The sequence below is a fragment of the Platalea leucorodia genome (genome assembly GCF_965183815.1).
Source record: "Platalea leucorodia genome assembly, chromosome: 4".
Classification (NCBI taxonomy): Eukaryota; Metazoa; Chordata; class Aves; order Pelecaniformes; family Threskiornithidae; genus Platalea; species Platalea leucorodia.
Window position 1 is genome coordinate 90,839,498 of NC_138826.1, and position 243,793 is coordinate 91,083,290.

The 243,793-nt window shown below is 43.3% G+C and overlaps 2 protein-coding genes across 2 annotated transcripts; both read left to right on the top strand.

The window, feature by feature from the left end:
* Positions 1–7,682: 7,682 nt before the first annotated feature.
* On the top strand, positions 7,683–10,775 carry AVPR1A (arginine vasopressin receptor 1A; the record flags this gene model as incomplete). Its single annotated transcript, XM_082309151.1, has 2 exons — positions 7,683–8,691; positions 10,492–10,775. The coding sequence occupies 2 exons, from the start codon at positions 7,683–7,685 to the stop codon at positions 10,773–10,775; spliced, it is 1,293 nt and encodes a 430-aa protein (XP_082165277.1).
* Positions 10,776–105,787: 95,012 nt separating this feature from the next.
* Positions 105,788–241,596, top strand: PPM1H (protein phosphatase, Mg2+/Mn2+ dependent 1H; the record flags this gene model as incomplete). Its single annotated transcript, XM_082308950.1, has 10 exons — positions 105,788–106,023; positions 172,541–172,709; positions 181,592–181,936; positions 189,737–189,849; positions 205,414–205,498; positions 212,697–212,815; positions 226,128–226,191; positions 227,910–228,017; positions 235,257–235,408; positions 241,249–241,596. The coding sequence occupies 10 exons, from the start codon at positions 105,788–105,790 to the stop codon at positions 241,394–241,396; spliced, it is 1,539 nt and encodes a 512-aa protein (XP_082165076.1). The 3' UTR covers positions 241,397–241,596.
* Positions 241,597–243,793: the final 2,197 nt, after the last annotated feature.

A 243,793-nucleotide genomic window follows, 5' to 3' on the forward strand; every position in this document is an offset into this window, starting at 1 on the left:
GGAATTCATTCACTGCTTCCCATCGGCAGGCAGGTGTTCAGCCATCCTCAGGAAAGCAGGGCTCCATCACGTGTAATGGTTACTTGGGAAACGCCAGCACGCCCAATGTCCGTGCCTTCCTTCTTCTTCCCCCAGCTTACATACTGAGCATGACGCCATACGGTATGGAATAGCCCTTGGGCCAGTCTGGGTCAGCTGTCCTGGCTGTGCTCCCTCCCAGCTTCTTGTGCACCTGGCAGAGCACGAGAAGCTGAAAAGTCCTTGACTAGTGTAAATTCTGCTCAGCAAGAATCAAAACATCAGTGTGTTATCAACATTATTCTCATCCTAAATCCAAAACACTGCACTATACCAGCTACTAAGAAGAAAATTAACTCTGTCCCAGCTGAAACCAGGACACACGTGCATTTAAAAAAACAAGGAAGTCAGCAGCCAAGATACTCAATGCACCATCTAAATACCATTAATTATTCCTCCTTTTCCTCTCTGCTTCTTTTGGTCTTCTTCAACCCCCAAATCTACCTCATCACTGTGAGAAACTAAGGTTGAGGCACCAGGGCATCACTGCTGTGCCCGTGCCTGAGACGCAGGGCTGCCTCTCATCACCCTGCTTGGATTCTCCTTTTACATTCTCACACGTTACCCTACAGACTCTGCTCCAAGATCCATCTACCTCCCTGCCCTGTATTTCAGCTTTCTTCTCTCTGACTTTCAATGTCCGATCCTTCTCTGCCCTCCTCAATACCACTCTGGAGAAGCCTGAGCAGAGGAGAGTCTGTGCTATCATCTGCGTTGCCAGCTTGTTGCTGGCTCGGGTAGGGACAGCAGATGTGATAAGAGAAGACATACTGGAAGCAGATAGGGAATGTGCTCTTTGCTTCTTCTGCATGTTGAACACGCTGCATGCCACAGCTCAGGTTGAAGAGCGCAATGCACCTGCAGCCTTCAGGATCCTAAACTCAAGCGTTAAGGCAATGATGAACCATAGTCTGTATTGCCAGGTCTCATCCATTCAAGGAATTTATCGCACAGCTGCAAGGACTAGAACAATTTATACACTACACATTATATGTGGATTTGAAGAAGCCTGTGCCAGTCCATACAATTATCAAAGTTTTGTGTAGAGCTGTGGTAATCATGGACTGGAGCCCTTTTCTTTTGGAGACGTACTAGGAGGCACAATGATGGCCATGAGCGAAACTGGGATAACATCAAGTGTGAGCTCTACTGAGCCAGCTGGACTGCACACCCTGTTCCTCCCTAGAGGTTTCCTCAGGCAGCGATGCAAAGCACCATGCCAATAAAGCAGTGTCAGAAAATTCCACCTACAATATGGAAATGATAAAAAAATACCCTTGGGCATATCAGTACCTCTTTCCATCTCCCTCAACCTTTTAACTTTTGACCAGCGATATGTGTTGGAATGAAAAAAAGCTTTTCCCCAAACCCATTATACAGACACTTATGAAAAACTTCAGTTTTGACAAACTGCCATTTTAATGAAAAAACATTTTGATTAAAGCATTTTTGCTCTGTTCCAGAGAGGATTGGGCTTTAGACTGAGAGGACAGTCTCACAGAGGATGGTCCCATAGAAACGGGAACAATGAATGTCCCATAAGCATCCATAAGACTAGCTGGCATTTGGACCTCCTCCAGTCTGTTAGAAAGACTGGATTCTATTTCTCAATAAAGCAGTGATAAAATGACTGTGGTGCTAGCACCCCGAACTACCAAGCTTGTGAGAATGCAGCTGCCACAATATTTTCAGCACAGATTATTTGCATGGTGTTTTCTTTACATTAATGCTTGCATCAGTATTCTGCATCAATCATCAATATTCCATATCGGCAGACTCTTCAAAATGATCACCATGAGAATACTGACATACATGGTTTCAAAACCAGTTAATTTTAAAATGCTTTAGAATGTGTTTCTTAAGGATAGCTACTAAAATAAATTTTGTCATAATCAGAAGCATTATTCCCTTTATTCCGTAAATGCTAAGTGGCTCTGTCTTTCAATTAGAATTATGAAGCAGCAACACTCTGCCAGCGTATTCTCAAATACAGTACGCTTTCAGGTTTTGGCATAGTTCTGCGATAAATAAGTCAATTTTGTACAATGACTAGCTTCTATCAAATATCTTGAACCATTTCCTAGAATCAGTTGATAGTGTCATTGTCAGTTGCAGTTAAATCCCTCAGAAAAATTATGATGTCATGCATACATTATCTGTATTCCTTCAGGCAACTATCAATGCCTGAAGATAATTTTTACTAGTATTAAATATTTTTGTACGAGAGTCACATCTCACTATGGCAAGTGTTTTCTAAGAAGAAATCACATGAATAAACCGTAAGTGTTCATTTCACTTTTTTATTACTGATTACTCTTGCCACCAAACGCTGTAAAATATTTTCCTTTGGTTTGGCTTAGCGTATGTTAACTAGGAGAGAACACAAAAACCATTATTAAATTTCCCCTAGATGAATCAAAACTTGTAAAAGGCATAAGGAAGCATAAGGTAGGTGTTAACGCGGTGATATAAGCAGTAGGTTACAAATGGAATGAAACTCTAGATAGGAGTAATTTAAGAACTGGCTCAAGGCATACTAAAGATCATCAAGGAGAGCCTTTAATGTCTCTGCAATAAGAGAACTGAGAGATACAACTGATTATGTGCTTAAAGCAAAAACACTGATGCGGTATCTGCAGAAGTGGAAAATGTATATTGAGCCTCTTTCAGGTCTGGAAAGTCTGAGGTTGTACCATTTCACAAGGTAGATTCAAGACGAGTAAGCTCAGTTCTGAAGTTTTCCTTTTCTGCCAACAACAGCATTGAACGAATCCGTAGATTTATGCCCCGATGATTTTAATCCTTCAGATTAAATGAGAGATTGCTGGCTGAGGCTCTGCTTAAACTGTCTCGGGCAGATTTTGTTGTGCCTTGGACGTGCCGAAAGTCTGAACAATGTGACACAACGAGAAAAGCAGGAGCTTTCTCCGTGGTTTTTGGTATGTTCCTTCCACGAGATTATAAACGTGCAAAGGCCCATCGTCCCTCCAAATGCCTGTTTCCTTTGCTGCCTTGAAATCCGGACAGGCTGGGAAGCTGCTGTGTTAACAGTTCTGCAAGGGAATGGTTGAACTCTCTGACTCCCAAAGGCCCTGATTGCTATCAGCCAGGTCAGCAAGGCTGCAACGAAGGAGAAGAAGGGCGACATGCTGCTTCTTCTGGTGACATTTAGGCGTATAGGCTGCTCTATGGTACTGCTTTAAACATCACACTCAACCGCCAGTATGGAAAGAGAGAAATGCAGTAAGACAGGGATGGTCAGATACAGTTGCCTATGTGTAAAAATACTAGAATCTGGACCTGGATGGGGTTTTAGTTAATAAGCAAAGGAAAACTTGGAGCATAATCTTAAGGCTCTGTGTTTCCTGGCCACTTCTAGACATTTCCAGACAATGAACTGGGCTTTTGCAAACCTAATCCTGAGGGTTAACCCTGAAGGCCTGTCTCCTATGGCAGATTTCTTATTTCTATGTTTTCCAGAGTGGGAGTTGGCCCTCAGTCTTACTCACTTCTTGATCTTGTACTACAGCCTTTTCAGAACCTTGAATTCAGACTTGTAATCTGTTATGAGTGTGGTTTGGGGGAAATTCTCTGCTTAGTTTTGCTCTGGTAGCCAAAAAGCTAGACCAATACAGGTTGTAAACAAGGCATTTTTTCAGGAGGCTGTATCGAGTCCCAGAGGTCCTCCTGCTTGCCTTCCGCTGACGTTTCCTTCCCGGGGATGGCAAATGGATGGGGCGTCTGCTTGCCTCCCTGGTGTCCCCAGCATTTCCCATACTTGCTTCCCATAGCTGTGATTTTAAAAGTTGGGATCTGCAGCATCTAAGTCTTGTGGCTCTGGGAAGGGCTATCAAACTCAGCCTTACTTACTAAATAGTGTATGTGGAAGGGAGCGATACGGATACTTCAAACTTGGAGACAGATCACAGGAGACAACTGTTCATATCTATGTAGATGTTTTATGTGCTATTTGATAAGACAGCTGAATCCTCTACAAATAAACAGGCCTCCTTTTTTTAGCAGTGCTTTAACCCTCATCCTGCATGAGGAATTTATTTGATAAAAAACTTGACCTTCTTTTTATGCTTATATTGCTTTTTTGCAACTCTAACAACTAGAACAACTCTACCAAACGTGGCAATCATGTTTTGACTACGAGTAGCTACAATCCCAAACTGTCAGTTTTCCTGAAGAAGATTATGCTGAAAGCCCCCTACTTTTTGGTGAAAAGTTATCTTGCAGAATACAAATCCTCATCAATTTCCCAGGATTAAAATCCTGAGCCTTTGACTTGCTTAAAGCATTTCTTTAGCCATGGAAGAAGAGACTAAGACTGTCTAAAGGCAGCAAAAGTCACCACCACAACAGCAGGAATAAATGGAAAACAGCTGCATTTGGCAACAAACCAGATGATCATGTTCCGATTAGGGTCTTGAGTATCTTATAGAAGGCATTCAGACATCAATTAATTCAACATAAAGAAAGATATCTGGCAACCTTTAAGCACTTTTACAGAAACCTGTATGCCAACAGAGAATACGCTAGAAACCCTTGCCATCCTTAGACGTTTTTATAGAAAGCTCCATGCCTAGCGAGAACAAATAAAGGCTTCTTGTAACAGCAACCTCAATTTTCTTTACTGAGACTTCAGCTCCAAGCTGAGCTCCAGGTGAATCACAGGGCAAAGGTGTTCGCTTTCTCTAGCAGCCTTCCCAGTGACAATTTTTCTCTTTAGAAGGGTATTCTACAAGTTTTCCGTTAACTGCTTTTCCCCCCAAGTTGCTCTCCATGTTACAGCTTTCCGTGGGCAGAGGAACCCTCTCCATGTCTGGACAGATAGGAGAGCATTACTCGTTCAGCTTCCTAAAAGGACACCTGCTCAGAAAACTGAAAACTCTACTGATTAATTTGAACGACAGCATTTTATCTAAGCCTTCCCCTACCTACACACCGATACTGTTAGAATTAAGCAAACAAGATCAGACTAGATGCTGATTAAACTAGTATTGAAACCTCAAGAGACCTGAATTTACTTACTAACTAGAGCAGGACATGTTTGCAGTTCTAGGTATAAATAAAACTCCCTGCTGAATTACCTAGGTCTGTTGAAAGAAACAAATTTGCAACAGCCTGGTTAGATATATTATTTGTAAAAACAGCCATATTGACTAATTTGGGGAATGGAAAAAAAAGGCATAAGGACTAGCCCTAGGTTACTTCTGTCTGACAAAGTACAGTGCAGCAAAAATCAGTAACAATTTCATGCCTAACATTGCATGTAATCACGAGGTGCAGCCTAGTGCAACAATGCTGAGGCAGGTTTCCAGCTCTTCGCTCTGGAAACATTCTTACAAACACTATTCAGAGCAACCCAGCATGGGTTGGGAAGGGATGTATGAGATGATGTGGGCTTGACAAACTCTCGGTACTCTGAACTAGCAAAATCACCCTTATCTTATTGTCTGGCTGCTATAAATATGTCTTTCTTACACCTGAAATTTTCACCTCTTCCATGAATGGAATGATATACCCAGCAGCGAATAGAGCTTTATGATCCTTACATGGTTTGCGCAGCAGAAAACCTGTTGGAAGAGTTTCCCGAGTGACACCATTCACTTACACAGCATTCAGCTCCTGTAAAGCGCATCAGAGAGACAGGCGAGGAATTCATACAGGCAGGGTATGATGCTTTGCATGTGAGAGAGGCCTTGGTAGCTGTGTGGTATTGTGAGATTTGTGATATGTGCCTTTAATTTCCCGCTGTATTTGACCTGAAACCTATAGTCACACACATTGCTGAGTTGTGTGGTTCATACAGTTTCCGAGGTCTAATACAATGTATGGCTAAGGTAACATTATAGATCTGTTGTTGAAAAGCTGGGACACTCCGCGTGTGTGTGTGTGAATGTGAGCTTGACTTACAAGGTTTTTGTCTCCACAAAGTTTTAATCTCTTACCAATACCTTCAGTAATGTTCACAACATAAGATGGAATAGGCACTAAGCTGTGAATAATGCACTGAACTGTTCATAAAAAATAGGCTTTGGAACAAAGGCACCTTTAAAGCAATAAGTTTACTGGAAACTTAGGACACCCACATTTTTTGTCTGTATTCCAGGTTTTGGTCGGGTTTTTTTGCAGCTTTTTAGAGAAAAGCTCATGCCAGTTATTTGCACTGTTGGAGCAGGTGCCCGCCCAGACTACTGCCACTGACCCCCAAGCAAAGGGTGGGCGGTGGCAGGCTGGCCTGGGTGTCCGTACCCTCTGACAGGCTAGAACAAACCCAGAAAAAGGCAAAAAGCCTAGGATAAAGCCTTGCACAATTCCAGCATGCCCGCAAGCATATCATCTTCTTGTATTTTAAGCTGGAAGACTCTTCTGGAGTCAAAACTTTTGGAAACCTCTTTTTAGTCAAAGAAGCAAGATTTACTCTTTAATTCTTCACCCTTTTTCCTTCTCCCTGCAAAACCAGTAGGAAAAATCCCACATATTTTTTGCAACTAAATTTAACTGCAACCATGTATGAGCAGACCCAGAGAGTTTTATTAAAAACAAAGCAGGATTGGCATCTAACGTAATACTTCTTTCTTGTAATCGTACGCATTTTTGTGTGACTGAAGGAAATGGTTTCTAAACAAAGGGTCAAATTCAGGTTCTGGTGAAATCAGGTGTAAATCCACACTCCCGGCAATGGGACCAGAATTTGCACCAAGTCCACTCTACCAAGATGAAGAAAACTCTTCAGCTCAAACATGCTTAAAACAGAGGTTTAATTGACCCACTGCCAGGAATTCGCTAGGAAATGAGATTTTGATTGTACTTGCAGAAACACGATTTTTAGACCTGTATGCTAACATCTGGAGGACATTTATTGTCCTAGACGAAATCCTGAAACCTTTAAAAACACTAGGTTTAGTGAGTTGCTTGCAAACTCTGTGTCATTTTTTCTAATCATTCGCTCTGCTGGGGTTTATCCCAGCAGGGCTGTGAAATGCCAAGGGCCCAGATGGGATCTCCCAGAGCCAACCCAGCACTTCTTACGGACCAGCCCCTCTGCCTTGGGTAGAAGCGGGCTCGGGGGTGCGTGGATCGATACCGACAGACCTCCACCTTCTCTGCGTGGTTACGGCAACAGTTTTATTCTCCATTAAACTTTTAAGTGCTGCTTTAAGAGGCCGTGAGGGAGCCCTCCGGCCGCAACGTTTCAGCCGGAGCAGCTCCTCCCGCTGCCCCGTGTGGCTTCCCCGCCCGGCCGGGCCTCGGGGAGGCAGGGCAGGGGTGGCGGAGCCCCTTCTCCCCCTCGGAGCCGCGCTCTCCGGGCGGCGCGGCCCCGGTGCCTCGGCGGGGCGCTCCCCTCCGCGGGCGGGCGGGGGCGGCGGCGGCGGCGGCGGCCGGGGGAAGGAGGGGGCTGGCGTCAGGCGCCGGGCAGCCACTGGCACGGAGCTCCCCCCTCGCCTCGCCTCGCCTCGCCTCCCGCGGCGGGGGATAAAGGCGCCTGGCCCGGCGCTCCGCGCCGCCGGAGCGGGGAGGCGGCGGGCAGCGGCGGCGGCCGCCGAGCGGGGGTCGGGTCGGGCCGGGCCGGGCCCCGCCGCGCAGCCCCCTCCATGCGCCTCGCCGGCGGGGCCGGCTCCGCCCGGGCGGCGCCCTCGCCCGGGAACGGCAGCCGGTGGCGAGCGGCGGAGGCCGGCGGCGGCGGCGGCAGCAGCCCCAGCCCCGAGGCGTGGTCGGGGTCGCCCAACGGCAGCCTGGGCGGCTGGGACCCCTTCGGGCGGGACGAGGAGCTGGCCAAGCTGGAGATCGCCGTGCTGGCCGTCACCTTCGCCGTGGCGGTGGTGGGCAACGGCAGCGTGCTGCTGGCCCTGCGGCGCACGCCGCGCAAGGCGTCCCGCATGCACCTCTTCATCCGCCACCTCAGCCTGGCCGACCTGGTGGTGGCCTTCTTCCAGGTGCTGCCCCAGCTCTGCTGGGAGGTGACCCACCGCTTCCACGGCCCCGACGGGCTCTGCCGGGTGGTCAAGCACTTGCAGGTCTTCGGCATGTTCGCCTCGGCGTACATGCTGGTGGCCATGACCGCCGACCGCTACATCGCCGTCTGCCACCCGCTGAAGACGCTGCAGCAGCCCACCAAGCGCTCCTACGGGATGATCGCGGCCGCCTGGGCGCTCAGCCTGCTGCTCAGCACCCCGCAGTACTTCATCTTCTCCCTCAGCGAGGTGGAGCGCGGCTCGCAGGTCTACGACTGCTGGGCGCACTTCATCATGCCCTGGGGACCCCGCGCCTACGTCACCTGGATCACCGGCGGCATCTTCGTCGCGCCCGTCCTCATCCTCGTCACCTGCTACGGCTTCATCTGCTACCACATCTGGCGCAACGTCAGGGGCAAGACGCGGCCGGGGGAGGCGGCGGCGGGCGGCGGGCGGCGGGCGGGCGGCGGCGGCCCGCGGCGGGGACTGCTGCTCGCCCCCTGTGTCAGCAGCGTCAAGACCATCTCCCGCGCCAAGATCCGCACCGTCAAGATGACCTTCGTCATCGTCTCGGCCTACGTCGTCTGCTGGGCGCCCTTCTTCACCATCCAGATGTGGTCCGTCTGGGACCAGCGCTTCCCCTGGGTCGGTAGGTGACGGGGGGCCCCGGCGGGCACCGGGAGGGCACACGCCGCCTGGCACACGCCGCCGCTTTTCCCCCGGCCGCACCGGCACTCGCGGGGGTCCGCCGGGGGCGCAGCCGGCCGTCCCGAGTCTCGCTGAACGAGCCCCTGCCCGCCGGGGCCGAGCGGCTAAAAGCCCCCCGCCCCGCAGGCGCCGTCGTGCTGCGAGGCGAGCAAGCCCTCGGGGCCACCGCCGCCCCCGGGGCCGCCCCGCCGGCACCGCTCGCCCTCCCGGACGGGGCGGCCCCGGGGGGCTGCGGCGCGGAGCCCGCGGCCCTGGGCTCCCCCTGTCCCGGGAGCAGCCGGGGCCGAGCGGCCGCTGGCGGCGGCGGGGCCCCCGGGAAGGGCAGCGGCCGCTGCGTCCTCGGCCAGAGCGAAACGGGCGGGTGGGGACTGAAGTATTGGCTGCCTTAATTTGAACCAGCAACCTTTTCTTCCGTTTGCAGCTGCCGATGAATAAAACTTCAGAAACCTTTGGTGTTATTATTAAGCATACGCACATGTATGTCACGAGTAATTATACGAGCAGGGAACTTACTAAGGCTGCTTTCCTGTAACTGCTTTGCGTGTGCCTTCCCTGCTGTCTAATAATGGGGTTGAGCACACCTGAACCCTTCCTCTCAATAAGGCAGTCACCTCTGAGTAGCTCCTTTAGCCAGCCACAAGTTCTCATTAAACAGTGGCGATTTAGTGTTTCAGAGACACCTGTCCCTCAGTTAAATCTGGCTGAAAATAACTGGTGAGTTTAAAAGTTACTACATAGGGAATGACAGGCAGCATAGTAACATATACCCCGTTTCCCCATAATGAAAAAGATGCAAATCAAAATGTTGGAATTCATAATTTCTTGCTATTCTTTTAATATCCCCAAATCATCACTTACTGTAGTGAGAGCATTGATTGCGCCTAATATGGGACTAAAGTCAAGCCTAAAATGCCGGTCTCTACAGAGAAATAAAGACTTGCAGTAGACAAATAGATTTTTTTCTTTTTAGTTCAAAAGAAATGCAAACCTAAGTGAACAGATGGGTATTTGGTAGGTTTGTTTGAAGAGATTCTTTAAATCTATGGAACCACGTAACACAGCAATTATATTTCTTTAGAGATTCAATATTTACAAAGAAATGTCACTAATAATAATTGGTTAGACTAAATATATATTTAGCGTATTTGAAAATTTAACTAGTTATTGAAGGTAGAAGACCATAACTGTTTTATTGCGTAGTGCTAACTTCCATTTTTCCCTTAAGAGAAATTTGTTCAACCTCTGAAATCCATATTTGATTCACAAGCCAGTGGTTACTTGAGCATTCAACACTCTTCAGCATGCAAATGTATACAGCAAAATTCAGTATTATTGAAAGCAGTGGGAAATCAGTGGGAATTTTGCCATTGCCTCCCAGGGTAACCAATTTTTAAAACAAAATTCTGAATAAAAACTGTTCAGTATTTAAAGCACGAGCTTATCAACACATGGATAAACATCAGTGGAAATGGGACTAAAGCATTATTTTGGATAGATTGGCCCATAACTTCTGTCACAGCTTTTTGAAGTCTGTTCAGACCAATTCCCATTGACTTCAGTGGCCTTACATAAATAAGAACTTTCCTGATTATGTCCTCATTATTCATTCCAAATGCTGCCGCTGCTCAACTTTTAGAACTAGAATTATGCAGGGAAATAAGTCCAACAGTTGACGAAACAATTGACTGAACGGTACGAATGTTCTTTTGAGGATTAAACTGCTTTATCCCCCCCTCCCCAGATTCTGAAAACACTGCGACTACCGTCACGGCTCTGTTGGCCAGTCTGAACAGTTGCTGTAACCCATGGATCTACATGTTCTTCAGCGGGCACCTCCTGCAAGACTGCGTACAGAGCTTCCCTTGCTGCCAAAAAATAAAGCAAACACTGAGTAAAGAAGATTCAAACAGCAACAGCAGGCGACAGACTTCTTTTACCAACAACAGAAGCCCAACCCACACTTTGAACACCTGGAGAGAGTCGCCCCACTCCAAATCGACCAGCTTCATCCCCATTCCAACCTGAGACAGGCCCTGGGGCGGGCAGGGCTTGCAGCCCCATAACAGCGCTGGGGAGGGTTACGGCACAGCACTTTACGCTGGTCGAAGGCACCAGTCATTGTAACAAGGAATGACTAAGATGGCCATAAGACCAAACGTGCCCCATTGCTTGATAAGCTATTCTGCAGCGTGTAAATTATTTTCTGAAAGGTATTTAGGACTTGGGCTACTGATCGGGAAGGCGTGACAACAATAAAGCAATTATTTTTCTAAATAGAATTTATTATTTTAATTTTTTTTTGTTTCTAAAATATTAAGTGCATTGTTTGCTTGTTGTTCAAAACAGTAAAAATAGTGGAGTTGGCACGTGTTGGGGTAACCACTCTCTAGTGTCAATGCCTAAAACTTCTCATGATTGTCCGATTAAGTCACAGGGAAAGAAGATGATATGAGGAAGATCACAATTTAGTCTTACACACAAAAAGAGAAGAGTTGGGAGAGAGTCCTGACTGTCCAGATAAGGAACGTGGTTGGACAGGCTCTGAGTTCTTGGGAATTTAACTGATCACACTGCTTTATCTTGGAAAGGTCCAGCAAGGTCAGTGCTGTCAATGCTTTATGTGTATTGTGGAGTTTCATTTTTAGGGTGACATTTCCTCTTCCCTTCATGTTGATGGAAGTTATACAGCGTATTTTTTTTTCGGTGTTGTTGCACCTACCTTGATTTTTTAAACTAATTTTAAAAAATACATTGATAAATAAGTGTGATAAGCTATGACTAACTCAGCACTAACAAACAGATACACCAAGAAAACTCATCATGACTACCAGTACCACTTGCTCTATGGGTAAGAATTGCATCTTTTCTTTTTAATTCACTAAGACATCTAGGATCAAGCCAAGGTTGTCAAGCAAATAGCCCCATAAATTCAGGAGAATGTGGCCATTTGGTAAGAGCTGAAGAATCAGTATATTCCAAGACACAGATCTGAGACTCAAAAGTCTTCTGGGAATATATAAAAATTGTCAGTGTTGTTGGTTTGGGTTATTTTTGGCAGATCATGACAATATAGTCTTCGAAATTGGCAGTAAACTGCAATAAAAAGTCATCACAACACATTTACTAATTATAAAGCATTCAAGGTGTGCTTGTTTTCACTGCAATGCATGCCAAGTCAAATGTAGTTCCTACAGCTTGTAAATAATCCTGTTATGTCTTTCCATAGAGTCTGTCTTTTAGCAGGAGATTGGGTTTTGAAGCTCCTTGAGTAAGTTCTGCTCTGGTTCTAAAGTCCCGAGGAGCTCTCTGAGAAGCACAGCAACCTGTCTGCTCCATTTTCCTGAGCCCTCCGGGTCCTGAAATCCAGGCGTTCCCCTGGCACTGCGCAGGACTTCTGATGCGGTCCCCGCTGGCTTGCTAAAGCGGTGGGACACGTGCACGGCTGCCTAACGTGCACGCTTATGTTTGGAAGGAGGAACCTCAGCAGCAGGTTTCTCTCTTTCCCACCAAAACCAGGCAAACAAGACTGCTTTTCTAATTGTTTGAGGAGAGAAAAAAATGGGGCCGCAACTGTGGCTCTCATCGAGGATGGTGCTGGCTCCATGCCTGTCACAATAATGGTAGCAGAAATTAATAGAGCTAGATGCAAGATAAGATCATATTCAGCCTGTTGTCCACTCCAGAAGCTCCCAGACATCTCACTGACTATTCCGGGCAAAGAATAGGGAAGATTATAGCTCAAAAAAAAAAAAAAAAAAAAAAAAAAAAAAAAAAAATTCAATTTTGTTTTCACTAAAGAAAACCTTAGCTCTTCTTTCTGCATTTCTTGTTATCATTTTCTGCTCTACAGGAGAGCAGTCTGGTGTAATGTTTTGTTGTTGTTCAAAACACTAGAACCCAAAGGACAGCATGGTGGAAAGGCTTATATTTAACAGACTAGCTTTTTGACCACCTTTAGTACACAGATGTGACTACAGCTCTCACCAGTTCTGGGTGAAGGTTTGTGAACCTGAAGTTATATTTTAGTCCCCAAAAATGCATGCAGCGGCGTTGGGTGTGTGTGTATTTGTGCACATTATATGTACTGCATAGATTTCGCAAGTAGGTAATTCACAGCTACTGAAATTGCAAATGTTTCAAGTTAAGTACACTGTCCTTTGCCTAGTTTTCTATTTGTGTTACTACTTTCTTTGTACATAAAATATATATTAAAAAGCAATTAGCTGTGATAACAGAATTTTCATGTTTGCAGAATTGCATTATTTTTCTGTTACGCTTTATATTCAAACAGAGAAGATGACGAGAAAACAAATGTAGAATAATGTTGATAAAAAAACTAAGCTGGGTAATGACCAATATATTAAGAAAAGTAAACAGACTCAAAATTATAATTTTCAGCTTCTTCCAAATATGTTGCAAAATCTAGGCTTACACTTGAGGCTTGTCAGCATAAATGTACCCTGTGAGTGTTCTACAGTTTCTGTAATTAAATTGACAACACTATTTAGCAGTCTTTGGATTCCAGGCATTTTTTGTAAATATGGAGTTTTGTTTTTTACATAATTGTAACATTGGAAGATACAGCCCATATTTTTTAATTATTCATCTGTGGAGATGCGGGGTTATTTTAACAGCTGCTTTGGTTTATCATGAGAGCACACTAATGAAAACAGAAGGAAACAAGAAATTGTGAAATTGTTGCACATTTAAAACATGGAACCATGCTGTAATAAACCTATATATTTGTTTGATGAGAAGCATTTTGTTTCTTTTGCTTGACCAGATTTTGCAGGGCCAGAAACATATTTGGTGATACTCCATATATTTTACAGAACGTAAAATTTCATCATTAATTTTAATGAGTTGTTTCCATGAAAATCTTTAAGGAGTGAACAAAACTAACATGTTTTTCTGTTACACATAGTGCATGAAGGACGTGTGCCAAGAAGGAACATGCACTCAGCTTTCCGCTATGTGCTGCTAGTGTTGTTAAAACATGTAACATAGCACTTATTCACATTCTAGAAGGGTTATTTTGATATTCTTGTTTTAATTTGGGGGAACAAAATATTTAGCTTCTGATGTAAAACGTGATTGGATGGATGAGCCTGCACTCTCTTGTTTGTGCTGGTGTGACTAGAATTGCAGCATTTTAAAGACAATCAGATGGCAGAGTGGAGCACGTGAGGTGATACAGAAGATGGAAAGGATTTTGTTCTTTTAAATAAGAAACATAAGTTGCCAAAAAGCTTTTTTTCATTCATTTATGTTTAAATTTGTAGGTAAACATATTGTTGGCTCAGAAAAAAGAAGGGGTTTTCTTCTATATTACCACATCAAGACCAAAGTCTACAGGAAGACACAAGTTCATGTGTGCCCAATCCTGCAAAGAGAAGGGTTTTGTCTGCAGCAAATCTTATGGCCATTTCCAAATTGGCCAGATTGGAGGACCTTGTTAAAGTGCCCGCATGCTCCTTTCCAATTCATGCATATGGAAACCAGGGCAGGAGGAAAGGAGCTGCACAGTTGGATGTCATCCCAGTGCATGTACTGGTGACCAGTTTTGGGAAGTGAACCCAGATCTTACAGTAGAGCTATTGCTGAAATACAGAGTTATTTGCTGCATAGGGGAAGCTCTTACAGAGTTGTCCTAGACTGAGTTCCCCACCTACAGAAAGGACTAATTAAATACAATGTCCTCTTCTAAAAAGCGTCTGCATGAGTTTCAGTTGTACGGTCCCTTCTGTACAGGATATTGGAAGACTGGGGAGGCAGAAAGGACTTAATGTGCTTAAACACCAGTTTGGAGCTTTAGTTCTTGTTGTAAGACAGTTTTCTGTGTTTTTCTTTAGGAGTGGGCTTTACTGGAAAATGTAGCACTTGCTACTTGGGTAAAGGAATTACAGGGTATATAAACAAACAGGTTTCAAGGTCCAGGAATAGATCACAGCTGCTCCACAGGGAGCAGTCCTGGCTGGTTCAGGTAACAGTCCCTCACACAGGAGCAGGTCCAACTAGTCTTGAAAAAGGCAGGGAACTGTCGAAGGTAACGTAAGTCACGCAGAATGGTTTGTGCAGGTATGTAAAAAGAAGCAAACAGCAATCACAACTAGTCCCTGCTGAGCTTCGTTAGAACCAGCCAGCACGGGTCTGCCTCTCCCAGGCCTAGTCCTGCAGAAAGTCCTGGATAGGTGCTGTATTAATGGATTAATACTGTATCGCTGTTTTGGTACAACTGCTCAGTAATTTGCCATGTCTTAGTATTAACTTGCTTGGAGTAACAGTTTACATGCAAATTAGCCTTCGGTCTTCATAAGGACATTTTTAGCTGAATTCCTGACACAGTCCATTGGGTCACTCCGTTGCGGAAAAGCAAGGCTGTGAGGCAGTGTGGGGAGCACAAAGCTCTCTTCCCAGCTGTACGATGAGGAGACGGGCAAGTCTCTCTAGTTCCGGGTGGACCAAGATGTTGTTGGGTACAGGTGGACTTTCTTCTAATCAGAGAAGATTAGAAGAATCTTTTGCACATTTCCAATATTTTGCATATTTCCAGCCATTGCCCATTTCCGATATTTTTTTTCCGGGGGCAGGGGGGTGGGCGGGATGGGAGGATTAGGGATGTTGCACTTTCTCAGTGCTCTGCAAGCAAGGGATCATTTTCAGAAAAATTTTTCTGGATCAGTGGAAGGACATCTACAGATTTCCTGCCTCTTCATTTGCTTAGCTTTTTTTCCTTTTACTGATGAAGCAAATGCAAGAGTGCCTTCCCTTCGATTTCATGCCAAATTAAGTCATTCCCAAGACCAGTTTTGAACCACTGTGGTTCATTCTGGGTTTCTCTAAGGTGCTAATACTATTAACAATTGCATAAGCAGGAATTAAGATTTAATGCTGACTGCAGAAATAAGGACTACCATTTCATGACTGTCTCTTGTTAAATTGATTGTGCTCCTACTCTGCAATAGGACAAAGTGCTATTGAAATCACCGTCCTCCTTCCATGGCAGTATTTTATATACTTAGGACTATAACATTTTATTTTTCCTGCTCAAATGTGGTAGGTCTGTGAGACCTGCTTAACCAGATTTATGACCTTTATGTCTACCACTGGTCAAAAAATACAGCCTTACCAGAACTGAAGAAGAAGAACCCCCATGATTTGGATCCTATTTTGACTTATAAATGATTTGTTAGGATGTATTTCTTCTGTCTTGTCCCATTTGACATGAATCATTCCAGGCAGCGGCCCTGGAAGAAACCAGGGAGTTTTCAGTCTAACTCAGAAAAAAAAACCCCAATCGCTCAGCCTTAGAACTGGGCTAGGAAAGATTACCCCTGCAGGGCATGAATATCCTGGGAAATGACATCATATGGACAAAAGTTTACCGCAGAAGCCATCCTGCCATTGCTGTTTCTCTTTGTCTTCACCTGTCTCATTCCTCCCTAGCCAGGCTGGCCAGCGCAGGTAGGGAGCCACTGCTGACCCACATTCACCGTTGTCTGTTCCCTCTTACAAAGGCTCAGGCACTGGCAGGACACTGGGAGGTCTGGATTGTACCTCCAAGTGACAGTGGCTGCATATCCAGTACTGGCCAAGTTAATTTACTGGTGCCTGAGTTATCCATCTGTAGTTCAGGGTAATGATGTGTATCTTCCTCTGTATGTTCTGCTAGGACACATGGATAAGAAGTGCTATGTACAAGTTCAGTATTCCTTTTCAAAAAAAACACTGGCAATGCAGGCTGTAGGTCACCCATCATCTTTTACACCTTTGAAGCAATATATGAAAAAACCTGGCATTAGAAACTACTTGGTTCTCCAAGGCATGAAGCCCATTCTGGCAGATAAGGAACAGGTAGACAGAGACTGGCACAGTGGTTGCCCTGGCCTCTTCCACCACTACTGCTGTGATTGCTCCTGCCATAGTCCCTCCTGTCCCTGGTAACGATGGCTGCAGCAAGAATGGGGACAGGGACAACAGCAGGGTTGTCATTAAAACACATTAATTTTAAACTCTTTTTGGAGGGAGGAATGTGGATCCTGTGAAATAAAAAGCCCACAGTGAATATTGGGAGAGAGATGAACTGGAGACTCAGAGGGCAAATAAAACATGTTTTAGCCCAAAGATGATTTGAAAGTATCAAGATGCTTTCCATTTTGCAATTGTATGATATGTTATATTTATTTAGTAAAGGAGCCCCTTGTCTCCCGGAACTCCTGGAGCTACATGAAGATCTTTACAAATCTAATAAGTATCTATCTTTGCTGAGGTGGGTAGCTACAAGGCTATGTCTAAAAAAAAAGGACAACGATCTCTTCAAGTTAAGCATTCAACATGTGACTTGTAGGATCTTGGCCCCCACAATACGGACATGTCCTGGGGGAAATGTAGGCAGCCACAGAGCTTTCAGGGAGGAGAAAGGAAGAAGCCTAAATACCAATCCCCTTTTTGGAAAGAGGTGATAAAGTCAGGCTAAATGTCATAATAGATGCCTAAATCTTCGAGCTAAAAGGCAACAGCCTTCCTAGTATTTTAGAAAGGTTTTGGTTGAAGATGTTGTGGAAGTGAGGAGCAGTGGATGAAGAACCTGAAGGATTAAGAGTCATTTAATGCTGTAGCATTCTTAATCGAAAGGAGAAACTTGCTTAGGCACTGCTCAGATGGTTTTCTAAGTAAGAATACTAACTGTACAAAATAGTGGCAAAAGTAACAAAAAAAAAAAAATGGATAGCAAATGCTTTCTCCTGGCTCACTGTAAAGCAGGCAGAGTTCTGCAGTAGACACTGCAAACGGGGATAGCCAGAGACAAATGCATCCTCTGAAATACTGCAGGTGTTGGTCACCTCAAAGGAAACTACTGATAAAGATTCACTCTATGGTTGGCTGAGGTCAGAAAAACAAGGAAATCAAATCATCAGACTAATTTGCCACGCACTTGATCTAAGTAATTCCAGAGAAGGGGCAAACATTATTAAATAGCCACCATAATATTTTCTAAACGTCAGACATTTCAGTGTTTCCATGGGAGCAAAGGAGGGCTTCCGAGTATTACACAAGACACCACAGCTAAGGATTGAGTTCAGTAAGACACTTGGGTATTTGTGTGGATTTCAGTCCTTCTGGAGTCCCATTATCTCCAGTACTCCAAATGCTGTGAGGGCAGTTGGGGCAATAAAGAATTATATGCAGTAAAAAATAAACAAAAGGAAAAGATACTTTTGTGTTTCTGTACATGATCTCCTTTCCCAAACCAAATTATATTTGTCTTTTTCAAAAGAAATGAGCAGGGATTAAGTTATGTATCTCTGATAACCAAGTTCACCATGAAGCTGATGTTCAGAGGCTCAAGAATCCTAAGTTCTGATATAAGGTTACAGATATTCTTTATTAAATTGATAGGTTTGAAGCTTATCAGTTAGCAACATGTTATTAAATTAAATAGAAGCTGGGAAAATGAGGAGAGAGCTCTGCCTTTGTTGTCTTTTTTGTTTTTTTGCACCTATTACAGCAATTCCCCTGAAAAGCTATACTTTAAATATGCTATCCTGGAGATGAGATGATCCAAAGCACCATGAAGAATCCCAGCTTGACTCACTCTTTCAACATAAGATTTATCATTAACGCTTGCTCCTCTGTCTCAGAGAGATCACGGTGTGAGGCATCGTGTAATTAGACAACGGATTCTCATTTCTTCCCAAATTTATGACCCAAGTGCCTCACTATAGGCACTCAAAGCTGTAGGGCACAAAGGTGGAATTCATCTGCATGAATGTACCTACAGTGCAGGTGTGTCCATCTGAGCAAGAGTGATTCTTTTTGTAGCCAAGGCAGAGCTAGGTTTTTGGAGTTCAGTGAGTCATTGTAAGGAGGATGCCAACATCTGATCAGAAGAACGCTGCCCTTATCGCCATGATATATGGACCAGAAGACTATTTATTCATTGATTGTAATGGCAGGTAGACAACTAGCTCAAACTGGTACACCTGTACTGCAGATAGCTGTCTACAGGTGCTATCGGTTTTATTGTCAGATCTCAGTAGAGACCTTCATGTTACTAGTTCAGGATTTTACTTTATTTCAGGGCAACTACAAAATGTTACCATCTAATAGCATCATATTAATTTGAATGGAGCTGATGATGCTATCCCAATAGCTAACAAAGGGTGGCACATATTGCAAAGGTTCTGCCAGCTGGGTGCCTTTGTTAGTCGCGTCACAAGAAAGACCAAAACCAAAATGAGCCTAGAGATGAAGTTACCTCCTCACACCCAGATTACGTCTCTGGCCTTACAAAGAGAGAACGATCTCTACATCTAATCTCTCCATGTGTGCCATCTGTGCTTGCTGAACCTTTTCAGGTTTCATCTCCTCTGTGCTTAAAGGTAGATTTGCGAGAAAATCCTTAATTAGGCAGAACTCTCGAGATACTCAGATAATACGATCCTAAGCATCAATTTACAACATAGAAAGATATATCCTATGACACAGAGAATTAGGACTGGAGGCAAAACGCAAGGATAATACCTAAAATTCTTGGTAATATTGCGTGGAGAAAAAAGCAATAATAAGGCAAGTGAGAGTGACATGTTATGTATCTCTGCCACATACAGCATGTCAAGTCCTGCTTTCCTACGAAATTGCACAATTACAAAAACTTGGAGAATATAATCAGTGTAAAATGATGTGCCCCTGATGCCATCAATGACTGTTTTCAACCTGAGCAGAAGCACTGTAAGAAAAAAGGAAGCAATGATTCTGGTCAACAACCTTCCCTCACAAGTGTTTAAATGAAAAGTGAAAGCGATGTAATGGTTTAATGGAAAAAACAGATTTGACTTCTTTGATCAAAAGCGTCTGTTTTCCACAGAAGATGTTACGTTCATGTAAAATAAAGAAACAAACCCTGTGTGCCTCCAAGTCGGTGTACCCTGTGGTCTGTGTGGGGAGGCCAGGGGTGTCTCTGGCTTCCTGGGTGCATTTGCCCAGTGTAGGGAAAGTGGGCAGCATGAACCAGCTGCCCAGGAGCCCCCTCAGCACGCTCCAGCTCCTGCTGGGAAGACAGTCTGGTTTGACAGTATTAATTCTGCATATACCAACATAATTGAGTTTCTGAGTGTATCTTTCCATTACAATTTTTAAATCTTCCTGAAGGCAAGGATACAAGGGAGCGCAGAGACTCACTGGGATGCTTGCAGAGTACTCGGCGTCCTTCTCCATGGAGCCAGGAGGAGGGGACGAGCAGGGCTTACCTGCACCACTGCTGGGCTGACAGCAGGGCATGGGATCTCTGCTTTCCTGCACTCCTTCAGCTCCAGGTTGGCAGGCTCTGGGTAACCAGGCAGGCTGTCTCCCCACCCTGGGAGTATGCTGGAGAACCTTCAAGCAAGGTCTTTCAGACCACCAGTGTAGATACCCATCCTCCCTTGCCTCTGTGTGGGCCTGGAGGGAATCTGGGTCTCTTTTGGGAGACAAATGGTTAAAATCCCTTTCCACACGCTGCTAGCTGGGATGGAAACATTTCCAGAAAAGGCAGCTGAACTTCCTCAGCAATGAGAAGCCATTGAAGGGATAGGTGTATAAGGCAGAAAAATGTCTTGGAGATGAGATGAGAACTAACAGGAGTTTCTGGGTTTTTTTTATAGTGCATGTGGTAGCTGAAACTCCTTTCAAGGAGCTTGTTAGCAGGAGCTGGGAAATACAGCTGCAGTAGGCCTGTCTCCTGATGTCTGGTATTTTATGGGAGAATAACAATTTTTCTGGTTCAAAACATAGCACTAACACATCTCAGTCTTGCTGAGCTCTGTGCTCGACCTGGCACTATGATACTACCACCAATTTCTCACATGAAGAGCTGACTAAAAATGAGTCAATATACCTACACATATTTTGACTTCAGCCTTTTTTTTACCAACTCTAATCATGACACTTTCAATGCAACATTTTAAAGCATCATTTTCTGATGATAGAGGTTTTTCATAGAATAATTTGTTAAGACATGAATACAAACCATTTATTTATTAATATTCCCCTTTAACGTTAGTGGTTTATGATTAGCCACATCTTAGTGGTCTGGTTGCTTTTTCCTTTATTTAGATCTCTCCAACTTGATCTGGGAGTATAGTTTCCAGCAGTTTTGGAAATGTTCTTCTAACAAAACTGCAAGATAGAATAGCTGGTGTTTTAGCTGGTGTATGAATCCTCAAGCTCAGATGCCTGCTTTCATTTCAGTGAAAAAGCCAGAGCAATCCAACACATTGCTGATTAGTAGAAACACTGTGATAACATATGCCAAACATTTGGATTAATCAGTTATAAACCATAAATATTTTAAAATGTGCTTTCTTCAGACTCTGTGATTTATAGGTACTCCACGACAGAAAGAGGGTGCTCATTTTTCAAAATTGAATTAATCTGAAATAAAGAACATTTGAAACTGTTCATTCTTTGTCTCTTTATTAATCATCTTAACTTGAAGTTCTTTTCTGTCTTGCAATTGTGTACTAAGCATGACAGAATACTTCCATCATATTACAGAAATAGTTTCCAAGCATAATACAATGATCTTTATGCTTATCTGTCCTGTAAATTACAGAATCCTGTGCTTATTGGAGATACCAATTATAAAAATTAAGTTATGCAAGCACGCTTTCAATTAATTTACCTTTGATCTTTTGTGTAACTATGTTTGTCATCAGAAAGGATTCATCTCGTAATTTCAGTGCTTTTCAGTGAAAGCATTTGCACGAAGAAGGATGCTCGCTCACGAGACAGACCCGTCCCTGCCATATCTCATAGGCACCCTTGTCTGCCTTCACTGCGTGTCTCAGTGTTATGTTCAATGAGGCAACAGCAGTGAAGGGATGAGAAATCACAAACACTCTGTCACAAAAGGAAATGGCTGCAATTCTGTTGCTTTAATAGTGGGAGAAGGAACATGTGAGACAGAAATAATGCCAACACTAGCACTTCTGCATGACCCCAAGGACTAGAGAAGGCCAGCACACAGCTCCTCCCTGCAGCAGGCTGTGTCCAAGGAGCCAGCCCTAGTGCTCCTGGCTTCTCAGTCTATGCTGTTTTGGTTTCAGGCAGCTGGTGTACCTCTGGAGAGCAATACTAACCCACTAAAGCCACGGCTTTACGTAGCAGTGCCTTAGGCTCTCAGGATGGAAACCCAACACCTCTCTGGGCAGGCTGTCCCAGCCCAGTTTATGGCTCTTGATCCTCTGCTGGGGAGTGCGGCAATCCTGATATGAGCTGGGTTTCATCCTCTCTGCAACTGCCTTTCAAGTATGGCAGGCTGCTGCTGGAGCACCCTGTGGCTCCTCTTTGCCAGAAGAAACAAACCCACTCCCTCAGCCTCTCCTCATGTCACTGAGTACCTTGGCAGCCTGCCACCGGACCCTCCCCAGTTCTTCCACATCCCTCTTGAGCAGGGGCCCCAAAATCGCACCCCATTCCAGCTGTGGCCCTACCTGCAGTAAGCAGAGCTTGATCTGCAGACCACTCTTCCTAACGTAGCCCAGTTCCCAATTTCTCCTTGTGCCCAGCCAGAGTGCACTGTTGGCTCATGTTGGCCTGGGCATCCTCTGCAGGCAAAGGTCCTTTCTGGCAGGGCTGACCACCCCAGGCAGCACTCTCCCTCTTGAACTCACCTTCTCCCTGCCGGGCTCATGGCAGCCCCCTTGCCCAGCAGGTTTAGATAGCCACGATGGCATTGTCCAGACACAGGAGCACAGCCACATGGCCCACAGCCAAAGGTGTCCCCAGCAACACTGGTCTCCGAAACCAGGACACCCACCAAGGACCTTTGTCTGCTTCATGGTCACATTGGGGCACAACCCAATGGGGGGACAGGGCTAAAGTGGGGCTTCCTCAGCCCACTGCTGTCCTGTCCCCTGTGCTGGGACATCCGTGCTCTCCCACAGCATCGTCACCTATTGTGCTTGGAGGCGGGGGAAGGGGAAAGGGCTGCTCATCCTCACAGGAGCACACATGGCCATGCTAGAGCTCAGTGATGGGGCAAGGAATGTCGGGAAGGTCGTCTCATGCAGATGTTCACCCTGAAGGTGCCCATTTCACTGCTGCTGCTCAGCTCTGTTTATATTTCATGTCTTCAACATTTGCAGGTCAGGGTATAAGTAATGATCTTGCTGGGGCTAAAATCAAGAGAGTCTGCTAGGAAAGACCAGAGATTTTGCAAGCAGCTTTTCTGTTTCCTCTGTGTCAGTAAAAAAAAAAAAAGATCAGGTATCTCTCTCCAGCCCTAAGCCCTGAGGCATGGTGAAGTTCATACATGTAAATTCACTTTCCCTCCAAAACATCCAACATGCCTCTGGTCCCTGACGCTTGCTAACCCCTTGAGCTCTTATTGGGGTTGCCGCAGACCACAGTTGTGTCAAGGTCCATGGCACCAATTTAGCAGCACAGATAACGGTGTGTCTGTGCTTGTGTCCTGGCACAGGACAGCTGCTGGGGGCAGATGGGGTCTCACTGCAGATCTGCTTGCCTCCCATCCTCCTTGGAGGCAGCTGGGCCGTGCCACAGCACTGACACTGGGATGGGGCCTCCGTACCTGCCGGTCTCTTTGCCTGCAGGCAGGGTGTACGGGGGAGCTGTTGGGATACCCCAGCACAGGCACCCCCTGCTCTCTGTGGGGTGGTTGGGTGGCCCTGATCCTCACTCGTGGCTTCTGTGAGAAGAGCAAAGGTGTTTTGTGTTGGGCAGCCTCTGAAGAATTTTGTCTCTGGCCACAAAGCAAGTGTATGGTACTTCAAAACACATGGCTGATAGGGATGTGCCCAGAGGGGTGAGCTGAGCTCTGGTTCCCAGTAACAACCCCTGCTGGGCTCCTTCCAGGCTGGGGCTGCCTGTGGGTGCTGGTGGTGATGGTGTGGGCATGGGAGCGTGTGTGTGTACCAGCAAGCAGGAAGGAGAGGCGTAACACCAAGTCAGTGCTCAGTCCAGAGGTATTTCTCAGCACAGGCTCCCTCCTTGCCCCCATCCCACTAAGGGGTACTAATCATGAATAGCTGGGGCGTGTAAAAGAGTGCTGCAGCACTGGGATGGAAAGTAAGTCCTTGCCAGAGAAGTGCAGGGAGTCTGTGGCTGTGCTGGAAATCAAACCAAAGCATCTGATTCCCAGTAGAGTGCTTTAAACCATCAGATGATCTCCTCTCTGGAGAGCTAACCTATTGCTGGGAGAAAAAATGTTCGAGAAGCTACAAATAAGCACTGAAGGGTATTCTTGATGTTTTTCCCCACAGCCTGGTAATTTTATTTTTCATAAAATGCTGGCACTTTGAGGATAAAATTATCTTTCTTCTGTTGTGTGCACTCTCAAGAGTAAGTAAAACTTCAGTTTTGACAACCTGTCAAAGAATTAAAGGCATGTGATACATGCGTTGTTTTCATTTGTGCTCAGAGCTGTTCTCAAACGAGTGTCGTTTGAAGTGATGCAGTAGGTAAATATATAACCAGCAGGCGAAAGGGCTTTCTAGTCCCTTGTGTACCTACAGTGAGGACAACATGAAAATTCATGCTTACCTACTGACCCCTGACACTCGTGATAAAGCTGTAGCAGTGGTACAAAGCACAGCCTTCCCAATAGCGACTTCTCTGTTTCCAGTTTGATTGCCTCAGTGCTATCTTTTAAAGACGTTTTAAAGAATCTTTTAAAGAATGCTCTTTGGTATGTTACTTTTTATTGTACTTATTCTTTTAGCCAGGCTTGGCTTACGAACTGAATAAGAGTATATGGCCAAATGCAGCATTTCACTTACTGGTTCCAACATGATGCATTTTTATGGGCTTTTTCTCAGCTGCACCTGTGAATTAATCACTGAATTTCAGTGCTTTTCTCAGCCATCTGAATCCAGGTGTGGTTTTATATGACCTTTTGTTTACCTTACATTTAATGGGGGGTCATTTCCCCACCTAAAAGTCCTGTGTATCAGGCCTAGATCCTGTACATAAGCCTCTTCCTGAAGGCTGTTCCAAAAATGGCAAATCCATCTCACACAGTCTTCTATGTTAAATCAATCGGGGATTAAAGAAAAGAGATAATATGAGACATTAGAGGATCATGGAAATGCTCCTCGCTTCCTACTGATGAGTGTCTGGAAGTTTGCTGAGTATGTCTCTTTTGGAGTGAAATTTGTGGCCACGCAGAGCTGTATTGCACAGTCCCTTCACCAGCCAAGGTCCATCAAGTCACATCGGCACGAGGCAATGGGGTGACACGCTGCAACCAGCAGCTGGCTGCACTCCTGGACGTGACATAGCAGCACTAGTGCAATACTGCAATCAGGTGGATTTGTAGAGATTTGTAACAGAAATATTAAGATTGACATGAGTTAATTACGAATTGAAATGTTTGTATGAAAGCCACAGATGAAATGGTAGAACAAAGTTTAGGAGGAAAGGTAAGATTAATAGCTGTAAGTCTGTGATTTCGTTCAAAGGAAGAGGAGGGACAAACTGACCTTAAGATAAGGTGACAAGAAGATGAAGAACAGTACTGGAGCCATAAAATAACCAGATAAGGAAAGCAAGACTTATGAGGGCTGAGTTGACATACTGAGGCAAAAGATCCCAAACAGCATCCGCTTCTAAAGGGCAAACCCACATCAGTTCCTCATTGCTAGCCCTGGATGTACATGTCTCAGTGCTTCTGAGTACATGGGTATGGTCATGTGAATGGGTAAAAACCAACTCGGAGATTTTGTAAATTAAAAGCACCTTTCCCTCCTATATTGAGTTTTGTTAACAGTAATTTGCTACAAACTGGCCTTGCTTAGATGCAGAAGGAAAAAGCACAGCAAAGCACTCGACAAGGCAGTAATTCTGCTTTCAGAAGGATCTGTCTCTGGGCCTACGATGTCACACATGAAGGTGTAGCAAGTTGATAGGTGTCACCTGAAGGGTCTGGACGCTATATCCCACTGAGTTTGGTACCTGTGATCTGAAATATTTGAAATAAGGTTTAAAAGACTTTTGGACAGTATCTGAATTTTGTGCTGGCTCACTGAATATTAAGGGTAATGAAAGCATACTAATGTCAAAACAGAAACAATCATAGAATACCAGGTTGAAAGGGACCTCAAGGATCATCTGGTCCAACCTTTCTAGCACAATCTAGACGAGATGGCCCAGCACCATGTCCAGCTCAGTCTTAAATATGTTCAGTGTAGCAGAGTCAACCACTTCCCTGGGGAAATTATTCCAATGATTGACTGTTCTCACTGTGAAAAATTTACCTCTCGTCTCCAATCGGAATCTCCCTGGGAGTTACTTGTACCCATCACCCCTTGTCCTCACCATGTGACTCCTTGGAAACAGGGAGTCTCCATCTTCTTTGTAGCTCCCCTTTAAGTACTGGTACATGGCGATAAGATCACCTCTAAGCCTCCTTTTCTCAAGGCTGAACAAGCCCAGCTCTCTCAGCCTACCCTCACACGGCAGGCTTCCCAGACCCTTGATCATCTTGGTGGCCCTTCTCTGGACCCCCTCCAGCCCATCCACATCTTTTTTGTATAACGGGGACCAGAACTGTACACAGTATTCCAGGTGTGGCCTAACAAGCGATGAGTAGAGAGGCATAATGACTTCTTTATCTCTGCTGGTGATGCCCTTTTTGATGCAACCCAGCATCCTATTGGCCGCCTTGGCCGCAGCAGGACACTGTTCACTCATGGTGAGCTTCCTGTCCACCAGGACCCCCAGGTCCCTTTCCACGGAGCCGCTCTCCAGCCAGGTGGATCCCAGTCTGAGCTGCACTCCTGGATTATGTTTTCCCAGGTGCAAGACCTTACACTTGTCTTTGTTAAACTTCATAAGGTTCTTGTTAGCCCACTCTTCCAGCCTATCCAGATCTTCCTGCAGGGTGGCTCTCCCTTCCAGAGTGTCTACTTCCCCACTCAATTTGGTGTCATCTGCAAACTTCATCAGGCTACACTTGATCCCATTATCCAGATCGCTTATGAAGATACTGAATTGCGTTGGGCCCAATATTGATCCCTGGGGGACCCTACTTGTGATGGGTTGCCAGTTTGAAAAAGAGCCATTTACCACCACCCTTTGGGTGCAGTCCATCAGCCAATTCCTCACCCACTGCACAGACCACTGGTCCAGGCCATAACGCATCAGTTTCTCCAGGAGGAGGCCGTGGGGAACCGTATCGAAGGCCTTGGAGAAGTCCAGGTAGATAATGTTGACCGCTTACCCCATGTCAACCAAGCAGGTCACTTTATCATAGAAGGCCACCAGATTTGTCAGGCACGATCTGCCCTTGGTGAAGCTGTGTTGGCTTTTCCCAGTCACATGCTTCATTTGACTCGTGATGGCCCCCAGGAGGATCCGTTCCATGACTTTCCCGGGGATTGAAGTAAGACTGATGGGCCTATAATTACTCGGATCCTCCCTTGAGCCCTCCTTGTAGATAGGGGTAACATTTGCCTTCCTCCAGTCCTCTGGGACGTCCCCCGATCTCCACGACTTCTCGAAGATTATAGGGAGTGGCCCCGCAATGACATCAGCCAGCTCTCTCAAAACCCTCGGGTGGATGGCATCAGGGCCCATCGATTTGTAGGGGTCAAGCTCCTGTAATAATTCACATATACTGACTCCTTCTTCACTGATGGTGGGTCTATGTTTGGATCCCCCTGGATTTTCGTTTCCAACGCCTGGGATCCAACAGTGTTGGTAAAGACAGAGGTGAAGAAGGTTTTGAGAACCTCTCCCTTTTCAGCATTGTTGGTGACTGATTCACCTCTACTGTTTAACAGTGGGCCTATGTTTTCCTTCTGTTTCTGCTTGCAACTTGCATACCGGAAGAACCCTTTCTTGTTATTTTTGATGTCTTTGGCCAGTTCCAATTTAAGTTGAGCTTTTGCCTTTCTAACTGCATCTCTGCACACTCTGGCAATGCCCTTGTAGGTACACCATACCCAATCTTACACAAAAAAACAGGAACAAAACCATTTTAGACTTGAGAAACAACAAAGCCACGGTGTCATCAGCCTTTCCAGTAACCTACAACTGTTCTGTGTCAAATTTAATTCAATCCAGCTGAGACACAGGCCAAACTCTGATTTTGGCTATATATGTTCTAATTTTGCTGAAACCTGGAATGACTTTGGTCCCTTAGCTCCAAATTTTAGGCTTCCCTTAATTTATAATCAAACTGGAAATGTTAGCAGGCAGTCTTTTAAATGACGTCAGTTGCAGAATTAAAGTTACCAAAAAGGGAAGAATCTGGGGACAAGGAAGAGACGGGGCAGGAAGATTTTAGGCCATGTAACTGACCAATAAACCCTTACAATGGAAGAAGGCACAGAGGAGACAGTCAAGGGTGATGTACCCATGAAGCTCAGGGAATAATGTAGGATGTGACTGACCACAGCTGTTGCAAAGAAGTTGGCTTCTTTGCAACAGGACTCCTTTGCAAAGGAGAGTGGCCTTTGTTTTAGTTAAACGGCTACCAACAGTTGAGTGGATCAACTGGTAGTGTAAATGTTTCTCCCTGAGTTCATTAAAAGAGTGTGAATATGTCCCTGAGTTAGCCAGAACAGCATAGGGGTGTGGATATGTGGCTCAGCCCACCAAAGAGTATAAAAACTAGACAACTAGCAACAGTATTTCGAAGAAAACAACGGGCTTGAGCTGGCTTCAACCCATGTATTCCTTCCTGGCGCCTGGGGATACCCAGCGTCATGACAGTGAGCATATTATGGAGACTGATAATGACTATCACATTGGTATTGTGATTAAACTGTTTATTGCAATTGCTATGTACATTTTGCTAAGTGTAACTTACATTGGTATTGTGATTTCAATACATTCTGTATCACTCTGCTAAATCAGAAATCCCATGTAACATCAACTATCTTTAAATAAGTAAATTTGATATTAAACATGTGGAATATCTAAAAGAACCTGGTCAGGGAGTACTGGACTCTGACAGGCCATTTTTGTCTTCTCCCAGTACTGGGTTGCCCTGGGGATGCTGCTGTTCTCTGAGAAAGTGATAAGAAACAGTGTTAGCTTGCCAAATGCAGTAACTTTGCTGTGAATGCAGTCCTGCACCCTCTGTCTCAATAATCCTTGTGCATGGACCAAGTCAGAGAAATCATCATGTGCTTGCTAATGCATATGACAGGACTTTTAAAGTTTTTTTTTTTTTTGCCATTGTACTATTTCTTTGCAATACAATAATAATAGTAACAACAACAACAATAATAATACAATAATATATTCAGTGCTTCTTTTTTCAAATTGGTGACATTTAATGTTTGGACTCCTGGGAAATCCTGGGACAGTGTATTTGTAGATGCCTACTTCCTAAATTTTCTTGGTTGCTTTGAAAATTCCCTCTCATGAGTACACTAAAAGCAATTACTCTCGGGTATTTCTCCAAATCCAGAGGTTAGTGCCTCTTTTAAATTGATGGCAGAGATGGAGTGCTGCATAACGTTCTCTGGTACCAGCCTTAGCACAGCTCATTGCATGCTGTTCATTGCAGTATTCCTTAGGTGAAGAGACAGAGTTTTGCATGTCTGATCCTGCACATTTCAGAACCAGAGAGATTCAGATAACAAGTTTCTTTCTTCGAAGACTGTAGAAGAGGCCTATATATACCTTTCAGACTACATAGTATTTAATTTTTCAGTCTTAGCATGCACTGCAGTAAACATCATGCACCAAAGTGTGATGAGTGAGTTTTTCAGTTCCTGTGATGAGGAGTGTGACTCCCATAACCTTATGGAGTATTAAAAGGATCTGCCAGTGGAAGGCATAGGGGCTGTTTTCTTCTGGCTGTGTCTCCTTTATAACCAATTTCCTTTTCGATGGGGATAAATTAGAGAGAAAAGATGATTTTAAATACTGTTTTCATAAAACCTCTCCGTCCTTCTACCTCTGGGCCAAATTATGACTCCCAGTTACACTATATCTTTGCAATATCAATAAAGTCAGTGGTCATTTTTCTCTTTAGTTTAAGATGTAAAAACTGGGGTAGAAATTGCTGAATTTAATCAGGTTTTTGTATGCATAAATCTAAGGGTAGGTTTTCTTTCCTTACATTTTTTAAAAGTGAGTTTCCTTTAGAAATAGCAATCCAGTAGTCCCAGTTGAACCTGCACTGTTTGACAAATTACAAATGCCATGAAAGCAAGTCATAATCCACTAGGGAACTCCCTTCTCCTCCCTGCTGCAAGGATATTTATAGCTAGAAATAAAAAATGCATACACAAAAAGAAGATATAAATGGCAAATGATAAACAAGTGCCCAAGAACTGAAAGTCAGTAGAAATTTTCAGATGACCCCAAATGATTTCCCATTTTTTAAAAGAACGCTCTGTCCACTTCATGACTTGACTAAGGTAAGACAAAATAAAGAGTGAGGCAAGCGCTCTTATGGCACTTGTCAAAAAATGGGAAAGGAATGTGTGTGAACTTTTAGGGAGTTTTGCTATTAAGAATTAATATCTCTTAGTTAAAATAAGTCAGTCATGAGGGGGATGTGGAAATTTATGGCCTACAAATATCTGCCTGGGAGGGGTGCAAGTGGGAAATGGGCTGCAAGTTGCTTAACTGCTGGTACAGAAAACACTGTAAAACATTGAATTTAGTGACATCTATGCTCTCATGCTGTTTTGGTTGACAAGGATAAATAGATACTCCCTGTGTTTTTTGTAGTGTCTAGAGGCAATACAAACCAGGGACACATTTGTCTTGCAACATCTCACAAGTTTTAGACACCCTGGGAAGAAGGCTCAGAGGTAGACATTTGTGTACATGGGAAAACTGCAATACTTAGTGTAAAACCTTTAGACTTACAAAGATTTAAATATTTAACAGCCAAGTGCTTGATTCAGAGATCAGTCCCTTACCGTAAGATAGGTAGTGTGGGAGGAAAGAAAAGCTCAGTGGTCAGGTTGCCTCCTCCTGTCTTGAGCAGCTGGTGACATGGAAATGGAAGGCAGAAGGAAGGGAAGGAGGGACATTTGTTACCGCAGCAGTACAGGCAAAGGCAAGGGCAGCAGTAGAAGGATGCAGCCTTGAAAGGGCACTGATCCCGGTGCAGTACCAAAACATTTGAGGCCGGGGCTAGTGGGAGAGAGATAGTTATGTCCTCTTTGGGCTTTCCTCAGTAAAACTGGGTCTTCTCTGCAAGACAGGGATGGCATTCACCACCATATTACTTGGGATACAGGTGTCACAGAGCAAGTCACTGGGAAGCAGTGAAGATCTTCTGAGAATTACCTGCTCTGTTCGCTATCGGCACACCGCTGTGGGTGTGTCATATGGTTAAGAGCTGGATATATGTACAGGCGTGAAAGGGGGAAAAAATCCTTCATGTCAGTGCTTTGCAACAGCAGGTTGTGTGGCTACTGGCTCACTGCAGATGTAAGGGAAGCTTACATGGTCCATGGTTAACAGAAGCAGCCTTTGGGTTATGAAATATTCTTTTCAGGAACCTTACATGAGTGAAGAGCCTTGAGGGAACAAGCCCATCCAAATCAGTGTGAGACTTCAAGAGGAATTCATCTACTTTTGAAGCTGGAGATCTAAGCAAACCTAAGAGCCCCGCTCTTCTTAGCTCACTGCTATATTTATTTTGTTTTCAGTTGCATTTGGCTTTTAATGTAAATATTAAATTAACTGACTCCCTAATTTCTTGGGTCACGACTGGTAATAGGAAGAAGACTGCAGCACAAACATGAACTTTGTAAACTCTCACCATGAGCTCTCCCTCTACTCTTCACCCTAGGGACAATTCGTCTCTGACTTATGAGTACGGTTCTCAGCAGACAGCTAATCTGTTCTATAAACAAACTGATTTCTATTCCCCTGGAAAAAAAAACAAAAAAAAAACCCAAAACCCAAACAAATAAATGTACAATCTATGAAATCAATTTTCCAATCCAAAGCAGAAGCAAACAGCCAACACTTGACATCTGCATTGATTTTCTTTACTTTTATGCCCTCTTGATGACATCTCTGCAAATCATCAGCTGTTTCAATGAAAGGCCATGCACCGTTTTTTTTCCCACGAAGGAGAATGAAACAGTTGAATTTGCTGTTTGGGAATCCAGGAGAGTTACAGCTTATCTAAGGGCTACATTTTTATCTATCTATTCTAGTCAGTGGGAATGTTAGAAAGGAGCAAGGAAAAATCCATGAGTGGTATTTTTCACATAAATAAAAGCCAGGATTTAGTCCTACTGTATGAAAGACAGTAGAATAATTATTTTATCAATGACTATAGCAACGAAAGTCTTCTGCCCTGAAGTCCTCCCTAGCTGCAAGGACTTGTAAATCCTATTTTGACCTAGGACTTGCAATTCCTCCTCATATTCTGCCACCTGCCCAAGGACTACGAACGGGTATTCAGTGGAGCCCTTTGTAGGTGAGGTACATCAAATAATCCCCATCAAGTCATCCTTGGCACTCCAGCAGCCATTTAGCTACCAAGGCTATGGGCACCCCATAGTTTCTAGGGAGGCTCAGAGGTGCTGGCATGTGAGGTGCACCCTCTCAGAACCTTTTCCACCCCCCTCACTAACTACAATGATTTTCAGGATCATAGATATTCCCCTGAGCAGTATTGCTAATCCCTCGATTTGGCATAATATGATCATGCTGCTATAATATTGATGTAATATTTGACATAAGGCTGAGTCTGCTGAGCCAGACGAGCTGATTTTCTCAGACAGGGAACTTTATTGATGCTTTAGGCCCACTACTACGCTATGCTCTTGACAGTGAAGCATAATCCTAAACAAGTTTTTGTTTAATTCATAGAAAAGGCTATGGAGAAAAGATTTTGTCAGATTTGTAATTCTGTTTTGGCAAAGATTAGCTAAATGTAGAAAGAATACTCCATGGAATGCTGTGAATCATCACACACTCATGATCATCTGTATAGTAACCTAAGGGGTTTAAGATTCTTTGATCTGCAGGTCCTGCCATGACTCCAGCACTTCCACCTGCAAGGCTGCATTGAGGTCCTAGTCTTTGTCCCAGGACCACACTGTACAATTCAGTGGAAGTGACAGGATGTGATTTGTCCTACGTAATCTCTCATGCCCCCTGCACTGAACCCGCTGTTACCAGCTCTGTAGTCCACCCCAAGCCCAGCACCGCGTTTCTCACCCAGGAGGGGTGTTACAGCCTGCCTTAGAGCACAGATCAGGACCTACCAATACAGAGGACTGGTTGCAGAACTCTAGGTCTTCCCTAGCAGTGAAGGGGTGAAACATTTAATTTGGTTGTGAACAGACTTTGCCCAGAAAATGGCTTAATGATTGTTCAGGCATCAGCACTGCTCCAGAAAGTCTCAAGCTCTTCTTGTTTCTGAGACATGTCTAACATGAAGGCGGGGGGAACAGATTTCTGCACTGTCCTACCAAGAGCCTGGGTGTTTGGCTCACTTTCTAGGATATCCTGCAAAGAAAATGTCATGTTTGCAAATGTGCTGCTTAGGGACATGTTGTGGATCACAGCTTCTGCCCAGCCTGTGTTTGCAGATGACAGAAGTAAATTACAGAGACTTGTACATACGAGCCAGTCTTCGGATTCAGATGTTCAGTTCATGAAGATGGGTCTGAAGACCAAGACAGAGCATGGTCCATTAGAGGAGAAGGTGATTCTGAGCACCTGGAGACATTGCTGCACATTTTGAGCTACAAACTGCACAGCCAGGTGCAGATAAAAAATCCCTCGCGTGGTGAAAAGTTTTGGTCTGTAGTGAGGAATGTACATTGACAGGAGCTAGCAACAGGTCAGTGATATCCAGAGTTACTGTCTCCTCTCTCAAATCTTTCCACTACTGGATGAGACCTCTGCAGGTACTTTTCAAAGACTCTGGCTATAAATATATAATGTTGTAGACAAAAAAAAAAAGGTCATGAGACATTGGATTTTCTATATGTGAAAGTTCAAGAGGAGTCAGGAGGAAAGACAGAATGTTTTCTTGCTAATGAAAGGGATATTATTTAATCAACAAGGGGTTTTTCATCAAAGAGGAGACATCAAATCTCATTTACATTTACTTTGAATTATGCTGGCACAGTCTGGCCTTGAGAAAAGTTGACATATGAAAAATTCCCTTCTCTTTTGGCATGCAACAAAACTTTCAGGATTTTTATGCAATGGGAATGGCGCAGACTATCTGGATCTTAATTGCATGTCACTGTATATTTGTTACAAGATTAGAAAAATAGACAGACAGACAGATAGATAGATATATAAAGGAGCAGGCAAATTATCTGCTAGCCTCCATTTTCAGTCAGTTGCATGACACCTAAGGAGATATTTTTGTAGGACAGAGAAATTCCTATTTACAGGTATACTTAGAACTATAAAAGTACAAAATAGTGAATTTACTGAGTGGGTCATCATTTATTTTTCTGCCTGTTTCATGAAACCGACACCAAGTAGCAAGTTTGAGCAGGAGGGTCATAATTTCTAGAAGATAAGAGAGCTGACTCCGGACGGCCCCTCAGATGAAGTCCTGCATCATTAGGAGTACCGATAACCAATCCTTTGTAAAGGGAGATTCCTGCTGTCATCCTGAGAAGAAAGATGTCTATGCTGACCCACCTTACTGAATGTTAGCACTCGGGATTTCCAAATAGTAAAGCAAAGCAAAACTATAGTCCTTGGGAAGCTGACGTTACGACAGTCACAAAGTCTGTTTCTTTAGAAAGAAAGAGTTAATTTTCCTTTACCACCCTGCTTTATACATGTCAGATACCTTTGAGGCACAGGGACTAAAATGTAGCTGTTGAGCTTCTTTTATTTGGCTCTTCCAGAGCATACTATGCCTCAGCAGCAAACAGGGAAATCTCTGTGCATCTAACATTTTCCTCCTCTGGAGAAAGGCTTTTTATGCTCCATTTGATGATTCAGCACCAGTACTTTTTTAGTTTTTGTCAAATCCAAATTCAATTACTACTTAACCAAAACCCAGTGATCAGAGTAATAGCTAACTGGTCCAGTAATTCTGCTCAGACTCTTTTACTAGCTGTTTCTTTTAAAAGCCTTCATGTTCTACTCAGGCTTTTTATGAGTTATGCCACTTCTTCAGGACCCCAATTTGCAATTAGTCTAAAGGATATTTCCTTTTAAGGCATTGAGGCTATTTCTGAAATGGCTGCTGCTAAATCATGTGAAGCAGAATACAGCACAGCTTTCTTCAGTTGCAGGGAGTACTGGATAAGACACTTTAAGAGGTCATTTTCCTCTTCACTTTAGCTGCTCGTGTTTTCTTTCAAAGTTTTTAAAATGGGTCTGCTGCTACATCCTCTCATTTTACAAACGTCACTTGCTTTTTTTCTAAATATGTACTGCAGCCCAATGTGGAGAAAAAAACCCCTGTGCTTAATCAAAAAGCATTGGCTATGGAGCATTTCGGTCCTGCACTGAGGATCCATAATACATCATGGTAGCACCCATGGAGAAAGCAAGATGCTACCTGTATATATCTATTTTACTAGGTTTGCAAACTACACCTTATTCCAAGTATTTTAAAGTGGAATTATATACTCTGAGTTTCAGGTACTGGCCTTTTCATCCCAACAGGCTACATGATATTCCTGTCCTTGTGGTGCATGGACTTAGCAAAGGCTTTCTTGATATAATTGCTTTCAAAAGCAGAATCCATCAAATGAGCTATAACAGCACAATTTATCCTAATGCTTAAAATCAATTCTCCATCAGTATGAGCAATAGGTAAACTTTGCACAAAACTGGCATTTACCAAGAAATTCTTTATGCAGAGGTTGCCAACAACTGCATCACTGCACATTGATCATGGTTGCAGTTGTTCAGTAGTACAAAATATTCCTTTCAGTTTTCTTTTTAAAATAAAGTTGCTTCTGTTGCTGCTGCTGGACCCTGAGAACTGGAGAAAAGTGCAGTTCCTACCTCTATTGATTTTCCAAAGTTTTGGGGGCAATGATTGAATGCTTCTGTGACACTCTCTTGTTGTATAAACAAAATCCTAAGAAAACAATCGATGTTGTCCCTAAGAATGAAGCAAGCCATACACGTGACTTTGCAGGATTACTCCTTCTAGGATACAAGCTCAGGCTTGCCTGGGAGTGTTACCATGCAGTGGGATGTGGTGGTCTACGCTGGAAAGCTGTGGGAAGGTTCCCGGGTCTGACTGTGCCCTGTCTCAGCTAACACAGCCTCACACGGCTTTCGGGCACGCTTTGGCAGGCCCCATGCCCAGCCGGGCCTCCTGGGCAGCTGCCCTCTTCGCTGGTGCAGGTAGATTGCCAGCATTGCTGCAGCTTTGAAGATGGCCCAACATTGGGTAGGGGTTTGGACAAGATGCCCTCCAGGAGTCCCTCGCAATCCCTGTTCTTCTGCAGTTGTAGGAGCTGAGTTTTTTTCATGTTCCTGGACTCAGTGCCTGGCAAACTGAATTATTAGTATGGACATACCTATAGGGCCTATGCAATAGTCTAGAAACTGAGCGGGGGGTTTTTCCCAACAGTTGGCCATTTTCAGCATATTCCCTTTGAACTTGTGGAGGCCATTCCTCCTGACAGCATACATCCATCTGTTTTTAGACCTGCTGATACAAACTCTGGGATGTATTGGGCCTGCTGAGATCTTGCCTGTGAGCTCTTCGAAATAGCTGTGGAGAAGGGTCTGCTTTCCCTCACGTCGCATGGGGAGCATGGAGGCAGTGGCACGGTCCAGGCAAGCGTATCATGACCTGTGCAGCAGACTGTGCATTAGCAATGGTGAAAAAGACTATTAAAATTTTTGTAACGCCAGAGTATACGAAATAGTCTTGGGCAGGCTTTCAAGACACGCAGGCTGTTACCATCAGTAAAGTTGCATACTGAAACCTCACAACCTGGGGAGTCTTGAAAGAGTTGCTCAAGGTTCCTCTCAGTACTCCTATTAATAAAGCTTGTACTTTGATCTAACTTACCTCACAAAGAATTTGAAAATATGTAGCAGTTCAACACTTCATGGATTTACCCTGCTCTCACAGCCATAGGAATGCGCTTTCTTCCAGGCAGAAGGTCCTAACATTCTCCTCCTTTTTCTTTGGGAAACCAAACAAGCATCTTCAAGCTGCGTGCATCTAGTAGAGATGTAATTTTTTGTCCTCTGCAAAGTGTATTTTGATATTTTCTCTCCAAAATGCCAGTGGTTGTAGATTTTAAACAATCTATCTAGGTCATTTGCACTATAAACTGTGCTAATCCAGGTTCCCAGACTGCTTTTCTGTGGTTGTATAATTACATGTCTCCTTCTGCCTTGTTTTCTCATGCTGTGGTGAAGTGGTAAAATAGGTTTCCGTTCAAAATGCCAATAATGTGAAAAAAGGGGGTGCCATTAGGAGCATGGTTTTGCTCAGACAGTCCCAAAGTTCACTGGGAGGGAAGCAAATTTCTAAGTGTCCAATACTGTATTTCTTGATTTAGTTTGCAAAATATATAGTTGTGTAAACTCATAGTAACAGTTTCTTCACCATATTTAAGTTTTTAATACAAGGCAGATGGTACTAACCAAAGGAGCATTGCAAAGACGAAAAAAAAAATCATCACTCTTATGTTTTTCATTTTCCTAACAAATTCTACACCTTCTTTTTCCATTAAGAGACACCCAACACAGAATAGCTGATAGTATCTAAAACTGTACACTGTGAGTTTTACTCTGGAACTCTCTCCCTAAGTAAGTATCTTAACAGAACTGAACAGATACTCTTTGCCCTTAAATTCCCAAGATGTTTTCTGCTTCTGATTTTGTTGTGGTTTAGGCTCATAGCAAAACAAATAAATAAGATGGACACGTTGTTCTTTTTGCTTCCCATAATGGTAGACAGTACTTTAACACTTTAGGATCTTTAATTCGGAACATAAAACAAAAGTGATGGTACACAGAGAAAAGCTTGACGCTATTTACAGCAGTTTCTTTCACATTTGTTATTTTTGACCATGCAAGAGTTTTTTAACTCAAGTTCAACCTGTTCATCGGCTGCCTGAGCTGCACTTATATACCTGTGGATCAACAATACAGTCTACGAGTAGGACATTCCTGCAGCAGTTCAAGCTTGTCCATCTTGCACTCGAACGGAAATGGTACTTGAATTTGTAAACAGACTACGGCTCTATCATGTCTGGATAAATTCAAACCTCTCTCTCCAAGCAACTTTTTCAAATTCAGAACTCTGTAAGAATGTTCACTGTGCAGAGAATTAAAAAGGTTTGGGATAAGTAAAGATGATGTGTTCAGATCTACCTGAGCACTAACCTGTAAACACTGGTACAACAAATCAACAGCACCTTCATTAGGTCTGATCATCCCAATTCCTTATGCAACCAGATTTTCTTCTTCCTCAGTTTCTAAAGGAAATGGGAGGGAGCACGAAAAGGTGATGTGCATTTCTCCAAGGAACCATCAGGACACAGCTGGGTTGAGTACCCATGCCTGGGAGCTGGGAGACATTCTCACATCACACAGTATAGTCATTACCACCAGTAGCCAATTCTGTACTTTTTGCCTTTTTAACCTACAAAGCATTTGCTTTCCAGGACTCTCAGTCAACAGGTTTTACTCAGAGTTTTCGGAAAACTTCTCATTTCCTTGGAAAAAGTTATCCTCTCTCAAACCCTGAATTATTTAGACATCCCACCTGTCAAGTAGCAAGTCTGCTTAAGATTTTTTTCCCCCTGGAGAAGACAAAGATTTTGCAATTTCATGTGCATTTCTTTTGACCAGTGTAAAAAACTTCTTCTTGTGGGGTGCAGAAGTGCTGATACATTAAGGACAGCATTTGGCAACTCTGGATGACAGTTTTCACGTTTTGCAAAAATAATAGCAAGGCATCTCTGCACCTTCTAGCATGTGGCACATAGCATCCTTTCCTACAGTTTATGAGTTATCATGACTCTCTTTTTTATTCATGGCCTCTGAAATCAAGCTGTAGATGGTCTCATGGCTGGCTGCTGTCTTCCTGACCCCCTTGCTTATTAGTGTCCCTGTGGACGGGAGTTAATGGGAAGGTTTCCGGCAGAACTTCCAGATGTTGTGCAGCAGCAGAATTAAAAGGTTTAGTGGTGTTTTTCCTTCTCTGATCTGTTCTTGTGCATGTGTGTGTGCTGTGTGAGTGTAGGGTGTGGGTGTGTATACACATACACATGAAGCATATGAACATAGTAAATCTCAATGGACTCCAGTGTTGCCAGAACTGCAGTCATTTTCTTACTATGTGTAAGTATAAGCCTGCAAATAACAAAACATATAGAATAGGGTATTATAAACTTTCCAACTAGAACAAAAACCTTTACAACTCCTCACATTATTCATCACCCAGTCCTCAACAGAAATTGGAATGTAAAAACATTTGAACAAAACGTACCATCAGCATTTATGTCTTTACAGAAATGCACGTAATTGTCTTCTTTTGCCCTCTGTTGAAGCACCCATGCACATTTCATGCATTTTACCTCTTACTATGGGTTTAGGACTAGCCTTCCTTCCAGTTTTCCTCCTCTTACTTAAGTCTTTTTGTTAATAAATAGATGAAATGTTAGCCGTATCAGCTTAATTTACTGTAATTTTTCAAGCAGCATCAAAATGTGTGATAGTTTAAAAACATAATTGCAAAGCAGTGCTTCTCGTAAAGTCTGTTACGGGGAAATTTATCTGTCCTGCATGATTTACAAAAGATCACTGGCTTTCATCATTATGCAGAAAATTTTGTAAGCAAGACACAGACCGTAGTTATTAAAAGGCATATGGCTGAAACAGAAAAATGTGGGCATGCTCATTTACAGTTATAAAATAATTTATATCTACTTCATGTCTGTAATTGCCACTCTGTCCAGGAAGCCAAGGGCTTTTTAGGTGAAAAAAAAATTAAATTATGGTGGCTTTATGTTTTTATTTCATTGAAATGAAACTAAACCTTAACTTTAGAGATCATATCATCCCTCCCACCATATGCAACGTGAAAAAGAACCATTTTGCAACATGATAATGAAATGAATGCTCCTCCAACAACACTCTTGCACCAGCATACAACTGAAAATTTCCTCCTTTTTCTTTCAAACTAAAAGTTTTCTTTCCTACAACTTCTAAGAGCAAACATGAAAATACAGTTTTTGGAAATAAGCCTCACGTTTTGTTCAGCTGTTGTGAGACTGGATTTTCACTGTCGTCATGAGAGCTTGAATCTTTCTTTAAGAAAGGAAAACCGAGGTGCTTGAAGTCACAGGTGTCCTGAACATCTGGCAAAGGAAAACAGCCATTGATGTCAACAACGCAATCCACGTCAAAACCTTAGTAGTAAAGTGGTGGCAGCTGGCAGTCCTGCAGCTGCTCCCTAATCACCCCTGCTAGGTACCTGGGGGGATCGCTTTGTGCTTTGGGACCCTACCACAAAGCTCACATGAGCATCCGAATATGCCATGCAGTGGCTGTGACAACTGGTTTTTACATTTCCAATCAGCAGAAGACACACTAGAAAAGATCCCTGCTTGGCTTCCATTACAGATGCAAGACACTTCCCCACCAGCCCTGGAAGAGGATTCAAGTCTTTGTCAGACAAAGAAAAATGACAATTTAGATCGGTGATTGATGAGATCTCTTTAAATTTCCAAAAGCATTAATTTGAGTCCCCTGTGTCTCATAAGCTCACAGCTGTCTGCTTTCCGTTGTTTATTTCCAAACACAGAATTTTAATTTCTATCAGAGTTCTTCTACAAACATTTCAGTTCTTACTTCTGCAAAGCCCTTTCTGCACTGAAATTCCTTCATGTTACGCACACTGCTTTATTGTGAAATTATTCCTCTTCACCTTTTCCTGCAGCCAACATCCATCTACACCTTTTATTAGGGCTGCATGCAGATTTTGGTGTTTGCTGCATGTGCCTTAATAATTTACACAATGTTGCTATATTCTACCTATATTCTCCACATATTTAAGGGCCTTGATCTAAAACGTATTATGAGATCTGAGCTGTGAATGATACAGGCTCATTTCTGTCAGACTTTAAATGCTCAGACATTTATTGTTACTACAGAAAACCTTCATGCAGCTACCCCAGTAACAAAAATATAAATACCCATACAGTAGATGTCTTCAGGTGATGATGTATTACTGCAGACACTTTTTATTACGTTACAGCTTGCATGAATTCCTCATTACCTTCCAATTTTTATTTTTATAAACAGCTCTTTAGTTTAGAAATGCGTTGCAATCTATGTCACAAAGCATTCATTCTTCACACCGGGCTGAGGGGTTATCAGTCTTCTGGGTTATACTCATTAAAAATCATGAGACTTTTGCAGACTCTTACATTACATTTAATAGGGAAATGCCATGCACTAGATATTTTGGGGCCAAGCAGACAGAATGTATTGTGTAACCAACAACTGCAGTAATAACAAATGAACTTTCCAAATACACATCCGTGTGTGAGGTGGGGAACATTATGGTTCATACTGGTGGTGGCCCAAAGCTACGTAATCCTGGTGTAGGAACACCCCTGCTACCACTGTTACAGTCTCTCTTGTAGGCAATGATTAACGCTGTAAAGTGAAGGTCTGGGAGACAGAAGTTAAGTCAGCCTTTGCTAGTTACATAGGCAACAAGCTCCTAAAGACAAATAGCATTCATTAGCATTGCTTAAGATACTGTCTACAGAGCATTATATTAGCTCAGGAAAAACAAGCTGGGACTCTTTCCTCTATGTCTGTTTAACTCACTGTCAAGGAGCATCCAGAAAAGCTCATTCAGATCTGAAAGCATCCTGAACAAGAAATACCAGTAAGTCATTTACTTGTAGTTTGTGCTAGTCCTCAACACAGCTGCCTGTTTCTTGCAGGACACTTCAGCAGGTTGTGTCAGTCCATCCAGGCTCCATCATCATGATTTTGGCTCTGCAGAGGGTTTTCTGCACCAGTAAGGACAACTTTTCTTTAGCAAAAAATGAAGAGGTTCTGGAGCTCCCAGGCACCTCTCCACTTGCTTTCGCCTTTAGACCTGAGGCCAAAGCATCCTTAGGTAAAAGGTCTGTCAGTGGTAGGATGCTCCTCAAACCACAGCTGGGTTTGGATAACCTGCCTGTCCACCTCATGGGGTCCATATCAATGAAAACAAACAAACTTTCTTTTCAGACAAAATTGTGGTTTTCCACAGAAAGATGAAACTTGTGGTGAAAAGTGTTTAGAAACCCATTTTGCCACCAGAAAGAGTCTGAAAACTCACACCCCACTCTCCTCTGGTTCTCCTGCAGTTGCTGGTGGGAGCGGGCATCCCGAGGGGTGGTAGAGGTGCTGGGGGAGGCCCGTGTGTCCGTCATCATCGATGAGTCTTGGACTCAACCTTTCCACAGGTGCTCACCCTGCTAAAGGACTGGTACCCAGTTGAGGTGGTTGAGCCATACTGGGTTAGGACCACATAACACTGGGAGAGCAGAGACAAGTGGCCCTGAAAGAGCAACACCTTGAGCTGTGTCAGTATTTGGACATCCTGAAGAGGAAGACTGTGTTTGTCTCAGTGTTTAAAAAAAAAATAATCAGGCACTGGCTCTCATCAGAAGCTGTCACCATTGCTGCGAGGAGGCCCAGATCGCCATTACAGTGGCACCACACTGTGGACATTTGCTACTACTGCAAAAGCACTTGTGCTTTTGAGACATATTTTATCTTCAGGGGTAAAACGTTTTTAAAATACATATTTATTCTATGGGATAAAATAATCCAGGGATTCAGAAATGTCAGCTTGAAGCTGCCACCTGTGACAGGCAGTGGGTAAGCGACATTTTAGGCGCCGGGCCTGGGAGGGGGTAGGAGGCCGGTTGTACCCTGTTGTCGCCCACCTTCCCCACAGAGTCAGCAGAGAAGGAGGTGGACTCTGAAGGGGGAGAGTCAGCTCCACGAAAAATTAAGCACTTCCTTCTCTCCCCGGTGGAGGAGCTTGGGCCTGCGCCTTCACAGGAGCGGGGCCTCACACTACAACCCTGGGCCTCGGCGGCAGCAGTGGCAGCCATTCCACACCGGGCCGGGCCGGGCTGCTGGCGCCATGTGTTCCCTCCTCTCACCTCCCTTCGCTGCCAGCGCACACCGGTAACCGCCGCTGGTGAAAGCGCCTTTGCTTCCCGTCAGGTACCACGCGTGCCAACACGTGTTCACCTTCTCATTCAGACGGTGGCAGAACAGAGAGATTTCTGGAAGTGTAACTGCAAAGATCTTCCTCACCTTTTCCAATATAAATACAGGTTTTAGGGCAGGACAGTAAACAACTAAATTCAGCAGGATATATTTTTCTGTTGCGTAGCTTCACTGACTTTGAAATGTTAAAATGTGTTAAGAAGCTCTATCTTGAAACTGCAAGTTGCTGTCGCAGACCACGCTCCCATTTTTGACTGAGCAAATATTTGCCATCAAGACCTGTTTGGGACAGAGTGTTAGCCATTTTGCAGGTTTGAATATTTTGCTTTCCTGGGTCAGTACACAGGAGCCCTTCCTAGTAACAAAATGGAGCTAGGTGCCGGTAGGCCTTGGTTCTTTAATCCTTAACTTATTTTGCGTGGTACACTGTGGGAAGGAAAGTCCGAGTGTGCATTAGCAGCTGGTTTTGAATTTCCTTCCTACCAGGCTAGCGAGGCTGTGTAAGGTGCAGCCAGGCTCTGCTGGCCTCGGTCTCTCCGTCAGGGCCCAAGGAGCTGGGTGTCAGTCAGGGCTTTCAGCATCTGCACCTGAACCTGCAGCAACCTGAACACATCGGTCTGATTTTCACATGTGTTGACACACCACAGCCAACAAAATTCAGGATCTCTGAAAACTTGGGCATTTATTTGGGAATATAACTATGCATTCAGGCATCAGACTAATAAGGATGTCTTGTTAGCTTGTATTAGGAATTGAAGAACATAAATAATGCTGATTTTTGTAAACTTTTTTTGTAAGATATTGTTCCTTATTCTCCAGTGTAAATGGCCACAATACGACATTTTTTACCACAGCATGATGTAAGTAAGATGAAAGAAAAATAGGAGAGAAGCAGCAGATGACAGATCAAATCCCATCAAGGTCTAAATGTTTCATCTACCTGTGTTTAGAGCCGATGGGTCCCTGTTCTTTCCCCCTCTCCCCAGGAAAGCACTCCCAAGGCAGTGGAGGGCCAACAGGCACCTTGCCAGCTGTCTCCTCTGTGGGGCTGGCAGATGAAAGCTGGCTCAGCGGCTGCTGCAGGGAAAGAGGAAAGGAGAAAAAGCCGGAGCCAGAAGTTTCCAGGAGTGTTATTTGAAAGTCCTGCGGGCAGCTGGCTTTCCAAATGAAGATCTTCCCAATGAATGGAGAGAGCTCCTTGCCATCCCTAGCATTGTGTGGACACAGCTGGAACCATAATGAACCCTAATTCTTATGCCATATGGCACATGCTCACCCGCTACCATATTCAGATGTGCACTGGACCGTGACTTTGGCTGTCCATACAATAACTGTCCACTCCCCGTAGTCTTTATGTATCTCACAAATAGCACATGTAAATAGCATACTGATGTCATCCTGCGCACTACAACCAAACAAGAAGTCTATCAAGCATGAGCTGTTTATGAATTTCCTTTCTGTCTAAGGCTTGTCTTCCTTCGGTTTCTGTTATTGGCCCTATCTCTACAAGAGACAGTGATAGGCTCCCTAATGTCAAAGCCTGATCTTTTAAGATCAAAGTCTTTTCTTATTTCACAAAAATTTATTAAAATGAGTTACTCATCGCTGAAAACTCTTGACAGTTTAAGAAATATCAATCTATTGTAATTAAACACCAGCTGGCTGCTTGTAATTTAGAAAAATGATAACTGTCTGTTTCAGATCACATATTGTAACTAACTGTGATTCACAGGGGCTTTTTTAAAAATAATTTTCCAGTGGTTGATGTTGCCAAGTGCTACAAGAGCCTTTCTGTGAAACTGCGGGTATGTCAAACACTTAATGTTCATATATGTTGTACTGCTTTCTGGTGGAATAGATGTTTTATTTGTTGATATATGTTCTATATGACTGAGAGATTATTTCCCGTAGTTTCCATTTACTCTTGATATTATCCAAATATTGATTTGAATAATGCACTGTAAGTAAGTACAACAATGCCCCCCAGGTCGGTAACATCTGATTCACCAGTCAATCTGATATCTCTGCATTTTACAGTTGGGGAGATGGAAGTGCAACTAACGTAAAAGGACATCTCAATGTATGTTGATAAATGTGTTAGCGTTGCCAAATAACTAATTATTTTATCAATTTATGAAGCATAAACTGAGGAATGAATTCTTGATATTTGAGCAACTGCTGATCAAGTTCTGAGAGACAACATGGAGAAATCTCCTAGGATGCTGCTTTTCCTTTCTTCATGATTCCTTACAGTTAGAGGCTGTCTTTGCACATTTGAATGAGTCACAGAGACTTTTTTTTACAGGAACACTGCAAGTGTCTGGGCTGCTTTAAAAAATCAAAGCTAACTGTGTGGAAATAAATGGGTTTAGAAAGTGGGTTAAACTACACCAAGTAAAACTTGCTGTCCTCTTGAGTGCTGCCTTGCTCAGTTATGTCGCAGGAGCAGAAAACTAGACATGCACAGGTCCCATCTACTCCAGCGCCCTGTTCTGGGCAATAGCAATGGTAGATGACTAGTATAAGTCAGAAGAGCAGGCAAACATGGAGTGATCTCTTTCCAATGTGATCCCACAGCTTCCCCCAGCCTGTAGCTCATAGGCCTCTTCACTTGGTCTTATTATAATGATTTATCCTCTTGCTTACACTTGTCTCTTGCTAATGTGGTTATGTTCATTCAATGCACCTGGCTCATTTCAGCTTGCCGCCCCTGCCAGGCAACGCTCCCACAGACTAATAAACAAACAGTAGCAGGAAGAGGACAAGGATGAAGGAGGAGGAAAAGGCCTCATAACATAATGAGGAAAAGCTCTCAACTCGTAATTGTTCAGTCAGAGCCCTTGTAACAGGATTTAAATATTAAAGCTCATTACAATGATATCGATAGAAAGCTGCTCCACCAAAATCCCGCTCCCAAAGGAGTCTGTAGGTTACGGTGAAGTATAGGAAAACATGCACTGATTCATCTTCATGTTCTTGTTTCACTTCCAAACTGCCCAAATAATTATTATTGCTGAAGCAAAATGGTAAAAACGTTTTGGAGGGGGCTACAGAGAAGAATTATATGCAAACTATGATAAGCAGAAAGCAATAGTGGTATTTAGTTAAAGAATTATAGTTTGCCTGTCTCCAGGCTACTTACTGAATTGCTTCTTTCCAATTAAATACTGTCATTTGTTTCATATGGATTAGTAATAATCTTTTATTTCTGTCTCTGTGTAAAATAGTTATATAAATGCAAGCAAGATCAATAAAGTTTTAGGTGATATTTCTTTGTTAACCTATAAGCTGCTTTATTTGTCTGTAACACACACTGAGATACGGCTCACAGTTGATATAGGAGATGTTACACCTAAATCCAGAAAAGAGTGGTCCCAATAAGAAACTGGCTGTAACAGCAGTTCTTTACTGCTTGCTTGTATTCCTTTTTACTCAGGTTTTTTAAAATCGTAAACTAGTAATAGGCAATAACAATAAGCATTGTTCTCACATTGTAGCTTTGGCAAGGTCCTGGCATAGTAAATGATTAAATAATGGAGGGCACGTACACGACTTGACAAAAGGAAAAAAAAAAACCTCTCCCCACCATTTCTTGTTAACTATGTGATCCTGATTTAATAATATTTGGAATAAAATTAATTGGTGTTTTTGTTTGTAAATTCCCCTTTCTTTCTTATACAGACAATCCTCATGCCAAAAATTTTTTGGTGCTTAAAGAAGAGCAAACAGAATCTAAAATTGTGGTCTGGAGTAATTGCATCAGTCGGCAGGGAATAGACTCCTTCCGTTCTTCCTCTTGAGATTGCCCTTAAAAGCTGCTTATAGTCCTAACCACTTAAGTAGAAGAAAGATGTAAGTACCCTGAAAGTAATGGAAAGAGCAACAGGGATTAAGGGGCTGCAGGGATTCATTTGCAAAGAACTATTTTTAAAGCATTGCACTTCATAGACAGATGATTTCGTCCTGGGTTGAAGTGCTTTACATAACCACCACCGCTGTAGTCAGCCAGAGAAACCACTTCTCTCACCACCTTTTGTAACCTGTAGGTGATCCTCCCATTAGATTTTAATCGTTTTTTGTTTGGTTTTTTTTTTAATTGGCTGCATCTCTGAAGTGTATAATATTTGTAGGCCATAAACATCGTGGTGAGTGACAAATTGCTGGAGCTACAGGGCAAAGTGCACACATGAAAATGTGCCTGGCTATCTCAGGAACTGCCTGGCACAGAGATTTATTAGACTGTGATACAGCCTCCCAAAGGAAGCAGTGTAAATTTTATAATTTAAGATATTGTGAATAAGACCAGACAGTGCTTGAGGGAAGGTACTCCAGCTGTTTACATTTATGTAGTATCCCTTCACAGCCAGGTCTCAGAGTGCTGAACTAATAACTGCAAAATAAAATTATCAGCACTTACTCTGTAAAGAACCAGCATTTCTTTAGCCTTCTTTTAAGTGCCAAGATGCAGACTGAGCAGTGAATTTCATAACTTAATTCAGAGCACAGAGTTGCCACATGCCCCTGTCTCCAACTGACCCGAGTTATTAACTGAGGCAAAGCAAACATGGCATCCTGCTGCTCCGGACCTTAACGCACTGCCCTCAGGAACATAACCAAAGGGCGGATTAGCTGGAGACTGCTCTGCAGCCCTGGCTCAGGGCTTTGAATGTGAATGAAGCAGACCGTGAAATCAGTATGTAATCTGATGGTAAACCAATGAAAAACCAACAGGACTAATGGTACGTGTCTGGCAAAAGAAGAGCTGTTGTATTTTGACTGAAGATGCATCTTAGACACAGTGCAAAGCAGAAATGCAGTAATTAAGCGTTAAAGCTACATACAACAAGCCTCAAAGAAATTCTTTTTAGGGTTACATCTCTTTTCCCAAGAAATTAGCTCAGCACTGAGTGGTTTTGTAGGCAGTAAAAAAGGGCTTTTTAGAAGCAGACCTATGCATCAAAAATCTGAGAATCATAACAAAAAAAAAAAAATTTCTTCTTGGTAATGTAGGCAGTGAAACATGGCTGAACTACAGGAGAAGGGACCACCTGGCCTGAAATTTTTTTTTTTGATTGATATAATGAATCTACTGTTTGACTTCTTTGACAAATATCACTTCAGGTAGACGTTTGCTTGAATGCAAGTACTGCACCAGACCACAACGTGAATTCTGCAGACTCTGCTTTTAAACCCAGTAACTGTGGAGAGTCTGCAATAGGCAATCTCCAGCATGCAGAGGCTTAGTGAACATGCCATGATGACAGGTAACCAGAGTTGGTCATTGTTTAGAAGTGTTAAAACTGTACAAAGAGCTACAGAAAAGTTATTGTTTCTGTACTATGGTACTGGTGCTGGTCTTTTGCTTTTCTTCATGCAAAGAACTTCATGCAAAGACCTTCTTTGGACTGGGACCAAACTGAGGAGAAAAGAGCGGAGTGATGAAGTGCAGTGGGCTTTGCTGTGCTTGAAAACCCATGCTGCTGCACATTTTGCTTCTGACCAGGTCATCATTTTGCTCCATCCCGGTCTGCGTTCCCAGCATAGTAACTGAAAGGAGAGAGAAACAGCGTAGGTGGCAACTGATGGCTCCATAAGCTTTACTCCTGTGGCTCTGGTCATGTCCCATTGACACTATCATGCAGGGAAAACTGGTGATACTGAAAACCTGAAGCACTGAAATGGGCAACTCCAGGAGAAGCTGTTTCTCTTCAGCAATTTGAAAAGCACTTTTAGAAATCACCGGCAAACTTCCACCCTGCTGACCAGAAGTAAGAAAGGTCAAGAAAATCAGCTATATTGTCTTGCCAGAAAAGAAGACCTCTCTCTCATCAGTCTTCAGAAGCCTTGACTGTTGGCTGAGCTGATGCCAGGCCCTGTGGTAGCACCATTTTGCACAAGGGGAGGTACTGCTTTAGCACAGTTTAAAAATGCAGTGACCCAGCTGGAGCTTGAGAACTCATCAGAGTATCAAAAGGATATCCAACTTGTCCCTACATGGCATGGGGACATGGAGACAGGCCTATTCTGCTGCTGCCAATATCACACACCAATGTGGATGTAGCAAAGTTTCAGTGCTCACAGCATGCATGTCTGGTCCCTTGCCACCTCTGAATGCTGGAGACTAAAAGTAGACATTTACATAGCAGAGCTGCCCTCCTCAGAGGAGGAGCTCATGTAGTCTGTGCATCCTAAAGCAGATGTCCCAAACAGGTGAGAAACCCGCACCCTAAAAACGCCTTTTGTTGAGTGCAAAAAAAAATCCTAAGGACCCACACAGTTGCAGAAGTCTGTACTGTAGGTTTCTACAAGTTCTGCAAGACCATCACCATATGTTCACAAGAGAATTGTAGTTCAATGAATGTCCTTAAGGGCCCTTGCTAATGAACAGGTATTAGTTTACCTGTGGGATCTGACCTGGGTAAGCAGAGCTGTTTGCCAGAGATGGGCAAAATTCAAAATGTGATTTTTGCTCCCCTTCTTTCCATGAGGATGACACAGGATCTCCAGAACTACAAGGTTACCAGCATACTGCTGACTCTAGAAAGCAGTCTTAAATAAAATAACTGATAACTTGAATGTATGATGAATGATACTTTGACAAAAGCAGGGGATTTTAATCCCTGTGCTAAACTAGTTTATCATATGATCACACTTATTGCCAATCTAACTTCTTAATATACTGATATAATAAGGCACCCCTATATTACATAGAAGAAATGAAAAAAATATTGCTAATGCTTTGAAGGATTTTTTGTCATAGAAACAGTAAAAGCTCATTGATAGTTGAGGGTAATCTATGATTAATTGGCTCATTCTGACTATGCAGTTAAACCTTCAAGAGGAAACACAATGCTTTTCTTGAAAAACAATGGTGCACGTTAGACGGCATCCGGCTATGGTGCATAATTTGTTATCCCATTTTCAACAATATTTATCCATCTATTTTGTAATCTTTTCTGCCTGCTTCCTTGGCAACAGGATAATACCTTATGAGCCATCACCATAAACACAAATTATAACTTGTGATTCTTTGGGCTAAAGGGCATTAGGCAGCAGGTGAATGGCAGTCCCATTGGTGGCTATTCTTTAGCAGAGGTGGAAATGGGGCTGACCTGCCCTTCGCCTGACCTTGATGGGGAAAATGCAGCTTGCATTCAAAATACTCGCAGCTAGCTAGATCCTATAATGATATCAAGCCTTATTTTTAATCTGTTTTAATCCAAGCAGGTTAAAATGCCTCCAGCCCCCCACTAGCCTCCTCCTTTGCCTGCAGCCAGGGCTCGGCAGGACGCAGGGGCTGACAAGGCAGAGCACTGAGCTGCCTGGGATTTAGTTTTGCCTCTTCAGTCACCAGAGGTCAGAATAAGCCAGAGTCTTCATAAATCCTGCTCATGATGCAAAACTCGCCTCTTCCAGTCAAGATTTCCCATATTAATATTTTGTGAAACTGCCCGGGTAATGTGCTTATACAGGAAACCTACTCTGTCCATAGGTAAACAGTTTGCAATTGCTGAGGGGGGGCTGCTGTTTTCCCATTAGCAGGGCATGCAAAACTGATTAAAAACCAAAGCCAGGCACCCCGTCTTCTTGTCTTCCCCTTATCATGCTAATTACAGGGAATGGGAAAGTGACTGATAATTTACTCACATCATCCAAAAAATATTATTCAGCCCAAATGAGAAGGGATTCTTTGCCACCAGAAGGAGGAGACATGTTTTTGAAGCTAGACTGTCTTGACTCAAAAAAGCAGCAGATCCTGAATGTATTTTTTCATTTTAGTGGCACATTTAAACAAAAGGTGGAAGACTTTAATTTAGCCATTAGAGGTCAGTAAATCCCAGGTTATTCATCAGTTTGTTGAATTCAATTATTAAAAAAAATAGAAACAAGGGAAAGACAAAAATAATTACAGCATTTCTGAAGCTTTTGGGTTCAATGCTGGGTGAAATAGAGTCCTGGAATAGAGGTTTTAAGAGTAAAACTGTAGTTTTCAGCTGAAAATAAGCACAGCTGAACATTAGTCTACATCCTTCAGAATTTGTTGGTGTTCTCTTTGTAAGCCTTATTTCAATCACTGAAACAAAAATTTAAACAGGTGACTGCCCAATACAAGATGCAGAATCCATCCAGGGAGCAGGGGTCTGGAACTAGGGAATGCTTTTCTCATACGTGGATGTGTCACCACTACACCATGCTGCAAAGTTACGTTCCTGTATACTGCTGCCCTCTCAGCCCAGGGTTTCATCTCTTCTGCTCCACAGCAGCCCAGCTGCAGTGAGAAAGGTGCAAAGAAATACTGTCTTCCACATGCGTACTGGGGACAAGAGAGTTATATTATTCCTCTTATACTACTGGCACTAATACGGAATTGTCTTAATCTATATGAGGTAACTGCACATGATTTCACAATGTCTGATCCTAATTGATGCAACTTAAATAATGTATCTATTGACCAGCTAAAACTACGTTTGCTTTCTGACCCCTGCCAGAGGAAAACTCGGGGTCATTTCTCTCCTGAACCTTATCCCTCTGATGTTTTTCTGCTGTCTAATATTCTGTTAGCCTATCTGAAGCTAACTTGATGTATGCTGCCTCTCATGATCGCTCCAATTTGCTGAATAGCTCTTCATATTTTATTGTTCCTGGGCACCCAGAGCCAGCTCCTCACTGGCCTCGCAGAGGTTGCTACCCTGCAGCCTGGAGGCAGCTCCCTGCTCCACGCAGGCACATCCCTCTCCACCATACGCCTTGCTATGCCAGGCTGCCATGTTACCTGGTATGAAGCTTAACCCTGATGCCTAACTCCTCAAATATTTGAAATAGAGGGAATGCGAGCACCAGTCTGGTGAAGTGCATTCCTTGATGTTCACACTCACTCCCATTACGGGAACGTGCCAAGAAAGGAGACAGACACAGGCCTCTTTATTACAGGAAAGTGATTAAGCTGCCAATGTGATGTCCTCTCAAAAAACAAAAGCCAACCTGAATGGAATATTCTCAGTGAAAAAGTGTTTATAACATGGCATAAGGCCAAGGTGAAACTTCCCCTGGAGTCGCCTGCAGTCCTGTGCCAGATAGTCGGACTTCTGGTCAAGGAAGACCACCCAAAAATGAATGGATACAGACAGGGCCATGGTGATGATCAACAGAAAAGCAGAGAAGCTAAACCAGTACAGCTTGTCTAGCCTGGGAAAATAAAGGCTGGGGATAGTTATGGCAGTTGACTATAAATACATTGAGGGGTGAGTGTAGAGGAGGGAGACAAGCTATTCAGGATGAAGGATATACTTGGCACAAAAACAGATGGGTATAAATTGCCTGTAAATAAAATTTAGGCCGGAACTCAGGAAAAGATTTCTAGGTCTGTCAAATGCCTCTGTTTCTCATGGGCAGCAAAGGATTAATTTAAATGTAGATCTTTGTTAATTAAAGAAATGACAAGACGTGATTGCCCATGACAGCAGGGGACTGGAACTGGTGATCCAGCAGGCTTGTAGGATTGTTAGCTAGCCAGACCCCTTTAAAAGTGCTTTACAAAGAGTTCTTCAAAGAATAGCTCCATGGGGTCCAGTTCTGTCGTGTGTGCTTGCACAGCATTTAATGGGAACCCCTCACAGTGATGAAACCATGGCTTCCAGCCAGGGACTGGCAGGTGATTGCCAAGGCCTGCATGCAAGGCAAGATGAGGTGACAGCTCGCAGATCATGTGAGCTTTATGTCAACAAGGAGTGTGGACCTTGGATGGGTGAAGAACCCCCTATGACTCTCAGATATTTGCCTTGATAACTCTGGTCCTGGGATGAAGGGGGGAAAAAAAGGATCAGTCTTCTCTAAACTCCAAAAGCAGATAGGCACAGAGCAAGGTTTCTTCTGAGCCTGTGCTCAGCACAGAAGAGAAAGACATTGAGGATACATGTTCAGCATGTGTTCAGAAGCTTCTTCTTTTATTCTGAAGAAATAAAACTGAAGTGGTAAAGTAAAAGGAAGTGAATCCTGTGGTTGGGGATTTGAACTCAGGCTGGTGAGTCAGTCCTGTGGCATCCAGAAATAGTCTTCTGCTTCGAAACAAAATGTGTGTCAGCAAGGGGTTCTTCCTTCTGAGGAGAGGCTGGGCCACCCCACTGCATCGGTGACTGTGGCGTCGGTGCGACAAGGAAAGACTTTGCCATTATCCCCGGGGAAGCCAAAGGGAAGGCAGGGGCTTCCACAGCCCTGCAATGGCAGGTCATGCAACAATTAGAGAATGGGGTTGTTGATCTCTCAGAGTCACTGCACAGCCCCTGTCCCTCAAGGACAACGCGCTAACAGATTTTGTTCTTCAAAAGTAGAAGCTGAATTTCATGCTCTTCTGTCCAGGTTCAGGAACGGTTTGATTTATGCAAGTCTTGAGCATTCAATAACTCTCTTTAACTTCAGTGTTTTGTTTTGTTTTTGTAAATAACGTATCATTCTGTGTTAATAGAGAAGAATGCCGCGAGACTGTCAAAATAATAAACAGCTTGGCATATGTGACATTTTAATAATCCGCCTTCTTAAGTATCATGGCCCTTATCATCATCCTAACTCAATGACAGATGATTTGATCTTTCATTTTCTCTAATCAAGAGCTCTGGAACGAAATCATTTTACTTAACGGGAACAGCAAAGTCACTTGAATAATACAGATTCAGAACTCAAGTCAGACGTGACTTTTGAGCAATGTGCTATCTGGGTCAAACTGTGGATAAAAAAAGGAAGAGTAGAGGCTAGGATGAAAAAGACAGAAAAATAACCAGAGACAGAAACAAAAATTTCATCTGTTTCAGTTTAGAACATAGCACATCATATTAAAAGGCTAGAAGATAAACACATCATCAGCTCTATTTTCATCACTTAGAGTAGATATTTTAAGAAACTTCATCAACTAAGTAGGAAGTTGCTATGTGGCTAATAAGGAAGATTGGATGAGATAACAACACAAACAGCCTCAGGAAAAACCCCATGATATACACTGATGACTACAGCTAAAAGCTGCTATTTAAACATTTTTTTATTGATGTAAGAGCTATCATGTGCTCTTCATGCTGCACTATCCACTGTGAAGGTCATATTTGAAACAACGCATATTGATCTGAGCCTATGTAAGAGAGACGTTGTAGATGCAGAATAACGATTTGGTCCCTGCACCATGCTCTTGCGCACTGAGACTGTATGTACGGGCACAACGCAAACCACTTCTGACATTTCTCTGCAAACTGCCCAGCCCGTCTCCCAGAGCTGTGACATGAGGCGGGCTGGCGGCCCTGCAGGAAGAAACTTTCTGCTGGGGGTGTGCAGCAGATGTCATTCCCCAGGCATTGCTTGTGTCCAGCTCTCACTGTGCTGGGGCATAAGAAGTCCCACAATACAGTGTAAAGCGATGTGAACAGACCTTAGCAGCAAAAGCTGAAAGCTACTATTCATACCAGCCTTCCTATTGATTTAAAAGCAATTATTTGCCTGAGTAAGCCCTGCTCATCTGAGAAGGGGGTTACAAAGTCATGGCCAGAGGCTTCTGAAAGCTCCTGTCAGTCCCAGCTATGTGTGTTGTGAGACTTGCGCTCTACTTTCATGAGGTGCTTACAATCCTGAGTCTTTAACCAAGTCTTCTGTGCCCTCCTGTTTTGGAGTTATCCTACATGGCCATAGCATTCCTTGGTGTCTTTTAGAAAGATTTGGGATGTGACTAAGTTTGGCAAGCTTTCTAGGTGGTCCTAAATTACATAGCCCTGCCAAGGGTCTTTGCTACTAGCCAGCCCTTGACATGGTCTCCCAAATCCAGCTTGGACTTGTGAGGAGCTGAGGAGAGGACAACCCTGTGTCCAGCTTGGCTGCAGTTCCCCAAAGATGGACCAGCCCTTTTCCCGAGTGCTAGAAGAGGGTCATGAGCTGAGAGGATTCCCCATTTCTGGACTCTCTGGCCTGCACCATGTATTGGGACTGCCTGAAGGTAGAGATGGAGGAGACAGAAACAGCCTGGATACACTGAGAGAGGGATGACTAAAGAGGCAGCCCAACAACTGGCTGTAATCACCGCAGCCTTCTCAAACAGACATGTCCAAGTTGCATCCAGCTCAGCCCTGGGCACATTTTAACCTGGCTGTGCTACATCTGGGCTGCAACTGGCTATCAGTTTGTTGGTCCCTAACTGTCTACAGAGTGGAAAAGGCAACAGTAAACATTTTGCTCCAAGCAATAATGAGTCTTTGGTCTAGGAGGGAAAGTCTTGAGAAGCAATTTCCAATGTATGATTCCTAAAACTCTACAGCTGTGGAGAGGCTGAGTGACTCTGGACTGAGATTATGCAGGCAATAAAAATTAATTCTATTCAGCTTCTGGTTTAGTACATAATTTTTGGTCAGCCATTTAATCTTTCCCACTCTCCCTTATGTGTAATACTGCAGTGGTAGCACACAGTTCAGGGCATGCTCTGATATTCTCTGGAGCTGTAAAGGTAATATAACTGCTGCACATCACTTCTGTCGTGTCAGTTACATACCTTAGAGGCTTAAATGGTAGTGCTGACAGACCCTTAGTAATAGGAGTGTTAAAGACATTAGCACATCTATAATTACAGGTAAATCTCCTCTTTGTATTTATTTCGTCCTCAAGTGGATCACCAAAATCAGTTTCTTGCTTCACACACATTAAATAACCTGTCCTGAATCTTAAGAATTTATGGCTTTCTGTAGCATAAATCCTCTGCCAGAGCTTGCAGATGACATGACTATGATCCGATTTGCTTTCTTTCTGTTTCTTTTCAGGGGTACAGGTCTGTATGCTGAAATCATGAAGCCACATTCTCATGTTGCCTAGTTTTTCCTTTCTTTCATATACTTGGTGTGTTGGGTGCCATTAACATTTAAAGTACTATGAGTATGTTCAGTCAGTAATGAAAGTCTTCACAGCTTTCTCAGCTACTGTTCATCATCTAACTAGTACTGAAATATGAAGAAGGCGTACAGCTTGAGCTTTGCCATTTGTTTTTAAAAAACGTTGGTTCTTGAACAGTGTGATGGAAAATTCTGTAGGATCAGTGTCTTGAGTGATACATAGAAAGGCAACGGTCATGTGGTCCTCCAGCACCATTTTTCCAGCTGCTGAAACCAAGATGCTGATTTTTATCTCCGTAACACAGATCATGAAAGAGGACAGAAGAAATGGCCTTGACAGTAGCAGAATAGGAGAGAAATAATGACAAAATCACGTAGGAGTTATCTGCACTCTGGATACATTTGAGAAGCCCATAATAAACTCTTTCCGTTAGAATGCTTGGGGTTTTGCTAAGCATGAAATGAGTGGAGATAAGGAGTTTGTGGCTGATGCAAGGAAAACACTAGCTGTTCTCACAGATTAATTAATTACAGTCCTACCACTGCAGATCATAAAAAAACCAATTAATCTGTAATCATAAAGTTGTTGTACTCTATTTGAAATGTTGGGGAAAAAAAGAAATGTAATTCTTGACATCAAGTGAAAATGAAGTATGCAATGTGATACTTTGCATTTAGGAAGGGACCTTGAGTGGTCTTCTAGCAAGACCAGCCCAAAGCAAAACCAGCTCTGTTAAATAACTGCTGACAGACATTTGTCTCATCTGTTCTTAAAAATCTCCATAAATAAAGATTCTCCACCCTTCCATTGTAAACTTAGATTTGTTTTCCACAAAGAGAAATTTAGCAGTCTGGACCCATTTCACTGGAACATGAAGTTTCATTGGAAAGGTTTCCTAGCATTGGTTGGTGCTCTCTCACTCCACTTTGCTGAAGAGACTGCCTGCATTCAAGAAACTTTCCAACCTTACAAACCAAAATATTGTCCCTCCTAGCACTGGAAAGCCTCTTGACCAAAGTAGCCAATGCATAATCCAGAGAAGAATTATGATCTAGAAACCTATACCAAATTGAGATCTATACGAAATGGAAACCCAAAGCAGATACTCCAGGTATTTAGACCCCCCCTCCCCTTGCCGGTGTGCTGATACCAGTTCAAAACATTTTTCCTCCTTTTGCTTTGTCTACAATGGCCTTCCTCTACTACTTCCCTACTTAACTCACTCACACTGATAAACCTCTCCTTCTTCATGGTTTCTGCCCTATTGCAGCCCACCTAAATGATATCTCTAGACCAGATCTTGTGAAAGGCAGCTGAACACTGAGGGGGATATTCTAATACACTCAAGTACTCCTTCAATACCTCAGAAACTCTTCTGCCTACGCAGAACATGGAGGGGTAGCAGGTAGATATGTCCCCCTGGACATGGCAGTCCCCATGACCACAGCTAATCCAACAGTTAGACGAAGAAACTGCCTGTTCATTTTATAACTTCTACCAACGCAGTGCGATTTTTCCTGCTGTGACAGTGATTTTGCAGCCACTGCCATATGCCAGTGGCCCCCCCAAGTTCCCTGACAGGCAACTGGTAGAGCAGCCTTGCTATGCTTTTGTGGAAGCGGGAGCCTGTGCCTGGTGTCTGCGAAGAGGAGCTGCTGCAATGGACTTAATCCTCACAGGCAGAGGGGAGCCAGCACGTGTGGGACTGCAGAGAGCCTCACTCACAGACCATGCTTTTGCTTTCTGAAGGAACGGCTGTCAGCAGCCATTTTCTTATGTTTTTTGCCTTTAGGATGTCGAAAATCCCATCCAGGAGGCCTAAAGCAGTCCACTGGTATTGCTGACTGAGAAAGGCAAAATGTCTGAGCCCTGACACCCAGCATGCTACCTTCCCTTATCTCCTTATTTATGAGGTTCCCCACACTAGGGCCTAGTATCTAAAACCTGGCCCACATATTGCAAGTCCTCATCATCCATTAATCCCTTGATTTTTTTTCTAGACATCAAGGCATAAGACATTTCCTCCTCTCTTATTCCTTCCCTAAGATTCATACTGGGATGGAAAAAATGATGCATTTTCTCCTGACATGTAAGTGTTACAGCTGACTCACAAGCGTTCCTGCTCCTCCAGGCCTGTGGCTGCTCTGTCCCACTTCTACCTTGGAAATACAGCACGGTTTAGGAATGACCCTCCCTTATATATTTAAGTAACATAATGTGCAACTTTAAAATACTCTCCCTTGTGTCCTGTCCCCCCTACATTTATTTAATCTCTTCCTTTTCACTCCCACAATTTTTGTATCATGAATGACTTGCAAAATCCCTCAGGCAACTTTCAAAATACCAGCCTTTATCAAGACTGTTTAGTCTGCCGATAGAGCTTTTCCTTCATTTTATTTTTCCTTTTCCACCTTCTCTAGACCAATTCTGTATGAAGAAGGAGGAATGCATGTTCCTCCTGTGCCCCTCTTTTAAGACTTTGCAGATGGCCCTGGACTTACTGTAAAACAGCCTTATAGGGAAAGGGCCAGAGATTGCTTTGCTCGTGGTTCCCTGCGTTTCCCTCCTTTTGCTCGTTATCCTCATTCTCTAAGGCCTTCACAGTCCTTTCTGTCTCCTTTACAATGTTTTCCCTCTCCTCCCTTGCTCAGTCGACATGTCTCTGCTTTGATCTGCCTCAGACCCCATGCACCTCTTTTCTCCCTGCACTCTGTCAGCACTTTCTTTCCCCCACAAGCACCCAGAGAAGTTCTCCCATTGCCGGCACTTTTAATCCCTTTGGCTGCCCCGCATTTGTGAATTTACTCGAGGCCCGGGAAGACAGTGACTGTAGTTATATCCCCGACGAAGAGCCTGCAAAAAGCACCAGTGTCCCAGGTCTGCTCAGTGGGGACCCCGCTGACTTCTGTTCATTATTGCTGGCCTTCGGCCAGGCCAGCCCAGCCAGCAGGCTCACTGGCAACCCTTGTCCTGGTTGCTCCGGCTGGATGAAGGATCCCCCTGAGGAAAGCCTGGGGACTGGAGGAGCAGTGTGCCTGCGTGTCTGCGTGCGCACACGTGTCCATCGCTACCCAGCAGCAGCCCTGGCTCCTAGTGCAGGCTCCCGCATCCCTTTTATTGCTAAATTTCCATTTTCCTGCTACCCTGAAGGGGCCTCTGGCTCCTGCATATCCAGCCGGCACTCACTGGAATCTCCTCCGGCATTCCTCCATGTTTCCTCACCAGTTCAGGGGGAAGAATAGCACTCACTGAATGGCCCATTCACTCCCTGGTAGACTTATAAACCACACAGAAAACACCGAGGGCTCCTCTGCAGCGCTGGTTCAGGCAGGAGCACCTGAATCAGCAGGGAGACTCGAGCCACCGCCGCTCCGCTCAGGACCGAACGGGCACCACCGAACATCGGGTTGGCACGGCAGACTGTGCCGGGGAGGCCCTGTGCCGTGACAAGGCCATCGTCTCCATCGCTCGCTGCAGAGCTGGCAGCAAATTAACAGGCGGCAATGGCCTCCGAGAGGAAGTTTGCCTTTCTCCTTCGGCTCCAAGCGAGGACCTGGATCATTTCCAAAGGCAACGTTATGTGTACTCATCTGGAGGTTGTGTAAATAAATCAGTTCAAGGAATTAACTGGGTTTTCTGCGTAGCTGCAGCTTCTTCCTTCTGAAGCCTCGGCAAGGCAGCGATCAGCTGCCCTCGCTACTGCCGTGCTCCCCGTGCTGCCCCCAGTCTGGGCAAAGCTCTCTGCTGCCCAGGAAAAACTGTCTGAGGGACCAGTGGCTTCAATCATCCGTACCCATTAACTGGGGAACATCTGTACCTTGTTTTGTACGGGATCCTTTTGTGCTTGGTTGTATGTAAAGGAATTTGCAGCCTTAAAAAAGCCTGGGAGTGATTTTCAGCCTCTCTAGACAAAAGTTTATATGATAGGCCTTTAATTGCATTTTCTGCTGGCACCACTGTTGGTGGCCCTGGTACCTGGGCTCTTACCCTGCTATTGGTCGCCAGAATCAATATTACCTTACATTTTAAAAGGTGCTCTGGGAAGTCACCAACATGGGAAACAGCTGAACATACCAATGGTGCCAGTATACTGGGCCCAGTATCCCAGGCTGTACAAACAACTGCCTTGTCTGCCTATTAAGACAACACAAAATGTTGAGGAAACATAATCCCAAGTCTGGTTGGTGCAGCGTTCACCTCTGGAGTTCTACACATTATACTTTCATATCACTCACTTTTTCTTAATTTAACTGAACTTCAAGTTCTGGCAAAGGAAAATAGCATTTTAGGTATGATCCATCACAAGAATGGAACGAGGAGCTTCTGTTTCCAAACCTAACTGGACTTCTGTAAATTTTAGTAAAAAAACTCGGTCACATTTTCTTCATTTGTAGAACTGAAACAAGGTTGTTTGGGTGCCCACCTCACAAGGGATTAGGAGGTTCTTCGAAAGGCTTTTGAGACTGAAAATATTTTACTGCTCTCCAGTCCTCTTGCCCACTTATATATCGCTTGGAGGCTCAGACCATCAAAGATGTTGGGGTGACTCTTGTTGATAACAGGGATTAAACTGGATAGGAGTAACCCAAGGGATCAGGGGCTGCCAGGTTCATAAAGGCTATCAGCAGTAACCATTGATCTTGACTGTAACTGTTCCCAGTTCAGCAAGGGTGCGGGTATGTCCGATACACAAATTCATAGATATACAGATTTAGGTATACAGATGCATAGATATGAAGGTAAGAGGGATTTTAGAATACCCAAGATATTGCTGCTGTCCCTCAGAATAAAAAACAAATTAGTAGCTTGATTCTGCTGTCATTACACAGGTAAGAAATTCATGAAATCAGTGTGACTAATCCTGTGATTAACGACTGCAGAACAGGTTTGGGACTTAATCTCTTCTGAGAAAATCCCAATTTAACAGGAGTAAAATGATCCTAGTATCAGGTTATGAGGGTCGATGTTTCAAGCATGCGGAAGAAGTTATAATTAATTTTCAGTTTGAAGGGATATTTTTGTGTTTAGGTAATTCTCTTAGACATGTGAAGCAATTGTGTGTTTGACTCTGCAGCTGTAAAATAATGATAGTTTTTATTAGAGAATTAAGATCATCTGAACACAAGGCTCTTTCAGGACAGCACAGTAATTTTGAAGCATGAAAGGAAGAACACAGTTGTTTGCAGAAAATGCAATGATGAGAGAGAGGGGATGCAGTGTCATTTTTCAGGAGTCACATTTAAAGGGTAAGATTAGAAGTGCATTATCTTGATGCGGGATTACAGAAAGCCCACTTGCACAGCTGGTGCAACTGGCACTGAGAGGAAGACAATCTGCCTGCTCTTCAGCTTCTAAGCAGCGATAACATCATGCTGTTTTCAACATACTGTAGGATAACATGAGGGAAGGGTCTTACTGAATTTTAAAATAATTGCTGTATATGTATATATATGTGTCTCCGTGTGGCTAACCATTGTCTCTTGCTCATTTCCAGTGTCTTAAATATCACACAGAGCTGTTCAATTCAGTTCAACTTTTTTTAATTTCCTTCAACTCTTATTTTTGAATGTCCTTCTTTCAGCGTGCTTTCCAGGAAGGGAGGGAAGAGGGAGCAGAATAAACATCCATAGCTAGGTCTTGTTTTCAGAGCAGTTCAGTACATTCCTGCAGGCTGGGTAGAGAAGGAAGAGTGTCTGCTGTGTTTTCTCAAAGTTACAGGCAGTCCAGACATTTCAGAGCTTATTCATTTGGGGGAGGGGGCATATTTTGCCCATCCACATATACTGAGTGGACCCAGAAGAAGACGAGGGTGTGGACAGGGGGGATCTGTGAACTGAGCCATTAGACAGCACAGTTTGCCCCCACGGTTTTCTGAGAGCATCATGTGCTACCTACATGGCTGAGACAGAGAGACCTTTGCAAGTTTTTTTTCTACAGATAGCCTGAAACTTGTAACCAAGCTGTTTATAGTCTTTGTCTCTACAGTTATTGTGTTTGCAGATACTTAAACTGCTCAAATAGAAGTTGTATCTGCAATGAAGCATTTGCAGACTCAGAGCCTCAAAGGTCAGGAGATAGCTGGGCTGAATTCTTACCCTGGTTAGCCCACACCACCCATCCCTAAACATACATGTAGCAAACATAAACATTCAGAAACTAAGGAACCTGTTTTTGTAGAAATGTCCAAGGTATTGAAGCCTATCTCTTTTCAATGATGGATTTGGAGTATTTGTTGGAGATTTTCTAGAGTCTTTCTGCACCTTCATAACTGTGCAAGTCCCCTGTGATGCTGCAATGTCAGCAGCAAGTCCAAGCTGGCTGCTGAGGCAGAAGGACTCTTGGCCTGGTGTAGGAGGTAACTAATAAACCAGCACTGGCAAAATATGAGCTGGCAAGACAGTTCAGATGCACAACTGTTCCTCCTTTTGTCGTATGAAATGTTTTCCCTTTTGTAGCCCCTTAGTGTGCACATTATTTTCATTCTGCGCAACCAAACGATAACAACGTGAAAATACCATTAGGAATGAGAGCATGTTAGAGCTGGTAGCCTGTCGCTCCTCAGCTTCCTTGCTGTCGGCTTGGGTTGCCCACAGACAGGCTGCCAGCATGCTTATGACCAATAAAGGGAGTTTGAAGAGCTCAGAAGGCATATTCATAATCACTTATTACTTGGTGCCAACTGGGAGTGTAATAAAAGCTGCAAAGGAGGAGGCCACTGATTTTTTATTGCATTCAGTGAGTTACTGAGAAATCAAACCAAAAGTCGTACTCGAATAAGAGCTAATGTCTCTGCTGGGCTCCGAGCTTATTTCATGCTCACAATTTTGCTGAAACTGACTGGCTCAAATAATTATCTAATGAGTCAGGCCTCTGAGGAGCGGCATTTGACATCCTGGCGGGGAAAATATAGCTTTAATTGTCAACATTTCATAATCTGAAATTTCAAATGCTAACTGATCATTTTGAAGCTGCTGATCCATCCTGATAAGATACGTATTTTCCTTATGAATGGTATTTCTTTTGATCTTTAGGTTTTCCCTGATGCACCTCTGGCTGCAGTTAACAGGGGTTATCACTCACTTGCCCTATTTTTTATTTTTTCTGGAGTGCTCTAGCTGATTTACCTCTTAACATCTTCTTCTCTCTTGAAAATGCAACTCGTATTTGTTTAAGTGTTGGCCCACAATAACATTCCTCATTATCCATCAATCACTATCATCAAGCAATGCAAAAAAGAAAAAAAAAACCAAACAAAGGGAAATATAACTTTAGTGCCATTTGATGTGTCTGAGTCTAGTTATAAACAAAGACACAAGAGGGAAATATTTTGTGTAAAGAACCCGCAAATTACAGCGTTGCACAGATCCTGTTACATATATGTATCTGGCAGAAACCCCTTCTCTAACTCCAGGGCTTTGTTATGAAGGAGAGGGAGTGTCCTGGTTTCAGCTGGGATAGAGTTAATTTTCTTCTTAGTAGCTGGTAGAGTGCTGTGGTTTGGATTTAGGATGAGAATAATGTTGATAAGACACTGATGTTTTGGTTCTTGCTGAGTAGAGTTTACACTAGTCAAGGACTTTTTAGCTTCTTGTGCTCTGCCAGGTGCATAAGAAGCTGGGAGGGAGCATAGCTAGGACAGCTGACCCAGACTGGCCAAAGGGCTATTCCATACCGTATGGCGTCATGGTCAGTATGTAAGCTGGGGGAAGAAGAAGGAAGGGGGGGACGTTTGGAGTGATGGCGTTTGTCTTCCCAAGTAACCGTTACGCCTGATGGAGCCCTGCTTTCCTGGGGATGGCTGAACACCTGCCTGCCGCTGGGAAGTAGTGAATGAATTCCTTGCTTTGCTTTGCTTGTGCGTGCGGCTTTTGCTTTACCTATTAAGCTGTCTTTATCTCAACCCATGAGTTTTCTCACTTTTACTCTTCCGATTCTCTCCCCCATCCCACTGCGGGGGAGTGAGCGAGCGGCTGTGTGGTGCTTACTTGCTGGCTGGGGTTAAACCACGACAGGGAGTGAATTTGCTTTTCTGTATTCTGTCCCTTTTCTTCCCTAAATTGGATACTTTTGGTTACTTTTTCTTCCCTGAGAAGAATTACCAGCTGGCCCAAACCTCCCTGATTTGTTCCACTTAACTTGACATACAGAATCATTAGCATTTCTCCTTTGGCTGTTAAGCAAAATCTATCAACTACCACAAGCAGTTTTTGCTAGTTTGGGCAGAAGAAATGCCTGAGTCCTTTCTGCTCAGTTTTTAGAGGACTATCATAGAAAACATAGCTCATTTCAGTGTAAAGTATTAAAGATGAAGTTCGAGATTTTCAGCAGGCCCAAGGCAGGGTGAGGACCTAGTTGCACTGTTCAGGAACAGGCCAGGTCAGGGAGCAAAGCTCATCTGCAAAATTCAGGGCAGGTTTGAGAGCACGGCCATGTGCATCAAAGCCCTTTGTGCGACTGTTGCAGCATCCAGTGCTACAGCTGAAGGCTGGCGTCAAAGCCCCATGTCCATGCCCCAGGAGAGCTGGGTTCAGGCTGTCTGCTGGCTGTGGAAGTGCCTGTTCGCAGGTCCAGCAGCACTGAGGGGACTGGGGTCTGCCCAGCGGTGCCAAGCACTCATCTGTTCTCCCCATGGACAGCATCCTGAGCTCAGCTGCAGCACGCCCTTGAGCGGTGGTTGCACACAAATAACGTGAGTGAGAAGCGGGTCAGGCTTGGCCTCGCATGAGCTGCAGCTGAGGTGGACACGGCTGTGACGCACCTCTCAGACTCCCCTTGCTGTAGGTCAACAAGCACTCTCTAGCCAGCCCATAGCTGGTCTCCTGGCAAATCTTCAACCATTTTGGGGCATTATGGCCAATGAGAGCTATTTGAAAGCTATTGAATGAAAAAATCCCTAGTCCCAGGGACCAAACTGGTTGTCACACGGATCACAGTGACAGTAAGCAGGAACATGCATGCTCTGCCTCCAAAAGCACATGCCTCCGCAGCCTGGCCAAGGGGATGCTTCCTCTCTGCACGGCAGGTGCCCATGACAAACTGGCTACCTAAAATACTACAGTAATTGATTGGGAGCCACTGAGTGGCTATAAAAGTCATATTATCCTAAATGTAAAGTGAAAGCATCCTTACACCTGAGCAGGAGCTCTAATTTAACATGCCATCAGAATGCAAGGCGCCATTCAAAGAGTAACTGAGCACTATTTCTGGGTTTCACAATCAAAAGAATGAACCTTATTCGTCTGCTACTTAAACTAATAAGATGGCGGAGGTATTATTTCAAGAAGATATTGCATAGGTATATAAACTCTTCCAGTTTAATCCATCAGTCAGGGCACAAGAGAGAAAATGGAAGATGCTCATAAACGATTCCTCTTTTGGTGACGTCTGAGTCCTTCTGATGAAAACAGCTGCTCATGGAAAAGGCAAGTTTTGGCCTCCTAGCTCACGACATGGGCTCACCATGGGCAGCCTGAGGAGTGGTTAGCCTCTTGTAGGCATTTTACTCACTGCAATTAGTTTTCAAGTGTTTTATCCATTCTATGAATGAAATGTTTGCCAGGTGTGCCACTCTTGAAACACTTTTTCATTCTCTATAGGTAAATGGCAAACTCGAACCTGGTGTGACACTTCTGAGCTCTAGTCACTCACTTCTCGCCAACGGGCAGTCTTGTGGAAATGCAGACGTCTGATGGTGTTGAAGAAACAGCGTCTATTGCTGAAATCACATTTTGGCAATAATTACTTGAGCAGCTAAAAATTACCTCCCAGTAAGTGTGAATGGCGAGGATGTGGCCCAGAGCATAGTGCTGTAAAAAGGCATCTAGAAATGCAGCAGGATACAGTTTAATTCCAAACTGTTCATCACCATCTGTTAAGAGCTACATCTTAGAGAAGAAAAAAGGCACTGTGGTATAAATCCTTTTTATTTAGGAACACTAAATTTAGGATCCAGAAGGTATTTGTATTTTTCCCCATGGACTTTTGTGCTTGTTTGTGTCTGGATGCAGCAGCTTTACCTCTCTGCCTCCCCAGGGGCTGCTGGGGGAGGTAAGGCGAGGAGGTCGGCGGTGCTAAATTACCACATCCATGTCGCACTCGCCTGCATCAGCTGTGCCCGCAGCAAGAGGTGCGCTGCCATCCGCTCCCTGCCATGGTCACTCTGATATTCCTGCCCTCACCATAAATAAGGATGGAGAAAGGTGTTCCGGTTTCAGCTTTAACTTCAAGTGGACCAAAGCCACTTAATTCTTGTAGCCTTGGGCACGAGAGTTCAACTACAGCATGTTGAAGCAACAGCAATACCATAGTGAGAATCCTATTTTCTCATTAATATATGGAAAAAGCATCTTCCCCTGTGTAAGAAAATACCTCCAGCTGCTTTCCTGTACTTAGTGAAACTGTTAAGAAGATTAAATACCAAACTCCAACCCAGTAGGAATTTGCTAGTCACTGCATTAAATGATCCAGTGTTTCTGAATGTTGCATGCTAACAGTCTTTTGAAACAAGAATCCAAATCTGAGTTGATTTTAACTATTTCCCAGTGCTGTTCAACTGTTCAGAGATTCAAGCTCAGTTTGCCAGGTGGTAACAGTTTTGACTTCCAGCATCTTGCCTCGTATCTTTGCAAAAAAGAAGCTAGCACAGTTCTCTCCTACATGTATATATTTGGCAATCTTAACATCAGTTTGTGGTACCCACGTTGATCCTCACTGCTTAGCACGGACACAAGTGGCTGCCAGCTCAGTGCCTTAAACAGGCCTGCAATCTGCCTTGCCCATATAAATAATAATAAAAAAAAAAAGCATGGTAGATGATGAAGAGGCAGGCTATATGGCAAATCTTGATTTTTGGTGAATATTCTGAGTTGTTGGGGCCTGTCCTTTGGTCCCAGTTTGCTTCAGCCCAATTAAGAATCACCCAAGTAGCAGGAGGCAGTTTTGTAACCTTCTTACTTGCACCAGTAGTGGTGAGATTTGGCTGCCGCCAGAGCAGATGCTGTTAAAAACCTGGATGTTAGTGTCAAAAGCTGTAAGAAACAACTCTGTCAGTGGGGACAGACCAGTGTAAAACCAGTGAAAAGGTAAGAATTAGGACCCTTTGCTCATGTGAGGAATCCCAGGCCATGAGAATTCTGGGCTATTACTCCAAATACAATTTTTACAGTACAGAGCAGTTGGGTTTGGGAGAGCTGGTTGTCACACCGAGCTGGTACTTCTCCTTGTATTAAGCTGCTAAGCCACAGTAAAAGCTACAACTTTACTGTGAGTACTTTCTAATATTATTATCCCATGTAAACAACTGCTACAGCTGCCGCAGAGATTTTTATGATTTTATATGATAGCTGTGCCCAGCTCTGAGCTGCACTGCTGTGTGCTGGGGTACCCAAGGGAGCCATCAGCTCCATCTACTTGGAAGAAGCAATTTCTCCCAGGGCTGCTCTTTGCGATCTGCTCTGCTCTGTTCATTAGGAGGGATGGGGCTGCTCCTCGTGCTACATGGCCTTCTTCTTCCAGCTAAGCAGGGCAGAGATGGAAAAGACCGGCCAGTTCCTCTTTCTTTGTTGTGCTCTTTTCCATGGGAACAAGAGGCAACTCATGAAAACAAGTAGAGCCTTCGTCTCCATCCACAGTTGTCCCCTGCCATTAATAGGTGGTGGTAGTGTTTATCTTGCAGGCATCCAGGCCTTAGAGCTCCATATCTAGTTCATGGGTTGCCCATTTGCTTGTGAGGTTCACGTCTGTTATCACTGAAACAAAAAGGAAGCCCCTCTGCCTGTTAACTGGTTCCTCTGCTCTCCTCAGAAAATGAAACCTAATTTAAAGCACTATATACTTTATACCGCCCTCCAAGTCATGGGGGTTGGGCAGGAGGCCAACTACTTCCTCCCGGAAAAAAAATAAAAAGTTGCAGAAACGACGAGCATCAACTCGGAGATGGAGAAAATCAGTAATGAAGTGAGGAGGAGGAGATGGAACTGGATCGGTCATGTCTTGAGGAAAAAAACAACAGAAGACTGCGCTGTGGCCCTTGGGTGTCCAGAGCACGCAGCCGCAGACCGATCGAAGTGGAAGAACAATGTTCGCGCCTTGTGTGCCTCCTGGCACTGAGAGAATTCAGAGAGAGAGAGATACTTTATACCACATTGCCCAAAAAGCTTTCGTCATGCAGAGGTAAAAGCAAATTAACATCTGCAGTAGTTATTTTATTACAGTGAAGCAAAGAACAAAATAAAAAATAATTAAAATTAATTTTAAAATTGTAGTTAGATCATCCTCATTTTGAACTATTGGGGTAATATTTTGGTGTAATAGCCCTTCCTTTTGGAGATTTCTAGGACTTGGGGAAGTTTAGGAACATAGTAGGGTCATTTTCTTTCACTTCAGTATAGTGGATTTCCCCTGAGCATGGCCTCTAATTTGATTAAGTTATGAGAAGAGTGCTACTGGCTGATAAAATACCAGTGGCCAAGGCAGAAATAAAAATGCCTCTTTTTTATTTGACTAACAATCTGAATAACTTAATACAGTAGCTTAATACTTCCCAAGTGAGAATGAGGATGACAATGGACAACGATGAGAAATGCTTTTCTGCAGTATACACAGCTTAGTGATGGCCCCGATTCAGCACCATGACTAATCTGAATTACTTCTGCTCATAACATTCCATTAAACCCCTGCTGAGGGATTCTGCTTTCACAGCCAGCTGTCCAGTAAGGGGCCACCAAGATGAATACGGCTCCACAACGCTGACATTTGGCTGGGTTATTCATTGCACTTATTTTAGTTCTCTATTTGTCTCAGGTGGGCAGGTAAGAAAATATATTAGAAGAAACCACTTCAGCTAATGGTCTCAATCCTGCAAACATTTGCCGCACATACTTTACACTGTGGCAAATCCAAACAGTTCAAAATCATTCGTCACAGAATTCACTTTCAAATAACAGCATTAAAGAAAAAAAAAAAAAGAAAAACCAACAAATCATAGCTCTTTCAATTTGCTGTTTTGCTGCTGAGCTATGAGGGTGCACATTTCCAAGTTTCTCTCTGCAATCATAAGGAATTGCTCAGCTTTTAAAAAAAATTTGGATTCTCACATAATCTGAGATTTTCAGAAACAGGGTCAAAGAGAAAACTGTTTAATACTTTGCAGGTTGGAATGAAATTGAGACTCGGTAATAAAAACAGTTTTGTTCTCACGTGTGACTTACAGGGTATTTAGTAGCACAGATTTTTTTTTTATAAAAGTAATTCTACACATTGCCATTTGTCTAGACTCAGATGAACAGTGTGCATCAGTTCATCATTTAGGCATTCATTTTTGGCTTTGGTAGCTCGGTTGGGATGATTTGTGTTTAGAGTTAGACATCTTGCTGAATCAGGGACATAGAAGTGTCCCCTGTTATAAAAATACTAAAGGGACATGACCTTTGGCAAGAAGCCACTCTTGTGTTGACGAAAGCTGGGAGAGTACGGTGTGGTTATGGTGTTACTGTGTTGTTGTATTTTAATAAGACTCTTCTGCACAACATACATAGTTATCCAGGCTCTGCCTTGGTACCGAGTGAGGAATCGTCACTAGTAAGTTTTGAGGACAGTCATATTTCATTAGTCTAAGATGTGCAAAACTGGCAGTCCGCCGAGGAAAGAGGCTGAAGGTGACAGAGATGTCCGTTTGCAGATCTAACCCGATATCCCAGGAGGTACAGTGCCTGCCAAGAGCCTGGGTCGGAGCTGTGAGAAAACCTCTCCCATTAAACGAGCCCCTGGGAAAGCTCAGAGCTTTGCGGTGGGAGTTGGGGAGGAGGCGTGAGGATGGTTCTACCCAGCCCCTCCAGCTGAGGGCAAAGGCTGGGGCAGGGACCAGTGTCTGGAGAGGATGGGGTGGCCAGGAGACAGGACTCGGCAACAACTGCAGGTTCTCAGTGAGAAGTCAATAAAACCTGAAGAAAGAGAGAGTCCGTCTCATCCAGAGAAATGAGAATGTTATCAGGCACAGGCTGAGCAAACTGCTAAAGAGGTGGATGACGCACGTCCTGAAAACAGGGAACTAAAGCCCCCCTGGGGATGAAAAGGGGCAAGAAAGAGAATAGTGGGATGACTACCTTGGAGGTCTGTGTGCTAATATAAGAAACATGAAAAACAAATTAGAAGAATTTCATTCACAGTATCAGAATTATTACTTAACTAGTTTGGTAGGTTAATGGACATGATACATTTATGATTTATTTTGGGCAGGGGGAGATGAAGAGGCATGTTTCCAAGGTGTGCATGGTGGTTGCATACGCCTGCGGTGAACGCCAGCAGTTGGAAGCAACAGAGCTGCTGAAAGTGTTTGAGCATAAAAGAGGAGGGGAAGCAGCCCTGCTGCAATGGAGATTATTATCTGGTTCTCAGAGAGGGAAAGGCTTCTTTGGATCTCATTTCTGTTGAGCGAAGGGGAGTTGGTCCAGAGGGTGAAGGGAGAAGGCAAACCCTGTGACAGGGATCATAAAGAATGGTAATCCTGACATCTAGCAAGGGAAGAAAGGAAAGCAGTAAAATAAAAATAAAGAATTTGAAGAAAGAGAGCATCACGCAACTTGGAGAATTGAGAGAGAAGCAAGGCAGGAGGAAAAAGGGAATTTAAAGGAAGTTGTTAAAAAGGCAGCCTCAAAAAGACAAGCACAGATTATTTCCTACAAAGGAGATACAGGAAGTGTAGTAAGAAACCACTTTTGCTAACTCAGGAGTTTTTCAGTGACCTGAAAATTATTCGGCGTAGAAAGTAGGTCAAGTTACTAAGAAGATATATGTAAGACTAACATAAACCTACAAGGACAAAATCAGAAAGACCAAGGCATAGAATATAATAGAATTAATATAGGAGATGATAACAAGAAAAAAGAACAGAAAAAAAATCTTGAAAGAACATTTGCTAGAACATGACAGCAAGGAAAAAAGTGGTTCACTGCTAAGGGCAAAAAAAGGTTAATATCATATATAGATAGGAAATGAGGGAAGAAGCAGTAGGTTTCTTTATATTGGCTGTAGCACTGCTTTTGACTTTGCTTCCCAGAGGAGTCTCATAAGCAAGTTAAGGAAACAGTTTTATGGAAACCACTGTGAAATTGTTGTACAACTGGCTGGAAAACCATACTTCTAGAGAAAAGGACAAGTAAATCTGTGTTAGGATTTCTCCTGGGTCTGTTATTATTCAGTATTTAATGGTTTGGACACTAGACAACCTAGATCTCTTGTACAGGACACAAGCTGGAGGACGCGACTGGAAGTCAAAATTATTTTGAAAAATTGAAGTGGTCTGAAATAAATAGTTTAGGTAGTAAAATTCACAGTATAATACAAGATGGGAAATAGTTGACTAAACAACTGCTTTTTAGTAAAGGCTCTGGGGTGCACAAGAGCTTGTGGGTGTGTACGACCTGAGTCAGTGATGTGCTGCTGTGAAAATGCAACTTCACAGCAGGATGCACAAAGGAGCTGTTTGGAAGATATGTTCTGCCTTGTTTGTCACTGGTAACATCTCAGCTATACTTTAAGAAAGATGGGGTCAGTTTGAGAGAAACCAGGGCAGAAGCAGCAAGATTAGAGGCCAAGAGTCCACAATCTTGGAGGAGAGACTGAGAGCACTGGGCCTGCTTAGACAGGAGAAAGCTGAGGAGAAATATGCTAACAGCTTCAACATTTGTAAAATTGTTCTGCAGGATCACGGGATGAGAAGAAACAGTTTTAAAAAGTGCCACATGGAAGATTTAGGTTGAACAACACAGGTTTCGAATAACTTAGCACCTGGGCTGTCTGCCAGGGGAGCTGCGAGTCGTGGGCATGGGCGTGGGCATGGGGGGATCTCAGGTTAGACCAGCCTCTGCCAGGGATGCCCTGCAGAGCTGAGCCTACCTTGGAGCAGGGGGTGGACTACATGACCTCTCAAGTACCCTGCCAGGCCTGTTTCCTATATTTCTCCGGCGACTTGAACGTTCCCTGTAGTGAGAATGGTTGTCACAGAGAGATTTCACAGAATTTACATTTTCCATGTTAGAATCATAACTGCATCTGCAAGAGGAGTGACCAGAATACCTAATGACTCATCCAGTTAAAAATACCTTAAGGAGCAGGAAAATGAGAGCACTTAACATCATCTAATGCAGCCTTGAGGAGGCATAGGAGCAGATTTATTTTCCGAATGTGACACATGTAAAAATGGCCTATTTCACACACAAACAAGAAGTCTGTTACACTGATATTTCAAAGATGAGAAAACATGTATCAGAACATCATTTTAAAATGAAAGGATTGGCTCATCAGGGTTCATTCCAATTAAGTATAGGCAATAATTAGAAAAAAAATAATCAAAGCGTCTGTTCAACAAAGGTTTTGGATCCATGAGGATCTAAAAGTGGGGATCCTGATTCTGCTGCAACAAACCCATCTCAAAACAGTGCTGCCTCTGAGCACTGAGCCAGGCCTGTCTCCTGTTTAGGACCAGACGGGATGGTGGTGGGCAAGTACCAGAAATGAGCTAGCTGGTTTTGTGCTTTGATTTTGAACAAAATTATATTTGACTCTCACAGTGAAAATTGACTGGAGCAAGAAATTTGTTCTGGTGTCCTGTTTAGTCTCTATGTGAGAAAAAAAATCCCCTCTGCCTCTTTCCAGTTATGTGATACATATGCACATATTGCCACTTAAATGCTTACACAAAATATTTTGATAACTCTCTGTAATGAAGATCCACCCAAGTGTAGGGAAGGCAAGTGACTGAATGATCAAAATCAGTAGACTAAAGCTGAAAACATGTCTTGGACTTCAATCATGTGTGAGCGGCTCCTATCTGAAAGAAGGGATTTTTTTTTTAGAAAAACAAGCTGAGAAAGACAGATGGAAATCATGTCCCTGCCTTACAACAGCATTTTTCTACAGGCAAATATTATTATCATGATTATCTATACCAAAGCAAAATGCAATAGCTTATGTAGTTGCAACAACTCAAACAGAATTCCTCATTAGGAAATTATCTGGAGAGCTGTTTTAGGAGATGAAAGCTATCATCTTCACCATTTATTCTCATTCTCTTTTCCTCTTGTCAGCTGTGTAGATGGATAACTTCAAAGATAATCTCTTGAACTGTATCTGCTGCAAGTCCAGATCTGATAAAAGCACGGTGCATTTGTAAGCTTAGGCACAGCAAGTATTCCCATTGATTTCAGTAGACTGTCTAGTATATAAGGATAAGCGTAACACAACTCCTGGTACAATTAGAGCCTTACAATGGTCCTCATCCTTACTGGAAAGGAGGATAAGGCCTTTTCTTCCCAGAAGGTTTATCACTGGTCATAAACAACAAGTTAGCCTTTTATTGCCTTGTATATTCCCTGGCAAAAGAGATGATCAAAGGCTAGCAAAGGGCCGGGAAGCACTAGCTACAGCTATGCACATTATTTATAAAGTACACATGTGAGTAACCTAACAAGAGTCCCCCACTAAGAGGAGACTCACTGTATTTTTCTGAAGCTCTGGTTGGGAAATTATTCCCAGCAAATAGCTCTTAAACTCCAAAAAAAGGCAGATTTCCTTATAAAACACAGACTCGCAACTTGATGCCTGGGTAGGAGCAACCTTACAGAATAACCTTCACTTCTCAGGCGTGGAGGAGATGTTGGCAGCCTCTTGGGAAGGCAGCAGAGATGAGGGGGCACAGGACGGGCAGCATACCATGGGGCAGGCTGCTCGGGGGGCTGAGACCCTCTGTCCCAGGAGGCCCTCGGCAGAGACACAGTTGACCTGATCACCTTGGCGTGAGAGTCCTGCCTCAAATGGGGGGGTGGCTGTGAGACAGCCGGGGCCCTTCCACCCTACATTTCTGCCATTTTGTGATGAATACTGGAGCAAGAAAGGTAGTTTGAACCAGAACCAGAAAGGACATCACCTTGCACTTGCAAAGGGTTTTGCGTGCGCTTAACAAGGTTGTCAGCTTCCTAGGATGGCTGTGCATGTATCTGAACCTGAATCTGAATTCTCTCAGTGCCAGGAGGCACACAAGGCGCGAACATCGTTCTTCCACTTCGATCGGTCCGCGGCTGCGTGGTGCCGCTTCCCAAGAGTTCCAGCCTGCACCATTCCTCTCAACCTCCACCATCCGACGCCAGGTCGTTTTTGAGTGACCCCGCTTTCTTCTTCCCTCTGGACACCCAAGGGCCACAGCGCAGTCTTCTGTTGTTTTTTTCCTCAGGACATGACCGATCCAGTTCCATCTCCTCCTCCTCACTTCATTACTGATTTTCTCCATCCCCGCCATTTCGGGTTTTTTTAAAAGTTGATGCTCATCGTTTCTGCAACTTTTTTTTTTTTTTTTTTTTTTTCTGGGAGGAGGTAGTTGGCCTCCTGCCCAACCCCCATGACTTGGAGGGCCAGTGGTTTTTCTGTCAGGGTGGCCTTCCCTTAGGCTGCGTTGGTTCGCGGCACCTTCTTCAATTTTATCCGGTGCACCCTCCAGAGAGGGATCCCCTATCCACCACCCAGGGGACGCGCCTTCTATCCGTGCAGCCCCAGCCGAAGGTGTGCATGTATCTGCACTTTAAATAAATGCAATGGGACTATTACTTTGTGCCCTTAAATAGAAGAAAACATTCGCTGATTGTCATGCAGATTCTAAGGGTTTCAGACAGCAGGACACATTTTGATGATTGTTTGCTTCTGGATCACTTGTGGTGCTGCCAGCATCATTGCTCGGTTGGGTCCGTGCTCTTGCCAGGTAGTCAGTAGGGGAGGATAAAGCAATGGCTAACGTTATCTTGGCCTCTTGCACCGTTTGCAAGGAAAAGAAGTAATACTACGCCAAGAAAGTTTGTATATCTATTGAGGCTGATAATATCCAAATGAAACACATGTATTAATTATTAATACAAATGGCATCAGATAGCAAAAATTCGTGCATATAAAATTGACTTATATTTATATTTGAAACGTTTTTGTTTTCTCCAGCATGAAAGTTTGTCTTTAATGGCCTATTGGTGTTTAGTTAATGCTACATTAGCTGATTTTTAATGTACTGAACTAGTAACAAAGAAATCACAATCCAGAGATTACCTCAAGAAGAAAATGCAGAAGGAATCATGCATGGGAAAGAGGTGCTTACTTTTTTTCTTTTCACTGTCTGTGTCATCAGACAAAATTCATTAGAAATACAGTCTATAAAATAATGCTCAGCACATTACAGAAGATCATGTCAAGGGTAATTTTGTAGCGTGACAGCAAGGGAATTAAACCAGCCATTCACATCAACAAGTAACAAGTATTCAACATCTAATCACCTATGTACCATCTGAAAATTTTCTTCTGAGTGAGCATGTCAACGTTTTACCCCTTTTTTGTAATGAGTTTGCCCACTCAGGAGAGAAAAAGAATTTTAATTAAATGCTAATGCAGTACCTGTAGCTTTATTTGCAATTTTACATAAAATTTTTAAAAATAGTTATTTAAGAGAGCTATACATAGGTGATATAAATATAGTAAACATTTATTTAATCTGTGGATAGCTGATAGCCTCTAGATTGCATTGAACTATATAGGTCTCCATGGAGATGGTTACATTAAGGTTATGTGATGTAACAGCCTAGACTGATGTAAGTCATGCTAATAGGAACTTGAGTAAAGGGAAACTATAAGTGGCAAATAATGTCAGAGACGATAGGTATGAAGAGACTTTCCTCCAGAAAGCCTGGCTAGAAGTAGCCTGATTACAAATTAACAATCCAGGTAAACTGCTAATGGTGTGTGGGCTGAGGCAGTGGCAGAGTTGGTGCAAGACCCTGGCTGAGATGCTCCCCCCGAAGGCGCGAGCGCCGGGAGCAGGGAGAGGTGCTGCATGGCAGGAACACCATGGCCTCCCTCACAGTGATGCCCTGGATGGGCGGCTTCCAGCCAACGACCGAGCAAACTAAGACAGCAGAATCCACTGGAAGTAAGATGTTTTTCTATCATACTAAAAAACGATGCAGGTGAATAGTGTACATATATGTACTCTTCACTCCTTATTTGCATGTTTTGCTCTTTATTTCCTTAATGAGTTGTATGCTCAAGATTTTAATTAACAGACTTTTAAGTACATTACTTCTTAATATTTGTTTCTCTGGGGAAAGATCCTTGATTTCTCCTCATTTATATTTTATATTTCATTTTTCCTGTATGTCTATGTTATGTCTTAAATGATTTCTGCTAAAACACAATCTTTGTTCATGAAAGGTAGGATTTTTGTCACTTAATTTTAGCCTCATCTGGGTTCCCGCTATTATCAGAGGAGAGACAGAGGCCTCTCCAGGGAGAAACTCATTTGATTTGTCTCAGATGCCTTCTTTAGACTGCGATGAGTCACTCAGTCATGGGAGGGCTTATATCTCTCTGCTTTGATTTTAGAGAATGCCTGTCTAACTCCTTTATACCCAGTGCCTAGCTTTTAGATGACCGAAGTCAGGAGACTTGGATTTCATCTCTTCCTGCTATTATGATGTTCCTCTACAGAAATGGTTGCTTTAGAGGGTCATCGCACACAGTTGCTGAAATAAGCCATGATACGTATTTGCTCAGAAGAGGACATACAGCTAATTTGGTCTCCTTCATTTTCCCTGGCTGGACTGGCTTGATAAAATCTGCGTGGTGGTCAAAACCCTACAGTGGCAGGGCTCAGATCCTATTTAAAGGACTTTTTCAAGGCCCTGACTACTAACATCTACAAGCATACAGCCACGTGAAGATGCAACACGACCTGCGGAGCTGTCAGGGCATCAGGTATTTCTGTAGCAACCGCTTCTCTTCAGAGAGGCTTTGTAAGGGGCTGGGTGGGATCTTCCTCGGTCCAGAGACTTCCCAAATGCTTCAGTTTCACCATCGTGCCACACGCACAGTAACACACCTCACGGCCTTTTCTGGAGGGGAAGATGGTAGGTAAAATGATAACCTAACCCATATAATGAATGGGCTCTCCTGGCTGATAAAAAAGCATAAATGAGTTGCAATTATATGGTGATCCTTCTTATAGTGATTTCTGCCTGGCAATATCAAAGTATTTAATGGACTTCAGGGCAAAATTCATTCTGAGCAAGGGTGTAGTTACTGCTTAATTTTCACTCACTCATGCTTTCTAAATAACACTTAAGGAGCACTTCAGATGTGCAAAGGTCTTGGCCTGGCCTTTTGACTGTCACTGACTGATTCAGGATCAACCTACTAAATGGGGCTTCTTAAGGTCATTGCAAAGTACAAGGAAGGTCTGAGAACAGAAGCCAGTTCTTCTCAGTTCCTAAACCCCAAGACCTTAGGTGCCCTTATACATAAAGATACTCACTTCCTATGCCAAAATGTTCAATGTCTTCTATAAAAGTTTTTCAGATCTCTTTTTTAAAGCACTTCTACAGATTTCAGGAGGTTCTTAATGCCTTGTTAGCATTTTTGCAAATTGATCTCTGATGACTTTCTCCCTGGTTATATATTCCACAGCTGCTGTCTTGGCAAGGCAAACAGCAGGAATCTGCTCGTCTTTGGGCTCCCTTCACCCTTACAAGGGGCATTTCATTCATACAGAGATGTAATTAACAATCTTCTGCCTTCTCCATGCAAGCACACCTTCTAACTGATCATTACCAGAAACAACAGGGTGTTCTCCCTAACAACAATTTCATTTGCATTTAATTGTGCTGTATTAGGTGACATCGAAGGTGACACTAGAAAAGGTAAAATAGTTCTGTATTGACTCAGGAAGATGGTAGCAGTTCAGTTGCTTTTAATGAGGTAGACTGTGCTACGTGGATGTTTCCAAACGTGTATATATGTAGTGCCGCTCCTGAGAAGCGGGAAGTTGGCTGGTTTTCGCTTTCAGTGTAACCAGGATGTTCTAAACTTTCTCATTTGCAGGGACTTGCTCCATTTACCTTCCTCTTTGCAGGTGGGGTATTTTTTCCAGCCTATCTCTTATTTTCCTAAGTAAACATTACTGTGTAACTCTATAGGAAATAGTCTTTGTGCTAACTTTCAGATGATGATGCTTTTGGTAAGATAACTTTCTTCAGTAGAGATGTAAGCTACAAAGTAAGGTTTCCTTTATAGCAGTTTCCCTCTTACCTTCCCTTAACGATCAGTGATCCAACATCCCTCTTCTTTTGGAGCCTTATCCAAAGCCTGCTAAAGTCAGTGAGCCTTCCATTGATGTCAGTGGTCTTTGTCCCCCTTGGCTAATGACTCAAGTCATTTAGTACTTAAAAACCTGTGAAATCAATGAGCTTGTATCAGCAAGTCATCCCTATTATTTGCTTATTATAGTGTCAAAGGCCTAGAGAGCCCGAGTGATCCCGAAGCCGCATCCCGCCGGGCTGCTGGAGTCTGTCTGCCCCACGACCTGAGCTCCAGCAGAACTCACCTTACTGATAGACATTTGCCTCACCAAAGCCACAGATTCAGTGATTGACCTTTGATGTCATTCATGCGCTGTATGGTGTGTGCGTAGGGGAAGGAGAAGCAGAACTGCACCAAAGGGTGTACGAGCACTGAATGCAGCTGTAGAGGTACGGTGATTTTGCAGGATCTACTGTTTTCTGCTATTTCTCAAACACTACTTGTTATGTCTTATTCCCCATTCCCCAAGATAAATAAAATAGCAAACTACTTTAAAAAGTAGCTCCACTGAGTATTGCTGTTACAAGAATAATTTTTAAAATGTATCAGAAGGGTTGGGATCCCAAAAAAAGGGTGTATTTTTAATGATGTGAATATGAATGAGAACTCAGGAACGCAGCAGACTTGTATTAGGAATATTCATGCAGGAAAACTCAGTCTGATAAATGAAACAGAAAATATTTTCTCATATGAAACAAAGAAGAGTTCTTTCATAGTTTAGAATCCTCCTCTCTTTACTAAAGTCCGTGATCCAGTGCGTGACCAAGTATTACTCTGTATAAGAGCTGCTAAATTTCTTCGTACCATTTGCAGGGTAACCAGGGGCACATCAGTTAGAGATGTTTTATCCTGTTGCTTTTTTATGAGCTGTGGTGGCTCAACAAAGGAATCAGGAATAAATTCTATAGCTTCTTTCACACAATGTCAGTAGAAGCTTTCTTCCAGCTAGTTCTGGCCTGACATTTACTTCAAGAAAGTACTTATCTCTGGGAACATACCAGGAAGGAAACTATAAAAATACATTTGAGGATCTTGTCAAGTTATAAGTGGGAGACAAAGAATAAGCCTCTGCTGATACTTCAGTGCATTCCAGAAACTTGCCCTGTTGGCCAGTTGTGTGTTCCCTATACCTGAAACAGAGAGAGATTGTTCCTGACTTTTATCTCTAAATTTATGGTTCTCTTTTCCCTGTAGCTTTCCCATCACTGCACTTTTCTGTAAGGTTCAGAGAGAGAACTTTGCCATGTATTTCAAGTGAAGAAAAAAAAGCCATCCCGTTCTTTCTTAGGAAATATCTGTTGACCTCCAGCTGGCCCAGACATATGCGCACAGAAGAAGCAGGGTTTTACAGCGCAGGAAGTCAAATCAATAGAAAGTCTGTTTCAGAATTAGCAAACAAAGATTTAACTCATATAAACTTCAGTTCTAGAGGCATTTGTAGAAAGGAAATTACTAGACGGCTTTAATGACAACAGAAACTACTGTTTTCCTTACAGTCTTTGTATGCCATAATCACATGTACATGCTTATACTTGTATACTTCACATTCTTGCTCACTTACTTTATTCTGTGTGTGGAAAGAGAACGACACACGTAATAACGGTGTGTTGCAATAGCAATGTGTGAAAGAGTAAACTCTGCGGTCTAGTAACCACTCTGTGGCATGTAGCTAGAAAGCTGTGAGCCAGAAAGACTTGGTGAATACAACAGACCTGGGGGAGCTGGGGATGTGCTCTGCGCCTCCCAGGCTGACTTGTTACCCTCTGGCCAGATGCAGCCCAGCTCTGACATTGGAGGGAGAGGTTCTGGTCAGCTTTTAAAGAGGCTGATAGTGAGATGAGAAAAAATGATCCAAGCACCTAGGCGTCCACTTTAGGGTGACTGAATTGCTCTCTAGGCCTTCTCTCCTCTGCACTGAATAAATGTCGACTGACTTCAATGGGAACTTACACATCTACAGCTTGATTCAGTTGCTTAAACACAGGCATCAAATGCAACTCATGTGAGATGCACTAGGTTATCCCACCTGGCTTCCCCCTGCCACTCCAGAGGGACACGGGGCTCCCGTGGGTCACAGCTGCCCAGCCCGCATGGGTGGGTGGCTCAGATAACCACGGCTGAGCGGATGAGCAACTCTGCTCCAGAAACACGTAGTCAGGCAACTGCATCATGCTCTTAGCTCACATGCAGATGCTTAAATTTGGAAATTGTAAGTTTGAAGAGAATAAGATTAATTCCATATTTTGTTGCAATAAACCATACCCAACTCAGCTTGTCTGCAGTGCATCCAGGGAAGTGCCAGAGCACTGTTAACTAATGATGAGCTTTCATTTCAGTGCCTACTGTGCAGAACTAGGCTGGGTTTACTGAGTTTTCAATGCAAACCAAATGTAGGTGCCACACAGATTTCTGGCATGACTGCTGAGCTTTGTGGATAACGGTTTTTACTCATTTTATAGAGTAGAATGGATATGACATGATATTTTACAGGGACTTAGAGACAAATCCCTGCCCCAAGAAGCTTAAATGATGTAAGGAGTTTAAAATGGATTAATTTATATCGTTTGTGGGAACCTTAAGGTGTATAGCTTTTGCTTCTCTGTTCATTTTCTACCCAACTAACCCTTATCTTTCTCTGAGAGCTGACAAATAATGTGCTACCGGTTCCTGGAGAGCAGAAGCTAGTCGTAGCCTGCACTGCTGAAATCCAGCGTGTTGCCCTAAGCTGAGACTTTTAAATACAAGCCAGGTGGTGGAAGGTTGTGGGAAAAGAAGTAAAGCAAAAACTGGTCCTTTAGTGGAAAACAATCTTGAAAGTGACTGGGTAAGAACTGCAGATGGGAGCTCTCACATGCTTATACAGGCTGTAGTGAGATCCATTCCTGTGCTGAGCAGGCAGTCCTCTGCAGTGTCTGCAACCTCCGTTACTTACGGCTTAACATGTGCAGAACCATAGGAGGAAAGTGCTCTTTATTCACCTGAACAGCTACAGAGGGCCTCAGCACGCAGCATGTTACTCTAAGATCTGGGTAGCAGTCAGCTTTTTAAAGAACTCCATAAATAGACCTGCTTATCAAAGCCATGAAAAAGGTACACTGTGGAGGTATAGCGCTTAGAGAGATTCAAGTCAGGTACGTGAGGGAAAGCTTCAGCCAGCAGCAGCCAGTCACACAACCATTTCTCAGATTTGCCAAAGTGGCAAGAGTATTGTAATTAAAACGTGAATTTTCGATTTTGTCGTACTCAGCATTCAGATCTATATTTAAATAAGTGACGCAAGCAATATGTACCTCTACCTCACAGCAACTGCCTTTCTTCTCTCCTCTCCCTCTTAAAGCAAAAGTAGCCAAGAGCAGATCGAAGAAAGCATTACAAAATATTTCCTAGCCAAGTGTTCAAATGTCTTTAAAAGTTAATTCAACGAACACCTATTTTAAGCCACTTGCTGTTCAAGAAATCAGGTTTTTGTCCCACAAAATGCTCATCTGTAGTGAATTAAAACCTTTCACGCTTCAATAGAAATAGAAAGCAAGTGTTAGGAGAGCAGCAAACATCACAAGCCTCTGACAGCACTCATCAGGATTGGAAACTGCCTACAGTCACCCTCACCTTCATAATAACCTTGAGAGAAATTTGCAGACTGGTCACAACCGTACTTTCAGAATATTTTGTATGGAGAAACATACCTTTCACCAAGGCGATCATGACCTAAGCTGTAGGACACCCCCACCGGGACTACATGCACACACCCAATTACCTTGTGTGTAAGTTATTATAAGAAATTAAAATTTGGTAAGTAAATAAAAGACATCTGACAATAACAGTGTTTATTTCAGAAATTATTCTTAGAAAAACTCTTTTATCTAGCCAGGATTTTAGGGGAAAATGTTCTGCTCTTTTTGTCTCTTTCTAAACTCTCACCCTCTGAGGAAAATTGTCGTGACATTTTCAGCATCTTCTGTCAACAAAATAGAGAAAACATGATGCGCCTTTATCTACCTACACAACAAAGTAATGGCCCTAGAAGTGGAGTACTGCATACCAAATACTCACATAAAATTGCTCATAATCAATCCCCCAAAGTCATTAACATTTTGAATAATTAATAAATTCAAGAAAATTACAATCTGTTCAAAGACGATCCATGAAAAAAGCCTAAGACTGCCAAACAAGTTATTCATTGTAAATTATTGCTCTGCTGATGCAGTTACATCACGTAAAATGAAGCACTCAACCCTTCAAGAACCAAATGTTTCACTACCCTTTCTAATGGGTGGCAAACAGATGAAGCAAAGCACGCAGAGAAACTAACAGAGGAGAAACATTGCAGTGATGGGAGATTATCCTCAACATATACGGCATTTCATATATTGGGAGCACTGAGATTCCTTGTAAGTAGAATAATAAAAAAATAATAAGGTAACACCAGACCAAGGGGGATGCTGAGACCAGAATGAGTGTCAGAATGCATTTTCATTAGGCACAGCTGGAAGGTCTGAGAATGTGTTGTGTAACCATGTCTATTAAAATTAAACAGTGTGATAACTGCTGACACAGCAATTGAACTGCTTATACCAAAGGCAGCCCCACAGCTGGTGTACAATAGCACACATCCCCACACAGACCAGTGAACACCAGTTGATCTAGTCTGAGGTCATCAGAAGCATTTTTTTAAAGATTATCCAGAGACTGAAAAATGGGCAATCTTGAAAATTACCACTACGTTTATAAACTGCTGCCAGATCCTTTGTGGTATATGAATGATAGACTTTAATGAAATGTGGCATTTTCTTCCACAAAATACTATCAAAAATATCTGGTACAATAAAGGTAATATCTGAGGAGCTTTCATCCTCCCAGTCTTCTGTTAATAAAACACAGACACTAATCAGATGTTGCCTTTTAAGTGCAAATCAGAGAAGAGATTCACATTCTTAAGGGTATCTTTACAGTGCTTTGTCCTACTGTCAGGTATGAAATGTGTGCAGGCTGTAAATGGGTAACGCAAGATACTTCTTCCCTGGGATCATTTCAGTGTGTTTCTATTATTCAGACCAGATACCAGACATACCCAGCTATCCTCCCCGCACTGGCTTTATGCATCAGAAAAGTAGGCATTTGCAGAGAAGATCAACGTGTTAGGGGTGGCCAAAGGGCCTTGTCCTCTCTTCACTGCCTGGTGAAGCTACAGCTCTGGAAAGCTCATCTGGCTTCTACTGCCGAAAGAGGGGTGGACGGGGTGGACAGGTGTTGGGCTAGCTGCTGCCTCTACTCCTTCCATCTCTTCAGTGGCAGCAAGCCCATCTCCCAAAGGCTCTTCCCCCAACCTGGTTCCCCTTCCATGTGAGGTTTATCCGTAGGCTCGCCCATCCTTCTCCCCTGGGAAATGCCCTGACCTACACTCAGATCATCATTCCTCCGTTGTGCCTGTGCTGCTGAGGAGCCTTCAGCGCTCTGTGCTGTTTGACTGGGCCACAAAACAGAGTTGGAAGAGGTCCTTAGGACTCCACTTCTGCTTCCAAATCTTTGAAAAAAGTATGTTAACATCTAATTTTCATTCCCAAAGCATAAGACACCAGTTTTGCAGTGGACTTTACCCCTGACTAATAAGATTTCACCTAAAGTAATTTCTCCAGAACAGCATCAAATGCATTAAAACCAAGAAAGACAGACCCCGGGCTTCTTTCCTATCAAATATCAGTAGTAAATCCTATTATAAAATTTTGCATGGTTGTAAGATTGATTCTTCCAAAGGAAGAGAGCTCTGTGAAGGTTATGCCTCCAAGTGAAGGGAAACTGAGGTCACAAATCAGTGATCTTCATTCCCAATAGCCATATCTGCACTGGGTGAACCAGAGGATCTACTGCCACTCATCATGGCTCCCTCCTTGCTGGTGTAATCAGGTTTCTTTCCAAAACCAACTACTGGGCACAGAGGAGATGGTGCACACCAGCACAGGATGGCACCATACAGGCCAGATGTTGTCCATACATGCATCTCAGCACCTCACTGAGGACCACCCTGTACAGCAGGAGGGATGCAGCCAATGATGTACCTGTCCTACATTTGGAAGCAGCAACCATATAAGATAGCGCACAGAGATAAAGGTGTACTTCAGAAGTTACCAAATCAGAGATTTCAAAGAGGTCCAGCAACAGGCTGGGCAGTGAGGAGGAGCAGACAGCACCTGAACATGCCACAAACCCAGCAGTGCTTTAACATGGGGACTGGGTAGTAAGTTAATTACCTTACTATCTATAAAAAGGAAACCTCTTCACCTCATAGTATTCTTTATGTTAGCAACCTCCCTCAGCACCTGTCACCATCAGAGAGTAGGTACCTCCATGGCCCAGAGACAGCCCAGTGTTGTCGCTGGAGGCTCCAAACCTAAACCCTTCCTGACTGCACATCTCACAGAAAGGGATTTTTCACCCTCCATTCGCCCCAACCATTTAGCACTGAGATGATAAACTGATATACAAATAACCTTGAGGTAGTCATATGTTCAAGTGTTTCCTCACATAAACATTTTTGAGGATTTTAAATGATAAGGAAGCCATTTAGCAGGCTGTGGTAAAGGAGGTATTGGGCTGTTGAAAAGGAGCAAATAATCAGGGTAAGAAACGTTTTGTTCTGCTGTACATCTCTCTCTTCATACATTGCCAGGAGATGGTAATGAGCTGTGAGTCATGAACAGAGTTTCACTGGAATGAAAAAGGGCAGAAATAGACCAGAAAGTACACCCTATCCTTTCAAGATCCCCCATCCCATAAATATCCAGATCTTCATTAATTAAGGCTTGAATGTAAATGATTGTGATTATTGCAAATTAATGCTGGGAACCAATCCAACAGAGTTCTCCAATAGATGTCACTGAAATGCCGAGGCACATATGCTTTTCCCCACAATGCCACCGGGAGCCTTGTCTCCTTCCGTGGCTCCCCACTACGTACATGCTCCTGGCAAGGCATTTAACATCATGCCTCCAGCAACTTTGAGGCCTTAAGGCAGAGACAGAATGAGGTGAAGCAATTCTTAGGTTTATTCCAAATGTAGCAGATCTTCAGAGCCTTAGAAATAGTCATTTGACACTTGGCAAAATCTTTTCCATGGATACAGAGGACTCAGAAAAAATACTAGGAAAAGAATCTAATAATTGTTGAAAGAATAACTTACAGAAGGGCTTCTGCTGCAGTAAAATATCCTCTCTTTGCAGTCTCACCCATGTGGTTCTTGTATGGACGAAGTCCTGTCTCTAGGAGATAATAGCAACTACAAAGGCCCACCAGAGTTTTTTTTTAATTTCCTTTTATCATTAGCACTGATACTATCCAGATGGGAACGCTGTAGCTCTCTGAGTAACACTGAATGGCGTATTACCCAGTACTTCTAATAGTGCTTGGATATAAGTCTCCAGCTAGGTATCCCAGAAGAACTCCAGGTTAACTGAAAGCATCAGCACCTGAAGTTATTATTTGTGTTATGATAGCAACAAGAGGCCAGTGATCCAGGATGCCAGAGACTGTAGGAATAAACAGACCGTCCCTTCTCCATAGCCTTCCTTCCTGCAAGAAATAAAAGGTACTGGGGTAATTGCATGAAGGTCATGTTTTGTCTACAAGGCCGGGAGTAGAGAGGAGGCTGGGAAGCCCTGCTGGGCAGCCACTTGCTTCTCAAGCCCAGGATGTGAGAGCAGATTATCCTGGTTTGGAAAGTGGCATCCCTACTTCCAGAGCTCAGGTGTTTTCTTGAAAGTGTCACACTGATCCCTGAGAGCTGGTCACATCTGAAGTGTTCTTTGGGCCAGCATGGGAGGAGAGGGAAGATCGGATCTTTCCCTTTCCCTCTGTTCTGTGTTCTTTATGTGAACTCTTTTAGCAGCAAGTTTTTCTCTGTTGTCGTGGTTTAACCCCAGCCAGCAACTAAGCCCCACCCAGCTGGTCACTCATTCCCCCACAGTGGGATGGGGGAGAGAATCGGAAGAGTAAAAGCGAGAAAACTCGTGGGTTGAGATAAAGACAGTTTAATAGGTAAAGCAAAAGCCGCGCATGCAAGCAAACCAAAACAAGGAATTCATTCACTACTTCCCATGGGCAGGCAGGTGTTCAGCCATCTCCAAGAAAGCAGGGCTCCATCACGCGTAATGGTTATTTGGGGAGACAAACACCATCACTCCGAACATCCCCCCCTTCCTTCTTCTTCCCCCAGCTTATATACTGAGCATGACGCCATACGGTATGGAGTAGCCCTGTGGCCAGTCGGGGTCAGCTGTCCTGGCTGTGCCCCCTCCCAGCTTCTTGTGCACTGGGCAGAGCATGGGAAGCTGGAAAGGCCTTGACTAGTGTAAGCACTACTTAGCAACAACTAAAACATCAGTGTGTTATCAACATTATCCTCATCCTAAATCCAAACCACAGCACTATACCAGCTACTAGGAAGAAAATTACCTCTATCCCAGCTGAAACCAGGACATCTGTTCATGACAATCTTTCTATTGCCAGAGAAACCTGACCTTTGGTTATCACCTGATTTAAAAGTACAAGACTTCTAGCCTACCTTATGTTGCCACACGCATGTATTTTTGTTCAGGTACATCACTGACAGGACAGTTAAGTAGCCTGAGTTTTCTGCAACGTATCTTCCAAGTATGCTCATCACCCTGCAAGGCCTCCTGTTGCAAGTGCTTACAAAAGCTTCCCAAACTAAATTTGTCAGTGTCAGCTTCCCTGACTGCTTACATGGTAATCTAATTTGTCTCGTCAGGACCCAGCCCCACATCTCTATCTACTTCACCCACTCTTCCCCACCTCTTGCACCTGAGTGCCCCCATCTGAACTCTGTATTCTTTCATTCCTCCTCCTTTACCTGCATTTCTACCAACCAGGACCATGCCTCTTCTTACCCATGCAAGGCAAGCTGCAAGTCCTCAAGCCATCCTCCCTTCCTCATCCTGAGCTGGCCCACGTCTGGCATCCTGAATCAGAAGCACAAATACAGGCTTGAGCGTGATGTGTGTGTGAGGCACCAGCAGCCACAATGGCAGCTCAGAGCTCTGGCTGCACCCTTCTGCCAGCGGATGGAGGTACCTGCGTCACGTCTCCTGAAAAGCCCACACACAGCGAGCTGGGACAGGCTGTGGCCGCTGCTTGCCATTCAAACATCTCATACAACACTTGAGCAAGGTCTGGTCAAGTGTGATAGTTGGAAGAACCACCAGCATGTGGCCTGTATTTCCTTGCCTGCAATGAACATCTGGATGTGATCTGAGAGGAACCTCTGCTTCTTAACTCTGTGTAGTGATTGCTCCCACCTCTGAAGGGGCAGGCTGAGAAATGCCGCTCCGCAGGTGACCTGCTGGTCACCAGCACAAGCAATCTTATGTGCTCATAACAGATGGCCGCTGTGAAAACACAACATATTTCATGAAGCTTTGCAAGTCTCCAGGGAATTAACAGAATGATGTGGAGAACCATGCCAGCTTTGACCTATGCGCTGGATTCAGCAGATTGGTGACTGCGAGCAGCTGAGGGATCACTTCAACATCTGGGGTCGGTCCTCTGAGCAGGACGCAGCCTGACGTGCGGCTGCCACTGCAGCGGCAGAGCTGCGTAACCTGCGGCTCACGTCTCACTGGGGCTGCCAACACCCAGGCTCTGAGAACAGGGCTTGATCCAGATGTCCAGGAATACTCTTCAGCCATCCTAAACAGGCATCTTTGGCATTTGAATTTCTAGCTGAGGCACTGTTTGGAGGCACAACTGAGAAAAACTGGTAACGGAGGTAGCAGAGAAAGGCCAGTTCTCACAAAGTCAGACAAGAATTCACATTTTTGTCTGTTCTGCTCTGTACCATTGCCTTTCTGAGATCAAGCCCACAGCTCCCCATGCCCACTGGTTGGCCCAAGAGGCCTTCTCCTCCTCATGGGCTTCTCAGCAGCACATCCTGACTGCAGGCGTGAGGCATCTGCAGGGTGAAAGGCTTCGGAGCCTCTCTTGAAGTCAAAGACAGGGAAGATCTAGTGCTTGTTTCCCTCCCTAATCCTGCATTTTAAGCTCAGCTAGGTCACTTACAGAGGTGGACAGAGTATATTTCTTCAGTGCTGCTACTTTTTAAAATGTGGTACAATTTTTTTTTTTAATCTGTTTTTGCTTTCTGGTCTTAATTTTATCTTAATGTTGATCTTTTCATACACCTTACCTATATGGCTTGCACCTTAGATTCACGATTTTTGGAAAGGTTCAGTCCCAAACTTTTGCAGAACTATTTAGAAAGTGATTAAAACCTGGAGACAAGCTGCTTAAATAGCACACTCCAAAAGTCAGCCATTGGTTACGACTTAGGAAATGCAGATTCATTCAAACCCATGTCGCTTCATCATTTTGATCCTGCAGTTATCATTATTTTAGTGATATTAAGGAAAGAAAAATTATGACCATGGCACGATGTGCTGTCAGCGTGATCCAGACACCCATTTGCTGCTTCGTTGTGCTAATTCTCAGTGTTTCTGATAGTTTGGTTACAGTTGTGGATTATGATAGCATGTACACACTGCGCAGCAGTAAGAATTATCACACATTTGAGTTAAGTCTTTAACTGCACTATTCCAAGTGTTCATTAATAAATATGCTTATCAGGTTGGTTTTTTTAATGTGCTGTTATTCTTCTGGCAGCAAGTGCAGTTTACTTCCATATGGAGTGACAGATTTATCACTGCCATCTAATATAAAAGCAAGCGAATGACCTCCATTGCCGTAACAGCCAAATAGCCAATTTGGCTTGCAGTCCTTGTGTAGGACTGTGATGGAGCAATACATACCATAGCTACGAAGTACGTACCTAAACGCGTGATGTGGAACAGGGAGCACTGGGAATGCCAGGCAGGGTCGTTCGTATGTGAAACAACCATGCTCAGCCTTGCGCTTGCTTGCTTGCTTGCTGGATGTCTGCAAGCAGAACCAGTCTCTCAGCGTAAATGCAAAGTAACTTTAAGGCTGCTGTAATTTTCATCTGCGTTGAACAAGTGCAGGAAAAACTGCAGAGCTTGAGATTTTCTCGGGTTTCTAACACAGGTAGGTTTTCCCAGAAGAAATAACAGAAGCTTAGTGAATCTAGGACCAAGTCCCTTGCCAAATCTCGTATTCTTCCTCCAAACTGGAGGGTTGCTACAAGTGCTTTATAGTGGAAAAAATGTTAGGTATTGATAAATCTGCCTCCTATTCCTAGCATTCCTTTCAATTACACCTGGACTTTTTGAAATCACATTTGACATTAAAACTCAGTGTGAGGTAGAAATCAGATAGAAAGTACTGCTGAATCAGTTGAAGTTTCTCAAAGAAAAGCAATTGAAAAAGGAGGTAATATAAAAGGCTTAGACAGTCCTAATAAAGGCATCTGAAAAGCACAGTTTAAATAAACAAATGTGTGACGTTTTCAGTACAAAACTCAGTCCCACTCATCCCATAATAATCAGTTTTCATTTTAATGTAACAAAATGTTTGTAACACCCCCACCACTGCCTTTAATTCCCGTGTAACATAAGATCAATTACACTCTTTTCAGACAGCTGTTCTTTCACTTCATATTTTGCTTCAGAAGAAAACATTAATATCTTTCATATAGGGATACGCTCAGTACTGTTATAACGTTGTTATCCGAAACAGATTACAGAAGCAGGTTCATCAGCTGAACAATCTTGGCCTCATAATATCTTTTTCAGTCTAGGAGAAAATGGTCTGGTTTATTAATGGCTGCTGTTTACCCAGAGTTCTTCTGCAGAAAAAAATGATGCAGCTATATTGCTATCTCTGGGGCAATATATAGTATTTTTTCATGGAGATATTCAAGAAAGAGTACTGTTCTTTTCTTTATCATTTATTGTATCTCCATTATCAAGTCAAGTCCCAGCTGAAGTAAGGACCTTGGTGTACTGGATTACAACCATGCAATAATATCTGTCTCTCATGTATTATACCCAGCTGTCATGGATTTTCCCTCTCAGAATAAGTATGGAAAGAATAGAAAATGAGGATGCATTCAGTATCTCTGTACCAAAGGGAGACGTATAAAAGAGTGACTATCCCATTAAGTAGTTGCTTATTTCAAAAGGATAAAGATGAGTTTGCATCAAAGATATTTCTAGTTTCCTTTGTTACCACCCTGTTTAGGCAGAGACAATAGCTTCCAGTAGTTTTTCTAGGTAACATTGCAAAAACTTCTATTTTGGTTTGAAATGTTCATTTGACAGTAGCATTTACTAACATACCCCGATAACCAAAAAGAATATATTTGAAGCACTTCAAGAAAATATATTTTGTTTCCTAATAATCACTGAAAAGTGATGGCCAGATTTTACCAGGCTGCATTCAATTCAAGGTCAAGTTTGTAGGGCAAAGATCACTTCAGGCCACTTTTATAGTCATTTGGTGCGGATATAGCAGTTTCCAACAGAAATTAAAACAAATTTAGGGACAAATGTTGAAAAATATTGTAAATAGACACTGATGTTCTCTTCAATCTGCTAAGTCATGCTTCTCCCGCTGATATTTCTCTTCCCACTAATTTTATTTACAGGTTCATTGTGTAGACATTTGCAGGAAGGAGAGCTGAGCAACCAGCATTTTCATTATGGGGTGATTCAGGTATTTTCATATTTGTCCCAAATCAGATTGGAACCAATTTTTACGGGAAGAAAACACATGAAGAATTTCAGTTGACAAAAGCAGAAGCGTTTGCTGGGTGTGCAGTCATTTGCCGGCCAGGATTTGTTACGGGACTCTGCAGAAGGGATGTCCTGGCACATGATAACAAGGGAATTTATTCCAAGGACCTGAAGCACCGAGGCTGTAGTTCAGATTAAGCAACCCCAAACCAATCTTTTTTATTTCAATTCTCTCAGTGCAACGAGTTTGCAAATTTAACATTTTCTTGTGAAAATTTGCCATTTTGCAGGACTTTATTAATGGTTAAAACCCTGTTTTTCTGGGAAAATCCCTAATCAGGTCCAGAAGCAAGTGGATCTTAGAGCTGCACGCTGACATAGTCAAGGAAAATTAAGTTTTAAATAAACCCAAGCAGATTAAGTACACACTCACCCAGGCAATGAATAGTAACTGTGACTCGCCCCAGCAAAGTCAGCTACTCAGCGGAGTGTGAGAAGCTAATGCTCAGCCTGAGAACTCGTGTCATTCACTCTGTGGGATACGGCAATTTGCAGAATAAAACATTCCAAGAGATTTCAGCAAACAAATTTGAGGAAATCATTATATGCTCATAAAAATTTTGTGAAAAAAAAAAAAGAAAGGCTAAATCTGCCACAAAATATATATTGCTGCTATTCCTTCTATTGCCTCAGATATAAAGTAGTTTAAATTACATGATATCGAGGATATCATTTAACTCCCTTCCAGAACAGAAGCTGCTCTTCCTCAGCTCATTTGACTGTTTTTGTATTATCATTTAGGAATTCCAACACAAATATTTAGCCATAAGGAAATGTTGCAAGCAAAATATGACTCGTGCACAAAATGCTTCAATTTAAAATAGAAACAGTCCTCCTTTGACAGGGTTAAATGCAATTTTTAACACTCTAAGGATGCCAAAAGATAAAACATAGAAATAAAAAGCAAGGAGCCAAAAGACGCATATGGAGTTAACAATGCTCTTTAAAACCTCAGTGAAGGGCTGAGATGCACATTTTAAAAATAGTTAAGCCTGAGCGTGCGTACAAAGGGGAGCATCTTCTGAAATCAGGGCTGGCGTTCTGACACATGGGAGCACCTTCAGGGAGCCCTGCAGGTCACAGCTCAGGTTTGTGGGATGGGAAAAGAGCAGCTCCCTTGCCCTGCCTCTGCCAGAGGTCCTGTCTTCTGCATGGGCTGCTCCCAGGCAAACTGTGGGCATCGGGATTCATCCTCGAGGCTGGTGTGAGGGGTGCTCCCGGGTCCGGCCAGCTATGTGAGCGATGGTTGCGCTGAGCCTTGTGCAACATCATGAGATGATACGGCTCACTCTGTGCACCAAAATCTTGGCCAGCACTCAAGGAGGCAGTACTCTGACCTCTGCTCTTCACCTTTGAAGTTATTTGCATCCCAGCAGGGCATGGTTTAACATTCAGTTGGCTGGGGAATTCGAGGGCTAAACACAGTTACAAGTAACCGTTGACATCTTTTGATCTCAAAAGTCTCCTTTGTAATTACAGCTGAGTCATCTCCTTGCCACTCTGGGGGATGCTATATCGTACCTGTAACTTTGAATCACAAAGGAAGAAGATGGATAGGGGCTACACGTTGCTGGGAGTGGACCCGATCTTTTCCACAATACACCAGCTGTGATTTTTGTGACAGCCCACACTTGTGGTAACTTCCCCTGCAAATCAGACTGCTTTGCTGGCAGTGACACCAGGGGAAATCAAAAAAACATGCCTGATTCTGACCTGCTCTATACTTGTGCACCCACGCATCAATCCACTCGCATTGCTGGATGTAAACCATCTCCAGTTAGAGGAGAATTGGGCCGCTTATTGAAGAGCAAGCTCTCTGCAAGACAAGGTGTACAGCAGACCAGTGCCTGGACCCGTCCAGTTACTTATACACTGAACGGGCATCTCTGTGCCGTCTGGCAAGAGGCAGCGCTGGGGTGCAGCCCGGAGCCCCCGGTGCCCAGCGGCGAGGGGCCGCGGGCAGCCCTGTTGGCAGCCCTGTCGGTGCAGGGGCAGGACGCGTGAGGCAGGCTCAGTCACACTGCACAGGCTGGAAACCGCCTTCTTCTGCTTGAATCGAATCTATGTACGTTATAGTGTCATATACCATCTGCAAAAGCTCGAGGTGTTTTATACAAACTCTGCAGGCACATGAATGCATGTGCATAATACAGCTGTTTTAACTTTTCTATAGAGAGAATTCTTTCCCTGTACTGGATAAGAAGAAGCTGCCAGCCTTGGGGCAGTTTTTTTTCCCTTATACCACATTAAAACACTGCTATTCAGACTGAATTTTAGTGTGAATCATATGATTGCATCGATGCTTCAGAATGTAAGGGCAGAATTCCCTTTTGGCATTAATAGTATTTATGAAAGAAACCAGAAGAACTTGTTGAAATTTAAAATGTGGTAATATTTTGCCTTCTAGCTATTTTTAAATTTTTATTTTATTTCTGCTAAAGGAAAAGAAGAAACAGTCTGAAGAGATTTACATGAAAAAATATCAAAAGACCATTGCACCACCCTGAAGGAGATTCTCACGTAAAGTTTCTCTCAACAGTTTTCCCCATAGATTTTGTTGTTGTTGTTATGGGATTAATCTATATTTTATTAAGAGCATTCTAAGCTCATACGCACTTTTCATTATCCAAGATATGCAACTACTCTGTTAATGGCCGGCTAGAAGTGATATGCAGAGACACTTGTTTGGAAGAGACTGAAGAGGAAGAACACATATGACTCATAGGAAAATGTATTGAGCATTGTGTTTCTACAAAAGGTAACCGCCTACAGGCCGGAGGAGCCCAAGCTGCTGGGATCTCATGTTCCCTCTCAGAGAGAGCCCGTGCTGGCTCTGCATCAGGCCAGTATGATTTGATCAGGGGGAGCCCTCGCTGAGAGCACTCCAGTTTAACCGGGGAGAAGCAACAGGCTGGGCTTCAGCGCAGGTCGTGGGGACATTATCAAGAATGATGGATGTTTCCTCCGGCACCTCTGTCATGCTGACAGACGCGCTGCTTCATTTCACTATGGCCATTGCTGTTACCCAAACTATCAAAACTAAGACTACATGCACTGCGACTGCCCTTCACTGCTGTCTTTGGTATAATGATTATCACGAAAAAAAGGACAGAAAATATGATTATGTCCTAATCCTGCCAATGTTGGCACATCACTAATTTTAAATGGGTGAGCAATTTTGGCAAACTGTAATATAAAAATGTAGTTGGGTTTATCCGTTCTTACACTATTACTATTACGATACAGTAAGTATATTTTTCCAAATCAGTGTTCAAGATAAAACTGATGATGTGTGCATTAGGAAACAACAGGAAAAGATGAGTGTTGAAGGCAGGAATATGAGCTCCTATTTTTGATGGATTACAATCACCAGGACTTTTTATAAAAATTATTCTTTAGTCAGAACGTCAAAGCCAAGTGCTTAACTCCAGATCCTAAATACAGCTGTGGACACCTGGTGGAAATGCGCTGTTTCTCAGAGCTGCTAAGCACACACAAATTTTGCTGAAGCTAAATGGTGGCTGCAACAGAAGCCAAGTGGAAGAACTTTCTAAAAATCAGGTTTGCTTTCCTTGGCAGCTTCAGGAGCAGTTGGAAACAAGTTCTATCCCTGTAGTTTCCGTGAAGCTCTCTCATGGCTGTGTTGTGTAGAATAACAACATCAAGGTGGCTTAAATGGCTATGAATTTCCTGCAGCCAGGTCTCCATAACAATGTTTAATATATGGCTGTAAAATTACAATGTTGTTTACATCAACAGCATTTACTGGGACCTACCAAATTCCCCTTTATTCATTAAATCAATAGTTTCCAAACTTCATTTTCACCAAGGACTGGAGCCTTTGCTCAAACATTATTATGGCATTATTATGCCATAACTAATAATGGCATTATTATGATAATAGCCCCAAACTATCATAATCCATATTACTGAATTAATACCTTTACAGTTCCTGGATGCCTTTTTCCACCTCACCCAGGCACCTCTTTTATTCCTGCCTTGCTTCAGCCCTCTGCTGCCCCATCTTAAAATCTCAACCATTTTTCCCTATGGGGTAGCTGGTACCCACCACAAACCACTTCTCACCATGTCTTGGGCATCTCATTTCTTTCCCAGGAGGGGTAGAGACTTGTGACGCCATAGGGGCACTGTCCCTTGTTTCCATCCTTAGGAGGATTTTTGATCATTTGCATGTTTGTGCTCAGGGAAGAGACCCCCGCTTTGGGGCAAACCCCTCCGGGCAGAGGGTCACTGCTCCCCTTGGGCGAGCCCCCTGCGCGCTCCCAGAGAGGAGCAGCAAGCTCGGCACGCTGCAGTGCCAAACATCAGTTTCAGTCCTTCGTTAAAAAAAAAACAACAAGTGGATGTAGACTCTCACTGAATGGCTTTAGGGCATCTAGAATAAATTGATAATTGTGCGTGTGAGCTATAATCCCATGTCACAAAATCCCCCGTGAGGAGCACATGAAAACAATGCGGGGAACAGAGCAGCACAGCGCTTGGACTGTTTTTCTTAAACATGTTTGCTTAAAGTTCAGGGAGTGGCTGATTTTGACTGAAAGCACTGACAGGTCAAACCTTCCTGAGAAACTTCTCTCAAAGAACTTCATCCTTGAAAACTCGCTACATCAATGTAGCTGCCAACAGGGTCAGAGAGATACCTGCTTATCAGCATTTTTAAATGCTTCCTATGCAGTTTGTACAAGCCTTTCTTACCAGCTTTGAATTTCAGGCTTCATCAGATTTAATGGAGCACCGTAGCTGTCTTTGTGGTGTCAACACTTTTCTTCGGTCTCCTCTTGAGCTGCAGACTCTCTCCCTGCTATCGTGCCAGCAAACATTTTTACCCTGACTTCCAGACCTGCATCCCTCACTAATTGCTGCTGAAATGGGGGTCTGCCCAGAGCCAGGCTGTTTCGAGAAAACTGTCAAGGGGAATATCTTACAGTGCTCCCCACCCACCTAAATCCTTTATTATTAAATAACACATAAATATAGACAATACATTTCCAGATTTTTTTAACCATGGGTCTTTTTATGGGACTGCAAATTCCTGTAACTCAGTAAGTCCTGTTATAAAAGTGCAAATGGAGATACACTGAAATCTGTGGAGGGAACCACTTTTTGGTTTGGGATAGCAAAGTGCGGGCACAAAGGACAAAGGGCAGGGGGATGTAGCTGTGACCACGGTTCCTGGTTTTTGGCACAGGTAGATGGCTATGTGAGGGCTAGAGGTGCTAAGCCTGGGCTGAACAGCCCCAAAAACTGCTCCACCACCTCCACTATCAGCCCCATGCTGTGCCCAGAGGGGGAAGGCAGCAAGCAGCAGCTGAGTTATTTCACTCTCATCTTCAGGGAGACCAAAGTCAGTTTTACATAGGCTGGCGACGAGTTTTGGACCAGCCATGGGGTACCACAACCGCACCGCAGGCTTGGAGGCCATGAGGTTTGCCCGGGGCTGTTGTGCTGGCCACGGGCAGTGAGCCCTCGGCACCTCCCCGCTTCAGGCAGGGTGCAGCAAGCGGAGGGGGAAGGAGTCTGAAAACATGGGGTGAAGGGAAGTCCTCTGCACCACGGCGAGGATTGTTTTCAGTGGCTAAGCTGAGAAATGATTGGCAATAACCAGCATTAGGTTATGGCATACTAATTATTTGCTCTCACTACTTAAATGTATTTGAGGTGCATGTATCACTCTCAAAAGGGGGCTACAGCTTCATAGAAATCATTGATATTTTTTTAAACATTTTTTATGAAAAATATTGTAAACATAGATTTTCAATCACAAATAATTGTATTTCCAAAAGGTCAGTATATTTATTCTATGTCAGCTATTTGGTAGATTATGATGCTTGCTTTATTGCTTTAAATCTGTTTAAAAGCATCTTTTCTATCCAGTTTCTTAGGTTGCTCCACACAATAGTTGAAAGGCCATGACCCATAGAAGTCAAAGGTTAATTTGATTTTCAGATACATCAGCTGGAGCAACCAGAAGGTCGTGCAGATTGCCTGTTGTTGTGGCAATGTGTTTGCTTAGGGCATTTCCTGCTGCTGCCTCCGCCGCGGAAGCAGAGATGTTCAGACAATCCCGTTTGCACTGTTTCCCCATCAGCCCGCTCCAGAGCCCAGCTGACTTCTCCCTGATGCATCCTTTTCAGTTTGATTTTAGCACTCCAGTTTATTCTTTGGGTTTTTTTTGAGAACATCTGAAAAAGCCAAGGTTTCTGTGATCTCAGAAGATCCTTTAAGTTAGCCAATACGTATATTGCAATACAACTGAAACAGGTCCCGTTCCCAACCATCGAAACTCCTCAGAGCCGCTATAAGCCGGACGGCCGTAACTGGCACATTGCTAACGCTCTCTTACGTGTCTGTCCCTCAGCTGGCAGCACTGTAGTACTGAATGAAGTTCTGGGTTTTGGTCGCTGATTCAGTTCAAACTGGGAGAAATGAAGCAGATGTAACTGTCGCATTTTTGTGCCTTGGGCAATCTATTACAAGAAGACGCATGAAAAGATTATTCCTTTTCTATTATTATTATTTTTAAATCCACTCTACAGAAGACTGTCAAAAGCTATAGCTTCCAGTCAATAAAAAAGGAGGTAAAACCCAAAGACAAATCAAGCCAAAAAAACCCAAACCCAATAAATAAAACAAGGTGAGGAAAAATCCATTTAAATAAAACTGTCATGAGCATTAATAAAAGAGAGCAGTCAAGTTACAAAACAAGCGTGGGGGAGAAAAAAGCAATGTTCTTGTCCAAGCTAAAACTGGTTTAGAGCCCACGTTACTGACATAGGTCTTTGCAGAAAAAGCAGCAGATACTCTAACAAGAGACCTTTAAAGGATTCTGTAAAAGAAAGGACAAAATTTGTAGTATCTTATTACACAACTAAAACAGGAGAGCTCTTTTTTTCACTCTAACACAACTTAATAAATATTTATACACACACTTTTACCTCTTCATAAGATTTTTGGAAGTGCCAATAAATTCCAAATATTTGCTTTTGCCTTGTTTGTTCTTCTTTCTTTGGTTATTGACAAGATTTTGCATATTAGTTGTAGCAATCTGAATGACAGCGTGTTAATACCAGAATGTCATGTACTGGGGAAAGCAGATAGCCAGGCTGACTATGCAGGGCCATAGACACCTCAAGAACAGTGCTGGAAAGAAAAAAATGAATGGAAAACCAGTTTTCGTATTCCTGCTTATGGAAGATGAGCAGAAATCCAAGAGCTAAATACAAAAGTAGCATAATTTCTTTAACTTTCTCTGCCATCATTCAGTATAGCTGGGACTGTGATTTCTGACAGCACAAAACATCTGGTAAACTCAGCCTGAAGACTAGGAGCCTGGAGTTTTAACAACTTGCTCAAAAATCCCTCTTCCTTCCTTGGCAAGGCTGGCTGAGAACGAGTGCCACGTAAGGCACCTGGGATTGCGTATGCCCAGGCTGACATTCAAGCCTTGACGTTTTGCCAGAACTGTTCATTTAATTAATAGTAAAAAAAAAACAAACAACAAAACAAAAACCGAAAAACTGTCCAAAATAAAAAGGAGAAAGAAAAATCACGACAAAAAAAAAGAAAAGTACTGTCAAGCTCTAAGCAGGGCATGATGGTTAAGTCTTGACCATGCTGCAGACAAGACCCCGGCTGACAGGCAGTTGAAATCCGGTGCCTGGCTGGCCCGAGCTGCAGGAAAGCGCGGGCAGCAGGACCCGCAGCCCAGGCGCAGAGGGGGAGGATCCCTCTTTGCGTTTGCCATCCGCTCCGGAGCCACCGTCAGCAGACAAGAAGCCCCGCGCCCATCCATCCCGCTTACTCTTGGAAACCCCATTTAAGAAGCATCTGCAGCGAAGGCAGCTAGCAGGTTACTCAAAAATTCCCCACCTCTTGGTATATACAAATCACTTCCCTGCGTGTTTAACCCATACTTAACTCAGGCATGAGCCAAGACCATCTTATATTCTGAAAGATGCTCCTCCTCAACCCGAAATGTTGTGGCAGTTAAAACACATGCAGCTGTGGCTGTGCTCAGCCAGGCCTTTAGTGCTGTCCCATAGCTCTAAGTACCTACAAATAACCACACGTCCTTTTACCTGCTCATTTTTCAGCTGTCTCTGCATTGCAACCTATTTGATTACTTTCAGGTTTTTTGCTGAGACTGCCGGCAAATGTGTTGCCATCACTGACATTTTGAAGCATCTCACAACATCACCAGGGCAAGATGTTCTTTTGCAGGAGCCAGTGCAAAGGAGCCCAAGAGGGGATATAATCATTGTGCTCCACCTCCCCTATGAAAAGCCGCCACCCGGAGCACATAAACAAGCTAATCCCTATTCCATCCTATTATTAGCAGATTTAGCTACAGGCATTAAAAAAGAGCAGATAATGGAAAGTAAGAAGAGGTTACAGAAGCAAAATTGTGATGACGATGTTTATTGCAAAATTAGATGTTTATTTTCAGGGTGCTTGCAGGTAGATTCTTGTAGAAAAAGTCATTCTGTGGTTTTTGGCAAATGTGAAATTCTTACAGGCTTATGGGCAGCTTACACTGAAGTATTTATTTATATGTATATAGATTGCAAGCAGTTATAAGGTTTTGTGACATCTTTTACTGTGATTGCCAGTCAATTAAGATCTCTCCTTAGGGCCTTTCTCCTTCCTGCATACCTAAACCAGGGCTGCTGTCACGCAGCTCAGGATGTTGCATTTATTAGTCCTCCACTGTGAGAAGGTATACTGTCCTGGTTACAGCTGGGATAGAGTTAATTTTCTTCCTAGTAGCTGGTATAGTGCTGTGTTTGGGATTTAGGATGAGAATAATGTTGATAACACACTGATGGTTTAGTGGTTGCTAAGTAGTGCTTACACCAGTCAAGGCCTTTTCAGCTTCCCATGCTCTGCCAGGGGCACAGGAAGCTGGGAGGGGGCACAGCCAGGACAGCTGACCCCGACTGGCCACAGGGCTACTCCATACCATATGGCGTCATGCTCAGTATATAAACTGGGGGAGTTGGCCAGGGGGCCAGTGATTGCTGCTTGGGGACGGACTGGGCATCGGTCAGCGGGTGGTGAGCGGTTGCATCACTTGTTTTTCCTGGGTTTTGTTTCTCTCTCTCTCTTGTTGTTTTCCTCTTCATTACAAATTATTATTATTATTATTATTATTATTATTATTATTATTATTATTATTATTATTATTACTATTACAACTATATTTTATTTCAATTATTAAACTGTTCTTACCTCAACCCATGAGTTTTCTTACTTTTGCTCTTCAGATTCTCTCCCCCATCCCACCACGGGGGGAGGACGAGCAAGCAGCTGGGTGGTGCCTGGCTGCCAACTAGGGCTAAACCATGACGTATATGAACCCACTTTTCTGGCATGAATGCTTTCACCACTCAGCTGTACAGCATATTTTTGACAGGGCTGTGACAGGGCTCCGCTTTTCATCGCCACCTAAATATTTCTGGGAAGGGGCAGAAAGAGTGAGTCCGCAAAGGAGGAGGGGGAGAGTCTCCTGGGGAACGGGACATCTGGGTCCCAGCCCCTATTGACTAGACGATGGTGCAGTAGAAATCAGGTATAGCAGAGGAAACATATCACTCCAAGTACAGCTAGTATTTATTTCTTTTTAAACTTACTTGGTGCTCTTGCTTGCAAAATGGCAAGAGCACCAATGGCTTTGATCTTGTCGGCTCCGATGAGCCCATAAATGCTGAGGGTTGCTGCAGGCGTGGACAGGAGCTCTGGTGTTGTGGGAAGTAGGATTGATGTCTTCATAAGTGGCATTTTCTCCTCCACATCACTATGATGCCTCAGGCACTGTGCTTCTGAAGGGCCTTTCTCCGGAGATAAAGAGCCTTCTCATGCTTATTAAAGGTCACGCAGTACTTTTGAAAAGGTAAGAATAACTTCATTGATCGCCACATGACATGGTGATCTTCCTAAGCAGAATCATGTGCAAAAATAAGGCTCTAAGTGTTTTTTGTTTGGGGGACTAACAGAAAAAAACAACCAAGTCTTCCTTCAAAACTGTTTTTGCCCCTGCAGATACAGTTTCATCACCATCATGTCAGACACCTATTCTGACATACTCTCCGAATTCATTCGGCAGCAGAGTTCACACCTGTGGATATTCTGCACTCCTGTCATAATATGACACAGAAGTTCACGCCCGCAGAAATGCTGCATTCATCTCACATTAGACCTACTTCTCTCACTTAAGTCTTTGGGTGTTTTCCCATTGCTTTTATTCAGAGCATGAAAAGCACAGGAAACAAAATTTCAAGCAAGCAAGCAACGTAAGGTATAAACAAGGTACAAGCAAGTTGAGAGTTACACTGTTGAAATAAATTCCATACTCCTATGAGGCAGAGCCCCAAGTATTTCCATGTTCTGCAAAAGAAAGAAAAAAGGACCTGCACCAGAAATAATTTTCATGATCAAAAAACGAGTAAATACTCTGAGTCAATGCACTTTCATTGGATACACTTCCAGCTACCCCACATAATATACCCTCTGCTCAAGTATTCAAGAGCCAGAACCAGAGTCCTCACAGCCAAGTGGATATTTCATCTTGCAAGGTTTTCCTTTATTTTAAACTGAATTTTGTAACAGTTCTTTAAAAAGTGGCTAGAAAGGCAGAAATAGGACACGAGGAAATGGAATGAAGCTGTGTCAGGGGAAGTTCAGACTGAACGTTAGGAAAAGGTTCTTCACTGAGAGCGCGGTCGGTCACTGGAACAGGCTCCCCAGGGAAGTGGTCACGGCACCAAGCCTGCCAGAGCTCAAGGAGTGTCTGGACGACACTCTTAGTCATATGGTTTAGTTTCAGGTAGTCCTGCCAGCAGCAGGGAGTTGGACTCCATGATCCTTATGGGTCCCTTCCAACTTGAGATATTCTGTGACTCTCTATATAAATAGTACCTGCAGAGAGCTTACGATAGCTGTAAGCTTTTTGCTGAGTAAGTATTTGTCTCCTTTCCCCCAGGTTGTGGGGGACAAATTGATAGCTGGAGGGCAGGGCTGCCACTTAGAGGGATCTCAGTGGGCTGGAGAAATGGGCTGACAGGAACCTCCTGAAGCTCACCAAGAACATACACAAAGTCCTGCAACTGGGATGGAGTAAATCCATATTGAGACCTGACTATCAAGAAAGCATCTTTGCAGGAAAGGGCCTGAGGGACCTGGTAGACAACAAAGTGAATATGAGCCACCAGTGTGCCTTTGCAGCGATGAAGGCTAACCACATATTGGGGTGTATCAGCAATAGTCAAGGGAAGTGATCATATCCCTCTAAATGGCACCTGTGACAGTATCGCATCCAGTTTGGAGCTCCCCGCTGACCCACTGGAGTGAGTCCAGCAGTGGGCCACCAACATTGTTGCAAGATGTTGAAAGAAATGGGTTTGTTCAGCCTTTAGAAGGCAAGGCTAAGGGGTTAAAACCTTACTGCTGTCTTCAACTACCTAATAAGAGAGTATAGAGAGGAAAGAGTCATATTCTTCTTCGAGGTGAATGGTGATGAGAGGCAACAGACACAAACTGCAACAACAGAAACCTCAAATAGATACAGGAAAAAAATTTTGATGGGTGGGTGCTTGAAGATTGGAACTGGTGCCCAGAGAGGCTGTGGTATCTCCATCCTTGGAAATATTGAAAACTTGACTGGAGAAGATTCTGGACAATGTAATATAACTTTAAAGTTGGCCCCGCTTTGGCAAAGAAGTTAGAGCACATGATCTTCAAAAGTCATCTCCAATCAGAATTATTCTATCATTGTAAAAAAGTTAGAGTATTCTTTGTGTAAATCTGTTTTCATTGTGATTAAAACACTCTTGAATTTGTTGAATGCTGAATATGACGCACGCCAAGGTGGCATAAAATAATTCAGATGCTTCAAAGAGCTCATATGAATGTGCTTCTGGTCCACACACAGCTTCACTAGCTCCACGGTGTGGTTAGCCAGTCAGAGAGAAAAGTATATTTATCCAAATATCACAAATAGGTTTACATTTTTAAAAAATCCAACCTGTCATCTTCCCTTTGCATTAGTCATGGGATAGCAGAAGGACACAGAGTCAATTTTCAAACCTTTACATAGAGAATTCAGCCTCAAAATTTTATTTGCAGTCAATAACTAAACCTTTAGAGGTTTGCCCACCACCAAAGAAAGTTGTCTGGCTTGGACCAGATGGACCACATGCTAGGAGATTTGAGGAACTTGCTGAGATCTGCCAGGCCTGACCATTACTTCCTTTGAGAAGTGGGGCTTCACCTTTGACTCAAAAGTGAACACCATGATCCTCTTTCCCAATGAGAACTGAAATCAAAGCATCTCTATACTTTTTGGTATGAAGAGGCCATATCATACCTCTTGTATCCTTATAGCATTCTTGTGCCAGAGGCAAGCATCCACAGAATTTCAAACAGCGCACAGATTTGTTTTGAGTGGTGAGCCGTTAAGCTGTCTCCCCATATGTCTGATCTGAGCTTTTCCTTGTCGTCTTGCAGAGATAATCATTTAAACTCTAACAAGCCTATGTATACTCCCTTACGTTTCTCCCTCATGTTTTCTGCAAAATGGTGACCGCAGGTGAGGCAGGAGGACAAACACTGCATCCTCTCTGAGTTTTAGTCAATGGCATTTTTCAAAGTCTTTGGGTCAAAAAACCCGCAAAGTTTAGTCTGCTGGCATAGCCTTTCCAGGAGTGTATGGGATAACCTGTGAGGGGCTCTACTTTTACACAGAAAAAAGGAGCCTCTCCAGAATACATGTCAAGGTCTGCTCATGCCCCTCTTTTCACTCCTGTCTTCTTCAAGTGCAAGGTCCATTAAAGCATTAGTGAGGGAAACAGGCGCTGGACTGCCTGTCTGATGAAAAACACTGGCTAAGTACCAGACAAAAGACAGTATAAAGAGGTTATCCATGGGTGGAAGGGGCTGGGAATGAACTGGGACTGGACAAATCAAATGTGGTTCAGGCCACTGAACAGAGCAGCCAAGGGGCTTTGGGAATCCCACCTTCCCCTGGAAGATGTGAATGTGGATGAACGGCTGCCTGTTACAGCACCCAGACACAGAGCCTGTGAAAAAAAAAAAACCCACTGAATTTTAGCACGCCTTTGTTTCTTTTTATTTCTTATCATTTTTCTCTACAGTAACCACCTCTGCAACATAACTGGGAAACAAAGCAAAGCAAACAGAAATGCATGAAAGCAAGAACTACAAGGTCTGCATTATATTGTAATCAGCTGGTAAGTTACTAATGTCAAGTATTTTTTGACCTAAGAGACGTTTACTGTTCCTCAAAATATCTATAATATCAGCCCTGGAAACAATTAAACAAGAGAGAGGAAAAATAACCACCTCCTCCCAAAGGAGGTAAATCTGTAATGTTTAATTTGGGGTGGATATTTTTCCAACTCTACTTCAAGTAGCACTTAACACACTCTTAGCATCCCTGTTCACTGATCTAGTCTTGGCTCTGTAGACTTTATTAATAGACAGCTTTATCATAAAAGCTAGTAAGCGTCACAACACCTTTATATTTCTCACGTCTGTACACAAGGAACCTGGAGCAAACCCAGGCGTTGTTGGAACTCAGCTCTCAGGTTGTTGTTTAATAATCAGAAATCGAACGAGCTCACAGGGCTTAGCCTCCCAAACTGTGTAACTGTGTGTTCAGTGGTACGCCAGCTGGTTTCTAGCATGAGCGAGCTAGATGACAGCCCATCATCCCCACTAGCCGTGCATGATGACTAACCAGACTTTCCCTGTTAAGGCCCGGTACTGTGCTACCCTCATGGCTTGCCGTACCCACCTGCTCCATTTCGCAGGTCACTCTGCCTTTCGGTGAGACTTGCAGCTCTGGGGAGTACGGCAGCATCACAGGGCACAGACACAGCCTTGCTGCAGAGGACAGACTTCCTACATACTCTTGGTACCTTCCCCTCACCCCTGTTTTCCTGAAGCTTGGCACACCCAAACGTGCAACCCTTCCGTGCACTTGGGTGACCACCACTTGCAGCAGACCTCCCGACTTTTTTGGTAAAAGAGTATGACATGCTCAACATGACACAGCCAGAGGAGGGGGTTAAAACATCTATGCCCTCAAATTTGAAGATATTCAGGCTTGTCCTTTCACTTTTGCCCTGTGACAGCATCCATGACAGCATCCAACCCGCGGGGCTGCCACACCGTCCCTGCTGGCTAGCCGGCAGGCATGACCCCCGCCTTCCCCACGCAGGCCGGGGCAACCCACAGCCGGCCGGCTACTGGACTCGTTTTAGGCCACTGCCGCTGGCCCGCCCTCACGGCGAGGGTGCTTATAATTCTTTTTTCTAGGAAATGGCTTTGTAGGGAAAATATCCTTGGCACGTTTGAGGAGGAGAAGGACGGTAAACCCCTCGAGCGGCAGCCTCGTCCCCCAGCCCATAGGATCAGAGGGCTCTGCCGGGGGCTGGGACGGAGCGTCCCGCTTGGGCTGCGCTGGCTCGGCCCCAGGGGCAGCGGGGACGGGCGCACCGCGGGCGGCGACCTCCCGCCCGCCGGCACCGGAGCCCCCGGCGCGCCGGGCTCCCCCGAGCGACTCGGCGTGAAACGCCTCCCGCGCAGCTCTCCCCGCCGGCGGCCGCGGGCCGGGCGGGCCGCCGCTCCGCCGGCCCCCGCCGCACCGCTGCGGGCCGCCGGGGGCGGCCCCGCCGGGCCCCGCCCGCCGCGCACCTGCCGCGGGCCGCCCCCCGGCGCGGGAGGCGGGCGGGAGCGGGGCGGGGGCGGCGGCCGCCCGTGCCCGGCGCGTGCCAGGAGCCCGCCGGTGCCGCAGGAGGAGCAGGAAGCGCCCGGGCAAATCCAGCCTCGCTATCACATGACTCAGCAGCCGCCGCCGCCGCCGCCGGGCTGAGTGCGCCCGGCGCCGCGCCGGGAGGGGGAAACCTGCCGCCGCCGCCGCTGCTGCGATGAGCCCGCGGCCCCGCGGCTGCCCCTGAGCCCGCCGCTCCCCGCCCGGCTCCCCGCGGCCCGGCGCCCCCATTGCGGAAGCGCGGCGGGGGCCGCCGGAGCCGCCGCCGCCGCAGCAGCGCTGCCCACCGGCGCGCCCCGCTCCCCGCCCTGCGCGGCGGCTCCGGCGCGGCCGCCGCCGGCGGGGGTACTATGCTCACACGGGTGAAGTCCGCCGTGGCCAATTTCATGGGCGGCATCATGGCTGGCAGCGCGGGCGCCGACCACGGCAGCGGCGCGGACTTGCCCCTCCGCTTCCCCTACGGCAGACCCGAGTTCCTGGGACTGTCCCCGGACGAGGTGGAGTGCTCCGCCGACCACATCGCCCGCCCCATCCTCATCCTCAGCAAGGAGACCCGCCGCCTGCCCTGGACCACGGGCTACGCAGAGTGAGTAGGGACCCCGGCTGCGGCGCGCAGGTGGAGCGCGGCCGGGCCCGCCCGCCCCGCCGGGCTGACCCCGCTCCCGGGCGCACCGGCGGCGAGAGGCGGCGGCGATGCCGGCCGCCCCCCCCGCGGCGGGTGCCGGCGTTGCCGGAGGCGGCGGGGACGCCGTCCCGGGGCCTGCGCGGCGCCGCGGGCAGCGGGAGCCGGCGGGGCGGCATCCGCGGCGCCGGGTGCCCGGCCCGGCCCGGCCCGGCCCGGCCGTCGCTTTGCAGCCGGGGGTCTCGTGTCTGGGAGGCCGAGGATGCAAACGGTCAGCGGCCCGCGCGAGTCCCGGCGGGGGCCGAGGATGGAGTCCCCGCCGGGGAACAACCGTCTCCATTCTTGACTCGGGAATGAAAGGGCTTTTGATGGGAAACCCGGGTTGGCCTGAGCCTGCGTAACTGCTGCCCGCTGCCCGGGAGTGGTGAAACGTGTGGGGGTTTGGGGCATCTTCCCCTGGACCTGGCAGCCGTCGCGCTCGCTGGTGGTGGCTGGTCGCTTATTCCCCAAGTGCTTTCCAGTCTGGGAAGACGCTTGAGGAGCACGAGCTGCAAAATGAAGGAAAAATCCATTGGCCAACCCCAAAACTGGGCTTTCCCAGCAGTTTGTTAGCCTGGCTCACTCATGTCGTGGTATTTACTTTAGAGGGTGTCTGGTCGGGACCTGGTTGCAGCCTTGAGCGCAGTCAAACTAAATGATTGCACGCAGCACCTTAACCACCAGCTAGGCGAAGGACAGCGTTCGTTTGGATGCAGATCCTCATCCCGCTGGCAGTGGGAGTAGCTGCGGAGGCAAAGCATGTCCTTGCACTTGATTCCTGTATCAGTACACGTGTTGTTTTCTTTGATGATACTGGGAGCAGGACTCGGCATTTGTTTTTTCCCTGCTGCTGTCTCTAAGCCGTGAACGTATCTGGCCATCCATGTTGCTACCACCTCAGGGAGTACAGAAGTTACACTAAACAAGCTCTTCCAAGCTACAAGCTGCCTTGCTGTAGAGCGCTGTCTCTTCAGGTATACGTGAATTCCCAACAAAGCTACTGCAAAAACTATAGTGAAGGCTTTGCGTTATTAATGAGCGATCACTAGCTTTATTTAAAAGGTTGTTACATGGTTGGGGACACTGAAATGGGAAGAGATATTTAAAGGATTTTAAATTTGATTGTTCTCTTCAGATTATTGAAGAATCGAATAGACTACTGAGCAAAATCCCCAGGAACTATAAGTTTAAATGTTTAAAAGTAAGCTCTAATAGTTCTGTTACTATAAGTCCCTTAAAAAGCAGTGCTTTACCAAAGCAAGTAAGTGCTGCTATTTTTAGCTTCCGTGAGGTGCTGTGGCTTTCAGCAAGTAACTGTAATTGCAAGTTGGTGACAAAGTGGAAGGGAGGTTTGCTGGCTCCCAGGTATGCGCATCCACTGCTGCCCGCAAGCTCTGCTCGAGACTGGCGGGGAGGGAAAACGTGGGTGCCAGAGAGTGAAAGCCCAGGTAGACCCTGTAGATGAAACTTTCTGCGAAGGGAGTGTTTGGAGACAAAGTAAATGGCTCTGGTGATCATGAAAGGAGAAGAATATGCCAGGATCATTTTCGTATACTTGTTATTCTTTTGAGATTTGAGCAGTTTGGTTAATTGAGAGGTGCAAAAAATGTCACTGGCTTTCTCAGTTCCTATTGTTATCTATGTGAAAAGAGATTGGCTTTTTGCTTTATCTTTGTGTTGGTTTGTTTTTTTTTTTTCTTTTCCCTTTTGTCTCATCCCCTTCCCATGCACTTACTGGTTCCAGCGCTGGTGGAGCAGAGCTCAGTGAAAGGTACTCCTTCTTAGAGAGAGAGGGCTAGTGAACGTGTTGTCAGGCTCTTCCCAGAAACATCTATATGATCTTCCAAAATGGGGTTTGGTTGTAACTGGAAGATGTCAAAAATGCTTGCTGTGCAGAAGCTAAGGGGAAAGCAGTGCTACCAAAATTGCATTGTCCTCCAAGGGCAAAGCAGTGCAGGAGCCATTAATGAATAAAGAAAAAGAAAGAAATAAGGATGAACTTGGGTTTTGCCAAATATGACTTGTTCTTTTTTTTTTTTTTTTTTTTTTTTACTCCTACTGAGCTGTTACCAGCCTTTCTGAAAATAATTGTGAGGCTTGCTTGAAGGTATGCATTCAAAATACCTGCCTTCCTTTTGGGACGCATTTGAGTTATATAGAGAAAAGAAATGGGAAAATACCAGGAAGGTCAAATTACTGTTATACATATTCTGAAATTTGTTTGCTTGGAGGAAGTGGGGGATGAAGTGGTTTTATGCTATTATTTAGCATTGTGTTAGCATCTATATTAAGGAAACTATTGGAGCAGTGTTTGCCTTTTGTTACAGTACAAGTGAGCACTGGCAAGAATGTCAGGAGGAAGTTTGGTGTCCTCACAAGGAACTTGTGACATAATACAGAGGTCAGCCATTTAACTTGAATTTTACTAGTTTGCTCTGGTATGAAGGAATTAGAAGATACGTGTTGTACCTGCAGTGCTGCGAGGTCCAGCTTCCCCGCGTTTCCACATTGCAGCAAATCAGCAAAAGTGATTCCAGTGTTTTGTTCGCAGGGATGCTGTTGGACCCTGAGATTTTTACTTCTTGAAGATAAGGAGAGGTTTGTTGTAGACTTAGAAGGCGGGGATTTGGCCCGGAAAATGTAAGGAAGAGAGCGTGTGCCACCTTTATTGTGTCTGCCCTGATGCCATGGGCCATCCGCACAGCGGGGTTTGAGTCTGTAGATTTACTCCACACCCAGCACCAGCATCTGTCTCACTGTCTTCAGGAGGAAATTTTCTCCCTGAGAACAGATCACCTGGAGGCTTTGGCTCAGGAAAGTGTTTGCTATGTTTTTTAATTGTAAAACATGTCAGTTTACAGATGATACTGGAGCTCCTTGATGTTGTCATGTCAGTGTTTCATCCAAGCTGGAGAAAGCATTTCAGGGTTAGGCCTGGTTCCCATGCAGGACTAAAGCAGTCTGAGTCCACAAAATACATCGTTTTTTCAGGGACCTCCTCTTGTTCCTTTGATTCTTGAGGACAGGGATTTCTTACTAACTTAGGTAGTGATAAAGAAGCCCACCCTGTTGACTGTTTCTTCTTAGCATCTGTGGTATATGCCTGTTCATCTGACTTGTTCCCTTGGAAGAAGCACTTCTCCTCCCCTTTTTCTTGCTTCTCTCATACTGAACTTTTTTGTAATGGATATTTTTGCAATATTGCTCATCCATGTCATATATTTTATCTTATTTTTAAAATTACCTACTTATCTCTGTGGTATTATGCAGTGAAATGTAAATTAGCCTTTATTTTTATTATTAGCTTCCCCTCTTTTAATAGTGTGATCATTATGCAAAGCATGTAGGCAGGCAAATGAAATCTTCAAAAACATACTTGATGCTGGGATAAAACATCATTGCTTCCTGAAATTTCAGTGGGAATCCCATAGGGACTCAGCTTTCCTTAGTTGGTGAGCAGCCTGAAAATTGTCTTCTGAAACAACTGTCCTGCTGCGTCTTCCTTGCATGGGAGACCTGAGACCTTGAATTTCAGTTCACCTCATGCTACAGGATGGCAAAAGGCTGGTAGATGTTTCAGAGATACTCTTATACCACAGCCACTTCTAAAGGTCATCAAACTGCATAGAAGCAAAATGAAAATTGTATCCTTCATCCAGTAAGCTTTTTGTTTTTAAAGGTATCATTTTATTTAGAAATAAACTTTTCCTTTTTCATCAAGGGCATCCTTAACATAGTTTTACTGCATGTGGCTAGCTGATATGCATCAGGAATGACCCAGGGAGAGGGTAGTCTGTTAACCAACATTCCTTTAAGTCTGCCTTTAATCCAGAGGGGTAAGGAGATTTGCTGCTCTCTGAAAAGTTAAGTGATTTATTTGAGTAAGTGCAGGGTGGGGAATCCTGCCTGACACTTTATTCTTTGCTGTCCCTCCCCTCCGCAGGCAGCTGCGCTCCTGAGGCCGCAGGGCTCTTCCAGACCTTTCCCTATCTGAGCCGCGAGCTGGTTTCTGAGCTTCTGCTTGGATTGCCCTGTTACTGGGAGGGAAATTTCTCCTCTAGTCCCTTTCTATGCTGTTTTCAGTGTGTTATGACCTCTTCCCTGCAGAGCTTCTCCTAAGCTTCCCTCAGCCCCTGCGTTGAACTCTGAAAGTATCTGGCAAAGTAGTGGCAGTAGCATAGATGGAATATATAACACAAAATGACTCGGATGGTATACGCTTGCGTCTGAACTCTGCCCAGAACATTATTTTTCACCTTTTGCTTTATCTTGTTCCCCCGTGAAGATAGAGGATGAGCAGGGTGGAGCAGAGCCTTCCTCTCCTGGTTGAATTCCCTGGATTACATATGGCACGACAAAATAGATGCTGAATTTACAAATGACTAGCCTGCTGCAAATGCTGGTTGAGTTGCAGGGAAGCTGCAATTGAGTAGCATTTTGTGGTAGAAAAACAAAACTCTTCATCTATTTTGAATGTGTATTCCTGGTAGTCCAGAATTCAGTACTGTAGTGGCTTTTCTAAATAGTATGAATCCTGGGGATGGGACCATAGCTGGCTGCTTCTGTATCACCTGCTTTCTCCTGTTTACTCTTACCTTTCTGCCATCTCTTTGGAGAATATCAAAAGGTACTATTAAATACACTTAAGGGAAATGGGGAAAGTCTCAATCCTATGTTGTCTGTGACCTTATGCAAATGACAGTTGCGCCTGCCTTTTTTTATTCATTTTTTCAAAAATTTCTAAATGACACTTTAGATATCTTTTCAGTTCCAAGTTATAATAGGTAGCCAGAAACTCGGCTTCCGTGGTGTGTTTCTTGGCTTATAAAGTCAATTTATTATCCCAGCGGTGCCTTTCGTTTGATGAGACACAAAGTCCGGGCTCTTTTTCCATAATGTTACATTTCAGAGATACTGTGGTTTCTCTGCTCTGCAGGCCTGCAGTAGCAATTACATTTTCTCTGTGGTGTGGTAACTCCTGACCCAAAATGAATGCAGAGTTGTAGGTGAAGTATGATGACTCTGTCCTTCTGTGGCATTATTACAGTGGCATGTTGTTACAGCGATAACTTAAGTTCAAAATGAAAAGGAGGGGGGGAGAAGCTTATGGATTTTTTTTTTTCTACTCTAAGTATGGATTGTTTTGTAAGGCTGATGATGTTGCATCATATTTTCTCATGCTGTGTTACTTAGCTTGTAGGAAATGAATGTACGTGAGAATTGACTGGAGGTTTTTATTAAAATAATTTCCAGCCTTTCTCAGTGATCATAAATTTATAAGTTGGCACAATCAACATAACATTTGTTGATTTTTGTGAGTTAAGATAACACAGGAGTATTTTTCCACCTGAAGTACCTTTCATGTTCTGTCTAGACTGAACTATTTATACAAACGTTAAGCGTTGTAATAACAATCTGAAGCAGGTGAAAGCTTACCAGGTCTGTGAGATGAGGTAAACCAAAGCACAGAAACTGCTTGTCCCGACTTGGACAATATCTTGATGTCGGAGGATAGCGTAGGGCTTGCAACTACTGATGCCTTATTCTAATCCCCATTGCCTCCTATTAACAGGAGATAACACCGCAGTCATGCTCCTGCAAATTGGAAGTTACATTCTCATTTCTGGGAGCTAGCCTTTCAAACCGTCAGCTGGGAGCATGACTCATACCCCGTTGGTAAACACATTTCTTGTATGTAATCTGCTCGGTACAAATTTCAGGAGGATGATACGCCTGGGAAAAGGAATACCTTTTTTTATCTTGTTCTGTTTGGCTGTCTTCTCAGGTTAAGTACACAGAAATAATGAATTACTTTCCTTTTTAAACTTTTTAAAAATTTGTTTACACTTCTCTGTCTGGATAAAATTATGTTCCTTTATTCTTTCTGTAGTTCAGAACATAAGACTGAGTAGGCCCTGATGAATGAGCTAAAAATTCAAATCCCATACGTGTACCTAAAGACGACTAAACATTCTTCCTGTGTATGGATTATTCTTCTATGCATAATGTAATGTTAACTTTAATATACATTGCCAGGCTCTTGTTTAAGCCTGGACTCATATAAAACAGCCTATAGAAACCTCATGATAGTTTTGAGAGCTTCAGAAATCCCTTTCCTTGTGTAACATCTTATAGTATAGCATCTAATATTTATGTAATGCCTCTAATCAGCCAAGTGTCTTGCAAGTAATAATTTCGGAATAACCTTGGAGGGAAATGTACATGTGTAAATGTTCTGGTTCCTCAGGTGAAGAAACCGAGGCAGTGAGGATAAGCTTTGGCAAGAGGTTTGATACGAATGTGGAGAACGAATTCCGAGTTTAAGGTTCTGTGCTTGGACGACACAGTTGTTTTTCCTGCCATTGTATGCTTGGCTTTTCCTGTGTGGTCTCTGATTTCTTAGAACTAATGGGGGTAAAAGGAGGAAAAAAAAAAAAAGGAAATCATGTGCACTGGTGTTTTTAATGTAGTCTAAGTTGCACACACATGATTCCTAATGAGGCAAGTATGAAATTCATCCCTCTCAGCTGTCTTGTATCGCTAGTCCCCCAGAGGCTTAAGGCTAGTGCTGTCTCATGTGTTTCTGAACAGCTCACTTGAGCATGGTCCCAACTTCTGAAACCAGAGGGTGGCTGTGTCCTCCCAGGCAGCCTTCGTTTGGCCCCTTCTGCCGTGTCACTGGTGGCAGTCGGCAGATGTCACCTGCAAACACTCCAGCTTTGTTCGTTTGTCTTAGATGCAGCTGCATTGCTGGGGAAAGGTGTAAGTGGGAACAGCTTGGCGGAGTTATCATCATGCTATAAAGTAATCGGACAGGGCTGTGCCCCTTAGGGTGAATGGCTTTGAGCCTGTGAGTGTGATCAAATGAAACATGCTGAGTTTGACCTTGAAAGCAAGCGGTGCTGCAAAGCACAGGTCATGCCTGCAATGGGATCCATTTATCACCTGAGGAAGAAATATGGTTTGCGGGCTTAAGGACAGGTTAAGTCAGCTCTGTGTTAAGCTGCATCCCAAGCAAGACTCGGAGTAGGGGAGTGCTGTTAATGAGTGGAGGGAGATGTCTTTGGGTGGATTTGGGCAGAGCAGACACAGTAATTTTGCTGTGGCACAGGGCTGGAGTAGGAGCAGGTGCTGCATGTGTGCTGGAGCAGCGTTTGTGGGGGGGAGATAGAGGCTCCTGGATCATGCCTACCCTGGGTCTGTATCCCCTGCCTCTTGGATTTCTGTTCTGATTGAACTCACTGCTCTAAAATGGAAGACGTCCTACTGGGCAGCAGCAACTCGGTAGTAATTGCGCATTTTGTTGTCTCTTAACTATCCAAGGATTTTTTTCTTCCTCCCCTTTAAACAGAAGGAGGAAGGTGACTTCTAAGTCTTGGTTCCCATTTGGCCAGTTATATTTACCTGGTAGGGTTTATGTTTGGGATGGACAGCTACAATACACAGTATTATCCAAAGTGGTTTCCCTGCTCATAGGTTAGGTAGAGTAGAAGAGGTTGCGGTTTCAAGTGCTCAGAGTGCGAAACACTTAGCAGAGCTGGTGAGAGAAATTCCAGCTTGTGTCGAGCCCCTCCACCCCCCAAATCCAACAGACATGGGGTGGGAGTTTTATTGCATGGTAATTACAGAGGTTCAAGCGCGTAGGAGGTGGTCAGTGGTCCATTGCAGCCATTTGGCCGGTTTCACCGCTAGTGCCTCCTGCCCAGCTCCCCCATCCAGCGGTACGCTTGCCGTATAAGTAGACACTGTCAACTGTACTTGTGGTTATAAGTGGCAGGGTGCTAAACGGCTGATGCTGCGTGAGCTGTTCAACAGATGAAGCTCATAAAAGGGCTGGAGGCAGGTATGGTTCCTCCTCCCAATACTGTACATAAGGCAAATGTTTGTCTGCAGAGTTTAGCATTCTCTAAATAAATACTGCACCCAGTATCTCTTCAGGGAGAAGCTGTGCTGGGCCAAAGCCAGTCTAAAGGACATATCTGGTTCTTGATCACAGCACGGTTTAATTGCTAGAGTCTGAGAGGGGGAAGGAGAAAAATAACCCGAAGCTGAGGGAGCCAACGTTGGCAAGTGCGGTGGTTTGAAGGAAGGCTCGGAGCAGGAGGGAGCGTGGGCTGCGCATAGCTGGAGAACACCAAAATATGGACCCTGTACATGACTCAGCCCTCATGCTGATTAAAAAAAAAAAAAAATTAAATTAGAAGAGGTTATCAGTGTGCTGTGGCGGGCAAGCCTTTCTGGCATGAAACAGGGTGTCAAGTCTGGAGCTTTGCTGCTTGTTTGGGATCTGTATTCAACATGGTGAGGCTTAATGGGAAAGGATTCTGCTGGGGGAGTCCAGGGCTGCTGAGGTACAGGGGTACGGGCAGGGCTGTGTCCTTGGAGACCCTCTGGCTTGACAGAACTGAAAAGATAGATATTTTTTCAAAAAAGGAAAAATTTATAATGGTAAGCTGTCAGTGCTGTTCACTGAAGTGATTATCATCTGTGTTTTGCTTCAGTTCATTTCCTTCTTTCTTTTCTTTGATACCAAGGTTTGCACAAACACCTGAATCCTGTGTGGCCCTGGTCTTCATGGCCATGGCAATGCTTCTTTCTAAATGGTCCCCATGCCCAAGACGGGCAGGAGTCAAACGGGTCTTGTCCCTCAAGAGGAAAGAGAGCAGCATTACATTGGCCTCTCTCCCCTCTGGTGTGGGGAGATCTGTCTGACCATCAGTTTCACTTGTCATAATGCCAGGTTGTTTTTAACTTTACTGGGCATCTCCTCTGCTGGAGGAGGAACGATGTCGGATCCTGTAGGCTCTGCACCTTTCCTTCTCGTGAAAGCAGGCCCCAGGTCCTGGTGGTCACTGTGGCTGAAAGGCGAATAACTATTTCCAATCTCTTTTTTTCCTCCCCTCTTCCTTCTCTTTGAAGTGCTACCATACGGTGTAGTCAATCTTGACTGTTTTTGATGCTGTTGAGGCTCCTTTGCAGGCGGCGATAATGACACTGATACAGTGACTTGGGGTGGTCACCTTCGCCTGACTTCAGGGAGAGAGGGTGGGGAGAAGAGTGAGAAACCACGTACTGTCACGTGTATGCTTTCCATGGTGGTTTTCTGCTACAATAAGAGAAGAAACAGGTTGAGCTTTGATTGCGTCTTTTTCTACTCTTATTTTGCACCATAAACAATTGGGCTTTTTTGAGGGGACACACACAATGCAACAGCATATGCGTGAGTTGGAGTGGAAGAAGAGCACGTGCTGTTTGGGTGTTAGCTTGTGGTGGTTTTGTGGCTCACGGTCTGATGCCCTGCATACCACTGCTTCAGAAATCCTGCGGCAAAGTGTCCTTGGATTGGCATTAGAGGTCTGGGAGATCATCTAGGGATCCTTTTGTGGGCATAGCTCTGCTTCCAAAGTCTTCCCATTAAGTTCTCCTTTTATTAAATCTGTTGGTCCCGTAGCGAAGGGCCCTTTGTGCTGTCCTGTCTGTGTATCTGCCCCGTTGCTTAAAGGTACCGACAGAGGTGAGATATTTCCTCCCCTCTGCTCCCACCCTGAGCCCTTCTGAATTTCCGTGATTTGTTCCTCTGTCCTTTATGACCTGTTATAATAATTTCTACTCTCCAAACTCCCTGCAGAGAGGTGAAAGATCCAGCTCCAGCAAAGCTCCGCAGCAGATCTTTTTTCATTTTTTTTGGCCAACATTGATTCATTCAGGCCAAGTATGATTTGTCTATCTTTAGGTACGTGTTAGAGACCTCCTCAGAAACAGATGATGCGTAGCGCGTGTTTGTAATGCAGTAAAATACCTGTCAGCCAGAACCAACGGTCTGGTCCTTGGTGGAGTCTTATGTTGGTGGTAGGACTGAGGATGGGCCTCCAGCTCTTACAACTTGGACAGTGGTCCATTCTGTGGAGAAGTCTTGCAAAAAAAAAAAAAAAAAAAAGTTACCCTGGTGTTCTTCAGAGATATCTGTATTCTTCAGATGTAGCAGGTCACCATGTGGCTGTCATCCTTTGGTTCTTCCCGAAAAGGCAGCTTCAGCCTGTTACCCAGCCATGAAACACTTGATACCAGTTCCCTGGGGTGAAACAGGATCCTTTCCATGGTGAGCTACCTGGGCAAGGGTTTTGTCCTTTTGTTCAGGTGTGATGTTTAAAGACACAGCTCTTTGAAGGCTAAGAAAATACCATAGGCGTTGCTGCTTTGATTTCAGATGGTTTTTGGTAGGTTTTGAAGCAGTTTGAATGAGAGAGATGTCAGTGCTGGAAAAAAGTTGCCCAAAGTGCCACTGTTTGTCGTTTTTTTTTTAATTGTTTTTAATTGCTATTGTTTTCTTCTTCTCTCTTGAGGGAAGTTGCTTTTTATCCTTGGTTGTGGACTTTTTTTTCTTTTTGATTCAAAATCTGTGCTGCCTGTCTATGAGGAGGAGAAAGCAAGAAGCTGTGAGACTTAATAGTGGGAAGCAAACCTTCCTTTACTTTCTCGTTGGGAAGAGTGCTCCTGAAATAGCTTCAGGCCCAAGCGTTGCAACTGAGAGCAGGGTCCTCTCCAGCGGGTCAGGGTTGCGTTGGATGATCCGTTTCAAAGGTAAGAGCTGCTGCATAAAACCCCCACATCCCTGCCTTGCTGATGGGGCTCACGAAACAGCTGAGCAGCTCTGCTTGTACCCGGGAGCGCAAAGTGTTGTACCTCTGTTGGTTTCGGTGGCCCTGCAGGGAGCTTAGTGCCTCTTCCCGTGTCCCATCCCGTCCACCCGCCATTAATTCCACTGGCTCCACGTCTGTGCAAGTGCCTTGGCAGGCTGAGGGCAGGTCTTGGTTTTTTGTTTATTTGTTCAGCGGCAGATGATGCTTTGCCGAAGCCTGTACTATAAAACTAGGTCCCTTAAATTGGTGGTTATAGGTGTTTTTTAAAAACAGCATTTTGGAGAAAGTGCTTTTTTCTTCTGAATCTGTTTTAAGAGTCTTTTGTTTCACAAGTGAACGCTAAATTTTGGAGTACAAATTAGAACTAAAATCCAGTTTGAACTAGTTTTTGTTTCTCTTTGCTGAATTTATTTGTAGGTGTCTTGACTGGAAAAGGAAATTAAAAAGTTTTTTTTTTTTCCTATTTCTTTCCAAGAACTTGATCTTAGTTCAAACTTGCAGTGTTTTTCTTTTAGAAATTTTAAGAGCTGTACAGTGAAACCTGCATTGTGTGTGTGGTGCTGCTGGGGATAGAGTATGCCTTTAGATACAGGTTTTTGGTAGGCATTTAGAAATGGAAAATACTGATCATAAACCTAACCTTGGTGAATATTGTTGCTTATATCATCACATAGATCATAAAGTTTTGTGGGTAGTTTGTCTGAAAGGAGTGATTTCCATTTTGCAGAATGTAAATAGAATTTTTTTTCTCCCCTGTCTTCCTCCTGCCCTTTGCACAAAAGTAATTATTTTTCAGGCATTTTCACGTGTCATTTGAAGGTAAGAACTTAAATCAGTCACATACGCTTTCGACCATAATGCAGGAATTGGTAAGGCATTAAAACTTACACTAATCTCTTTAAAAATTAAAGAAAGGTACGTCAACATCAGACTTGGAGGGTGATTCCCTCTCCCTTACGTTGTTGCCCCTCTTGTTAATCACATCTCCAGTCCTGTGCTTTCAATTCTTTATTCTTCTCAATAAACTTTAATTAAGTTCAGTGTCTCCACAGCCCTTGCAAAATGGAGATGACAACCCCTTCAGGCTGGGACTCCCACCCGCGTGCTTCTCAATCTCATTTTAAGGTCTCTCTGTCCCTTTCTGGTGGCGCAAAGCTGGGAATTACGGCCCAGTGAGTTTGTTTGGCAACCTCTCCAGAGTAATCCCTGAAAATCCCAGGTCTGTGGATGGTAATTCTATTAGCCATTCAGCAAGCCGAGTCTGGAAGAATGCAGCTGGTGTGTGGGAATGTGGGAAGTTCCCCATCTCTGCCTTTAATCCTGCTTTTAGAGGGGAAAAAAGTTATAGGCTAATGTGATTAGCTGTAATCCCATTCTTGCTTGGTTTTAGAAAAGTGTCTGATTCCTAAATCGCAAGCTAGTTCTGTGAAGTGCTTTTGTGGAGGGGATGGGAAATTATTTTGGTACTCAGCTCATTTGTCTTTGAAAAAAACACTGGAAGCGAGGGAAAAAGAAGCTCTCATAGCTGGCAATGAGTTTCTAGTTTTTGTTGCACAGCATAACTTAGAAATCTGAAACCAAGAGCGTGTAAGCGGAAACACAAAATGAACATAATCCTTTCAGGTATCTAGGTAGGTGTATAAACAGAGGCAAGGAACAACTTACGCATACACTGCAAATTGCTCTTCAGGGCTTTGTAGGCCCAAAGGTTTATGTTGGGATCTTGTTATTTGCTGATATGTTGCTGCTGCTGCTGCTGAAACTGGTGGTGTGGTTGGTCTAATACAGACCAGGGACAGAGCCGTCTCTAATAAAAGCCACAGCTTCTACCTGAAATGAATGATCTGGGGACTTTTTTCCCCATTGAGGCAGTTGTTTTTCCTTTTCGTGCTAAGGGAGCGAAAACACTAACTTCTGTGGAAGCGTTAGTGTGGAGTGTTAGAAACGCTGTGGGCTGCCAGAGAGGGGCAGAGGTGGGACCCTCCCTGACAGGAATGAAACACACCGTGGCCTGTACGCGAGCAACGCACCGCTTTGGGGACAAAGGCCATCTTCTTCTTGTGTGAAAGGCAAAGTGCAGCCTGAGATCAAGGTCTTTCAGTGCCACTGTTTGCTAAGAGCAGATTAGTTGTGTTCAAAGGTTGGGTGCTCCCTGCAGCCCTGGTTTTGGGAGAAGGAAGCGTTGCCCTTGCAGGCTCACCCTGTTTTCTGTTTCCAGGGGAAGGGAGGGAGGAGGTAGCTGTGGGAGCAGGCAGAATAATACCTTATTCACGTATTCTTTGTCTGCTGGAGAAATTGGAAATAAGCATGTCTGGTCTTGGAGTCAAATGCTGCCTGAACCCTCTGGGGTGAACAGCTCTGGCTAGGGATGAGGTCTGAACTCGTTGCTTTTTTGTTCAAGGAGCAAATTTGAGATACTGCAATTTAGAGAAATTGTGTGAATTGAGGCTTTCCCTTGTCTTCCCATCAGGTTCCCCCTTCTCTTGTGCCCTTTCTTGCCAGCATGGCGGTGGTGGTGTCAGGGCCCTGGGCAGGGAGGTCCCGGTGGCGGCTGGCCCGGGCGTCCCAGGGCAGGGAGGGAGCGCGCAGGCCCTGCTGAGAGGGACGCCTGGCCTAGGGCTGTAGCCAACAGCTTTTTGGTTCAGCTCCCCAAAGGATTGCAAGGTGGGAGCAAATTCACTGAAAAGGAGTATTATTTACTTTTGGCTTTGGCGTTAAGTTGGCCTCGGGTATCAGTCCTGTCACAGTAGTTCAAATGCTTGGGATGGGCGGGAGGCATGATGCTGTAGCAATAATGTGTTGCAATACTAATCTTACAAACTTATAGGCTTAGTCAAGCTGGTGTTTTGAGAGATTGTGTGGGACTGCCTTGTTTACGAATAAAAACTATCACTTAGTTTAATTATGGGGTAAGGCAAACTGCCTCTTGCACTTGTTTGCAAGGCTGATGTTTTGGTTTGTGGTGTAACTGCTGTGTTCCCTCACAGCTTTCTGTAATGCCAGAAAACTTGTTTGGGCTATCAAATAGATAAATGACTGCCTTTAAAACAACAACAACAACAAAAAACATTTAAAAAAAAAAAAAACACCACCAGCAAACCCAAAACTTATATCAAATAATTGAAGAGAAAACTTTTGTTCTTCTTTCTCCTTTGAAACTGTATCATACTCCCTGAAGAACTTGGGACTAGATGAGGAACTAGAAGGATTTAATCTTTGAGAAATGTAGTGGTGTTTGGCAAGGATAGTTTGAACTAGTGTTACACAGGTACACACTTTGAAATTGCTGTAACCCCCTCTAGCATCCTTCTGGAGAGCATGCCAAGACGGCTGCTTGGTGTGTAGTCAAAAAGCCAAAGAAAGTGTTAGCATACAAGGGAAGTGGTATGTGATAGTGGAAAATGGAGTGCCTCTGTAAAAGTCTGCATTTAAAACATTGTTGAGAAGACTGTGTTCACCCTTAATTATGGGCGAAGCTAAAGAGGAGGAGTAATGACTATGGAAAAAAACCAAGGAGGAAACATAGAGGAGCTGCAAGAAGGGTAACAAAAATGAAGCCTACAAAACTAGGAGAGAGCACGCTGAAGACAGGCTAAATATTTTTGTATTGGGGGAAAAGTTTAACAGGAATAGAAACCCCTATGAAAGAAAATGAACGGCTGTAAACAGTGATAAAAGATAACGCTTTCCTGTGTAACTCAGAGTATATGGGCAGAATTAATTGCTTGAGGACGTACAGTTGTGAAAGGCTTCTTTGGTAGGTCAGGGTCTTCTGTCAGGATGCTCTGAAACCTTGGATCTGAAGGTATTTAAAGATAGGTGTCTTGAAAACCTAGTCTTTTTTTTTTTTTTTTTTTTTTTTCCCCTCTTCTTTCTTTAAAATAAAGAAGATGTAACTTCTCACATTTTGCTGCATGACAGAGAACTCTACTGAGCATTAAGGACATCACTCTGCTATGGTTGGGTTCATTCCTGAATTAACCTGCTGTTTCTCATGCTTCCACCTGGAATACCTGGACTCGCCCCTGCAGCAGAAAGCAGTGCAATCAGTGGGACACAAACTGAGCTGCTGAGAAAATTCTTCCAAACATGTTTTTTTTGTTGTTTGGAATGATAAGCGATCCAGAGTGTCGTGGTTTAACCCCAGCCAGCAACTAAGCCTCACCCAGCCGCTTGCTCACTCCCCTCGGGTGGGATGAGGGAGAGAATCAGAAGGGTAAAAGCAAGAAAACTCGTGGGTTGAGATAAAGACAGTTTAATAGGTAAGGCAAAAGCTGCATGCGCAAGCAAAGCAAAACAAGGAATTCAGTCATTACTTCCAATCGGCAGGGAGGTGTTCAGCCCTCCTCAGGAAAGCAGGGCTCCATCACGTGTAACGGTTACTTGGGAAGACAAAATGTCATCGCTCTGAATGTCCCCTCCTTCCTCCTTCTTCCCCCAGGTTTATATGCTGAGCATGACATCATGTGGTATGGAATAGTCCTTTGGTCAGTTGAGGTCAGCTGTGTCCCCTCCCAACTTCTTCTGCACCCCCAGCCTACTCGCTGGTGGGGTGGGGTGAGAAGCAGAAAAGGCCTTGACTCTGTGTAAGCGCTGCTCAGCAATAATGAAAACATCTCTGTGTTATCAACACTGTTTTCAGTGTTGATAACAAATCCAAAACATAGCCCCATACTAGCTACTGTGAAGAAATTTAACTCTATCCCAGCCAAACCCAATACACAGCGGAAATACTAAAATGTGGGAGAAGGCCCTTCCGTGGAGACCACAGTAGATATTGAAAGTGGCAGCACAAACTATACCAAAAAGTGGTGTGTAGATTTTCTGCATAGGGAGAAAATTCCTTTTAAAACAAAAGCTCTTTTAAGGGTGGGGAGTCTTTTCATTTTAGGAGTCCTTTTTTTAAGTACTGCAAAAAGCAACTTTTTTCATTCAAGCGTAGGTGTGCTTATTTTATGGTATTCCAAAGTAAGAGCATTTCCCCAGCTAAGAACTGAGGAAGGCTACCTCACCAAGAAGAAAAATAATTACGACTGGCCATTGGTGTCATGTAACATCTTATTCTTCATCTTGCAATTCTTGTGTAATATTTTAGCCCACGTTCCTGAAACAAAAAGGCAGAAGAAATATATGCAGATACCGATCCATTTTTTTTCTGTCTTTCTGGATCTGTTAAGAGTTCCAGCCCTCCAGAAGCATCACGGAGCTGTGGGGCTCAATACCGCTTTCCCCAGTGTTGCAGGAGCACAGTTTGGAAAAGACTTAATAAAAATCAAGTGAACGTACCGCTACACTAAACAGTCGAGCATTGTTACAGGCAGGTTGTAAGACACAAAAGATCTGTGAATAGCAAATGGATTAGTCATAAAGTATCATTGAACAAATAGCTCAGTCTGGAGGAATGACAAGGTGGTCTTGACTTTGAAAATAAGAATGGAGTTTGGAAATTGTTTCCCATGTGAGGGTTTTAACAAGACTTGACAGCTAAAATATCTGCAGTGAAACAGTCATACTCACAAGCAATGTGGAACAGGTGGGATTTGTTCTCAACGCAGAGAAAGGCACTTACAGTACAAAAGTACCTGGCGCTCTCAGTAGTGTGTCATGCGGCACAGTGAGGGGCGTAAGTCATATACAGAGCTAACATAGCATTTTGCAGGAGAGCTTATCTTAACCAAAATTAAAAGGATGTTTGTGAATGTGTAGACAGAGACGGGGGTTTTCATACAGGAGGCACGAAGTAAGCTTGCTTGGGAACGCTGCTGCTGGAACATCTTCCTGAGCTGTTACTCTCCTACATATGAAACAGTGAAACAGGCATTATGTGTATCTGCAGATAAGAGCTTATGCAATATTCTTCAGCAAACTTAGTTGTAAATCAAATAGAAAGTAAACCTGGTAAGCTGTGTGAGTTTAGCTATGTAAAAAGTAAATCTATGGGGATATGGAAGGAAGTGTGATTGGAGACTCAAAAGCGAAGGTGAAAGAGTTCCAAGGTGTTGTTTTAGGAAACAGCATGAAATCTGAACAAATACCTAAGATGTAAGAAATAATACACTTCCAGGTAGCTGTGTAAGCTGTGCGTGCCCTTTGCACAGGACTTGATGGGCTTTGGGTGGGTTGTAGGAAAGGTCCTCCCTGTTTCCTGCATCTGTTCGCCTGGCACTCTGCTGCCCTGCAGCAATGGGAGCTGCAGAGCTACAAAAGCGTTCATTTTGCTGCAGCAACGTTAACTTTTGTGGACAAGGGAGCCAGTGGTAGCATGGCCATGGAGTGGAGGACTGGACCTGTCTGTGGTGGTCAGCAGCTGACGGGAAGAAGGGTTTGCTATGGAAAGCATTGACTTCTCGCAGTCTCTCCATGCGGTGTGTAGGATGTTTTCACATCTCCTTCCAAGAGTGAAGGGGTGATGTGACTACAAAGCTGACTTCTAGCCGTCTCTTACTCCATTTTTTCATGGGTGCAGTTCCTATTACAGAAGAGTGAAATGTGGCCACTGAATAGCAGAGTAGTCTGACAAGGTACTTAGGGAAAATACGTTTCCACTCGTTCAGCTCTGAATAGGAATTTGGTCTAGAAATCTGAAAATAAGAATTTGAGAACTTATTGACGTCTAGGACCATTACTAGTGTTGCCCTGCTACAACCAGAGGCTTCGTGTGTGAACAGCTGCCTTACATGGTCTTAGCAGCTGGGGAACATGTACCACAGCTGAGAGTATAGGTTTCATCTGTATGTGTTGGCAATGACATAGTAGATGATATTTTGAGGAAAGCCATCTTAGATAAGTTTTTAAAGAAAACAAACCCATGACTTTTCTCCAAAACAAAGCCTTTCCCTATTCAGAGCGTGCCCAGGAGGCTGCCGTTCTGGGAGGCAGTTGTGTTCTTGAGAGTGTTTTGTTTTCTTTTGCCTATTACTTTCCTTTGGCCCTTCCCATCAAATAGCTCGCTTGAAATCCCCCACTGTTTGCAACAGTTGAATGACATGGAAAACTTCTAATTATATCCTTATCTAAGAGTGCTGCCACTCTTTGCTTAAGTACTGTTTGAGATAAAGCCATGTTGCTCTACTTTTCGGCTGGACTAATCTTGCAGTGTGACAGGTATATTTTGTGAATTATGTTTCTCTGTGATCATTGATCATTTTAATTAATAATGAGGCAAATCAGCATGAAACAAAAGAGTTATATCTAAGGAGAGCCAATATTATTATTTTCCTCTGCCAGCTTGCAATCGGCGATGTCCATCATGGTTGTGTTGTCCATTTGACCTGTGGAGTGTTAGGGGAAAAGAAAGTTCTCATCACACTTTGATTCCTCAGACCTTGCCAAACTTCTGAGGTCCAGCCCACAGACCAAGAAACCTTCATCCCCAAAATCAGCAGGCATCTGAAACACACCAGCAAAGTGTTATATGCAGCTCAGGTGCCAACGTAGTACTCTAGGGAGAGCCCCGTTTCATCTGAAGCACACTCTGTTGTTTCTCTGGACAAGCTGTGCCTGTGTCTCCTAAAACATTTGGAACAAAAATTCTCATTAATTTTTCATCCCTTTATTTACCATCCTATTCTGTGACCACGATAGATCAGTACATATTTTACAGCCAGAACTGGAAGACCAAACCTTGAAAGAAATTTTTTCATTATCCCCAGCCCACATTCCTTTTCTGCCTTCACTTCTTGAGCCTTCAGAATAGCTATCAGCCTTACCAAAGTCTTCACAAGGAACAAACTTCCAATGGACTAAAAAAACCAAAAACCAAACCAACCAACCACCCCCAAACTGAAACCAAGCTGTGCCAGAATAGCACACGTTTATACTAAATGCTTTGGAGGACAGAGCTGTAGGAATTCCTGAAACCAACGTTTGCTTTGAATACAGTAGACTCTGTCCAGAGCAGTAGTGCCATCGTGGGAATTGTGTGAGTGACTCTACACCCAGATTCTTTCCTGCAGACAGTTGGTAAAGGGCTGGAACGCTCTGTTTTCAGCAGGAAACATCTTTCGTATCTTCCCATCATCTTGCTGGCCTTGATCATTCTGAGTTATTTTAAAACAAAACCCCAAAAAATCCAGAAGAAAACAAAAAAAAGCTTTACAAAGATGAACCTGGGAAATCAAACTACTTGTAAGTCTCCTGGTATGCATGATGGTAGAGATACACAGATGCATAATGGTAGGGGTATCCCTAGATATGTATAATGGCTTAATGGCCTGGCTTGTAATTCTACCCTGCTCTCCTGCTTTGCCCCTCTCATTCCTAGTGTGCCCTTTCTCCCATCGTCTCACCAGCTAGTGCCCTTCTTGTCTTATGGCATGCCCCATGTTCTACCAGCAACTTGTTTCTTTATGATTTATCTGCATTTAGTTGGAAGTTTTCTGAATTTGTTCATTTCTGAAGAAGTTTGTGTGTACCTGGGTGAAAACATTGGGCAAAGTTTCAGCTCTGTCAGCTAGTCTCATAAAAGATGCTATTGCTCTCTGGAGACCTGATTTCCCTGATATTATTTTGATAGTGGGCTATTTTAAGCCACAATCAAAACTGAAATAAACCCCTCATTTGATTGTTAAAAGAAAGGCATACCACAGACTTACCGTAAGTCTCTTGGAAAAAAGCCAGTAGGATTAAGCACTGTCTGTGCAATCCCAGATGGTGAAGCTAGCAAAAGATTACACTTAAAGATTTTGTGAAACTCTCCTAGTCGCCCAGAAATAGTTATAATACGTGGGATGCTTGAGTAATATTGAAACAATTCTTTGCATAATACTGGAACTTCCATTGTCAAATGTAATTGTCACAGCTCCAAATTTTAATGATCCTTATTTGTGCTGCACCTTTAAGATCCTATTAAAGCCATCAAAATTTTGTAATTTCAGAATATGCAGGTATTTGTTGAGAGTGAAACACTAATGTGGTTCTTACAGGTTCTGCTTCTGCTACAAAAAGAAAATGGGTATTTTCCTCTTTTATTCCAATTTCAGAGTCTGTTTCTAACCATTGCTACCGTGCCTTCTGTTTTTCTCAGGACCTGGCAGAGGGATGGGAAGTGTAGGAGGACAAGCAATTGATGTTTAATCCTTCATATGTTTTTCTCATTTATATTAGGGCTGATTATACATGCATCTAGAGCAAATAGGCGCACATGCATATTCTAAATAGAGATACATTATGATTTTCCTGCTACAGACAAACACTATCATCTTCCATGGCCACCGTGGTTTGGGCCTGCCTGGTAAAACCCCTTCTTATATATTTTCACTTCTGCACTGTTCTTGCACATGAGAAAGCTTTGATAAAGATTCAGTGCTTGAGAAGTCTTGTTTCTTAAGAGATTTTGTCAAGCTGTCACTGAGATCAAATTTGGGCCTTTCTTATACTGAGTAATTTAAAATGCTTTATAAACTACAGAATTTCCTTAAGTGGTTGTGATAATTGAGTGGCTGAGTGATCACTGTATATAAAGGTTGCAATGTACTGAATGCTCTGTTTAAAAAAAAATAAAAATAAAACCCTGCGGTGTTGTGAGAGCATCGCTGTTGCTAATGCAAGAGCATTGCTGCTGCTTTGTTACGGGGCTGTTTGGCCCTTGTATCTCTTTGGTCCCAATAGGCAATGTATCTGCTTTGCAGAATTGCCCTTTATTTGAGGATTGAACGCCTGGGCAGGTCTGATAGCTGCTCCTGAAGGGTGCTTTGGAGGTTCCCTGACTCCGTGGTGGCATTTGCCAGCAATGGGGATTACTGTGCGGAGAGTTTCATGCAGTTCTTTTGTTTGGGGTGAAGGTTTCTTGTGTTTCTATTTGGTATATTAAGAAAAGGGTAAAAAGAAACATCTCCATCTTCACGTGAAAGATATGTATCTGTAATGACAGTGAATTATTTCCGTACTATTGAGCATTTCCTGCTTTGGTAATTATTGCGGTGTAGCAATGCTGTCACCAGAGTTGCTGCCAAATTGGTTTATAAATCTGCAGAGACTGCAGCTAGCAAGGGAGGTTTATTAAAATAACACATACTGCGTTTACAGGGTTTCTTTCACATTTTGAAATTTCCAGGTTGCAGAGTACAGAGACAGTGCTTGCTACTTAATACTGTATTTTGAAGTCACAAACCATTCTTTAATACCTTGACAAAATTCAAGGTGTCCATCTTGCTTCCTGGGATGAGAAGGGAAAGCTTGTATTGGGTTTGTGCGGCAGGGTTTTGGTAGTGGGGGGGCTATAGAGGTGGCATCTGTGTGAAGCTGCTAGAAGCTTGCCTTGTGTCCAATAGAGCCAATGCCAGCTGGCTCCAAGACGAACCCACCACTGGCCAAGGCTGAGCCCATCAGCGACGGTGGTAGCGCCTCTGGGATAACATATTTAAGAAGGGGAAAAAAAAACCTGTGCAACACCAGCAGCAGCGGAGAGAGAAGTGAGAATATCCTCACTAGTGAGTTATTAGTGAGACAGGAATAGTGAGAGGAACAACTCTGCAGACACCAAGGTCGGTGAAGAAGGATGGGGAGGAGGTGCTCCAGGCACCGGAGCAGAGATTCTCCTGCAGCCCCTGGTGCAGACCATGGCGAGGCAGGCTGTCCCCCTGCAGCCCATGCAGGTCCACAGTGGAGCAGATATCCACACTGAAGCCCGTGGAGGACCCCACGCTGGAGTAGGTGGATGCCCAAAGGAGGCTGTGACCCCACGGGAAACGCGTGCTGGAGTAGGCTTCTGGCAGGACCTGTGGACCCGTGGAGAGAGGAGCCCACACTGGAGCAGGTTTGCTGGCAGGGCTTGTGACCCCATGGGGTACCCACGCTGGAGCAGTTTGTTCCTGAAGGACTGCACCTCGTGGAAGGGACCCACGCTGGAGCAGTTCGTGAAGAACTGCAGCCTGTGGGAAGGACTGACATTGGAGAAGTTCGTGGAGGACTGTCTCCTGTGGGAGGGATCCCACATTGGAGCAGGGGAAGAGTGTGAGGAGGAAGGAGCAGCAGAGCCAACGTGTGATGAACTGACCACAACCCCCATTCCCCGTCCCCCTGAGCTGCTCAGGGGGAGGAGGCAGAGGAACTGGGAGCGAGGTTGAGCCCAGGAAGAAGGCAAGGGTGGGGGGAAGGTGTTTTAAGATTTAGTTTTTATTTCTTATTACCCTACTCTGATTTGATTGGCAATAAATTAAATTAATTTCCCCATGTTCAGTCTGTTTTGCCCATGATTGTAATTGGTGAGTGATCTCTCCCTGTCCTTATCTCCACCCATGAGCCTTTCATTATATTTTTCTCTCCCCTGTCCAGCTGAGGAGGGGAGTGATAGAGTGGCTCAGTGGGCATCTGGCATCCAGCCAGGGTCAACCCACCACAAAGCTCCAGGGACATACCCGATGGGAGTGTGTAGGGCAGAGCAAGTCACTTTCAGTGGAGACTTTTCAGCTCTCCTCTGTAGGCAGAGCTGTCAGGGAGTCCAGCAGAAGCACAAAGATATCAAGCTGGCGTGCTCCAAAAGAGGGGAGAGCAGAAGAGGAGACAACACAGAAGGTTTTAGAGGTGAATCACTGCTTGTTGTAAGTAGGCAAAGCTGAAGGCTTTGGGGCTTTGATAGTTTAGGCCCTGGTTTTAGGGTTGAGACTTCTATGAAAAGACACCCTGTGCTTTACAGACAGACTGGCTGTATCTCTTTGTTGCATCTGTAACATGCCCCAGGAGTGTAGGGTGGATAAGGCTTTTCCTCTGCATATCATGTTCTGGGGGCACTGGGCGATGTTCTGGCATCAGCATCCTTTAAGGGATGTTGGAAGAGCTACAGAGTGAAGAGGGCTGTGGAAGTTATTCCAGAGACGGAGAAAGTGCCTTACAGCAGGAGACTTGGATGTAATCTATCCAGTTGACAAAAAAAAAAAGATTTAGAAATGAGCTGATGAGAGTTATGAAAATATTTACAGGAAAAATGCATTATGAAGGGACTCTTTTATCAAGTGAAGAAAAGCAGAAAAAGAAGTGAGGCCTGGAAGCTAAAACTGTTAATTCAAATGAGAAATGAAGGACAAATCTTCCGTGGGGTGGTAGGTAATTCAAGACTCTGTCAGGGAAATGAGTGAGGCTCCTATCTTGCGGTCTTAACTTGACAAGGGAATACTACAGACACCAAATGTTTGTACAAACACAAGTGACTGATGCTGATCCTGAGATAATTTCAATCACATATAAGGATCTGTGGTAGATAGAGGTCTGACTAAATAACTAACTTTTCTCTTCTGGCTTCAGAACTTTTTGTAAATATACTTTTTAGAATACCTGCATTAATAAATAAAACTGTAACATAGCAATTGGCTATACTGGTTATAGCACTTGGCTAAAGTCTTTCACATATAACTACTCAGCGTTGCTTACACTGCTCTGATTAGAGATTGTATCAGCCTTATTAGTAGCTATGGAGATGCTCTGCACTTTCACCCATTTAGAAAAGATTATCTCAGATGAGGTTGTAATTAAGCAGGTAGCCAATTAGTTGAGTAGTGGCTGAACCCCCAAATGCCATGTATGTGCATACAAAATAGGTGTGCTAGGTAGTCCTCCTGCCTGGTGGCAGAGTTGTAAAAGCCTGAGTTGTAGAGTAGCCCTCGAGAAGCAGCTGGGGAGCGATGTGGTGGCAGTGACGCTTGCAGCATTGCTGCTTGCAAAGTTGCAGCCTTCCCACTTCAGAGGAGCAGCAGCCTACAGTTGCAGACTAACAAGGATGAGATTTAAATGTGGTTCTTGAAGATGGTTTCTCACAACTAGTCTGCAAAATACTCAAAAGGATTCTGCAAAAGCATATCTTCGGCAGTTTACAGTCTTGGAAAAAAAACCCCAAAAAACATTTTAATTAGGGGGTGCCTGTACTTGGAGCATTTATATTTCTGCTGGGTTATTTACTATATCTTCACATTTACCCTGGTGCTGCTTTGACTGCTAGAAGAACACTGACTTGTATTTTGATTAATTCTGATTAATTAAAGGCGAGTATTTGCGTCACTACATTTGCTTCTCCCTTTGATTTCATTTTATTCAGCCCCCAAGGAGTTATAAAATATCCACCAGCTTTCTGCAGTATCTACATAAATACTTAATTGTGAGGTGACTGTATTAATAGCATTTCTTGTTCCTTATTTTAGTTCAATGTGTATATGTCACTTGGTAACATAAGCAATGAAAAGACAAGCCTGCTAGATTTCATGTCTAAAGAAAGAAGTGATCCCCTGTGAGAAACAGTGTGTAGGGATCTCTGTTTTTATGTCTCCCTCTCTCTAAATATGTACTTATACCTATATATCTATAGATATATAAAATATATCTATGTGTGTGAATATCTGTATGTGTGTATTTATACATATAGATACACACATGTTTTAGAATAAGTTTCCATCAAGATATGACAGACCATGCGAATCACTTATTTGAAGACCTCACATGTGCTGATGGCAGAGAGAAGCCTTTGAGAACATCTGGCTCAAGGCAGGGTGGGCATTTTAACTCGCCTGCTCTGCTTAGTCTTACCTTTGTGCTGTCATTGTAAAGACTAAATTTTCATCATCAGTCTTTCTTCCTGTTGTTTTACTCTAGGTAACGGGTTGGAAATACCATAACTGAGGTGAAAAGATCCAAGTGTAGTATCCTTTGCCTGTTTCAAAATCTGTATTAAAATTAAACTGATTTTACAAAACAAACAAACAAAAACCCACGTAACTTTACGGGCAAGATGAAGCTCAATGATTTGAACGACAGATGCGCACTTATTTATCCGGTCTCTCAGGGGCTGATCCCACTGGTGGGACTTGGCTTGAGTCTCCTATTATACTACAGCGTGTCTCTGAAAGAAGTAAAAAAAAAAAAAGAAAAAATTAAAAACCCAATTATACCATGAATAGAGGGGTTTAATATTCTGCCATTTAGAACTAAACAAATATTTAGTTTCACATCAGAGTTGCTGTATCTCAGTGTTGCTAATAGGGGAGCATTGATGGTATCATGCCAGTCTTCTGAAATGTAGACAAGACAATGACGCCATTTATTGACCTTCAAGGGAGCATCAATGCCCCGGTTCCTAATTATTTGTGTGTTAAAGCAAGGGCCAGTTGATATCACAGAGCAGAAATAAAATGTATCAGAAATAAGCTTTTTTAGCATTATGTTGAAGCGTCATCTATTCTTAATGGAGTTCTTTTTATAACTTGCTAGGCTGTGCATTTAAAAATATTGATTGCAGGACTTTAGTGGTTCTAAGTGAAAAGATGCTTTATATGCTGCAAGATAAGGAGGAAGGAGTACCCATTTTGTGTCCCAGTTTGTTCTGTGGTGTTAAGAAAATGCAGAGATTGCTGTCTCCCTTCTCTTCCTGATAACCTTAGAAATGAAGTTATGAAAAAGGAAAAAACCCCAAACAACCAAACACAAAACAAAAAACCCCAAACAACCCCACGGAAGTAAAAAGTTAGTGATAATTGCTTATAATTACTTCTGTTAAAATGTTTTATGTTCCAAAGTACTGTTCGGAGCATTTATTTCTGAACTCAGACATCAGCTAACTAGAAGCCTAAACAGTTTTGCTAAAGGTGTTTTTTCTTTTTAATTGTAGTACTTTTTTCTTTTGGGCCACGTAGATGATTTTTTGAACACTGATGTTTCCATTGATTTCAAAAACAAATGTCCCATGCAGCACCCAACACTTCTAGATTTTAAAAACAAGCTAACAAAATATGCAATAAAATCTATACTGTCCATAATAGTCTTTTTATCAAAATTTACCAAAGGTGATGACATCCATCATCTAAAACAACTTAGTAGTAAGGATTTGAAATTTTAAAGCTGCCAGATGTCCTTCGAAGCCTGGGCATCAGGGATGTTAGGTTAAATCTGATCTCCTCCAGTGGGATTTGACATTCATGGCATCTCTCAATTTCAGAAAAGCTGCAAGTCTAACGTTGCCTCTTGAAAATTCACTTACACTGGCAGAATTGAGTCTGTGTATGATCTAAGATGAAGACGTTGCTGTGCTTTTCTACGTTTTCTTGCTGTTCTTTGCCTCAACACAAAAGAGCTGGGATATGACTTTTCCGGGCTTGAGGGACTAGCCTTTTTTTCTGCTAAACTACTGAGGTATCTCAGCTTGCAATCCAGATGAAGTATCGATTGCTCATATGAGTTGTTACCTTAGGGTTTAATTCTACTTTGGTTTAAGTCAGTTAACTGGCTTCCCTTTGGACTAAGCTGTTTGAGAAAGTGAGGCTTGGGGAATATATATGAATTGGGGAGTGGGGGAGGTTCTGAAATAATGAACCTCTCCTATGTGTGTATCATTAGTCTGGCATAGAGGTGGTTTGACTTTCAAATAGGAGAAAATAATTCTCTAGATATGTATTTATCATTTTGATCCATGCAAGTAAAAATTTTATTAAGATGGGGAGACCTGGGAATAAATATTTTATACCTGTATTACCTGAAAAATCAGTTCAGGAAAAAAGAAGTTTCGCACATGTGGTAGCATCTGTTCTAGTCACTGTACATTAATCCTTAGTGTTTCTTTTTTTTTCCCTAAAGGATTGCTATTATAAAGTGAGTGTTTAATTGTGAAATTGGATAAGCATGTGTATGGCCTAAGATTACCGTCTCAAAGCTATACAAGAGCGTAATGTTAATTGTTCCATAAGCGATGCTCTGTCCGGTGTTGCAGGGCCTGGCTCATGTGAGGCTTTGCTTGTTCTTTAGGGACCTTCCCGCTTGCTGGGGTGGTGTGTCTGTCTTCCAGCATGGGCTTGAAACCAGTCTGCTCTGTATGCTAAATTTCAGTCTGGGAGCACAGCGTGTGCGAACACAGGGCGTGTTATGTTGCTGGAGGGCTAATCGTGGTTATCTTTAGAAAGTTGGAAGCCCACCCTTTTTGTTTTGTCCTTGGATCTCTTTCGTTTCAGTGAAAGTGATAGAAAGAGTCTCTTGAGTTGTGACCAGAAGAGCCACAACTGACTTGGAAAGGACGGTGTAAAGAAAGTGATGTTGGGAGGTGTTTGGGAGGACTTGGGTGACAGACGGCACCTTCACAGCTGTTGGTGGCTGAAGACTGACTGGTGGCCGTCGGGGGCTGGAAACCCTCCAGGTAAGGTCAGCCTGTGTGTTGGCTGTGCTGTTGTGTACTGGGGTTTTCCCTCTTGATGCTTTGTCCTTACTACTGAAGTAAACGCTACCCTGATGTGAATGTGAGGGTTTCTCCTGGGGGGTGGAGAAGGTGGAAGGCCCTGGCCAGCCCAAGTGTCATGCCCTGGTCGTGCTCAGTCAGAGAACTGGTGACAGGAAAAGCTTCTCATTGGAGGCAAAACAACAAAACATCCCTAAAATCTTAATGGTTGGTGCCAGAGACCAGGAAGGGCTCAAAGGTGAGACTAGTGCTGTGGTTGTAGTGGGGAACATAGTGGGCCTGATGGGAGTGAGAGGAGATGATGAAAAGTGTGGCCTGAAGGGGCTGAGCCCCCGCGCTGGGCTTCCCAGGTTGAGTGGCTGCGATGGCTGGGTGCCTGCACGGTCCCCACAGGTGTGTGGAGGCTGTGTTAGCCCCAGGAGCCAGCACCAAGTACTGTGGTAACCATCTGGTAGACTTTAGGGTAGACTTTAGGGTTGGAGGTTAGATTTTAAAAACAAACTCATGCTGGGAAGTATTCTCCATCCTTTCTGCTGCACGTCCTGCTAACCTGGTATTTTGTGTCAGGGCAGAGACATGTTTTGAAATGATGCTTCAGAATCCACGGGCGAGCCATACCCAGCCCAAAACATGGTTCATACTACCCGTTCAGCTGGAGTAAGAGCTCCAACCAGCGCTGTGGGACGCAATACACAGGTCAACGGGGGGGGGGGAGTTTCCTAGAAGAAGTGGGCCATGTTTCTCCCAATATAGAATGAACATGAATAGTTAATAATGTATGTAGATGCAAGTAATAAAAAGAAGAGGAAACCAGGTAGCTGCAGATGGAGGAGGTAAATGGAGTGGCTCGTGTAAGCCTTGCTTTCGTCAGTAGTGTCTGAGGATTGGGTGATGGCCATGGGGAGGAATGTGATGCCCATGAGTGGTGGTGGCAGCTGACAGAAAGGCGCCATCAAGTGTAGCCAGCAGCTGTTATGTGGAGGTGGTCCACAAGCTGGGTTGATGGCTGGTGATTGCTGGATTGATTTGCTAATCACTATTTTTGTTCAGTCTGTGCTGGAAAAGTATGTTTCGGAGCTGTTGCAATCTGTTATTCTTAACGGCCAATGAACTGGTTTGTCCCTTAAGGCTTCCTCTGTAGTACCTTGCAAGTGCTGCGCCAGCTGAAAGGAGAGGTCTTGCTGCAAAGAAGTTGCATCTGTTTATCCCACTTTGCTTTTGAGGGTGGAGGGGTTGTCCTTCAAATTGCAACACACAAGTTAAGCAGTTTGCCTGGCAACAGACGGGTGATGAGATAGCAAAAGCAGGAAGACTCAGAGGAGCAGTGCGATGCAGAGCTACAGGAGCAAAATTAGAAATGATCTGACTGAGGTGAGGTGCTAAAAACTTAAGTCTGTTAATGCTATTGCAAGCCTGCAAGGCAGGCTGGATGGAGGAGGAGACTGGGTTTGCTGTCATTAAAGAGCCAGGGAGAGAAGAGGAGGAAGCAAGTGGATGCAGAGCAGGGAAAGAATGAGCTTGCAGGCACAAGGCTCCTGCTGTAGGCGGTTTGTGCTGCCGAGTGGAGTGGTGCCATGGCATGGGCTCTGAGCCCAATGCCAGAGTTGTTCGGACTGACTGAGAGATTTGGGCCATGATGTCTGGTGCTCTCAGGCAACGCCTTGGTGCAGTTTGGGGCTGTGCGTGGACCAGGGGTTGTTCCCAGTAGGCAGTATGGATAAGGCTGTCTTGAGGTGAGGTGGAGGGAAGGTTTAGATGTACTGTTGTGAGCTGTGCTGTTTCAGAGGAGAGGCTCTGCATCATCGTATTCACTCACATAGACAAGAGTTCTAAAAAAAACGAAGAGGAGGGAAAGGAGGAGCAATTGGAAAGTGGACTAGAAGGGAAAGGCCTGTTCTACAGACTGTGAAGGGAGAAAACAGAAGACTCAACCACAGCCTAGGAATGAAGTAAAGAAAGAAGTATTGAACTTGCTGTACAACCTCAAGAGTCAAGAGGGTGCTCTTCATCACAACAACAACAAAAAAACACCAAACAAACAAACAAAAAAACCCCCAACCAACTAAAAAGACCTGCTAGAGTATAAGGGAGAGTGTCTCAATGTCAAGCATGTTAGCTTCATGGTAATGATTAACAAGATGTTGGGGAAGCAAGCATAAGATGACAACATTGGTCAGAGGGAGGTCTAGGGATCATTCTCCAAGTCTCTTCAAGGCTGTTATGAGAAGATGGCTACACACCACTACAAGAGCTTCTAAGCGTGCCATGCTTTGAGATTTGCCCTTTTCTAGGTTTAGTTTAGAAAGGCCATATCTTCCTTGTGCCTTGTTCTTGCCTCAAAATCCCAATAAACCCCAAGAGCTTTGAGGTCAGAACAGCTGCCGCGATACCACACCTAGATGACTGGGGTAGTGGTGGCAAATAAATAGATGAATGGAGTGGAGAGACTTAAATGTCTATGCCAGTCTCTCATGAAGTGTGGGGGGGAAATATCTTTCATACCTTAGAAGTCCAGAACCCAATAGGATTTATCACTTTGATATTGCAGAGACCTGGGACAGGAATTTCAGATTTATGTGGTACTTACAGTCACTTGATCTCAGTCTGGTTTTAGAAAATGTTTAAGAACAGATGTCTTTACTCAATCAAGATACTGAGAATAACCTTTCCAAATTCTTAAGAAGAATACAGGCCACAGAGAAACATTCATCAAACTGTGAATGAGTTGTTTCTTGTCGAAGTCTAATAAATGCTTCAGTGAAGTGACCTGAACACTTTTCTGGCTGTTACTAGAACTCAGAAGATCAGCTGGTCCGTGGAAGCAGGAATAGACTTACAGTATGCCATAGAAAGTAAATCCTTGAGTGAGGACTGTTTATTATGGAAAGGCTTCTATTAGATGACTTGACTTGCAAATATCTGTAATAACTATTTAAAAAAAAAAAATCCTTGTTTAAACTTGAACAGTCTCATAGTTGAGACTAAATGTGTATCTGAGAGTTCAGTTCCTCCAAAAGTGTCATTTCTATCTGTTCTCCAACTGAAGAATTTGAAAGGCATCATTATGTCTTTGAAATGCTGTTAATTTCAAGTAGGAATAAGTCTGAGACAAAGAATTATAACAACCTTTTATTCTCATGAAGCAAACTAGTTATGAAAATGAATTGTAAACACTGATAAAGACATAAAAACCTTAGATGAACCCTGTACTTGGGTCTATCGGATGACTTGTAGGGCTCCTAACACCTCTTTGCGTTAACCATGCAGACACAGTTCTCTGCAACGATCAGGCACTTGTCCCAGGGTCATCAATTGCCATTCACCAGCAGTTTTCACTGAATTTGCTTCTGTTTCCTGAAATGTATTTATCTAGTTTTGTTAGTTTGTTGTTCTTTGACTGCAGTTTCTGTGCTTTCTTCTGTAAAAAGAGTTTTTCTGTTGTTGAGTAAAAGGAAGCTTTGCTGTTTTTCAATGGAAGCAGGATACGGCCAAGACTCGTTGTGCGTGTCCAGAATGTCAGTCTGCACATGCAGTTGTTACATCTGAAGGTCAATTTATGTAGTCAGCTAAAAATGTAACCTAATTATATGGTTCAGTGAGAAATTGTGTAGTACAGCCATAGCTAGCAAAATCCTATGTGAAAGGAACATGCAATTTGAAAACAGAATCATCATCTGAAAACCCAGAGAAAAAACAGCTACGTGAAGATTTTTTTTTTTTCCCAAAAAACTGCAGATACAATGATACAGCACTTCAAACATGGACTCTGCGTATATGTTGTGGTTTTGTTTGTTGGTTTTTTTGGCTAGAGAGCAGTGGCTAGCTTATGGGTACTGTCCCTTTGCTGGAAAAAATTTGGTCTGATATTTCAGTTTGAGAGTGTAGCATTGCTGGGAGTCAAAACCCAGGAACCTGTGCTTTGGGGAGAGCCTGGGCATAGGGCCTATAGGAACCCTGTTTTCCAGATGTTTAGGCAGTATTGCAGAGGAGAGAGAGGAATGTTCTCTGGTTTTGGTGATTTTTGGGACATTGTCTTGACCGGTTGGTGAGTCCTGGGAAAAATCTTTGTAGGATCAGTGTTTCTATGCAGAAGCTGGGGTGAAACTGGTGTGCTTCTGGAAAAGGGGTGCCTTGTTAGATACCTTTTAATCTTAGTATGTGATGTCTTTTGGAATCTCTTGAATAAATGGCTTCGTGTAAAGATCCCTCTACTAGACCAGTGGTCTCGAAAATGGGGTGTGCGAGATTATCCCTTGGGGTGCAGGAAGAAAATACTAGAAGTTCAGCAATACATATATATAATTTATAAATAAATATACCTATATTGTGGGTGCGTGGTCAAATTTTTTTTTTTTACTGATGGGATGCACAATCAGGGTGGAGACCACTGTTCTGGACACTAATGTCGCGCCTGAAATACACGGAAATTAAAAAATGAAGTCCTGTTAAAGACTGTTACCTCCTTGCGGGGAGTTTGAATGTTGTCCATCAGCTTGGCAGTCAGCTGACAGAGTAGGTGCTGTAGTTATAGCAGTATCTTCCATCTTGTTCTTCCTATAATAGACAAGCACTGAATTAGAGCTTTATCATTAGCAACAGAAGTTGAATTCAGGGGAAGATTTTAATAGAAGTTGGTTGGGTTTTTTTCAGTTTGATTTCCCTTATTCGGAACTCATCAGAGTGTGGCTCAGTAGCATGGGTGGGTTTCAGCATCAGTTCTAGCATATAGAGAAACGTCCTTGGTCAAAACCGTTTCACTGTTGGTCATGATAACTGGAAAGTCCATGTGGGGAGGGGAATGGGTGCTTCCTTGGACACCGTGGGTGGTGGTGCCGAGCACCTGGAATAAGGAGAATGTCCCGTCCTGAATTATGTGGACTTCTATAAATAAAACCCCCAAAACCACAAAATGGCTATGTAGATGTCAGTAGAGGTGATTTTTAACAATATTTTTATTGTTTTATTCTTTTATTTGAAAAAATATTTTTATCTTTTTATTTACTGGACCTGACAGGGTCTCATCTTCCCTTCTCACTCTGAGAGTGCGTGTCCCCCTCCATGCAGCTGTCATTCTTAGTCTCCTTTGGGTGGATGGAGTGTCTCAACTGCTTCAGGTGGCTGTCACCTCTACGCACGTTTATGTTCCAACCCAAGAACTTAGTAAAGCCTTATGTTATGTTTTGGCACATTGTTGGGTTAATAAAAAAGTAAAGTGCTGTTTCTCTGTCAAGGATGAATCGTCCTGACCTCCTTTCTGTTGTGCCAGCGAAGGCTATTGCAACATCAGGGCCACTTTTTCTTCCAGCGTATTTGCTCCAGCCCAGACCTTTGTGTGGTCAAGAATGGCAGGCATGGAGGGAAGGAGCCCAGGATTAACCGTGTTGTTTCACTTGCCCATCACCCTTCTGAAAAGCAGGTGAATGAGCCAAATTATTCTTTCTCTTCTAAAGCTTCTGTTGTGATTTGAGGCAATATTGTGAGCATCCTGATGACAGGTGGCAATCCCATTACAACTGGAAACTTCCTTATTTTTTCAGACCGCTTGCATTTAAAAAAAAAAAAAAAAGTCTTAGTTCTTGCTTTTTTGTTTTTATAAGGTTATTTCCTTTACAAACTAGGGGCCTTCAGTGTTGAGAGTTTCTGATTTAATTCTCATGCGAAGAATTTGAGTGCATCACAGAAAAGGACTTCGCCTCAAAGCAGCTGCATCATTGTACTTCTGAACATGTCTTAAAGGTGTGGGTTTTCTTCACTGAAAGAGTAGTCAGGCACTGGAACAGGCTGCCCAGGGAAGTGGTTGAGTCTCCATCTCTGGAGGTATTTAAAAGACAGGTAGACGTTGTGCTTGAGGACATGGTTTAGTGGTGAACTTGGCAGTGCTGGGTTAATGGTTGGACTTGATGATCTTAAGGGTGTTTTCCAACCTTAATGATTCTATGAAACATCCACTTTCATAGCCCTTTCAGTGCATAGACATTGGCTTTGTCTAATGCACCTTTTGTTTTTCTTTTTTGCTGCTCCATCCCTCCTTGCCCCACAGCCACAGGCACCCAGCGGTTGCAGCCAGCCTCCATCCTTGCATGATGGCACAGCCAGCAAGCTGTGCTGCACGATCCCGGGTTGCGTGTGCAATACTCAAGAAACTCAGATTATATCCTTGGTGGCATAATGTTTGATCTCTTTTGCCTAGGACTTGGTAATAATGATTAATTACACTGCTTCTTCAGATCTCTAGACTATGTATTACTTTTCCCTTATGCTAGGGAGCAAGTTTAATAGCAGTATTTGAGACTGTTGACCTCCCCACTCAATTAGTGTTTGACACTGATTATAGAAATATTAATCTGGGGTTTCTGAAATTATTAGAAAGATGACTTTTTATCTGGAATTTGTGTGCTAGCAGACATTAGTACTGTCTGTAGGACTGTGGATGTAGATCTTTCTTTTCTGTGCTTTCAAGGGAGTACTGCACCATGTGTGGTTATTTCAGAAATCATTAACATTTTCTGGGGAGGAACCTGTTACCCTAACTGAGGTCCATTTGTTCCTTTAAGAAAACAAAAAAGGAGGTAGTACAAACTAATGTATGTCAGTACTTTTTTAAACACCTATTTTAAAGAAGGTTTTTAAAAAGAGAGGAGATGAAAGGAAACTTTAAGTATTTATCTGATTAACTGTTTTTCATAGCTGGCTCACTGAGTACATACACTGTAACCCACCTTTTCTATTGTATGTTCGACCTGATTATTGAATTTTTTTCTTTTCTTTAATTCTGTGAAGTTGCATCCCTGCCAGCTATCTACTGACTTCACTAATGACATTCCTCTTCTCTCTTGTTTGTTGTGAAGTCTAGAGAACTGATCTCTGGAAAAAATCGTTGATAAGTTCCAGTTGTGCCTGTCGCTGACCTTGCCGAAGTTATTCTGTAGGATTTACCCTGGATGCGGCTGTCTTGAACTACCACAGCACTGTGGTGTTCATAGGCAGGTACCAGGCCAGAAAAATGGGGTGAAGGTAGAGATTTATTTTAACCTGAACAATCACCAATGGTAGTGGTTTTATGGGTTGGCACTGGCAATTCAGTGTTGTTTTTAATATGAACGAGTTCTTTACTTATATCTTCAACTGGCTTGAACCTGTTTAACTGCATGGTGAAGGACCCATCAAAGGAACCGGAAAACCTTGTTCAAAGATGCTCTGGCTGACGTAATGCACTGAGTCGGGACCAGCCAGGCTGAAACATGGGCCATCTGTACCTGGGGTCGCCGGCCTGCATTTCTGCAGGAATCGGAATTTTGCTGCTGCTACTTTTTTGATTGTTAGTGCTTTTTTTGACTAACTGGCATTTAGTAGTCTTCATTATCGCTGTCTGCTTTATGTTGATTACTAGCAATGATACTAATCTAGCTTTGAAGCCGAATGCTTCTTTTTCCAGCCTAACACCATTGTTTTTGGAACAGGCATATTAAAAAAAAAAAAAAAAAAAAAAAAAAAAAAAAAAAAAAAAAGAGAGAGAGAGAGAAAACAAAAACCTTCTTCCACACAGTATTCATTTGCAATTGGAAATTTGCAGATGTCCTCCAGGAGAGCTCTTCCCTGATGTAGAAGCCATCCCATGCAAAGCATGAAGGTTGTCTCTGTTTGGCATGAGCTCCTGCCTATAGCCAACGGCAGGCTTCCTGAGCTGGAGTGAAATTCAAAGGGAATTAGGAGGCTTAGTGACAGATCCAGATCATGTCAGCCCTCGAGACGTGTCTTTCCGAGTCTGTATTTAAGAGCCCGGTTGGCAGAACTAACGTCTCGTGACTGGGCATCTCCAGTGAGTGAATAAAAAAAGTTGATTCAGCTGTTTGGCTGGGCATGGAGAGGACAGACAGATGAACTCTGTGTAGTCCAAACTTGAAAGAGTAAGTTCCATGTATCCATTTTTACGTGGCTCATGCTGTCAGCTACCTTGCTGGTCATGCCCACCTGCAGCTGAGAATCCGTAGGATTTGGTATTTTTATACTAGGAGTCAGCTCTTGTTGCATGCCTCTTTGCAGGAATGCTGATAGTGACGGGTGAAGTGCTTGAATGTCAGCTGCTGGCTGCTCCGGTGTACTCCCGTGTCCCAAGCAAGAATTGTTATACCGCAGTTGGTATATTTGCAAAGGGCATTTTTTCAACCAATTTTACGTGTTCAGAGTGGGAATGTATTCCAGAAGTAATCATAGTGAAGGAAGCTTCTGGCAGCTCTGCACTTGCATTGCATCCCGGCCCGTGCATGGGATGGAGGGGCAGTGCCGCAGCAGTGGCCCATATTCCCAGGCACAGCTCGTGGACTGGCCCAGGGAGCTCGCAGCTACTTTCTTCTTCTTCCCCAACAGATATAGAAGGGGTCCTAAAACCCAGCACTGAAGTTCATAGCTTGGAAGGAAAGAAGGAATGCTGCTCTAAATAAATTTTATTTATTTATTTATTGCTTTACTTTTACCTCTGTTTTTGCCTGCTGTCCTTACAGGTGGAAACAGTCCTGAAAATTTTTTTTGCTTTGCTATATGTAGCTACTGTGTGGGTGTTGCTGGGAGGGACAAAAACATGGAGGGGGAGAAATGATCCACAAATATTTGTTTGTTTGTTTTAAGATACTTGTGTGCATTGTTTGGCTGGTTTGGGGGACAGATACCGGTGTGTATGCGTGTACATTGAGTTTTTTTATTTTCCTTCTGCTTGTACAGTATCTGTACACTGATCTGCTTTTAGCCTGCGAATGTGTCCCTTAGGTGTTTATGCTTATATAATTTATTTCTTGAAACATCTTGCCTAACTTCATTATTTGAATAATATGAAAGATAAAGTTCCCTGTTCAAGTCCTTACTCATGGTTTATTACCGAAGTATTTACATGTAAGCGTGCAGAGTGTGTATGTCTCTTGGGGATTAAGGGAGAAGAGGCCTAGAGGCCTTCCCCCCCCCCCCCCCCCCCGCCCCCCCACTTCAATAACAAGGGTATACCTGCAAGCAGGTACAGAGATCTGGCTGCTTCTCCGTCTGAGCTCAGAGAGTCACGGATGAAAGCATTACTTCTGCATCATGTGGAAGGCAGCGGGTATTCGTACAATTACTATGGTACACTTATAATTGGCAAGGAGAGGCTGTGTGGGCAGGTTCCGTCAATTCTGCTCAAATTAATGAAATCCTTCACAGAGGACCTCTTGATATTTGCGTATAAAGTAAGAGCTAAAAGGCCTCTGTTCATTAATTTTTAACAGCCTAAATGTCTTTCAGCCTTTTGATTTTTAAGGCAAATCATAAAGCAGTAATTCACATGGGAAAAATTTGTCAGGTTTAAGCAGCAGCAGAATCTTGTGGGACTTTGCAGAGGAACACATTTCCTGATGTTTAACTTTTAAAAATTGGTGTTATGAGGTGTGGTTTTCACTCTGACACTGCATAAACCTGGGACACCTTCATCATCAGGTAAGTGTTTACAGATTGGAAAATGCTTTATATCATACTAGATACAATGCAACAGTGGTGAAATGAAGTGACTGCAGTTTTCAGGAAAAAATGCTTTTAGTTTTTGATTAGGCTGTTTAGCCTGATAGCTTTGCGAGATAGCTGTCCTGTTAGGTGAAGCTTTGGTGGTATAACCTCGTGTTGCTGTCTAGTCCTCTACTATTTGTCCAGAAGCGACCCTGGGACTATGAAACCCAAATTCCCCGTAGCATGGGACAGTGAGAAGCAGAGGAGCCAGCTGCAAGGATAACGGTGCTGTATCTCTTGGACGTGAGCACTGGAGAAGAACTGCCAGGATATGTCATTCTCTACTGAATGTTTTATATTCAGTGATATCCTTAAGCTATTAATCAAGCAGTAACATATGTTGCATAATCCAGTATTCAGTTCTACTGGAATTATATTCCTTCCTAATTTCTTACATGGTTACTTAGTACCAGCAAAGAATGGTTTGAATTTTGTGCTTGTCTGTAACTTTAGATGAAGCCTCTCACCTTCTCTGTGTAATAAAATTTCTGTAATTGTTAGGATTTTTCTCATGATTTTAACACATCTAGATTTAAAGTCAAAAGGCTTCGTCTTGAATTTTCTTCCCTCCTTGAATGTAGAGAGAGGAGAAAAATTAAAATTATGAGTGTGATATATAGTTGGGTGATGAAAAGCAGCACAGATTGGTAACCTCTTAAATGTTTGCTTCAATAATTTCAAATCGTGAAAATTTTAAATGAAACTAGTATAATCAGACAACTCTCTGCAGTTAAGACAAAGCAAAAATTGACAACCCATTGAATCACTAAGCATGCTCGTAAAGTAGTTCACAACTTTTGAAAAGCCATCAGGAGATTCCTGTGAAAAGCTTGAGGTTTAGATGACTGTTTCATTCATAGGACTGGAATCCTACCGAGTTGTAAAGCCCGCTTCAATTTTCTGCATGTGCAGTCTGAATGGGCATATATGTCTCCATTATCACTGGCCTCATGAGACCTCACTTCAAAATTGTATCCTCCTGAGGTTTAAAAAAAGAAGAGACAATTGCTTAGAAAGTGCTGGATCATGAAAGCATGAATAGAGATGAGTCATTTACTTTGAGAAACATTGGGGATTTTTTGTAGCAAAACGCGAGTCCCTTGTTACCTGCAATCCCTGGGCTAGAAGTTTGTTTTGGAATGAAATACGGAGTTACTATGCAGGGATGTCACTATTCAAGTTAAATACCTGCAAAGTGTACGCACTGTTTGATTTTTGTTTTCTCCCCTGTAATATTTACCTGTTTGGTGTAAAGAAATTAAGGATTTTGACAACTCATTATCAGTAAATGATGCTAGCTGGATTTTTTAAATGCATTATTTAAAGAGATAATGATTAGAGCAGGTTCCTCCACTTGCTGAAGTGTTGTAAACAGGCATGGAGGCTTCTTACTGTTCCAGGTGTGGAAAGCTTGCATTTGTGTCTCCTCAATTCAGCACAGGTTTGGGCTGAAGGTTTAAAACAGAAACCCAATTTAAAAGTATTAAAAATAACCTCCAAATGAAGGGGAATATTTCTTTATTTCACTTTTCTGCTATGACAAATGATTAATACGCAAATTCCTCCCCCCCCATCTTGAACTCAGTCTGCTTGCTTCATAGCCAAGCTCTCCGAGATGATTTTGCAAGAAGTGATGTAATCCAAAATCCTAAACTTTAGACTTAATTAAAAAATTAGAAATTCAGGAGGGCGTATTCCTCCATGCTGTTCCTCATGCTCCTCTGCAAGCATCTGTTGCCAACCCCACCAGGCTGGGTCTGAGGTGGGACGTGGTAAAAGATGGCTGCTGTGATCGGTGGTATCAGTCAGGTGGTTTTGTGCAACTTGATGGCTCTCTTTCTCTCCAGCCCCAGCTGTGTTTGCTTTATTTGATTTAACTAGGGTATAGAGGGGGGAGGAAGGTGAAGGAACACTTGTAAATTAAACTGGTGCCCTTCTGAATCAGGGCATAGTTTCAGTGAGTTCCTGAGAGCGCATGGTAGAGAAGGGTTGTGTTTAAGGTAAGCCTTTCTCGTGTTGGGATCACAGTGATAGTTTTGCCTCTTGTTTTCTTCGCTGTGGATGAGGAAAAAGCAAACATAGTGTCCAGGATAACTTCATGGTTCAACACTGTTGGTTCAATGCTGTGAATTCTTGGCTGGAAGGATGCTGTTCTGAACATTTGGCAGGTGGACGGTTATGTATCGCCTTAGAAAGTCCTGGGGATTTTAGTTTCTCATCAAATGAATCCATTATGATTTGATCTAACAGTGCTAATAGTTTCCCTTATCTGTCTGGCAGGGGGTTGTTTGTTTTAATGTGATCTCATTGGTATTATTAGATGAGTTTGAATGCTGAAACTTTTTTTTCCTTTTATTCCAGTGCCAAATATATTTATGTGGTTTTAAGATGGAGTGTGTGCATCAGAATTACAGCGCAGTATAAATAGCAAACACTTCTCAGCTGGCAAGTGAACATAATTCTGATTTATATTCTGCAATATGCAGTGTCTTAATGGTTTGAAGCATCCAATTTTTACAGGACAGATTTGAGATATAGGTGGCTGAAGCATTATGGCAATTTCTGTTACTGTCCAAACAAAACCTTCGTTTAAAAGAAACATATATTGCTTTATGATTACTCTACAGTTTTAAATGTTACTCCTGCGAAGAGTTTATGTATGTTACTATACATAATTTGTGTGTTAGTAATTCTGTTGAACGCAGCAATGAGGCCAAGAAATAGGGAAGACAAAGCAAGATTGTACACTTACTTGGATAAAAGCTTTTACAGTCAGAGCTTAAGAAAATCACTAATGTAGAGGAATGAGATGCCCTAAAAAAAATGGGTTTTATCTGTTCTTTTTCCTTGGGTTTCTTGTGCCTTCTCTGATGGATATTTTCCTTGTTTGTGTCCAGTTAATGGGGAGTGAACAGCCCTTTCTCAGGTTCCCTGATATTGTTTGTGGGACTCTGTAGACCAGGCCTTTGACAAGAATTAAATCACATCTTGATGGTGGTACCTCCGTGGGAATTTTTGGTAGTCAGGAACTTTGGTTGTCTTGATGATTATACTTGGCAGTGGATATTAGCCTAGGTTCTTCCCACACCCCTACATATTGCAAAAATCTTGAAAATTGTTTTTATCTTCATCCTGGGGCTTGCTTTAGTGATGACCTTATTGCTTTTGTTTGTTTTTATTGTGCTTTTTTTAAGGAATGGCAAATGGTCAACTCTCACCCTCCTATTTTGATGACCAATACATTTCTTCTTTTTTCATCTTTGCCCTTTATCCAACATGTATTGCCCTAACTCCAGGTTTTATAATTCCAGATGAAAATAGCTTTCAAGGTCATTGGGAAAAGCCTTCCCCGCATCAAGGTACAAGCATCAGAGGATGGTTTTGACTAGCAGTGAGGAATCTTCTTGGGGAGAGGAGGTGTCTCCTCACCAGCTGGGATGTGAATCTGCTGTCACTAGCCAACCACTGCTCACGTGCAGTGAGTGTGTTAAGTGAGTGTTAACATGCTTGCCCTTTGCCAGGCGTGTGGTACGGACCCCAGAAGAATTTGGATATTTTCCTCTTCTGGCAGATTAAAAAATACACTATGTTCAACTGGTCTACACAAATACTTGAACATCTGATGCCAACACCTGTTAAGTTTCTCTGGAAAATGTTTTAGCTGTTATGGAGAGGAAAAATGTATATGCTTGTTTTCTGTACCCCAGAAAGGAACGTGGTGCTCAAGACAAACCTTGATCCAAATCATCAGTAAAAACTCTTTGGGGGGGGGGGGAATATTCCCTTGAGTTTTCCTGCTGTTGTGATTGCTATGCCATTTCCCTCAGTGAGCAATTTCAAACATGATTAAATATGACTAAAGAAAGACATATCTGCATGTGTCTCATCGATGTACATTCATGTTTCTGAGTAGGCTCTGGGATGATTTTTTGCTGCAATCCAAATGTTATCTCGAAACAAAAATATTCCTTTTTCCCTTTCAATTTTTTTCTAAACTGACCATCGCTTCTGGGCTATGGCAGTGACCCGCTGGAAACATAAAGCTATTCAAGGTAAAACCGATGTAGATCTTGGATAAAAATATAGCATAACTTGCTATGGTCACCAAAGTAAAATGGCATCTCTGTTGGTTCAAATCAGGCTATAGCTGAATTTAACAGCTTACTCCTGCCCTGTGTTTTGATGACTCATATGCCAACTTCATGTTCATTGCAGAGTTCCTTGAGGACATGTTTCCGAGGCTTAGACATGCTTAGAGTAAACTGTTGAGTACCAAGCAGGTGGCCTGCCCGAGGCTTGTCACACAAACCCCTTCTCCACCCGGATCCCTGCAATGACCCGTGCAATCCCTGCGTGACCCATACAGTTTAGTAAAGGAGCATGCCGTTATCCTCTGGGAACCCTTGAACTCAACTGGGACTTGAGCATCACAAGAATCGTTCATGTCCTTGGCAGTGGGATGCCTTGTTGTGTACCGGGCGTCCTGAGGTCAGACTGGTTCTAAGTAAAGGTTTGTTTATCTGATCCACTACAGGAAAAGTTTGTTTGCAAAGTTGTAAAAAGATGGCACATAAAAATGTAGTTTTAGAGTTATGCTTAGATATAAGTTGGTTTTTTGTTTGTTTGTTTTTTACCATAAGATTCTTTCTTAGCTACTTCAGCTTCTTGACTAGCTTGTGATGGTGGCTAATGAGCCCCGCAGCTGGGCTGGCATATCCTAGAGAGTCCCTAAAGCTACATCTTCCTTCTGTATCCTGTATCCTTCTTGCAGGCAATACGTTCTTCTGAAGGCACTTGCTAGGAGCCGGTCAGAATGGCTGCTCTGAGTTACTTCCCCTCTCTGCCTAAAACATGAGGAATGTCCTGACTTTCCCATCCTTATTTCTTTCACTAGACCCTGGCCTGTTACGGTGTGGGATTTGAAGTCATTTCCCTCTGTGTCCTTAGGCGCTTTTGATTAAAGTTTCTGTTGAGTGTCTCACCTAGCACATCTCCCATTTTGGACCTCAGATGCTTACAAGACACATTGTGCATTTAATGTTGTCATCACATATTACATTTTAACAGTATAGAATGTAAAACAGTGTAGTGCATGTAGAGAAAGATTGACTGTGTTAAATTCAGCTTAATATGCCTATAGCTGTTTTCTTTGTGAGCACAATATAAAAAAGACACTTATTACTGCAGAGCTGAATTTGAGTGTCTATATTAAGTAGCCCCCTCTTCCTGCCATGTGCAGCATTAGTTTTGAAAAGAGGAGGAGGATCTTCTAGGATACAGGTAAGTGTGTTATTTTAAAGTTGATAGTGTGAAAAAAGTGTGGAGCTCTCAGGTGGCTTTTCTTTAATGAGACAAGCAACTTTATTTTCACTTGGGCAGTATTTCTACTTTATTTAATTGAGGTGCAAGATAAGACTGTGTACTTGTTTAGGTGTATGTCTTCAACAAGGAGGTGTGTAAATGAGTACCAGGAATTTAGACAAATTACATCATGCTGAATGTGTTGTAGTCCTGTTTGTGTCTAGCTGTGTGTGGACATCAGATTTCTGATTAAAACTTTTTTAAGCTTCAAAGGAAGCTGAAAGCAAATCATTGAAACCTGGTGTTTTCGGCATTATCTCTGTTATGCTGCACTGGAGTTCCAGTGCAGCTTTGTATGATTCTTCATTCTGTAGTTATCTACTGGGTAAAAACACATTGTTTCCCTTAGTTCTTAAAAACAAACAAACAGAAAACCCCCAAAGCCCACCACAAAGAAAGCAACTTGCCATTCCTGTTGAGCTCTATAGTCCAGTCTGCACTAACTACTCTTCTATTTAATCTTTGTCATTGTTCTGATCAATTATTTACTGAGTTTTCTATGGAAACAAGGTCTGTGTGAATGCTCTGTGTACATCTCCTTACTTGGTTGAAAATAGCTAATGGGTTTCAAATTAAGTTTGACAGTTACTACATGTTTTGTAGAAATATTGACTGGGTAGGGAGTGGTTATTGGTCTAATAACTCAGTGGGTATCAGATGCTGGAAATGTCACATGTCTTTCAACTTTAGGCTTTCCATGGCACTTGTATTTATTTTTTTTCTTTTAAGCATCAGTATGGCCTTTTGGGGAGACACTATGGCTCAGGTTCTGCTGATGAAAGACCCCAGAAAACAGATCCAGGTTTACTCTGAGGAATTGTTCAAATTCCTTAGCTTGCAAAATGGCAAAGCTCCTTGCCATGTCGCCTCTCCTCCATCACATCTTCTAAAAATTGGTAAGTACCCTCTGAAAGAAGCTGCTGCTTAAAATGAGGTCCAGGAAGCTCAGAAGACACTCTAACCACTTCAATATCTTCTCTCTCAAACTTGTTTTCCCCTGTGGGTATTGAAGAGTTTTCTCTTGAAATATCTTGACAGTTGATTAATATCAAAGCTGCACACAAGAAATCTTGTACAGTACAAGACAGCTCTCGTAACCATGTCAGGTGTCTGCCCTGCGCTGCTGCAGAGTTCAAGCCTTCAACCTGTGTTTTGCTGAGTGGAAAAACCACACCGAGGTGCATGTAGATCACATGCAGATCTGAGGCTGGCAGAAAGCTGACAAACGCTTTGTGGTCAGGGCAGCCTGCAGCTTAGTGCAAGCTGTAAAACCTGCCTGCCAAGCTGGGACAAGGCTGTTGACTTGAACAAACCCCCAAAGCACTGCTGGCAAACTGGAAAGAGCTCCTGTGCCTTAGCTGCTTTGATTTACGCTTAGCATAAATTTACCTTCATGAGCCATCTACACTGGGATGGATGTGAACCAGAGCAGCTGAGGTACTAGCATGTGCTCCAGTTTTTGTGGACTGTAAAGTGGAATATGGGATATTATCCAGGACAAGGGTGCCACAAACCTGAGTCTTAAGTTTCAGCTTAAAAAAAACAAATGAAAAAAAAAACCCCAACAACAAACCAAAAGCCAACCCAAATCTGGAGCATCCTTTTCTTTTATATCATCTTTAGTTTCTTTTTCTTCATGCCTCTGTCTGCTCTGGAAGCTTTTGATCAGACACTGAGGTAATGTTATTAATAGCCTAGTTCACCTTCTCACATCCCGAGATCTCACCAGAACAACACAGATGCTTTCTGCTACTGAGTGCAGCTGTAGGGAAATAACTGTTGGGACAATACATTGAAGTTGTAGTTTCACCTCCTGAAACCACATTATGGCAGAACTTCAAGGAGGAACAACAGTTTTAAACCACTTCTTCCTTAATTCCCTCTTCTGGTACCTACAAACACTACTGTCCAAAAAGACAAAGACAACAAAATCATAGAATCACAGAATCGTTAAGGTTGGAAAAGACCCTTAAGATCATCGAGTCCAACCGTTAACCTAGCACTGCCAAGTCCATCACTATACCATGTCCTCGAGCACCACATCTATCCATCCTTTAAATACCTCCAGGGATGGAGACTCAACCACTTCCCTGGGCAGCCTGTTCCCAGCTGTAAGTTATCCTAGCACAAATTTCTAGGTGATGGAAAGGAGACTTTTATATCTGATCTGCTGACACTTAAAGGTCTTAAGAGTCCTCACTGGGAGTGAGACTCTTCTTGTGGTTGGCTTATCTAGGGCCTACTGATGCAGTTTTTGCCAAGATCATAAATTGGAAATTTGTCCCGAGTGGAAGCAACTTTCTCAAAACCTTACAGCCAGTGCATGAGGCAGTTGGGAGCAGGTCCCTGAACCCAGCCTAGCATTGTGCTCGCCTTGGGCTGCTTTGTGCTTTGGTGAGTGAGGCAAAAGCTTTCAAGTGTCTCCCCCAGAAAAAATGGCCTATTTAGCTAATGTAGTTTTAAGATAGCCTGCTTTGAGCTGCTTGCCTGTGCTGTCCACCAGATTAACTCTTTTGTAACAGCCATCAGGATAGTGTGGTGTCTGTGGCTCGGCAGCGTTAGCTGGCGATCTGACATCGGTCACTGGAGGAGATTGGTTTGGCTGCGAGTGGGCAGGCGGAGGTCTGGAGGCGGGCTGTGGAGAGGCGGCAGGAGCAGTAAATCCCAGCGGAGAAGATGGTAAAGACACCTGGAGGGCAGTCAAGGCTCAGCCGCCTGTTTGCTCGACTGATGGGTTGGGTTCATGCGACTGGCTTTGCGAGGGCTTATTGCTTGAGCTGAACCCTGAGCCTTTGGTTCAGCGTAGTGATTTCTTGATTTGATGGGAGGATAAAAGCCTGACATATGGGCTTTTATTGACCAAAAATTACGGTTTATCTGATTCAATACCTGGGTTATCTCTTCTGCTGAGGCAAGAAAAGGCAGTTGCCTAAGGCAACCAGTGTGTTCAGTGTGATTGCAGGTTGTGATTGGTAAACCTCTGTGGGCTTGACTGATAGGACATAAAAAATTGTGTTGCCTTTTTCAGTGCAGTGCTGCTTGCAAATAAATATGCATTTCACTGATTTTATCCTGCTTTGCCAATGTATGTTAAGAACATCTGTGATCTCCTAATAAATGAGATGCTCAGTGGGAACCAGCTTTTCCTTTTTTAAAAATAGTGCTAATATTGGTTTCTGCCGCATTGGAATTTGTCCTGGGTATGGAGATAGAGCTGGATATTGATTAAGTTTGCTGTAATCCTTTCTTTCCTTGGCTTAACTACTACAGCTGAAGGCCAGAGGTGAAGAGGGTGAGGACAAGCACTATGTAAACCAACCATGTGTCCTTCCCAGGGAGCAGAGTATGAACTCCAAAGTTATTACTCAGTGAAACTCACTGGCACAGGATGTTTGGAGAGATAAGGGGAAGCAGTTAACTCAGTTCGCATCTCAGAGATGTGGAACTTTGCATAAAACGTTACTGCATATGTCGCCTTTTAATTTCACTGAACATGTGGAACTGCACCCAGGAAAAGCACTTGCTTTTCCAGGATTACTTTAAGTTGGTCTTCCAGTTTCTTGCAGAAATAAGTCCAATTTGGGTACTATGGACCCTTTGGAGGTCGGGGGTTCATTCTGTCAGTCCTTTGCCTAGAGGTGGTCCTTTTTGAGGTGATGAACTGTCCCTACAAAATGGGATGATTTGAACCTGCCATTTATATTTAACGCTGTACTTGTAATTATTTTTAGTGATAGTTGGGAGAAAGGAAGCTTTTTGTAAATGGCTAAGCAGCTGTATACAAAGAAACACAAAAGATTGTTCTTGGGTACTATGTAGGAAAAAGGCCTAAATTTAAAATACAAGTATCCTGTGTCCCCCCCTTCTTGGCTTTTTCATTGCTGCTTTTGAGGCTGTTGAAGGTTTACACCCCAGTCCTCAGCAGCTTCATCCACAGAATCGTACTTTAATGCCGACCTCTGGAATTTGTTTCCCTGGTCATGAAAGCAGCAAACCCCGTGTTTGGTATTTGGGAAACTGCCATGGGCTGAGCATCAGCACCATGTAACTGGCTCTGTGTATCCTCACTTGCCTTGGGGACAACAACAAAATGTGACACCAAAGGCTGCGGCTGCCGTCAAGTGGGCACCTAAGCTGCCAAGGAGTAAAACCCTAGTTGCCCTCAAGCTCCTTTTCCAACTTGGCTTTGCCAGCAAATCCCCAGGGAACAGGAGCAGCCAGTGGAGATCTTCAGCCTCTAGAGGTATGTTCCTGAAAGAGTGTATTTGGCTAAACTGCCTGTCTGGAGGTCTCACCACAGCTGAGGGAGACTCCAGGTAGTGTAAAGCACCCTTGCTAGTTTTATATGGGGTGGGAAGGGAGGAGAGGTGGGGTGGTGGTATTTAGAATAGGGAAATATTTTTCTGACCCTTCAAATAAGCCGAATGACCTTTGTGTAGATGAAGAAGGCTCTTTGTTAGTCTGAAAGAAATGTGCAAGTTTATGGTTCTGTCTCACCTGAGAAATGTGAGAAAGGGATTATTTTCTGATTAATACTATGTATTTCAAAAGTAACAAAAAGATACACATTGGTAAATGCAAAATTGCAGTCTATACTGGTTCTTGAGATACTCATTTAGGGATGTACTCTAAATCAAAAACTGTGACTAAATACTTTGAAAGACTGTACTTCCTAATTGTTGGGGATGCTGATAGATGGCACTAGTCAAAAATTACTTTCCAGTTCAGGAGACCTGTAAAATCTGGAAAAAATCTTTTAAACTTTTTCTTCTTCTACTCTACTTAATGCATTATCAGATCCATTCAGCTGTCACTTTCCCCTCCCCAAGCTACTGTTCCTCACGCTGTTTGTCCTCCTTACTGTGGTAGCTTTATGTCAGAAAGCTCTATTTAGAGGCTGATTTTACTGTAGCAAAATGGTCTTGGGTATGGTCTGCTGCATTTTAACTGACTGTGAAATTTTTGTTATCGTACATGTTGCCACTGAACCATTGCTTACCAGTGGAAACCCCTGTAGATGTGTGTGCCATCAGTAAAGCCTATCTGTGGTGGATGAGCAAAGCTGACGAGGTCTGGCCCCGAGATGTGACATGAGCTCCTGCAGGAATCTCACCACGACGGTTAGTCTTGGTGTCGGCTCTGCTTGCAAGCTGTGTCCTCTGGTGTTTGCCACCTTCTCTCAGCTGTAAATATAAATGAAGCTGTGGTCGGATTTTATATCTGGGAGATAGTTGGAATATATTCTGAAATCAGAAAAAAATTGGCACGTTCTGATGAACAGCAGTCCTGCCTGTGTCACTGCAACCTGCATCAGTCAAAGCACTGTGAAATGTATTGTAGACTATAGGCCTGCATTACTGGGAGGTAGGTGCAATAAGCTAGTATAGGAAAAGGGAAGCATTTAATTTCTGTTTTTGTTTATATAGGTTTTTTTGGCATTTGTTAGTTTATGTAACTGCCCATACCAGTTGGTGAGTTTTTATTATTATTTTTTATTTAGCTACCAGAGGCTTGGAAACTTCATTACTCTTGTAATCTGCCAGGGCTGGAAAGAAAAGCTTTTTGTCCTATTAGGCTGTTTCAGGCCTGTGTGCATTTTTTTTACTTGCTTTTAAAGATATGAAGAGCTGTGAGTATCAGGCTGCCTGAAAGGTGAGGAATAAGCACAACGCAGAGATGACTCAAGCTCTGTACGTATCGCTGAGCTGTTGCTTGTTTCCATTAACTTCTGACCGAAGTGATAGTGCTTGAAAGCATGCCCACCCCTTCAGTTGACTAGACAAGTTGAATAGTCTCTTTCCTCACATGGTGACAGAAATAGTCCTTTCTTTGATTAAACAGGCATCACAAAATATACTGAAAGCGAAGGTTGTCTCCTTATTTTTCAAAGAGCAATTCTTCAGGTAGATAATCTCAGTAGAGTCTTAATGTTTTTTGGAGACCCAAAATAGATTGGGTTGAGGAGTGCTCAGCTTGTGGCATGTACCTAAATATGTTATGCCTCACAAACTGATTACTAATTTGGCTGTATTATAATCCATTGAGTCTCATAAATGCCTGCAGAGAGGTGCTGATACAGGAAATATTCTTAAAGCAAATAAGCTGAGCATGATCCTTGTCTCCTTGCTTTCTTGCGCTGTTAATAAAGTGATACTGCCTTTGTTACAGAAGATAGCCCTCTTCGTGTTCTGAAGACAGTTTGTAAAGGACAAAGCCCAAGGTGATTAAACAGTTTGGGGAGCATTGTTCCCATGTCCAAACAATGGATTTCTGTGTTAATACAGAGTAAAAATCATCAGTCTTAACTTAATCAAAGATATTTTTGAAAGTCTGTGTACTATTGAGAATTAACTGTAACAGTGTTCTTGTTTTAATTTTTTTACCGTGATATTTAAAGCCCAGTTGAAGGCCACTGTGGAGTCATAGCCAGATAAAGATGCTTGAAGCACAGAAGTCTAATGGATACAATTATCACTGTAGTGTTCTTTGCAGTAGTTATTGAGGCTATTCAAAATGTTAATTGGACACAAGTTTCATCTCTAGAGAAAATGTCTACTAAGTTTGGGTCTTGTTCAAAATACACCTAATGCTAAGAGAATATTGGTTGCTATGCTTCACAGCACATTATACCAAAGATCTGTTATCTGATGGAGATGCAAAAAAATATGATATACAATGATGTCAACTACCAACTAGAATGTTTGATAGTTTTAATTAGGCATTTAGACTTTTTTTTTCCTTCCGTGTAGTTAAATTTGTGCTAGTAGGCAGGAAATAAATCAGGGGTGGGGGAAATAAAACTGTTATCACAGAGGTAAGAAAATGGAGTGCAGTGAAGTTTTTGCATGTGTATATAAATGGGAAAGATGGGATGCTTGTTGCTTAATCCTCTGGCCTCCCATTGATGTCTTTATGGTAGAAATTCAGTTTATAGTCAATGGGTAGTTATGGTCTAAAAAGAACAGTAAATCCAGAAGACTGTGCAAGGTTTCATGCATGTGGAAATAAGAGGATTAAACAACTTTAGTACTTTATTTTTTTGCTGTAATTGAAAAACCATGCCTTCTTAAGCAGAAATACTGCTTGCAAAAACAAAAAGGACGGGCAGTTTCCCTTCAGCATCCAGCCTCCTGGAAAAGCCTGTTTTCTTCATAAAAGGCAAGAAGTGCCAGCCAAAATAACTTTCACAAGAAGGGAAGGAGTCACATATGTGGGAGCTGTATTTATCTAAGCTCAAGTGATAAAATGTGATTAACTGAGATTGGAGCAACAGTCATGTACACTAGAAGATCATCAAGCAGGACACGGGCAGATCTTTTGGGATTTACTTCAGGTGTCTGGTCCCAGGACTACAGCAGGAAGGTAATGTTCATTTGTAAAATATTCTACTATTAGTAAAGTGCGTAATTGCTCTGTCCCCTGCTGTTTACTCCAAAACGCTACCTCAGAGTCCTGAAACATCAGGGACAGCAGAGCTGTGCTGAGGCAGTTCTGAAGATGCTCCAGAAATTGATTTTTTGTTTTGTTTTGTTTGTTTCAGTTTATATATGGCAGCAGATTATAAGGACCATGGGGTTGTCAGATTGAAGGTTGGCATCCTTCCTTTCCCCTTGGCACCACCATCCCCCAGTGGGTAGGGGAGAAGAAGGACATAGTCACTCCTGTTGTCTGCCGCTGGCTTGTTTCTCCACAGACCCCAATGGGCAGCCTGCTCACCCCTGAGCGTGTAACGCTGCTCTGGAGAAAGTCAGTTAACCCACCTTCTCTCAGGTGGACTTCTTTCCCTTGTTTGACGCCATGGAGCCCCACAGTTTTTAATTTGCGCATTTACAGGAGGGAGGTGTGTAAGGGCAGGTAATGCGGCAGGAGGCTCCTTTGCCCCTGCTGCAACCACCATGCGTTTATCAGCCACAGAAGGACGTATTTCTTCTGTTCAGAAATGCATTACTCAAAATCTTTTCTTTCTAAGAGTGAATTTTGTATTTACTGATATAATCAGTATTTCAGAGGAATGGGAATTCTTTTTCCTTCCTGGTAGAGGAGGGCTTCTTTGTGTTTTAAATCTTTCTTTTCTAATTGCTATGCTGATTACTCCTGTATTCTGTGGGCATTTTATTTCAACACTGAGAACTGCAGAGATTGGATTTCTTAATCTTTGTGTGGCAAGTAAAATCTGTCCTAACCAGATAAGTTTATACCTGTTTAAAATATACATGGGGGGTGTGGTGTGGTATGTGTGTGTATATCTCCAAAAACGACAGAGGTAAAGGAAGTATGGTGATTTAACTGGTCCCCAAAACCCCATTTAAACTCACACAGTAGGTGGTATGATCATATTTTTTGGCTATTTGAGTCTGTGGAGTAAAGGATCTCCTTTTTCTCAGTTGAAATATTTCCCTGACTCCTGACACACAGTCTGATGGGAAAATGTAGGTATTCTAAGCTGATTGATGGGTAAAGGGAAGGAAAATATTAATGTCATGATCTTGCCATGTAGAAGTGAGAAATCCAGTGCAAATATGGAAGGTTCTGGCTGCTTCACTGGTTATTTTGAAGATATTTTTACTTATGTGTGTGTTTGTGTATTTGTATATAAGATACAATACAACTCATTGGTTGTATATAGATGCAGTATTATTTAAAGAGAATATTTTTTTATTAAGCAGTTGTCCCTTGTGCTTAAAATATAATTTTCTTTCTTTTTGTTCTCTTACTCTGTATGTGCTTCCAAATTTTGTTTCCTGTACATGTAAAACCCATTGGATATTATATCATTCTACTGTCTTGTACAATGCATTAAGAAATTTGGAGGCAAGAAGTAACATATTTTAAGCTGCTGTATTGTCTTACATTAGGAGACGATCTTGCGGAGCTGGAGGATAATTTTGAGAATCATTTGAAGAGTAATGTGTATATTGGTTTGCTACAAAGTTTCTGTTTACTGCTGGTTATTAAACTACATGACTGGGAGTTACTTTTCTTTCTTTTAGTGGCAGTATCTTCGGACAGTGTTGGCTGAAAGTAGGAAATATCTCCTTCAGCTTCCCTTCAAGGAGGGTGATGCAGGAATAGAAAGTTCCTAGTAACAAAAAAAGAGAAACAAGGTTTTTGGTGGTGGGATGAGAACCAGCTGCAGAAGGTTGAAGAATTGGGTCAGAAAGCTTGATGCCATCCTGGGGATTGGGGGAAGGATGTGGCCTCACCACAGCATATCCCCTTTAACCTGAGGGCTTGGCAGGAGCAGAGGAACCCGAGACAGGGTAAGTTTAAAGAAAAAAGAAAACAAAAAAAGACTCGGCGTAACATTGCAGTTGTATCTAGTGGTGAAGAGAGCTCAGGAGAACTCCGCTTGAACCCTGAAGAACTTGCCAGGGGACTGGAGAATGTGAGGCAGGGTTAGGCTTTGAGGTTTGCTTTAGCTAATAGGCCTGGAGCATCCTTTAGGCTGTATGCCTAATTATGTGGACACCTTAGCGCTGCATGTCCCTGGGGAGGGAGCTCGGGCGCAGCCCTGGCACAGCCCTGGGAGCGCGATTGTGTGGAGCCGAGCAGCAGCCAGGAGAACGCCTGTGCCGGGTTGGCCGGTGTCTTTGCTGTCCAAAAGGGTGGTGCTCAGCAAGGAGCGGCGCTCACCCTGCCATCGCCGTGACACCGAGGTGCTGATCCTGTGCTGTTGTCTCTGCGTGGAGTTGGGACTTGCTGATTCACTGTCCTCCTCGAGTCGCTGGGACCCATGGTTACCAACATATCCCCATTAGCTAGTTCAAAAACCACCATGGGCTTTTCTGCACTACAGAACAGTCTTTGTATTAGTAAATACTCTTGCTGCGGAAGAATGGTTCACTTTATTTTTCCCTGCGTGCAGTAGAAGCCTTTTCAATGAATGATACATGTTTGAAGCTTTGGAGAAAGATCTTTTGAAGATGAATGATTTTTAATTATGGTGTTTGTGGTGCATAACAGCAGCTATCTGTGCTCATCTTTTATTGCAGAATTATATTTCAGGTGAATCATACGGTGAAATAAGAGTGGGTTTTGTTTTTCTTTTCAAGAGAAAGTGTGTAGGAAAAATGAATTCGTTTTTGTTTCTATGAGGTTCCTGAGAACTTCTCAACTAGAAAGGCATAGTTGAGCATCCCATCTGACAGTGCCTGGCACTGGAGACCTTACAGGACTGTGCAGTAATTCCCAAGTCTGCAGGTTGGGATAAACTGCCCTTCCTTGCAGGTCTTGTTCTGGCTGCCAAGACAGCGTTCGTACTAGGAAATACTGCTGAAACAATGTTGGTTCAGTGCTTGTCCCGCATTTGTGCGTGTTGTTTCTTAGCATGTTCCCAGCACAGCTGTGGCCTGTGTGATCTGGCAGTTTTCCAGGTGGTACCCAGGAGCAGCCTGGGCAGTGCTGGGCAGCTTGGATGCAGATGCTCAGTTCCAGGAGAGAATGAAGAGAGTAGCCCATGCCCCTGGGTCCTGGGCTGGAGAAGGGCCAGTTGTATGTAGTAGTACGGGTGTAAGCCAGGAGCAGGCTTGCACAGTGGACCAGATGCAGAGTTTGCTGCTGCTGGCCAGGGCAGCTGTGGTGCTTCCCCTTTGCCGGGCTCGAGGTGTCCAACCTTCCTCTGGGCTGGCTGAACTTGTGAAACCATCAGGAGATGGATCTGACAAAAAAAACAATGATATTTGGGGTGGTGGTGGTGTTCATCTGGTAGGTGAATGAGCAAAAAGTCAGAGTGATGGACCTGGTGCAGTGAGAGGGCAAAACCTTGAGGGCAGAGGACGGGACCAAATGTGTCAACAAGCTGCGCTTGGAGCCTTTTGCAGCATGGTCTAGTCATAGGGATGGATGTAAATGTTGGAGAGGGAGCTTTGGTACACCTTCCAGCCTACAGTTAGGGCAAGTTTGCGTGCCTTCTATTAGGCCATTCTGTCAGAAGAGTTTTATTCTTTGAAGTCCAGACTTAACTTTTTAAATACTTTTTTTTAATATATTTTCTGTAAAGGAGCAGATGGAAGCTGCAGGCAGACTTACAGCCCCACATTCTGGCCCACCCTCGGTCTGGGTTTTGCAGGTTTTCAGTCAGGAGAGAGGCATGTTCTCAGATGGGTTAGAGGGGTATCCCCCCGCCCCCCAACCAGATTTCTCATTTTTGCTGCCACTTGTTGATCATTTTGAATTGAGAGAGGGTTAATGATTGTTTCTCTAGTGGCAGTGTTTGCCTCTTAATAACAGTTATCCAGCTTTCTTGTGCCTGTCTAAATATCATGTGCTCAGATGACTCCAAAGGAACATATCGGGGTAGTGTACAAATGTCTAAATATAGCAATAACAATCTCTAGATTTCTTCTTTTCAGTCAGCAGAAGAAATTACTGGATACACTTCCATTTGTGCTGAGTACACACTGGGATAAGTCTATAATGACATCTGTTTCAATACTAATTTCTGATGTCTCCCTGGTACTTTCGGAAGAGGAGAAATTCTTCTGTAAAAAAATCTCTGAACTTGTCTTTGTGCTCTCGTTGTGGGTTGAGTGTTTTTTCCCTGTTATACCAGAGAATTACACAGTTTTCAGCCCCTTTCCAAACTGCCAACTTTCTGCTCCACTGAAGTTACTTCTGGCTCCAGTCCCAGTATTTTGGGGGAACAATAGATTCTATTTTAGCCTATACAGATTTAATTGCTGTGAATAAGGTTGACAATTATCTCCTTTTGTGTCTGAGAATCCCACCAGCTGTTTTAGATGCATTTAAATTGCTGCACCATGCTAAACTCACTTGTCACATCAGGAGCTATAATGCCAAATTTCAGGCACCCGGTAATCTGTCCTTGGCCTTTATTTTAAAAATAATTTTTGCTACATTTAATTCTGTTTCTTCTACTTCCCCTTCCACCTTGGTTCTCTGCACTGGGTGGCATTATTAGTCATACCAAGGGACTTCTATACCAGACGCGTTTTGAGGGAAATGCATTTCAAATAGCGAGAAAACCTATTGAAAGGGAAGTTAGTGGGCTTTTTTGTTGATGGGTTCCCCCCACCCCCCTTCACCCCCATAAGCTCAGGCACCTAGGGTTGGAATCATCTGACCAGATGCTGACAACCTGCTGTGTAAGTGTCTAGGCTTAGCTTTATTGTCCACGAAGAGGAACAGACATTTCATGCTAATGTAAACAACTAAAATAGGTCAGATGAATCATGCCCCCAAATGCCCTCTTTCTCTTTGCTTATAAATAAAGTCTGGGTGATTAGCTCAGACTTAGCTGTCTGCTCCATAGACATCTGACTAGATCTCACCTCTGGGGACCATACTGGTAGCAGTGGTCACATGTAGACACCTAAGAAGATTAAAAGTACTTGGCTTATTGATGCAGAGCCACTGCAAGCACCAAGGTGAAGGTACTCTGGGCTTGACTTCTCGAAGCCGAAAGCAACCTTGAGTGGATTTTCCCAAGGAAGAGACAGATCAGTATTTGATGTCCGCAGTTACATAGCACTAACCTGTGGTGCGCCATCTCTTTTTCATTGCTAGCTTCCTAGACTCCTAAGATACAGCTTCATAACTTTTTTCTTCAGAAATGTTAGTTTAAGCAGGACCTCTCCTCCCTATCATCTGCTATTTCTGCCTCCATATTGTCTCTTCAGTCTTGCTGTGGCAATATGTTGATTTGAGTTTAAAAAAAAAAAAAAAAAAATAATTTTGCTGCACAGGTGTCCCTGTGGGACAGCACACTGGCGTGTGAAGGTGGAGGTTGCTTACACTGGGAAAGCCAAGAGAAAGGGATACTTGTGAAAGTTCACCTTTCATCCTTTGCCTGAGAAGTTGGCTGTCTTGCTAATTTTCTGAATTGCTCAACTGTTTAATTCTGCAGGGTTTTCTTTTCAGTGTGCATACAGCTTTGTTTAATGTTTATTTACAACCTTGTCAAGGGGTTAATAAATTCAAACTTCCAGTTTCAGTCACTGCCTTAGTGCATATTTCGCATTTGTGCAACTGTAATTATAACTTTTGAAAACAAGTTGTTCCATGGTGTAGCAGGATGCAGGGACACACTAATATTTTATTATTTCCTGATACATATTTTTACAGATCTTGACACGATTTTAATTTCCCAGTGGTCTGAGAGGAATGGGGAGGATTACGTACAAGTTACAGTAGTCGTTTGGTTCTGGTGTTGACTTTGTTCTTGTTGAGACCTCTCTGGGATTGCAAGTGCCTTTGATCACGCCACGAAGGATTCATCCCATCAGTGCTGCTTAGGTCTGTTTGTGCTGGGCTACCCCATCTCCTCTGGGCCTCTTCAGACACAATTGACTCTCTTTAGTTGTAGCTCTTCTTAAAATATTTGATGTTGGCCCTGCTTACTATGTATTTGCTAGTCTGTGGATTTTCCGGTGTGCCTGGATGCATTTGCAACCTTGGACTGATGTTTCATAGGAGCCAGCGGTGCTTTTGCTATTGACTTTGGAAGGGATAAGATTCATAATGGAGGCAGATTTGCAGCACAAGGAGAAGAAACGGTAGTGCTGGACAAGCACGACCTGGTAATAGCTGTGCAGTTGCTCGTGCTCCCATTCAGACGAGAGCTGGGTCCCAGCCCAGAGCCATTCGCTGTTTCAGGCTTAACAAGGTGGCAGCGAGCAGGTCCTGCTCTGTGCCAGATCCTGTGCACACACCGGGTAAGGCAGGTCTCTGTTGCTTTGCTTCCTCTGCGTTCCCATATGGACATGGTCCTGGGCAACCTGCTCTAGGTGACCCTGCTTGAGCAGGGCAGGTTGGACCAGGTGACCTCTAGAGGACCCTTCCAAGCTCACCTGTTCTGTGATTCTCTGGTATTGCTCCTTCCAAAACTGCTCCTTAACCTTGCTGTGCCTCTTCTGCTCTTGGGCGGGGGCACATCTTTTCATCCCACCCCCCTGCAAGGGCAGCAGGAGCCCATGGGGACAATTTGCCCTGAGGTTCAGCCCCGGTCCCTACCCAGTGCTCAGTCCATGCCATCTGAGGTGCAGTAGGACTGGTTGCAGCACATCCCTAAGACATGTTGTGGCATACCATGCTAGTAGGTGGTGTGTAGACCCCAGAGCTCGAGTACCTTCCTTCTGGATAAAGGTAGCAGATGGGGCTGGAAAGGACACCCTTGTCTCCAAGCCCTACACACAGACAGACAGACACTCATTTGCTTACTGCTATATGCCTGGTCTTGGGTAGAAAGTCTGCATTTGGCTGTGATTCTTCTTTTTACTGGTACTGATTTTACCAGGGTGTCGGGTCCGTATGTTGACTTTGTCTCTAAATCATCACTGAACTTGACATTTTGCATCTGTGATGCCTGAATAACTGAGCAAATATATTAAGCACTTCGACCTATATTACATGAAAAATACATGTTTTCAATGACATAATATTTAACTGAACTTTGAATAGCTTGCGAGAGAAATACCTAGTATTTTGTACAGGGGTGTGCATGTATGTGTGTATATAATACCTATAAAGTACTGCAATATTTTCTTAATCCTGTTTTGCATTAAATACTGTGATTATTTTTTTTCCTTAAATTTGGGAAAGCTAATTTTGGAGTTGGCTGTAACTCCCAAGCAGAACGAATGAACACTATACCAATGTTTTGATGGATCATCAAGATCTATCAAGATTAAGGTAGCTGCCATTTTTCTACAACCCTTCTTTTTTCCAGGCTCAGGATTTCTGATATTTCATTGGCTTGCATTTAGCTTATATTTTGACAGCTTCAAATATGAGGTCTAGGAAAGTAATTTTAATAATAGAAGTAAAAGATTGGGGTTTGAGGCATGTTTCTATGGCAAAGCGTCATTGTAGTGTTTTTTTTGCACGTGGCCCCTTCCTGCAGATCTGCCATTTAATGTTCTCCCAGAGGAAAAGTGATGGATGTAAAACTCCAGCAGCAGGGTGTAGTTTTTCTTTAAGCTCTTCTTAAAAATTACCAACATATGAGTGGCTTTGAATTAATTTTCTACTTGTGGATTCTTGGTAATAAAGCTGTATGTAATGTTTTCTTTTTCCTATTTTTCCTTGCCTTGCATATGTGTGCTTTCATACATATACAGTTCGCTATAATGACTTTTTAAGAATAAATTAGCAGATTCACTTCTTTCAGGTTATAGGGGCTTCACAATACCTGCTGCAATAGAGGGATATTGTGAATAAGGCATTAGTGCTTATCTGTGGAAATGTGTATGCTCTCTGTCACACTTGCAAAGATGAGCTTGGGGCTAATTTAAGTTGACAGCTGTATAAAAAGGATTAGTACCATCACTGCTGAACTCTTGCGGTTAACTTTCACACATGCTAAATATGAGATAGAATTCTTTTTTTTTTTTTTTTTTAAAGCTTGGACCAGTTTTGCATAAGCCATTTATCTTGATTTCTCTTAACCCTGAGAGAGCTGAGACTGCGGTCTACAGCATCATAGCCTAATGGTGTGGGATTTACTGAAGTACTTTGAACATGTAACTTGCTGCAATGTAAGCATAAGGAGAGCTTTTATTTGCATATAATTGGCATTGTTCTAAGGATGAAAGGGTTTATTTTGGATGTGCTTTCAAAAGTAGAACTTTGGGAAGGAAATCAGGGCCGGGGAGGGGAAAAGTGGCATTTTGTTTTCTTCAGGTATCCTTGCCATATGCAGACACTCATTTATGAGTCTACAATAAAACTAAAGTATTTTTAATTCAAATTGAGCATTTGGTTGTTTTTTTGTGTAGTAGTAGTAGTAGTTGGGTGTATTAGTAATAGCAGTATTGAGCTTGTAGGCAAAGTGAGTATTTCTGAGGCCTGGATGCCCCTTGCTGTAGAGCTTAGGGGCAGGCTGCTGTCCCTGCCTTTTGATCATTTTAACTAGTGTGATGTGTGTATTTCTGTCATTTAACTGTGTGGGGACAGCTGGACCTCATACACAGCCATTCTTCCTTCTGTCAGACTTGCGTGTCTACTGTGTCCTCCTTACGAGGGATGCTCGTGTTCAAGACTGCCCTCAGCCTTACGTGCGCAAGGAGTCGTACAGCTCATGGGAACAGGCATGGAAGTGGCTGCTTTTCCCCTGCATTAAAGGGAAAGGAATGGTAGAACTTGGGTTCTTGTCTTGAATGTGAGCTCAAGGATAGATCCAAAGATGTTTCTTTTCTAAAAACAGCTCAAACCCACTATCCATAGATGCGTTTCTTAGCGTGCAGTCAAAAGCCAAGTATCGCTCGTCAATGAACTTTAAGGATTGCCCTTCAAGGCTAAGGCAGCAAAGTCACACGTGTGATAAAATGGCTGGGAACAAAATAAAGAAAAGTCACTGTCATGATGTGCATAGTGTGTTTTCTTAAGATCGAACCAGGTGCCTCAGTTTCAAGAGTTGTTGGTCCTAATATGTAAAGTGAAGTCAAAGGGCTATTCACAGGCTCATGAACCATGATGGAGTATATTCCTGTAGGAAGGCTCCCTTTCATTTCACACCTGTTTTGTTTTTTAATGCTTTCTTCTTCAATTTAAAGCGCTAAACTTGTCATACCAGCCAAAGCTGCTAAGCATTCTTTGCCTTATCAACAACAAAAATCTAGAAAAATCTAGTGATGCATAAAAATCTCAATGTTTTTGTGCAAATATACTCATCTGAAGACTGACTTCACCAGACTGAATATGCCCTATTCATACAAGAAGCATCATTTGAAGAACTTTCAGGGCAACTTCTTCCTGTATACCATGGAAATAAGTTCAGCCCCATTTTCCCCAGATCAGCAGGATTTCAAAATTTACCTGCTAAGGAGGAGAAGAAAAAGGTGTGTGTTAGTGGAAATTGGACTAGTCAACACTAAGTTTTTGGTCTTGATTATCTTCTGGGTCTCTTGCTTTGTTTTTTCAGCAAGCTTTGAACAGACAGCCAGACAAAGTTGCTTTAAATAGGACGATGAGCAGTCTGACCTGGCGCTCTCTGCAATTTCACTTTACTTTGTGGGAAAGAAATAGTGCTTCTCTTACAGCATCAAGTTCATCTTTGCTTTTGCAACCTCTTCTTTCCCCATGCTGATACCCAGTACAGAAGGAGTGAGGAAGGAGAATTTGACAATTAATTTTGCCAGCTATGGCTGAGATTGCTCGGCCCTGAAGTGAAATCATGCTTAAGCACGTTTGTGTCCCACCAGTCTGGCTCAACATCTGCTCTGGGCTCCTTGTCCATTGCTTTCCTCATGTAATACCTGCGTGCTAAGTATCAAAAATAGCTGCTTATCCCTGTGTAGTGATCACAGAACTTGCTCCGCTGCTTTGACCTACAGCTGTCTTGTTCCTTGTAGTCGCTTAGTATTTCATCTTTGTTGGAAAGTGTAGCTGGATGATATGCCCTGCAATAGCATTTTGGGAAGTGCATACAAATAACGTCAGAGTGGCCTTCCCTTCCAACATGTCATTGACTTCAGTCCAAAGATAAGCTGTGTTAGCAGTTTATGTTCATTTACACTGAACTTGTGGCAGAATTTTTTTAGCACTTTTTTTTCTTGCATTGTTTTTGACTTCTTTAATGTATTTTAAATTTCCAGCATAAATGGTATTCTACTTTTGGGCCTTGTCTATTTTAATCCCATATTTAGTCCTTATCAGCTCGACAGGTGTAGTAGCTTCTAGCTAGGTCCTAAAGTGAACTTGCCCCAGTACACCAGGGTGATTGCTGATAGGAGAGCCCATATTTTCACACTGGAGCACTGCAAGACTCATCTTTATGGCTAAACATTCACTTCCTCTTTGGTTAATAAAAATGAAGGTTTTATTCAACCCAATGAATTTAGAGAACCGATTTCAGGCATGGCTTCAGTTTCTGCCTGCAGTGGACAATACTAGTGGGTGTTTTGGTTTTGATGTGAGCAATATCACAGCTAGAGTAATGAATGAATGAAACTGTTTAGCCTGTTTGAAAAGCTGCCTTTCGTCTGCGGGAGGAGGTGAATAGCTAGGAGGAAATCTCTTTCAAGTCGCTTCCCAGTGCAGAAATAAATCTTGTGTGGGTGAAGGGGGGGGAAAACAGCCACCTACCTGGAAATCTAAGACTATAAATGAGATGTCACAGAAGGCGGCAGCGGCATCCACTCACATGCTAATCCATTGGGGGTAAAAAAGGGGGGTAGGGGGAGAGAGAAGAAAAGCCAGCAATACGTGTATGAAAGGGTTTTTTATGGTATCTTTAATCATCATTCTCAGACTGTTGAAATTATAACGCAAAACCTGTAAGAACATATTGTCTGTTGTTTATAGGTATGGTGTTCATTCATCTGGCTTACTTCTGTGTTATTAGTTGGGTTGGATGCAAGCTGGTGTCACAGTTGCAGGTAGCACGTGCGTACCACAGCTGGAAGGAGGAGGGCAGCTGGCTGGAGCTCCTGTGAGCAGCTGTAGCCTGCCAGGCTGGTGGCAGGAGAGAAGGGCTCTGTGCTGCCTGACGAATCGATTTATGCAGTGTCAAAACAACTACAGGAGCCCACTGCTACTCTGAACCCCCAACCTTAAATGGAAAATCACAATAAACCACGAACTGCCCATGGATATGTCTGCTTTTATCTACCTGCTTTTTCCTAAGCCTTAGGGCAGAGCTTTTGCATTTGCCTGGGGGTTAACAAGTTGGCATTTTTGTAGATCAAATGAGAGCAGTTTCCACAAGTAAAGACATCTTGCAGGACATCATGCAAGCAGCTCTCCTTCACCTCAGCTAATGGACTCTGGTTTAATTTTCTGTTGAGGGCTAAATTTTCCTCCAAGCATGTAAGGCAACTGCATTGGGTTGGGGTTTTTGTTGTTTTTGTGGGGTGGGGATGGGGGGGCACACGCATGGTTAGGGCATGACATTTTGCCATTATCCTTTTTTTGCCTTATGAACAGCAGGAAGGTCGATAATACTTTTATTTCAGAAACTTGTATATGCCAGAATTGCAGAAAGCCACTTTTATTCACAGTAAATAAAGAACCTCAGAAACAGCCCTTGCTTGTCATTGCTTAATTCTTGTGATTATTAAATATAGCTAGTATTTCCTAGAAAAAGAATCATTTAGTTCCCCAATGAGTGGTATGACTCTTTGATACTGTCAGTAACCTGAAAACTGATAATGGAGAAAAAAGGAGCATTTTCCAAGTTGTATAGTTTAATAAATGTTTAAGATTGTATGTCTGCTAATTAGATAAATTGTAGAGTTAGAAAATTTCCTTGAGGAAGAAAGATAAAGACACAGGAGAAAAATTTTGTTTTGGTGATTGAAATATTTTTTAAAATTTTATTTTTTGAAAGGCATGGATTATTTTGAAGCAGGTAACTTGTTTGCAGGGTTTTCTTTATATATATATATATTTTTTTAATATCTTATGGGACTTTCAGCTTTTGTTTGAGCAGAGTTGGGATCCTTTCTTATCTTTGTGTTTACAGAGAAAAGCATTTGACAGCATCTTTTTGTAAGAGATCTAACTAAGAAAGCAGCAACTTGGGACCATTAACTGGTCTTTTGATTACGGCTTTACGTTTTGTTGCTTTATCAGAAGCGTTTGGGCCCTTGCAAGCTGGTTTTGTGTTCTTTCACTCACCCTCTTCTACTTGCAGCTGACCAGGCTTTGTGCCTGGCACGGCCGCTTCCTCGCCGACAAACGCAAGTTGCCGTTATCTCCCCCTTTCTCTGCAGCACTTTCTTTTTGGAAACATTTGTAGGTATTTTGATGTTCCGGTGTCGGATCCTGTGGGCTACACAGATAATACAGCCTCAGCCTTAACCTACATGGTACAAGCATAGGGTGCCCAGACCTTTGCTCTGGAAGTGCTCGCGTAGGATGTCTTGACCCTCGGAGCAGATCTTACAGAGGAGGTGGAACTGGGAGTGCTCTCAACTACTGTGGAAAGGATCTGTGCCTTGGTGGGGGAGAAGCAGATAGGATTTGGGGTGTCCTCCCGTGGTGGCAGGTGGTTGTCAGTTACCCCACAGCTCAACTAAACTGAGCGGGTAGATCAGCCTCCCAGCTAACAGGTTTTATTTCTTAGCTCTGGCAGGTCTAGAGTGTATGTGCTGCCAGTTCCCATGCTTTTCCTGGTGCAACATAACTCCCCAAGCTCTTGTAGCTCTCTTAGTCCTTAAATTTCAAAAAGCATTTTTTGTGCTCACTGCTGCTGTTGTGCAGCATTCAGAATTTCTGCTGAGCTCTTTGCCTTTACCTGTTATTTTTATCTAGGTATGTTACATACAAAGTTTTGCTAGACTTGTGAGTTTAAAAAATGCAAGTACTTGGACAACTACTTTAATTTTTTCAGAGTTTGAGATCTAAACCAGGGTAAAACTCTTCTCCTACAGCACAGCTTGAAACTTTTGCTGAAGCAAATACAACTTAACGTAATCTAAATGAGCACAATATAGAGGGGAGTAAAACAACTGAAGAGTGTATATACTGATATCGATGTGAAAAATAGAGAGCTTAAGAGAAATGCTTCAAAAGACTTGAGCTGTTTTGTTGCAGTTTTGGTGGGACTTTTTTTTGGTCAGGAAACTATTATCAAAACCCACTTTGGATTTGTTCATCTGGTCTGTTTTGGTTCTTTTAAGATAAACTTAGGGTTTTGTAATCAGTGCCCTCAGCAGAGGAGTTTGAGCTCTGCTTGTTGAATGAAGAATAGAAGCACAGCGTGACCTACATTTCCATTCAGTTGGATGGGATTTGGGGTCTCGCGAGATACCAGCAGAATGCTAATTGTGAGCCAAACAAACTAGCTGGCTCCTATCTGGAGGATTTGCTTTCAGCTGAGGACATGTCAGAGATAGTCCCGTAGAGTACTGAAGCGTCCACCAAGGTTGATGCAAGTACCTCTTCAAACGTGACCAGACCCCACCACCTCACTGTGCAGGCTTCGGGAAGCTCCTGTTTGCAAAGTAGGGTGTGTTTTCACTAGCACTACTATACCATGAACTAAACCTCAGGATTATTTAGCTGTTACTGAGCAATGTGTGTTTGACACAACAGAGACAGCTAATACCGTGAAAAGAGGAGCTTCTAATCCAAATTAGATACGTTATTTGGGTTGAACTTTGTAAAAGATTGGATAGGAGATAAACGGGTAATGGGGGAGAGCAGGGGAGGGATGGAAAGGAGTTGATCATGATTAGGTCTAATCAAACAGTTCCTTGAGGAATTATGGGGGGAGAAAACAAAAGCAAGACTTCCCTTGAAAACATGTCTCTGAGTAAAAACTAGAGAATTATATAGGCCTCCATCTTTTTTTTAATTCCTTTTTCTCTGCATTTTATTATTATTATTTGTATCCATGATAAAATGAAAGTGAGGACAACTGTATGATTGGAGGGTTTTTGGGGGGGGGTATTAAGTGTGAGAAGGTAGTGCTTTATCTCATTTTGTTCACTTTACTGGAGGATAACTTATTTTTCGAGGCAGACAGAAAAGCGGTTACGAGGGGAACTGAAAATCTTAGGAAGCTGAGGCACTTCCTCTGTGGAAGGAGGGGGAGGGTAGATTTTCCATGAAAATTTTCAGAGGTCTAATTAAGAGTTACCTTTTCGAGATACGAACATCTTGTTGGTTCTGCTTTGTTATTTGTATAAGCAGCTTAGATGTGTTTTTTGTCCTGATAAGTTACAGTCTGAGAGAGCAAAGAGGAAAGACAACAGTAAAATCAGCATTGGAAAGCTGGTTGGAAGAATTGCCTCGAGGAGGGATTTAAGAAGCTGCAGAGAGAAAAGGATTTCAAAAGGCAGCAAAGACAGAGAGGTGTTTGAAGCTGAGTAGAAGGTGTTAGCAGCTTCTGTGCTAGGCATCAGGCCCCAACGCATAGGTCAAGCTTTGAGATTAAAAATCAAGGGCTTCACTGTAGCCCTTTTCCAAAGTTTGCCTATGAGATGGGATGCGAGAGTAGAAGAGTGCCTATGTCAGGAGAGGGGCAGCTTTTGTCATCTAGACCCTGCATTACCTGGTAGCACCCATAAGCACTGTTTTGACATTACGATTAGTTCAAGTTTTCACAAGGATTTCCAAAATAAACTTAATCCTCTGTTGGAGAGAGGAAAACTGGAATTTTGGGAGATAACGTGAAATTCTGGGAGGGAACATATTGTTCACAGCCCCAGTCCCCCCACCTCAATACACTGACACCCCAACCTCCGTGTCTTCTCAGTATTCAGTCTTGCCATGTTCCCTTTGACCATATCCTCTTCTAGCAAGGTGCTTGGTACCCAGGTTCAACTCCAGGCATTTCATGGGAGCTGACTGCCAGGGTCACTGACTGCTGTCTGTCAGGTCACTTTGTTCTTTTAGCCTTTCTAATGTATTCAGTGCCTTGACAAATTTTCTTGGCAAGAGTTTTATAAAAATGGTACTCTATTGTGCATAACTTAACACATTGTTAAACATCAGAACATCTCGGGCCATACAAGTCCCGAAGTCCATCACTAAGCTCAGAAACCAGAGCAGTTCCAATGCTTAAGTGATTTTCATATGGAATGATAAGTGGTAGGAAGGCAGAGATTTTTTTTTTTTTTTTTAAGGAGTCACTTTTGTCTTTGTCTTACACTTTTTTTTTTAAATGGGATTGAAAACAGCAACATCAGTGAGGAGACTGACCAGCTAAACTGAATATTGATAGCCCCTGATGTGACAACACTGCACTTTCTGTGCTGCTTCAGTATTTTAATCATGCTTGTAACATTTCAAACTGAAGGGGTGTTGGTCAGCTGATTTAAATGTTTTAGTATTTGTGCTCCCCCCCTGTTTCTGAATATATGCTTCCATTTTTCCTAATGTCAAGAAAATATTGAGTTTTCAGACTGGAAGCTTATTGCATCTCAGTGTTTGATCTCCAATTGCTTAAAGGTTAGGCACGACAGGGGGTGAGTGGTTAAACTGCTCACAGGTGCCTTGCAACTAGATGCTCCTTCATCTCTGCTCTCTATGTGTTTCACAAAATAATTTTATCCGCAGTTGGTATTTACAAGAAATACTTGTAAACAACTGGTGGTATTGTGCATACAGATGTCAGACTGCAGCATGTGACATTTGGCACTGTAAGGAAATTCCAGTTTCTGAAGGCAGTTAATTGTAGTGGATGCACATTTTCTTAGAAGACAACTGTTTTTTCTAATCAGAGGCAGGAATACTCATTTGCATGTCACAGTATCATGTTGCTCCTCGAAAATCAAAAGAATATATTACCTTTAAGCAAGGCTGACACAGAATTGACATTTCAGCAAGAGCAGGCAAGCTGGGGCAGAGTCCCCTGCAGGCCTTCCCTTGGGTTTTGTTTTCTTTTCGTTTCAACAACCTTTAGCAAGTGTTTTCCTGTTATGTAAAATTTTACTGTAATGAAAACATTAGCGGTCAAGAATTCAGGTATGTCTTGAACTTGCCATCAGGATTATGATGTGCCTTCAAGCTGTTTTACTTTCTGGGGAGGCAGCAGTTGTTTTTAAAGACATCATGTGCCTGATGTGAAACTCGGTGTTTGTCCAGTAGTGGAAAAGCTGTCTCTGACTAGAGGTCAACTCATGAGATGACTCAAACCTCGTAGTAGAGAGGAGTGGGTAGATGGTGTTTGTGGAAGACGTGCTTGCATCAAAGTGGCAATGTCGTTGCTCAGTGGGAACAAGACATGGTCCTGGCTTGCACAGGTTTTCCCTGTGTGAGCCCAGGACTGTCAAAAGCACGTGTCTTACTGAACATGGTGTCCACTGATGAAAATTAGTCAGTTTGTGATGAGGTTCTCGTGCAGAAAGTGGAAAACATGTTCAAACTTGGCTGTTCTGAGATGGATGATAGTAACCGTGGTATCCTGGATAATGCAAACTTCTGATTAGGGTTTTAAAATGGTGGTGGTGGAGGAACAGCTGTTATTTCAGCTTCATCACTGACAGAAGGAAGATGAGCAGTTGTGGTGCAGATCTCAAGATACCCTTGGCTCTCCGAAGCTTGTACTGAGCTTTTAGTGCTGGTTCCTGCATGTCTGCAGCTCTTGGTGCAAATCTGCTCTCTGTGCTGCAGGTGGGACAGAGGTGTGAGGGTTTGAGGTTTGGTGGTTTTTTTTTTCAGGGAGCATGTTTATGTTGTTCTGCAGTACTAAATGCATACTGCATTTAGCATGCATCTCTCCGTTGCTGTGGTACAAACAAGCTTGACTTGCATGTTGGAAAATAAGGCAAAGCCTTTCCTCTGTATATCTATCACAGCATTTCTAATATATGCCCTTTAAACAGACTAATAGCAGTTGCATATTTTTCCGTGCCTTTAGTGGTAACAGCTTTTTAGATTTATAGCAGGTATTTTGTTTGTGCGAGACTTGGAACTTGAGAGAATGCACACCCTTAGCCAACAGATTCATTATTCACTGTAGCAGAGAGGCTGGCAGATAGAAGAGCAACTGGGGATCTCATGTTTCAACGAGGAGGCATAAGTGTTATCAGCCTTGACCATCAAGTAGTCCCTTTAAAGAGAAGTATGGTATGCCTAAGGGTAAAATATGTTCATGATACTATTGGTTCTTATTCACATAGTTCTGTGAAAAATGCTTGTTATGACATGTGTAGGTGTATGGAAACAAACAAGTATACATGTGTGTATGTATGTATATGTATGTGTGTATGAAAGTCGGGTATTTTAATTCAGTAGTATTTGCAATACTTCTGGGCTATGGTTCCGTACGTCTTGAGTCACATATGAGATACAGATGGAGGCTTCTGTGCTTTGCTAACTTGGACTTCTCCCTTGTTTTCTTTTTTTTTATTTTGTTTTTTCTTAGGGTAATAAATGCAGGGAAGAGCACGCACAATGAAGATCAAGCCAGCTGTGAAGTCCTCTTTGTCAAGAAGAAAGCTGGAGGCGCTAATTCTACACCAAACAAGAACTCTTCAGCAAAACGGAGGTCATCGCTGCCCAATGGAGAAGGTCTCCAGCTGAAAGACAATTCGGTAAGCAGACTTCTGCATCTTGTTAGTGGAGAAGTACGAAATAAATATAAAAGGATGTGACAATATGACAGTAAAAGATGTTTACTGAATATTTCATATATTTTCAGTTACCTCTAATTATCTCTGCTTAAATACAGAACAGTTAACTATATTTTTCTTAGCTCTACTACTTGATTTTTGATTTCTTGCATTGAAAAATGCTCCTTGCATCTAAGACATTTTAGTTTAAAGATGGGGAGGGGAATACTCCTTGGATTTTCCCTTTTGTTTCATTTCTGAAAATATAATCCTGAGAAATTTACTGCTGCAGAATACTGTTTAATGGCTGTTGTTGGCTTGTCCAGTGATGGTCACTGCAAGCATAGCAGTATCACCGTTCATATAGTCATACAATTTTATTAAGGGTTAGACAGTCATTTGGGTTCTTTTCACTGAAGCAATATTGCGTCTAGCAGGGTTGGTTTACGCAGGTAGGGTAAGGTCATCTAGCACACTGAATTCAGTGATTTTTGCGGACTATGGCTCCTCTCTTTGTGTGGAGAGTGCTGTACGTCATGCAGTTGTCTGCTGGCAGTCATCTGCTATTCTTCATCTGTCTTGTTTCCTGACTGGCTAATTACTTCATCTGCTCTTTAAGCATGAGCTCAGGCTCCAGCAGTGACCGATAGTGTGTGTTCGATTCAGACATTTAGCCATGTGACACTAAATGCCCTATCTAAACGTTGGAGTCGGACAACGTGGATATGCAGTTTTTCCGCTGCTGGGAGAACACAAATTCTTCCTAAGTGATAATTATCCTTTCAGTGGACTGTAAGTAGCCTTTTTTGGTGTTTTTGGGTTTTTTTGGTTTTGTTTTAAACCAGGTTGTGATTAGTAGTCTGCTTCAGTCTCTCTCCCGAAACCCCATGGTTTCGTACATCTGACGGCTGCAGGGGTCATCGCGGACCTGAGCACCAAGTGTTCCTCTTACACTGTGACCCTCCCTTCCTCTTGTTCCTCCTGTTCTGTTTCGTATTTCATTATTGCTGCAACACTTTCAGACTCTTTACAGATCTTGCAGGTTTGCAAATAGCCCTGTTCTTTCCTCTTTCAAATCTTTCCTTAAATCATCTGTCCCAGTTCCTTTGTGCTGATATTCCTCATTGTATTCATACAGTCATGATTTTTTTTTTTAAGTACATATTTGAACACTCCTGGATAAAGAATTGTGCCCTGTGCTTGCTGGGACTAATGAGTTCTACGTACACTCATGCAAGGCAAAACAGAATTTGTTTTAATAGCCTGCGTTTAAAAAAATCTTTCCTAGAAGGCCCATGCAACTGTCTGCTATTGGCTCATGCAGACACTTGGTTCCATGAGCGTATTTAATTTTTGTATGCGTTAATTATGTTTAATGAAGCAAGGATTTGGCCACAGTACTTGTTCGTGTATATAAAACACATCAAGATAAGCAACAGTGTGCTGGGTCCCAGTGATGGTTTGTTTGACACAAAGGGCATGCACACAGCACACTGCAAAGACCCCTGGGCAGACACCAACCTGGCTAGACACATCTTGGTGCTCTGCAGAGGTACTAGCTCTGATCTAACACCACATTTAATTTCCAGGCCTGCCATGTGAGATACCTGGTCAGGGGCCTCTGCATCTGGGGTGTGGGTGAATGTAGATGTACTGAATTTGCCTGTGTTTTCATATTTTGGGGGCATGCATGAGACATGAACATGCTTTGTAGCATTGTTTCACAAAGTCCAGTTAACTTCCAGCTTTGAGTAGTATCAAATACTTCCCAAGAGCAAAAGGCACACTGTTGTATATACTATATCGCATGGTTAATCATCTTCCTCAGAAGGAACTTTTTTCCAAACATTACATAGTTAATATGTTTAGATTGCATTAAAAATACAGGCATATAAGACTGTTTCATTATTGGAAAAGTGTTTTCGCTAGCCTTGATGGTATCCATCATTATGGTCATCATACTGTTATGATATTGTAATGGTAGGGTCTGTAAACTGACAACATATTTTTGAAAGCTGTTCTTTTTATCCATTTTAAACTTAATGATTGTCAGCCTCGTTAAATGTCCAGTTGCCTTTTGTTATGCGAAATATCTCATGGAGTTTTCTGATTTCTTCTCTTCACTAGTGTACTTCCTACTTTGATTCTGTATCTTTCATCTTGATTTTGGAATAAACAGCCACTCCCTTTCCAGCTTCTTGAGAGAAACACTTTTATTTCAAATCTTCTGTTCTTTCTTCTATTTCTGACATATTTTGACCAGAAATGAGCATAATGTCTGAAGTGAGGAGCCAGCTGATCCATATAATATAGTATACTCTTTTCATGCTATTTGTTATCATGTTCTTTATATGTTCTCATCTACAGATTTACTTCTGTTTTCTACGTGACACTTGAATGAGTGCTATAGCATTCATTATTTAGCTGTGCAAAACCTATTCTACCATGTTATTAGACCACAGCTTGTGAATTTAAATTTGTAATATACTTTCCCAAAACAGGCAGCATATTTCTGGACAAAGTTTTCTACTAGAGGGCAGTCTTACACTAGCAATTAGTAGGATTTTTTCCTTGGTACATTTTTTGCTGATTGAATATATCTTAAAAACGGAAAAAAAAAAAAAAAAAATGTACACGTTTCCATAATGTGTCATATTTTTGTTTTCATATTTTTATACTGTGAAGTATAATATTGTGGTTTGCCCTCACATAGCATTGTTAGCAAATACTTTAAGTAGTGTATGAGTTTGGTGTTAAATGTGATGAGGGTGCAACTTACTCTGTATCAATAGGATGTAGAAATACAGGCTTGAGACGCTCCAGTGAATGGTATAATATCATACTGGCAAGTATTTAGCAAGAAAGCCAGAGTCTGAATACTGTAAGTACCTCCTAGGGAAATGCCGCTGTAACACGCGATCTGAAATCATCTCTGAGTGGTGAAACACCTTGTAGAAATATTGAAGGAAGAAGGGATGAGGGAAACAGTTTCTTGAGTATTTATCTGATGAAAAGAAAGATTTCTTCTGGTTTTTTTTGTTTGTTTGTTGTTTTTTTTTAAAGTGTGGAGCACAAAGGAAGTAGGAACTGGAACTCAAACTCTCTCTTGATTTAAGAGTCCATTTCATCGTCCTCAGATTTTTCTTTTTTTCCATAGGACCTCTGAGAAGGCCACGTGCCATCTTTGTTTTATCCTGCTTTCTGGGAAGTTTGTTAAACTTAAATGGCAGCTGCATCTGAGGTTGTGTGATTATTTTTCTTTAATGCTGACTCTGTCAGTGCAGCCCTGTGCTTTGGCAAGGCAGCATAAAGGAGTTGGAGATCCACGGGCTGCCCATGCGGGTTGGGTGCTGCTGTCATGGCCGTGACTCTACGGGTGGACTCTGCAGAGCTTCTGGGGCTGGAAAGAAGGAGGCAATGGGCCAGAAGTGAGGAGATGGAAAAGTGAACATTTGTTTATCCCTAACACATGAATCCAAGGAGACCTCTTAAATAGCATAAATATGTTTTTCTGCTTTAAAAGACCAGGTGATAAACTGAACAGAGCAGTGAAAGGAAAGATTCTGCAAGTTCAACCCTAAATTAATTCTCTCTTCTTCCCGTGACCCCGGTCCACTGCTGCTTGATTAATTGTACTTGCTCTCTGTCCCCATTCAGTAGCGTTCACTTTTCACTGGTATTATTTTTAAATGCCTTTAACTACTGGGTACCTTGCTGATGAATACTGAAGACCATCAGCGAGTGAAATGGGAATACTATGCCAGGATATTGTCATAGTGACAGTCACGTTGCAGGACTTAATATGATGCATTATTAATTGTCATTGTAATGTGAAGATACATAATTATTAATTCTGCAGTTTTCTTTGTCACAAAGATGGGACGGAGTATTTGTTTTGTGCAACACAAGGCTGGTTGCCTACCGCAGGTGGCTGAACATATCATTGGTAACATGAGTAGGCTTTTCTCCAAGGATGGGGTGGTGATTGCTCACCCAGTTCAGATTTTGAGAACTGAAGATGCGCTCTAATGCATTTTGTGAGTGTAGTTCATATTTGGAACAATAACAGTCGGGGTGGGTTGTGGTTTTCAGAATAAATCTTTAGTGGCAACATGATTTATTTACCTGTTTGGAATTAGCTTCATTAAAAAAAAAAAAATCTGAAGGCTTTCAATGTAGGACCACTGTCTAGATTACCTGAAAAATTTGTCCCAAATTATTCCTATATATTGCTAAGGCCGCCCATTTTTTTTTTTCTATAACTGAGCCCAAATTATGTATATATATGCATTTTCTTTCATGATTTCTCATCCATTGCTTGACCCAAAACTTTGCATGTCTTAATTATATTTTACAATTATAAAACCCAGGAGACTGCGGAACCTTCCTGAAAGCTAGGTCAGCAGTTGAGGAGCCTGAAGCTTATTAAATTTCCTAGTACACACTGGAAATGAATTGTAAGGTCAGTGCAGTGAAGGATCTGTTTGCTCTTCATGTATCTGGTAGTTATTCAGAATGTTGTTAAAGCTGAATCTTTTGAAAGAAAATCTAAAATAAATCACTGTGTTGACCGATCATACTCCCACTTGAGGGCTCTGTCCAGGTAAAAGAACAAATGGAGATTGATGTTTGAAAGACTGCTTTTGACAGAAGACCGCCAGAGCTAATAGAAATAGATGTCTTGTTCTCTGAGAGTTTGCAGAATGTCAGTACTTTTGAGAAGAAGTTCAAGCTCCCAAATGTGAAAGAGAGAGAGCAGCCATGCATATGCACACCAAAACAGGTAATCGCTTGGTGGCTACGGAGGTCATCTCAGCTGTGGGAGGAAAAGCAAGGACCTTTTTGTGCTTTTTTTCCTCATCTGTGTGCCCGGACTGCCGGCCCTTGTTCATTCTCTGAGTCACTGCTTTATTTGCACCATATATTTAATTCTCATCAAATTGGTATGGTTTTGGAGAATTCATTTCTTTGAAATAGGGGAGCCATTTTTATTCTCAGCATGGGGGAAAGGAACTTGTTTCTTCTTCCCTTTTTGGACAGCTAATAGGTTATTCGTGGTTATACTCTCTTTGCTAGTTCAAAAGTAAATGAAGCTTTGTAGGAATACATAGAAGTTTTTGGAGACTAATATTTAGGTTACAGTAATGCCTGCAGATGCCAACTGAAGTTAAGGCCCTAGAGCATCTCACATAGAATGTGTGTATAAGAACAGCATTGTGGTAGTCATCTCCCTTGATTGTATGTGCTTATAATACAGACCTCTCAGTTATCTAGGGTACTTCTGCAGTTGATAGGGAGAAATAAATCTACTTTGGAATGAGATGAGCATAGTCTGAATGTGCAGGGTATTTTTTCCTCACTGCTGAGTGTAAGGGCAATTTAGAGAACTGTCTTGGAGGTGTGCAACGTAGATGTCTGAACTTAGCTGAACTGGTAGCAACACCCTCTTCTTTAAGAATTACCAGTCCAAAAAGGACAAGATCAGGGAACTCCAGAAGAGCCACCATAGCTGATGTGGCCATGGCATGTTCGTGTCAGCGACAGCCTGAGAAACCAGCTCAGGCCCATGTGAGCTTCTCTGTCCCAATTTGTGCTGCCCATTGGCTTAGAGGAAAGAAGTGGTAACATTTCAATTTCACTTTTTGTCATGCATCATTGTTCTGGTCTGTTTTAAAGCTTCCCAGTCTCTGATGGCACCTTATTTCACTACCAAGTTCACATGACGCTTGTTCAGGGTAGGACATGCCCAGTCTTGTGCTCATAGCAATGAGAGTGAATTGTGTTAATAACTGTTCTCCTTTATCTTCTGGAAAGCTCTAACACAGACTTTGGTGGGGGCTTGCTTTGGAAAACTTAAGAAAATTAGTGTGTGGGGAGGGTAACTTGTTCTTAATTGTAAGTTTCTGTTCTAGTTTGGGAGCAGGGGGAGGGCGATGACAAAATATCTTCTTCCTCTAGGTGGAAGATAAAATATTTCCATTTCAATCAGAGGTGTAATGCCTTTGTGCTTTTTCCCCCAAAGGCAGCACATCTCCAAAGGAGTAGCACCTTTCAAATGACATGAGGACATAAGCTGTGGAAGCATTATCCATGGTGCATCATGAGGTGGATTTTGGTCAGGGAGCCAAACCCTAAGAGAAGAATGGGAGCAGAAGTAGTTTGATCTACAACTCCCAGGAGGCACAGTGTTGCCATTTTGAATAAATGGTTTCAGTTTTCAGCTGAAATACTTTCACTTTGGGATACTTGTTTCTGTTGGCAAACTACTTTACATTTTGCACAAATAGCAATCTATTTTTACAAATAGGTTTTTTAGTCAGTAATCCTGTTATCCGTTAAAAATGGCTTAAGCAGAATTTTACAGCCAACTGTTGTGTGAACTTGGAGGGATTCTGAGCCCAGAGCAAGCTAGCACAACTGCCAGTCATGCCTTCAGGGGTGAAGTTTCACGACAGGTTTTTTGGTGAATCTACCAGACTGGGTAAGTGGGTGGGTCTGGCTAAGGAGCCACATTCGGAAATGTGTACATTTGTTGGTTTTTCCACCATTATAGGATGTATCCTGTATGATCCTTACTGTGGTAAGTAGTCCAGTACTATAGAACAATACTCCCTTTTCTCAGCATTTCAGTAATGAAATGAAGGTGCACAATAGACTGCTGAATGCCTTCTCTTGGAGGAGCTCTCCACTGTGTAGATGACTATATTGTTAATGCACTGGTTAAGAATATGTTTGAACTTTCCTACAGCAGTAGTGCTCTAAGCTAAAACAAACAACAAACAAAAAAAAACACAAAAAAAAAACCAAAAAGCTTTTATGTAACTTTTATAATCAAGGCTTTTAAATGTGTGTTTCGACAAAGTAAGTTATAAGTAATAATGCTTGTTCAGCAATGAATTCTGCCCTTTGAACAGCATGAACTTGTAGTGATAGTCTATATACATGTTGCTAAAAGAGGCATTTTGCATTAAATTTTGGATTTTGTAGCTTGGGGCAATAATGAATGATGTCTTTTGGATCTGTAAATGACAATTCATGGTGTTCTTACTTCAACCTGTCTGCCATATCCTACAGCCAGTGGTTGGCACCTTTGTGGAGCAGCCAGAACAGCAGAAAGTAAAAGGAGCTGCAGTTCACAGCCCTGTCCATAAGTTTGAAATAAGCAGTGCTTTGGGCATGAGGCGATGGGATGCAGGTGGTGCCTAGACTATATGCTGATCTGTTGTGTAAGGGAGCAGTGTTCAGGTGAATGAAACAAATCATGTCTGTCATCCTAAATTAGACCACAGTCAGCGCGACATGCAGATACAATTTTTAAGCTCTTTGACTGCAGTGAGATCTAGGTTATGCTTTCTTAGGATGAAGTGTTTTGCAACAGTAATGCCTGATTCCTGTCCCTTGCAAAATGATTTATTTCTAAATCTGTATTAGTCCACCCACATCTGACTTGCAGGGCAGCCCCACAAACAGTTGTTTCAGCATAGCTGGGAGAAGGTACAGGATTAAGAAGAAATAGAGGGGAAAGAAGAGACTGGAAAGGCTCTTTCCCCATGTTGCTGCCAAATAAGTTATCATGCAAAGACAGGTATTGTTATGCCTTAAATGCTTTCCTGAGGATTTCTAGGTGAATGTCCTCCCCCCAAAAAGTTGAGGTTATCTACGGTATGGCTCCTTGGTATTTTTCAGGTAGATGGGAGCTTATGCTGCCCAGAACTTAGTCTGCCTCCAGTCCTGGGTTAATAGGCCCTATCTGAGTGATAGGGCAACCCACCACATAAAACATGGTCTCTGCTGAAATGAGAGCAATAGTGGAGTTGACTTACACCTGTCAGAGGAGACTGTGTGGAGCAGAAAGGGAGAAATGTATGCAAATCACATCATTGATCAATAACTGCTGAACAAATATATAACATTACCACATATACCTTAATTTTAATAATGAGTTCTACAAAATTTACTTTTTCTGGATACTCTGCCTCCATGAGAGCAGTTGTGCTGACCAGCTTGCTAGGAGTTGAGCTAAGATATAAGATCTAAAAGCATACTATTATGCCGAGAGCTCTACCAAAAACACTTGCATACCTCTTCTGATCAGATGGTATGTAACTCCAGTACTGTACAGGAAACTTCAGAGGACTAGGAAGAGCTAAGCAGTGAACGTGTGGGCTAGCACAGGTGGAGTGCAGCTGATCCCACTTGTGTCTGCCATCCTCGAGGACCTCTGTGCTGCGCTGGTTCCTGGGCTGGCACAGGCAGGGAAAGCCTAAGCTGTCCCATCTGCCAGCACGGACGGGCCTTATCTACCAGTCATGGAAGTGAGGATCATGTCTTGTTACTAGATGTCAAACTGAGGTCCTTCATCTCATGCCTAGTGAAAAAAAAGGTCTGTCACAGAAGTATCAGGTGCTGTCTTGCATAGAATTTTGGTCTCCATGGTGGTAGGTCCATCATTTATCAATGATGTGATTTTTCAAATGCTTTTCTTCTGACCTACACAGTCATTAGGAAATTGGCTCAGTCTTACAGTGGTAGCTGTGCTTGGTCAGTGCATCCTATGATGGATGGCTGTAAGGTAAGAAAGATTGCAAGTTCAGCCTTTTTTTTTTTTTTTTTTTTTTGAGGGGATTAAGGAAAAGAAAAAGAAATGGTGGGAGAGTATGGCAAAAATAAGCATCTCTCCTTCCTGCCAGAGCTGTACTAACACAGTGGGTATTTCTCCATTTCAGAAAGAAGGTTACCTCTGGGAAAGTTACCTGTGTTTTACCTGTTGCCCCTGTGCCACTGGCTGCTCCATCTCCTTACTCGTGGCTGTGTAATGGTGACCATCTCTTTTCCTTCCTTTTCTTCCCCTCCTGCTTCTCCAGGACACAGATGGGATCAATCTGTACTACTGGTCCCTGTTTGATGGACATGCTGGGTCGGGGGCAGCTGTGGTCGCTTCCAAACTGCTGCAGCACCATATCCTGGAGCAGCTGCAGGAGATCGTGGACATCCTGAGGAACACAGCCGTCCTCCCGCCCACCTGCCTGGGAGAGGAGCCCGACAACCCGGCCACCAACAGCAGGACACTGACACGGGCAGCCTCCCTGCGTGGGGGTGTGGGAGCCCCAGGCTCGCCCAGCACCCCTCCAACACGCTTCTTCACCGAGAAGAAGATCCCACATGAGTGCCTGGTTATTGGGGCCATAGAAAGTGCATTCAAGGAAATGGTATGTATATCTCAGGGCTCTGAAGTCCTTGTTACATACAGTAATGAGTCGCATGGCCTGGAGATGAAGAACATTTAGGGATTTTTTTTTTTTTTCCACACACCCTCCCCCCCCCCCCCCCCCTTACACACCATCTGAGTGTGGACAGAATTATTTAAGAGCCTCAACAGCTTACCTGGTACATCCCTGTGAGGCAGGAACTGCATCTTAAGTCCCAGGCAGCACCACAGCCATGTTTGTGGATTCCTTGACTCTTAGAAGCTTGGTGCTCTTTTTTGTTTGTCTTTCCCCCCCCTCCTTTTTTAAGATAAAAATTAGTATTGCCTCACAGTAGCAGATTTCAGCATTGGCTGGTATCATAAGGCTGTGAATATGGGCATGCACTTTACAAAGCCTCATTGCCATACCGGAGCAGCAGCAGCGGCTTTCAGCGTTCTTTGTACCAGCAACACACCTTGTTTGTGTTGCCCGCAACTACATAAACAGGTCATAAAAGGTCACATCAGGGACATGGATGAGGGGCAGCATCCTTGATCTAATGACCTGTAGTTATGACCTGTCATAACTGTTCACTACTGTCAGTAGTTCATGTTAGTGTTGGTGTGGCTCATACAGCACATTAGTGACTGTAGAGAGTGTGTGTGTAGCTCTTGACTGAGGCAGGTTGAGTGTGGGTGAGTGGGGCATGAAGTATGTTCCTGCCACCCACTGGACTTGTGTGCAGCATGAACAACTGGGAGGAAATCATGACCCTATGGAAACACAAGATCCATCAATTTCTCTGTGAAGGCTGGTGTTCCTCTTTTGTAATTGATGTAGCTGCTCTGCACCTTCCCCCTTCATTTCTTCATGTTATTAAAAATAGTTCTTGTCAGGCAGAGCCAGAGGCTTGGCCTGCCAGTGAGTACATGCGGATCAGGTCTTGGGAGATCTGATCTTGTTAGTTTTCTTCTTTTTTTTTTTTTTTAAATGTTTGTTGTTTTTAGAAAAGCCTCTTATTTGAGCAGAAAGTTTTTGAACTAATGAGTGTTTCCCAGAGGTTTTATTTGTTGTCTGAAAAGAAGTATTCGATCACTGTTTTTTCCGATATATGTGAATTTTGTTTAGTACATGCACCTAATTAGAGACTACAGTTGTTATAACAAAGTGGTGCTTCACTTTGAATTCTGAATAGCAGTTGTCTTGCTGGATTGTCGTTTCTCGTCAAGGAAGTGCAGGCAAACAGATCCACCAACTGGGTTTGGACAGCATCATCTGACTTTTAGCTGGGTAGGTCTAGGAGCAGGATACACAGCTGTGGCTTAGGCATCATTCAATGTGGCACATATGAGCAGATTTATGCACTGTGGCTAGTGGGCTCAGTTTCTGCTAGCTGAAAAGAAAGAGGAGGACTCACGAAAATCTCCTGTCAGTTTAGCATGCCCTTATCAGAAAGGGAGGACTAGCTTCCCTAAAAGAGGGGAAAAGATGACACTGCCCATCCACTGCACCCTAGTGGGTTCAGAGCATGCTTAAGAGAGGGACACCAATTTCATGCTTCAGTTGGGGCGATTTTCAGGCCAGAAGAGTGACAGGCTCCGAGTGCGTGACATGACTCTGTCTTTCGTGTTGAAACTTGCTCCGAGTGCAGGAGAGATGAGAAATGGAGTTTCATGGGGCTGGAAAGTGAAGGTAAGAGAGCTAAAGAAGGGCTGTTTCTCTACCTTTCTTATGAAAGCAGCGTGTGCATTACCCATTGCTGCCTTCCTGAACACGTCTGAGTGAGCAGGGCTGTTATTGCCCTGCTTTATTTTGAGTTCACACCTCTGGTAGGTGTTCACACAGATGACCATCTCAGCTCATGTCCAGGCACCTGACTGCTTGGGAGGGCTTTTATAGATAGAGTGTGACAAATGCGGAAACCCTGTGTAACTCACTACAGATATGATGTCTGGGTATTCCGTGTACAGGCGATAGTAATCTGTCCTCCCTTTTTCTAAACTGAAGTCCAGAGAATATTTTATTTTCCTCCCTATGTCTTTGTTCATATGCTACAGATCAGATACCTTAATTTCCACTTTTGCTTTTTATCAGAGGGCTGAAGTTCATTGTCTATCTTTGCTATATAAATGACTCTATCACAATGCAATATAATTTCAGCATTAAGTTTTACATTAAAAGGAAGTCTTATAAAAAAGGTCAGATTAAGAAAAGCAATAGATAATTATATCTACTCTAAGCTCTTGGGGGAGTCTTGTGCTTATAATTGGTTTAGGCAAAAGAGTATTTTCTTTTGTCCATGTAAGGGAGCAGTTCATAAGATCAACACTCCTGAGTCTCATCTATGCTTGCGATGATTGATCTTCCTCCTACCTCTGTCTAACTTCCTGCTAGCTTATACTTCTAGTAGTCTTTGGGTCAAGATTTTGTTCCTTTTCCACAGCACATTGTTTATTCAGCCCTATTTTGTACTGGAATGTCATGGGTGTTGTTGAGGTAGGTCCAGTGCAGTTGAGATGTGCGTAATGTACAAGGGTTTTGTGCCAGCAGAGTGTTATCATTTTACCTGGCACTTGGTGAAAGCTCATGTTTCCTGGACACATAGGCAGACTTCTTGGTGTTGATTCCTGAAGCGCCCATCGCTGCAAAAGAACCCTTTGAACCTGGTGAAAATGCTGAGTAGATACAGATCCCTTTTTTTTTTTTTTTTAAGCAGTCCAACCTGACAGGTTTATCTAATGATGGTTTTGTCCCCTTTTCCTGGAAGCATTTAGCATACCATTACTTTTTTCCCCAACTGCCTTTTGAATTGTAGTTAATCTCTCCTTGTTATTGCCTCAAGTCTCAAATAAAATGCAATTCAGCCCTTTTCCAAGGGCTTTTTAAAATTATTTTTTCCTTTATTGGGTGTGGTTTCCTTTGGACAGTGCTTGTCTGACAGGTATATGCAGTAAAACAGTGTGGAAAGCTGACACAGACCAAGTCATTGCCTATCTTAGAAATTTAACAATTAAGCTGTCCCCTTTTTGAAGTACTTCTAGGCGGTGCTCTCTGTGTTGGAACTGGGATTAGCAAGTTTCTGTGTTGTGTTCTCAGATAATTTACTGTCCTGTTTAAAACATAAAAAATGCTCGATGTCAGTAATTGTCAGTGATCACAATTATTCCAGTTAAAAGGAAATAAATAAGCTCAAGTTCTGAAGGTATCATAAGACAAATACTTCAATTTTCATCTCTTGAGTTTTAAGATGTGCATTTATAGATTCAGTTCTAGGGAGCCAGGAGGGATGTTTCCAAGTGCTGTTCTGTACTACATAGAAACATCAAACTGTAATCCCTTCCCTGTACTTAACCTTGCATATGTGTGTGTGATGTAGTATGTATTTTAAAGAAAGATTAAAGGAAGAGAGCACCTATTCCACTCTGAACCCTGTTTAATTTTGGACGGGAAAAAATGGCACAGAACTAGTCTGTATGCTTTAATGGAAGGTATAAGTTTGTATACATTGTATCATGATTTTCTTCATTATTGAGATTTTTTTTTTTTGACTCAGATGAAATCTAGACAGGTGCTTTTGCAAGACTGGTGCTATTTTAATTTGAACAATCTTTAGAGAGCAACATATGTTCTATGGTTTTCCTTTTGAAAAAGCTTCCCCTGATTAAATAGCCAGTAGAAACCAGGAGGGTTGAAACAGTGTTACAGGCATTTTGATGCCTTTTTGACAGAGGTAAAGCAAATTAAGGAGTTAATTTTGTCTTTATGCCTTCTGAAACATGACTTTTTTTTTTTTTTTTTCTTAAGCAGATGCCTGATACTGTGTGCATAGGGAGTAAAGCTACTTTCTGTCATAGCAAGATTGAGATCCTGGAGGAAAGGCCCCTACTCTGAGGATGGACATAGATGAAAAATAGTTATTGTAGTTGTTGTTGCAGTATGCTAACTTCTTGTAATGATGATACTGCAATTTGAAGGTACCTAGCTCTGTTTTCAAGGCCCTAAATGTCTAAACCTTAGCATCGGGTATGGCTGGCACTCACTTTCTGTGCCGCCACGCTTGCTGCTGCTTTCATGCTGTCTCTGCTGCCTCTGCAGCGCCTGTATCGGCTGTGCGCTGGTGGCCTGCACACACGAGCCCTCCTCGCTGCGGCGGCCGGTGGCGAGTGTCCTGGCGCACTTCGTGTGCCCGACACGCGTGGGTCAAGGCAGGTGGAAGGAAAAGCCGGGGCCCCGCTGCGCCCCGAGAGCCGCCAGCCCACGCCACGCTCTGCGGCCCAGCGAGGCGCCCGAGCCCCTCCGCAGGGTCTCCACGAGGTGGCACGAGCAAGCCGCCGTCGGGGGTCCGGGAGCCTCTGACAGAGAGGATGGTAATGGCTTCGTGGCATAATCTTCCTCCTTTTTCAGAAGAGATCGTTAGGTAGGGTGATTAACTCGTGCTTTTTGCTCTGGGAAGCCCAGGTCTGAGCCTTAGCGAGGCAGGCGGTCAGGATGGCGGGAGTGGTCTGTCCCAGGGCTGATGCACTGTCCTCAGGCTGCTTCTGTAATCAATGGAGAAAGCGATCCCTGCTCTCCGTCACCCGCTCTGGAAACGTACCCTGTGGCACTTCGCGGTGTCCTCTGCAGGCTTTGCTCCATCCTCCCTGTGCTCCGTCACCCCCAGGGAAGGGGGACTGGGGTGACCAGGCGTGAGGCAACGTTTGTGGGCACCCTGGTCCTACCTGCTGCTACAACATGCATCCTAAAACGGGGGGCAGCGCACAGACTAAACTAGCTGCTTCCTTGGCATGAAACGATAGCTTTTTGAACAGAGGATACAGAAATCCTTTTTTTTTTTTTTCTTTTCTTTTTTTTTTTTCTGTCAGGGTCTGAGTGAGTGGCACACGCTGCCCTTTGGGCTGAAAGGTGCATCGTTTGAGTCTGCCCAGCGTTGCTCAGCTCTTCCCCTGCACGCAGATTGCTGTGTGGGGATGAGCTGCTTGCTACAGAAAAAAGGAGGAAAAAAGGAAAGGGGGAAAAAAAAAATCTTGGTCTGAAATCTTTCTCCAGGTGGAAAATGAGGAAAGCTTTGTATATGCTCAGACTTTGTCTAAAATGAGCCCCTTTACACCTATAAAGGCTTCAGAGGCATTTTGGGGTTTCTGCCCCTGTTTGTGCTGTATGACTTTTCCAGCAGCACTGTTATAAAGCATTTCATTAAAAGCCAGCATCTCTACATCAGAATGAGTTAGTGGCAACTAATTCATTTTTAGCTTTATTTTATTTTTTCCCTCTCAAATCTTGTTGAGCTATAAGAAAGCCTTGCCCTCCTTCCTTCACCCCAGAAAAGGAAATGTCAAACAAAGTATGTAATATCAAATTAAACATGGCACTGAATATACTCTGGCAAGTCACGGCAGTAAATTCAAGTTCTGAACTACAACTAGATGGAAAAGCCCATGAACAGCAATGATTCGAAAAAAATCCAGTACGCAGATCTAGTTTAAGTCAAGGAAACTCTGAAAATGAGGCCCTAAGGATTATCTGTCTTCTGTCCTATAATACATGCTTCTGAATTCTGCTTATTGAAAGAAATAAATTTTAATTTAGGCATTCCAGCACTTGCAAAGTGTATGTATGACAGAGCTGAAACCAGGTGAGGAATGGTACATTGTTTGAAGGTCTCAGAGGATACTCTGAACTGCGGAGACGAAGGTTTTTTAAAATTCCTGGCAGTGCTTGGAAAATCCACTGTAGTATTTGTAACTTTAAATTATTTTGATGGTTAGAAATGTCTGCTTCCTTTGAACTGTTCTTTTCAGCTTAATTTAAAAATATATAGAAACCATGGGGAGGAAAATCAGCTTCTCTATGGTAAGATTAGATAAAGTGGCATTTGTAACAGGCCCATGTCTGTGACCAAAGGTTCTGCGAGATTTGGTTTTTAGCTTGGAGGTGTTTTCCTCCTGGTCCTCACCCCTCCACGGCCTCCCCCCCCCCCCCCTAAAAAAAAAAAAAAAAAAAAAAAAAAAAAGGGGGGGGGGGGGGGGAAGGAAGAAAAAAGGAGAACCACAAGTCGATGAGAGCATGGGCTCAGAGCTAGCAGTAAAACCTCGAGTCTCTCTGGCAGCAGCGTGCAGTTCCCGTGTGCAGCAGAGGATGGCCTTGTCGGGCAGCGCTGCGCCTTTCTTGCTGTCCCCGCCACACCACCCGCCTCAGTACTGTATTCATGGCACAAATGGGATCGGTATGTATGCCGGCCAGCGAGGATTTTTGGATTATTTGTGACAGACACCTCTGCCCAGCCTGCTCAGGACAGTGGCTGAGCGCTGCTGAGCATCCCTGCCACTGCCCCAGGTCACCTCCCTCTCCTGAAATTTGTAGGAAACAAAGCATGGTCCCTGGCCTCCTCCAACTCTGCAGATTTTCAATCAAATTGCAGCTGTCATGGTTTGCATTTGTAGTGGTGCTTTTTCTCAGATAAATTTAGCTCTAAAATAAAGCTCTAAATCCCATACCCCCAAGGCATGGACAATTTGAGCTGTTTGTTGCTCAGTGCAAATACAAAAATGGCTGAAGTATAGCTCTGTGTGTGTATGCACACACACAGAAGCAAACAAATATATTCATAATAAAAAACACATACAAGTACACAGGGTTTAGCTGAAAAGATCTGCCAGTACTTGCAATAGCAATGTTAAATGATGCTCTCTGTTTGAATCCAGTATTACAAGGAAAGACCAGTTTGAAATTGGATTTGATTCTGGACACAGGGGAGAAGGGTAATTTGTAACATGCTGTGTTATTACCCCAAACTAAACTAAGAGGCAGAATGAATTCATAGGCGTATACTTCAATTTTTGTTTAAAATCTTTGGAGTACCGGAAAATAGCTCATTTACTTGTCTTTTATGTTCTCCAAGCTTTCCTGGGACACTATATATATATATATACGCATACATACATACATACATACACACACACATACATATATATATATGTATGTATGTATTTTTTCATTCATGGGCTTGATTGATTGTTGGTGTCAGATGTGACTTGTGTTCTCCACTTCTATTAAGCAGGAGAGCTTTTTTATGTGTATTATTTCTTAGAATCAGCTGGAAGCTAAACACAGGAAGAACTATTTGAGTTGGTATGTAGCTCCTTAATTTTTATGCATGTGCACAGGCCCAAATTTAAGTCTTTTCAGGACCTCATAAAAGCAGTGAGATGAGATTCATGTGGTTCATCCTGGAAAGCGTGTGAATGCGTAGTATTTTTCAGTAAATACTGTCCCACTGACCCCTCCCCCCCCCCAAGTTTAGCATCCACTCATTCCCTGTGTTTCTGAAGGGTGGCCTTGTGGCATGAGTGTGTTGTGCTGCTGTTCGTAAAGGTATATGCTCTGCAATCCTAGCGTCCCTTTTTGAGAGCAGGTAGTTAGTCATGTCGTAGCTAGGTCTCATTAATTATTTGCTGTCTATGTAAAGCACTCTCCAATTATACCACCAGGTACCTGTTGTGAAGCTACATTTATCTTTGCCTTCATTGTGCTTTTTTCCATAGCAAATTCCCTTGCATCCCTCAGAGTTGCCATTTATTCCTTCATGCCTGATGTTTTACAATCTCCTGTCCTGATTTTTCCCAAACATCTTTGTATCATAAGTAATACGTGCTCCTCCACTTCCCGTTCTCCCTGACCATGTGGCCATAGCTGCAACAGTAAAGAAAGCCAGTGGGACATACAGTTTAAGAAAGACTCTATTGTTTTTTTTAGTGGAATCTTCATTTTCTAAAACGTTAATTGCAATGTTGTCTTTATAAATCTTTTTCTCTCTTCCCATAGGATTTGCAAATAGAACGAGAGAGGACCGTGTATAATATTTCTGGCGGCTGTACAGCCCTTGTGGTGGTGTATTTATTGGGGAAGCTTTACGTGGCAAACGCTGGTGATAGCAGGTGAGTAAGTGTGGTGTCTCCCCAACTATTCCTTCATCTAAAACTCCCCAGATCTGGTGTTACCAAGTTCCTTAGTTTCAAACAGTATCACAAGAGGATTCTTTTTCTTTAACTATCATCCTAGAAATTAATGCAGGCTTCCAGTATCTAGTTGAGTGGTGGATGCAGTCAGGGAGGTTGATGACACTTCTCTCTCTGTAGCAGTTTCTGAATGACTTGATGGTTGCAGAGAAGTGGAAAGATGCTAAAAAGCCATTGAAACAGAAGAGATGTTGGGTGTGTAGTAGAATTGTGTGTTGAACACTGACAGGGTGACTGCATCTGGAACAGCTGGTAGGGCTGGACTGGTTCAGTAGGAAGTCCTGTGGCTCCTGTTGTCAGCCTTAGTCTTGGACAGCCACCTGGCTCTCAGATTTTGATATAATTGAAGGTAATAACCTGTAAGCAAATAACTGCTACTCCTGCAACAGGGAGGAGGGAATGGAGAGGGGCTATCGCAGGTTTGGATTTTTATTTTGTCCTGTTCTAGGTTGTGTACTTGTCCATTTCTCAGAAGTGAATGCTGTTGTTCAAGAGTTGTTGCTTTGTTATATTTAGAAGATGGATGCTTGAAGACTTGTGATGAGAAGCTTTTTCTTTATCTTCTGATTTAGCTAAAGCTAGGAGCATCCTGGAAATCTCACAGTTGCATTCTTTTCCTCTCTCTCACTCTCTGCCTATAACACCATGAGAGAGAGAGAGAGAGAGAGAGAGAGAGAGAGAGAGAGAGACTAGTCTTGCAAGACTTTAGACCTTCACATGTTTCTTTTGGCAGCGCTCTGCATAAACTGACCAGGGAGAATAGTTCCCTGCATGATACAGACTGCTGTTGTGTTCTCTTAGCAGCTGAGAAATTAAAGTCTGCAAAGGTACTGAACCACGTTGTCTTTAGGTGAAGACTGCTACGGTTATGCATTTGTGTTGGAGGTTTGTGCGCACACAGTTCATGTTTGTACAGTGTGTGCCCAATGTATTTACAGAGACAGCACTCAACTGCAAAACGTTTTGTAGTTTAAACCTAAAATTTTTATTGCCTCTTGCTGCTTTAAACTGTGTAGGATTCAGGTAAGTCCTTTATGCATAAAGTTCCTATTCTTTTCACGTTGGTGACTGTTCTTAATATGCTGAATTTGCTGTTTATATTGGAAATTGCTCACCCAGTTCCTCTTGACAAGTGACATATATGAATCTTTTTTGCATCAAATGTCAAATGAGTCCTCACAGAGGGTAGCTGCAAACATGTTGGAGTAGACCACCTATCTAGTCATCAGAACCACTAGCTGCACTAAATTTTAGCTCTTTTGCCATTAAATTAGAAATAATCATGTTTTCTTGTGCTATTGTACTTGAAGTACAGTTGAATGTCTTCCATTGGGTTAGCTAAATTGCTTTATTGTCTCTTAAAAGTGTGCTGTGTAAAACTGGCGATGCAGGACTTACTTCTGAGTAGTTGAGATCTTTTTTTCTTAAATGACTGGCTGCTTCCAGTTCCCCCAGGATTTCTCCTCTGCTTCCCGAGAGCAGCCTCAGCTCCATTGCAGCCTCTGACACCCAACGGGAAGAAACTCATTGTTGGTAGTCTTGAATTAAGCCAAGTGTCCACTGTAGTTAAAGCCACCAAGTCTTCAAGATGCTTTGAATGTTCATCAAGCCCATCAAAAACATCTCTTCAGAAAAACAGGAAGAGCAGGAATTAGAAGGGAAGCTATCGGCAAGGCTGGGTCTTGTTTGAACCAGGACTCAAATTTTTCTACTCATTCCTCACATCTTGTACGTAACAGGGTCCCTCCAGATCCAAAATAGTTTGGGTTTGCACTTTCCAAATGGACCTCACAGAAACCTTCCTCATGCTGAGGAGAATTCTCTGGATTCCCAAAATCTTTCACTTCCAAATAATCTCATTACTAGATTTTCATAGCTCAAGAAAATAAAAGCTTTAAATTGTAGAAAATCAGATTATCTGGGCCTCTCTCCCACCAAATCCCCACTTCCATGTTTCAGAAAGGGAGAAAAACAGCTATTGCAAAACATCTAAGTTGGTCCTCATCACTAAAAGGAGATTTTAGGACTAGAAAAGCAGCTTTGAGGTTGTCCGCCTACTGCCAGGGTGCACAGTGCATTCCTGGATTTTTAAGAGCCCAGTCACGTAGCCAAGAAGTTTTATTCATGTTAGTTGGAAAAATATGTTCCTTTTTTCTGTCTCATGCTTTGCATGGTCAACTTCGTGGTTTGTACAGATACAAATGAGGGTGGTGAGAAATGCAATAAGGAAACTACTTTAAAAAATGTTTGTCTGGTCTTGAGAAGGGTGGGGTTTGTTTTTTCACCCAAACAGGGGACTTGTGCTTGTTGCTGTTGGAACTAGGTGCCAAAACGCTCAGTTCTCCAGTCGAGCTTTAGGTTTTTTTGAGTTCACCTACTCATTTGTGCCTCTTCTCTGCCCGCACTCTCCTCCTCCCCTCTCTGCTCCCCCACTGGAAAAAGCCTATAAATAAATCAAGCTGCATTTCCCACAGACAGGACTCTCTGAGAGGAGGTTTCGTGCTGCAGAGGTGGGAAATAAACATTTTGGGTTCACACAAACCTCATTGCCCAGAAGAAAGTTAGGTCTTTTAATTCCAGGTGACTTTAAAACAGCAAAAGCTTTTAAAGGTGGGTTTTGAACAGCTTCTGCTGTTACAAGACCAAGGTACGTGCAACAAACTGTTACTATCACAATGAGACTAAGGAAACGCCAAGTGTGAGACTTGAATAATAATGTGCTATGCGGTGCCAGCTATACCTCAAACTTATGTCTGTGGTATTCAGTTTAACCACCAAAGCCTCTCAAATCTAATCATTTCATGCCACGTACCCTGGCAGTGTTGTATAGCAGCTGTCCTTTTGTAGTTGATGTGTAATTACATCATGAAAAGACTTTAATTACCATATTACTAAATTACCAGCCAGCAGTCCTTTCAGGTTCAGCCCTAGCTCACTTCTGTATGGACTATTAGGCTTCTCCAAGCTGAACACTTTTGGTTGGTGTAAAAGGGAGGAAAAATTGTGCTAATTGTAGGTTTTGTTATGAACTATTATTGAGCTTGATGTTATGGCATCACTAATGTCAATGATATAATTAAACTTCTGCTAACGATGCAATCACAGTTCTGTAATAATTATACGTTAACTGCACATGATACCAGAACCCTACTGAAAATGAGGTGATATATTCAGAGCCTGATAAAAACAACTTGGAGGGAGTCGCTTTAATTCTCTAATGGCTTGTCTGATCATTCTTGGACTCTGCTATAAATATACCTACTTGTACAGTCAAAATCCATGTCTGAATATTGGCCAAAACTTTTTCTAATGTTTCTCTCTCTCGCTTTCTTCCTCTCCGTGGTTAGGATTGTCCATGCAAGGTCATCTAATTAGAGACTGATAGTGCTATAGTCAGCTACCCAATGTATATAGTGCTTTTCTGGTGAGCATTGATGCACTGTGCTTTGCTTACCAGTTTGACATACACACTATGGTAACTAGTCCAGGCCCTCTGAATAGCTTCTTTTTTTCTAATAAGGAATAGTAAATCTTCTGTGCTCATTCTTTTAAATAGTATTGTTCAATTTTATATTGCTAAAGTGACTTTTACTTCTAAACTGCCATAACACGCCTTGTTAATCTCAGTTCCTTTTAGTTTTATGCTCTTTATTAGGATGTTGCTTTATAGCTGGTGATGAAGCAGTAGTAAAACAGGGGCTTAATGTTTTTACTGATTACTGCCCAATTATTGTATAGCCTCATGCAACATAACATTTGCCCAATATCACTACAGTGACTGTAATGCAATATGATCATATTAACTGTCTTTGGCATGAGTGTTCTGGCTTTCATGTTGTCTGGCTAAGGAGCGGCTCGGAGACTGCAGGCACTGCCATTTTGTGCTGTGCTTGAAGCCATGTAGGGTAGCTGTGCTTTTATCGTTATGCAAGAAGCAGAACACCACAAGTTGATTTGACTTTTCCATAGGCCCTGAAACTCACTAAATCTGCAAATGGGTTCTTGGGCTTTTTTGATTTATTGGCAGAAGATGGGATCAAAGCAGAGAGCCTGATGTTTCAGAGGCTTCACAGACTTGCAGGGTCACCGGATTTTTTGCTTTGCTTCATCAGCTTTTTTTATCATCTTTTTGCTTCCTTGCTTTTGCTCCCCTGTGCTTATGTTTTCAGGGCATGTTCACCCTTTGCTTGAACATATAACCTCATGTCCAGAATAGATTTTCTCCCCCTTTTTGCAAGTGTAGAATAAATGCTAAGGCATTTGGTATTGTTAAATGATAGGAGCCCATTGAGTGAGTGTTTTTGTGGCGCTTCCATCTGGATGCAGGTTAGGTAACTTCATTGGTGCTTCAGGTGCCCAGATGTGGAAGAGTGTTATAAGAGAGAGTTTTATAACACTGACTTCTCCCAGAGTAATAAAATAGTGAATTGAAAATTGAATTCTACTTTGTTTACTGTTTAAATTCTTTCTGGATGTGCTGCTTGTGTTGAATCTCACTACATTTATACTTCCTCTTCTTCTGTGTCACGGTGCTTGTCAACTGCTTTCCTCATGCATAGTTCTTATTGTAGGAAGTCAAATCTGGGGGATTAATCTGCTTTTATGAAGTAAATGAGAGAGGCATGGAAACAGCCACGTATCTGCTGACTGGCACTGCAGCTTAAATAGAATTTCTGAGAAGTCAGAATTGATGATTCTGACCCATTTTTGTGGTTCATGGTATCTGACCTCTTCCTCAAGGCGGTCCAGCAGGGTGATTTTTGCCAGAAGCTCTAACACTGTGTAAGGATGGAAACAAAAAAAGTGTTCTAGTATATTAGTATTGTAGAGCTAGTTTGCTTTAGTCTTTGGTTTACAGTATTTTTAACAAACTTTAATTTTCTGATTTTCTTAACTACCCATCTTCTAATCTAAATGGTATTTATTTTCCCTCTTTTCCTTGAGTGGTCTACTGAAGCCCTCTGTCTCCTTACATCTGTGTCTGCATAAACAACAATAACTGTGCTTTGTACTTAGAGGTCTCTAGAGGAAAGACTAACTCAGTTACTAAGCTTCTCCAGTCTGCAGTATTTGGAAAAGCATTCTTTTTCCTGTCTTCTCCTAAAGATGGGACAAAAAGAGCTGCAAATCGCTGAACCACAGGCAGGGCCTTTTCACCCTGGGACCACGCAATCCGTGGTGACTCCTCTTCAGCCTCTGAAGTTCTAATTCTTCCAAATCTTCAAAAGATGCCTCCCAAGAGGTGAGAGCAACACTTATGGACTGTATTTTGGGCAAGCTATCTGCACATCCTCTTTTTAGATTATTATTAATTCTTTGACGGAATCACTTGGAAAATAATAAACGCTTGATTGTTTCAGGGTAGCAGATAACCTAAGCCTGGTCTGCTCAGGAGCCTGTGTAGTGAGGAGAGACTGAATTCAAAATGAAGTAAGTCCCTCCCACATACATTCTTCTTCACTGACTGCAGTTTGGTAGGAGGAGAAGTCTGATCCTGCCTAGCCAAAAATGTTGGAAAAGAGCATGGCATCTTAGTCACACTCAGGAGATACGGCCAAGTCCCATCTCTGTTTCCTCTGCTTCTCTTCGTTGGAAGCCTGACTTGCAGGCCTGCAGAGAGCACTTCTGCTCCCCTTCTCCTGCCTGGCCTCCTTCCAGGGAGAAGTAAGAGCACAGGATTCATAGGAATAGCAGCAACCTCAGATATTGCAGGATTTTGTACTGGGTAAAGCTTTTGGAGGCACTTCAGGAAACACTTTAACTGAGGTGTGAAGAAAAGGTGTTGGATCAGAAGTAAGTCTTTGCACTCGAAGTGCCGTGATGAGGAAGAGCATTTTCTAGCAATCTAGTGGATGACAAGTTCCAGGATACTGGCACGCCGTATCCAGCACTGACTTGGCAGAAGCGATTTATTTGGCAGTAAACGTTCATAGGCCTTTGAAGGCAAAACAAAAGTCCTGCCTCTTCTCCAAACTCTTGTTTTTTCCTGGGAGACCGTATGCCTTAGCAATGTCTATGGCAATCTAGTAGGTGTTGAAGCCATTGTAAACATTTTCGATGAGTGGTACATTCAGTTAAGTCTTTGGTCCTAACCACACAGACATCATCTACCCATGAAGTCCTTATGTTCCAGATTATGAGGAAGGAGAGGAATTTTGGCTATTCAAGTAATATCAGTAAACTGGAAAGCCACAGTTTGTTGGTTTTAGTTTCCAGGAGAGATGAATTCTATTAACTTTAATTGTCATAGGTTTCAGCCTTTAAAAAAGAAAAAGAAAAAAAAAAATGAAACCAACAAAAACAAAAAAAATGAAGCCATACAAAAAAAGTTGGTTGCTGCCACTGCAAGTAAAAATTCCCCTTCTGCTTATTTTTATGGTGAATATAAGCACTGATCAAGGAAAAATTCGCACTGTAATAACATCGTTGCAGGTATGTTATGTCTGTAGCCTGTAGAGCTCATAGTCGCTGAGGCAAGACGGGCAAAGGGTGCCGTGATGTAACTTTAATCACTCTTTTACCTGTAGTTTACTGATGCATAAAGAGCCTGTAACCTCTAATAGAGGCAGCTCGTGGTATAAGCAATTATACCAGAATCCAGATCCCTCAGTGCAGTGCCTTCAGCTCAAACCCATCTTTTTAATCTGTGCCTTTGTAGCTGACCACAGAGAGACCTGCAGGTTCTTCGTTCCAGTGTTACAGGGCCAGGGCACGCTAAGCAGGCTGGGTGCCTTGGATCTCTAGCTCCCGTCCATGCTATGGGAGCAGAGCCAGGGGGAGCACCCCAGGCTTGCTTGGTGAATATTTCAAGTCTGCTGTGGTCCTTACTGTGTTGGAAAGCTTTTCTTACCTCCTGCATTCAGTGAGCTTGCCAGGCAGCCCAGGCCGTTCAGTCTCAGCAGCAGCTACACAATGCAGCTTGAGCCCTGCTCCTGGGGCTTTTAGTGAGGGCTTCCCTTGTCAGTTCTGCATGGGTGAATGAAGCAGGGCTTGGGTAAAAAGTCACTGATGCAGAGTGAGCAGCGAGTGCGACTTTAAGTCTGCTTTTACTTCTCAGTCCAGCTTGTTCCAATATCCTGCAACTGCTGCTGAATTAAGCAGAAAAGCTGAGATCAAAGTAGATGTGATGCTTTTCAATGGTAAAACAGTGAAGAGTGGGGGGGGGGGAGGGGGGGAAGATCCGTGCTTCTTCCATCTTGCATGGTCAGCCATATCCCAGCCATATTACTGGCAAAATAAACACTGACTTGCACAGCGATGCCTTCATCCACTAAGCCCAGGTTTAGTTGCCATAGTAACTCGTCCTGGAGATGAATGTGATATCCTGGACAGCAGGGAAAAAGACTTTGATTCCACAGATACCAGTCCTGAGGCTCAGAGCTGGCCACAGAGACGTGACTGCACTTCTTTGTTCATTTCCCTGGCACGGCCTGAGTAATTGGAGGCATGTCGTTCAGCCGCGATACAGAAATGTGGTGGTGTCTCATCATTGCAACCCTGGACTTAGGTGTGTTCAAATGAAGAATATGCTGAAATAATCATAGGCAAAATTAATCTGTGAGGGCAGCAAATCTCCAACCTAAGAATACTGGAACTGATGGCGGGCAGTTTTCATGTGCTAGCAGTGTCGCTATAAACTCACTATAAACTGGGTTGTAATAGCTTCCTGTCTGCCAGCTGAAGTCCTCTCTGAAAGATCAGTGGATTCAGATGTAAACCAACAGGAAAGTACACACAATTAATTACAGAGCATTTTAGTTTAGTTCATTGGCTTTTGGTTTAGTGCTAATGGAACCGGAGTGGACAATACTAGAAGCGTATAAGTAAACATATAAAGTCACCACTGGTTCAATTGCAAAAGTAACTTTCCTGATTAAACAAACAAACAAATCCCATACAGGTAGCCAGTGCCATCCCATTAAAAACGGGGTGGGAGGAAAAAAAAAAAAAAAGTATAATTAGCCCTAAAATGAAACACTGTTAATAAAGCCAACTGCTAATAATAAGCCAACTGCTAATAATAACTCTGTACTTAGATAGCATCAGACAAGCAATACACTTGAGGACCTAAACTAGAGCAGGGAATTCATGGGAGAGTCCCATGGGAATGGAGCTGCAGCCTGCCAAAGAGGCACTGAGAACTAGAAGTGTGGAGCTCCTGGGGTCAAAAATGACCGGGCAATGTGTCTTCTCCAAGCTATCTCCTCTGTGGACAACCTGCAAGCTCAGTATTATATTTAATTTAAAACTGTAGAGTGAGTAGTGATGCGTCAACAACTGAAGTAACTCAGTTACAGTGCTGGTGATGGCCAAGTGCTTCTCATCGTTGGATGCAATATATAGGGCAGAGGGAGGACGCCAGGAGTAGAAAATCCCTTCAACTGCTGCTTATTAAGTTGCTAGTTGAATATATGGGATGGAATGTGAGATCAGTTCTAAAAATTCAGATTTTTATTATTTTTGGTAGCAGTAAGGAAGATGCTGACTGGCTGAAGTGCTAGTTTAGATGAGAAGTAAGCCCTTCCGTGGAAATCTATGAATATTATTTTGCTTTGAGAAACAGTTTCTGCTTGCCCATTTGTGATCCTTTATTAAAAATAATACAATTCATTTAGTAAAAACAGACTACCAGAATAGTGGCTTTAGAGTATATCGGCAGCCTTATTTTGTGCAGAGGCCTTCTCCACAGGAATCGCTAAACAAGCATTAGAAATGTAAATATGAATGAGTCAGGTAACTGGAAACACCATAAAGCTCTACACATGCTTGCACAGGAACAGTTCACGTGCTTGTAGGTACCTCTGAAAGATGACTGTCGGGGTTTTTTGCAGGGACTGGATTTCGTAATTTCTTTTCCTGGTTTGTTTCAAAGGCAGGAGGAGGTTCTTGTGTTGCCACAGGAGAGGTGTAGCACGCTTGGCTCCGTGCTGGTGCAAGGATGTGAAAAGAGGCCCTTGAATAAAATTCCTGGGAACGCCTGGCATCAGTGTGCTGCCGGAGCAGGGCTGTACCCAGTGGTTGTGCTGCTTTTAACCCGCGGAGCAGGCAGGGTGGCTGGCAGCCTGCAAAAGGCCTTTAGCAGAAGTCTGGGAGGGTTCTTCATTGTTCTGCAGGAAATGCCGAAGCACACTCCTGTAGGAAATTACTTTAACGCTGCCTTTGTGCAGTACTTCACCAAGGCAAGTTCTTGCACCTTTTATTGGCTTGAGGGAGCTGAAGTTCCCCCAAGTGCTGAATGAATGAATGCGTCAAGCAGCCTGCTTTAACCACAGCATACACGATGAGACTACATTGTCACAGGAAGAGCCACAGGCAGGGAGAGTGCGTTCCCGCTTCATGTTGGCTTTGTTTGGCTGAAAGAAAAATGATCCAGTGTTTCTATTCTGTCACAATATTTCTGTGGACAGCCTGATGTTTGTGCTGAAAAATATGAAGAAACCAGGGTGGCAGAACTGTTGAGTGGCAGTAGATGGAAAATGAGGACAGAGGCAATTTTTATTGGCTCTGCCCCCTCCCCGGTTTGTTGCTTGTTTTCTTCTTGGTAGCGATGCCGAGTAGGAGTTGGGGCATTTTTGAAACATCTCTTGGGTATTACGACTGGGAAACAGCCAGGGTTGTTTTCCCGCTGGTGTTGCTGAGGGTTGCTGCTTTCACCTCTGAGTTTTATGGTGATGGATATGTCATCACTGGGACCTGTTTTAAGGCAGCTAAACATTATATAATGGTTTGTTTCACTATCCCCAGCCTGCCTTAATTCATAAAATTAAGGAAATCATTTAAAGGCTTTGCACTATAGTTCCATGATTATTGCCAGTGCAGTGAGGTGTTTGTTCACCTGGTTTCTAAAGAAACATTGAGAAATGAGTCTGCGTGGGACTAAGGGAGAGTAATTCAGTTCGTAATAAGTGAAACCAAGGTGCCAGGGCTGAATGTATTAAAAGTCATCAGTAATCGTAATGGCTGTACGTTCCAGTACTTCATTTAGAGAGGAGAGAAACGTTTTTTTCAATCTTTTTATAATCACTTCTTCTTTCACTTCTTAGCAATTAAGAAAAGGTAAATAGACAAAACTGGTTTGAAGCTCACCAGACATTAGCATTGCTCTTCCTTGGCTTCTTTAAATATATGCATTTAGTTACCATAGTAAACAAGTACCCATCTAGACTGATTCCATAGTTCTAGGATTTACTTTTTCTTTACCTCAGCTATTTTGTCACACACCTAATTAAAATCTACTGCTCCGTTCCCCTTTGAATGTAATAAAACCCTGCCTTATTCTTTCTGTCAGTTTAATCCCTCTTTCTTTTCCATTGACACATTTCTAATACCTCTTCAGACAGGCCAGACACTTCTGCCTCATCTGTACCAAACCCACAGTGCTTAACACCTTTTGACAAAATGGATACATCCTCCCTGTGGCTTGGAATTGATATACGCTGTCAAAAAGGGTTTTCCAAACGGTCTCTCTTTGTCACCTTTACCAGATTTTTATCCTCTGTTGTAGAAATGTGCAGTTTAATGTTGCGTTTCAAATCATTTTTGGCTGAAAAAGTGTGTAATGGAATCAGGGTGTCCCCTGAATACTCTTAACAGTAGGAGATGCCTCTTTGTTTTGAACACCAGAATCCCAATAGACCCATGACAGCAGTGAAATTACACTTTTGACCTTGTTCACTAAAGTGTTTCTCTGTATGATTAAATGAGAGTAACCAACAATAGCTTCCTCTAAAATGTATGAGTTTCCCTCTGTTTGTTTCTCATAAGAAACTCAGAAAGGATGATGTGCAATTCTCAGCTGATTGTATTCTCCACAAAAGAAAAAAAAAAAAAAACACAAACCCTGCTTGATTCAAGGAGAGGTGGCTGGTTTATCCATATTAAAAATGCAAAAGCAATTGATGTATTGATGTTTTCCTTAAGCCGGTGGTGTTGCTACATCCTGAGTGTGAGAGCAGCAGTACAACACAGTGGCAGATTTTTACCCTTTTGTTGATTCATTCGCCACATATTTTAAAAGGGGATATATACTAAAGCTCCAAATATTGTTTTAAAGTATTGAATCTGAATATAGAAAATAATCATATACTTAAGGTTCTGTGTGAATGCTGAAATACTCAAAAGATCATTTAGCTGATCATTATGGACTTTGCAGTGATGTCAATCCAAAAGATAAATGCAGTATTTTCTGTAGATTTACATGCAGCCTTTTAAGCTCCTGGCGTTTCTTTTCATTTGCGTGTGACTGAGTGGACATAGCCCGCTGCAGGATTTGCTGTGACTGCCAGTCCCGCCTTACGCACCAAGGCGCTGGCACATCTCTTGCTCCACATTTAGTTGTTCAGGGCATAGCTTCCCTGGATCAGAAAATACTCAGTGAAGTGGTCAGAAGAGAGATACAAAATCAGATTTTTGTTTCTTCCATTTTAGGCTACTTCAGCTGTGTTTTGGGGACTTTTTCCCCCCCACACATATTCCTGTTTTCTGTGAATATTTACCAGCTCTGGGTTAGGGAGCATACTTTCTTTGTCGTGCAGAGCACGTATCTGTGAAATGCAAGGGCAAGTATGATCCTGTAGTTCATGTGGGCGGGGAGTTAGGTAGCTGGGCTCGAAAGAGGGGAGAGGACTCAGGGAAATCTATAGTTGGTTTTTAGAAGGGATCAAAATAAGTGACTTAATGGTCTCCGTGGTCTCAAGACTTACGAGCAGTTTCTCCTGTTTGCTCGCTGTGGATGCTGCTGCGTGGAGAGGGCTTCAGAGCCATAGAGCGTGGAGGGCAATGCACCGAGGGGGCTGCAGATCTGTGACGCCTGATTTCCTATCCGGCCAAAAAAAACTTTTTGTTTTTTAATTACTACTTCATTGGTGATATAAATTCATGATTGGTATGTGTCTGTAGCAACCTTGTCAGCAGAGAATATTTGGTTAGTGTTGACATACTCGTTCCCTGCAACCATGAATCATCCAGCTGCCTTTGGCAGGCTCGCCCTGTGGCTCTGCTATAATGTGTTTCACCAGTGTGGCTGAAATTAAAATGTCGCTATTAAACATGGCAGAATCAGATGCTTTCTGGGCACTGCATCTCTTCGAGTTCTTCTTGCTTCCTATGTAGCTGTTTCTGACAGTTTAATAGGACAGCTGCATTCTGGTATAAAATAATACATTCGTATTTCCACAGTGTGCGGGGAGCTAAATGCTTTCAGAGCACTATTTCATTGTGTACACGCATCTTTCATGCATGGCAGGAGCAGTAATGCTCACGTAACGCTATGTTGCTGCTTAGTCCATTAGGAGGCGTAAAGTCAAAATTAATTGTCCTGCAGGACTGTATAGAGTGGGTCTCTAAAAGCAGTTGCTGGGCTGTTTGCGGCTGCCTCGTCAGCCAGGCTCCCTCCCCGTGAGCAGTTATTGACTTTGGGCTATTGAATTCAGGGCTCTGGAGGTTGCTTGGTGGGAAAAGCCTTCAGTCGGTGCTTGGCAGCCCTGTCACTGCGAGGTCACGGAAAGGGCAGTTCAGTCTCCAAACCCAATTAGGGCCTGAGTCGGCACCTCTTCAATCACAGGGGAAAATCCCCCTGCGCAGGGTGGCTCCCGGGCCAGGCTTTTGCACCCAGCCTCTCCAGTGAGACGGCCGATGAATGTGTCTGGTTTTGTCACTTGGGCCGTCAGAAATACCCTTTGCTGTCATGAAACTGCTAAGCAGCTGGTGCGGAAAAGGTAAAGAGACTGGTAAAAGGATAATGAGCCCACCAGAGTTGAATTCAGACCAGTGACCTGTATATGTATGTCTACGTCCCTCCCATTACTCATATCTAGAGCCGTCTAATTCCTCGGATCAAATCATTTGACTCTTATGAGCAGCTGTAAGTTTCAAGTTGAATAAAGTCCAACTGCTGAAAACATTAATGAAAAACATAAAACCGAGGCTCTGTTTTATCATGTATCAACAGCATTGCTTTAATTCCCTCCCCTCCAAAGGACTGGGCTTTTTTTTTGTGATGGGTTGTGCTTTTCATCCCAGGTGGCTGCAATTTCTAGTGAAAATAAGTTGAGCCATGAAAGGTTGACCCACTCGCCTCTGAATTGCTTTTTATATGATGTGAGTCCCTCAGGGCCCAATTCTACCCATAGAAGTGAGAATGATAGCTATCAACGTATATAGGAAGTATGTCAGTGTGCACAAAGAAAAAGGTGAACCCCAGACTGGTGTGAGTGGTCTTTAAAATATGGGTTTCCTGTGAAATGGTGATTAAAGGGGAAGCAAAGGATAATTAAAAAATTAGCCTGATGCCCTAGCAGTTATATCAATGTATGTTTTTATATTAGCTCTTTCAGACAAGCACAAGATCAGTAGATCCCTTATGGCTCTCTTAAACGAGTGTGTAAAATTTGGTTAGTGTCTGATCAGCTCCTTTGATCAGTCTAGTCTAGACTGTTGCCAGAGTACTTACTCTCTACTAAACCCACAGTCCCCTTAAATGGAGGCCTACTCAAGTGAGTCAAATTACATATGAAAAGGTTATAAAAACTGTCCACTGTCTTTGAGTAAATTAGTCTGGTTCAAAGCTGAATACCTTAGCAATTGCAAAAATAAAAGCAAAGGTGTTGTTGCAGAAAAGAGGTGGTGGAGTTATTAAATCATTTTTAAATAACTGTCTTGGAAATCCGAAAGAAAAATTTTCAGCAAACCTTTATTATTTCTAATTGGACCACCATTTTTGTAAGCCTGTAATGTATTCAGATCCCATAAAGGGGAAAAAAAAGCCATCAAAAATTTTGCACAAATTTCTCTTAAGAAATGAATGAGTTACAACCACCATGTCTGTCTCATTTCAGCACACAATATTGTTTTCAATTGTAGCAGTGGAAGGCCAGTGGGAGACTTCAGTATGTAGGTTGCACTCTTGCCACCTCTAATTTCTACATAGGATTATTTGCAAGGGAGTGCTGGAAGCCTAGGAGCAGTAAATTTGTTATCTGTCAAAGTAGAGAGGTTTTCCCCTCATCACTAGAGCCTTTTCCCACCTGTCCCATTGTAGCACCATCCTGTACCTGTCTGTTCTTTGCCACATGAATCTCAGAAATGCGAACAGTTCCTTTCCTCTTTGATAATGCTCCTTCCTTTTGCATACTAGCAATAGTAGATGATCATTCGGAGACAATTTTAGTCCAATATCATATCCAGAAGACTTGGAAAGTTATCCAGTGCCAGTAATTTTACAAAGTTGGTTTGTACCTGGGCTGGTTTTCTCAAGATGCCCGTGTTTTGAATTTAGAGCTTAAGTTTTCAGTCTTCGTGTGCCTACCGTATTTGTTGGTGGTATTGTGGTGCTATCAGAATACCTGGCACAGAAGCAATGCCAGGAAATTGATCAAATTATCAAGAGAAGCAAGCCAGTATGTAAATATCACATCAACAGGATGAAGAGATCACAGAAAGGAGACCATTTAAAACATATAGAAACTGGAATCCAAGTGACGGTTGCTTGTGTTATCTACACCAAGTTCTCTGTGAGTTCAAGAGGAGAGGTGGTGCACTGCTACTATCCAAACACTGAATTAACCTATTGATGGTTGAGAAATGGCTCCAAAACAGGTGTTAAAATCTTTGGGATGATACCTAGTTCATCTGGCTCTTCGAAAGCACCAAGCGTTACTGCTACAGAGCTGTGTAAGTAACGGAAAGATAAAAGAACGCAATTCTGTGAGTGAATACGTGACCACAGAATGCGGTAGGAGTACTGCGTAAGTTCTTCCCCCTTGTGACTGTGTTTCAGACAGTGGCATTGCACCAGGGAAGAATCAGACTGTATTTTGCATGTAGCATAGCAGGTTGTTAAGAGGCAACAGGCAGGTGTTTGAGAGAATTTTCTCTCTGCCGTTTGCAGAAGTGTATGTGAAATCTCCTGGCTGATCTGTAGTCATTCCATTAGCTGTCATCTTTTGGCAGGTAACTAGTTAAATTTGTGTTAAACAGGATTTGCTTTGCCATTTCCATTTGCTGTTGGAGTAGAAATGTTCTGACATGACATATGACCAATCAATAATTGGAAACTGTTTGCATGAGTCATTTGAAACCAGTAGCTTAGACAGTGTCAGCCACAACTGGGATTAAAACCTGCAAAGAGTTGTTCTACAATCAGTGATTCTGCAGCATCTCCTCTGGGTGTCTGCGTTTCACTTAATAAGGATACCCTGTAGACATCGACTGAAATAACTCTTGCCTTTGTTGCTTGGATGTTTTTGTGAGCTCTGAAATGAACTTGGCATATACAAATATACTTTGTTATCCAGCCTAAAGGATGCAGGGCAGGAATTATTATCCTGTTCTGCTGACAACTTCAGTAAAAAAGAAATGGCTTTATTTTACTGTGATTCTGAAGAGAATAAGAGTGTGACTGTACCCTGCGGTTTTCTGGGTATTTTTTACTTTTTTTTTTTTTTTTTTTTCCCCTGTACTGATGATGATTTATTACTATTACAGGGCTATAATAATACGAAACGGTGAAGTCATTCCAATGTCTTCAGAATTCACGCCAGAGACTGAACGCCAGCGACTGCAGTATCTGGTAAGAGACCTGAGGAGCAAATCAGGTGCTGCTGATGACGAGCATTGCCTGGTAGTATCTAAGGTTCAGACACATGCCGCTGAGTGACTGTGGCTCAGTGAAGGACCACATGTCTGCTGAATGCCAGTGACTGACCATGTATATGTCTTTTAGCCATCAGCAAATGTGGAGAGAAGCCTGGTGGTGCAAATCCCGATGAAAGGAGTCTTATCTCTTCTGTGAAGGCCATCGATTAGCATGGCTGTGCTTGTGTACCTTGTTCAGCTGCAGACCTTCAGCAGCTCAGTGGTGTTGGATAATGAGAGCTCAGACATAGAGCTAACAAGCCACAGAGGTATTTCGATCCATCCCAGTGTTTACTGTGTGACAGTATAAAATACCACAGACTGCTCTTTGTGTGCATGTGAACAATATCGCAGGGTTTTGTTCATTTGCTCTAATAGTATGCCAATAGTATCTCAATCAGGGAAAAGATATCCAACTTAAAGGTGATCTCAGTAAGTATTAGTAGCTGCAGGATAGGATGGGTGAAGAAAGACTAGTTTTATTTAGTGTAGCAGCACCCATAAAGCTGGGACAGGGTGACTAGCTGAGGAGATGTGGGATGCTTTATACATCAAGTTGCGTTGACTGATAAGCTGCCCAGGAAATGTAAGTCAAAATGCATGGTGTTATTTTTTGGGCAAACAATCCTGTTACTTTTTAAGTCTTTCCTTAATGTTCAGATTGGTTGGTTGAAGTTGGTTGGCTGTTTGTCAGAACTTCACTCCTAATGTGGCCGAGAGATTTCTCTTGTGCTTCTTCTGCTTTTTCCTCTTAGAAATTTAAGCTTAAGCCAAGGCAGGCTCACTGTCAGCTTTGCCTGACGTGAGGTGGACAGGCCAAGGCTAGTGGCGTTCCCTGTTCTTTAGGTGTCTCTTATCTTCAGCCTGGCCCAAGCACTGTGGTTTGAAATTAGGCAAAATGCTGGTGGTTGAAGGTGGGGGTGGAAGGTTTTAAGAAAAATTGTAAATGTTTTCGCAGTTGTCGCGTTTGGTTTTTTTTTTTTTTAGCCAGGTTCACCAGCTTGAAGCTGAAAATTTCAGAGGAAATACTGCTTTGGGAGTATTCATATTCAGAGAACCAAATGGAAAAGAGGCCTAATAAATATTTACAGTTCGGTTACATTTAAAATAATTTGTTTGCCTTTAAAATAAAAAGGTATCTCTAGTATCTAGGGAGTCTGCTACTTCTGTAGGAAATACAAGATAAAGCATTGCCTACAAGGGATTTTTTCTCTTTTGATGTCCTTTCTGGCTTATATTTGAAAACAGCAGCTGATTTGAAAAGCATTTCTGCTGTTTCCTTTGGAAAATTCCTTTACCTTTGTTTGTTTATTTTAATTCTATATGTAGCAAATATGCTAGGGCTATGGGTATCATGTTCAAAGAAAATACATGCAAGACAGCAAGAGCATGAAACAAAATTAGAGATAATTTCAAACATAACATTCTGTAAGTAACATTTTTACTCTAGTGTTTAAAAAAAAAAAAAAGACAACTCCAAATTTCGTACAAGGTTGGCATAAGCATTACCCTCCAAAGGCTGCATCTGTCTTGCTGATGAGATCCCAAATAATTCTCCTTACTCATCTTGGCTGTCCCCGGGTTCTGCTATCAGTCTATTGCACTATCCAAATTCTCTTCTGCTGTTCTTATCTGAAAGTTAATTACTTTGGATTTATTTTCTTACATGCAGTTAAAGCTGAGTTTCTTTGTTTCAAACATGTTGCACTGCTCTTCCTGCACAATAGGAAGAAAATCACTTAATCATTTTAGCATTAATATTTTACTTGGGGAATGCAGAGATACTGTTTACTGTGGAGAAGTTACTGCACAGGCAAAGGGAGGGTATGGATTTACAGCCTGCAGGCTCCTGAGCATTGGCTCCCTGTGCAGTAGACACTGTTAGCACAGTCAGGGCGAAGGAGCTTTCCTCTTCCTTTAGTGCCTATTGATTGCTTCAGCCATGCAGGATGTTGGGTTAAGTTAACTGGCATCTTGGATTCATGTTCTCCTGTCTGGGCCCTAATTTCCATATGCAAAGAAATCTGCGGGATAGAGTTGTTCAGGTCATGTGAGCATTTCTGTATGAAGTCCTCTAGCCTAGTCTTAGGCAAAACTGTGCTTCAGCTGGTACTGGTTGAGTAACTGAGAGAGGGGGAAAACAAATGTTTTCCCTATCCAGCTCCCATTTTAATGCAGGTTTATTGCCATGTGTCCAAGAATGGCCTTGGGCATAGGCCCCTGGCATGGCAACTTCAAAAGAACAAGGTGACTATTTAGTCATTCTGGCTTTTGAGCAGCTCTGGGTATGGTCATCCCTCCATCTACACCTGCACCCCCATTAGCGTACAGCTGCAGATTTCAGGCAGGCTGTATGGCAGAGGCAGACTTCTGTGGCAGGGGACTTGAGAGAGTATTGCAGCAGGCAATCAGTCCTTCAGTCAGAGAGCACTTCTGAAGATGTAACGCACGAAAGCCTTGCACCAGTGTTCCTTTGGTCCTTCAGCTTCTCTAGAGGCTCAGTGCACCATACTGCTTCCCTTCCACTGGTGGGCATTCACGAGCCTCCTTTTCTTTTGAATTTTTGTGTATGTCTTCTTTTTCACACTGTGGCAGGAGAGCTCACATAGCACCTACTCCAGGAAAGTCCTGGCTTACTGTATCGGTGTATCTTGAGGGAGAAAAAAATCCAGTATTGACTGGGAACTGCTCTGGTATGTTAAGCAGTTGTGCAGGCAATGGCTGCCCGAGGCAATTTTCCTTTCATCTTCTGAGGAGACTATTAATTTCAGTCATGATAGTCTAAATTGCAACAGTAAATGGATAGATTTTGTTACTTATTCCCTTGGAAAACGTGTTTAAAATGAACGATGAATGAGTGTATTGCAGATGGGTGTATTTCTATTAGTTATCGAAGTTGCACTTTGGAGATGTCATGTGAGGTCAGTATGGTGTTACTGCATACCGTGTTCATGTGTTTAGCCAGGCAGTGCCCCAGAAGTTCACAGCTCAGACCAAAGGTGGTGCGCTGCTGCTACCAGGGCAGGCTTTACTACTGGTAGAGACTGGGTGGCCATCAGCAGCAGTGAGCTGTGGATGCTCTTTGTGTTTGGCACCATTCAAACGAAGGTTCATGAGCCCTGTTCATGAGACAGGCGTGGGTTCAAAGGGGACCTATTCTTATTTCATTGTTCGGGTGAAGATTAAGTTGATGGTAACTTATCTGCTGAAGTATGCTTGGGGAACCCAAGCCTGAAGAGGAAATGAACCTAGATCTCCTAAATGTCAATTCAGTGCTTCAATTACAAGTCAGATGTGTCTTAATTCTCTTACAGTTTGTGGCTCCCTGCGTCACCCAGTGTAGGATTGCTTTGGCCATCTGACACATTGCACAATGCTGTGGTAAAAGAGATGTGTGGTTTTATGGAAAGGGTCCTGGCCTTTCATAAGAGGAGAGACCAATCCAGGGATGGATTTGGCTCCCAAGTCCCTCTTTTCTTCTACCACCACCTCCTTTAGTTTTAATCTCTGCTTGGCTTAAACATGTCCATATGATAATGGCTGAGTAATTTGCAAAACTTCTGGATGCGTTGCGGTGTGCATGCTGTTGTGAGCGGTAGTTCCATATAGTAGAATATCCTGTTGGAGAAAATGGCACAATATAAGAGGATAAAGTTGTAAGATATAGCTGGTGTAGGGGAAAACAGCAATTCTGAAAATAACACATAATACAGTGAAACCACTAGTGCTGGTGATGTCCCAGAGCAGTGCGTACTGGAGGAGCTGGAAAACACATCAGCAGGCCTTATCGGGGTAAGATAAGATACATGCAGTGTTCCCTGCCACCTAATTAACTGGCACGCTACTAGTGTGTAAGTCTAGGTTTATCTTAATTTCATGTTTGCTTTGCTGATCACCAGGAAACACAGCAGGAAGTAAATGGCCTTTTGAAAGAAACGTGACTAATATTTCCTTGAGCAGACTCCATTTTAAACAACTAATGTTGAATGTAATGCATCCAGCCACAAAATACACCATAAAATGGCACAGTACCAGAACCACATGATGCAGACTATGCCAGATTTATGCCAAAAAACTGTAATAGCTTCTGAAAGAAAAATGATGGAAAATATTCCAGTTCCGTAACACAGAATTACAGCGTTGTCTGAACATACCTTGTAAGGATGTAGAAAGTGTTTGATAGTCACTCTTTTTATTAAATTTTAAGTTCTCTGAATGGTGTTTCTGATCTGAGGTCCTTGCAAATCGAGACTAAACAAATGAAAAAATGGAAAATATGGTGCCTCATCACAGATGAAATTCTGCTAGTCAGTTCACTTACCGTTTTTGTTTCTCGTTTGATCACTTGAGGGGGTTTCATGATGTCTGCTTGTATCTACTTGAAAGATCTGTAGATTTTTAAAGCGTTGCTTTTTATTTATTTTCTGGTTCTGCTGTGCAGCACGGTTTGATTGGGGTGGAGAGGGAGAAGAGTCTTGCCTCATAGTAAATGGAGAACAGTTCTCAACAAACCCGACTGGAAGTCCCAGCTGAGTGTTATAGTAGAACATTCTTCTCCCTGTAGAATTACCAGTGGAGCATCAAAAATAACTGTTAAATAGGGTAAAAAAATATAGAAAACTTAAAATAAAAAAAGCCCAACAAAAATCTCCATTTCTTCACATAAGAATTCAGCTCACAGGCACCAGAAGCTTCCAAATTGCTCTTTTCCCTCTGTTCTACTGACGCCAAAAATATTAGAATCAAGTTAAGATCCCTGGATTGTAAATCAAGCATTGAGGCTTGGCTGCGGAAGAGAAATCTTATTTGAACATTAGCAGTCCACTGGTAACTCTGCCAGCTTTATTAATCTTATTTCACTTGTGACCTCAGACTTTCCATCTGAGTAAATCTTTATGAAATGCCGTCTTTCCCAATCGCTTTACCTTTTCAGTAAAGGAAATTCTTGTTTTCAAGAGGAAAAATGCTAAAAGCCTGTAACTTTTTTCCTTCTGGACCTGTGATCCAGCCTAATAAGTACTCTTATAATCTAAAGGTTAAATAACTTCACTTTGATGTCAGCTATGAGTTTTTTTTGCTTTAAATAAGGCTTCTTGTTTTGTAGGCAGGCGACAGTAGTCTTTAGCTAGAAGTGATTTGTAATGATTTAATCAAGATAGGCTGTGCATTTTTAGAAGTGAACTGAATTGCACTTTGAAAGCAGACTGACTTCATTGTTTACAATATCATAGACTAGAAACAATTAAAAAATACCCAAAAAAGCCCAGTGCTCTGCTGTCAATGTGTAGCAATACATCAAATAAATCATTAGGAATGTTCCATCATATTTGCAACGGGAGTGAAAATAAATAAAAATAAAAAGTTTACATGTACTTTTAAGTAAAGAATCCAGAGTTCTGGAACTATGGAAAGCCTCATCTGGACTAACACTGCTCGACCTCTCAAAAGCCACTAGTGCTTCTCAACCATTTCTGTAATGAGGAACAGTGATCCAATTAGAGGGTCCTTGAAAACAATATTTGGGTGGGGGAGGGAACCTTGGCTAACTGTAGACTGCAGGAAAAAATGTAATTCCCTTAACTGTACACAGAGAGAGAATTTGATGGAGCTCCTGTTCCAGTAAGGGATCACAATGTCAATATCACATTTGCGTGCTTGAAAGCCGCCTCTTGAAAGCAGAATCCAATCTTGTCGGCTACACACAGCAATCTCCTTCAGCCCCGTTTCAGCCGAGCTCGAGGTGTTCTCTGGAAGGATGTCTGGCGACGGGAACGGGGACAAGCTGATGGAAGGTTAGCGCTGTGATGTGCTGAGCCTGATCCAACTCCTATTAAATTGAGTGGGAGCAGGCTCGGCCCTTAAATGCAGGAAATATTTTATTGTGAACTGTCTGCATGATAGCTGCCAGGTAGATCAATAAGGGCTTCCACTGCTTCCTGCCGCTCACCTTTGATGAGCGCTAGATTTATGACAAACCCACAAACTAAAGCCAGCTCATTTGGTCTGCCCTGATGGCAGCTGCTGCTGGAGATAAGACAGACTTTATTGCCTTAACTGTCTGGATAAGGAAAAAGAGTTATCTGCAGAAAGGTTAAGAAACGCAACTTTTTTCAGTTCCCTAGCCAATTTGACTGCGTCTTCAGAAGAGCTCGCTCACAATGCGGCTTTGGGGAGGAAGGGGGAAAGGCTTGTTTATGCAAATATTAAAGAAAAATGAGTGTGGTTTAAGGATTAACCTGTCATGTCAGGTGATCTGTGAATAAACCCAAACCAAAAAGTGGACAAAGAGCCTCGCAATGCTCTCGAGTACAGTCAGCTCTGGAGCACGTGAGCCTCAGGCACGGCTCTAGCAAAGAGGCATCCCAGCATCTGCAGGGCGGCAACAGCAGAAAGGGCAGCAGCAGCAGTACTTGAATGTTAACACCGTCAAAAACACTAGTTGCGGTTGTGACACAAAACTGCTGCTGCTCTTCTTAAAGGCTATTCTGTACAAAGGAAGTAGGTTTTAGAAAACAAGAAAATAAAGTGCTCTGCAACTTGTGTTTATTTGCAGTGTCTTGTGCGATGGGGTGCAGCACACTGAGCAGGTAAAAGGGAACATTTTTCTCTAGGCAGTGAAAATTAAAGTGTGGTAGTAATATTAGGTTTTGTGTGTTGTTGGCATAGCTGAACTGGGAGTCAAAAAGCTTGAGCTTCGCTCCACACACACTCCTCCAAGTCTCTGCTTGTTCCATGGCTTTGTCCTTTGATTGTTCCCTTCTCTCAGGTTGCTGACTTACAAAAGGAGATGTGTTCTGTTTTACAAAGCCCTGCAGGCTCCTTCAGGGTCAGTGGATGAGGTGGACTTTAGAGATCCCAAATGTTGAGGAGCAGGGAGTAGTGAAGGATTTTGAGGGCAAGAGGACTGCTCCCTGTAAGGCTGCTGCTGGACACCCTGCAGTGTCAGAACTGGTGTATGTGCACATTGTTTGCTGAAATGGAGCTCGTCGTCTTCCTTGTTTAAAAGGGGGGGAGGAAGAAAAAAGTGTGTGGGAAGGGAGCGGGAAGGGATGGTAATTCTATCTCATTAAAAATAGATGATGTCTTGTTTTATGATGTTCGTGTGGTATCTGTGGCTTGGTTTCTGCCCACAGGCTTACATGCAGCCCCACTTGCTGGGAAATGAGTTCACACATTTAGAGTTTCCACGGAGGGTGCAGCGCAAGGAAGTTGGAAAGAGGATGCTCTACCGTGACTTCAACATGACTGGCTGGTAAGAATGTCTCCTTCTCAGCATGGGGTCAGCCTTCTCCCCAACTAATGCCTGCTTTGTGCGTGTCTTTGATTAGTGTAAACTGCATCAAACATGAAGGTGTACTAAAGGGAAAAAGGTATTTCCTTCTTTCAGATGTATTTTTCTTTTAGAAGTTAACTTTTTAAATAAGTTGACCTCCCTCCAGAGCCAGGACCTCGGTTCATTTTAACGTGTGAGCACTCAAAGCGGAGCAAACACATAAAGGGGAAGATGTGCCAGGGGACCTTCCTGAAGGCTAAACAACTTTTCTGTCTTGGAAGTAGCTTTATATAGAATCTGGATCAGTGGGCCATCATGCCTTTGCATGCTGAGGAATGTTTGCAGAAGGGAAAAGCTGCCTCCCATACTCCAGTGCAGCTGACCCCTGATTTGGGTAACCCTTGAGGAATTGTTTGAGAGATGCACCTATCTGAATAGAAGTCATAGCCAGCCTAAAACGAAAAGGCTTGAATGAACAGCATTGACTTAATGAAGTGAAGACAAGAAGAACGATGAGTTTTTTGTCTCTGACTAAATGTCTTCATTGTTCTGTGTTGGTTCAAGAGGTTCCTTCTCAAGTAACTCCCACTCACTTAGAGAAGCCATGTTCCTTGCTGTTGTGGGCTCTGTATGTGATCTATAGAGGCAAAGGCCCTATATATGCAAATGGTCTTCACTTCCATGCTGTTTGTGTTTTAGCATCCTTAGCAAATGTCCTTTCAGGAAGGGAAAGAATGGAAGGGGTTAAAAAGCCTGAACTCTTGTAGGTTTAGAGACTTGGATGCTCACCCGCAAGTACAACTCCACATGCTTCTGATTTGTCCCATACTTTATAGACCATAAATATAATGATGTTTTAATGGCAGAATAATGATCTAAGTTTAATATTATCTGGAGTGTTTGTGCAGAACATGTTAATCTGGGAATAACCATCATTGTCCATCATCTTGAACAGCTGCTAGTAGAATATGCAGTCTCACCCTGAGAATGATGACTTCACATTTTAAAAAGGCTACAGGCATGAGCAAAAGAATAGGAACAGAATGAGAACATTGGATCAACTGAGGACTTAAACAGCAAAACATTTGGAAGATCATGAGACACTCTCCCAGTTTCTGCAAAGGGAATTTTTTTATTAAATTCCTGGATGTCTCTGAAGGCATCAGTAAAGAATGGCTTCATGTAGACTTCCAAAAGCTTTTTCAAGATGTGAGATGCTATTGGAGAGAGCGGGGCGGGGGGGAGGAACCAACTTCTAATTTGGGGGAGAACTACAGAAGTATCGTGGGCCAAGAACTTCCTCAGAGGAGGGTAAAAGCAGAATTCTTTCATCATGGTTGGAAGGCAAAGAGAGTTTCTCCAGGTTCGTGAGAGTTGTTTTGCATTTCCCTCGTTGGTTAGTGGTCTGGAAAGGAAATGAGATTAGAATGGTTGAAAAGTTGCAGCATTGGCCAGTGACGCCACAGCTCTTTTCCTAATAAACAAGAAGGGCCATGAGGAACTGCAAAGAATTAAGTGATTTACATGAATGGGCAACACAGTGATCAGATTGGTGTTGATAAATACCAAGTAAAGCACAAAGAGGGAAAAATAACTATTCGTGTACACTAGAGGTTGCAAATGAACTTGAGAGCTATGTCAAAAAGCTCAGTGGAAGTTCTGCTTACTGTGATTTTTCCAGTCAAAATCACCAGCGGAACATTGGGTTGCATACAGGGTTGGAATGGTTAAAAATTAAACGAAGAGATAATTCCGTGTATCAGTTTGTACCTCATTTGTGAATCTGTGCATAGCACTTCACCTTATTCAAAATGGTTATTGCATAGCTAATACTGTTTGGCATTAGAAGAAAGACAAATAAGAAGGAACACAAATTTCAAATGTAGAATAATGAGTAAGGTAGAAGAGCTTGGATAAGTCTAAACGGATGGCAGATTTGAGTCAATGTATTGTTTTTCAGTACCGGTGTGTGAACTCTGTTAGCTCTAGCATATGGCAGAGGGGAGAAAAGAGTTGATTTTCCTGTTGATTTTTCAAGTGTAGGACACATGATGATCCAGTTACAGATTCTAATATGGTCAATGCAAAAATTACCATCAGTTTAGCACAAATATGCCTAGCGGTAAGCAATTATTCCAAAATAAATACTTGAACTGTGACTTGAAGATTCAAGTCTGAATTCACCTCAGTGTTGTCCCAGAAAGAGGTGGCCTGTGCCAAGCAAAAGCATGTGGAGACTGTGATGAGGCTACCTCTCCCTGCTGTTCCTTTTGACTTCTGGCTGGAAGTGGAAAATGGGGGCTATGTTTTTGTCCTGAATAAAAAAATCAGAATCTTTTATCTGCTCCATATCCCACAGCTAGTGCACCAATTACCTCTTTGCTTGTTTGCCACAGAACAATAAAATGGTGACGGAATTGCTCTATTGCCATAAATTTATCTAAATTGGAGCCCTTCTAAATAAGGATCCATTCGTTTTTACAGGGTATTTCCCCAAGGCAGTATCGTTTTCCATCGAACTGTGTGCAGTGATCTCCTGAGCGGAGAAGCAATCTGTTTCTATTTATCCAAAAGTCTGGGTCAATTTTGATGGTTGAGATTCTGGACAAGACATTAAATTTCCAGCTTGGTGGGCCCTCAAAGGCAATGGTTTTGAGGTGGCGGGTGTTTCACAGTGGTCGTTTTCCACTTCAAGGGTTTTGCTTCTATTTTCTTCCCTTTCTAATTCCTAGAATTAACGGATGCATCAGGACACAGTGGCCGAGGATATGTCTGTTCTGCATTTGTTTCTAAGGACAATATCTATCATGGAGAATAAATTAGCATATATTCCTTTTCTAGAAAATGTCAGATGGAGCTTTGGCCAGCCAGAGCTTGATACACTAAAACACTGCCAAACTTTTATCACTTAAAATGCAGAAGGTCAATTGTCTGAACGTTTTTTTGGTCAGTGAGTTCACTGGGTGTTGACATTTGACATGTAGAGAGGTGCGGGTGATGTTAGGAAGAAACAGCCACTCTTACACTTAATTACTGACTCCTTTAGTGAGAGGGTATAAAACTATCTCTGCTCTGATGTTTCCTCAGGAAAATGAACTGTTTTATTTTAAAACTCAGGACATTTCTGTGTTTTCTATTAGAAGCTGTATGCATTTTTTTTCTTTATTTCTACCCTTCTCCTGTGCTCTGGAGCTTTTCACATTCTCAACAATGGCTTGGCTTGCCCAGCTTGTTTGGATTACAGAAGGTTATTGTCTTTGGGTCTGTCATAATGCACTTGGCCTTTTTTTTTGCTTTTTGCTTTTTCTTTCTTTTTTTTTTTTTCTTTTTTTTCATGTGAAGTTTCCACACTGGCTTTGTCTCAACAGCCCACAGTGGTAGCAGAGCTGCCAAGTTTCCCCACAGCATTAGGACAACCACTGATCCAGCAATGTGTACCGCATCACTAGTCCAGGCTGCCTGTAACTGCTTTGAGACCAGCCTTTCCCTTCTCCCTCCAGTTCTCCCACCCTTTCTCCTTTCTCTGCGTTGGCAGTGGGGATGAGAAATCCGCTGTATTAAATGGATCTAAAATAAATCCTACTTAGGTAGGAGCTGACTGTGAGCTGCCCCTCCTGCACCCTTGCCCCACGCATGTTGTGGTTGAGCAACCATTGCAAAACGCGTAGCGTGGCTGGCAAGGCATCTTAAGAGCTGTGTCTCCTGCTGAACAAGCCTCCGAGCTGTCTCAAGCCGTAATTTGCTGGCAGACATCTGTGTTACTGACAGTCTTTCACAGCTGGGTCTCTGGGCTGGGGTTTTCAGGCCCATGGCTTGCAGAGGTTAAACTTGTACTGGAGAGAGGGTAGTTCTGGTGGCTTTGACAAGTCCTGGCAGCAGAAGCATCAGGGAAGACTCGGTGGCCACGTAAGCAAAGGGCTGCCAGCGCTAAAAAGGAGTGTGCGTAGCCTGAGGTAGAAATACATGGGGGAAGAAAAGCAGGCCTGATGATAACTGCTGCTTTAAAGGACTACACAGAATTAGTATTCTCTGTCTCTGCCTTTTATTTAAAAGTTAAGACACGGTTGGTCGGGTTTTCTTTACTTGTGGTTAAATCCAGTGTGAACAATTTTGAAGTACTTTGCTCTGACTATATCCTAGACACCTTCCCAAAACCTGCTTTTCTGGCTTACTGCATCCCACAGTGGCTCCTTCCAGGGTTCCCCTCTTGGCCTCCCACGGGGCCCGAGGAGCTGTACAGCGCTGCACTTAACCAACGGCATCCAGAAGGCACTACCAACTGGCATCAGCCTTTGTGGTTTCAAAATTAATTTTTTTCTCCTCCTTGGAACGCAAACGGTGGCCTTTCTGCTGCTTGCATTGCAGTGCAGTTCTTTAAATGCCTGTTTCCGGATCAGAGCTTTTAGCTTTTTGACTTGCTTTTAGGGTGGCAAACGATCCCTAGATAACAAGTCCATTTTTTTCACCTGATTTGTTGGCGGCTTCCTTTGCCCTCCAGGAGCACGCAGAGTTGAGCTGCATCCCATCAAAAACGGTCCGAGCTGGTGCAGTACCTGCCACACGTCACGGGCTGAAGCCCAAGGCGGCAGCGAGCCGGGGAGCTGGGTGCTGCCTCTGAGCATGCCGTACGCGCGGCGGCAGCGGAGCCTTCGCCGGCTCCGTGTCCGTGTGTCTGGCAAGGGTGTGTCCGTGGGTCCGGCAAGGGGGTGCTGTGGCACACGGTTAGCCACCCGAGGGTCAGCCCATGCCAGGGAATCGCCTGCCCATGTGATTTATTCTGAAGCAGGGAGGCTGGTGCCCTGGAGCGAGCGCTAAGCAAAACCCATTTTATTCTAGAGTCAATATTGTCCACTGCCTGGAAAGTGGCCAGCCTGCTCTGCGCTTGCCCTTTTCTTTCCAACAGGGAATGTCTTTCAGCCTCTAAGCATCTGATTAAAAAAGCAACTTCACTTTTCAAGCCGTTTTATTTTGTTTGGGATGGATGCCTTTTGCTTTCATTGTGCAGCCTGCCTTGCCGTCTGCGGTTCAGACTCCGGCTCACAAAAACCAGGCTCTCATTAATCACTTATTGGGGATCCAGAATACCCTGGTGAGAGCCAACGTACATGTTTTGCTTGGTAATGCGTGAGCTGATTTGAACAAATATTGCCAATGTGGCCGCTATCTTATTCTTTATTGCTGGGCTCGATGTCCTTTGACAGCACGTTCAGGTAGCCTGCCCGAGGAGTGCCTGAGCAGATTGAGAAATGCCACAGAAATGCTTTATGGAGCAGGCGCCCGTGCTGCGCCCCCCTTTAATATAAATTGATTTATTGAATCAAGCGCAGAAGCCCTGCTACAGAAACCTCGGGCTATATCCTCTGGAGAACCACCTAATAAAACAGCCCCAACTGACACTCCTCATTAGCTTTTCCACTGATCCCAAGGCAGTATTTAAAGTGACAGTGTCCCTCTTTTTGGCCTGAATTTATCTGCTGGCTAATGCCTGTGGGTCTAATTAGCTTAGCATTATTAGTCTTATTCAGATAAGCTGCATTTCCTAACAGCTTGATTCCAACTTGTAAAAAGTAATTGGAAGTCTGCAAACCCTGTGCCGTAACCTGCTTGATTGTGCCTTTTAGCCAAATTCATGTAATTTACAAAAAGTCATCCTTTCTTCCCCACCTCCCTTTTTTAATTGAGCTTTTTTGTCTGGTGAAACCTTCTGTGCTTCTTCTGTTGAAATCCTGGCTGTATTGTTGTGTTCGAGACCTCAGCCGTATCCTTTGTACAATCGCCAGGGAGAGATCAAATTTTAATTTCATAATTACTTCACAAGAAAGCAGCCTTTTCCCCAGTCATGCCTGGTATTAATTTCCTCCCAGCAACTTACATTTTCATAATTTAATGATTATGGGCCACCTTTGCAGCACTGGGCCTTTCTGGAGAAGGGAGAGAGAGGATGTCATTTTTGCAGCAGAAACCATAATCCACAGCCACTTGCCTTGCTTTTTTTGTCTTTGCTCTCGTCTCTCATTGCGAGGTAGCCAGGAGCAGGACGGGACGTGCCTCTTCGGTGCGCGCAGCCGGAGCAGCTTGCTGGGTTGTGCCGAGGTGTCTGGGGCACAGCTCTGCGATGATGAATGGCTGTTTGCAATGTGCATGTTATGCATCTTTTCAAGATTTGCAGCCCTCGCTGCAGGAGCAGCAGGAGGTGAGAGCTGACCTGCTGTGTACAGCACATCTCCTGACAGTGACGAATGGCTCTGTTTTCCCCAAGTGCACGCATGCCACAGGAGCTGAGCCAGTGTCTTCGGGGCAGGAGAAAGCAGAAAACAAGAAAGTAATAGTGCTGCAACAAAAGAGAAAACTTAAGTCTGGGGTAAAGCTCTTTGTAAACGGCCTCTCTGGAGCCAAGTGAGCCCGCCAGGAATGAGGTTTGTCTGAGTCATGTCCTACAGGAGCATCTCCTTCTGGAAGCAGTACATCTAAGGCCTGTCCCTGCATGGCTGTGCAACTCTGCTCGGGCTTTGCCTTGGCACAAGATCAGGTGCCACACATGCAAGGGCGAACAAAAGGCTCCCAGTCTGTAGAGCTCTGTTTTGTCAGACAGAAACTGAACTGAAATAAGGTAATCTTCAATCTGAAAACCCAAGCAAAAACAACTCTTCTTCCTGGTAAGGTGAAGTCTCTTCCCCTACTCCTGCTTTCTGTGGCTTCCCCAGCTGCACAAATTTGACATAACCTCTGCTGGGTCCCTAGGAAATCGTCTGTCTTTCTGTTGCTTCCCAGGATTGGCTTATGGCTCTGCTCCCAGCTGAGAGGAGGCCCCTTGCTCCTCAGAGGAGTTTCCAGCATTGCTGTGGGATGGTGAGGTCTCAGCTTGCTGTGTCTCGCTGCCTGCCCCATCCTACGCTACAGCAATCTTTCCCAGAAGAGTTTGCTCCACGATTCCTCTTAGCAGCAATCTCCTTTCCTTCCAGAGGATCCCAGCTAGCAAGTGTGGAACAGGCACTGCGAAGCGAATATGCAACCTTTCTCCCATCTGCCTCACCACATCCTTTTAACAAGAAGTACAGCAAAATGCGAATTTACAAACGGTTCTTCTGTCCATCACAGTACGTTAAGCCCATAGGGTGTTAACAGCCCGCTTCCCCTACCCCTCTATCTCCATAGTAAATTGCTGACAAACCTTCCTGTTGGTCTTTTAAAAGTAGAAGAGATGAAGTAAACTTTTAGAAGTGTTCAAGACAGCAAATTCGCTGGAGAGAAAAAAAAAAAAAAAAAAAAAAAACAAAACCAAACAAACTTGGCCGGTGAGACTGTTGCAGAACATGGATCCACTTGATGTGCAGCTGCAATGCCTGCACACACTTTCAGTTGCTCGTGGGTGGCGGAAGCTTAGCCAGCCACAAGTAGCAGGTACACTGGCTCTGTCCCTCCCAGCCTCCTGAGCACAAAAGCAGCAAGCGGATGGTGCTTATAAATACCCTCAGTTGATTTTTTTTTTTTTTTTAACTGATTTTTCCCCTTTTTTTGGGCAAGGACCTCTCTAGGTACTTGGCCATCTTCTTCATGACTTTTCCTCTACCTCTGTCTTTTAATGCTCCGGTAGAAGTAAACGGACTAAAAAAATCAGCCACGCTCCAGGAAGTGCCTGAGAGAACATGCCAGTGCTTGAATCTTTAAAATGGGCTGGCCAAGATGGACGGAGTTTGTTGTACTTAGGAGAATTTCTTCCATAGGAGTATGTGGTGCTGGGGGACATGTCCTCTCCAGACAAAGCCCAGACTCTGTCTTAGGACTGTGCACCATAGTGAAGGCTCCCTGGAGGTCCAGAGCTCACGTGCTGGTCTGATTTGACCAAGCCAGGGATCATATATGTGTACAAGCCATGCTGAGATATTTTAATGTTTTTTTTAATTTGTAGATGGGTAGACAGAACTGGGATTTGCAAAATGAAACATACAGTTTCAGGTTCAGAAGAAAGAGTTTCTGAATTTTCTGGGAAAAGCATATGTTTTAAAACTTGCATGTTTTCCTCTTTACCTGAAAGAAAGCCTATGAGAGTATCTCGGTTTAGAGTAGATGTTTCCCTAAAAACTGTTTTGTGCATATGTGCGCATGCATCTGTCGACTTTAATCCATTTGGATTTGCCATCATCTTTTCTCTTAACAAGCATTACTATAGTTTGTGTGCTTTTATTATCTTCTTTTTATTGTAGTTTTACCTCATTAAACTATGTGGCAGATGAGTACTAGGGGAAAGGTAACTGAGGCACTGGAACATTAAAGCTAACCTACCTAGAGAGTGTACTTAGTATTAGACAGTGCTGCCTGGATTTAGAGATCCTGACTCTGCAGAAGCACATATGTGTAAGGACATTTTTAAAAAATTATGTCTGGATCCAGCCATAAATTGCATAATTTTCAGTGGCTTTGTGCCTAACCTGTGCTACATGTTTTTTCTTCTTGGTAGTAAGCACACACTTATACTGGTTTAATGCCTGTAGTTTGATAGACGGTACAGATAAACAGTTCTTTTTGGTTGGGGATTTAAGTTCTGTTATCCAAAGGGCTATCTCCAATCCACTGATTCCTTGGGTGGGAGGGGAAAAAAAACAGTTTCTCTCCAATTTTGTGTTGCTCAAGGGTTAAAGTCTGGTTTTCTATTGGTATGACTAAGGAAAAGTTGAGCTTGGGGGACAGGAGGTTGGTTGGTTAGCTGGGGTGGTTTTGTTGTGGGGTTTTTTTGGGGGGTGGGGGGTGTTTGGAGGTGGTTCTGGGTTTGTTTTATTTTTTTTTTCTTTTTTCTTTTTTTTTTTTTTAAGTGGTAGCAAAGCAGTGCTAGAAATACACTGCATCTACAAACCTGTCTCAAAGGAGAGCCTTCATCCTTATATTCAGTATGAACTAGGACATTTCTGAAGCCATAGTGCTTTTGCTTGCTTGCTTGCCACAAGTAGATTTTGCTCTATGCTTCAAGCTAAAGCCCTTTGATTCTTTTTGCTCTTCCTCAGGTTTAATTCTCAGTTTACTATCAGGTGTCACTAGCAGACAAACTTTCTAAAGCCAAGTGCTATGGTAAAGCAGAGCATGGAATTTGGATTCCCCTGTTGTTCACAGAACTGAGCCTTCCAGGTCAGAGTAGGTTGTGTTTTTGCTACCATCTGTTGTGCCTGGGGATGCCAACGCAATACTTTTCATGACCAGTAACCTTACACAGTTTGCTGTAAAAAAAAAAAAAAGCCTTTTTTTTTTTGTCATCAACAATTTCTACTCTTACGTGAATTTGTATGTGCTTTCAGAAGGCCAGTTTTAAGAACAAATTCTGTGGCAGGAGAATGTGTAACACATGTAAGAAATTATCTAGGATTTTGGCTCTGAGATCTGTATTTGGGAGCTGACCAGTTTTTCAAGTTCTGACCCAGCAATATGCAGGTAACTTTGGTAATCTTTTATTTAAAGAGTGCCTAAAGCACTGCTAATGACCTCAGCACTGTAGGAAACTTCTTCCGTAGATTGTCTTGTGTGTTTAGCAGCTTCTGGTGATTATTTCGCCATGTATTTAGAGCAGATTCCAGTTAGCATATGAGTAACATCATGTCAGTTCTAGTTCTTTCGTTCTGACATCTCTTTTGGCTCCCAGTGCGATTTGGCCTGGTTTTCCAAAATGTTGATCCTGAGTCCAAATGTAACTTTGTGGGTGGTACATATGTCAAGCCCCAGTTCAGTATTTTTGGACAGCAGTAGCATTTCATAATTCTTTTGAAATGAAAAGAAGAAACAAAGTTAACTGAAAAAAATGCAGCTAGATCTAGCTGGGCACAACCTCGCCTTTTCTGCTCCCCCCTCCACCCCCCTTTTTTCCATTTGGAAAAATAGAGGTTTACGTGGCAGAAGCACTTGACAGTGCTCATTCAGAGCAGCAAGCAATACCGTAGCCTTGTCTTTATAACCTATCTTGTCATGGCCTGGTGGCCACTGAGACCTCCTGGTGTGCAGATGAGGAAGATGGGGAGAGTGGAGGGTTGCAGTCCTGTGTTTGTGTGTGTTAATACAGGGAGCTAGGCTGAATTACGTAGATGGTTGAATAAGGCCATGTTGGCACTAAAAAAGCCAAACAACCCCCTCAGGTTCTCCGTATGTCTGTGTTTGATATACCTACTGTCATATTATATCTTTATATACAGCACACTCTAAACAGCACAGGAAGGTATAAATGCAACTTTATTACATAAAATCAAGTGAAATAGTCCAGAAGGTTGTAGCCTGTGTGAAATAAACACACGTACAAAGTACAGGAGGTTTCACAAGGCATAAATCAAAATGAACTTCATAGCTTGCTTCCTTCCTTCCTTCTCCCCAGTGCAGTTACTGAGCTGCTAGCTGAAAATCTGACCTTCATCCTTCTCTTGCAGCAAACCACACACTCATATATTATTAATTCTGTTTCGCTAGTAATGCAGGACATAGGTACTTTTCTAGAGTGTCTCAGGTTGCTTTTCAGTGCGTCTGTGCCAGCTCCACTGCTGCGGTTGCAGTTCTGAGCATTGTTTTTGAAGCGCTGATAATTTTTCAGGCGATGGCAACATCAACAAAAAAAAACCATGTTTGAGATGAGTCTTGACACCCAAGTTCTGAGCCCGAGAGGTGATTTGCTGTGAGAAACCACAGAACAAATCACTGTAGCCCTCTGGGCCTCCCTCACTTCGTCGCATAGCTTCAGAGGTCATAGGCTAGCCAGCTGCCCTTCCTAATCTGCTGATGAACCGAGTTAGCTTCAGCCCTTGCAGCACGGCCTCTTTCAGCAACCTTGCACCATTGTGTAATAGTTGAAGGCCCAAGGGACGATGGTCCTTATGGTGGTTCCGTAAAAGATGCTGGACTCGGCAGTGGGGACCATTCTTTTGAAGGACACTGGCCTAAATGATGCCTTTTTGACCCCTTCTTTTTTCCCTTTTTCCTAAAGCACAGTCAGTGTGAGGTGCTATGCAGGAGAATATAAGGAAGGAGGGGAGAGAGGGAAGAAAACTTGATGCGTTTTTGGCTACTTAAAGTGGGGGCTTAAGTCTTAAGTATTTGTAGTTGTCTTGCAGATAATATAGTTTGTGGATAAAGAATGGGTATGTTTTTTTCCTTTAAAAAGGGGGTTGCAAATAGTTAAGTCATGTCAACTTAGTCTTGTTTGCTGTTTGTAACAAATATGTACAAAAACTTGAAAATCCAGGAGGAAAGGTTGTCTTGTCAGGCTTGTGGTTTGATTAGTCATTTGACTCTGATGCCCAATATGGACTCAGCTGATACCCTTTTTCTTGGTGCCAGAGCACAACTGGCTCTATGCAAGGAACAGGAGAAAGTTCAGACTCCTCCTCAAGGCAGTTTTGCCAGGGCTCCCCGCACTGTAGGTCCAGCTGGAAGCTTTGGGACGTGTTCATGAGCAGTCAGGGATGGTAAAATTCTTCCTCCACATTCAAACCAGGATATCCAAGTTGGTGAGTGAGGCAGAGACGTTAGCTATTCCCTGTTGGAAATAAAGGAACAAGAGCAAAGTCCATGACTGACTCATCCTTCCCAACAAAATGCTATTCCAGGATTTAAACATTAGGGAAGTATTATCATGCTGGCTACTTGGAGTGATTTGTGCCTTTTTTCTTTGGTTTAAGAGCTAATCTGTCTGCCCTCCCCAAAATGCCATTTAAATGCTTTCACTGTGTTGTCTCTTATAGAGATGCCCAAATATCATGGTTACATACCTAAGCTATTCTTGACTACGTGGTCTGCCATGAAACACCTACAGTGTTTTGCAAACCTCACTTGGTTCCGTTTTGGGATTTCACACCTAGTGATGTTTTGTAGTACAGGAGCGGAGTCATCCACTAATTTCTTCTTGGTGTTTTGGTTGCTTTTTATTTTTTTTCTACCCCTCCCCTAGCCCTAATATGGGCCCTACCTGTGATTACTGGGAAATGTAAAGGTGAGGCTTAAATGTCTATGCTACTCTTGTTAAGTCTGAGGCTTGCCTAGGTGATGCAGCATGTATAGCTGTGTAATACAGCACCATGTATTGATCCTAGGTCTATGCCATATTTCGGTGAAGCAGGGGGCAGTTTGATTACAATATAGGATTTCACCCTTAACTTTTAATTTCCTGCTGGTTTGTGTCACAGCCTCGCACATGATTGAATGCGACTCCCCGGAGCTCAAGCAGCCAGAGCTGCGCCGCAGCAGCTGGTGGTGGCCGGGAGGGGATCCGCCGCAGCACCTTCCTCCTCCCGCTGTCCCTTCCACTTTGGCGGGGAGCACGGACTCGCATGGTCAGGGGATGATTTTTGGTATCACCCTGAGGGATTTAGGCAGGGGTGGACCAGGAGGGAAGGACAACATGCAGGGAAAGGCTGGGGAGGGACAATTTTGTGGTATGAAGGGAAGCATGTCCCTCTGGGGTGCCGTACTTTAACCAAAGAGGCTCCCTAGCACCTCGGCTCAATCATGTGTTATACAAACCATGGGACTCTACAGCTTATGAGAATGACAGCTGTCTATTTTTTTTTTTTTATTTCTCACTGGCTAAATTGCTCACCTTCTCACCTCATCAGTGTCAACAGCTGGATGTGTAAAAGGTAGAGTACGCAGGCATGTGGTAAACAGAATCAGAGCATGAGCGTTTACTTCTCTTGTCTCTTGGCCATGGGAAAACTGCTGTGAAACATGAAATCTCTGACAACCTTGACTGTTGCAGTCAAGGTCAAATGAGCACTAAATATCCTTCTAAGGCTCTTCAGCACGTGAAGCTTGTCTCGGTTTAAGCGGTCCTGAAAGGTGAGAACAGGGTCGGAGAGCTGTTTCACACTTTGACTGTGTACACGTCCTGTCGTTGCTCACCATTTCACGTTAACAGTGTGAATCTAGTCGTTGGTTAGCTTCTTGGTGGGTTTGGGGTTTTTCTGTTTGTTTGTGAGTTTTTTATGACACTGTATTACAGTATAGCTGCTGCCATAGCCAACAATATCCTGCCTGATGAGGATGCTATTCCAGTCCACCTCTTTTTCCTTACTAGCAATAGGAGCAGCTTGGCATGTTAGATATTTCCTCGTGTTCACTTTTCCTTTTGGTGAAACAGATAATTCTTTAGGGAAAATCTTGCCACAGAAAAATAAATTTACATCTTGATTCAAAGACAGAGTCCCTAGGAAAAAGAATTTTTTTTTTTTTCTTTTCTTTTCTTTTTAAATCACAGCTGCTTGTTTCAGGGCACTGGGTCACTAATTGAGTGCAAGCTTTATAAATGTTGTTTGTCCTCCCCCCACAGGGCATATAAAACCATTGAGGAAGATGACTTGAAGTTTCCCCTTATATACGGAGAAGGCAAGAAGGTGGGCACATTTGCTTTCCTCAGACCAAAGGAAGAAGGAATTCTGTGCTGTTTACCACTCGATTTAGCCTGTGGCAGTCCAGTGTTTTCCACTCAGTATCTCTTTATTTTATCGTTTTGACAGCTTGAAAGAATATCTTGGTTTTGTCATAAATCAGTCTCATGTCTAGGGGGCGGCGGGGGGAGTGCAACATACTAAAAAGCATTTTTATAGCAAACACAGTCATTTGCTGTTCAGTTTGCTTTTGTTTTTCTTTCATTGTAAATAGGCTACAATGAGACCATCTTAAATAATTGACTTAAAATGTTCCTGGTTTCATTGTAAAATATAACTAGGCTGGATGAAGATAGCAAAATACCTCATGTTTGCTGAAAACAAAGCAGGAAGATATTTAATAGCATTTTAGAGTGCTCTGAGATGCAAACCCCTAATTTAGGAAGGGGAGGGATCAGAGCAGGATTTGGGAAGTATAACACCCCTTAATCGTATCTTCTTCAGCTAGTGTATGTGAACTCATTGGATTTTTCTGATGTGTGAATGCTGATAGTTTTTCTTGAAAGGGAGAAACGAACTGTTCTGTTTGGGTGTACTTTGTTTCCAGCTCTGTGATTAAGAGCAGTGAGATCATTAGTGCTGATCCCAGCAAGCTTAGCTGGATGCGGCAATAGGATCAATATAAGGACGCAGTGGTGTCAGTTTGCCGATATTGGTATGCTCACTGTGTTTCTAAATAGTGCTCCCCTGCTGCATTAGGTTCTTATCTCAATGCAAAAATACATGCTCTTCAAAATTAGTCCAAGTTTTGAAGGTTCAGACCTGCAGCTTATCTCTGAATTTGGTTAGGTTTATAATTATTTGCAAAACGTTTCATGCACATCTTTTTAATTTACTTTCTTATTGCCTTATGGAGCCAGGGGTTAGTGAGGCAAAATAATTTTGAGTCAGTTGCTCGCTGTTATTGATGCTGTGAGCTCTCTTGTTCAGAAGCTGCTGCGGCTGAACTAGAGTTTGGGGGAAGCGATATGCAGAGAGCGAGGTTCCCCATGAGGCAGTCTGCCAGCTCAGTCTTTGGAGAAGTGTTAATGAAGAAGAGCCCAGCACCTCTTGGGAAACAGTTCATGTCGCAGGGGAAGGTGCCTGGGGAAGGAAGCGGTAGATCTGAGGTAACAGCAGACCTGCCCTGGACTGGCTCTCCACAGAGGAGAGCACTGTGGTCAGTGCCACCGTCACCTATGTGTTCAGCAATTTAAGGTGGCCTTTGGCACTCTTCCTTGGTGGAGGGAATATACGGCAATATGTCAATAGGAAGAGGCCGCGGGTTTCTTAGCTGAGTAATCGGGCTCCTCATCCTTTTTATAAAACCTGTTTGCTAACAGTATAATTTGCTGAAGGAATGCTCTTGTAGACTGGCGTGGGACAGCGAGGTAACTGGGTTGGGTTTCCATAGTCCCAGTCCCATACAGATCGCCATAGTCTAAGATGGGTGTACACAGACTGGGATGTGGACAAATAGAAAGCTTGGAATAATGAGAGAAATGGAGATGATGTGAGTGTGAAAAGCTTAGAAGTTGATTAGCTGTGTTAAATCTAGTGTTTCTGGGAGAAAAAAGGGAACTCATCCCTAACTGTAGCAGCTATGGTGTAGGAATGTTATCTCATTCCCTGTTGACACAGCGCAAGTAACAAGATTTGATCCCACCGCTTTTCTTTGTTTCCAGGCTCGAGTTATGGCAACAATTGGAGTGACCCGAGGACTGGGAGACCATGACCTGAAAGTGCACGACTCCAATATATACATCAAACCTTTCCTGTCCTCATCTCCCGAGGTAAAACAGCCAAGGTTCAACTATCTGATTTGTGGGAGAGAAACAAATACACTTAGGGTGCTTATTCGTTCTTCCCAAATTGTCCATTCTGATTGTGGTCCAATCCAGGTAACGTGCTGCCTTTCCCAAAGGTGCAGCATGTTAGTAACATCCACATAGTAGGAACGTTATGAATTCCCCACCTGTATGCTCTGCCTCTGGTTGCTCCAGATCCCTGGCAGAGCATTGATGCCTTCTCACTCCCCAGTCTATGATTACCCTGTAGCCTTGCCATTCAGTGTAACAGACACCCATCTCTCCCCACCTTCTCGTACTCCACTTCCCCTTGAGGCCTAGATCATGCTGCCTTCACAAAGCTGATGTAAATCTGTGTTGTCCAGAAGCGAGCACTGGATGTCTTCCACGATAGCATAATACCCTGCATTACACAGAGGATACCAGATCAACTCTTAAGCAGGAAAATGCTTTGAGCAATTGGAAGAGTGCTTTATGCTTCCATCTGTCTGCCCCTTCACCTCCAGTTCTTAATTCTGTGTGATGGTTTTGTGCAAACACCAAATAACGGCAGGAATGGCAGTGTGCATTCCCAAATGATGGCATAACGAGGGGATTATGCAGTACTTGTGTTAGGGGTAGTTTTAGATGCCTCCATCATTTTGACTTGCCTCGCCACAAACCATTCCAGCTTTTGACCACCAGAGACATTGTAGTGAAGGATATCAAGCCTTCCAAAGGGATTTGAATGTATTTGTTAACAAGAAATATGCAGACCTTGCTTTTTTTTTTTCCCTCTAACTGCATTCCTGTTCCTACGTCAAGGAACAGATGACACATAAAAATATTAAGCAAGGGCAAACCATCCAATGACAGCACAAAAAGAGGAGGCTTTGCTTCCATGGCCCAAATGCTGAGAGCCGTCCACTGTCAACTGGCTTGCTGGGGTTTTAACCATACCCAGTATTTGACCTTGAATTTATTGCTTGCTATAGCACTGTGAGAGAATGAAAATATACAAATGACATAATGCTGCTAGGAAGGAACCAAATTATTAAATTAACCTTGCCTAGAACATCTTTGAGACTTCAAAAATAAAAATTTAAAAAGTGCCGAGAGATTCTGGCCCTGAAGAAAAAGAGGAGATCTACAGACAGCCCCTTCTTCACATTTCCTTGCTGCCAATCCAGTACCTTCCCTCTCCCCGCTTTGAATGTGTGGTATCCCTCACTTGCGACCTGCTGCTGTTCTCCTCAGCCAGGCAGGCAGCAGCTCTGCCCTCATCACTGTGATGGATTTGTTTAGTGCCAGCGAAATGATGCAATTCTACCTATTTATTTTTCTTTCTGGCATGCTGAGACCCAGTGTTTCTGGGGTATGTAATGGCTGCAGCACAGTATCTCAGCAGTATCATCTCTGCCAATTGCTGCTGCAGTATTTGTCTGTGTGTATAAACCAAAGCTTCTCATGGGCTTTTCTGATTTGTGTGGAGTGTCTGTACGTGTTCAAATTCTGGAATATGACATCCAGTTCATATGCTACCCACATTTCACATCTCTTAACTGCTTCGCAAAAGGGAAGCAAAATTGGCTTTGTTTCCACATTCCCTTCACAGCTAAATTCAGCAGAAATCTACAAGGGCAGGAGGAGGAAAGACGGAGCACTAGCCACCTCAATTTAGAGATACTGGCAAAAAAAAAAAGCCCTGAATTTTATTAGGAAGTAACATATGCTCCAACTTGCTTTCCATTGCATATCCTTCTCTTAATCATCTCTTCCTTCTCTTCCCAGAGACAGCCCGAGTGCTTTATCTTCTCGTGTTTTTCCCTGACTTTTCTGTCCATATGTGGACAGTGCACCTTGCACAGAAACCAGCATTAAGAAACGTCTTTATGCTGCCATCTGGGAAGCTTGGCACTTGGAAGTAAAGGCAGTGGCGTCAAGCAGCAGTCATATTTGGCCCTTGCGCAGCATTGGATTTCAAATTGTTTATATAGAGGTAGGGAAGCACAATGTCTGGTTTCCAGACCTGGAAAGGGGAGGCACAGGAAATTAAGGCGCACAGTGAGTCGTGACAGAGGGAGGATCCAAGTCCTCTGGCTTCTGTTTCTGTGCCGTAATTGCAGCGTCCTTTCCCAAGTTGGGGGGCAGTGTGGTGAGTTTTCAGAACATTTTACTCCCAGCGTGACAAAGCTCTGGTATGCCATGTCCACCAAAATTTACCTGAAGGAAAGGTAAGCCTACCTGAGACTACCTCCTGAAATAGGCATATAAAAGTAATTGCCTTTGGTGGTGTGAAATCATACTTTGATAGAGTGCCAGGCTATGGGAGGAGAAGTCATGTAGCCAAGACTGACAAATGTAATCAGGATTCAGTGGCTCAGCTGTTACAAGACCAGATTTGGAGGACTTCTGCAGGTTGGTGAGCTCTAGAGAATTGAGCCTTTTATAATGAACTGGAGTAGCACAAAGCAGGCAAGCCATGGCTGAGGCTCTCTGGCATGGAATTAAATATTTATTTTTCATAATGGAACAGTTCATTTGAAAGCTTTCAGCAGGAAATTCTGCTTTTTAAAGCTCAGCAAGATCCGCCTTGTTGCAGCTGAAAAGCAGAATTTCATCCTGAGATTTTTCAAATGGCAGCTCAGCCGTTTGGTGGGAGAGGTGTGGCTCTGACAGCAGCATTTGGCCCTTGCCAGCGATGAACCTGAAGCCAGCCGCCACAGCAAATGGTGAGAAGGTAATGATGGAGAATTTTTCCCCTTCTATTATCTTAGTAAAATCTTTCTGACAACTCCACAAATACTTCAGAGGAGACCATTTTAGATTCACATCTGCCTTCTGGAGAAATCTTTAAGAATTACAGCGTTTAAAGGAAGAAGCGAGGCAAATACTTAGAGAAGTACTGTTTGATCAAAGGGTGTCAAGGTGGTTTCAAGAAGCAAACATCATGCTTGTAACTTGAAGTCCTTCAGGGTTATGTCTACCAGAGAATTAAAAAAAAAGAAAAAAAGGCAGTAGATGGTCTTGCATGAGCACTTTGATTTCTCAGAAAATGTTTGAGAAGCTGTTCTGCATCACAGGTTATTAATATAAAAGATATGAAGCTATAGACTAAGTGGAAAGTTGGCACAGTCTACTGGAAATTGGCTAAAGGGCAGGAAACAAAGGGTGGCAGTAAAAAGCTAAAAGGAGATTAATTGGTGAGTGCTGCAGGGAGCAGTGTTGGGACCCGCTTTTTATTATTTACATATAAATTACTTGGAGGGTGGTATTGAAAGATCTCATCGTTTGCCAGCAAAGCTGTGCTGGATAACACTGCGCATAAAAAGGGACGATACAATTAAGAAAGGGCTTAATTTATTGAAGTAGCCGAGTTGATCAGTAGTGCAGGCGAGCGAATGCAGGCTGTTGTTTGGCTCGAATTCCCCTGGGGCCGGCTGCTGAGGAGCACCTCAGGTGGCTGCAGGCTCGTGTGTCACTCTGTTGTGAGCGGTTTGCAAGCCGCAGGGACTCGCACTAGCTGCCTCTTAAAAACAAACCTGGCAAACAAGCTGCAGCGCCTTCGCAGAACTGCTGTGGTCCTTTTCAGCAGCCGAACGCAGGTTTTGTCCAGTGGGTAGATCTATTTGAAATGTAAATATAAAACCAGCCCACCTGTTTGTTCGTTGCTTGCCCAGAGCGTTTTTCTCAGCGCTCTTGACTGCATGTAGGTGAGCAATATGAGAAACAAATATCTGGATTGAAGAAAGGTGTTATCTGACAAACTGCATAACACATGTTCAGAAAGATGTCGTGTGTGACTATGGGCTCTAGCAGTGTGTATCCTCTGGTACCTATCAGCAGAGATCTGTAAGTACCAGTCAGGGTAAAATACAGCGTAACCCAACTCTTCCTGTCATGGATGTTTGTGCTGCCGAGGTGGTGCTGCTTCCTTATTGTTGGCTTTTTACATTTTCTGGTTACTAAAGTCAAGTTTAGGTAGCTAACAGATCAGCTGCTCCAAGTCAAGTAAGACATCAGTGGATGGTAGAAGTCTGGTGACCAAACTAGGCTCCTTCAAGGGGTGCCCTGATGCTCCAGAGAGATGTTAGCGGGAGGAGGTTTGCCAGGGCAGCACAGAAGGGGCCGGGAAGCTGGGGGGAGTTGGTGGAAAGGCTCTCGGGACAGCACGGGAGGCAGAGAACAGAGCAATGAGCTGCTTTCGGTCACGTAAGATTTACAGGGCTGCGGGGTTGCTTGCCATTGCAGGCGCTTAAGACCCTGGATCGCTGCTTATCGTTTCAAAACTCTGGTGTATCGCACTCCCTCGCCTTTTTTGTACAGCATGTGTGGAGTATACTATGGGGCGTTGCACAACGTGGGGTGTGCAGAGTGGATGTTCAGCGAGTCCTGCTGGTCTGAGCATCCATTACACGCTCCCTGGCGTGCTGCCAACCTGTGTGCCTCCAGGAGCTCTGCTGTCACGCTGCTCTGTGTCCAGCTGCGGGCATGTGTTGCTACTGCAAGAGACCCTCATTGACCCAAGTAAGAACTAGAACAAAGCTGCTAGCAGAAAACTGAAAGGTTAGGAGCTGGCTTGTTTCTGCACCTGGGCAAGGTGGTCTGTGAGCATAACCTGAACCTACGATAGGCCGAACAGCTCTAAATTAACTCATTTTTGTCAGCCACGTACTGGGGGGCACCTACAGCTGTATTTTAGAAATCCAAGGAAAGACAGAAAGAAAGAGCTTAAGAAAAAATTGAGTACTATGTGGACATGGCTGCCCTAATGAGTTGCTGCTGTGGTAACTGGAAGGCAGACAAAGCTGCATTTCAGTGAACATTTTGTTGCATGTCCAACTGGTCCTTGTATACAAGGATCTTACCTGAAGTTGCCCCAAGCTTGCCTCCTGTATCCTTGGCACTCTCTCTTCCTTAGCCTGGGTACTAGCCTAGCATCTGTTACTGCTCACCCCACTGCCCTTCTCTGCACCTCTTCCGACATGTAGTTCGTTCTCAATTGCAGTCCTTCCTGGAGGTGCTCAGTTCACAAAGTTTTTGCTTTTAGGAACTACCTTGTTGCCAGATTACCCATAAAATCAGTGATGGCATTTTTTTTTTCTTTTCCCTAAAAACTAAACATGTTCTTGGTAAAACGTTCTGCTCTTGGTGTTGCTCTAGCATTGTGCTACACCAAGGATTTGGACCTTTTGACCTGCGGATTGGCTGCAGGTAGCTTTGACAAGTTTCTTACCTGCCCCAGTGCTGCTCCCCAGTCAGACAAGATTGTTCATTTCAGGAGGATTGAAATCAGTGATTCTTGGTTTCCTGCAAAAAAAGGCTCTTGTGGTGTACTGTGTACTTCACCTGGGTGGGAGAGCCGTGGTAGATGTGTTTTTCCTAGCGGTGACGTTCAGGCTCGGTTATTCCTACGAGGGGCTTGCTACTGAGCGTGTCCCTGAGCATTAACCCTGATGCTCTCTCAAATATTTGCCCGTACCCAAGAGATCTGACGAGAACACGTGGTGCTTATTGATGGCTGTGTTGGCCAACTTACCCCCTACACCCCAATGGTTTCCCAGTTGAAACCCTGGGCTGTTATAGGCTGAATTAAATTTTGGGGAATGGGGACTATGACAGCTACTGGTTTCTGTGCAGTGGGCTTGAGAGGAAAGCTGTGCCGCATATAGGGATCTTTTCTGTAACAATATTCCCACTCAATCTGAATAAGGAGATATGCTCTAATGAAGAGAGTATCTTGCCTTGACTTTAATCCTCTCCAAAGTCCTTATTCAGCTGCTACCTCAGATAATGAAGTGAAGGTTACATTTTACAAATGACCTTCTTGTGCTTTTGAGTGAAAGGCGAGCAAGTAAGGATTAGCAGTCAGGTCTAGGTGATTTTTTTTTTTTTTTTCTTTCCTCCGGTACTGGTTGCAGTCCCATAAAATCATAATTACATTAAAAGGTCCAGGCATTTTATGTGCATTGCCTGCTCCATGGCTCCTAAGGGGAGAATGCACCAGGAGGGAGAATAAAACAGCTCATATTTTCTAGTTATGCCAAATGCTTGTGCTGACAAATTTCCTGACTGCTGCTGCTGTTAGTGGAGCCCGAGGCCAGAGCAGGGTGCGTGACAAGGTGCACCGTTTCCAAACTTCAGTGCAGATGATCGTTTCCTCCTGTCTGCCTTGCCAAGGTTGTCACACTTCTTTCAAACTGTGGTTCTTGCTGTGGCAATTAAAGTGCTCCGTGAGTGCTTCGTAACGGCTCCCGATCGCAACCTGGAGATTGCAGGCGGTTTGTCAGCTGGAATACAGTGTGTGCTGGAAGGAGAGTTACAACCAACTAAATGCTAGCTTTAAAACACTTGCTATGACCTTTCCTCATATTCTGGCTCAGCTGATGGCCTCCTGCCCCCTCCCCGTGTCTGCTCCCAGCTTTCCCCGGCCTCTTTGGGAAGAGGGTGATGGAAGTTGTTTTAAAGGCAGGGTGTTACAGAGGTGACAGCAGCAGTGGTCAGCCTGACTGTGGCTGCAGACTGACAAGGTGAAGCCAGTGGGTATTTTAATAGTGTGAATAAGCTTGGGGATTCACTTTTGTGCAGATCTTGGATCAGTCTCTACCTACTAAACTCCTTACAGATACACATAACTGAGCAGGTAAACAATTTTTCTCCATTTTGTGGAACTATTCACTGGCTCAGGCGTAATTCTTGAGTGCAGCAGCTGCCTCAGGTCTAGGAAGGTAAATGTGACGCCTTCTGTGACACAGGCATTTCTGAACATGTGCAATTTATCTGGCAGAGTTAAATGGATCTGGACAAATAGTCAAAACAATTATTTGTGAATATTTTATTAGAAAATATCAAAAATTCATCAAATAAATTATTCAGCTTCCATATGACTAGTCCTGCCAATGATAGGGAAGAGCCTCACATGCCAATACCAGGCTGCTGGGTGGGGGAGGCTTCGAGCGCTGCTGGCAGTGGGAGGCATGGTGCTTTACAGCCTGGCTTAGGAACGCTTGCCTCCATCCCGGCTGGGGTCAGCACTTGAGCTGCACAGAGCTGGGGCAGGAAGGGTTGCTGTCTCGAGGGCTAAATTGGAGACAGACCCCAGTAGTGCTGTGGGAGAGGTATTTCAGTGCCCTCACTGAACGTGCTAACTCGCAGCCAAACTCAGCAACGTGTCACAAACAGGTCTGACAGTCTCCTCCTTCATGGATGTCTCTTCGGTTTTGTTTTGTTTTGTTTTTTTTTTAGGTGAGAGTCTATGACCTCCTGCAGTATGAGCATGGGCCAGATGATGTTCTGATCCTAGCTACTGATGGACTCTGGGATGTGCTGTTAAATGAAGAAGTGGCAGAAGCTGTCACTAACTTTCTACCAAACTGTGACCCCGATGATCCCCACAGGTTCGTGCTCATCCCTGATTTTCTAGCTTTTCTGTGGAAGAGTGCTTTCTGGTAATGTATTTTTGTAGAAAGTATGATATGAATAACTTTCAGTAAATATGGCAACACTTACAAGAAGACATTATAAGTTGGATGGAGCCTCTACAGCAAATGTGGGGGTTTGGAGAGGGTCTGTTAGAATTGCCTGCCTTCAAAGGAGAAGTTGTGGGATCAGTATCTTGACATGGCATCCGTTTTGTTTGCTGTACAAGGTCCTGTGGAAACTGTAGGAGGCTGAGGTCTTGCAACAGGTCTCTGTCTTCAGCAGTCACAGGTTTCCACTTAACTCTCCTCTGTATAGTCCCTTAACACTAAAGATTGTTTCTCACTAGGACAGATCTCTATCCTTCCCCAGGGACTGTTCAGGAAGGGAAGTGTGTGTTGCTCCTGAATTGAGGCCTGGCCATGGCTTTCTTCTGCCCTTGCCCTGGGCTGAGAGTGGAGAACAGCTTTTTATGCATCCCCAGTTGGCCTGCAGAAAGCAGAGCTTTAGAAATAAGCTCTGGCATACCTCGGCAGCCAAGTGAAAACATGCGGGATGGTACGAGAACTCAAGTTACGGTTGTTCATATGTGGCAACTCTTGAGGACATGGGGAAACCCATCTAAAAATGCGTGGTGTTTCTCATGTTTCTAAGTGGTCGTCTTCACTGGATCAGTCCTGTTCTTTGTCAGCAAACAAGGAAGATAGCTGCGACACCCTGACACTCACTTGGGTTTTAAAGAGAGAGCAGCTCCCAAGTAACTTGCAAGCAGTAGTTCCTTGCCCTGACGCTTACAAACATGGAATGCAAAATGGTGTTTTGCTGCAAGCACTCAGTCTTCAGGTGAATGAGTGGTTAACATGAAGCTGCAACTGCAATATTTTGACCTTCCCCACCTCCTTGCACCCAAGAGGAGTTATGGTATGAATGACAACCAGGGCTGTCTTTACTTCAGCAAGACAGGGAAGTGTCTCTGTCCTCTCTCTGGGAGGAGATCAGGCAGGATTAGCGAGGAGCACTGCCAGGGCATCCGGCACTGTGCTATGCAGATATGCCGTTAATTTAAGGTAGAAGGAGATGACGCATCCAACCTACTTTTGGTTATTCCCTAGCACTGTTCAGAGGTGCTACAGAGCTTTTGCTCTCGTTTCTGCACCCCTGAGTCTCCTCTTGCAAAGGTACATGGTAAAATGTAATACCTCTGCCCTGCTCTGTCTCTGTTCTCACGCAGTAATTGGGAAATGTTGGCCCTTCCTACTGTCCTTGCTGGTCCTGTCTGTTGTGAATATAGTCTGGTTGTGTTGTGTCTGTCTTGTTCCTTTTGGTCTTTCCAAAGCTGGTGATGGCCACATTTGCTGCAGTAGGAATGGGAATTCTTTGTTTGATACTTTGACTTGTTAGGTGAGTCATTTTTCATCCATTATAAAACACTTACAGAAATCAGAGACACTGAAGGGAAAAAGAGATTTTCTTTGTTTCATTTAGATTTGTTTGTGCTGGTCTAGCCCCAGTAATTGTGAGGGATTAGTCCCTGTTTGTGCCAGCGTGAGTACAACAGAGTCCAGAATTGGGCCTGCTGTATTATGAGTTAGAACAAACACATTTATTAGTGTTTGACCTACTGGTCTATGAATGGACATCTGAATTGAAAATTAATTTGTTCTTTTAAGTAACTTTGTGCCAGGTCATCTAGAGGCTTACAAATAGTGGTGGCAAGACATTTCTCACGCCAGCTTGCAAAAGGTAATTAGAGCAGTCCCTCATATAGTTTACAGTGATATTTATGAAAATTACCTTTGTGGAATTGCTCTTGCTGCTTGGTTGTAAAGAATATTTAAAGGGTTTAAAGTACTGTGTGAGAGGTTTTACGTAATTACTTCACAGTGGTCCAAATGAGGTATAACTAATGAATTTACAATAGCATAGCAGCTCAGACTGTGGAGCTGTGTTCATTCCTCTCACTAGTCAGTGACAGGAAAATCTTGTTTGCTGTATTATCAGTGTTAGATTTAAAGGAAATGTTATGCCACAAAATGTCAGGTTCTGTGATGGGTGTAGTGACGTAGTCTGTGGTGAGGTGATCCGCTGGAAATGTATAATCTCTAGGGATGTAGAAAACTTGTCAGAACGTGAGAGATTTGCCCCCTGGGTTTGGTAGTGCTGTGGTCTTCTGAAGAACCTACCTGTGGAACAGACTCTGGAGCCACCTGACCCAGTAGCCTACTTATTCCCTGACAGCAGCATTTAAAAAAAAACAAAAACAAAACAAAAACAAAAAAGCCCCCAACAAAACCCACAAACATAAAAACCAAAAACACACACACACACACAAAAAAAACCAACAAAACAACAAAACAAAAAAAATCCAAACAAAAAGCTAGGGAGGAAGATTTTAGAGCTGCAGAGTACTTATCTGTTACGTAATTAGCTCTTTGAGGGAACAGCATCCCTCCCATTTGAATTAGAAGTCATTTTATAGCCTGATGGGTAAGAGCTTACAGCCCTCGGCAACACTCTTGGGACTCTCTCCTGCTGATGTTTACTGTCAGAGCTGTGAGCGTTTGTTACCCACAGAAAAACATCTTTGAATCCTGTCAAACATAGCATGTGCCTGGGCATCTCCAACTGCAGGGAGAGCAAAGTCCTCAGGTCTGTCTTCACCCAGACATGCAGACGCAGCCTCGGGGGATTTGGGCAGCGGGTGATGGACACAGACTTGATTAGAGAACAGTTCCTTCGTGAGGGCTGTGATGGAGTGAAGAAGCTGGGGTGGAGCTGGATTTCTTAGCCAGCTCATTTCTTATGGGTATTGTGGCAGACAAGAGCATGAAGGGGACCCTGAGTGAAGAACAGGTGGCAGCGACGCACTGCTGCTTTCCATACATCATCTCTCTGAAAAGGTATGAAGATAGAGAAGCACGACTCTTGCCTATTTCCTTCAGCTGCACTTATGCAGGTTTACCCACTGACCTTGGGAATCTTGTATTTCTCGTCTTCCCTCCTGTCCTTTATCATTCCCTCTCGCACTCTCTCTCACACTAGCTAGAGATTTATGAGGGTGCTGGGGAGTTGCTCCACCTCTTCTAGGTGTGAGAAGATAAGAAGATGCTCAGACAGCAGCACGTTTCCCCCACTGTCACCATTTCTCCTGCAGTACTTTCACTGATCAATACTGAGAGCTTCAGCAGGGAAAAAAAAAAAAAAAAAGAATATATTTATTCTTAAAACACAAAAGTTGTATTCCAGCAAGGCTGTTCATTAGGAGGAAGTAGATACTTTAAAACTACTTCAGCAGTTCTCTAATGGTGTCTCGACAGCTGAATCCCAAGTTCACAGTGCTGGAGAATAAAGCATTTGGTAATGGACTGCTGCTGCTATTCATTTCCAGGTACAAGAGACTCACCCTATCTCCTCTAGTGCCAAGTTGAACAGCATCGCTCCAATTCAGCTCTACACAAGGAGAGGAATATGTTACCTCGCTGCTGCTTTCACCTGTTCCTTTTCCTTTGCTTCAATGTGCTGGTTTTCTTGTGTATTTCACAGTCTGTCTATGAGAGAATTTCTGATTTATTAAAATTCCTTTTTTTAATCTTGCCCTCTCCAAACATTAAGCAGCAAAAGCTTTACACAATCAAGAGCAATACTCATTCCTTTGTACTCTTTAGATGTGGGGAGCCATTGTTAATTAGAAAAAGGAGGAAGGCGAAGTTTTCTCCCAGAATGATGGGTGTTTTCTTCTCTTAAATTCTGACAATAGCTGAGAAATCCTTGGAAAAGATGTTCTAGCCAAAATTCACTCAGCATCAGACATGCTGTGAATAAATATTCCAGTTTCTCGCTTGCCACGTGGAGTCCTTTTGTTCCTTAGCCCTGCATCTGATTTGGGGGTTTGGGAGCTGGGGAGTGCAAGTATGTATGTTTGGGGTTTTTCCCCTTAGAAAGTACAATTTCACATTGCATGAGGACGGTACAGGCAGTGCTTCTCGTTACGTCCTGCCATTAGAGCTGGAGGTCATTGGTACAGACTTATCTCGGAACCGGCGGACAGTGTGCACGTGTGTGTGCAAGCCTGCGTGTTAGAGTTCGTGCCTTGGGCCCTTCTTTTATTGCTAAAAGTAAATTTTTTGTCAGATCTAGCGAGGGCTGGAAATTTTACCACTCAGTACCATTAGGAGCAGAGGGTGCATTGCTTCTGTACAACATTATTTGGATTTAACATCAAAACTTTTGGGTAGTCAAATGTTGGTTTATTTGCATTGAAATCTTTCTAGTAGAGCAAATAAATCTATTCCTGGTTCAAAGGAGTCATTTGAGTTTACAGCACCAAAATTGTAGAAACGTAATTGGGGTTTTTTCCTTCTTTTATCCCCAGAGAGTGAATAAAGTCTGTACTGATAGAAATGACCATTTAATAATGCATTCTCTGGTGAAAATTTCTAGGGTTAGAACAGTCCTAGATACTCAATAAACGCCCCCCCACACACACACCCCTTGCTGCTGATCAATGGAGACACTGTTCTTCCCCGTTCCTCAGATGAGATCTGGGCAGATCATCTCTGGCCAAGGATCCTCCCTAGAAAAGAGGGTCTTGAAATGCAGACCCTTCTTGTTCTTTCTGGTTTCTGGAAGCTACAGAGGTGTGCTTTGCTTCTGGTGGTCTGTGTGTTTGGCTTCGTGGAGCCCTGCATCATCTTGGAGATTGATACTTAACAGGCTGACACAATATTGAACTGTTTTTTCTTGTCAGTCTTTTAACTGTTTGATTAATTTTTAATTACCAAATCATACAAATGCTTGCCTCCACCCAACCAAATTCAAAACATCTCAACCAGGTGTCAGACTGATGAAGAAAAACATTTGATAGTAGCTGCTTACCCATAATGAGACTTCTTTCAGAGGAAACTTCTAAATGAGTACACAGATGTGTTGATCTAGTAACAACAGGTAAAATGATACAGGAGAACATGTTGGAGCACGTGACAGAGCAGTGTCGTGCATCACCTTTCAGACTCTGACACCCTTCTGCCCCCAAGCAGCACCTGTTATTTTTTTCAGGACAGAAAATAACTCCCATAAATCCAATGCCGCTCAGCCCAGCACAGGCTGGCAGTTCTGAAGCAACATGAAACTTCGTATTTCACTAAATTAAGCACTTGGCAACTCGCATTCACACAGTTTTCATTGAACTCATAAATGTGAGAGGACTGTGGGTCTCTGTTAATCTGGCTGTATTAACTGTAAGTTTCCTTTTCCAGTTTCAGAATAAAGGAGATTTAAAAATCATTCTTACGGTCGAGGAAAACAGACAAGTTAGTCTACTTTGTTTAAAGTGTAATTTGGAATTTATTTTTAGTGCTCTATTACTTGCTTTCAAATTAGTTTCTTTGTAATAGTTTGTCTCTGAAATAGTCGAGCCATGTTTACCTTCAGGTGTGACAGTCAACAAGGGTGTAGTTTTCAACAGCAAGTGGTGTTATTTAGGGTTCTCAATTTTTCAGACCGTTCCTAGAAAGCCAATTTGTTAAGGCAAGTGTGTTAATATTTTTCTGAAAAATGGTGAAGCCGAGCACCCAAAATGACCAGTGACTTCTTGATCGATTGGTGCCTGTCAGATACCATTAGATTCTGATGCAGGAGCAGTCACTGAACTGGAACAGGTTGCTTCGTGGATATGCCATGGTTTGTGTTTCTCCTGCCTGTTTCTAAAACACTGGGAAGCTTGTCCTGGTAGCTCTCAACAGTAAATCTGACAGCCTGTGAAAACCCATTTTCCTCACAAAGATGAGCACTCCCTGGCTGTATTCTGCCTTTTCCACAGGTACACGCTGGCGGCGCAGGACCTGGTGATGCGAGCCAGGGGAGTGCTGAAGGACCGGGGCTGGCGAATATCCAACGACAGGCTGGGCTCTGGAGACGACATCTCTGTCTACGTCATCCCTCTAATACACGGGAACAAACAGTCGTGAAATTAGCATCAAGAGTGGTTATAGGATGGGGATCTTTTTGGGAAGGGCCTGTAAGAGACTATGTTTTTGGTGATCTGACCAGGACACTTCCAATTGATGTAATCTATTCAAAACTAATGCTGGATGGGTATTTTTCTGCCCGAAAGGTAGGGCTCTGCACATATACTGTATAGGATTAAAGATAACCCTTAAGATTACAGTTTCCCTATAGAAATGGTTTTGGTGCTTAACAGGAATGGGATTTAAATGCTGCTAGCATATTATGGATTCTGTCGTCCCTCCAGGTGGGGAATTAGTTTTTTTTTTTTCCTCCGTTTACCATGTAGCTTGGAAGAGCCATTTCAGTTGTGAAAGTAGAAGTGGGTATCGGAAGCCAAGGAGGCTCCTGAAATCTACCCTCAAATATTCAGGAGGTGACTGGGGTCACATCTCATTTAAAAATACCTATATATACACATATGTGAGACTAAAGAGTTTTCTTCTTTCAAAAAGTTGCATTCATGACTTACCTATGGACAACTTCAAACTTGTGTAATCCTTTGAACCCCCATTTTCCTCTCCTGTCTCTTCTTCAGTAGACTAGACTCCTGTATTTTAGTAGGAAAACTGAAATTGTTTTCAGTGCAACTATGCCTGTTTACTGCAGTTAAAACAGCCACCTGCAAGATTGTCCAGGAGAAATAGGTCACAGTTCTGTATGGCAAGATTTATTCTGGTGTAAGGAGTTATTTTTCAAGATTACCTGTTGTGTGTATACCATGATTATGCAGAGCATGCCACCTCAGCTTTATGTGATGTTTACCTGGAGGCCATGGTTTCTTTGGGATCAGAGATTTTCATTCATTGAATGGTTCTGCCTGCTTTATCCTGTTGAAAGGATCCCTGACCATACAGCTTTTGCATCAGTTGGGATTCGGTAAACTTATCTGGGCTCCCGAGTGTATTTTTTGTTGGATTCCTACTTGAAGTGATGGTATGGTTCTTATTATCAATTTGGATACCCAGATAGTGATCTGTTGAAAAGTTGTTTCACTTCTTCCTGCCTCAGCTGTTTTTCAATATACCTTTGCCTGCTTGACTTGGTGATCAGAAAGTGACAGCTTGTAACTTTGTCCTCTTGGTACTGAGGACTGTAGTCAAAAACCAAAAAGATCACTGTGATAGATACAAGCCCTTGGCTAGCTTCAACAGCTTTTTTTCTTAGCGGTGGTAAATCAATTTAAATAAAGAAAATCTGAGTAAAACATCATCAGAGTAAAAGTAGTAGTCCAAGAGGGAAACAACTGAGCAAATCTGCAGCTTAATCAGGCTTGCCTGTTCTTCAAGCAGGCAGCCCTCCTACTTCATTGGCAGAAATTGAAGAAAAAAATGCAGAAGGTTCTAGCGTATAGGCAGATACATTGCCTGGGGAGCCAAGTTCAACCTAATTTACCCCTGGCCGCATTCTTTTGGAGCTGCTCATCTGCCTTGTACTTCTTGGATAGCCAAAAGATCGGGGGCTGACATAATTGTAGGGCGCTGACGAGGCAGCTCACGCATGTCGTGTCCTTTCCACAGGAGGAGGAGGAGGATGCTGTGCCCTTTGCAGACTTTCTCCTGAACAGGCGTGGCCTAGAGCTTGCCAGTTCTGTAATTTATGATGTGCTATGTAAACACCGCGCAGCGCGCGTGCGGTATAGCTGCCCAGATTTGATTGCGTCCGGAAGTACGTGTGCAACAGGCTCGGTGGGTTTAAACTACCCTTGCTCTAAATCTCTAGACCCAGTAGGAGTTTCAGGTTAAGGGGAGGCAACGCAGAGTGTGTAACAGCTCAAACATGCAGCAAACTGCGTGATTTTAGCCTGAAAACTGTTCTGTGCGTTCCCCAGTGCCTGCATGTCATAAAGCTGTGCAGAACACGGATGTTTTATATCCCAGAGCTTCAGCATAAATCAATGGCATATCTGATTATGTGTTGTCATGCTTTATCTATTCTTTCCTTATTTTTTATTACCTTTACCTCTTTTTCTGTGTACGGCTGGGTGAAGAGAGAGGTTTGGAGTCTAGAATATTTTTCACGTGGCCCCTCATATGTTTTAAAGTTTAAGCAAGAGATCGTCTCTTGCACTTTCTTTTTTTTTTTGGCCTAATAAACTTGTAAACATGCTTTTCATGCTCTGTGTAACTCCTGTTGTCTTTTCGCAAATGCAGTTGTGTAGTCCTCTAGTAATTCAGATCCTCTGTCATAAAGACACTAATGCTGGCAGTTCTGGCGGAGCCGTCCGAACAGCAAAGAAGCCGGTGCTTGCTGGTACTAACTACAAGCCTGAGTCAAATCTTGCAGTGCCCATGCGTTCTTAGGCTTCGTTATTTGGTAACATGGTGTCAACACACATGCCAGTCATCATAAAACCACTG